The sequence below is a fragment of the Mauremys mutica genome, chromosome 2 (assembly GCF_020497125.1).
Source record: "Mauremys mutica isolate MM-2020 ecotype Southern chromosome 2, ASM2049712v1, whole genome shotgun sequence".
Classification (NCBI taxonomy): Eukaryota; Metazoa; Chordata; order Testudines; family Geoemydidae; genus Mauremys; species Mauremys mutica.
This window is the reverse complement of record NC_059073.1, coordinates 23,567,065-23,855,422: the sequence shown is the minus strand read 5'-3', so window position 1 is coordinate 23,855,422 and position 288,358 is coordinate 23,567,065. Positions and strand designations below refer to the sequence as shown.

At 42.7% G+C, this 288,358-nt stretch overlaps 4 protein-coding genes and 1 non-coding gene across 7 annotated transcripts; 4 read left to right on the top strand and 1 right to left on the bottom strand.

Annotated features, from left to right (window-relative positions):
• The first annotated feature begins 17,015 nt into the window (after nt 1–17,015).
• SQLE (squalene epoxidase) lies at nt 17,016–47,320 on the top strand. Its single transcript, XM_045007599.1, has 12 exons — nt 17,016–17,258; nt 17,877–18,235; nt 20,317–20,563; nt 20,882–21,062; nt 25,827–25,923; nt 28,350–28,463; nt 30,169–30,340; nt 41,931–42,026; nt 42,594–42,736; nt 45,184–45,280; nt 45,721–45,808; nt 46,660–47,320. The coding sequence occupies exons 2-12, from the start codon at nt 17,942–17,944 to the stop codon at nt 46,850–46,852; spliced, it is 1,722 nt and encodes a 573-aa protein (XP_044863534.1). The 5' UTR covers nt 17,016–17,258; nt 17,877–17,941; the 3' UTR covers nt 46,853–47,320.
• Nucleotides 47,321–53,481: 6,161 nt separating this feature from the next.
• LOC123365525 lies at nt 53,482–53,695 on the top strand. The gene has a single exon (XR_006577649.1). It is a non-coding gene; the product is annotated as a small nucleolar RNA U3 (small nucleolar RNA).
• A 7,089-nt stretch (nt 53,696–60,784) lies between these two features.
• WASHC5 (WASH complex subunit 5) lies at nt 60,785–97,477 on the bottom strand. The gene is made up of 29 exons (XM_045004783.1): nt 97,348–97,477; nt 92,892–93,194; nt 90,085–90,230; nt 88,774–88,858; nt 88,005–88,105; nt 86,855–87,044; nt 85,490–85,642; nt 83,711–83,824; nt 82,190–82,361; nt 81,212–81,339; nt 78,375–78,504; nt 77,732–77,844; nt 76,994–77,160; nt 76,239–76,314; nt 75,125–75,235; nt 74,887–75,027; nt 72,912–72,992; nt 71,969–72,070; nt 71,075–71,254; nt 70,215–70,339; nt 68,192–68,354; nt 67,060–67,162; nt 66,897–66,976; nt 64,496–64,599; nt 63,788–63,917; nt 63,486–63,582; nt 62,346–62,499; nt 61,969–62,056; nt 60,785–60,905 (listed from the first exon to the last, which is right to left on the bottom strand). Exons 2-29 carry the CDS (start codon nt 93,078–93,080, stop codon nt 60,849–60,851), a joined length of 3,480 nt encoding a protein of 1,159 aa, XP_044860718.1. The 5' UTR covers nt 93,081–93,194; nt 97,348–97,477; the 3' UTR covers nt 60,785–60,848.
• Nucleotides 97,478–97,520: 43 nt separating this feature from the next.
• NSMCE2 (NSE2 (MMS21) homolog, SMC5-SMC6 complex SUMO ligase) lies at nt 97,521–266,833 on the top strand. 3 transcript variants are annotated; one of them, XM_045004784.1, is made up of 7 exons: nt 97,521–97,664; nt 100,791–100,937; nt 133,075–133,181; nt 175,955–176,108; nt 260,631–260,734; nt 261,791–261,897; nt 266,466–266,833. In XM_045004784.1, the coding sequence occupies exons 2-7, from the start codon at nt 100,805–100,807 to the stop codon at nt 266,578–266,580; spliced, it is 720 nt and encodes a 239-aa protein (XP_044860719.1). In that variant the 5' UTR covers nt 97,521–97,664; nt 100,791–100,804; the 3' UTR covers nt 266,581–266,833. The 3 variants fall into 3 exon arrangements, with proteins under 3 accessions (XP_044860719.1, XP_044860720.1, XP_044860721.1); XM_045004785.1 differs by having other exon boundaries at nt 97,601–97,741; XM_045004786.1 differs by lacking the exon at nt 97,521–97,664 and adding an exon at nt 97,835–97,852.
• An 11,630-nt stretch (nt 266,834–278,463) lies between these two features.
• TRIB1 (tribbles pseudokinase 1) lies at nt 278,464–286,976 on the top strand. The gene is made up of 3 exons (XM_045006082.1): nt 278,464–280,447; nt 282,043–282,335; nt 284,704–286,976. Exons 1-3 carry the CDS (start codon nt 280,130–280,132, stop codon nt 285,170–285,172), a joined length of 1,080 nt encoding a protein of 359 aa, XP_044862017.1. The 5' UTR covers nt 278,464–280,129; the 3' UTR covers nt 285,173–286,976.
• The last annotated feature ends 1,382 nt before the right edge of the window (nt 286,977–288,358 follow it).

Genomic DNA, 288,358 nt, shown 5'->3' with positions numbered 1-288,358 from the left:
ATACATGCAGCACTGACACTGACACATGCAGCACTAGCACGTGCACAAGTGATATACTGTGTCAGCTTTATGCTGACATAATTTGTGTCAGCCAAAGTTTGTAGTGTAGACATGGCCTAAGTCTTATTTTACTATTCTTGCCTTTGATCTCTTATAAAGAGTAGGCCTACAAGTTTACTCTAATCGTGAGCTCAACTGATAAAAAATGAGTGTGAGCTCATAAGATGTCACAATATCTCATAACAAGAAATGTTAATGGGAAAAGGTGAAGAGAAAGAAAGAAAGAAAGAAAAGGTTAAAAGGAAAAGGCCAGTTGACATAATTCAAGGATTGCGTTAAAAGCATGCCTGGTAAACAAGAAAAATGTGGGACCGGAAATTAATGAATTAAAATTGGTGCATCAGATTAGATCTAACTGGTGGGCAAAATAATGAGGGAATGGGCTGTTGTGTATTTGGTTGTCATGGGTTTTGTTACTATGGCAACTGAGTTAGACTATTAAGGGATAGCTCAGCCGGTTTCAACCGGCTGAGTGAGCTCTCTGTATATCTGTAAATAAAATGGAGGTTTTGGTTAGCTGTCTGCTCTCTGGCCTCAAGTGATTGCTTCCTACACCGGCTGCCCCAAGGATATAACACTGGCGACGAGGGTGGGATCCTGGTGCTGCTCCAGTAACAGAAGGAAGTAGAAGTCAAGGTAAAGACCAAACAAAGAAAAAAAGCTGCTTGTTTGCACTGACTGTGAAAGTGAAACTAAAATCATGGCTACTCTGACCAGGCCTCTGGAACCTTTTGATGAGAATATAGAGCAGTGGCATGTGTATACTGAGCGTTTTGAGCTTTTTTTTATTGCAAATGACATTACAGAAGCGAAGAAGGTGCCAATATTCTTAAGTGTTGTAGGGGCTAAAACCTACTCCCTGCTACACAGCTTACTACACCCTGTTAAGCCAGCAACTAAATCTTACAGTGACATTGTGGAAATCCTGGGGTCCCATTTTTCCCCAAAACCACTGGTAATTGCTGAAAGATATAGGTTCCACAAAAGAGACCAAAAGGAAGATGAAACAGTTGTACAATTTGTAGCCATTCTAAAAAAGCTAGCAGAACACTGTGAATTTAAAGAAATGTTAAATGATGCCCTGCGTGACAGGTTAGTGTGTGGCCTGTACAGTGAAGCTATACGGAAGCGCCTACTGACAGAGGCTCAGCTTACCTTACAGAAGGCTGTTGATATTGCTGTCTCCATGGAACTGGCTACAAGGGAGGCACAATACATTGGTGCACCCCCTAGGGTGCAAAAAGTGTCACAAGAACCGACTCACAAAACTGTGCAGAGTCAAGAATGTTACCGCTGTGGTAAGCCAGGACACCAGGCATCAGAATGCTGGTGTAAGGACCTGGTGTGTCGACACTGTGGAAAAAAGGGACACACTGAGTATGCCTGTAAACAAAAGAAAAAGAGGCCTGTGGTCTGGCCGACAAAAAGAGGAACCTTGCATACCCTAGAGCAGACCCAGGATGATCAAGGTGACACCTCCTCACAAGAGGAAGTGCCACTGCATGTTTTGTCTTTGGCAGCGGGCTCACATGAATACTGGGTAACCCCCTTATTGGAGGGCAAACCTATATGCATGGAACTAGACACTGGTGCAGCTGTCTCGCTGGTTCCTGAGACTGTGTATAAGGAAAAGCTACAGCATCTTCCGCTTAAGGCAACAAAAACTGTTCTGAAGACGTATACAGGTGAAGCTGTGCCCATGTTGGGCACTATTGATGTTAAGGTGGAGCTCAATGGACAGGCGGCTAAATTGCCACTGTTTGTGGTGAGAGGTAACTACCCAGCCTTAATGGGTAGGTCTTGGCTTGGGAAGATTCAGCTGAACTGGGCAGAAGTGCACCGGATGACTAAAGAAGAAACCAGTCTAACCCCTATACTAAGGAAACATGCTGCTGTTTTTGGAGATGATTTGGGAAGTATGAAGGGAATCACTGTGACATTGAACATTAAACCTGGCAGTCCACCAAAATATCTGAAAGCCCGAACTGTGCCATATGCCGTCAGGCCAAAAGTTGAAGCAGACCTGGAGCGCCTGGTCACCAATGGAGTCCTAATACCAGTTACCCATAGCTCATGGGCCACTCCTATCGTTCCAATAGTGAAGAAAGATGGCTCTCTCCGGATTTGCGGTGATTTTAAAGTCACTGTCAACCCAGTGTTGTGTGCAGAGCAATACCCGCTTCCCCGCATCGATGACCTCTTCGCAGGCCTGGCTGGGGGACAACAGTTCAGTAAGATTGATCTGAGTCAAGCACATTTACAGATGCACGTCGATGAAAAGTCCCAAGAGCTGTTGACTATTGTGACTCATAAGGGGCTTTATCGATACTGTCGCCTACCCTTCGGAATCACATCGGCTCCCGCCCTGTTCCAGAGGGCTATGGACCAGATCTTGTGTGGCTTGTCAGGAGTTCAGTGCTATCTGGATGATATCCTGGTCACTGGAAGAAATGAAGAGGATCACTTAAAGAATTTAGAGGCTACCCTACAAAGACTGGAAGAGTATGGCCTACGAGTTCGCAAAGACAAGTGTGAATTCTTCAAGCCCTCTGTTGAATATTTGGGACACATCATCGATTCTGCAGGTCTTCATAAGGCCCCTGCAAAAGTTAAAGCTATTGTGGAGGCTCCCCCACCTCGAAATGTAAGCCAGCTGCGCTCATTTCTAGGACTACTGAACTATTATGGAAAGTTCATCTCACAGTTAGCCACACTGCTAAAACCACTTCATGAGCTCCTTGGGCAGAACAAGGCCTGGAAGTGGACTGAAGCCTGTGATGTTGCATTTAACAAAGCTAAGGATGCATTGTTAAATTCTGAAGTTCTAACGCACTTTGATCCATCCTTACCCCTGCAATTTGCCTGCGATGCTTCCCCTTATGGAGTGGGAGCGGTCGTGTCACACATTATGCCTTCGGGAGAAGAAAGACCTATTGCTTTTGCTTCACGCACTCTAAGCAAAGCAGAAACCAACTACGCCCAAATCGAACGTGAGGCATTAGGAATTGTTTTTGGAATTAGGAAGTTTCATCAGTACCTGTTTGGGTGAAAGTTTACTCTTCTTACAGACCATCGACCTCTAACATCAATTTTTGGACCCTACACAGGCATTCCCCCATTAGCTGCTAGTCGTATGCAACGTTGGGCATTGATACTTTCTGCACACACATATGAAATCAAATATCGGAAATCCACTCTGCATGGCAATGCAGATGGCCTCTCAAGGTTGCCTTTACCGGTCAAACATCAAGATAGTGCCCAAAAGGAAATCTTCTACTTTGAACAGGTAGAGAATACACCCATCACTGCTACTCAGATAAAGAAGGCAACCCGCGTTGACCCAGTATTATCCCAAGTTATGGACCTGGTGATGCATGGAAAATCTCGACAAACCTCTCCGGTCTCACCCGACCTTGTTCCCTACATGTCCAGGCGGACGGAGTTATCGGTCCAATCTGGTTGTTTGTTGTGGGGGAGGCGTGTCATTATTCCACCACCCCTGAGATCACAGATGTTAGAACAGCTACATTCCGGTCACTGTGGAATAGTGCGCATGAAGGAAATTGCACGAAGCTATTTTTGGTGGCCTAGATTGGACGGTGCTATTGAAGAGAAGGCAAAAGCTTGTATGTCATGTCAGGGTGTAAGAAATGCACCCCAGTGGGCACCCCTACACCCATGGGACTGGCCTGAAAACCCGTGGCAACGTATTCACGTTGACTTTGCTGGCCCCCTTGAAGGAAGCATGTTCTTGGTGGCAGTAGATGCCCATTCTAAATGGCCAGAAGTCTCTATAATGCAGTCCACTACTGCAGAGAGTACTATCCAAAAACTACGAGGACTCTTTAGTCGTTTTGGTCTGCCAGAACAACTTGTGAGCGACAACGGACCGCAGTTCGTCTCTCAGGAGTTTCAAAATTTTATGAAGGCAAATGGGATACACCACATCACGTCAGCACCATATCATTCGTCCATCCGTCCTATAGAAACACACCTCATGCTACGACCCAGGCTTCCCCAGCCTTTCTAATGATGGGACGACAGCTGCGCACTTGCTTTGATCTGCTGAAACCTTCTGAACCCAGACAAACTGTGCAACATCAGCAGCAATATCAAGTCATCAGACGGGCACCCAGAGCAAAAGACCGAACCTTTAGCCCAGGACAGCCAGTTTTGGCTCGGAATTATACTTCCAGAGCTAAATGGGTCCCGGCCACAGTCATCACTCAAACAGGACCTGTTTCCTATACCGTCCGGACTGCAGAGAATCTTACCTGGCGGCGACATGTAGATCAGCTGTTGCCAGGTCATGCCAGTCTTCAGGACCCATCTGCAGTTGAGGGGTCTGACTTCACCCCTCCTGGTGAGACACCGAATCATGAGTCACCTGTTCCTGACTGTTCTCCTCCATTACTGCCGGCAGCTGAGATACCCCTTTGCCCAGCACGAGCTGATACCACCTCCTCACCTATTCGTGCTGCGGACCCTGAGCCCCTAGTACTTTCGGGTGCAACAACACCAGAAGTTCGCCGTAATCCACCTAGAGACAGAAGGCCTCCTCATCGGCTGGATCTTTAGTTAGGGCGAACCCACGGTTACGGGGCAAAATAATCCCCAGGGTTTAGCCGGGAATGGAGGCAGTCTACCCTCCTTCTCTAGTTTAGTGTGTGTTTTATTTAGGGGATGTTCTTATTAGGGGGGGAGGAATATGTTGTGTATTTGGTTGTCATGGGTTTTGTTACTATGGCAACTGAGTTAGACTATTAAGGGATAGCTCAGCCGGTTTCAACCGGCTGGGTGAGCTCTCTGTATATCTGTAAATAAAATGGAGGTTTTGGTTAGCTGTCTGCTCTCTGGCCTCAAGTGATTGCTTCCTACACCAGCTGCCCCAAGGATATAACATGGGCTATTCCACTTATCACTTCATTTTGGGGTCCTTAAAGACTTTGGGAGAAAAATTGGCTACCAAAGTGAGCTTCACCATCATGGCTGCCACCACCACCATCGCCTGGGACCCTGGACTTTCTTCATCCTATTCCTGAAAGATGTCCTGACCAGACCCAGGCCAACTAGAGGTAGTCAGATCACATTGCCACCTCCACCAGCTCCAGCTAAATTTCAAATACCGCCTGAGATGTGAGACTTGGTCACACCCCACCCCCGTGTGTTCTTTTCCTTCCCTACATTTCCTTTCTTTCCTATCCCTCTCCTTTTTCCTCCTGTCTGATAAGAATCTGGTTCAGCCAGCCAAGGCTGTATATTATGCAACACTGCTGTAAATCTGTGACCAGAAAGAGGTAGCTAAATGCAATGACCTAAACAGCCCGGTGCTGATACAAGTTCATCAGGCCTTGGAGTGGCTGACAAGACCATATGCTGTGCCCGTGTTTTTCCAGCAGTGAAAGTCAACACCAGAGACATAATCTGCATTTCTTATTTTTGCTGTTTTTTTTCCTCTCCTTTTTCGTGTGTTTATCTTTTCTTAGGAAATTGGCTTGGACTTTTAACAACAGCAATAACAGCTCCATCCTGTGTCAACTAACTTCTTCTCTTTTCCCCAAAAGGATAGGTATTACCAAAGTTAGTAACATCTAAGAGACTGTCAAAAAAGGGGGGTTTCCTTCTAGAGATTCTCTCCAGCTAAAGGGAAAAAGAGATGTTAAAATGAAAGCCTCACTTTATATTTTACATTTCAAATGCTTTAACCATTTTTGCTGCTTTCCCTGTATCTTTAATAACAGGTTCAAAAGATGTTTATTTGTGAGTTTACCATGGTACTAAGCTGGCAAGGTCTCTGTATACCAAACACGAAACCTCGTTTAATACTATTTAATGTGGGACAGTAACTGGGTTATGTTAACACCCTTGACTCTTTTAAATGCAACACATGGGCCCAATTAATACAACAGGCACTACCTCAGCTGAGGAAGGAGCCAGATTTCCTACCTGAAATGATGGCAGCCATATCAACCAGTCCAGCCTCCTAAATATACAGGAATATTCTTGTCTTTCCTTCTCCTGTAGCTTGATTTGGGGAGGGTTAGTAGGGACAGTGGAACTTATCCACTTAATTTAGTTTTATTTAATAATTAATTTTCTAATTAATTAATAATATTAATAATAATTAATAGATATTAACAATATGGGTATGGCTCGCCAATATGTGTGATTAGAAGATAAAGTTTGTCTTGAATCAGGCTTTACAGAATTTATACAAGGAGATTGGGGTATATGACAGAAAACTTACACTGAGACAAAATTAGTTAATTAAGACCTTTTATTTAAAATTAATAAAACAAGAAGTAAATGTAAAATGTTAAAAGCAGTTTGAAATTACAAAGTTACAAAATATCACAGTTCTTTAAGAGATATGAATCTATAATAATACACAGTTCTAAATGCACTCTGTAGCAAATAGGGTGTTGTTCACACCTTTGATAGAGGAAGTTATAAAGAAACTGGTTATAAGTTAAACCCTTTTTTAAACTAGATGTTTTAAAGTAAAACAGAAATAAGACTTATTTCATACTTACAGCTGTGAAAAGACTTAATACTACGACTTAGTATTGACAGCTTTCGTAGGAGAAAGAGGCTTTGAAGTAGGTTGAGATGATAAGAATAGAAAGATGTATCGCCTGCCTAATGGTGGATTGTCACCCTTTTTATAGGGAGAAATCCTTCCTCCTATGCCCAAATTTGTCTTTCCCCCATGGAAAGGTGAGGGTACCTGTTTTCATAGGCTGACCTTTTAAGTGCGTATGGATGACAGATATGTACGCATCTGCGGTATATATGTGTGAAATTTGTGGGCAGAAAAACCCCGTTTTTACCCTATCTAGGTGAAAGGTTAGCAGACATTCAAAAGGTCCCTAGACATTTTGCGTAGGTTTGTATCCTATTATTACTTTTCTGAGTAAGGGTCTTAAAGGTTGCTTTCAGCGTCACAGAGGAAATTGGCCAGGATGTCTGGCCTAGAAGTTTCTAGGTATTTTGCATTACAGCTATTGCAAATTCTATTAATCTATGCAGCCTACACACTTTTATCAAAAAGACATTTTATACAGACCAACAGATTAATCCTCAGGACTACACTCCTCCTTTAAATCTTCTGAGTAAGTTTAGAATTTTGTTTCATCATATAATGAAAATTACTCTTGCTTTCCCCCTTTCCTGCTATTTTCCTTGTAGGTGTAAAGGAAGAGAAAAACAACAAATATCAATGAGCCTTTAAGGAGTTAAACTCTCAACCATAGACAAGGCCCCTACATTTCCTAAGCCCTAGACTTGGAGTGTATACTATTAGCTACAATTAAACACAACATGGCTCATGCACAAGAAGAGATGGCCAGGAAGGACCAAAAATGTAAGGCCTTTTTTCTTCATCACCAAAACCTGCAGTGTTCATACTCCCTGGGTTGTGTGCACCTGGAGATAGGGCACACAGGAGGTGTGGTTTATGAACCTGTACCTATGCTCTCCAAATCTCTTTTGCAAGCCCCTGTGTTGCAATTATTTATGCTCTTAGCATAAATCATCTCCACCCACAGGTGCTGACTCCGTGGGTGCTCCAACCATGGAGCACCCATTGGGAAAAATTAGTGGATGCTTTGCATGCACCGGCAGCTCCCTGGCCCGCCTCAGCTCACCTCTGCTTCTGCTCCGCCTCTTCCCCTGAGCATGCCGCATGCCCGCTTTTTCCCCCTAGCTCCCAGCTGTTTAGCACGGCAAGCGCTGGGAGCAGGGGCGGCTCTAGGTTTTTGGCCGCCCCAAGCAGTCATGCCCGGGAGGCGCCCCCGAGCCGCGGGAGCAGCGGACCCCCCGCGGGCATGACTGCAGAGGGACCGCTAGTCCCGCGTGGCTCGGCTGGACCTCCCGCGGCTGCGGGCGGTTCGCAGGTCCGGCGGCTCCGGTTGAGCTGCCGCAGGCATGCCTGCGGGAGGTCCAGCCGAGCCGCGGGAGCAGCGAACCGTCCGCAGTCATGCCTGCGGGAGGTCCACTGGAGCCGCCGGCCGAGCGTCCCCTCCGCAGTCATGCCTGCGGCAGGTCCGTTACTCCCGGGGCTCCGGTGGACCTCCCGCAGGCATGACTGCGGCAGGTCCGCCGGCCCAGCCTGCCGCCCCCCCGGGAAAGGGCCGCCCCAGGCGGGTGCTTGCCCCGCTGGGCTCTGGAGCCGGCCCTGGCTGGGAGGGAGGGGGAAGGAGGGGGAAAGTGGCGTGCTCGGGGACGAGGCGGGGCTGGGACGGGGATTTGGGGAAGGGGTCCAATAGTGGCAGGGAGGGGGCAGAGTTGGGGTGGGGACTTTGGGGAAGGGGTTGGAATGGGGGCAGGGAAAGGGTGGAGTCTGAGTGGGGCCATGGGCAGGGGGGCACAAGCACCCACCAGTGCCGGGGAAAGTTGGTGCCTATGTCTCCACCAGCAAGGGATGGGCTTCCCTTTCTTGGCCTGCTTTAATCTTGTTATTGCTTAGGTCTGAATTCATTCATGAAAGTCCTAATCCTCCAAAGGTTTTCCTGCTATAAACTATTACAAACTGCTTTATATTACTTTGCAGTTTTATCAGGTAAATCATATAAAATATTTGTCCAGTTTAGAACATTTATTTTGTGCTTATAATTCCAAATACATGTTAAACCTACATATTATTTCTATAAGGCTTCAAAGGAAGGTTTTATATTGTTATGCAGAAAAGTGCTAATGGCTGCCCTCATGGAGGCCTGATATCCAAAAACAATCACAGATCTCATTAAAGCCCCTGCATGTGCCACACCCTCTTTTAGGTAGAGCAGAAGGAACAATCAAGCCAGGGGCTTCCCTGGTGCAAACCCAAGGGCCAGGATATTGATTGTAGGCAGAAAGCCAGGAGAAAACATGTGGCTGATCCTGAGGAGGAGCAGAAAGACACAGCGTCCGGGGCACAGAACTTTAGAGTGGCGGACCTGCGGATTTTTGTGCTAGGAAACTGCCTGCTGTTTGTTTCTACTGAGTTCCAGGCCATTGTGTACATTTTTTGTAAATAAGATTACCCCAAGAAAATTCATGATTTGCATCACCAATTTCTCATCCTAGTGGAAAAATCTACTAGGCCCAGAATTTGGGCTAAACACTTGATCTAGAAGGGCTGGCACTTAAATAAGATAAAAGGAGAATCTATTTTAATGCATTCTGAAACATTTTAATGTGTTGATTAATTTTTTAAATGTTTGGTTTCTACAACAGTCACAAACTGAAGTGAACTATTAAATTCCCCCTTACGTTCTATTATTCCGTAGTCGAAACCAACCATGGACTGATTGTTAATAACATGTTTATGGCATTCCCCAGGGTACATTCTGTACTGTTGAGCAGCTGTGTCCTCTTAATTGTCTAGCCTGGGGTGTCTCTTACATGACTATGCTGTCAGAATATCCACATCTGGCCTGCTCACACAACCTTCATCATGCAAATGCACTCCCAGCTAAACAAACAAGCACTCTAACCAGTCATTCATGAATTGCACATAGGAGGACACCCACACATTCTTATTTCCAGACTTTCCCCTAGAAATGTGCGTCTTGTACTGTCTAGCACACTACCGAACATTGCAAGCTCATAGAAAGTCTGTCATTTCATCAAAGGAAAATGATATATTCACCAGCCTTGCTCATCCCAAATGGAGATTCCCACACGCTAATCCAAACACACTTATTAATATAAAACAATAAGAGAAGTTTATTAACTACAGAAAGATAGATTTTAAGTGATTACAAGTACTGATGCATAGAACTCAGAATTGGTTACGAAAGAAAATAAAAGAGTAATATGCAAGCTAATATCTAACTTAACAAGCCTTAAAAGCAAAGGTTTTATCTCACCATATGCTGTTGTAACTTTCACAGGCTGCATCACCTTTCAGCCTGGTACCACTCCCCACTTACTTCAGTTCTTTGAGAGTTGTTAATGTCATGAGCAGAGACAGGAGGAGGGCAGGTGAAGTCAAGTGTTTTCTTGCCCCTCTATAACTCCATTTCTTGTGCTAGAAACATCCTTGCTGAGTCATGGTGACACATAGTCTGTTGTGGATGTGGGGTTTGAAATCTTGCTGTGATGCAATGTAAATTTCTTATTCACATCTTCCCATTGTTGGAGAATGACTGCGTGTCTTAACTTTGGAGCATGTTATAACAATGATACATAGTGGAATCTAATAACGTCTCATACAATTTTGATATACACATTTTAACAAGAACACGATATTCAGCACTTTATGAGTTTTCAAATGATATCTTACAAGGCATACTTTGTACAAAATGTATCATACTTTGGAAAACTGGTGAGCATAATAGTATAGACCATCACAATGTGTGATTATAAACATGTTATACTATCTCAGGAAACAAAGGAAAATTGCTCAAGCAGGTATGTGAAAATCTGGGAATAAATTCATTTTGTGCAAACTTGGGTACCCAAAATAACCAAAGAAATTGAAAAAGTTGTGATCAAGAAACTAATAAAAATTCTTGGGCAGTTTGAAAATGGACTTAAAAAAAGTAGTATTGACACTACTGATATGTAAAGGACCTTATGCAGTTTGAACTCTTACAAATTTAAATGCGAAGAGTAAGTTTCAGGAAAACAAATGACTGAATTACCATCATCAGTTGTGAACAAATTTCACATGCCCTACATCCTGATAGAGAAAACAATTTTTCTTAGAGAAAGGCAGTTAATCAAAGTAAGAGCCAGTTTCATTTTTGTATGATATCCTTCAAAGCATGGCGCTAACAAATTGGGACATCCCTTAGGTCACTCCACCCAAAAAGTACCGATGTGCAGCTTTTATAGAAGTCAGTGAATTAGGATTCTCTTGTATTTTGTCTCTTGCATCTGCAAACTAGACTCCAAGATCTCCAGCTGCCAAAGAAGAAGAATAGTCAGTCAAGAAATGTCTCTGGACAAGAGTATCTGTGAGGAAAACACCATGTTTAAGACACAAGCAAGAGAGCTACACTGAAAAAACACTACAGCACAGTTGCAGCAGCTGATGTGGTTACACAGATTTGTGGGTGTAATCAAGTTTCCACAAAGCACTACAAAGGGATTACTTTGTCTTTATTCATAAATCATCCACCTATATCTGGAACAGGTATTCTGACTTGGAGGAGGCAAATAATAGTATTACTCAGAAAGCAAGGTTCTACTCTGGGATCCAGATCCTTTGTGCTGCTCTGGTTGCATGAAAAGGAGCTAGATCTCCCCAGCCTTGTATTTCCCTGGTGTAGGGGAGACCTGCACTGGCATAGCCAGCCCTTGCATCCCCTGCCTCCTATTGCAGTTGCTGGCATAGGCAGCAAGCATATAGGCATTGTGTTAGGGCAGCCATTCCTTGCAATTCCCAACACAGGGAGTCTGTAAGGCACATAAGAAGTGTGGCCAGAATAATAAGTTCTGGCTTTTCTTGAGTGGTATAATGGTCCTGGGGGGCCATAGTCAGCCAGCATATTGAGCAACAGCAGCTACTTGTCATAGTTGAGACTCTGGACCATAATTAATAATTGCTCTAGCTACATTCCAGTTCCATGAGGAATCTGAGGCCTTAGAATTCAGAGGACTTTGGCCCAAATCCACAAAGGGACTTGCATATTGTGATGTTGTCACTGGACTATAGGTTGTTCTGCTCATGGTCTTTATCCATCTCTCCAACTAAATGATTGAATAATTAAGTATCAATTGGGCCAGAGAATGAGAAATTGCCCTATAGTCAAGGGTAGTCACCTGAGAGGTGGGGAACCCTTGTTCAAATCCCTTCTCCACATCGGGCAGAGGAGGGAATTGAACTGTGGTTTCCCAAAGTCTGGGAGACTATCTAGCAATTGGGCTCAAGATTATAAGGGAATCCTCCTCCCCCACAGCTGTTGTGTGGAGTTAGGTGCTCTCTGAGCAACTGTACCAGATCAAGTCAAGCATTCAAGATAGGGAATCCTTTGCCATCTTCCTCCAGTTTATGGATCACACTGGGGCTGAGGTGGGAGATAGGTGCCTGGGTGCCTAGTGTGAGGCAGCAACGCGCATGTCCAGAAGCAGAAGCATAGGTGTCTAGGGAATTTTTACTGCAAACGTTTAGGTGCCAAGTGAGTTTAGGTACCTACAGGGTTAGATGGCAGCACAGTGGGGATTTTGTGGTGCCTAACAATGAGATTTAGGCACTTCAGTCCTGTTGTGGATCTGGACCTTTAAGTGTAAAGTGTACCTTTACTTTGCTGGCCATTTGAGCCTATGCTTTGTTTGCACTTACTAATGAAAGAGGGCTCCACTGCACCAGTAATTAGAGACTCACATTTAAAAGTAGGGGCTCCATTTAAATGTCCACTTGTGAACACTGGGTTACAAGATATAGAATAAGTTATATTCAACATTAAGCAAATAGAATAACCGAAGTGTTGAGTACTGAAGCATTAGCTGAAATATACTGTACTAGCAGTCACATGTATTGGTAGTTATAGAAGAAGCTATTAATGTAATTTTTCTTCGTCTAATAATTAGGTAATTACTTTGAGGTCAAAGAATTCACACAAATTAGTCACTGATGTGGGGAAATGATGTTGGTAAGCTAGTTAAGACTTGTTAATTGAATCTTATTGTCAATTATTTTTCTGTATATTAAACTATCTCAAGGATGAACTAGTATATCTAATGTATTCTGATCATTTGCTTCAGCGATACCTTTTAAATTGCATTTGGACAAAAACCACGGCACTCCAATTGTTTTTGTAGAACTGATCTCCACAGTAAGACACCCCAATTCTCCCTGTTATAACTTTTCTCTACAGGCACAAAATTGATGCTTTCAATTGGGAATAACTGGTGGTTCAGAAATGTTACTCTCCCTACACTCTGCCATATCGTTTTACATATCAAACCCAATTTTTCCACCAGCAGTGCTATATATGATACAATCATAGCAGAGTATGAATAATAGATAATAATAACCGTCCGTTACATAACACTTGTTTTCAAAACTTTTCACAAACATCAGTTAATGCTTGCAACACCCTTATGAAGTATTGTTCTCATAGTAAGGCAGGAAGGTTAAGTGACTTTCTCAAGGTCTCAGCATTAGATCCAGGATTAGAACGCCAAATTCCCATCTCCTAGTCTGGTGCTCAGAGCACTAGATCATGCCTTTCTCATTATGCAATTTTAAAAGAGAAATTATCAGATATAGAGGTTTGAGGGTGGAACTTGTGTAAATTAATGTTACTGTCCCCAGCCTCCAGTACTCTGGGTCTCATTTCTCTCATCTGTAAAAAAGAAGGTAATGATACATATCTATCTCACACGGGTATTTGTGAGACAAACATTATTTGAATGGGTTGGAAGATAAGGGTCTAATCCAAAGCCCACTGTGGGTATGTCTACAGTGCAGTGGATATGTGTGATTCCCAGCCCAGGTTGACATAAACACATTAGCTCTGCTGGAGCTAACATGCTAAAAATAACAATGTGGCTATGGTGGCATCTTGGGCTAACCACCCAAGTACAATCCTGCCCAACACCTTGGGTACATATTTGGGTGGCTAAACCCTGGCTAAACCCTGCTATTTTTAGCATGTTAGCTGAAGCAGAGCTAGCATCTATCTACCCACCCAAACTGGGAATCACAACTTCTGTGTGTGTAGACATATCCTGAAGTGAATGGGAATTTTTCTATTAACTACACTGTATTTTGGATCAGGCCCTAAATGCAAAGAATTGTTTTTATTTATTATAATTAGAAATAATATGGAGATATAACCCTTGAAGATGTTCTACCATAAAGGAATTTCTGTCAAGAAAGCCGGAAGCATCCCCTTCCCCCTGTTATACAGCATCAAAGCCATAGAGACAGTTTAGACATTAAGGGCTAAATCCACAAAAGATCTTAGGCTTTTTGATGCTCAGCATTGCGATGCCTAACATTTATCACCTAGAAGATCCCTGGAATTCAAAAAGCCTGAGTGAGGGGCTCAGGCTTCCTACACAATGACTAGAGATAGGCATCTAAGAATGGGATTCACAAAAGCCAGCATGCACTTAAATAAGTGGGGAGGAGGCTATCTGAAGCCCCAAGTCCCTCAAAGTGTTCATCACCTAACTCCACTGCCTCAGCTGCGAACCTTCTCCTGGAGCTAAACGTCTCAGGGACGGTCTACACTACCCAGTTAGGTCAACATAAGGCATCTTAAACACGACAGCCTTCCTCCCACCGATGTAAGTGCCCACCTACACCAACCTGATAATTCCACCTCCACGAGAGGTGTAAGGCTTATGTCAATGTAGTTAGGTCAACGTAGTGTCTGTGTAGACCAATGGTCCCCAAATTGTGGGGAGGAAAGCTCGGAGGGTGGCATGTTGGGCCTGGGCCAGCCCCCATGGGGGGCGAGGGAGTCACAGATATGACCTTGGGGACCATCCCGGGACCTCACCTCCTCCTGATACCCTCTCTTCCCCGCTAATCTCCACAGTGCTGATGTGTTTTGTGTTTCTCTCTCTCCATAGGTTGTTGTTTTTTAATAAAAGAATTGTTTTAGTTTGAAAGCAATTTTTATTCCATTAATTGAAAGCAAACAGAGCCCTGCAAAGCAACAGGCAATTTTCTTAACCCTTCACAGTGCATCATCTGCACCAATCACAATCACCTCCTAGCATTACAAGCACTGCACTCCTGAACATAGCAACAAATATTAATGGCTTTCAGCTTCAAATTGCTGCCTCCAGGAATCCCTGATCCTTATGGCCCCGAGCTGCACCCCTCTAATAGCCCTGGTCTCTGGCTGTTCAAATTCAGCCTCCGGGCACTAAGCCTCTGCGGTCCAGCCCTGAGTGAAGCTCTCACCCTCCCCTTCACAAATATTGTGGAGGATATAGCACGCAGCTATAAGCATAGAAATATTGCCATTGACCAGGTCCAGCCTCCCATATATGCAGTGCCAGCGGGCCTTTAAATAGCCAAAAGCACACTCAACAGGTATTCTGCACTTGCTCAGCCTGTTGTTGAACCGCTCCTTGCTGCTGTCAAAGGTTCGCCGGGTATGGCTTCATAAGCCATGGCAATAAGGGGTAGGCAGGGTCTCCCAGGATCACAATGGGCATTTGGACTTCCCCTATGGTGATCTTCCGGTCTGGGAAGAAAGTCCCTGCTTGCAGCTTCCGGAACAAGCCACTGTTCCAAAAGATGCATGTGTCATGCACCTTTCCGGACCAGCCTGCGTTAATGTCCGTGAAATGCCCACGGAGATCCACAAGCACCTGGAGAACAATAGAGAAATACCCCTTCCGATTAATGTACTCGGTGGCTACGTGGTCTGGTGCCAGAATTGAAATATGCGTGCCATCTATCACCTCTCCACAGTTAGGGAAGCCCATTTGTGCAAAGCCATCCACAATGTCACGCATGTTGCCCAGAGTCACGGTTTTTCAGAGCAGGATGTGATTAATGGCCCTGCACACTTCCGTCAACACGAGTCCAACAGTTGACTTTCCAACTCCAAACTGGTTAGCGACCGATCGGCAGCAGTCTGGAGTAGCCAGCTTCCACAGTGCAATCACCACACACTTCTCCAATGACAGGGCAACTCTCATTCTCATGTCCTTGCACCCCAGGGCTGGGGCGAGCTCATTACACAGTCCCATGAATGTGGCTTTCCTCATCCAAAAGTTCTGCAGCCACTGCTCATCATCTCAGACATGCATGACAATGTGACCCCACCACTCAGTGCTTGTTTCCCAACCCCAGAAGCAGCATTCCAGTGTGGTCAGCACCTCCATGAATGCCACAAGCAATCTCATGTTATAGCTTGCTACTGTGCATGACGAGATCAATGTCCAACTCCTCTTGCCTTTGTAGTTTAAGGAATAATTCCACTGCCACTGATGACCTGTTAGTGAGAGTGAGCAGCATATTAGTCAACACTGCGGATCCATTCCTGCAGACCAAAGAGGCAGAGCGCACAGTACACAAACTGTTGAAAGATGGCACCAAACGCAAACAGAAGCACAGGGATTTCTGGGATGAGAAGCAACGCATCACGGGGTATGGGACAGGACCCAGGATTTAAACCCTGATATTGCTCAGAGCTGTGTGTGAGCAGAGACCCCCATTCAACCTTTCAGAGCCCCACTGTTTTTGCTCACCCTTTGGGCTCAGGTTGGAAGCCTGAAGTTAACCTAATAAATCTTTACTTAGGCACCGTTGGTGTTATTTTTGGATTTGGTGATCACTCAGCAGCTCCTACTTTGTTGTTGAGAACTCATCACTTCTGCAAATCAGGCCACCTATTTAAGTGCCTAAATATGATGCAACAAGGCTGTTCCCAGGGCTTATAATAAGTCACTGTGTAAAATACAAAGATGTTACACTGGGGAGTGCAATCCAGAATTATGTCCCGCCCCACCTCACTTTCCCCCTTTTTTCTTGCCCTTGTGCCCCCTCTCAACTCGTTCCTGCCCCAGCTCTCCCCCCTTCGGTCGGCCTGCCCAGGTGCCCCATCTCTCCCCACTGGTGGAACAGAAGCGAGGTGGTGGCCAGCTGCGGCCAGGGGGTCTCGGCTATGCAGACGGAGAGCCCGGGAACAGGCTCTCCTGGGGAGCAGGGCGCAGCCCCGAGACCCCAGCCGCAGCGGGGCGGTCAGAGGCGGGGAGCTGCGCCCCACATACCCCGCCAGCGCGCAGCATCATCATCCCTCCCCGTGCCCATGGCAACCACAGGGCGCAACCCCTTCCCCTAGCCCCGTCCGCTTATTTCGTCACATCGCACTAGGGCCCCGGAAGGCGTCAAGCCCCGCCCACCGCTCCCTGCTATTGGCCAGTCCGCAATAGCGCCATCTCGCCCTAGCACCGCCGATTGGCCCGGAGCGGCTGGGGCACCGGGCGCGCGGCGCTTGCAAGAGGACAGAGGGAGCCGTTCATTAGCATAAGCCCCGCCCCTCCTCCTTGTACTCCTGGCTCCTTGGTTGCGAGCCGTCAAGTCCGTAGCCTAGCAGCGGCGGCCTCCCGGGGAGAGGGAGCGCGGGAGGGCTGGCTCCATCCTCGTCAGCCTGGGCGAGGACCGGCTCGGGCGCGGGGAGAGGGGCTTGGCCGGAACCCACCGAGGGGCAGGGGAGTCACAGCCCAGCGCGGGTCCATTGCCGGGCGCCCCGTGCCGGGGAGCAGCCTATTGGGATCGCGCCTGCTGGGGGCTTCTGGTGAGGGCGAGGAGAGACCGGCCGGAGGATTTCTGAAGGGCTGCACCAGCGGATTTATTTCGCCTCTGGATTTCGGGGAGGAGCCCGTGTTCAACATGAGATTTAATAAGATCTGATAGTTAACGAGAAGGGTCTCCCCGTCTTACAAATCCCCTCCTGTGGCTACCGCCAGAAGCCTCATTTCAGGCCACATGTAAATAATATGTTGGTCTAATTATTTTTGTGCGGGAGAGCACCTGCTGTTGGAGAAAAGAGACTGTGACCCCCAAAGGAGACATAGCAACAACCGCCCCACCCCCCACCCCCGCAGCAATGAATTTGACACTCGTGAACATCAGGTGGCAATAGCTGAGGCCAATGTTGTAGTCAGTTTGTAGAATTTAAATCATTTGAGCTGCTGTAAATCTCCCTCTGATGGTTTAAGAGATTTGTAGTGAATTCATACCGCTTTTTGGAGCATCCTTGTCTCTGGGCTGCCATGCCCCAGTAAAGCTGCAGTTGTTACCTTTTGCAGGGCTTTGTGAGAGAGTCTTGCTTCCCTGTTACCACATATATATTTTAAAGAGGATATTTTGTATTTTTATGATTTTTATAGCTTGTGCAAAATCCCTTTTTCAGAGAACTTCAATCACTGCACAAGTGTTAAAAGGAACCACTGGCGACAGTTACTTGCTCTTGTCATAATGTGGACTTTTCTGGGCATCGCCTCCTTCATCTATGTGTATAAGAAATGTGGAGACTTGATGACTTATGTCAACAAAGAGGTGCTGCTGACTATGTTGGTGTTTTTCTCTCTTGGTTTGTTCCTGTCTTATCGGTATCGTTCTGGGTGGCTAAAACAACAGCAGTGGGGGCAGCAGAAACAGTCCCACTTTGGGATGCTCTGTAGTGCTCTCTCAGCTTTGCCACTCATTGGTTTTTTCTGGGCCAAATCCACCCCTGGATCTCCACAGGCAGAGCAAACCAAATCCAGAAAGGTAAGTTCAGTTCAAACCTGGGAAATAGAATGGAGTCCTTTCACTGTTGTTTTTATATTAGGGCTCCTCTGTCAGTTTGAGGGGAAAAGCACCTAATGAAGGTTGGAGAGGATTTATCTTTGTGGTCCCCACCTAGGGATTTGTTAGATTTTTATTTTGGTTTTGAGTGACAAACTCATAGATGGAGCCTGTTTAATCAAGACACTAGGGTCTCAGGTTTCAAATTAAGTTTAAAGGTAAACCTTTTGCGAAATCTCCGTTATTAAGTTGATTTGCAGTTTCTGTGTTTGTGTAATTTCCAGTAAAGTATTTTTCCCACATGGGAAACATCTTAAATTGTTAGTGCTGTGACATACATCAGCTTTCAGCATCTCTACATTTGAAAGAAAAACATTTATCTGGCAGACTAGAAAAAAAAATTGCAGATACATCTGATGAAATCCATAGATTTCTATAGATAATGGTAATAGTAATGAAATATCACATGTATAGGGCTTTACACTTTCAAAGGCTTTTAGAACATTGGGCAGAATCTCTGAAGCAGACTGCCAGCTTTTCCTTGTCTGCCAATGGTATGATAGCGGAAAGCTTTAGTTTGTGGAAGGAGCTCAGTAGGAGCCCCACTAGTGTCTCAAGCAGATGTACAGATTCAGTGCATCCTTTGGACCCCCTTCCATATGCACTTTGGAGCAGAGCTGACTCTGTCTGATCCCCTGCACTAGAGATTGTGACCTCGTGCTGCTGCAGCAATTCTCCTGGGACTTTCAGCTACTGTATTGTTTCTTATAAAGACTATACCCTGAGCCCCAGTTAATTTATTTTATATTTACTTCCCAGATTTTATAATCATTTAAAGTAGCTATAAACATGGCACCCTGTTACCTAACAATCCTGTTTCCCTTCTAGGTAGTTGTACTGATACAACCTAGCTTTTACTACAGTAAGCACTGCAGAGCTGTGTCAAAATGAGCTGGATTCCATTCTACTTTGTACACCATTGAAAGCTGTCATTAAAATTCTGACTGTAGAGTGTTTATTGCTGGGAGTGATGTAAATAGCAGAAAATACTTGAGATTTGGAAAATTGCAGGTACAGACTGCAGCTCTGGTAGTCAACAAATATTTTGCAGGTTTGCTAAGTGAGTTGTTGACAGAGAATAAATAAGAAACTCTACTATCACATTTGTCATTTTTGTGCAATGTGAGGTATAATTGATTGGTAATTGCCAGGAAGGACTGGAACCTATTAGGCCTTTTCCATACACAAGAGAAATTGATTAACCAGCATATATATAATTTGATGAATGACAGTACTTTGGGTTTCAATTGTAAGCAATATAAATAGTCAAATGATAACTTTATATGCTGTGCTATCTAACACTTTTCATGATAAAACTCTGTTTTCAGTTATTTATAACTTTGCCAAATTGTAACTGTTTGGGCTGAAATTTTCCATTTTGGGTGCCTGCCTTGGGGTATTTGTTTGTTTTTTTTGAGGGGAGATTTCAGCTAAAATGGTTCAGCCATTCTCAGAACAAGGTTGCGCAGAAATGCATTTTAACCATGTTAAAAGAAATTCTTTCAACTTTTGAGAGGTTCTAGTGCGTCTGCTTTGCAGAAATTTGGCAGGGCGGTTGCCTTTGTGTCAGGAACATACTTTTTGCCATCCCTGTGAACATTCTCCCAAATCTGACTACTTTTATAATTGGCCTCAGAAAAATCCCTGTTTCCAGACCAGTACTGTCCTGCCATCCATGGCCCTAATATGCTCAGGACCCACTCCTGCAAACCCTTTATACTGAGCTTAATGCCTACTAGCATGAACATGACACTTATTACTGTTGAGTACCCCCATTGAATTCCAGTGGGACTACTCACATCACTAGGCTCAATAATAATGGTTTGCAGGATTAGGGGAGTTGATATTCAAACCTAGATTTAGAAAAAAACTGACTAATTTTTAAAGCCAAAAGATAATTCACAATCATTCAATTTTTATATTATATTGTCTATTATTATTATTAAAGAGTATAAATGCTAGATATGTCACTTGCATTTTTGTTGGTCTTAATTTCTACATAGGGTAAAAGAGGGGTAAACTCAAACACTGTGACAGAGACTGCTACAAATACAATATTAGCTCCTCGTTCTGATCCAGAGGTTATCATCGTGGGTTCAGGTGTACTTGGTTCTGCTTTGGCTGCAGTGCTGTCACGGGACGGAAGAAATGTGACAGTAGTAGAGAGGGATCTGAAGGAACCTGACAGGATAGTTGGAGAATTGTTACAACCTGGAGGATATAATGCTCTTAAGGAACTGGGTCTTGAAGGTAAGTAAATCTTAAAACTCAGATATTTTGTTGCAAAGGTATTTACTTGACAAGGACAAAAACACCTTGTGTCAAACAAAATCATGCTTACAAAGAAAATTAAAAAATACAAGATATTCTGGATATATTTGGATTAAAGCTGCTTGTTCTTATGTTTCCTGTCCACCATTTTGAAAATGTCCCCTTCTGTGCTGTATGCATGTAATCGTATGCTAAAGAAATAGAATATTCTTGGTGTAGAGGTCAGTTTTTACAGACTAGGGCATATTCCCTGTTGTTCTTTATTCTTTCACTAATATATTGGGATTTGTTTTCCAGATTCAGTGGAAGATCTTGATGCTCACATAGTAAATGGTTACATAATTCATAATCTAGAGAGCAAGTCAGAGGTTGAAATTCCTTATCCAAACTCTGCAGATGGTCTGGTGGAGAGTGGAAGAGCATTTCATCATGGGCGCTTCATCATGGGTCTCCGAAGGGCAGCCATGGCAGAACCCAAGTAAGACAGCTGGCTTAAAATTTTAATCAACATAGTATAACAATTTTAGGTCCTGTTCCTGCATCAGGATCCAATAGCACAGTTCCCTGCACCTCTGAGATGCTCCATTCACTTCAGTGGAACTCTGCAAGGGTTCAGAGGTCTGCACTAGACAATCCTGATGCAGGAACTGAGCGTTAATCATTTTTTTTGCTTCAATATGCACATAACATATTTTTGTAGATGTTTATAAGAGGTATATTAATTACATCATAATCAGCTAAAAGAGCATGTAAGTAAGCAACTGTGCATTGGTCTTTGGGACATAATTTGGTCTTGGATTTAAACATTGGGCGGAGACAAAATATTGGACCACATGAAGGAGTATCCCAAGTCTCAGAGGTTAATTCTTCACTTGCATCTGTTGTAGTCGTTTATATCTCTGCAAAGCGGTTGTAAAACACTAACACTCATCAGTAGTGTGCTGTCTATGTATGCAACGCTTGCACTGCATGCCACAGAATTACAAAATGTGGTCCAACTGGCAGTCTGTGCGGCGGATCTTGTCCCACGGGTTGATTCTGATTCACTGGGGAAACAGGCCTGTAATGCATAGTGTATACTTTAATAAATTGGGTCAAAATGAGCCCTTCAGCAAATGGTAGTAACTTGAATGGAGTTGTACTTGTGTACACCAGTGCTTATCTGAGCTATTTGCCAAAAACAGCCATACTCTATCAGTGAATAATGCACAGAACTACCTGGATTGATCAGAGAAGCAAGTGGTAGAGATGACTCACTTCATGATCAGGAATTGTAAATACATGGAGTTATTCAGGAATAGCCACTGTGCTTTAAATTCACACTCCACCTTGATCTTCATTAACTTTCAAGTATAGAAATGTTGATCTTCCTGCTGACATGATTCGTGATGCTGGAAATGAAGCTTGCCTTAGCAAGAATGAGGATGATCACGATCTTCTTTTCTCTACTCCTCCACCTTTTCCAATACTACATATAAAAGTAAAATTTTTGTAAAAGAGCGATGAACACCTCCAGTAGTTTTGGTATTCTAGAGTCTTGAAGGCAGCCCCTTCTTCCCTAAAAACATTTGTAACAAACTTCTTTATATGATCACTGCCTTTATGTAAGAGGGGTGTCAAGAAACCTAAATGTTAAAGGAAAGTAAGGTTTTATTGCTTTATCATGCAACATACCACAATAAGCTATATATTTTTTAAAATAAGTACACAGGTATGTATGAATCTTTGTTCTTTACTGAAAACCTGTTTGTTTCCATTAAATCTATTAGATTGAATGAATTAATTATTTTGAAATTTAAAATATCAACCCTGCAATACTGCTAAGGTTGGTGCAAGCTGAGGTGATCTGCTGCATTTGTGATCATTATGAAAGTTTAAGCTGCCTGGGCATACCTTTAATTTCAGTGGGATTTGGGCACCTAACTCTTCTTAAAATCCTTGAAAATTCTGTTATATCTGCTTTACACATTTTTCTAGCAGAAATTTAGAAAAGCTAATATTTGTAACGAGTTCATTTCTTCCTTTCGTGGTTCATTTTGAATATCTTCCACCTCTCCATGTACCAGGATAGGGAAAGTTGAATATTTAATTATAATTGGGAGATTTCAAACATTTGTAATTTTGAGTGTCATGGAGTCTTACTTTTTCTCTCAGAATTCTTAAAAAATGTGTCATGAGGAGTGAAAGATTAGTGTCATTACAAGTGAATATATTCTTTTAACATGTACTAAGCAATAAGTATTTATTTTCAGATGAATACAAGTAACATTATACACAGGGTAAAGGGATGGTCCTTTATCAATATTATTACTGTTTATTTGTTTAGTTCTAACAATGTGCTTAGTGCTTCACTAGACTCAAAGATAGACACTCCCTGCCATAGGCGCCAACTTTCTCCAGCACCGGTGGGTGCTTGCACACCCCCCCCCCGCCTCTTTCCCCTGGCCCTGCCCCGACTCCACCCCTTTCCCTGCCCCTGGCCATGCCCCCATTCCAACCCCACTCCCAAAGTCCCTGCCCTAACTCCGCCCCCTCCCTGCCCATATTGGATTCCTTCCCCAAATCCCCGGCCCCGCCTCTTCCCCTAGTGCATCGCGTTCCCCCTCCCTCCCCGCCCCGCGAATCAGCTGTTTTGCAGAGCAAGCACTGGGAGGGAGGGGGGAGAAGCAGGACGCAGCGGCGCTTGCGGAGGAGGCGGAGGTAAACTGGAGTGGGGGCGCGGGGCGGGGAGCTGCTGGTGAGTGCTCAGCACCCACCAATTTTTTTCCATGGGTGCTCCAGTCCTGGAGCACCCACGGAGTCAGCGCCTATGCTCCCTACCCTGAATAGTTTAACCTAAAAGACAGAGCCTGTAATTGAATCTGTGTAGGTGGATCCTTGCACCCATGTGAAATCCCTCTGACAATTCAGTTGTTGGCAATTCACTTGAGGAGCTCCTTTTACAGTCATAAGGATTTATTTTAATAGATTTATGAACAACAGACGAGACCAAGTCATGCAAATATGTATTAATTTTGGTAAAGTATACACCTTTATTTTGATGATAAAACTAAAAGTATATTTACAGTGTAATATTGTTAAAGAAAATGGTTTTGAAAATCTTTTTCTAGGAAATAAAATTTATTTTAGTAATTTTATTAAATGATGAAAGGAAAAAAAAGCCAGACTTTTTTTTTTATCTTCCTAATCTGAAACTCTAACCCCATGAAAATGTGGTGTTTTTTCCCCTTTCTTCCCCCATATTTATAAGGAGCATACAGTTATGTGTGAGATAATGGAGGAGGAAAGCCGTGTGGTAACATAGCGATCTGGCCTACACCTTGTCTACACAAGCATTCAAATTGAAATTGAGTGATTATGTAAAAGGAACATAATCAAAACCTATTAAAATCTCTCTTTAAAGAGAGGAAATATTGATTAAGTCCAGGCTGTGGTAGTTGCACTTTCTGACTAAGTGTACTTGATCAGCGGTCTGTCACTGTCATGCATCCATTGAGGGGGAACTGGCTTTACACATCTGGCTTTACAAAAATTGTGGGAGAGAAGAGACAGCATAATTAAAAATGGGGGATATATGGCTTTTGGTGTTCTCAGGATGCATAATAGCTAGTCAGTCATGGACAGCCACGACTACGACCCTAGCTCACCTCTGCAGTTAGGACATCATCTGGATGGTCTGGTTAGGCCCCTCTCCTTCACTGGTCTTTCTCAGGCTGAGGAGAGCTGGATGGGCCATCTCATCTCTTGCGGGTGCCATGCAGTGTAGCTGGTTTTAGGATGTGGCGAAAAACCAAGAGGAAGAAGATAGTAGGGATCAGAAAGAGACACACGAGGGAGGGGAAGACAGAGCAGGATCTCACAGGTATCAGGCTGGGGTCCTTGCTGGTGCAGCAGTGATTGTCAGGTGTTCCCACTGGTGTGTCAAGGTCTGTGCGTCACGATAAAAATCCTTCTGCTGCAGCCACGGTAGTGGCGATAGTCATCCTTCCTCCCCCATCTCTTTTTGTAGGGCCCCAAAAATGGATGATGGATAGAATAGCTCATCCCCCTCATTATTTTGTCCACCAGGTAGGCCTAATTTCTGGTCCTACATGCCTCTTTTTTGGCACTCATGATCTTAACACAGTCCTTGGGTGGTATCGGGATCTCTTTGTTTAAATTAATTCAGTCTTTCTGTCTCCTCCTTACATCTTTTCTTAAACAATTTTATGTAACGGGTCATTGTAGCAATTCATGAATCTTTACTCATTTTTTCCACAAGTTAGGCTAACCACTAAAGTAGGCCTCTTAGGCCCCAATTATTCCAACAGTGAAAAAATCACAACCCCTGGCTGACTTAGCTATGCCTGAAAACCATCTAATGTAGATACAACTATACCAACAGAACAGTGCTCCTGTTGGCTTAGCTAATGTCATAGTGTGGCTATGCTGTCAATAGAACTCTTTATGGCAGTTTACACCGCGTACACTAGGGGGTTCTGCCTGCATAGCTATAGAGGCCAAGGCTCTGTAGTGTAGACCAGGGGTTCTCAACCTTTTTCTTTCCAAGTCTCTTCCCCACCCCCCCTAAAAACTCCACAGCCCACCTGTGTCACAATAACTGGTTTTCTGGATATAAAAACCAGGACCGGCATTAGGGGGTAGCAAGCAGGACAGTTGGCTGGGGCTCATGCTGTAGGGGCCCTTGCAAAGCTACATTGCTCAGGCTTCGGCTTCAGCCTCAAGTGGTGGGACGCAGGGCCTGGGCTTCAACTCCACATGGCAGGACTTCCTGTCCTAGGCCCCAGCGACTCTGCTGCTAGCCCTTCTTGGTGACCCTCCTGAAACCTGCTCGCGGCTCCCCAGGGGGCCTTGGACCCCTGATTGAGAACCACTGGTTTAGCAAGCCCACAGATCCCAATCTTGTAAAGACTTCCATGTATATTTTATGTGATAGACTATGAAGTCAATGGGACTAATCACAGTGTATAAAGTTAAGCCCATGTGGATGTCTTCGCAGGATCAGGGCCATAGCGTTCAGTGACACTTGGTCTTGGCCATTGATTTCAAGAAAATAGGAACTGTTTAGTACTGTGTCTGAAAATAGGCAGAACAATTTTATATGTGTAAGTGAATGCTTTTTATATGCAGTAATGTTATCATGAACAACTTGCATTCTCTATGTCATAAGTCAGTTTGAAACTATGGCCCTAAATATCCTTTTATTTTTTCCTGTATTTTTAAAAGTTCTGGTTTATTTCAGCACAAAATTCATTGAAGGGACTGTGTTACAACTGCTCGAGGAAGATGACTGTGTGGTGGGTGTTCAGTATAAGGATAAAGAAACTGGAGATATTAAGGTGAGACAACAGATTTTACTGTTCTTTGTGTTTAACTGTTGTGTTGTATGGTCACAGATACAGCATGTAAGAAGATTTGGATATTTCAGAACATTAAATAAATGTGCATCAAGCATTGGAAAAATAAAGGGAGGTTTTGTGGCCATGTGGATAGAGGGCTGGACTGGGTCATGGTTTCAGTTTCTGGTTCTGCCACTGGCCTGCTGGGTGATCTTTGCCAAGTCACTTCTCTCTCTGTGCCTCTATTTCCCAATCTGTAAAGTGGGAATACATGGTGATTTGTAAAGCATTTTGATCTATCAGTGAAAAGTGCTACATACAGGCGAGGTATTTTTATTCTTTTAAACAAGGAAGTAGTGACTTCCACATATGGCAATACAGGATAGTACATTACATTAAGAAATTTGTACAGTCTCTTTATTTGGAAAAAAAAACCAGTTTCGGTCACTTTCTAGTGCTGAAGATTTTCTTTTTCTTCAAATACAATCCATTTAACATTCCTGCAGTTTCAATTTCAGAAAATCATTGATGTATTTTCAAACTGTATTGTACATTTTATTATGGGATTTTTGTGCTTTACAACTTTTTCAGTTTTTCAGCTCTTTGCTGTAGAGGATTTTAAATGTGGTCCACTGGACTGGGAGTCACTCTACCTCTCTAAGCCTACAGGGGGATAAGAATATTTAACTTTTAAGTGTTTTAGTATCTACAGATGGAAATTGTTATATATCTACATTGTTTGTTTATTAATAGCCCCAAACCTCTTCTACAGAGAGATATCACTCACTCACTCCCTCTCTCCCTCCCTCCCTCTGATCTTCTATTAGGAGGCACTATGTTCCCCATAGAGAAAAGGCTACCGGGGTTGCCACTAAATCTGGTGGATATCAGGAGACTATGGCTGTCTGCGTGGAAGTCCTGTTGGTCTCTGCATAGGTTCTGGCTTCCCATGTAAAACCTTTCTGCCCTTTGGGTGCATAAATTTACTGTAGCTGCCACAGCTTTCTGCAGCTGCCCCAAGTAATTTTCAGAGGTCATAAAAATGTTAATGCAGCTCCAATCCATCTCTCTTTTTTTTGGACTAATTTCCAGGGGTCCAGATAGTGGGTGATGTGCCTGTTTCTGGCCCACCCGTTTCTCCCTTTGGCCTGCCCAGTCTGTGCTCTCTCCAGCGTAAACCATCTCTGGTAGCTGAGTTCCACTTCTCTGTGGGAGGGTGGAGACTAGAACCTAGATGGAATCCTCCATGCACAGATCTAGGGGGTATGAGCTGGTTCATTATACATAGTAAAAGAAGACATTCCTATGCAATAATAAAATATACAATAGTATTAGCCTGGTTATTGGTCTACTTTATAGACCAATAAACCTTTGAAATGGATTCGTCTGAGGGTTAGCCCTCAAAGTAAAGCTTATTCAAGCTGTGAGGTAGGCAACCTGAAGTCTGGTGGTGAAGGAAGCTCCATGCTCTTTCTTTCCCCACTTGTTAGTTTAATAGATTTGTAATATGTAAAAATGGACCTTCATTATCTTTGCCTGAATATCAGGCTGGTCAGAAATTCAAAAACACATTCCTTTGTACTTCGTTTACCAACTCTCCTTGAGAGTTTTAATTATTTTTTAATTATCGTTCCAGCAGATGTCCATAACTCTTAATACACCTTGTGTACATACAACACCCAAGAATATTAATGATCAGTGAGTTTTCAAATGATACCTCACAGGGCGTATTTTGTACAAAGATTATTACAGTAGTGTGTAGGGTCTGAATACAGGGATGCTTAGTGTCACAGTCACTCTCCCATGATTATTTTAACCTCAAAACCAGTAAGTGGTTGAAAAATATAGGGCTTGGGGTGGTTTGTTGATATTAAATTATGTGGTATCCTAAAGCAAGTAGGAGATTCTACGTAACTCATTTTGATAGCTTGCCAGTGATTTGGTCAGTAATTGTAGAATTAAATAAAAGTGGTGGTGGTGTGTTATCTATCTCATCTTATTTTTTGTTTGTTCCTTTAAAAGAAAAATGAATTGAGGAACCTCAGCAGAAATCTTTTATTTATTTATCGGTGTGTTACTGTTGTAAAAGATGTTCCATTTTTGTTTTGCTTATTTATTTATATATAGACTTTCAGATTCTTCAATAAAAAATAAATTAAATATCGAGAAGCATTTTCCTGTATAAGCTCATCATCTTCTTAAATTGCTCATAATGTCTCAAAGTTCTTAAGGGGTTGAACTCTTCCCTACTTTCTCTCATTCCAAAAGTGATTTATTGTGTTTTTTCCCTTTAAAATTGAGATAAATTAATTCAGCTAATTATATCTTAATATCAGATCTAAAATTATATAGGCTCAACATATCAATAAAAAGATACTTTATCCTTTTTATTTTTTTGAGATAAATATCATATTTTGATGTTGCAGGAATTACATGCGCCTCTGACTGTTGTTGCTGATGGACTTTTCTCCAAGTTTAGGAAAAATTTGATCTCCAACAAAGTTTCTGTTTCATCCCATTTTGTTGGCTGCATTTTGAAAGTAAGGACCTTGTATGTATAGTACAGGAAGACAGATGACTAATAGCTGATGTATATTTTCTCTCCAAATTCAACCATATCTGCCAGTAGCTGTAATGAGAGTTATGTATATGAAATGAGAATTTATCCTTATGGAAGACATTTAGAAAACCTATGCTTTATTATTTTTTGTTATTTAGCAAGTACTAACAGCAGTCTCTTGAATTATACCGTATTATTAAATGGCTTCCAAAGCATCTATTAGAAGAACAACATGATTTTAAATATTTTAACAGGAGTTCCATTAACTTCTTTTTCATTTTGGCTTTGGGAATTATTGGACCATGGTAAGAGTAGTGACATTAAAATTGGATTGTGTGTTTTTACTCTTAAATTACTGGATTTGTCTACATGAAAAGTTTAGTGCACTGCAACCCAAGTGTGACTCTCTAGCTCTAGCTTGCTGCGCATTAACTGGCTATGTGGGCCCTGTTACTGAGCACTAAAAGTTCTGTAGTGCGCTTTGATGCACTCTCATTTTAAACGTACTGCAGAACTTTTAGTGCACAGGAGCAGGGTCCACATGGCCAGTTAGTGTGTGGCAAGCTAGTGTGCTGTAGATTCACACCTTGGGTTGCCAGGCATTAACTTTCTGTGTGGACAATCACACTGATGTATACCCAGACTTAACACTATTTTTTATCTGGGGATATTATAGGTGTAATGTCAAATATAATACACGAGGTACAAATTCATACCAGCCCAAACTTTCAAAGTTCTCAAAACGTTACCCCTATTGAAGTCCGTGATAAATTTTTCATTGAGTTCAGTGAAAGAAGGTTTGGGCCCATAGTCCATACTGAGGACTAGTGCCCTTACTTGGTTTGGGAAAAAAAACCACCCTGGTTTTTATTTAACAATATTAAAACCAGTCATGGGGTAAAAATAAGTCAGGGGCCAGCAACCTCTGGCACGCAGCTCGCCAGGGTAAGCACCCTGGCGGGCCGGGCCAGTTTGTTTATCTGCCACGTCGGCAGGTTCAGTGGACCGCAGCTCCCACTGGCTGCGGTTCGCCGTCCCAAGCCAATACGGGAGGCCAGAAGCTGCGGCCAGCACATCCCTCGGCCCGCGGCGCTTCTTGCCGCACCCATTGGCCTGGGATGGCGAACCGCGGCCAGTGGAAGCCGCGATCCGCTGAAACTGCCAACGCGGCAGTAAACAAACTGGCCCGGCCTGCCAGGGTGTTTACCTTGGTGAGCGGCGTGCCAGAGGTTCCTGAACTCTCATATAAGTAGTCCCATTGACTACTCACATGTTTAATATTAAATACATACTTAAGTGCTTTGCTGAATTGGTGCCTATATGGAGTAGAAAGCGTAATTACACCTATTGGCATTTTGTCTCCTCTCTTTTGTTCATTTAAACAATATCCTAAATAGGCCACTTTACACATAAGAATTAATGAAGGATTTAATGAAATATGTAGCTTAATATACAAATTAAAATGTATTGTCATAAAGTATTCAGAATGTGCAAAGAAGTCAAATTATCATTGTTTTTGGAACCTTAGCACTTTCATTGCCAACATGCAATCTTAATGTTAAATTAATGTGACTTGTTTTGCATTTAATACACTTTAAAGGATGTCAGGAAATGATTCAGCAAGAGAGCAACTTTTGACCCCTTTACTAATCAATTTTTTCCTTCCTTCCTTTTTTTTTTATAAGGACTCACCACAGTTTAAAGCCAATCATGCTGAACTTGTTTTAGCTAATCCTAGTCCAGTCCTTATCTATCAGATTTCTTCAAATGAGACTCGAGTACTTGTTGATATTCGAGGAGAAATGCCAAAAAACATCAAAGAATACATGACTGAGAAAATTTATCCACAACTACCTGGTAAGACTATGAAGATTTGTGTATGTACTCTTCAGAATTATAATGTATTATCCACCAGTGTGTGTGTGTGGGGAGGATGGGGGGGGGGATTGGTTTGGTTTTGGCTTTGTTTTCAATTTGTTGCTGAATTATCCATTTGGAAAGCCAGACATCTTATCAGTCACAATGTGTATTGTCGGGGAGCTCTCTGTGGCATCCAGAATCCTTGCATGGATGGGGAAGGTGGTGATCTTACTATTGAGGGCCTTTCTGCAGCCACTTGGTAATTTGCTCTCTGTTGGTTGAACGTCATTTGACTCTGGAAGTAACCATCTCTTTTTACTAGGACATTAGTTCATCATTAGATGTAAGTCCTATAAGGTCAGGTCAACAACAGAAGCTTTTGCCATATATAAATGTCTATTGGTGTGTGGGTGGGTGTGTTTGGTTTTGTTTTTTTTTCCATCACAACATTTTTATATCAGCAAATGCCTTAGCATAGATGCAGTTATACAGGCATAAAAGTGCTTTTGCCTATATAGTTTAATTCTCTAAGGGAACTGGTATGAGCTATACTGATTTAAAGCACCCTTCTGGGGATATAAATTGCATCTATACTAGAAGGATTTGCCAGTACAGCTATACCACCTTTTGTAGTGGAGAACTTTTCTAAGCTTGACTGTCATATGGGCTGGATGGAGATTCTGACTCTACTCCCAGAAAGGGGTCTGCTATGGCACAGGAAAACCATGCTGAGATCAGGGTGGGGAATTCAGACCTGGTAGACTGGAGTTCAGACCTGGTAGAGTATGGAGGACCTTACTTTAACTGTCAATTGTTTGGTTTCAGAGGTTTAATTAAGCTTTGCCTTTCCTTTCTAAAGGGGGCAGAGTGAAAGGTATGTGATCTGGTGGGCATTACCTTAACTCTGCATGTCCTGTTTTTTCTAATGTTTTGGCTTCATTTGGTTGAGCGTATTTCCTAGACCTCACGTGTTTCTGTTTCAGCTGCCAACATTCACATTCTGGATGGGTACTAGGCATTGTCGAGCAACTATAACACCCTTTTAATGAAGTTTTTAATAGTGAATAAACCAGCGGTTCCTAAATTATGGGTTGCAACCCCAAGTGGGGTTATGCTATCAGCAAATAGGGTCATGAATGCACCTGGATTTGTTCCACAAAATGGTGTCCTTTGTGCGGTGTGACCTCATGTGTATGGTATGTGCAAAGTCATGCTGCATGGAAGATGTCATTTTGTAGAACACTGTACTGGTGAGGTCATGCTGCAAGCCCATGTTGTTTTGTTGCTGTCTGGGGTGGTGGAATAAGTAAGTCTTAAAATGGGGTCATGCAGGCAAAAAAGTTGGAATTGCTGTAATAAACCATTATACAGTGTCTATATATAAACACAACATTCAATTACATCATGTAATGGCAGACAGCTAAAAAGTGACAAGTTTTTAAAGTGCTTACATACCAATACTAGAAGTCTAAATAATAAGACGGGTGAACTAGAGTGCCTCGTATTAAATGAGGATATTGATATGACAGGCATCACAGAAACTTGGTGGAATGGGGATAATCAATGGGACACAGTAATACCAGGATACAAAATGTATCGGAAGGACAGAACAGGTCATGCTGGTGGCAGAGTGGCACTATATGTGAAACGAAAGTGTAGAATCAAATGAAGTAAAAATCTTAAATGAACCAAACTGTACCATAGAATCTCTATGGATAGTAATTCAATGCTTGAATAATAAGAATATAGCAGTAAGGATATATTGCACACCACCTGACCAGATGGTGATAGTGACTGTGAAATGTTCAGGGAGATTAGAGAGGCTATTGAAATAAAAAACTCAAAAATAATGTGGGATTTCAACTAACCCCATATTGACTGGGTACATATCACCTCAGGAAGGGATGCAGAGATAAAATTTCTTGACACCTTAAATGACTGCTTCTTGCAGCAGCTAGTCCTGGAACACACAAGAGGAGAGGCAATTCTTGATTTCATCAGGCCCAAGAGCTGAATATAGCTGGACCGCTTGGTAATAGCGACCATAATATAATTAAATTTAACATCCCTGTGGCGGGGAAAACACCAAAGTGGCCCAACGCTGTAGCATTTAATTTCAGAAAGGAGAACTACACAAAAATGAGGAGATTAGTTAAACAGAAATTAAAAGATACAGCACCAAAAGTAAAATCCCTGCAAGCTGCATGGAAACTTTTAAAAGACACCATAATAGAGGCTCAACTTAAATATATACCCCAAATTAAAAAAACATAGTAAGGGAACCAAAAAAGAGCCACCATGGCTAAACAACAAAGTAAAAGAAGCAGTGAGAGGCAAAAATGCATCCTTTAAAAAGTAGAAGTTAAATCTTAATGAGGAAAATAGAAAGGAGCATAAACTTTGGCAAATGAAGTGTAAAAATATAATTAAGAAGGCCAAAAAAGAATTTGAAGAACAGCTAGCCAAAGACTCAAAAAGTAATAGCAAAAAAAAAATTTAAGTACATCAGAAGCAGGAAGCCTGCTAAACAACCAGTAGGGCCACTGGACGATTGGGATGCTAAAGGAGCACTCAAGGACGATAAGGCCATTGTGGAGAAACTAAATGAATTCTTTGCATCGGTCTTCATGGTTGAGGATGTGATGGAGATTCCCAAACCTGAGTCATTCTTTTTAGGTGACAAATCTGAGGAACTGTCCCAGATTGAGATGACATTAGAGGCGGTTTTGGAACAAATTGATAAACTAAACAGTAATAAGTCACCAGGACCAGATGGTATTCACCCAAGAGTTCTGAAGGAACTCAACATAAGAACATAAGAATGGCCATACTGGGTCAGACCAATGGTCCATCCAGCCCAGTATCCTGTCTGCCAACGGTGGCCAATGCCAGAGGGAGTGAACCTAAGAGGTAATGATCAAGTGATCTCTCTCCTGCCATCCATCTCCACCCTCTGACAAACAGAGGCTAGAGACACCATTCCTTTCCCATCTTGGCTAATAGCCATTAATGGACTTAACCTCCATGAATTTATCTAGTTCTCTTTTAAACCCTGATATAGTCCTAGCCTTCACAACCTCCTCAGGCAAGGAGTTCCACAGGTTGACTGTGCGCTGTGTGAAGAAGAACTTCCTTTTATTTGTTTTAAACCTACTACCCATTAATTTCATTTGGTGGCCCCTAGTTCTTAAATTATGGGAACAATTAAATAAGTTTTCCTTATTCACTTTCTCCACACCGCTCATGATTTTATATACCTCTATCATATCCCCCCCCCCAGTCTCCTCTTTTCCAAGCTGAAAAGTCCTAGCCTCTTTAATCTTTCCTCATATGGGACCCGTTCCAAATCCCTGATCATTTTAGTTGCCCTTCTCTGAACCTTTTGTAATGCCAATATATCTTTTTTGAGATGAAGAGACCACATCTGTATGCAGTATTCAAGATGTGGACATACCATGGATTTATATAAGGGCAATAAGATATTCTCCATCTTATTCTCTATCCCTTTTTTAATGATTCCTAACATCCTGTTTGCTTTTTTGACTGCCACTGCACACTGTGTTGACGTCTTCAGAGAACTATCACAATGACTCCAAGATCTCTTTCCTGATTAACTGTAGCTAAATTAGCCCCCATCAGATTGTATGTATAGTTGGGGTTATTTTTTCCAATGTGCATTACTTTACATTTATCCACATTAAATTTCATTTGCCATTTTGTTGCCCAATCACTTAGTTTTGTGAGATGTTTTTGAAGTTCTTCACAGTCTGCTTTGGTCTTAACTATCTTGAGCAGTTTAGTATCATCTGCAAACTTTGCCACCTCACTGTTTACCCCCTTTCTCCAGATCATTTATGAATACGTTAAATAGGATTAACAAATTTATTTGGGCATAAGCTTTTGTGGGCTAGAACCCACTACATCAGATGCATGAAGTGAAAAATACAGGAGCAGGTATAAATACATGAAAGGATGGGTGTTGCTTTACTAAGTGTGAGGTCAGTCTAATGAGATAAATCAATTAACAGCAGGATATCAAGGGAGGAAAAATAACTTCTGAAGTGGTAAGAGAGTGGCCCATTATAGACAGTCGACAAGAAGGTTGTGAGTAACAGTAGGGAGAAATTAGTATTGGGGAAATTAAGTTTAGATTTTGTAATGACCCAGCCACTCCCAGTGTTTATTCAGGCCTAATCAGATGGTATAAAGTTTGATACTTACCACTTCAAAAGTTATTTTTCCTTCCTTGATATCCTGCTGTTAACTGATTTATCTCGTTAGACTGACCTCTCACTTGGTAAAGCAAAACCCCATCCCTTCATGTATTTATACCTGCTCTTGTATTTTTCACTTTATGCATCCGATGAAGTGGGTTCTAGTCCATGAAAGCTTATGCCCAAATAAATGTGTTAGTCTCTAAGGTGCCACAAGGACTCATCATTGTTTTTGCCGATACAGACTAACACGGCTACCACTCTTAAATAGGATTGGTCCTAGGACTGACTCTTGGGGAACACCACTAGTTACCCATCTCCATTCTGAAAATTTACCATTTATTCCTACCCTTTGTTCCCTGCCTTTTAACCAGTTCTCAATCCATGAAAGGATCTTCCCTCTTATCCCATGACAACTTAATTTATGTAAGAGCCTTTGGTGAGGGACCTTGTCAAAGGCTTTCTGGAAATCTAAGTACACTATGTCCACTGGATCCCCCTTGTCCACATGTTTTTTAACCCCTTCAAAGAACTCTAATAGATTAGTAAGACATTATTTTCCTTTACAGAAACCATGTTGACTTTTGCCCAACAATTTATGTTCTTCTATGTGTCTGATAATTTTATTCTTTATTATTGTTTCAGCTAATTTGCCCGGTACTGATGTTAGGCTTACCGGTCTGTAATTGCTGGGATCGCCTCTAGAGCGTGTAACAGGTCGGACTCACCCCTGCGGCGCCTCCTGCTGGTGACTCCGGGGAATTAGCTTGGTTTCCAGCACGGAGCGCCCTCTGCAGGCCAGTGATCCGCCTGTTCTCTGGCCCCGAGTCCCTCCCTGGACCCGGTGCCCTTTTACATGGGTTGCTGCCCCCCCGGCAGTAACCCCTTTCTCTCAGGGTCTCCCCTCTCAGGGAACCCCCACCCTATATCCCCACCTTGCCTCAGTGTATGGCTACTGCCAGTCATTGTCTAGCCCCACACTCTGAGGCAGACTGCAGTATCAGCCTACTCATCACTGGCAAGGAGGGTTTGGACCTGCTGCCTTGGCCTACCCAAGGGCTGCCCTCTGCAACCCCCAATACCTGTTAGCCCTCTGCTAGGCGGCAGCCTGGGGCTTTCCAGGCTAGAGCTCCCCAGCTCCTCTGCCTTTCCCCAGCCCTGCTCCACTCAGGTGCCCGGTCTAGCTCCCTACAGCCAGGCCCATCTCCCTCTGAATGCAGAGAGAGACTGTTTTTGGGCTTCTGGCTTCCCTGACCTTCTTATAAGGCCCTGTTGCTCAGTTTGAGGCGTGGCCCCAGCTGCAGCCACTTCCCCAATCAGCAACCTAAAGGCTATTTTCTCCCGCCACAGCCCCTTCCCAGGGCTGTTTTTAACCCCTTTAGGGCAGGAGCAGGGGTCCACCCTGCTACAGTGCCCTTTTTAAATACTGGCGTTACATTAGCTATCTTCCAGTCATTGGGTACAGAAGCTGATTTAAAGGACAGGTTACAAACCATAGTTAATAGTTCCGCAATTTCACATTTGAGTTCTTTCAGAACTCTTGGGTGAATGCCATCTGGTCCCGGTGACTTGTTACTGTTAAGCTAATCAAATAATTCCAAAACCTCCTCTAATGACACTTCAATCTGTGACAATTCCTCAGATTTGTCACCTACAAAGGATGGCTCAGGTTTGGGAATCTCCCTAACATCCTCAGCCATGAAGACTGAAGCAAAGAATTAATTTAGTTTCTCCGCAATGACTTTATCATCTTTAAGTGCTCCTTTTGTATCTCGATCGTCCAGAGGCCCCACTAGCTATTTAGCAGGCTTCCTGCTTCTGATGTACTTAAAAAACATTTTGTTATTACCTTTTGAGTTTTTTGGTGAAATTGCTGATGAAGTAGGTATTCACCAATGAAAGCTTATGCTCCAGTACGTCTGTTAGTGTATAAGGTGCCACAGGACTCTTTGTCGCTTTTTACAGATCCAGACTAACACGGCTACCCCTCTGATACTTAACTGTAGTCTGTAACCTATCATTTAAATCAGCTGGAGGTTGACTGGAGGATACCTAATGTGACACCAATTTTTAAAAAGAGCTCCAGAGGTGACCCCGGCAATTACAGGCTGGTAAGCCTGACTTCAGTACCGGGCAAACTGGTTGAAAGTATAGTAAAGAACAAAATTGTCAGACACATAGATGAAGAAAATTTGTTGGGGAAGAGTCAACATAGTTTTTGTAAAGGGAAATCATTCCTCACCAATCTACTAGAATTCTTTGAGGGGGTCAACAAGCAGTGGACAAGGGGGATCCAGTGGATATAGTGTATTTAGATTTTTAGAGAACCTTTGACAAGGTCCCTCACCAAAGGCTCTTACGTAAATTAAGTTGTCATGGGATAAGAGGGAAGAACCTTTCATGGATTGGTAACTGGTTAAAAGATAGGAAACAAAGGGTAGGAATAAATGGTCAGTTTTCAAAATGGAGAGAGGTAAATAGTGGTGTCCCCCAGGGGTCTGTACTAGGACCAGTCCTATTCAACATATTCATAAATGATCTGGAAAAAGGGGTAAACAGTGAGGTGGCAAAATTTGCAGATGATACAAAACTACTCAAGATAGTTAAGTCCCAGGTAGACTGCAAAGAGCTACAAAAGGATCTCTCAAAACTGGGTGACTGGGCAACAAAATGGCAGATAAAATTCAACGTTGATCAATGCAAAGTAATGCACGTTGGAAAACATAATCCCAACTATACATATAGAATGATGGGGTCTAAATTAGCTGTTACCACTCAAGAAAGATATCTCGGAGTCATTGTGGATAATTCTCTGAAAACATCCACTCAGTGTGCAGCGGGAGTCAAAAATTTGGCTTCATTAAGAAAGGGACATATAGTAAGACAGAAAATATCATATTGCCTCTATATAAATCCATGGTATGCCCACATCTTAAATACTATGTGCAGATGTGGTTGCCCCATCTCAAAAAAGATATATTGGAGTTGGAAAAGGCTCAGAAAAGGCCAACAAAAATTATTAGGGGTATGGAGCGGATGCCATATAAGGAGAGATTAGTAAAACTGGGATGTTTCAGCTTGGAAAAGAGATGACTAACGGGGGGATATGATAGAGGTCTATAAAATCATGTCTGGAGAAAGTAAATAAGGAAGTGTTATTTACTCCTTCTCATAACACAAGAACTAGGGATCTCCAACTGAAATGAATAAGCAGCAGATTTAAAACAAACAAAAGGAAGTATTTTTTCCACACAATGCACAGTCAACTTTTGGAACTCTTTGCCAGAGGACGTTATGAAGGCCAAGACTATAACAGGGTTCAAAAAAGAACTAGATAAGTTCATGGAGGGTTAGGTCCATCAATGGCTATTAGCCAGGATGGGAGGGATGGTGTCCCTAGCCTCTGTTTTCCAGAAGCTGGGAATGGGCGACAGGGGATGGATCACTTGATGATTACCTGTTCTGTACATTCTCTCTGGGGCACCTGCATTGCCCACTGTCGGAAGACAGGATACTGGGCTAGATGGACCTTTGGTCTGACCCAGTATGGCTGTTCTTACATTCAACGTGGAATTGAAACGTATTAAGGGTGCAGATTTAAGTGGTTTTCTCATTTAAATACTTGGGGAAATCTTAAAATATGCAGAAATGATACAGCTTAGGCTGCTGCTGGGTAAGGTAGAGCAGGCTAATAAACAGGGACAAGTTTTTAAAGTGCTTGTACACAAATGCCAGAAGTCTAAATAATAAGATGGGTGAACTGGAGTGCCTTGTGATAAAGGAGGATATAGATATAATAGGCATCACAGAAACCTGGTGGACTGAGAGCAATCAATGGGACACAATCATTCCGGGGTACAAAATATATCGGAAGGACAGAACAGGCCGTGCAGGGGGAGGAGTGGCACTATATGTTAAAGAAAGTGTAGATTCAAATGAAGTAAAAATCTTAAGCGAATCCACAGGTTCCATAGAGTCTCTATGGATAGAAATTTCATGCTCTAGTAAAAATATAACAGTAGGGATCTATTATCGACCACCTGACCAGGACAGTAATAGTGATGATGAAATGCTAAGGGAAATTAGAGAGGCTATCAAAATTAAGAACCCAATAATAGTGGGGGATTTCAATTATCCCCATATTGACTGGGAACATTTCACTTCAGGACGAAATGCAGAGATAAAATTTCTCGATACTTTAAATGACTGCTTCATGGAGCAGCTGGTACGGGAACCCACAAGGGGAGAGGCGACTCTAGATTTAATCCTGAGTGGAGCGCAGGAGCTGGTCCAAGAGGTAACTATAGCAGGACCGCTTGGAAATAGTGACCATAATACAATAGCATTCAACATCCCTGTGGTGGGAAGAACATCTCAACTGCCCAACACTGTGGCCTTTAATTTCAAAAGGGGGAACTATACAAAAATGAGGGGGTTAGTTAGACAGAAGTTAAAAGGTACAGTGACTAAAGTGAAATCCCTGCAAGTTGCGTGGGCCCTTTTTAAAGACACCATAATAGAGGCCCAACTTCAATGTATACCCCAAATTAAGAAAAACAGTAAAAGAACTAAGAAAGAGCCACCGTGGCTTAACAACCATGTAAAAGAAGCAGTGAGAGATAAAAAGACTTCCTTTAAAAAGTGGAAGTCAAATCCTAGTGAGGCAAATAGAAAGGAGCACAAACACTGCCAACTTAAGTGCAAGAGTGTAATAAGAAAAGCCAAAGAGGAGTTTGAAGAACGGCTAGCCAAAAACTCCAAAGGTAATAACAAAATGTTTTTTAAGTACATCAGAAGCAGGAAGCCTGCTAAACAACCAGTGGGGCCCCTTGATGATCAAAATACAAAAGGAGCGCTTAAAGATGATAAAGTCATTGCGGAGAAACTAAATGGATTCTTTGCTTCAGTCTTCACGGCTGAGGATGTTAGGGAGATTCCCAAACCTGAGCTGGCTTTTGTAGGTGACAAATCTGAGGAACTGTCACAGATTGAAGTGTCACTAGAGGAGGTTTTGGAATTAATTGATAAACTCAACATTAACAAGTCACCGGGACCAGATGGCATTCACCCAAGAGTTCTGAAAGAACTCAAATGTGACGTTGCGGAACTATTAACTAAGGTTTGTAACCTGTCCTTTGAATCGGCTTCGGTACCCAATGACTGGAAGTTAGCTAATGTAACGCCAATATTTAAAAAGGGCTCTAGGGGTGATCCCGGCAATTACAGACCGGTAAGTCTAACGTCGGTACCGGGCAAATTAGTTGAAACAATAGTAAAGAATAAAATTGTCAGACACATAGAAAAACATAAACTCTTGAGCGATAGTCAACATGGTTTCTGTAAAGGGAAATCGTGTCTTACTAATCTATTAGAGTTCTTTGAAGGGGTCAACAAACATGTGGACAAGGGGGATCCGGTGGACATAGTGTACTTAGATTTCCAGAAAGCCTTTGACAAGGTCCCTCACCAAAGGCTCTTACGTAAATTAAGCTGTCATGGGATAAAAGGAAAGGTCCTTTCATGGATTGAGAACTGGTTAAAGGACAGAGAACAAAGGGTAGGAATTAATGGTAAATTCTCAGAATGGAGAGGGGTAACTAGTGGTGTTCCCCAAGGGTCAGTCCTAGGACCAATCCTATTCAATTTATTCATAAATGATCTGGAGAAAGGGGTAAACAGTGAGGTGGCAAAGTTTGCAGATGATACTAAACTACTCAAGATAGTTAAGACCAAAGCAGATTGTGAAGAACTTCAAAAAGATCTCACAAAACTAAGTGATTGGGCAACAAAATGGCAAATGAAATTTAATGTGGATAAATGTAAAGTAATGCACATTGGAAAAAATAACCCCAACTATACATACAACATGATGGGGGGCTAATTTAGCTACAACGAGTCAGGAAAAAGATCTTGGAGTTATCGTGGATAGTTCTCTAAAGATGTCCACGCAGTGTGCAGAGGCGGTCAAAAAAGCAAACAGGATGTTAGGAATCATTAAAAAGGGGATAGAGAATAAGACTGAGAATATATTATTGCCCTTATATAAATCCATGGTACGCCCACATCTCGAATACTGTGTACAGATGTGGTCTCCTCACCTCAAAAAAGATATTCTAGCACTAGAAAAGGTTCAGAAAAGGGCAACTAAAATGATTAGGGGTTTGGAGCGGGTCCCATACGAGGAAAGATTAAAGAGGCTAGGACTCTTCAGTTTGGAAAAGAGAAGACTAAGGGGGGACATGATAGAGGTATATAAAATCATGAGTGATGTTGAGAAAGTGGATAAGGAAAAGTTATTTACTTATTCCCATAATACAAGAACTAGGGGTCACCAAATGAAATTAATAGGCAGCAGGTTTAAAACAAATAAAAGGAAGTTCTTCTTCACGCAGCGCACAGTCAACTTGTGGAACTCCTTACCTGAGGAGGTTGTGAAGGCTAGGACTATAACAATGTTTAAAAGGGGACTGGATAAATTCATGGTGGCTAAGTCCATAAATGGCTATTAGCCAGGATGGGTAAGAATGGTGTCCCTAGCCTCTGTTCGTCAGAGGATGTAGATGGATGGCAGGAGAGAGATCACTTGATCATTGCCTGTTAGGTTCACTCCCTCAGGGGCACCTGGCATTGGCCACTGTCGGTGGACAGATACTGGGCTAGATGGACCTTTGGTCTGACCCGGTACGGCCTTTCTTATGTTCTTATGTTCTTATGATCAGTCTCCCTGAAATGGGTCTTTTTTTGGCTGATTTGAAAACTATTTTGAGTGACCATATTGAAGGAGGCAACTTATTGTGCCCTTTCGTTGCCTGTCTTAGAGTTTCACTGATGTTTTGCCATGGTAACTGTTCTAGGTCCAGATCCTGCTTTACCAAAGTTATTGTGAGTTTTGCCACTGATTTCTAATGGGAACGTGGTAAGGTCATTTGAAAACAACAGCTAAATGTACAAGTTTAGTGTGCTCATTCTGATTAAAATGCCAGAATTATTGTTTGTTCTTTTCAGTTTTCCTCCCCTCTGCAAACTAAGTGCCTGATGCTGCAAGCCTTATATATGATGAGCTCCAATTTATGTTCACACCTGTGTACGGATCCTATGAGGTGCTGAGCATCCTGTACTCCCAATAAAAGTCAGCTGCAATTGAGGGCATTCAGCATATCGCAGGATTGAGCCATTGTAGAGTTTGCAGCACTGGACCCTAATTTTATGTTACTAATAGATACCATAACATCAAACAGTAGTTTGTTCAGTTTCCATATGTAACACAGGTAACTCCGAAGAGTTATATCTCTGAGAACTGGTTATGAGTAGTTCTGTGCAAATTATTTGACTTCATATACGTAATATAACTAAATAGAGTTTCGTTACTGCAGAGCACCTAAAGGAACCATTCCTAATAGCACTTCAAAATGATCGTTTGAGGACCATGCCAGCAAGTTTCCTACCTCCATCACCTGTTAACAAACAAGGTAGAGTAAGAACAAAAATATTTAAAAGTATAGGATTAATGACCATTAAACAAATTTAGAAATATTTTTGTTTGTTGTCAGTGCTACTTTCCCAGTCAAGTTTGTTTTATCTTTTGTGAAAATGGTACTTTAAAAAACAGTTGTGTGTGTGTTTGGCACCTATAAACAGCATATTGATAGTGACACTAGAATTAAGCTTGTTGGTTGGTCCATTTTAAACCCCTATTTTAAAACATTTTTTTTTTTAAAGTCAGTTTCAGGCTGATGGTTTTTCGTGCTTGTTATCTGTCAAAGGTGGCTTATTTTTTAAAGGAAAGTATGAAGAAATTTTTATAACCTGTTCTTGAGCTGTGTGTTTAAAAAAAACAAAACATTTCCAAGCTTTAAGTTGTTCAGATGCATTTTACACTGTGATTTTAAGCTGCTGTGTGGAATCTATGTAGTTTTCAAACTGCAATGCTTTCTTTGCTAAGGGTTAGCAAAATTGATAGAGAAAGAAAAGTTTTGATTTCTAAAATGGAGAACTTGGCATGTGTTCTATGCCATTATTATATTTCTCCCATCTAGGTGTTCTTCTTTTGGGAGATGCATATAATATGAGGCACCCTCTGACAGGTGGAGGAATGAGTGTTGTTTTGAATGATATTAAAATATGGAGACGCTTGCTCCAGGATATTCCAGATCTTTATGAGGATTCTGCTATTCTTCAGGTGAGACATTATTTTGACGTTAGAATTATAATTGTGCTATAATTAAAAGGGTTGCCAACGTATTTCAAAAATAAGGGACTGTTTTCTTAGCACATCTGCCCCACCTCTTCTCCTAATGTTGCCGTCGTTAATAATAATAATTAATAAATAAGCAGTACTCACCCACATTCTCCTGAGGTATTTCTTGCTGCTTTTTGCAGCACTCAGCAACTTCGCATCTTGTTGTATAGAGATGAAGAAAGAAAGGATGTCCCTTCTAATAGGGGACTGTTGGCAACCCTATTTCTGGAACATGCCTGGGCTTGTGTTTATGCAATTTCTTTCACTTACTTAAAATCTCTCCTAACTTCGGGGTGGGGCAATTAATAGTTCTTTGCTCATCTAGTGAAAGCTGTTTTTCGATGTTCTTGTGAATCATTAAACTGCTGTAGATGGTGGGAGGGGTAAAATGGGGCCCAACTGGGGCCATCCCTCCCTCCCTGTCTAAATTCAGAACCAGGCAGGGCAGACACTCCCTCCCCCATCCATTCTGAGGAAATTAAGACCCAGGTGGTGCCTCTGTTCCCCACTCTTGCTTCTTGCTATGTAGCATTTGGGTGGGAGTGGGGAAGAAACTGCAGAGAGGAACCAGCCAGAGACTGTAGCTGGTAGGAGCAGTTGCAGAAGAAGCCAAATCAAGGACCTTTTGGACACTTAGAGAAGTTTCTAAAATTTTGACTGGACTTTTACTGTCCTGTGGTAATTGGCTATTTGCTCCATCCCTTCCCCTTCCCTCCCCCCTCAGTCTCTTCACCTCAGCATTGCTCTGTACCTGCCCCTCTTACCCTCTTTTCCTTTTCCTTCACCCTTCTTCCTTCAGCATCTTCTCTCCCTTCATGTTTTCCATTTTTAGCTTCTCCTCTCCTAACCAAATCCACCGCAAACAAATGTGGCACTAACTTGAAGTTTGCTGCCATCACATTGTTCATTCTGCTTGAGTGTTACATCCCATTTCCCCATCCTGTTTTTGTCTTGTCTGTTTAGATTGCAAGCTCCTTGGATCAGGGATTGTGTGTGTTTGGACAGTGCCTCGCACAATGGGGCCTCATTTGGGATTGGTCTTTAGGCACTGCTGCAATAAACATGATTAATAATTGGTTTTGCCAGGATCCTTTATTTGCCACTTCATGCTGTGATCTAGTCAGATCTCACTATGAGCTAAGAGCTTGTGTATATGGCGGGGTAATGAGCTCCACGGGAGTGAGATTTCTAAAGCACACTAAGGTATTGCACATTAATTGGTCTCTGTAGACCCTACTGGTGCACACTAAAGGACCCCTAGTGTGCTTTAACATAGTACTATTTCAGGCAGCACTGTGGTTAACCACACCAGCAAAATCTACACAGACCCATTGGTGTGCTTTAACAATCACACCCTTGTAGAAGGTCTTACCCCACTATGTAAGGGGTATATTTTTCAAAGTGTTCATGGGTATATTTCTCAAAAGTGACAGGTATTTCGGAGCTTAAATCCCATTGATTTTCAAAGTCGCTAGTCACCAAGGTGCTTTTGAAACTTTTACCCTACATCTCTAAATACACTCTTCAGTATCAGTTGAATGTGATATTCTTCTTCACTTGCTCCTAAACTGTTGTTATGCACAGTAAATATTGTTTTCAGTTCAGAAAAATGTACACAAATTAGGTCCAGCAAGAGTACCTTCAGAGGAAAGAATCAAAAAGTGGTGGTGGGCATAGTTCTGCTGTTTTGAAAGAGTCTACCATTTTAAGCTATACATTCCCTACCTATATAAAGACTAATCCAAAGCCTATTGAAGTCAATTGAAAGACTCCATTGATTTCAATGGGCTTTGAAATATTTTACAAAATTTTTAGAGTGGCCAGTTAAACAATGTTTAGTTTGGCAAATCAATGTGTAAAAGAGGGAAGAATAAGAATTTACAAATATTTGGAGGGTGTAAATACCCAGGATGGAGAGCAATTATTAAATGGGAAAGGGGGGTATAACTGGGAGGAATGGCGGAATATCTGAAAAAAAGTGTGTATACTATATGATATAGTCTTCCAAGGAAATAATGAAAGCTCCATTAGTTAGAACATTCTTCCTGTTTCTTCTCTATTTCAAGAGATACCATAGGGGTTGGCAGGGGGATGGACTTTATGATGTAACAGGTCTCTTCCATATCAAAGTTCCATGATTTTATTATCCTCTTGGCTACAGCAGAATGGGGGAAGAGGAGATCTAATCGGCTTTTAAACAGGCTGATGTCAATATTATAGTTGAGACAGATTTTGACCTTTAAATAGAAAAAGTGTACAAAATCTGTAGGAAGATAATGCAGTAGCACCAGTATAACTTTGAAAAGGAAGTCAGACCTATACCTTTTTAGAAAGAAAAGAGTATCTTCCTGTGCCCTGATATAAAGATTTTTTTTTAACCTTTACAGGCAAAAAAGACATTTTACTGGTCAAGAAAAAAGTCTCATTCTTTTGTAGTGAATGTTCTTGCTCAGGCCCTTTATGAACTGTTTGCTGCCAGAGATGGTAAGTACATTTAAGAGAACTTCTGTAATTAATTGCAACTTATTAAATAAGTATATTCTCTGTGTGTTTTCATGCATTTATAATTTTCAAAAGATTTTAGAAATACTTGTCAGTGTTAGACTGTGCCTCCAAAACTGTGAGTAGTGCTGGTGTCTGGTGTGAGATGACATTTTGCTGATAACGTCTCAGCAAATAGCCCAGGGACAATTGGTATAAGGAATTCCATTTAAAAAACCATATTTGTGGTGCCTGAATGTAGTACTCACAGACTAGTGTGTGTTTTGGAAGGTTATTCTTTACTTAAATAGTAAGGCCCAATCCAAAGCCCATTGAAATCAATGGAAAGACTCCCATCAACTTCAGTGGACTTTGGATCACAGCTTTATTTGGTTTTAGGTGGTTTTAGTAGTTACTGAAGATATTTTTAATTCCTTTTCTAGATTCCTTGCATCAACTAAGGCAAGCATGTTTCCATTACTTCAAACTTGGGGGAGAGTGTGTCTCGGGTCCAGTTGGATTGCTATCTGTGTAAGTTATGTAAAATATCGAAATACCTACTGTACTGTATCAGAAACTAGCATAGACCATAGTTAATGGATTGCGGTCCACTAATACTGACCCTGAGTCGGCAACTGCATGGGCAGAAGGGTCCACACTAGCAAACCTCTTTAGGATTGATCCTTATTTTGTTTTATGCCTTTCATATAAAGTGTGTCCCAAAATGCTTAACAGTTAGAAGATTCCACTAAAACAGTTTGGAGAGGAAGTAAGATACGTGGGCACGAGAGTTTCAGTGAGACAAAGAGGTTCAGGATGGTTGAAGACTTGATGATAGCTGGCACAATTCATTCACCAAGGCCAGTTCTAGATGAGTGGAGGGAACAGGGATGGGAGCAGAGAGAGGCAAGTTCTTTGAAGAAGGTTGGTGTGAGTCTGGATGGTTTTTAAAAATGGGACAGTTTTGAACTGTATCCTGAAATGGATAAAACAATAGAACGTGCTTCTTTGAGCATGTGAGAAAGAGGGCTGCTGCATTCCTCACTCAGTGGAGTCAAGCGAGCTGGATCTACGGAGGCTATCAGGAAGGGAGTTGAAATACTCCAGATGGGAAATGATAAAGGCAGGGATGAGGACTGCAGCAGAAATGGAGCTGAGGCAATGGTGTATCAGGGTAATGATGTAGGAGGAATTACTTAGCACACAGCAACACCAAGTTATGCCAGATTCTTCCACTGTAGACAGCAGGGCTGGAATTGTTTAGATCAAACAGATGTTAGTAGTGTGCTAACAAAAATCTATTAAATTAATATGTAAGACTGAAAATTCTATAGTGCTTCAAATTTCTCTTTATTAATGTGTTTTCTCTTCTGTCTGTACAGCTTATCTCCTAAACCAATGGTACTGATTGGCCACTTCTTTGCCGTTGCGCTATATGCTGTTTATTTTTGCTTTAAATCAGAGTCCTGGGTCATGAAGCCACGAGCGTTTTTCAGTAGCGGTGCTGTACTTTACCGAGCTTGCTCTGTAATATTTCCACTTATTTACTCTGAAATGAAGTATATAGTCTATTAAATATTAGAGGGAAATGAATGGAGGAAGAATATGTGAAACTCACCAAGCCTTTACAGTCTTTTGGACAAGTACTGTTCAACACTGTATTATGTTCATCTCTGTTTAAAGTGCAACCCCCTGTTCAGGATTTGGCATAATTTTATTCTTGTGGGTATATGTACATATGTAAATATATGTTCCTTTACCATGGAAATTTAAAAACGACTTAACTGTTTACAAGGACCATAATTAACTGTTAACATATGGTAGAAAAGTGCCACTTCTGGCAGAGGACGATTTCCTCACTTTATCCATTGCATAGAATGTACCAATAATGTTGATGATGTTAATAAAATGCAGAGTGAACTGTTTAAGTCATTTGCTGCTCCATCCTTCAATGTTTCCATGGATTGTTTGTTTTCTTTATTACTGTGAAATATTGTAAGAAATTTTTCATTTATTTCATTAAAAGTCTTTGCCTCTATTTTATTTCAGTTGCAATTAAAATAGTAATCTACTGACACTTAAAAGGACACTGTCAAGGGGTTTCAGGTTAAAAAATTACCATATATTTAAACTTCATTACTGTTGCAAATGTCATCCTATATTAAGTAGCTAATTTAAAAAATCATTCTCTTCACCAGAATTACTTTATACAAGAGGTTACCACATCAGAATTTGTTTAACAACTCTGTATTTCATTCAAGCTACCTTCTTCCAGTTCCACAGTCTCACTTTATTTAAAAGACTTACCTTTCATTTTGCTTGTGCAACAGAAGTTAACAGATACCGACCATTTAACAGAAGTATAGCCACAAGTTGTACACACCAAAAAAAAAATCAGCCAGGAGTTATTCCAAGTGGATATTAAAAATAGTAGTAAAGATTATTTAAAAACTCATGAAAAAGACTTCAAAAGTGTCCTTTTTAATACTTGGTTTTTGTTTTTCTTCTACAAGTTATTGCACGTGACCAAAAAAATTTAATGCCTTTTACTGACAATATTCCTCTCAATGTTACCTTTAATAATGTCCTTTCCTCTGCTGTGTATTTTTGTTTTGGCCCTACCTTTCTTTTGATTGTATTATGTAATACTGGATGGCTCTTTCCTTTTGGCTCACCCAAAAACCCTTTTATCAGCACAGCCAACAGGTTGGAAAGTAATGACAGATCATTCTTTTTTCCTCTACAATTTACAAAAAATTGAGTATGTATCTTTAAAAAAAATGACAGATTACATAGCTGTATATAAACATAATCAACTTTTCTGTTGGACTGTGAAAAATATTTATGGAGAGACTTTAAATACTTTATTTGATAAATATTTCAAATGACCTTTTTTCCAGTGAAAACAGAAATAGGTATATTTTTCTAATCAATATCACTTTTCATTCCCTATTGAAATTAAACATTGCTACTTTAATAACTGATAACTTTACTCAAAGGGGAAACAGTAATATTTTCAAATACCATTATATATAAAAGTTAAACAATGCCACTTTAAGGGTATTCAAAGTTTGCAGCATTTATATTTAAAGTGTTTTCATAATTTGTGGAGTCTAATATTTTGAAATATTATGGATTAGTTTAATGTATTCTTAATGTATGTTTTATATTTAAATATTCTTTGCAATCAGTCTCCTGTAAACCAGGGGTTAAAGATCCTGAGCCAAACATGCACCTCCAGCTAACTAACTTAAATAAAGTTACGATACTTCTTGTTCATTTGTAGATTGGTCACTTTCTCTGGGTAATGAATGTTGTAAGGCTCTGATTTAGCAGGGACCACTAACATGCTGAAAGTTACACACGTGTTTAAGTACCTTTCTGAGACTGGGTCGAAGGACAAATACTATTCATTAGAGTTTGTAATAGCGGAACAGTAAATCCTGTGTGTGCTTGTGTTGAAGAGCAACTTGCAAATGTAATTTGATTAAATGGACCTATAATTTGTCTACAGAACAAGATACAAAACATTTCTGAACAAACATGATGAGGTGTTGAACTGGGATCTATTTAAAATACATAACAGTGACATAGACTCCAGCGTGCTACTAAAAATACAAGCACCACATAGCATCCCGCTGCCACCTGAAAGTAAAAGCTGAACTTCTTTGCATGGTTATATTAGATGCTCAAAAATTCAGGCTAAACAGTGTAGTTGCTATAATAAAGGTTTGTATAAATAAAAAGTTTCAAGTTAGATCATCAAATACTAGAGCTATCCTATGAGAAAAGTGGAAGAGGTCTTATCTAGATTTCAAAATCCAAGAGTAATTTCAGTTTTGCATGCAATTTTGACTTGATACAGAAAGGGCATAACTCCGCATTTGCAGCTCCCCTTTTTGAAGCTATGTGTTGGATTTAAGCAGTCACCCATGGCCTGAGTTTTCTCCCATTGAAGTAAATGGAAGTTTTACTACAAGGATGAACTCCACCCACATTCAAACCTGTGCACAGGAAACTCCCCTTTAAGCATGGTATCCCCCATCAAGGTGCACCAGGGACCCATACTGCTCTACCCCTCCTTCTCCTAAGCACTTTGGAAAATCCCACTTCCTGGGTGAAATCCTGGCCCCATTGAAGGCAATATGAGTTTTGCCATTGCCTTCAACAGGATCAGGATTTTTCACCCTGTAGGTTTAACCAACATCCTTTCAGAATTGCCAAAGCACCTGAGGGGTATCAGGGTATCAGGCTGAAACTCATACAAGAGTCTTTCTCTTGGGCCTGAGGATTTTAAATCACATCAGGATCTTCTGAGGCAAATAGCTTCAATCTTGGGCATTCAGGCTGAGTTTGTGCAGGAAAATACACACAAGTTGATGGACATTCTGCAGTCCTTGGCCCCAGAAAAGGTAGCTCTCCCTATAAATAAAGTACTATTGGAACCCGCTGTGACAGGTTGGATTACAGAACCCACCTTGGGAGCTGCCACCAGATGTGCCAAGACCACCTCTGCCCCTGCTTTCCTGCCCTGTCAGCTTGGGACTTCAGTGCCCTGCCTGGTTTGAGCCAGACTCACTAGCCTGCTGCAAACTCAGACCCAAGTAGGATTTTAAGTGGTTCCAAGTAGTGACAGACAGAACAAAGTGAACTACTAAGTAAAATAAAACATGCAAATTATGTCTAATACAGTAAGAAACTGAATACAGATAAGATCCTCACCAGTTCCAGAATGCCTCCTTTTACAGACTAATCGCCTTTTAGTCTGGGTCCAGCAATCACTCACACCCCTTGCAGTCACTGTCCTTTGTTCCAGTTTCTTTCAGGTATCTTTGGGGGTGGAGAGGTTCTCTCTCTTCAGCCAGCTGAAGACAAAATGGAGGGGTCTCTCACAGGCTTAAATAGACTTTCTCTTGTGGGTGGAGATCCCCTCCTCTCTCCTATGCAAAGTCCAGCTACAAAATGGAGTTTTGGAGTCACCTGGGCAAGTCACATGTCCACGCATGACTGAGTTCCTTACCAGCCAAGCCACATTCCTAGGAAAGCCTAGATGTGGATTCAGCAAAGAATCCTGTGGCACCTTATAGACTAACAGACGTTTTGCAGCATGAGCTAGATAATTATCTCTAGCTTGCTTCTTGCTTGCTTATATATACACCTGCCCCTGGAAATTTCCACTGCTTGCTTCCGAAGAAGTGGGTATTCACCCACGAAAGCTCATGCTGCAAAACGTCTGTTAGTCTATAAGGTGCCACAGGATTCTTTGCTGCTTCTACAGAACCAGACTAACACGGCTACCCCTCTGATACTAGATGTGGATTGGTGTCTTCAAGTTCATTGTTGGCTTAAATGTTTCTTGATTGGGAAAGAATAGTCTTTTCTCAGGAAGCTGACCAACTGCTTCACTACAGCCTACATAGAATCAAACAAGTATGTAGCCAATATTTATAACTTCGAATACAAAAATGATACATGCATACAAATAGGATTCAGTAGATCATAACCTTTACAGAGATGTTACATGGCATATGTAACATAAAACACATTCTAATTATGTTATATAGATATACATCCTAAAGCATATTTCTATAAAGCCTTATGGGTGGCACCGTCACACCTGCAAAGATCGTGGGATACCCATGCTTCCTTACCTCCAACAGGGAAGTGTACTGACAAATGAAAGTATACAAAGTCCTGTGCAAAGTCCTGAGTGCTTCTATTCTCATCCAGCCTCCAACTTCCTTGTTGTAATGGCAACTAAAGAGAGATTGTTTCATGGGAGATATAAGTCCATACCTAAGGCCAAGAGTCTAAGAGGTTGGCTTTGATGGGGAGAAAAATGGATTTGATCTCATCCTTACAAATGAGCATTGCAAATCAGCAGGTGCTGTTCTCCCCATTCACAAAATCATACTTTGAGACTATAATCAAAGTCACAGACACGTTGCCTAAATCCTCCAAAGAAAAGTTCAGGATATTTATTACAGAAGGTTGACTGGTTGCCAAGACGTCTTTGAAATCAGAACTGGACATAGGGATGCAGCTTCCAGAATTAATGTCTTTCCTCCTCCTCTCTTAAAGTCCCCGTGTGATGCTGGAATATGCTTCCTCTTCTTGTTGACAGTGCCATTCTGACAAGCCTCCCTAGTCAAAACCGCCAAAGATAGAGTTCAACAGCATCACTGGCAGCAACGGTGTGCTGCTGAGACTCTGCCTCTAAATCTCCCCTTCTTCCTTCTCTGGTCCGGTTCAAGGGGGCGCCTCAGGGTGGGGGGGAGCTGCCGCAGGATGGAGGGTGCCTAAGGGGGAAGGGGGAGAGCTGCTGTGCAGGGAGGGGAGATGCCACAGGGGGGCGCCTCAGGGCGGGGCGGGGGAGGGCGCAAGGTGGAAGTTTCGCCTAGGGCGCGAAACATCCTTGCACCGGCCATGTCTAGGAGACGCATTAGCACAGTGGACGGGTTATTTACATGACAGGCAGGAAAATACAAGCTCCTCTACCCACGTGACACCACAGGCACTCGTCTGCACTCATCTCGCTCTGTGTAAAACAAGGCCTTCAAATTGTTCGCATGCTCGAAAATGGCCTTGAAGCCAACGATGCAAGATTGAACTTCTTTCATTTCCTCTGTAGCAGTAGATGCTGACAGCGCAACATTAATCAAACGAGCAGGACAGATAATAGGCAGCAGCTCCGGCTTCTGAGTGAATTTAACGTCCCAGGCAAACTTGTCCATGTAGGATACAGAATTTGTATTAGTTGTGGCCAATATAGCTGGTACATCTCAACCATGTTCGTTATGGCTGCGGCGACAAAACAGTTGTGAGCAGCGGGAACGAATGTCTCCTCAGCACAAAAGAAACGAGGCTTTATCACTTTTAAATCAACCAACAGTAACCAACGGCCAAGAATTGGAAGCTCCAAAGCATCAGGAGACTCCTCAAAAATCAGACTAGACGCCACATCTCCATCCATTCCTTGCATCAGTTTTGCTACTAAAGCATCATCATTATCTTTCAGATCCTTACGAATCAGGTTGTCCGCATTAGGAAGGGTTTTTGCTGCTGGACACTATTGCTGCACAAAGTCACTAATAGCCTCCGCGCCCCTCCCCGACAATTAACGGTGATTGTCCGAGGAAACAAAGAGCATGCACAAATTCATTGACACGCTCGTGCTCTGGGCTCTCTTTCGCTAAAGCCCCACTGAAAGCTCCTCATATTGACTGTTTATCCCAAAGCTCACTTTCTTCTTTAAGCTTCTCGTGTTGCTTGCTTTTGACATGCTCCTTTATTCTGTCATCGCGAGCGCTGACCTCAACGCTGCCGTACTTGCAGCGCAAGGCATCCTCTTCGCTCCTGTCTTTACTTGACTTGAAAAGTTCCAAGCACTGATTTTCTTGTTGGTATTCAGGCATAGATTTGCAGTTTTGAGCCCAAATGTACCTTCTTAGCTTGTCTTTATCAGTGGGTGATTGATTGATCGATTAAATTCAGCTCCGCGCTACACGGACGCAAAGAAATAAGCGGGCAGCGTCTCCTTGTGGGCCAATCATACCGTGATATTAACGTGATTTGATTTTTTCTAATCTCCACCATATGTGGGTGTTTTGTGTTTTACACTGCGAGATTCCTTCAGTCTCAGAACTTCCAGACACAAATGCATAAAGTGTTCGAGTTTACCAAAAATAAGGACCTGAAAAAACTATTGAGTGGTTTGATAAAATATCATGTCAACGCTCCCGCTCCCTGAAGAATGGTAAGACTGGCCCTGGGGTTCAGGAAACAGCCCTCGTTGCAGAGCCCGGCTCCCCACCACTGACTTTCTCCATTTTGGTCTCTGGTGCCAAAGAAAGGTGCTCTGGGTGTCCAAAACTGCATAGGCTGTGGTGTCTAGAGAGCTCTTGGCTTGGCCAGCTAGAGGATTGTTGTCTTAGGCATTGCCGAGAAGATTGCCGAGAAGATTGGTGGAGTGGCCTGTCTGTGTCTTCAGTTTATGCAAATGAAAGGGGATGGCTGCTTCGAGCAGCTTTGCTTTGATAGGCAGCCTAGGGAAGGGGGCCATGGAGGGCAGAGTTGAGAGCCAGGATCTGTTCACGTGGGGCTTCTCGTAGTGCTCTCTCTCTCGTGAAGGCCAAATTGTAGCACCCACCAGTTAGAGTACAATGCGCCAGAATGGTCTGTGACTGTCTGGGTGGGTGTTGGTTAAGGCTATGCTTTCAGGGATCATTTCTCTAGTTGGTGGCTGGAGAAGGGTGGTTGTAAAAGCCTGGCCTTGCTAACCACAATGAAGAGCTGTAGTGTTTCTTTCTGAGCATAACAATGGCTGAGAGTGCTGTTCTGTGGCAGCTGCTTTCTGCTGTGGAAGAGTGTCTTGCTTTTCCTTAGATGAGCAGGAGAAGGAAACACAGTCTGAGTGATTAGTTTTGAGCTTGTTCTGTTGGGTGTAAAGGAAAGTTTGGGTGTACCCGCCTGGGACCTGTGCTCCTTGTGGGTTTGGTGTGCTGAGTTCTCAGCACAGAAATGCTCTCTCTGCTTTCAGATGATGTGTGACTGGGTGGTATCTGTCAGCAGGCTTCAGAGAAGGGCTTTCTTTGTGCACATTACTGTGTCTCCATGATGTCAGGATACTGGGCTAGATGGACCTTTGGTCTGACCCAGTATGGCCTTATGTTCTTACATTCAACGTGGAATTGAAATGTATTAAGGGTGCAGATTTAAGTGGTTTTCTCATTTAAATACTTGGGGAAATCTTAAAATATGCAGAAATGAGACAGCTTAGGCTGCTGCTGGGTAAGGTAGAGCAGGAATAATTTGATCAGTCTCCCTGAAATGGGTCTTTTTTTGGCTGATTTTTAAACTAATTTGAGTGACCATATTGAAGGAGGCAACTTATTGTGCCCTTTCGTTGCCTGTCTTAGAGTTTCACTGATGTTTTGCCATGGTAACTGTTCTAGGTCCAGATCCTGCTTTACCAAAGTTATTGTGAGTTTTGTCACTGATTTCTAAGGCTTAGCAAAATTGATAGAGAAAGAAAAGTTTTGATTTCTAAAATGGAGAACTTGGCATGTGTTCTATGCCATTATTATTTTTCTCCCATCTAGGTGTTCTTCTTTTGGGAGATGCATATAATATGAGGCACCCTCTGACAGGTGGAGGAATGAGTGTTGTTTTGAATGATATTAAAATATGGAGACGCTTGCTCCAGGATATTCCAGATCTTTATGAGGATTCTGCTATTCTTCAGGTGAGACATTATTTTGACGTTAGAATTATAATTGTGCTTTCTCAGTAGGGTTGCCAACGTATTTCAAAAATAAGGGACTGTTTTCTTAGCACATCTGCCCCACCTCTTCTCCTAATGTTGCCGTCGTTAATAATAATAATAATGCATAAATAAGCAGTACTCCCCCACATTCTCCTGAGGTATTTCTTGCTGCTTTTTGCAGCACTCCGCAACTTCGCATCTTGTTGTATAGAGATGAAGAAAGAAAGGATGTCCCTTCTAATAAGGGACTGTTGGCAACCCTATTTCTGGGACATGCCTGGGCTTGTGTTTATGCAATTTCCTTCTCTTACTTAAAATTTCTCCTAACTTCGGGGTGGGGGAATTAATAGTTCTTTGCTCATCTAGTGAAAGCTGTTTTTCGATGTTCTTGTGAATCATTAAACTGCTGTAGATGGCAGGAGGGGTAAAATGGGGCCCAACTGGGGCCATCCCTCCCTCCCTGTCTAAATTCAGAACCAGGCAGGGCAGACACTCCCTCCCCCATCCATTCTGAGGAAATTAAGACCCAGGTGGTGCCTCTGTTCCCCACTCTTGCTTCTTACTATGTAGCATTTGGGTGGGAGTGGGGAAGAAACTGCAGAGAGGAACCAGCCAGAGACTGTAGCTGGTAGGAGCAGTTGCAGAAGAAGCCAAATCAAGGACCTTTTGGACACTTAGAGAAGTTTCTAAAATTTTGACTGGACTTTTACTGTCCTGTGGTAATTGGCTATTTGCTCTATCCCTTCCCCTTCCCTCCCCCCTCAGTCTCTTCACCTCAGCATTGCTCTGTACCTGGCCCTCTTACCCTCTTACTGTGTCTCCATGATGTCCTTGCTCCTGGTCTCTGCAATCAGCAGGTTTCCCATAAAAAGGTTGTCTTTTATCTCTTGCTTGCTGTACTTCATTGAATAGCTATTTCCTCTTCCTTCACTGAGTCTGACAATGCTTCTCCCCATGGCACCTGCCAATTGTCCTCCACGCTGGAAGCAATGGATGATGCTTCCCTGCTAACACCACCGGAGCCACTGGCGCTTGGGAAGATTTTGTCTCTTCCCGCGTGGCAAAGCTGAGATGGGCAGGATAGTAGCCAGTATTCCCACCATTCTTGCTCTCTGAGACGCCTAGAACATGTCCCCAGCTCTAGGTTACACGCTGCTGAGCGACTTTCATCCAGGAGAATAGCCCTTAGAAATTGTAACGGGGATTATCTGGACTCTGGTCCGGTTCAAATGTAAACTTATGGCTCTAGAACCCTGCTTTTAAGTAGTGGTCTGTGTTTCCCGTTTTTACTTGTAAAAAAGAAAATCTGGGAATTTTTCAGTGTTTATTTTCCAAACCAGCATGGAAACAGGATAAATATGAAAAAATTAAAACATTGTGAAAAATTGTGGGGCGGGGGCGAGGGGAAGGAAAACTTTTTGCAATATAAGCGTTTTATGACAGTCTAATGGGAACTTTCTTTTAATGTACAAAGGTCTATTTTGTCTCTCTCGGAGCTAGTAGTTTTTCCATAATCCTGGTTTGCGTACGCTCAGGTAATTTTCTTCAAGCTCTCCTCGCTCAAGTTGAACCTCATGCTGGCTTGGAGGTAGTCCAACTTGGAAACTATGCACTCTGCCTCAATAGATAAGGGGGTCCACTCAAAGCTCAACGTGCCTCTTTGCTGCTGTTGGGAAGTGTGTCTTGATGACTGTTCCAAAAAGCCAGCACATCCAGTTTTGTATTGTCAGGGGTAGGCAAGTTTATGGGATGTCCAAGCTCTCCAGGGGGAGTTTCTCCCAATGCATAGAAAAGGCTATGGGTGTCAGAGTGGTGAAGACTTATCAGGGTCTCAGACCCAGCCATAACAATAATAACATGGAAAAGGTCAGAGGTGAGATCAGGGATGGTGATAAATGCTTTTGAAAGGAATATTGAATATGAGAAAAGAAAACTCAATTTTGAGTCTGAGTTGAACTTCTGAATCTCTCATGTTTTTTGCGGGGAGAGGGGCCTTGAAATTAGGCACAAACCTAGAGAGGATACTATGAATATAAATAGGAGAATTCGGAGTATGAGAGAATATAGATCTCACCTGAACAGAAATTCTGTCATGGTCTTGCTCTCTTGCAATAGGAAGTGTTTCTGCCACACTGTGCAGGAAATGAGAATTTTCATGAGTTAACTATGATGTCATATATTATATCAGAAAGCTGGTTCTGTATTCAGTGTGTGCAATCAACACAAAAACTGATGGGTCATATGGTAACCGTGCACTAATTTATGAAAGGTGCAAACACCAAGAAGGGAAAGAAATTTGATAGGGCATTTAAGTAGGAATAATGGGAAGACCCTGAACAAAAAGAAATCGTAGGTTAAATGTTAAGAAATTCTTCCTAGCAATGTAATCTCGGTGAAGAATACTCTTTCAATTGGAAATCCATTCCATCCCATCTCATCAATCTACCTATCTCTTCGATAATCAACTCTGACTTCTAGGCCTGCTACTTAGAATCACTTAACATCTGTCTTTCTGTAGTTAATAAATCTGTTTTATAGCTTACCTAAAACAGTGTGTTTTGGCTGAAGTGTTTGAGAGAGCTCAGCTCAGTTTACAAAGGCTACTGTGTGGTCTCTCCGCATTGAGAGTGGGGTGGACTGCATAATGAATGTACACTGGTACATTGATGCCTTGGGAACTTTGACTGTAACAGTTTAAACTCGCTTGGCACTTAGGCACCTACAGTGTTTGGCAGTAACTGAGTGGAGGATTGTGAATTCCAGGGGGGTTTGATTGTGGCATTTAGGCACCTACGGGGGCTGCTCTCAGTCCCCCACCCACCCTGGGCAGGTGGAGGGTTCACAACTCCTCACAGATACCCAAGCTCCCCAGGCCGGGCTCTGCTTCCGGCCTGGCTGGGGGGCAGGGCCTTGTGGGGAAGAGAAGGGGCAGAGCCTCTGGTAAAAAGTGGATGGGCCAGGCCCATCCACGTTCAAAAAGTGGGAGAGCCATGGCCCCTTGGTCTCCCTGTTTGGGTGGGTATGATGGGGTCTCTGGGGTGCAACCTGTACTGTGGGACCACTGAGCCCTCTATGCCACCAACCTGGGGTATCCCTCTCACACTGCAATGCTATAAAGCCACAAACTCTGGCAAGTACTTCACTTACACATCACAAGAAGCTTGGCCTCTAGCACCTGGATATTATTGTGAGGAGGACATTAGTCTCAGCTACACCAGAGCGTGAGTACTAATGCCTGGAAAGTGTAAGCAGTTTTCTTCCTATACACTAGGCCTATCCTGCCCCTATTAATTAATGTACAAAACATTTCAGAAATATTACAAATACCAGCTGCAGCACTCTCTTTGTGGAATTGGTAGTTTAATTTTAGAACACAATGACAATACTGCAGTAACTGAGGTTGCCCGGAGTGAGAACTATTGACTTTCTTTTTATGAACAATTTTATTGAGGAAGTGTATGCGGACTATAAACTAAGAACATTTCTCATCTTTTAACATGGCATTTAAAATAGTATTTTGTTAAACCAAGTCTAATGAATATAAACCCAATTCCTCAAGTTTACTGAAACAAGAACAAAAAAACCTTTTCAGGGAACTGACACTTGTTACCAAGATGCTATATCTATACGCTCCCTGATGTGTTTCTATAACTGCATAACTGCAGCTGGTTCTTTACACATTTAAAAATAATTGTTCAAAGTGGCAAGTATTTTAAATATTTGGAACTGATTCTGATCTCACCTTAGCAGTTTTGCACCAGTTTAATTGCACTGATTTCAATGGTATTGTATTAGCATAAACCAGGAATAAATGAAAGTAGAATGAGGCCACCTAGAAACAATGCAAATTTTATAAACATATTTTCACACCGAATGTTGATTTTGAAGTCTTATGTTTTTTGTTAAAATTATTTCCTACATTATCATCAACTGGGGTCTTTTATTACTTAATAGCTACAGTAAAAGCTCTTTTATCTGGCACTTCACCAACTGGCAAGCTCTTTAAAATGCCCTTTCTGATCTCCACTGAAAGTCCAGATTATAGTGCGGTTGGTGCAGGGCCGGCAGGGGGCTGAGGCGTGGGAGGGGCTGCAGGGTGTGCTCTGGGAGGCAGTTTGGGGCAGGGGGTTGAGGTGGAGGAGGGGCTTGGGCACGCACGTCTGGTGGCTTCCCGCAAGCAGTTCCCTGTCTCTGCTGTTGCTGGCAGAGGTGCAGCCAGGAGGCTCTGCAGGCATGGTACCTCCCCAAGTGTTAACTCCACGGCTCCCAGCCCATTGGCTGGGAGCTGCAGCCAATGGGAGCTGCAGGGGGCAGTGCCTGCAGATGGAGGCAATGTGCCTGCTTGCAGAGTCACCTGGCCGCACCTCTCCCAAGAGCAGCAGAGACGGGGAGCCGTCAGAAGTGAGCTCCCTCCTGGATTCAAACTCCCTCGCCAGAGTCCATGCCTGGCAGCCCCTGCCCCACACTCCAAACCCCTCCCTCTGAGTTAACCTGGCATTTTTAATTTACTGGCACCCCCCGTTTCCCCAACGTACCAGTTGAAAAAGCTTTTATTGTATTATCAATTAAAACAAGAAGAGGTCATCATTACAACAAAACAACTATCAGAGTTAAAATATCTGGTGGGGAAGTGTAGTATCCTTCCATATTCTTTATGAAAATATGCTTATGATATGAATATGACATAGCTGAGATCTCACATGAGCCATCTTGCATAAAGTATATCATTGGAAAATTATGATTTACTGAATGTGATCAAATTTGTATGCCTGTATCCTTTATGTATCTGGAGTTAGGAATATTGACTGTGTATTTCAACTATGCTACTTTGGGAGACACCCACTGCTAACACTTCAGGTACAACAATGGAAAAGCCAGCGAGGGCGGATGGCCCATCAGTGAGGACAATGAGCTGTGAAAAGCTTGGCATTCCTGTGGATGCTCCATGCTGCCACTGACTCATGGATGCTGTGATCCTACAGAGTCAGGTGGTCTTGTCACCTGACACTAAAATATTACCTAGGACTTCTTGTAGCTTTCCACTGTAAGGGGACGGGGGGTCAAGTTTGGGAAACAAAGGATTCACACCTTATGTAGATCCTATTTAAGGTCGGGGGGAAGGCAAACAGACTCCTACTCTCCCTGGCCTGTCTGCCCAGAAAAGAGAAACTGCAAAAGGGAAGGCAAAGGGGGGAGTCTAGACTGAGACAGGGGTCCAGTCTGAAAAGGAATATAACTGGAACTCTAACCCACAGAAACTTTGCAAATTGCCTGCAACAATATTTAGGGTGAGAAATACTATTTTGTAACCAATTTCTCTAGTGAAACTAGCTTAGGTTGCGTGTTTGATTTCATTTGCTTAATAATCTGCTTTGTTCTGTTTGTTACCCCTTTGACGACTAAAAATCTGCCATTTATAGTTAATAAAATTTGTTTAGTTTATTATTGAACCCAGTTTCTGTAATTTCTAACTGGGGGGGAAGACGCGTGCACATCTCTCTCCACATTGAGGAAGGGAGCAAATTTCATAATATATCTTTGGGTCTCCACTCCAAGGGAGGTGGACATCTGAGTGCTGGAGCAAGTCCCTTAAGCTGAGTCTTCCCAGAGCTGATGTGCAGCTGGGTGTGGCTCTGCCTGTGTGTGTGTTGGGGAGGTTTTAAGAGCTTGGCTCAGCAAGACAGGTTAAAGGGGGCCCATGCTGGCACAACAGGTAGACTCTGTGGTATCTCAGCACATCAGGTGGCTTCCCAATGGGGCCAACCCGTCACAGTAACCTTCACTAATGGACTGTTTATTTCTTTGAGGACCTGATCCTTTGCTCATTGAAGTCAAGGACAAAGCTACCACTAACTTTAGCAGTACAAGATCAGGGCCTAAATCCTCTTCCAGTATGTGTTCATCTTTTAGATGGTATTGAGTAGGGAAATCATCATCTGTGAAATAATCCAAATCCACTGCTTTCTATATTATTTTATTTGTGATACAAAAGTCAAACTTCCACAAATAGTTCTTTAGAACATAAAACTAAATGATTTTTTACATAAACAATTACATACAGCATTTATAATGTGCAGTACAAAGTGTATGCTGCTTGGATGTGATAGAAATTGCATATGATATCATGATTTAAACAAGGTTAGTTACATGGACTAGTGCTGACTGTTACATTTTATTCAGAGCTTTGTGATTATTCCCCAAGACACAGAAAACACACAGTTCTGAAGTGCTGTTTTTTTTCCTCCTCTGCTCTCCCCAAGTTCACTTGTTTTGTAATTGCAATAAGGCTCATTCTTATTTCCGCATTTACAGAACTGTTCTGAATTCGTCAAAAATGAAATTAGGCACATGCGCTTCAACCACCTAAAGAAACAGAGAACAGCCACTCTGTTAAGTATTCCATAGCAACATTCAGCCATGAACACAACAAACAACACTGCCCATGGATATTACACGTAGGTGTGCGTGTTTCCTCACTAAGTAAATGCTCAATGTTATCAATGTGGACTAGCTAGGTTTCTACTATATACACACGCACATGGAGACGCAGATTCTTTCCTACACAGACATCTGCTTGGCACATGAGTTTGGGTAAAGTTTTAGCTCCAGCTTAAGTTAGAACATCCCCTGGGATGCTCAAACTTACACCAGCTGTCTGTTGTCCCCATGGAACATATATACTAGTTGAGAATTGGCAGAGCACTGGCGCACTCTGCTTTGCAACCCTCCCGAATTTCACAGAAAGCTGAAATAGTAGCTAAATGACCCTTCCAGGTGGGGCTGACGTGACAGAGATGGGAGCAATGGTATAAAGCAATCAGACTGACACACACAGTTGCTAACCAAGCAATTTGTGGATTGTATGGACAAGGCTTCACAGTGACCTATTCGCAGACAGATTTTATTCACTTTTCTGTGTCCTTTCAGGTTGTTTATGCTGAGCACTGGTGAGGACTTGATACACTTGTCTGACATGCCTAACTGGTCAGTCTCGACAGAGATGCCCTGGTCCTGAGTGAAAAGATGTGGTGAAACTGCTAGGCGTGACCCCTGCTATTCATAACATCAGCATAAACCAAAATTATCTTTTAATAAAGGGCTCTGAGGATTAAGTAACCTTTTAAAAAGGACAGGTGAAAACGCACATGAAGGCTAGTCCCCAATAACAGGAAAAGCATCTATTGTATTGACCGCCCAATTCCAGGCTCCCATTATGACTAATGATTGGAAAATGTAAGCAGTAAAAATCTACAGCCAGGGCTTTTAACTACAGTAGAATACTTTGAAAATAATGGGCCAGATCCTGAGCTGGTGTAAACCCATGTACTTCCTTCGGTTTTGATGCCAGTTTACACTAGTTAAGGATATGGTGTATTTTAATGCTCTTCCAACACCACGCTGAATCCAAGTTTTCTTACTTACTTACCCTTCTTGGTAACTTTGTATAACGAACATAATCTTCCAGGAACATAAGGGCACCCACTACATCAGCAGGCATTTCTGGTATCTTCTGGCTATAATATACACACACACAAAAAAGACAGCTGGACATTGTCTTTTTGACTAATTAAGGTAAGTTTTGTTAGAAAATGCCAACCTCCCACGTAATATTTATTCATGTAGGTCAGTGTGCTGTGGGATATCACCACAAAAAAAAGACACTTGGACATGACACCTAAATATATGATTAAACATATTCTAATCAGATCACAGACTTAAAAATAAGTAAATAAATAAAAAAGAATGTTCAAATAAAAAGTCCTACATGAAAGGGGACATTAAAATAGATGTGAAAAGAGATACCTTGTGCACTGCTCCATTGTTGAGCGAATAAATTGACCAATCAGAGCCAGAAATTGTTCAGTGTATCGTGAATGAAACTGTTTCAACAGAGTGAGGAGCCCAAGCACTAAAGGGGGCCAGTCAATTGGATCTGCTGGCTTTTTGCACACCATTCCTGAAAGGAAAACACCACATTTCCCCCTCTATGTTCACAAAAACATCCTTTATAAATCACAGCCAAACAAGAGTTATCCTCAGGAGGCTTCATGCTATTCCTGTTTTTACTTTTCATATGTTGGTCCCCTGGCTTGGGGGCATCAGATCAACCTTGTCAAATCCCAACCCCAGCCACTCCAAATCCTGAAGGGCCCTCTCCACCTTGTAACTCATACGGGGCTGGCGACATGGCTTTTCACTCTAGTTAACAGTCATACAACACCAAGGAACTAGATCCCAAGTTAGGTAGTTTTAAACTAACCAATAGGAAGAGCCTGAAAGAGGTAAGTTTTAACTGGGGTGTAGCTTTTTAGAGAAATGGGGTTGGGAGAAGGGGAGATACAGGGCTTATGGCCCCCTAAATCTGAAGAATGAGGAGCCATGTTCTTATTTTCTCTTGCACTCTTCCCCCCATCCTGTAGGGCCCAATCCAAAACCCAGTTAAGTCAACTGAAGTTTTTACATTGACTAAAATGGGGTTTGGATCGGGCTTACAGCTCCAAAGCTTTCCTGAGTTACAAAGGTCACGATGAAATCTCAAAACTTACCTCCCAATCTAGTTAAGATGTTCTTCTAGTATATAAGTTCTCTGCCACATTAGCAGAACCCCATAGCTAATGGATAGTAATACATTTTCTGCATTACTTTACTCATGTTAGGTGAAGCAGTTGGTTGTGCATATTACCTATATTGTGTTTGGCCTTGTACATTCAATTATCACTGTTAAATATTTACAAAGAGGTCCCCTGTCACATTAACTGCAATATGTCAGTTATTGTAAACAGTAAGTTATAAATGGAGTTGTACATAGAGAGGGTCTAGTTTGTGCTATATAAAAAAAAAAAATCTAGCCCATACATTTTAAATCAAGAGCTGAATATCTTGAATACATCTACATTTACCCAGAATCCAACTGTATTTATGTAATAACAATTCATGTAATACCTAGATTTTTGTTGTACTGAAGTTTTGGCAGTTGGGCAATCAGAAATAGGAAGTTGACTGAGGGGAAATATGGAAGTCGTTTCGTAGTTATATATATCTGGAAAGAAAAAGGAACACAGTGTTTACATGCTTATTAACAGAAGCTAAACATGAGGAAACCAAAACAACACAGATATTATTTGTATCAGAACTTAAGAACATAAGAACACTGCTACATTTACAGCAAATTAGACAAAAATAAAATGTCTGCTTGCGATTCAATGTATGTATTGGCTAATATCACACAATAGCATGTATCAGACCTTATTCAATGGGTTATGAATGCCAGCTGCTTCCAGATAGGCTGTGATTTCATACAAAAGTGTGTTGTCTTCTTTAGGATACGGCAATGATGGATTCTGATAATGGGCTTCAATGTCAGCCAAGATTGCTCTAAAACGATAAAAAGATAGAGATCAAATTTATATATTTCGTTATTTTAACTGAACTATTCATTTATAAATAATAATAAATAACAACAGGCAAGCCTGAAGTCATACTGCAATTGAGAAACATAGATCATATTAACATAAAGTAAAAAGTTGCAGATATAGAATCTTTGGAAATTGTTACAAACAATAATCAAAGAAAAATAAACTGCTCTCAGTTTTTCAGATGCCCCTTTTACTAAGGGCATGTATTTCAGTGTTAGCACCAGCCAGCATCTGCACAATTAGTAGAAGTGAGAAAAAGCACAGAATATGGTGAAATTTTTACATCACTGTTTTTATCTCTTATCTAAATTTGACCTGCATTTCAGATATATCCAAATATTGAATATATTCAAAAATTGTATCTTTTCATTGGCATTTAAATTAACAGCTATTGCGTCAAATTGTTCCTGAATTTGCCAGTGGTTATCTGAATCCAAAACTGTCAAAACTTTGCCCTTTTTTTTTTTAAAAATTTGGCTCAATTCACAGCAGCAATCACCACCACATATAATGCTATCAAAGCATTCTGCTTCTTACTTATTGAGATTTTCCAAAGCAGCTGCCAAATGCTTGGAGTCGAACCTGCAGGAGTAATTCAATTCATTGGTAATTTGCCGTCTTAAAATCTGCATCTGACCAACCTGTAAAGAAAAAAAAAAATGAATAAGAAAGTAGTGAAAACAATGTTTAATTTTTCAAAAACCAGAGAGAAAACATGTTTAACAGTAACAACTTACATTTATAGAAAGCCTTATATCCAGATAAACTTTTAATTCCTTTACAAACTGATAAACTATTTTATATATCAAGCATCTGCTCACCAATGAAGTTGCACCCTGTATCTAGGTGAAATGTAGCAGCCTTTCTATAGGCCAGAGCAGCTGCATGAGAGTGTAGTTTAAGACAGAAATTTGAACTAGTGATTCTCAAGTGTTTTCATACTGTGGGCCATTTCTCAATATAGCAAGAGTTTCAAAGCACATCTCCTCCCCTCCTGTACTCTTCACCCTGATCCCTCCTTAGCCTGTGCCATGTATAGTGCTTGGATATATGACAAAAGAAAGTATTAAGGGGACAAGGTGAAATGACCCATGACGTGTGAGATGCAACTAGTTGCTTATGTCATCTGATTTTGTATCTGTGCTGTTTATTCCCTCTCCCAAAGACTTAATCTCCTTTAGTTGCCTGCAGTCTTCACTGATCTCTAAGTCACTTCGCAGTTTGAGTCCCACATGTGTTTAATAATAGAGTCATAGGGTCATTGATTATGGTAAAATGTACACTAACAAAACACCCACCAGACATATAAGTCAGCAAGACATGGAAAAGAGAGGTATTTGTTAGAGTTTAGCAGGTCAAAAATAAAAGCTTTTGGATGCCCTCAGGAGATCCCTGGACAGAGCTACAACAGAACAAGTATAAGTGCTTGAATACTGTCAAATGCTTCACCACTGTGATGAAAGCAGCTCTGAGACATCTTGCTTTATGCCTAAAGCCGAAGAAGTCATTTTAAGCCAGAAAGTGTTATTGCTCAAGTTGGTATTTGGCCCAGACACCAGGGATGAGTACCTCTCCTCTTGCAGAAAATAGCATGGGATCATAATGACCGCAAGCAGCCAAGATATAGGTTTTGTCTTTTCAGAAACACAGCATCTCTAGCAATGCAGCTAAGTGATTTGGAAATACTAACAAAGAAATGATTCACCAGCACCACTTTAGGCAGCACCTTGGGTTTTCCTTAGAGAACTCCCATCCCATAACTGACTTGGCTCAGTCCTGCTTAACATGTAATACACTATTTTTACAAGACTATGATAAATATTGTATCAAGTATGTTTTATCATTTGAAAACTCATAATTTGCTGATCATTATTGTCCTGGTAAAATATGTGCAGCAACACTGCATGTAAAGTTATAAGATTCCTTTGTATGGTATTACCAAGACTTGTTCCAAGTCTGGAGGGAGCAGCCACAAACCAGTTCCCCAAAGGTTAGCCAACGCATCAGCCAGGTGTCAACAAAATCAAATGGACCATCACCTGGTTAAGTGGCCATTCATTGGGAGGAAAGAGGATGTGGGTGAAAATCTACATCTTGACAAAAAGACAGCTGAGGGTTTCCGTCCACACAGACTTTCTGTCTCCTGAACCTCAGCTGGAAATGATTCTCAAAGAAGAGAAAAAGCTACAAGAAAGGGGAGCAAATGCCTCAAATGATTCCTCCCTTTCTCTCCACTCATGGCATCGACAACACTTGAAGAACAAAGGAAGCAGCACTGGACTGGGGGAAGGATCCTGAATGAAAGGAATTCAGCCAGCAAGAATACTGAAACATGGTGAGAGACCCCTTTGCTTTGAATTCACTTATCTTGTTAAGTTAGGGATTAGCCATGTTTTACTTTTATTTTCTTGTAACCAGTTCTGATTTTTATACCTCATTACTTGTAATCACTTAAAATCTATCTTTTGTAATTAATAAACTTGTTTTATTGTTTTATCTAAACCAGTGTGTTTGGGATTGAAGTGATTGAGGAACTCCATTTGGGATAACAGGATTTGTGCATATAATTTTCTATCAATAAAATGATGGACTTTATATGAACTTGTAGTGTAACAAGGAGAGAGCCGAGCAATACAAAATTATGGGGAAGTCTGGGACTGGGAGTTTGCTGGTGTTGCTCTGCAGTGTAATACATGAGTGGCTGGTTATAGCACTCAGGGTATAACTGGGAATAACTTACATACTGGAGGCTGTGTGTGAGAAGACCAGGAGTAGTAGCTCTCACAGCAAAGCAGTGTAAAAGGCACCCCAGGTTGGAGAACTAAAGCACACAGCTGTTCATCAGTCCACATTGTACCTTGGGTAATGTCCCAGTAACAAATACCACAGTTCCTGAAATGCACTGTGCTCAGCAGTAAAAAATTATAACAAAATGTACCTTCATTATGGCATCAAGATATGCAGCCCAGATTTTCTGAGTTTTGGCAACTGCTGCAGAATAAATTTTGCTAGAATTTGCTGCAACAAAGAAATGATGAGTAAGTACATTCAGAAATCCTATAATAACTAGCCTTCCAGGAGCCTGCATCTGAGGCACTTACCTACAATTCCTTTGAGAGGGCTCACCACATTCATAAGAGATTTTAATGTTTCCTGTACAGTTCTGTCTCTTTGTATATTTTTCTGAAACATACTGAGGAAATTCTAAAAACAAATTAGCAGACATTACACACACAAAATATGCTTTATCTTAGTAGCACAATATAGGCATTATAGCAATGAGATCAACATTTTCTAACAGCAATTGTGTTGTTATAGGGAGAGTAGGGTAGGAAAATTCTCCCGGACACAAGGCTAAAGAATTCCATGGTTAATCTTTCTACTTCTCTGGTATTAGTACACCAACCTGCTGCTCCCATTAGTGAATAATACTTGAAGAACCAACCTTTTGCTTACCTTACTTAACTTTTAAGGAAGTACCTATTTCACTTATATATTAAAATGTTTCGTTCATTTTTTGCCAGACCATAGTATTAATTTAAGCTGCTTTGGAGTTATTTGGGGAAAAAAAATGGACTTGGTTTCAAGTATGGATGTGGTCAGAAAAAGATTATGTAGAATTGACACCTCCTTATTTATTTCAGTAAAAACAATAACCTCTATGCAGATATAACGAGACCCGATATAACACGAATTCAGATATAACGTGGTAAAGCAGTGCTCCGGGGGGGGGCGGGGCTGCACACTCCAGCAGATCAAAGCAAGTTCGATATAACGCAGTTTCACCTATAACGCGGTAAGATTTTTTGGCTCCCAAGGACAGCGTTATTTCGGGGTAGAGATGTATACCATTCATCTAAGCACAAACAATCCAATTTTTTGGGGGGAGTGCGGTTGACTCAAGGTCAACATTAAATTATACCAGGACACCAAAACTATACCCTTCTAGTACTTTCTCCCCACATGTCACCCATTTAACCTGTAAACTACTGTAACAGCACTTACACCAGAGCAACAGCTCTGACATTTCCTCCATCTGATATCTAGGATTTTATCTTTGTGAAGAATACCTGTTTGGATTTAAATGTATTTGACATAAAAACTCTTCTTATAAAAGGCTGGCAAGAGTGATCAAACATTACAATATTTGTTTTTAAGTGGCAAATAGCCACGGAAACAAATTACTGATCAGTAAGATAGAATGTTCCTTAAAAATGGAAGCTCGAAAGTTACCTGCAGCTCCTTCACAATCATGAAACAGAGTAGTCTGTCTAGACCATTCAGACCAAAAGTGCCTAAAGTGTCCTGGATCTCTGCGAAGAGGTGACTGTTAGTTACTTCCTGATGAGTTTTCATATCATACCATGTGTTCATTTGGTCAATGTAACAGGTGACTCTAAAGGAAAATTCAGAAACAAAACAACTTTTTTAGAAGTGCTAGGTGGAGTTTCTAAGAGGCCCTTGTGTCCCGGGACCTCTTGGTGCCAACTAGCAGAAGGCACAGAAGTGCATAAGGGTTACATGGATCCCCTGGGTCTGGTATCTATATATACTAGTTCACCAAAGCGTGTCATGTAAGGTTTCTAGTGAAAGCCTGTGTCACACTGATCCTCCATCATTGTGAAATGTATGGATGGATGATAGATAAGGAGTTAGTGCAATGGTTCTCAAACTTTTGTACTGGTGAACCCTTTCACATAGCAAGGCGCTGAGTGCGACCCCCTCCTTATAAATATGTTTAAAAGTGTTTTTAATTTAACACCATTATAAATGCAGGAAGCAAAGCAGGGTTTGGGGTGGAGGTTGACAGCTCACGACCCCCCCATGTAATAACCTCACGACCCCCTGAGGTTTCCCGACTCCCAGTTTGAGAACCCTCGAGTTAGTGTGTACACATGCTAACTCCTTATCTATCATCCATAAATACATTTCATCATGATGGAGGATCAGTGTGACACAGGCTTTCACTAGAGGACTTACATGACATGCTTATATATATGACGGACAGACAGACAGAAAATTACGTTCTTTAGGTCTGTGACTTGGGGCTGGTCACCAAAAGGTGAGAAACAGGTTTCTTTCACGCAGACGATGTTTCTCCATTGTCTGTCTACATGTAATTGAGTATAATATACTTTACAATGAATTCCTATTTACAGTCTGAGCAAAATGCTAAGCAAACGATTGCCGAATTTCCAGGGGAGATCCTAAGGAGGAAAACAGAAGAAGCAGGGGTTATCCTGTTTGCAAGTGCCGACACTGGATTTTTGGACTATAACTGTAGAGACACAGATAAACTCTGCAGCTTTCCACTAAGGAGGTAAGAGGATGGAGTGCTTGTCTCATGAACGGAAGAGCACAGCGAAGCCTGGCTGTCAATATGCTGGAAGGATTTAGGGTGAGCTTTTGCTCTATATGACACGACAGTGCCTTGTTAGTCAAGTTTAGGCTCTAGTTATGATTTTATTTTACATGTAATCCTTTGTTTCCAATATTTCCGTTCACTGGCATTTGAATCTCTGTTCTTGGTTAAACAAACATACACTTTATCTACAAACAAATCTAAGTGCTGTGTGTCAAGCAGAGCTGTGTTCTACAGTGGAACTGGTAAGCTATGCTGTACTGTTCCTTTGGAAACGGGATCTGGTAATTCTGTGAGTGTCCAGTGGAACAGGGGCTGGGCACTCCAGAGAGATGCTCAGAGGACTCAGGGGTTGGAGTGTGCCTACTGTTAACCTGTACAGAGAGAGCAGGGCCTGCGGAGGCATGGGAGGCAGTGCTTGTGTTGCCAGAGGTTGATGGAGTTGGGGAACTGACCCACAGCTGGCATAAAGAAGGCTTCCTCATGCTAAGAGCAGGTGGTAGTGAGGTGACTCACAACACTGGGTACCCCCAGGAAGTGCCACAGTCCTAACAAGTTAAGTTACTTAGACAGACATTAGACATGAACTGGCCATAGGTACCGGATGATCTCCGGGCACTTTCTCCAATGCCAAATCCTGCCACCCTTCCTGGGTCCATGTCATCTGATTTTTTTTTTTTTGGTAACACTTTAAAGCATTGTTCCTGGACTAATCTTAAAGTACAGGATAGCTTTGGGAAAGTTCTTTGTTCTGAATATTTAAAACAGCAGAGACCACCACTAAGGAAAATTTATACTGGTTACAAGGGAGCAAATATGTCAGCATTACAAAAAGGGGATTCAAATAAACTGCATTATAATTCATGCACTACATTGGAGACATATGGTACTTACTTTGGGTCTGTAATCCTCAGTATTTCTCTGCAAAGCCGACCAATAAATGTTATAGATTCATCCACAGGTGTGAATTTGGGTATTGGAATATGAGTGGACTGGTATATACTTTGCCAGTCTTGAATCTGAAAAACACATTTTAGAATAATTTTTCAACTCTGTCCTTGGTCCCTTTCAATTTGGCTTCAGAGAATTATTTTGCTTTTCTTGAAAAACAACAGTGAACAGGAGTCTGTACAAGAGAGATTGAAGAGAAGTGGTAAGGAAGAATGGGGCTAACATGAATAAGGACAAGTAACACTAGAGGATTATATCTTCTGCTTTTATACAGAGTATGCATTTGCTAGCTGTGTTCACAAGCCCGGGTCTGGGCAGCTCTCCAGCTTTTGTCATGATGATCAGGTAGCAGCCGTATCCAGTGCAGCCTGTCTATTCTTCCAGGATATGGGGGTTAAATAAGGGCTAGGCTCTTGTTTGGCTCATTTTCTGTTACGTTTCAATTAGTATTTCTTGTTTTTTTGGGCAGGGTTTAGGGAGGAGAGGAAGGGTTACTGTTGATTTTATTGTTTTATGACTGTATTTTAAAATAGTCTCAAACTATAAGATCTTTGGGGAAGGGACCATTATTTTGCTTCGCGTGTGTACAGTGCTTAGCACAGCGGTGTCTGGATCTCTGAACAAGCCAAAAAAAGAACCAATTTTTTTCCTTTTACATGTCCAGCATATGAAGTTGATAATCAATCTCAATTTTGTCTGGATGGAGCATGCATATCATTACACATTTACTCATGTGGCATGAACGTCCAAATTTAAAGACATTTATGAACTGTGACAATCTTGATCAACCAGCATCACTGTACCTTTGTTCTTAGGAAATTATTGCACTCCTGTTCCACGTTATAGTTGATAATGCGGGACACTTCTTCCTGCCAAATCTTTAAACCATAGATGTTAACATAATCCTGGATGTACTCAAAAGATCGATGGAATCCATCCATGGTAGCTGCCATGTCTTTCAGTTTTGGCATCAGTTCACTTGGCTGTAGAAAAGGAGATTAATTAAACTCCCCCGAAGAGGCAGTATACAAAAGGAATGGATAATTGTTTTTAAGTGTTACAGTGGAAAACAACCTAACAGAAGTTCAAAATGTGGTCTATTTAGGCTTTCATACTGGGCCAATCTAAAGGGCATATGGGCACCAGAATTGAACTGGTTTAAGAAACTTATCAAAGGTTAGTTGAAAATTCAATTTAACAACACAGTCATAGTATGAACTGAAATGTTCACAACTTCCAAGAGTCATGTCCAGTTAAAACAAACTTGTTACAAAAGCAGCAAAGAATCCTGTGGCACCTTATAGACTAACAGACATTTTGCAGCATGAGCTTTCGTGGGTGAATACCCACTTCTTCGGATGCAAGTCTCCTTGCATCCGAAGAAGTGGGTATTCACCCACGAAAGCTCATGCTGCAAAACGTCTGTTAGTCTATAAGGTGCCACAGGATTCTTTGCTGCTTTTACAGAACCAGACTAACACGGCTACCCCTCTGATACTTGTTACAAAAGTTACACCTACTCGTACTGATTCCCTTCATGATTTGTGATTTCAGTTAACTGTATTTCAATTTCACATTAAACTTCTTAAAGATAATATGAAATGCTAGAAGCTACTTGAAAAGGTCCAGTACAGCAAGTTCCAGTCGAGTTCACATACAGAAAGAAAGTAACAAAACCAACTCTACTTGTACAGCACCTTGGCTCTAGGGTTAAAGGTGAGTCCCCTGTGAAGAGCCAGAGCTACTCGTTTGACTAGCTCCTTCCTTATTCCATCCTCTAACAACTGCTTTGGATCCACCTGGGTAAAAACACAAGATTTCTCTGAAAGTCAGAAAAAAGGATTTTCTAAACATACATATAAGTATTTAATCTAAGAAACATCTTACTTTTAAATAATGGTGTGAAGTGTGGCAGCAAGTGAACTTATCAAACAGTGGTGAACTGTGTATTTTGAGCCCCCTCTAGTGGTTGGTCCACAACAGAATAACTTCTAATACTTATAGCTGATAGAGTTACTTCTTTAAATCAAGGGATATGTGCTCAACATCCTAACTTTAAACATTTCTGATGACTCTTGGGAAAGGGGTGTTATACATGCAGCTGAGCAGAGCACACGTAAGAAGTTTTTATTGTCTCAACACCGCTAGCAGTAGACATGTTCTTTATATGTAGGAAGAGTGGATCTCATTCAGATGAAGAAACTGCTCTTTAAAAAAAGCTTTACAGTAACATTAAATGTAGAATAAATGCATCAAATACTAAAGCCCTTGGCAAGTCCATGCTTAATTGTAGTTGTGGGCATTCAGCACCTCTAAAAAGTAGCAAAGACATGCATCCGATGAAGTGAGTATTCACCCACGAAAGCTCATGCTCCAAAACGTCTGTTAGTCTATAAGGTGCCACAAGACTCTTTGCTGCTTTTACAGATCCAGACTAACACGGCTACCCCTCTGATACCTTCTAAAAAGTAGGCGATTATTTAGGTGTCCAACTTTAGGCACTCAAGTTTGAAAACTTTTGTCAAATTATTTCCTGTTTCTCTTTGTTTTTGCTTGTAAGCTTGTTTGAGTGCTGATTTTTGAGAATGTTATGGTTATGTGTTAATTGCCTTCAAAGAGTTACATCCACGGTGACATTACCTTGATGATACCAACCAAAGTAGTTTTCATCATAAGGATACCTTCGGTGAAAATTGAAATAGCATGGGTTAGCTTGGCAACCTTTAATGAGAGGAAAGGAAACTACTCATTAAAATGTAACAAAAATTCAGGTACAATCACTGCAAAATAAAATAAATAATCAAATCAATTCTTGTTAAGTGCAAACTTCCTATTTTACAGCAAAGTCATTTTCGCTCTTTTTAATAGATGTGATTTACATCAAAATGGAATAGTTTTTCCTTTCATGTAAATTCAGGTGGGTCTTTTAAGAGCAAACCAAGAAACAAAGGTGCTTCTTAGAGGCTTAATAATGATGAGGGAGATTTTCAAAAGGCACAAATGACAGGTAGGTGCCTTGCTCTGTCTAGGTACACAATTCAAAGTTATCTAAAATGGAAGTAATTGTTTGGGAGTCAAATGGTGGCACTGCTTTAAATAAATTGTTTTTAAAAGTCATTTCACAGTAGTGATGGTTGCCAGCAACAGGCCCAATCCAGCAGTCCTTATTCAGACAACACCCCTCTTGACTTAATAGAATTTAGGGATTTTGGTCACAGTCTAATTTTTACATTTCTAGTGCACTTGTCTACTATTAATAATCATAGAGTGAGTATGCATGTGCTTAGCACTGCATGATCAAGACAGACAGACATTTTCCTGAGAGAGCTTAGAAGCTAGTAGAGAGGGGGGAGGGATAGCTCAGTGGTTTGAGCATTGGCCTGCTAAACCCAGGGTTATGAGCTCAATCCTTGAGGGGGCCATTTGGGGAACTGGGGTAAGAATCTGGGGATTGGTCCTGCTTTGAACAGGGGGTTGGACTAGATGACCTCCTGAGGTCCCTTCCAACCCTATGATTCTATGACACTTTTTCTATAACAGGGTTGTGAAGAAGTCATTAATGAAGGCTTTGTGGAAGAAGAGCATTTTGAGGAGGGATGAGAAGGCAGAGGAATTACTATCTGAAAACAAAAACAAAAAAACAAAACCTCCTCTATCTTAAGGTTTAAAGATGGTGACTAAACCCAGTATGTCAATCTGAATTTCAGTTTGATGTGAATGCACCAGGCGTTTGTACAAGTTAGGTGAAAATAATGCAGATTTCAGATGTAAGGGCAGACTCTGACTGAGAGCATCAATCAGATGCAATGACTATGTGAGATATTTATACTTTAGGCCACATGCTGTCATGTTGCACATGGAACTCCCGCTGAGGTCAGTGGGAGTTTTGGTAAAAACTGCAGGAAGGACCCAGTGTATATTACAGTGCTTATCTATAGTTATATTTTAAAGAAAGTGATTTTAGTGTTTGTGAAAGTTGCCAGACTGTGAGCAGTGGAGAATTAAGTCCTTTATCCACAGAACAGCTTCAATCTAAACAGCAATATAAGTTTCTCTATGTCGCATCATCCACATGCCTCAATCTTGACTCCACATCTGAGGCCAGCTTAGTCTTGCTGGCCCATTCAGTCCTTAACCTCTCTGTTGTGACCTTGAATAAGGGCACTGTTGTGATGGGGTTTTTCATGCTGGTGATTCCTATTAACTGAAAACTGAGAGACAAAGTGAGTGAGGTAATATCTTTTACTGGACCAACTGCTGTTTTTGGAAGTGATAAGCTTTTGGGCTCCACAGAGCTCTTCCTCAGGTCTTGAAAAATTAACTTGGGTGTCTGAGGTGTTTTAAACCTCCACAGTTTAATTTATTCCCCTCTTCTACAGAGATCCATATTTTTAACCTTTCTGTTATGAGTTTTCAGTAGAACAAAAATGACTAGTTAGTTGCCAGGAAATCTGGTATCCACTCAATCCAACATTAGTCAACTTAAATTCTTACTCAGTGGACAAGTCCAGCTCTAGTAGGAACAGGTGACTTCAACAGAGTTGCATCTACTTACACCGGGCTAAGTTTAGCCACTATAAATTGTACTTTTCAGTATTCTGCAGTTCAACTGCACCTCATATCGTGGTCCCAGCTGAGCATAATCTCGTAGTTTGTCTTTGTCGAGACGAGTAGGTACTTCGATAATATCATGAGTCTGAAGCTTTATAATTTTGAGAAGGGAGGTAAACATGCTTTCTGGAATGATCTGCAGAACCTTCACAGAAGAAAGCAACACAGACTCAGTGGATAATTCTTAAGTGTTAGCAAAAGCAATTCAGGAATTAAACGAAAACATCTCGGTACATGCCTACCTTTCTTACATAGGAAACCAACTCGCCAGAGTAATACTGCGAGACACTGAGAAGGTCAGGGCTGTTTGCTTGATTAATACGAAGCAGTGGCAAGTCAAGAGCAGATGCAAGCTAGAAATAAAATTTATAATACTTTAACTGCCTCATTTTGAGATTCTGTTACCAAATATACAATTTAAAAATCTCTAATTCCTCATGAGCCTCTAAAACCCAGAATTCAAGCTGTCATTCTCCTGCTAAAAAGCAGATACAACACCATCACTTTCTCCTGCTAAAATATCTTTTAAGAAAAAAAACACTTCTGAAGCTGATGACCCTACATTCATTTTGTTCTAGTTTTGGTGTTTTGCAGATCACGGGCAGCAGAAAAAAGCATTTTGTTTTCTTATGGTCTTGTCCTCCTGCCCCACGTACTCATTTCCCTCAATCAAAAACATTTCTCATTCTTAATATTGCGGTGAAAATGTATCCTTCTAAATCGACATCAGATCTGCCTCAAGGCGGGTTAAGTGCATCAGCAACATCGCTTCCATCATACATTCAGCCTCCTCTAGTTCCTGAACAAAGAGCCACATCTGTGTTCAATAAAAACACCAATGTCTCCAGCTAATGCTACTAGATAACTGCACTAATTATTAGGGAAGCAGTGTGGCTTAGAGGGTAGAGTGCTGGACTTGACCTCAGAAGACCAGCGTTCTATTCCTGGCTGTGCCACTGGCCTGTTGGGTGTCCTAGGGCAAGTCACTTCATTTCTCTGAGGCTCAGTTTCCCCACCTGCAAAATGGGAATAATGAGATTGACCTCATTTTCAAATCTACTGATGAGAGTACTGGCTATTATTAATATGAATAATTAATTATTAATATGACTGGGTGTGTTCCATATATAAAATTACATGCAACCTGTATTTAAAAAATATTTAAGTCATTTTATTCATCTATGAGAAGTAATAGTAATCAGAACTAGTCACAGCTAAACACGTATGGTCACGTACAAGTGGTCATGTATACAGATAAATTCTAAGGTCTAATTAATAGATGAGTTAAACATGGAATCATATTGTTGGCATACCTGCAATGATAAAGTAGGAGTCATTCATTTAATTCACGCTTACCTTTAGGAAAGTAGCTCTGAGTTTAGTTACCATTGATGGGCTGGCTCTTATGCTTTCTTGCATGATAGATGTGAAGCTGAAAAAAAAGTAAAAATATCAGGTCCATCATCTCAAACTATTTCTCTCATGTATCACAGTCTAATGCAGAAATTGCACATGAAGTCAGTGGAAGTTACACCACAAATGAACTTGGCCAACAGAGATGCCTTTTGGGACAACAGTTCAGTTAATATAAGGTAAGTGGTGGAACAAGATAAGAAAGTGTCAGACACTCAGTAACACCCAGTGCAGCAACACGCCGTTTATACTCTTGTGGCAATGGTTTGCCCATTTGTTTTTGGTCAAAACAAAACAACCCTGGAAAAAATCTGGATCCTTGTTACCTGGAAACCACTTAACAGGCTAAACCTTGGTCCATTTTAATCTTCAAGGGTGTTATAATTGGGTTAAGAATAGATAGTAAAATTGTAGTATCATGTAACCCTCTCTTAGAAACAAGCCCAACAAGGGTCCATAATTCCTATTCAAGGCAATGGGAGCTGACTGCTCAGAACCTCACAATATGGCCCTAGGCATTGCTACTTAGAACAAGTTGCAAGAGTTAACAGCATTTGCAAGTTTTGTGCAAAGTTAGGAACGGACATGCATGCAATTTCTCTGATGGAAGAGGTTGTACTTCAACAATGACAAATGGGAGAAAATTCAATCTTGTGTTCCTTTTATTTAATTAAAACAAACAAACCCTGGTAACATACCTGTCAATTAACTGCCAAGCATAAGAAAGATCACCAACTATCTGCATGGTGATCAAGACCTCTTCCTTAATGTTGATTGTTCGTATCATCTGATGGAGAAACTTGCGGGTATCAGCAAGAAACTGACAAACTTGCAGATTAGATTCCAGCTGGTGAAATTCTTGGACCTGTGTTAAAACAAAGTCGCCATTTGTCTTTTTTTCTTTCCTCCTCAGATGATTTGATAAAAAAGATTCAATAAGTTTACAATATTTTTCCTGCTAAAACAAACACAACAGTCATCAAAACCTTCTCTTATTTTGGAATGTCACTAAGGAAGCAATTTGGTGTTTGCTCTTGTGTCCTGGCCAAATTCTAATATGGATATTTCTCTTTTGCCTCCTACATTTCCCCATGCAGTTTCAAACAAATTTGGGTTTTCTTTTCACATCCTTTCCTAAACTGATGTATAGCACTTACCAGGTGCTGTTTAACATTAGTTTTATTTTGTCTTAAAGGCTACTGAACTTAATGGGGGGGAAATTGATTCCTTTATAGCCCTTATCCTGCAATCAGATCTTTACAGGTGAACTCTTATGATAATATGGAGTGGATTACAGAATTGGGGCCTGTATCTGTATAAGGAGTTTAAGTTAGAAAAACACGTTGTGATCCATCTGGTTGAAAGGCCAACATAAGCTTATCAAATGTGTTTTCCAAAGATGCTACACAATATGGCTCCCGAGTCCCTGTCTTTACCTCCTCCAATGCCTGTATCAGTTGTACAGTTTTTCTGCCTGCTGCAGTGGAGTCGTCATAGTTTAGAGACATTATTTGCTTGGAGATCTCTCTGAACCAAGCCTGCAGGTTTTCTGTTTAACCAGGAAAAATTTTAAATTAGTGACTCAATCCCCACAAACACAATTGAAGATCTGATTAATAAAATGCATGACTTGCCTTTAATACTAAAAATATTAATCTTTCCTAAAACATATAGTAAATAAGATAAGATTCTAAATTTTGCTTTTAAAATCCCAACCTCTCAACATGTGATTTTAAAGGGGTATGGTCAACATAAAAGTCTCATGCAATATTTTAAAATAATTTTTAAGCTGCAGCACCACTACCAATGTAGATTGTAAAACCTGAAATTAAAAAACCCCAAACACATTTATCATCAGTGATGCTGCTTGTTTTGGTTTTGCTTTATGCTATGTTTTTACAGTGAAAGTAGCCAGGGCTGTTTCTGTTTCTGGTTATATGGTGTTGGGTTCACAACAAAGAAGGGAAAAGTTTTTCCTGTGATTAATATCCCATAAACATTTTATTTTCAACATTATCTCTCCCCTCACCCCCAAAAACAAAACTTGCTTATTCCAATTGTTCGTTTAATTTAAATTACCATTTTTCTCCACTCTTGTAAGAGGTTTAACTCCTGAAAAGACATCAGCAAGTTCAGTCATCCTTTCAGACCCTTCCTTTTTATAGCTCTCCCATTTAGCCTGCTTTTCTGACAGCATCTGCTTGAACATCTATTGAAAAATGAAACCTTCAGTTTATAAATTTGGCACTAATGCAAACTGCAATATCATTCAATTTTAAATAGGGCTGGCAAGCGGTTAACACGCTGTTAAACAAGAATAGAATACCATTTATTTAAATATTTTTGGGTGTTTTCTACATTTTCAAATATATTGATTTCAATTACAACACGGAATACAAAGTTTACAGTGCTCACTTTATATTTATTTTTGATTACAGGTATTTGCACTGTAAAAAAACCAAAATAAATAGTATTTTTCAATTCACCTAATACAAGTACTGTAGTGCAATCTCTTTATCATGAAAGTTGAACCTTACAAATGTAGAATTATGTACAAAAAAACCCCTGCATTCATAAATAAAACAATGTAAAATTATAGAGCCTGCAAGTCCACTCAGTCTTACTTCTTGTTCAGCCAATTGCTCCGATAAACAAGTTTGTTTATATTTGCGGGAGATAATGCTGCCCACTTCTTATTTACAATGACATCTGAAAGTGAGAACAAGCGTTCTAATGGCACTGTTGTAGCCGGCGTCGCAAGATATTTATGTGCAAGATGTGTTAAAGATTCATATTTTCCTTCATGGTTCAACCACCATTCCAGGGAACACGCATCCATGCTGATGATGGGTTCTGCTCGATAACTATCCAAAGCAGTTCATTTTCATTATCTGAGTCAGATGTCACCAGCAGAAGGTTGATTTTCTTTTTTGGTGGTTCGGGTTCTGTAGTTTCCACATAGGAGTGTTGCTCTTTTAAGACTCCTGAAAGCATGCTCCACACCTCGCCCCTCTCAGATTTTGGAAGGCACTTCAGATTCTTAAACCTTGGATCGAGTGCTGTAGCTATCTTTAGAAATCTCACCTGGAATGGTGGTTGAAGCATGAAGGGACATATGAATCTTGAGCGCATATGGCACATAAATATCTTTCAACGTCGGCTACAGCAGTGCCACGAGAATGCCTGTTCTCATTTTCAGATGACATTGTAAACAATTCTATTGTTCTTTGAATTTTGTGAACTCTGCAGTGAAAGTGTTCTTAAAATGAATAACATGTGGGTCATCATCCAAGACTGCTGTAACATGAAATATATGACAGAATGCACATAAAACAGAGCAGAGAACATATAATTCTCCCCCAAGGCGTTCAGTCACAAATATAATTAATGCATTATTTTTTTAACAAGTGTCATCAGCATGGAAGCATGTCCCCTGGAATGGTGGCTAAAGCATGAAGGGGGATACGAATGTTTAGCATATCTGGCACATAATTACCTTGCCATGCCAGCTACAAAAGTGCCATGCAAATGCTTGTTCTCACTTTCTGGTGACTTTGTAAATAAGAAGCTGGCAGCATTATCTTCCGTAAATGTAAATGGATTTGTTTGTCTGAGCGATTGGCTGAACAAGAAGTAGAACTGAGTGGATTTGTAGGCGCTGATGTTTTACATTGTTTGTTTTTGTTTTTGAGTGCAGTTATGTAACAAACAAAAATCTACGTTTGTAAGTTCACTTTCACGACAAAGATGGCACGACAGTACTTGCATGAGGTGAGTTGAAAAATACTATTTTATCATTTTTGCAGTGCAAATATTTATAATTAAAAAATAATATACACTTTGATTTCAATCACAACACAGAATACAATATATAAAAATGTAGAAAAACATCCAAAATATTTAATAAGTTTCAATTAGTATTCTATTGTTCAATAGAACGATTAAAACAGCGATTAATCTTTTTAATCACGATTAATTTTTTTGAGTTAATTGCATGAGTTAACTGCGATTAATTGACAGTCCTAATTTTAAATAATGCTGAAAATACTCAGCTGGCTGGAACTGATTCACCATGAACACAAGAACATACATTAAAGGTATTAGTGTATGCTTTGAATCCAAATAAGATCTCGCTAGTATACTACATACAAACTTAATAGCACTTGTGAGGAAAAAAAAAATACAGCTATCAAGGCCCATATCTAGTGGGAGAATGCTAGATATACTGTATGTTAAAGTGTGCTTATGTCAGATGTACTGTTGATTTTTTGGTCACTAACAAAGATCTACTAATTTTTTATTTGCAGAGATACTGTGAGAGCCTGATTCTCCACTGCTTTACATCTTGTGTAAAGATTCATGCCTGTGTAAAGAGAAACCGTGGTTCAGGAAAGCATGTGCTTAAAGTTAAGCATGCACTTAAATGCTTTCCTGAATCAGTGCTGGGAGTGTAAAATACAACCAAATCAAAATAGTTGTATTTTATACCCACTTTATATAGGTGTTAGTGACTTCCCACTAGAGTGATCTTTGCATAATCAGCCCCAACTGTCCTTTGGTTAAAATAAAGCCTAAAAGAAGAATATATACTAAAATAAGAATTATGCAGCTTCTCCTAGTCAGCTTCTCATTTGCCAGTTATCAGTTAGATAAACCAATATGCTTAGCAAATGTGTGTTGGCTGAGAATGAAATTTGGCAACCACTGAGAAAGACATGTACAAGGCAATTCCAAGGTGCAGAATCTGCCTCTCTGATTGAAAACCAAGGTCAACGAGAAGGAGACTCATTTGCTGATATTAGTGGATCATACAGTTGTAATTGTTCTATCAGCATTCAATGCCCATTCCTCAGCACTATGTCACAGTTGAGGGGAAATAATTAAAAAAAAAAAAAAAGCCGTCATTGACATGTTACCTCTTTCAAGATGAACTCAAACTGTGCTGTATCCAGGAGAAGCTGGAAAAGGATCTTGGCATTGTATTTGGAATCCGTTAGAATTTGATCCTTTATTTGACGGAGACGCTTGTTATTTGGGTCACAAGCTGCAAATGGAAGGACAAAAATTCTGTACCACTGGAAAATGCATTATGCTTGTTAGAAATGAGCTTATTTACAAATATTAGTTTCTGAAAAGATTGAGAGAGACGGGGTAGGTGAGGTAATATCTTATTGGACCAACTTCTGTTCGTGGAAGGGACTGATATCCTTCAACTTGCCACCGAACAAGAACGATATGAATAGTGGCAGTGGAAGCTTCCCCCGGTGCTCTACCGACGTACCTCACCCCTGACTTGGAGGGACTATCTGTAGTTGAGAATATAGCTAAGTCTCAAGGTACATTCAGGTTTTGTTTGCTCTGCTGAGATTGCAAAGGCACATTTTTTAGCTGTGATGGTTGTTTTGATGCAGGCACCTTATTATTATTATTAGGTGTTTGTTTTCTTTTAAATACCTAGAGCTGTAAGCCCTCTGGTGCTAGACACTGTACAAACGTAACAAAACGTTTGGTTTCTAAGGATGTGTGATACCATGACATTAAAAAGTTAGATGCAACACCCTGAAAATGGTACTTTGTTAAATAGCAAAGCAGAAGAAATAAGCCAGTCTCCCTGCTCATATGGTTCAACCTGCATGGACTAGTTCCATAGAATCATTATTTCACATTCAAGTTTTTAGATCTGTGTCTGGTTGTAAGAATAAACATGTGACATGGATACTATTCTGAGGTGAAATGTCAAGAAGTGGGTTAGTAAAAGACCACTTCTGCAAGTGACTGAAAGCAACGGTTGAAACTCCACTGGCTTCCATGATGCCAACATTAAAAAAAAAAAAAGCTCTAGTCATCATCTAACATACAGAATTCTGTACTAAAAGCCCAGTGCATAGCCTTACCTGAGTCAGCAGTGTGAAGCATCAGCCAACGGATTGCAACATTGCAGTCTCTTAAGCAGTTGAGCAGCTTGGGAATATTATCCAGCACTAGCTCCTCCCTCAGACAGCCCTCTTTGAGAAACTGCTGCACTTGAGTGTGCACACGCTCCGTGACAGCAGCATACCGGCTTGCCTTTGAACATACAATTCTTTCATCAATATGGAACAAGGAAACATCATTTATCTGCTATGTGCAGCACTGCATGAGCACAGAATGAGTATGAGTCAAGTAACATGCTGTAAATTCACTATCCACATAGTTTCTCTGGGGATGGCCAGGGAACACAGTTCAAGGCAGACTTTGTAATTGAGTCGTGAGATAATGTAATCTAGCATCTAGAGTCGAGGACCTATACATGAATGACAACGTTTTTAAAAATGCCTAAGTGGTTTAGAAACCTGGATCTTTGGCTCCTAAGTTACTTATATGCTTTCAAAATTTTTACCTAAAAATGGTAGAACCACCCAGCTGACAATGAAAAGTTTACTGTCCATCCACTAGAAAGAACAAAGCAGTAATAAAATACACTGTAAAATTGGAAATATTTGCTATAAATCAGTTGTTGGCTGTATTAACAGATTAAGGAAAAATATGTTTGCAAATATTAATTCAGTCAGTTTTTTAAAGTGAATTTCTAGCAGTTTCATTTAATATCAAGGTGATTATTTCTTGCACATGATAGTTGGGGGACCCATCTTGGGACAGATGTTTATATGTAGACATCTAAACATGCAGACAGGTGCGCAGGTGCTTTTGAACATCCCACTAGGATCCTCACTGCTGTTGATTTCAATCCCGCATGTGATTAGTTTTAAGTGTATGGATAGTTCCATTGAAATCAGAGTCACATGAAAGTAGTTTAACACAAATAAGCAGACAACTTTTTTGTGCTATGGTATACTTTTATAGTTTGTAACCATTCTGCAGACTAATGGTTATAAACATTTCATGAAGATAATTTCTGACTAGCAAAGGGACAGATTCTCTGCTCAGCATAGTTGCTCAGCTCCAAACAAGAGACTAAATCCCTTAGTTAAGCATCTCAAGTACAGCATAACATGATGTTGGCTGTCGGCAGCTATGAGCTCAACTCAGAGCACTGGAACTATGAGGAAGAGACACTTAAATATTTACTACAGAGGGTTCATACTTTGAGACTTGAAACCATTCTCAATGTTGACTCACACGAGAGATAGCTCAGTGGTTTGAGCATTGGCCTGCTAAACCCAGGGTTGTGAGTTCAATCCTTAAGGGGGCCACTTAGGGATCTGGGGAAAAAATTGGTCCTGCTAGTGAAGGCAGGGGGCTGGACTCAATGACCTTTCAAGGTCCCTTCCAGTTCTAGGAGATTGGTATATCTCCAATTATTACCTTTATGCATTAGAGAAAGAAGATCCATGTGCTAGTAAACACATGGAATACATGTGAAATACCCACACAACTTGAATCTTACCATGAATATAAAACTTCTATTTACTCACCTGCTCTTTGATGTTTGCAAGATCTAATGTGTAGTTGAGGGCAGTTTTTGCAGCCTTGTAAGGTTCCCATGCATCAGTTAGATTTACAGTGATTCCCATATAAATACTAATAACCTAAGGATGGGAGCAGAAACAAAATTTAAGTTGTGGTCATTCTTATTATGGAAGAAAAATGTTCTCCACTTAGAAGCATGAACAGAACAAGGTAGTTCATGGGTTAGAATGTTAGAAATAATTAATCTGTACTCAACCTCACATACAGATGAGCTACAGACAAAGGAAAGATCTAGATTACATCCTTCTTCCCTTCACCTTCATTGGAAATCCATGATTCTTAGACTCTTCCTTTCATTTGAAAGGACAGTGGCCATTTGAAATCTAGTCAGTTTTTTAAAAAGTGAATTTATAGCAGTTTCATTTAATTTCAAAGACAAAGTGTTTCTACCATTTTCTAGGACTTTGCAATCACCTTTTCCTGTTTTTCCTCCCTCTCTCCACCCCCAACCCCCTTGTTGCTGTGTGAAAGCCCCACATAAGCGACAGAGGACTGGCCCATACACAAAGGGCTGTCAAATGCATAAAGCAGATGAACTGAGAACACCTCTCTTTTCCTCATGCGCTAAGTTTAATGTGAGCTGTTACTTGTAACAGCAGTAGGCACAATGGTTTCAGACAGAGGATGGGACTTTAAAAGGAGCCAAAGGGAGTTGGGTGCCTAACTCATTTAGGCTCCTTTAAAAATCTGAGACGCTGAAGTGTGATTAAGTTCACTGGGCACTTTTCATTGTTAGGCTCGTGTAAGGTGCTTGACTGGAGGTGGAAATCCCAAGTTGTAGACAGAACAGGGCAGCAGCAGTGAAACTTCACTACAAAACACCTCCACTCTGACCTGGTAGGATCATCTGTAGGAGTGAGTGGACAGCTCTATGTATTTTCCCCACCAATCCTCGGTCCCGTCCCAAGAATACAAACAAAGAGTTCATTAGGGCTCATTGTGATCGTGTTGTGTGTGCAGTGGGGACTTGTCTAAAACCACTGGATCACTAATTTCACAAATTACTGAATGTCCTTTAAAGATTAAGATTTTCATTCACTAACCACTAAATGCTGATTTGAATCCAGCCTAGAAGTGGAAGGCTCTATCATAACTGATCATTCCATCACACAGTCAGCCATTTAAATATATGCATCATTGTGGAGTGAAAGATGGTAGCATCCTTGAAAACCTATAATGCTAAATTCTCCCTTCAGATATTAGTATGCAGTTTCCACAATGACAATGGAAGTAGTATACTTGTGTCTAGAAGCTACAGTTCCTATTCTTTCTTACAGTGCCTGCTATTATTAGTTTTTCCACTTCTCCTTGTCTTTTTCTATCCTGCTCATGCAGGAATTGGAAGCGGTTGGACATTTGTAAGATCACTTGTTTCCACTTTTCTTTGTTTAGTAAGACTCTCTTCTTAGTTGTAAGTACAGCTGTAAGGACAGAGATCTCCATCAAAGGTAACAGGTGGAAGCTTCTATTCCATCTGCACTTGACCATAAATGAACTGTATGTTCATAGTGACTAATATTCACAAGGGATATTTTACTGTGTCCTTTACTCAATCAACATGCTCCAAACAAAGCATAATCTAATCTCCCTAAAAGAGTTCCTATTCTATTCTACTCTCTAAAACAGTATTTTCTGCAAGGCACACTTCAAAAAGGTACTTCAAATAAAAGTTGCACTGCAGGTTTAAATCCAGCATGCAGTGTAAGAACAACAACAGTATTTACCCAGTTATCTGGAAAATATTTATCCACTATCTCTCTCATTTTTGCTTGTTGGGTGTGAAGAATAGAAGGGTCAAAATAGAGAATCACATACAGCATGGCAGCTTGAGTAGCCAGAGCAGTGCTGCGATGCTCTGGTAATGGATATGCAGAAACCTAAAATATGGAAAAAACAAAGCATATGCAAATATTAGTATAGTGCACTTAAGAGCACAGTACATTCATACCATAAGGCTATCACCTGTCATTTGGGTATCTTGGGCATGTAAGTCTCAAATCCATCCATCCATTATACTGAGCCCTTTACATCCTGCATCTCACTAGAATATGCAAGCTAATTTACAGATGCTGTCCAGATTTTATAAAAATATTACCTTGTTGTAAATGATTCAAAGGCAGGGGAGAGCATGCCTGAAGCAAAGTGCTAAAGATGGACTGGAAGGAGTGGGCCAGGAGGGAGGCATTTGGAGGGACTGGGAGTTGGTGGGGCGAGTGAGGTTAGTATCAGAGAGAGGCAGAGACTGCAATAATCCAAGCACAAGATAACTAGACCAGTGGTCCGTGAGCTCCATTCTGGTGGTCCGTGGATAGTTCCCTTTAAGGTGCGCACCTGGGCGGCTGCACATGAGAGAATGAAGGGCCACCCACCTAATTAGTGGAGCCGCGCAGGCATGGCTCCACTAATTAGGTGCCTGGATCCTGGAGAATACGCACATCTAAAGGTGATGTGGTGGCCTTGGGGGGGGGAATAGGAGGTAGGTGGGAGGGGGCAGTGGAGTGAGATGAGGGGGTGGGGGGAATTTGAGATGTGCAGGGCTCCGGCGGCCAGAGAAAGAGGTGACTTTCCTCAGCTCCAGGGCTGCGGCTGCCGGGGAGAGATGGCTCTCCTTCCCAGCCTCAGCTCTGTGGCTGCTGTAGTGGGGGAAGAAACTCCCCTCCTTTCCAGCCCCAGCTCGGGAGATGGTGCAGTAAGGGAAAGAGGGCACATCCATCGCATTAGAAAGGTAAGACTACTGATATTAAAATGAGTTGTGTGCTTTTATTTGTAGAACAAAATAACTTTAATTATTAAGTTTTTTTATAAACAGTGCTTTTATCCAAAGCACTTTACAATAGTTAACTAACGGTACAAAGAACATTTGGAAAGATCATTAAGTGGTCCGTCAAGACCCTCAGCAATTTTCAAGTGGTCTGCGAAAAAAAAAAAAAAAAAGTTTGACAACCACTGAACTAGAGTATGGAGAATTGTATTCCTTCACTTCTACATTGACAAACTGAACAAATTCCAAATATACCAATAGGGTCAAGAAAGTGCCTTTTTATTAACTGAAACCCCTTAAGAGCACCAAAACCCACTGGTTAACTCACCTGGTTATATATGTCATCAGATCTCAAGCGGCCAATAACCATGCTGATGAATGTTTCACTTATGGGTACCCTACTGAAGTAACTTTCAGGATAGTTTAGAGGCCTTTTAGCTCCTGGTTGGCTTGAGTACCCAGTGCTTCGAAGCAGCTTACATATATCATCCATATTGGAATCAGCAGATCGAGCAGCACTAGGTTATAAAAGAAAAAGGAAAATGTATCTACATGAACTGACCCATTAAAAAACAAAAACAAAAAACCAAACATTATTTTCCCCTTACCAAGGAAGGGCAGCTATAGATGCCTATACTAGAGTCGTAACTAAGGGTATAAAGCATGAATGAAACAAAGAACCTTATTCATAGTTCACAGAGGATAGAAACAGAAAGCATTCAATTCAGAAGATGAATCTGACATGTTCTTTTACATCTGAATTCCCTTTCTTGTCCCACCCTCATATTTTGGAAATGAGGAATTTCCACTCTACTTTCTTCTGTCTGAACGTTTGAAGAGATACCAGTTGGGTGTGAGGATTCATTTAAGGACTAAACAAGCATATTTTTTTTCCTTTTAGCAAACATATTACTGGTGAAAGGGGTTAGACTGATATTCTTGGAGGATTTTGTGTGATTTAACAAAGATTTCTGAGTTCAGTTAGCAGCTCTATTTATTGACTGGACTATTCAGAAGTGTGCTATAACTGTGGGAAGTACATTCAGGGATAAATGTAGTATCTGAAACTCAGCACATTTCACAAAAATGTTATTGTGCCTTTGGAAACTTGTTATAGTTTGATAGCTGAGGGTTACAGTACTGAAGCTCTAGGCAGAAATATTTTAGCCAAGGTGTCCAAGTCCTCATAAGGTCAGAATCAGAACAAGTCTATAGTACTGCTTATGCAACTGGATCCAGCAAGCAGCTGGATCTGTGCAGACAGACGTTGGTGCATGAAAGAAGTAACCTTAATGTCCATGAGGCTCTGCAGGGGCACCAGAATCCACCCAGGTGGATCTGATTGCAGGACAGGAGCCAATACCTCCACATCCCATATTAAATTAATGCCTATACAAAGAAAAACCTTAGCTAAATATGCTGCATGCTACATTTTTACTATACAAACCACATTCGAATACTTCCTAGGACAAGGATACCTGTATCTATAGTAGGAAACCAAGATTCTCTCTCTGACCTCCCCTTCAATCTTCTGGTCAATGACCAGCAACATGACTCCGTACAAATAGAGAGCTTCACACTGTTGAGAAATAATATGAATTAACAAATTAATGCTATCTAACACTAACATACTTTTACCATTTAATTAATATTTTAAAGCGAATTAAGTGTTTTTACATCTTGTGAAAAGTGCCATATTACAGTGCTTCAATGTTTTGTCTCATCCATTAAACAGAGGTAGCTCAGGCATCACTTCCACACCTGGCCTTGCCAAAGTTCATTAGAAATGGCTACTTGAGAACAAGGCTAAGCATGAGAAAGTATCAGTCTCCCTGCCAATTTATTTATTAGCTTTGCAGAAATACCCACTTGTCTTACTAGTGGAGTGATCTGTGTATGGGACGAGGGCAACTATCTGCTAAAATGGTCTGAGATGACCAGCTTATATTACAGTGACCATTAAACGGTCATCAGATGGCAGTGAGTTTTGGATCACTAATGACCTGGATCTGATTTGAACCACAATGAAGTAAAAATGAAAATGTTTCCTTATCCTCTTACCATTTCCTACAATGGATTCCTAACAAAAAATGAGTCACAGATCTTGAATGCATTTTGTGAAGTTAAAATATAGACAAAAGATAATATGTTTAAGTTAAATTTAGAAAGGGTGGATGCCAAACTATATCTGATGCTAACATAGTTGATGTAGTTTACATTACTGGTTACTAACTGGTAAATACTTACTAGAAGTTGCTTGCCATCTTCATTAAGAAGCACAGTTTCTAATGTTTGCTGAATGTAAATTCCTTCATTGAGATCATCCAAATATCTACAAACAGTAACCAAGAGTAGGTCATTCACCACAAGGAGTCCCCTCTCTGCTACTCAACTGATGTGCCCTTACAAGCAAGTGGGGCAGTTTCTCCTGAAGGTCAACAGAAGAGTGTAGAAGCCCTGCTTATAAGGTTATGACAACACCTCCCAAGGTATAAAGAAGTTCACTTAGCACAGGTTCAACAAGCACAAGTTTCTCAAGCACTGAAAAAAAAGAAAGGTCCTAATAATCTGAGGAAGACACTGGAAGCCTAAGCCCACTAGATGCAGAGTGTCTCCTGCAACATACTGATCATACTCTGGTTCAGTTAATGCCAATGGATTGAAGAGTATTCAGTATCTTGCAGATTTGAGGCCTGTATTCAAGTGAGGAGAACAGCTTCTTTGTAAGCCATCCCTTCACCTCTGTATGGATGGAGGTAACCTAAAGAGCAGAGCATGGAAAGGAAAAACTAGGAACTAGTCAGACTTGGAGGAAAGACTGGAATATTATGCAGAAGATTAATCAGCGCTTTATCACTGGAGTCTAGAGGGCACTTTGACAGGAGGCCCAGAAGTCACCTCACAAATATAACATTGTGAATTTCTCTAATAGATCTCCATTCTGTTTTGCAAGGGCAAAGTTGGAAGTGGAATGGTTTCATCTTAATTGTTAAGCGGGATATATCTATCTAAAAAAGGTTTTCTAGTACCGTCCATCACCACCTTCCACATAAAATCAATAGCTAGGGCAAAGTCCCTGCCGGACTTTGTGGAGTCTCTGGCAATTCTCGCTTACATGATTTCATGAGCCTTTTAAAACAGTACCCTTGGGGTAAGGTAGTTACTCTGAAAAAAATAATTTAGGTAAGCAGTGCCATTGGCGGTCAGAGATAGAGAGGTACAAGCTAAAAATTTTTATCGTAATTCTCATACTCTTTTGTGACACCAAAAAATTGATTTTATAATAATAGATCCCCCTTCATCCACAGATGTCAAAAACATTTTACGAAGATGGGCAAGAATCATCATTTCCAGTTTATTCATAAGGAAAGGGAGGCACAGGTGAAGTAACTTGCCTAAGGTCCATCAACATGTTGAAGACAGTGACAGAAGCATAATGCAGTGTTCATTACAGCAGGTCATGCTGTTAAGTAACACAGAAATATTTTGGCAGAAAAAACCCCAATTAAGATCATACAGTTACTGGAGTCACTACATTAACAAATCTTACACACATACCTGTTTAAATCTACAATATATTTATGGACACTTTGAAATGCTAGATAAAATCTTGTCAAAATTTCTATGTTGTTTTCACGAAATTCTTCATCTAAATCCAGTAACTCAGGTTTGGCTTCCAACTTGCCTTCACAGATCTCAGGCCCCTAAGAAGAGGAAATTGATTTAAAAATTATTAAAGAACACTGATCAGAATTATGACTGTTTGCTGTAGAAAACAGTACATGAATTATTATGTATTGAGCAATTGCATCCACCTTAACTACCAAAAAAGACCATTGCCAAGGTGTGTTCAACTAACTTTGGTTTCACAATTAGATCTTCCCCCAAAAGATATTTTGGACATTTGTACTTATAAATCAATTCTATAATGAAAGGTTGATGGATTTTACATTTTATTAGGAATTCTTATATGGAAACTGCAAACACAGTAACTAACACTTTGGGTGGAAACACGGTCCTATTGAAGTCAGGAAGACCTTTGCCATTGGCGTCAGTGGAGCCACAATTCCACTCTTCATACTTTTGATCCTTCCATATTAAGACTGGATTCTATGACCTTAAGTGCCAGATTCTTCAAACAGCAGCTCACATAATTAGTCTTTTCTAATCCATATTGTCTCTTTGAAGGCAGCAGAACTATGGGTGTGTTGGCAGACCTGGGCCTCATGTTATTCCTCAAAGGTACATGTTTACAGACGGCGAAGAAGGGAGGAAACAGCTGCAAAGGGCGCTGTCAACTTGAACTTTATAAAATAAGTAACTTAAAAAGATATTTGAAGTCTAACAGTGGCCTAGGTCCTCATGGCAATTTTTGTGAGTTTTAAAAATTTCTTTTTCTCTTGGTGCTGTGTGAAAGATCCACACATGCAGGACACAAGGACTGACTGACAATACAGGTAAAGCAATGAAACTGACAGCATATAAAGTGCTGCCAATTGCACAAAGTAAACAAACTGAAACAAATCATTTTTTATCTCAAGTCTCTTTCAGATATAATGATTTTAGATGTTACTTGTATACCAGGGGTAGGCAACCTATGGCACGCGTGCCGAAGGTGGCTCATGAGCTGATTTTCAGTGGCACTCACACTGCCCGGGTCCTGACCACCGGTCTGGGGGGCTCTGCATTTTAATTTAATTTTAAATGAAGCTTCTTAAACATTTTTTAAACCTTATTTACTTTACATACAACAATAGTTTAGTTATATATTATAGACTTATAGAAAGAGACCTTCTAAAAATGCTAAAATGTATTACTGGCCCGCGGAACCTTAAATTAGAGTGAATAAATGAAAACTTGGCACATCACTTCTGAAAGGCTGCCAACCCCTGTTGTATAGTGAGGATTTTAGACAAAAGTATGATTTCCAAATTGATGATGTGACTTTAAATCTATTTGCGCCTCAGTCTCCCTTAGGCACTGAGGAAAATAAGGTCATAAATAGGATTATAACTGGAACTTACGATTCCCCATCCAATGCTCAGAGCTCATCACTCTTTCTATAAAATACCATTATGTGATCAGAGGTCTCTAACTGTACAATTCTCAGAAACAGAAAGGCAAATGAGTCACTGCAAAGATCCCTTCCCAAACTGTCCAGAAAAACAGTGAAATGAAAGCACTTTAAGAAGTTAAACCCAGGAAGGGAAACAAAGGCTCCTCTTTGGCCATGGATCCTGCATATGCCTGTTAGTTCAGCACATGTGAACAGACCTAATGGAGAAAGAACCATCACAGAATTGCTATTAAAAGGAAGTTATATAAAAGTAACTTTCAGTGCAGCAGAAGATAGAGAACAGGGTTAAGGCAACCAGAAATGCATCAGGAATCTCCTGATACTACCTGAAGGAACACAGTCATTGTTGACAGGCTCAGAATTTGCTTGTCCTGTCGAAAGTGAGATTTTAAGTACTAAATTATCCCTCAGATAATTAAAAAGGCCTAGTTCTACTTTTTCAGCTGGGACAACCCAACAACTTTTCAAAAAGAGTGCTTTTGGGGATTTCTTATGTAAGTGCGCATTTTATATCATCCCCTTTTTCTCCCCTCACATCCTTTCAAATGATCTGGATCCAATGGAATTAAAAATCAAATTCCTGTTGTCCAAACACAAGATCTAGACTATACTCTGTTTCTGACTCACAGGAATAAACAAGGCAGGCGAAAAGGTGTGATATGAAGTTTTTGGATTTAGTTCACTCACGCAATAAAGAGCTAATGTGAAGGCATATCCACATTGTAACCTCACTTTGGGTGAATTTATTGCCAATACCAAATTCAGCATAAAATAAATTTGATTAAACTCTTACATTTGATAGTAATTAACACAATTAATTACTCAAGAATGGCAGATTTAACACATGCATACCAAAAGGCTAAAACACCCTAGAGCAGTGGTTCTCAAACTTCACCAACCTGAGGACTCCCATTTTGATTTAAAATTTTTAGCAGATCCTCAAGCCGTGGCTCAGCCCCAGGCCTGGCCCCCACTCCACACCACTCCTTCCCCCAAAGCCCACCCCAACCCCACTTCTTCCCATCCCTGCTCCACCTCTGCCCATCCTCTTCCCTGCCTCCTCCCATGAGCATGCCCCGTCCCCGCTCCTCTCCCTCCCTCATGGAGCCTCCTGCATGCCGCTGAACAGCTGATCCCTGGCATGCAGGAGGCGCTGGGAGGGCGGGGGAGGAGTTGATGAGTGTGGGTCTGCAGACCCCAGTTTGAGAAACACTGCCCTAGAGAAATAGTGCTCCAGTAAGAAAATGATGGTTCACAAGACATTTAACAATGGCAGAGTAATATTTACCTTAAAGTAACTGAAATCAAATATGATATCCCCATACTTCTGTTGATCAGCCTTGTCTTTGAGCCTAAAAACACCAGGAATAAACTCAGATAGTCTCAAAAGTTCCGCAATGATGGCATTTCCACAAGAGACAATCCGAAGAATTGCCTGGCCACAGTGATTGTTTTCAGCTAGAAAATCAACCATCATGAAGATGACTGTGACAGAGTAGTGATATTATTGCAGTCTGGTTTTGAGTTTCAATCTTCAAGTCATTTGGAGAAAGAAGTCTAACTGGAAAACTACATGCTCCATTTAAATTACCTGTAAAAACAAAAATCCGCACATTCAGCATATTTCAAATGGCTCAATTTATAGATATTAAAGCAACTCTGGAAAAACTATAGTAATAGAACTCTATTTTTCATCCCCCATCTACTCACAATTTCTGAAGTACATAAACACTGTAGTGTATCTTCTGCATATATACAGTGCTTAGCTAAGCCAACTCTGAGGTTAGATGAGAAATTGTAGCACAATCTCCTTTACCAAAAGATTTCTGGCAGCTGCTAAAGGGCAAAATGATCAAAGCAGATGACAAGCCCTGCAGCAGAAGCAAGATACTGACACAAGCTAGTACTTTATAAAATGAGTTAAGAATAGCACAGCCACCTTAGATCTATAACACAATGCTGTAGCACTTTTTTTAGCTGTATTGTGGATAAACATTTATATGAATGGGAGCTAATCGCAGCTCAGGGTCAATCATAGAATATTAGGGTTGGAAGGGACCTCAGGAGATCATCTAGTCCAACCCCCTGCTCAAAGCAGGACCAATCCCCATATTTTTACCCTGGTTCCCTAAATGGTCCCCTTAAGGATTGAACTCACAACCCTGGTTTTTAGCAGGCCAATGCTCAAACCACTGAGCTATCCCTCCCCCTAATATTAATTACAAATAATTAGGGCTGTCAAGAATTAAAAAAATTAATCACAATTAATCGCACTGTTAAACAATAATAGAATACCATTTATTTAAATAGTTTTGGATATATTCTACATTTTCAAATATATTGATTTCAATTATAACACAGAATACAATGTGTACAGTGCTCACTTTACATTATTATCTTTTATTACAAATATTTGCACTGTAAAAAACAAAATGCATTATTTGCCAAGGTTGTTATCAAACATCATTGCTATCTTGACAGGTCATTATGTTGGTGAGTTTCTGTACTAAACATTTTTATTATTAGAATTAATTTTTACATAAGAATGGTCATACTGGGTCAGACCAATGGTCCATGTAGCCCAATGTCCTGTCTTCCGACAGTCATCAAAGCCAGGTGCTTCAGAGGGAATGAACGGAACAGGTAATCATCAAGTGATCCATCCCCTGTTGCCCATTCCCAGCTTCTGGCAAACAGGCTAGGGACACTCAGAGAATGGTGTTGCATCCCTCCCCATCCTGGCTAATAGCCACTGATGGACCTATTCTCCAGGAATTTATCTAGTTCTTTTTTTAATCCTGTTATAGTTTTGGTCTTCACAGCATCCCTGGCAAAGAGTTCCACGGGGTTGACTTTATGTTGTGTGAAGAAGTACTTCCTTTTGTTTTTTTAAAACCTGCTGCCTATTAATTTCATTGGGTGACTGCTAGTTCTTGTGTTATGTGAAAGATTAAATAACATTTCTTTATTCACTTTTTTCACATCAGTCAAGATTTTATAGACCTCTATCATATCCCTCCCAGTCATCTCTTTTCTAAGCTGAAAATTCCCAGTCATTTTAATCTCTCCTCCTGTTTCATACCCCTAATCATTTTAGTTGCCCATCTCTGTACCTTTTCCAATTCCAATATATCTTTTTTGGGATGGGGTGACCAGATCTGCACACAGTATTCAAGGTGTGCATGTACCATGGATTTATATAGAGGCAATATGATATTTTCTGTCTTATTATCTATCCCTTTCTTAATGATTCCCAACATTCGCTTTGCTTTTTTGATTGCCGCTGCACACTGAGTGGATGTTTTCAGAGAACTATCCACAATGGCTCTAAGATCTCTTTCTTGAGTGTTAACAGCTAATTCAGACTCCATCATTTTGTATGTATAGTTGAGATTGTTTTCCAATGTGCATTACTTTGCATTTATCAACATTGAATTTCATCTGCCATTTTGTTGCCCAGTCTCCCAGTTTTGTGAGATCCCTTTGTAACTCTTCGCAGTCTTCCTGGAACTTAACTATCTTGAATAGTTTTGTATCATCTGCAAATTTTGCCACCTCACTGTTTACCCATTTTTCCAGATCATTTATGAGTATGTTGATCAGTAATGGTCCCAGTACAGATTATTCATTGCTACACAGACACCTTTTCTATTGTGTTCACATTTCTAGGTCATAGCGATCTCTCTCCAAGACAGGAATCTTAATTTTATCCAGCTAAAAAGACCCCAAAACACAAAATCACCTTAACCAGATGAAGTGTTTATATTTGCCAAATCCCTGTACCAGGGAGAACATTATAAGAAATCAAACAAATATGTTGCTGCATTTTACATATGGGGTATAAATATATCTCCATGGTGGTGTCAGTATATTTCACTGTACTGTATTGCACAGTGTATTTTAATACTAATGTAAACCAGTAACAATCTCTCTCCAATATAGTTGACAGAGATATATCTAATATGTAGTCCTCTTTTACAAAAGGTGTAAACATAATTATCTCTATTTTAAAGATAAGTTAACTGAACCACAGAAAGATTATAATCCTTGCCCAAAATGACAGGACAAGTTAGTGACAGAGGTGGGAAGAGAACCTAAGGCCATGGCTACACTTGCAAATTTGCAGCGCTGCAGCAGGGTGTGAAAACACACCCTCTCCAGCGCTGCAAATTGCAGCGCTGCAAAGCGCCAGTGTGGTCAAAGCCCCAGCGCTGGGAGCCTGTACGTTATTCCCCACAGGGAGGTGGAGTACGGACAGCGCTGGGAGAGCTCTCTCCCAGCGCTGGCGCTTTGACTACACTTAGCGCTTCAAAGCGCTGCCGCGGTAGCGCTTTGAAGTGCAAGTATAGCCATAGCCTAGGTGTCCAGAAACCCAGTCTGAGCTCAATCCTGTAGGCTACAACAGTCACTGGAGAACAAGCTATAGGAGTTCAAACAAAGCCTCTTAAATCACAACTGTCTACTCACTTCCTTTTTCATATAGTTTCAGTCACTACAATCATATGTAAAGTATGAATAAGAAATCAAAATTAATTGTTTGCAGGCTTGAGACAAACAATTTGTTTAATTTTTGCCTCTCAGCTTGGCCAAGGGAAATCAACAGTCAGTTTCACTTTTATTTATGGTCACTTTCCCTAGGAGATATTTAGTGCAGCAATGTTTAAGACAACTGTTTTCATTTTTAAAAACATCTGTGGAAACTTTTGTATTGATTTCAGGTTTCATAAAAGCTTGTTTTAAAAAAGTATGTTGAGCTAAATTTAAGTTAACAGCTTCCCCTTTAAACCCACTCTACCATAGCATACCTAATAAGGGCCCAGTCTTTCTCCTGTTTAAGTACACAGCCCTGGAATGAGTTTTGCCTGGATGCAGAAGTTTGCCCACGCAGTGCTTATTGCAGGATTGGGACCTAAATAAAGGACAGCAAGACTGGGCCTTAAATTATGCCTCACCCTACCCTCCAAAAATGTGACTCATCAGTTTAACATGGTTTCTTGATTTTAAATGAATGTCACATTAAAATATTTCAAAATCAACAAGACAGTTGATAGTCCAAAATAAGTAACTTGCAGAGTGGTTATGTCTTACTCACTAGGACAGAGAAAGGCCCTCATTTTGGATTAATATTAAAGGCTCCTTTTAGCACTCAATGCCTTTTGTACAGTATGTTTCAAGGAGATACTGAAGAACTCACAGGCTTTCATCCCAGCTGTCACCTCCCGACTTGTGCACTGAAACAAACATCTTCCCCCCTCTCCACCCTCACTGCCATTTAGCAATTTCCCTTTGCACCAAACCCGCCTCTCCCAGGCAGGGTTGCCAATTTTGGTTGGACGTATTCCTGGAGGTTATCATCACATGACATAATCTTTAATTCCCAGAGACTCTGGACAATCCTGGAGGGTTGGCAACCCTATGAGTCTCAGGTACTCGAGCTCTATCCTCCCCATCAGAGAAATGCCCCCAGTGCTTCACAAACACAACCTACCCCCCCCCCCGGAAACAACACCCACAAAATGACACTGCCACCCTCCCACCATCACAGTCGGGCCGCCACCCAGGGAGTTCCCTGGACGAGGACACAGCCCCAGCACCCCCTGGCCCCCGAATTAACCCTCAATTATCCACCCTCCAAAATCCCAACACCCCCCCTCCAAAGGGGTGGGGCAGAGCCCCTGCTTCCCCACCCTAAACATGAGCTCCCCAAGAGTGCCCTGGGCCTGCCAAGCCACCCCCACACTTACTGCGCCCGCCGCGCCCCCTCTCTGCCCAGGAAAGAGCCAGGCTGCCCCCGGGCCAGGCCTGCCGGCCCCTCGCAGCCCACTTCAGGAGGCCCGGACGCCGCTCCCTGGAAGCCCTCCGTGCAGTGGCCCGCCCACCCCGCGCCAGCGGCCCTGGGTCATGTGCACAGGCGCCGGCTGATGAGTCGGTTCCTGCTCGGTGCCCGCCTGCGCCGCGGAGAGTCCTCGCCTCCCTTGGCGGCTGCGGTTCCTATAGGGACGGAGGGGAGCGCGGCCTGCTGCCGGCGGAGCCGCCTCAGGGCCTGAGCCCCTGGCACCAGGTAGCGGGGCCGATGCCTTGCGGGCGCCCCGCCCCGGCCGAGCGGGGATTGGCGGGGGGCTGTTGCTGGTGGGGCCGGTGAGGTTCTCGTATGGGGAGGGGGAAGCTGCCCGCAATGGGCGAGAGGCTGGTAGGCCTCCCCTCGAGCACTCCGCTGTGGATGGGGTGTGTGTGATGTTACCCAGTGAGGTTAGTCTCAGTGTGGGTGCTCCCAGACGTGGTGCAGATGTTGCCCCTGAGGCATTTGCAGCTCCCTCTGGCATGGGTCAGGCTAGGGGTGGCGCTGCCGCCACCTCTGTGCCTGCCAGGGAGATGCTGTGGTGTGGCCCCAAGATGCGAAGTGAAGGCCGAGATAGCAGAGCTCTTTGCTTGGCATGTTTCACCTGGAAATCCACCTGGGGTGGGAGGTGATGGGGGGTGGGGGATCAGCACTAGGACAATGGCCCCAACAAAGGGCAGCGTTGAGTGTCTGGAAGGGTAGCCTTGGGAGTATCAGGGATACTTGGCATTTTTCATCGGTAGATCTCAAAGTGGGCTGAAGGTCTTTTTTTTGTAATCTCTGTTTTAAAGATGGGGAAACTGAGTCATGGGGCAGCTGGGTACTGACACATTCTGCAGAATCTAAATGTTCACGTAAAATAAAAACAACAATGAGTCCCGTGGCACCTTAAAGACTACCCACAAAAGCTTACGTTCCAATACATTTTTAGTCTTTAAGGTGCTACAGGACTCACTGTTGCTTTTAACAGATCCAGACTAACACGGCTACCCCTCTGATATGTAAAATAAAGAAGTTTCTAGTCATAAGGTGCTAAAATGGGTTTATGGAAAATAGATCCTCTCAAACTAACTTGATATCTTTTTTTTTGATGGGTTTATGGTTGATAAAGGTAATAGAGCTGATGAAATATACTTAGACTTTTGTAAGGCATTTGACTTGGCACCACACAACATTTTGATTAAAAAACTAGAAGGATATAAAATTAACATAGCAAATATTAAACTGATTAAAATCTGGCCAACTGATAGGTCTCAAAATGTAACTGTAGCTGGGGAATTGTCATCAAGCAGTTATGTCCCTCAGGGACTGGTTCTTGGCTCTGTGCTATGTAACATTTTTATCAGTGACATGGAAGAAAACATAAAATCATCACTGATAAAGTTTATAGTCTATTTTGGTAAATTTCACGGTCATAGGATTTAAAAAATAATAAATTGCATGATTTCAGCTATCTAAATCTGAAATTTCATCATGTTGTAATTGTAGGGGTCCTGACCCAAAAAGGAGTTGTTGGGGGGAGTCACAAGGTGATTGTAGAGGGGTTGCAGTACTGCTACCCGTATTTCTGCACTGCTGCTGCTGGGCAGCTGGAGAGCAGCGGCTGCTGGCTGAGAGTCCAGCTCTGAAGGTAGAGCTGCCACCAGCAGTGCAGAAGTAAGGATGGCCTGGTATGGTATTGCCACCCTTACTGCTGCCTGCAGAGCTGGGCCCTCAGTCAGCAGCCTCACGTTCCAGCCACCCAGCTTTGAAGGCAGCAGCACAGAAGGAAGGATGGCATGGTATGGTATGGTATTGCCACCCCTACTTCTGTGCTGCTGCTGGCGGGGCGCTGCCTTCAGAGGTGGGCACCTGGCCAATAGCTGCCGCTCTCTGGTTGCCCAGTTCTGAAGGCAGCACAGAAATAAGGGTGGCAATACTGTGACCCCCCCCCCTAAAATGACCTTGCAACCCCACTGCAACTCTCTTTTGGGTCAAGACCCCCAATTTGAGAAACACTGGTCTCCCCTGTGAAATCTGTATAGTGTAGGGTAAAAGCACCCAGAAAACCAGATTTCATGAGGGGAGATCTCAGATTTCATGGTCTGTGATGTGTTTTTCATGGCTGTAAATTTGTTAGGGCCCTGCAGATGACACAAAAATTGGGGAACTGGGGAACCATTAGAAAAGGGATAGATAATAAGTAGGGATATGATTTTGTCATGGAGGTCACGGATTCTGTGACTTTAATGGACCTCTGAGACTTCTTTGGCATTGGCAGGGTTGGAGCAGCTCTCAGCCACCTCTGCCCCCCTGGTGGGGCTTGAACTGTCCGGTTTCCTTCCCCTATGGACAGGTCACGGGCTTCCGTGAATTTTTGTTTATTGCCTATGATCTGTCTGTGACTTTGATGAAAAATTTCTGTGACAAAATCTTACCCCATAAGACAAAAATATCATAATGCCTCTATATAAATCCATGGCATACCCACAACTTGAATACTGCATGCAGATCTGGTCACCCCATCTCAAAAAATATATATTAGAATTGGAAAAGGACAATACAAAATGATTAGGGGTATGGAACAGCTTCCATATGAGGAGAGATTAAAAAGACTGGAACTTTTCTGGTTGGAAAACAGACAACTAAAATATAGATGAGCAATGGAGCATAACTGTAGGAGCAAGCAATCCCATTACAGGTGGGAAAAGTCACTTAAGAGCTTGTGTGGCAGCCAATGTACCAACAGAGGGAAGGCAGTGAATCAGTGAGAGAGCTAGGCTGCTGGTGGTAGAGCTGCAGTAACTATGCTAATGCAAATAAAAAAGTTCATTGGGTGGCAAAAACTAGATATTACTCTTGTGTGACTCTATCAGCAGCCCCAATGTGCTACTGGCACTGACTGTTAATATTGTGACCTTTTTGGTAATATAGACACATCACTCTTTTTCATTGTAGGAATTGGATAATTTTACTGGTGAATGCATTCTTGGGACAGAGTCATGTCCTTTGTTTGACGGTCTCTATATAAGTGACAATTGTTTGTTTCTTCTGAGGGCTGCCTGTTTGTCAAAACTCCCCTTATAGTCAGTGGGCATTTTACCTTCAGTGAGAATGTGAAAGCCACAAGCCACTTTCTGCAGTGTAGTGCTGTTCGGCGTTGCACCACAGATGTTTGGTGTACCTGGGGTGAAATCCTGGCTCCAGTGGAGTCATTTACAAAGCTTTCATTGACTTCAGTGGGACCAGGATTTCACCCCTGCTCTTCAACATGTGATTAGAGCTGTTGGGACTCTCAGTTGGATATTTGTACTTCTATTTCTTTTTCAAATGCTTTATCGCTAAAACCCCTTTTCTGTTATTTCCAAGGTAATTATTTCAAGATGCCTGGGGGTTCAGTGATTTCGTTCAACTGTGTGGATTCTTCTCTATCGTCTCTGAAAAACTGCCAGTCATACATCAACACTGGGATGGATATTGCTACTAATGTTGCTCTTGACCTTGTGGAAAATTGCAGTAAGTAATTGTTTTGAGTAAATGATCTTGTTTATTATCACCTTTGAACCTTATAGACAGTCGTAAGCATGCATATGTGGGCCTGGAAGCAATACAAATCCACCTTCTTTACAGAGAGTAGCAGCTTCACCTGTCCAGTGTACTTTAGGGGGTTATCATTTAAATCACATCCCCGTCTTGAAAGATAAATTGAATGGAAATATAAATAGCAAGAAAATAATGCTCTAGTTTCTTGTACCACAGAAGGCCAATTATATATCAGTGTTCACTATTCTGCAGCTTTGCAGAAGATTTAGCAGTGCAGAAAGTGGGGGGAGGGAGACTGATCCAAAACATCCTAAACTGATTAAAAAATGACTCTTAGTTCTAATGTAGCTCCTTTGTTTTTGTTCTAATGTTTTCAAAAGTGACTAGTGATTTTGGGTGGTCAACTTATGGCACATTTAAGATGCCTCATTTTCACAAAATGCTGAGCTCCCACTTCTTGAAGATGCTTCATTCTGGGCATTCAAAAATGGAGGTACCCGAAATCCCTAATTACTTCTGAAAATCTTGGCCTTCATGTTTTCTAATGTCAGATGCATGCAAATCAAGGGGAAAGTAAAATGTGAGATCCCCTATTCCTACCACCACTCAGTCAACTTTTCCTGTGCTGTTACTGACCACAGCCAGGATCTGGTTGTACTCATTACAGGGCTGCCTAAAATGAGTGTTCTGAAATAGTCTTGGAGAAACAATAGCTCCACAAGAGGTCAGAAGGTTGCTTTTCCTTCCACGGTGGCTTTATCTCCAAACAGTCAAAAATTCAAATAATAATAATGAATGAATCTATCTTTTAATAAGAATGGAGACTGAAAATCCAGTGACGACAACAACAAAAAGAATATTCATGGCATATCTAATCTGACATTCAACAACTACTAGACAGGGTAGGCATCAGTTGGGTTTAGTTACAATGAAGAACAACCTTGTATTTCTAGAGAGTTACCTTTCTCCCCTCTGACCCTTTCAACCAGCCACCATGTCAGAGACAATGGACAGGATTCTTAGCTGTGTACCATTCCCATTACCTTGGCAGTGCAAAGGAAGCAGAAAGCTGGCTTAAACAGACAGTTAGGGATTCCCCTTGCATATGGGACTCCGTGGCTGGAGTAAAACTGGTATAACTGGCCCTATATTCCCCTGCTCCTGGTGTCACCCCATCTCGCCCCATCTTAGGGGCATGCTGGGGTATGAGTGAATGTGCCGGAGAGCATGGCATTCCAGCAATCCCAGACACTCAGAATGACCCATAGTAGTCAGTTATTGCCAGCACAAGTTAAAACAGCCCTGGGGCTCCACAATGTGAACTGTGAATGGGAAAATTGGAAATGACTGCCTAGGAAGGAGTACTGCGGAAAGGAATCTGGGGATCATAGTGGACCACAAGCTAAATATGAGTGAACAGTATAACACTGCAAAGAAAGTGAACATCATTCTGGGATGTATTCGCAGGAGTGTTATAAGTAAGAACAAGAAGTAATTCTTCCATTCTACTCCATGCTGATTAGGCCTCAACTGGAGTATTGTGTGTGTCCAGTTCTGGGTGTCACATTTCAGGAAAGATGTGGACAAACTGGAAAAAGTCCAGAGAAGAGCAACAAAAATGATTAAAAGTCTAGAAAACATGACCTATGAGGGAAGATTGAAAAAATTGGATTTGTTTAGTCTGGAAAAGAGAAGACTTGAGAAGGGACATAACAGTTTTCAAGTACATAAAAAGTTGTTACAAGGAGGAGGGAGAAAAATTGTTCTTAACCTCTGAGGATAGGACAAGAAGCAATGGGCTTAAATTGCTGCAAGGGAGGTTTAGTTTGGACATTAGGAAAAGCTTCCTAAAGGTCAGGGTGGTTAAGCACTGGAATAAATTGCCTAGGCTAGGGAGATTTTCACTGGAGATTTTTAAGAGCAGGTTAGACAAATACTTGTCAGGAATGGTCTAGATAATTCCTGCCATGAGTGAAGGGGACTGTACTAGATAGTCCCTTCCAGTTCTGTGATTCTGTGATTATGAATTATATGTAACACTCCAGACTGGGACTCAGGAGTTCTACTCCTGGCTCTGCCACTGGCCTGGTGGGTGATCGTATTAATTCTATCTGCTGCAGCTTCCTCACTTGTGACATGAGGCTATTGACACTGACCTCCTTTGTAAAATGCTTTGAGATTAACAGATGAAAAGTCCTGTATAATAGCTAGGTATTATCATCATTAACCCTGATCTATCACACAAGGCCATTTACATGATGAAAATATGGCATGGTTACTGTTAATTTAGCTTATGATATACCCGTGCAAGTATTTTCTGTGCATTTCATTCCTGACTTGGGGTCATTTTCTGCAGACTTGAATGTAATGGTAAGATGTTCAGTTGCATTAATATTTCACTTAAAGATTGTGGAGTGGTTTGTTGGGCTGAAGATCACTCTGAAAGGTTCAGGGGAAGATGTGGGACATGGTGAAGGGCAGAGTTAAATTTCCAAGTGTATTATTAAGGGAAGCGTGCTTCTCCTCTGTTGGGTCAGAATAGGGCACGTTCCAATGAACAAAGGATCTTGAAAGACAGCTTTTTTCCCCTTTTCGATTGACATCTACATAAATATAAAATGAACAAGTGTGTAGCCGAGCTCCCCTTGGCTACAGTATCAAAAAGTCAAATTGAGGAAGAAAATAAAATTAATTTCCAATGTAACAGTACTACTGGGAAGTGCGATTTCTAGGAGAGTAATTTATGCCCGTAGAGCTCCTACTTTCTGCTCTCAGAACTTGGTGTGACTATGGAAGTCAACTTGTTCAGTAGTGTGTTTCATTCTTGCTGAAATTGCAGCTTGGGTAGGCTTTGAATTTTATTCACCTCAGAGAAGTAACAAATGTAATAAACTGTTCTGGACCTTGTTTGGACAATAAATTGTGCTTTTCTATGTAGCCAGCATTGTTTCATGCATAAAAGGGATGTTTTATTGAAACAGTCTTTTTGTTCGAGCTGAGTTGGTTTAGTAAGTTTTATTTCCTATATTGAAAAAATAGTTTCAGTCCCCTCTGATTCTTCCCCACCAAGCAGAAGTGTGTGTATGCATGTGTGTGTTTGGTTTTATTAGAACATCTTGTTTTAAAGTTGACAGCAGTTTGTTTTTTAGGAATAGCAGGCATGTACCAAAGGCCAAGTACTATCCTGAGATACAGGAGAGTAAGTTGTCAGTTTGTTTCAACAGGGCATTGCATTGTGCGTTGTGTCTGAGTGCAGAATTTGATATATGAAGGGTGTTTTGTGCTGAAAGGTGCTGACAACTTTCAGGAATAAAATGCTTTTAGAGGCCTGACTTTGCAAATACGTACCACCAGGCACACTGTTTATACTATACCCAGTACTGTTTTTCGAACTGGGCACTAAAACAATAACACATACTGACTTCTAATTTCACAGAAATAAGTGCATTATAACTAGTTTAAGACATTAATGCTAGGGACGTACTGGGCATATTTTCTACAGAAGTATGACTATTGTTACTTTGAGTTCATGGTGTGTGATTTTTTTTGTTTGTTTGTTTTTTTAAAGATAAAGCAGTGATTTGCAAAAGAACATGGGAACAAGCATATGTTTCCAACTCCAGAGTGTGTTAGCAATCTTAAAAGTGTAAATTGTCTTTGATGGATCTAAAAATGCTTTTATCCTATGCCAGTCTTGAGCATTTCCTCCTCCCCCAACCAAGTAGTGTCAATTACTGCAGATTAACATTCTGAACTATTTCTTTTTTACATATGTTAGTTGCATTTGCATTGTTCTCCCTCCTTTCCCCACGGAATATCGGAAACCAGACAGCTTTATTCCTTTTTCTATTTTCCTTTTTTTCTTTTCTCATGAATGGAAGTTGTGAAACAGCTGTAATGTCAATGTTTAAGTGGAGTAAAAAAACAAAACAAAACATAACTTGCCAGGGAGAAGGAGTGGGCAAGGTGTAAGCAATATTGTTACAAAATAAAATGGAAAGAAAACAGCCCCTCCCCATGCCTCTGTGATGACCCTCACCTCTGACCTGCCATAGCTTTTTGGAAAAAATCCATACAAAGAATAAAGAGCTTTTCCAGGTTGGATATGGGAGCTATGGTAACCACACTACATGAAGTGGAGTTAGCAGCTATATAAATAGATAGTAGTGACCTTATTTTGAATGAAATGGGAGTGTAACTATTTGTTGGATCAAGAAAGCTGCTGATAGGAATAGGTGCCAGACTAGGGAGTATGAGCTGACAGCATATTCAACAGATTGTACTAATCTTAATAATACTTTGTTTTTGACTGTCTTCAGAGGACCTCAAGCACTTCACAAATATTAGTTAGCCTCACAACTCCCCTGTGAGGTAGATAAGAGATGTAGGAATTACTTATTCCACCACTGAAATGAAGCCACTTTTTGGGTGCATCATGGCTGTTGCTTAACAACACACAATAACTACACAACAATTTAAGGTAGAAAACATAGTAAAGTACCATATCCGACTGGAACAACAGAAGATGTTCTAGATAAATAGAGTGTAGTTACCTGAGTTTGGAATTTCAGCCAGGACAGCAGGGTTAACTTGCTTGCTCTTATAATAAGATGCCCTGTTTCTTTCATGACCATGAGTGGTCAGAGCTTTGGTTTGACGACTCATCTGAAGGATGGCACCAGAGCAATACAGAGCTGTCTAATCCCGTATGGATATTGATTTAAAGGAGAGGTTGCCATCTGCTGAATTGAAATTGTTACTTCCCCACAGCACCTACATTTCCTTTGAGGTATCTCTCATCCAAGTACTGACCAAGCCCACCTCTGCTTAGCTTGTGAGATATAACAGGTTCATGAGACAAGGTAACATGACTGCAGGTCAGCACAAATATCGGGCTAAGATGCCATAGTTTACTTTATTTTCTCTGACGCCCTTTGCAAAATCTGTCTTTAAGATTCTTCAGTACAGTCTTCTTAATAACAAAACACTTTGCGCTGTTCAAAATTAACTGGTGTGGGGCTGTAACTTTACAAGGACACATGTTTGAGGGTTTTAGGCTAGACATTTCGAGTTCTTGTAACCTCTTTGCACATGTAAGTTCCATACCAAAGTTTTATCCATCTTTATCCGTCTTTTACTCTCCGCTAAGTCTTTCACAAGTTGAAGTAGCCTGATTGGTCACAGGATTCCAGTGGGGATGTTTTCCATTGCTATATAGACTTTTTTTATATCTCTTACAATATATAACTTTATTGAAATTTAATCACAGTACACACTGCACTATATATTGGAATGCGCAATCTGGGAAAGAGATAGGGCCAGATTCACTGGCATAAATTGGAGCAGTTCCTTTGAAGCTATGGTGATATACACTTGCTGATAATCTGGCCCCATATTCAGGGAAGGATGATCTTGTGTACAGGAAAAGTGTGATTTAGAAGATCTATTTCTGTATAACTGTTGGAAAGTTCACTTTACTTTTCTATGATTCAGTTACCCTATCTGCAGAATAGAATAATATTTAAACTTCTTCACACGTGTATTGTGAGCAGAGTCTTCCCCAGGAACTGAAATTAGAGGGGGTGTTTGAATTTGAGGGAGGGATAGGGTGACCAGATGTTCCGATTTATAGGGATAGTCCCGATTTTTGGGTCTTTTTCTTATATAGGCTCCTATTACCCCCACCCCCGTCCTGATTTTTCACATTTGCTGTCTGGTCACCCTAGGGGGGGAAGTTGGAAAATTACTAAACTGGCAACACTGCAATGATGTAACTAGTTGACACTGCATGTAGCTGGGGTGGGGCAGATGGGGGAGTTTAGGGAGGTGTACACGGGAAATCCCCGATTGGGAGGAGTAAGACCTCAATCCTGCAAAGACACCAGTTTCACTTGACTGGTTCTGTTGGGCTAAGTGGAACTAGGAACTATGAACAGTTTAAAGTTAAGCATGTGCATAGGACTTTATAGGTTTGAGCCTAATTTTTTAATGTTTGTGAATCACTTTGTGAATCTCAGTGGAAGATACTAAAGAAATACAAAGAATCATTATTTATCATGTTATAGTAAAGAGCTCTGCTTACACCCAGTAGTCAGAAGGAAAAGAATAATAGTATCAAAACAACATATACAATCTTCATGAGCCATTCAGGGATTTTAACATTCAGGATTACAGATTTGGAATCTTTTTTCCATGGTGCATCTGAGCATTGCTTTGCTTTCCTGCTGCACTCTGGGAGCACTTCATCAAGCTGTGTCCATGAGGACTCCCAAGCCTGTTTCCTCGGAGAAGCCCACAGTTTCTGAGTCCATCTGATACATTAGTTGTTTAGACTGTTTTTGGCAATGAGCTTTACATTACATCAGCCATGTAAAATTTCATTAGCCATTCTGCTGCTCAGTCCCACAGTGCATTTAAATCCATCTGAACTGTCTTTTAATCCTACATAAATGGTTACTCAGAGAAACAACTCACTCTTATTAATTATTCAGGGCATTTATTGCCATTTATGAATTTGTGTGGTGCCTAACAAATGGGGCACCACCTGATTAGAGCTACTTTAACATGAGTAAAGAATAATATTAAAGCACCTGATTTTGCAAACCTTCTGCTTATGTAAATAGCACCACTGACTTCAGCGAAGCTGCGTCTGTGATTAAAGACTACTCGCGCGTGTGTGTGTTGGCAGGTTTGGTCTCATAGCACTGGCAATGTCCTTGAAGTTGTTAAACAGAAAAAATAGACGGTCCCTGTCAGCTAGTTCAGACAACATATTTAGACTTATAAAAATAAGTTTCCATCAAATTGAATATTAAACGGACACATCATTTTTGAAATCTTGTGTGAGAGAGTTAAAAGTAGTGTCAAGCTCTACACCCACCCCTGATCCTCCTACTGATTTTTATTGTTCAAAAGTCACATTTTCCTCTCTCTTTTGTTTTTTAATGCTCTTTTTGCTATTCTGTTGCTGTATAAAAGACCCACATAAACACAACGGAAAACTATGCATAGTCAATTCCACTGTTTCCTCTGTACAGTCATAGTGCTGTCATATGGACTCTAGCCTCAGTCCAGCGAAACATTTAAGCATGTGCTAAATTTTAAGCTTCCATTGAAGATAGTGGACTATTCAAGCATTTAAAGTTGAGCACATATTCAGGTGCTTGTCTCGATTGGGGCCTTAGTAGGCAAAGTATCTGGAAGTGAAATTTGCCAGAAACTAATTATAAATAAGCATGAAGCCAACTAGTCTATGGTATTTTCATTGCTTTGGCTCAGTACTATGCAAATGTAAACTACATAAATCTTACACATGCCTATTTCCATTTTAATAATGTAATATGTTTTGACTATGCAGTGGTGGTGTAGCTATGTCAGTCCCAGGATGTTAGAGAGGCAAGGTGGGTAAGGTAATACCTTTTATTGGACCAACTTCTGTTGGTGAAAGAGACAAGCTTTCGAGCTCCATGGAGCAGACCCGAGGAAGAGCTCTGGATAGCTGGAAAGCTTGTCTCTTTCACCAGTAGAATTTTGGTTCAGTAAAAGATATTACGTCACCAACCTTGTCTCTCTAATATGTTTGAGTATCAGATGAAGAAGCTTACTTTTTAAAATAATGGGTCTAGATTCTTCCGTCATTTATGTCAGCATAAATCTAGAGTAATTCTGTTCATGTAAGCTGATTTACTTTGCGTTTCACCAGTGTAATTGAATGCAGAATTTCCTTATTTTTTTTACTTGACATTGTCTTAACACTGGTCCCAATTATATGAACTACTGTTAACCTCTCTGCACTCTGAGAAGATACTGTTCCCTACAACTATTGCTTAACTGCTGTTTCCTGTTTCTTAACCATTTTTCCTTAAGCTCAGCATGTTCATATGTAGGTAGAAAGCACTGCAGCAAATCTACATGAAATATTTGCAGACTAGATCAGGTTCTCTGATATGTTAAAATCAATTTAGGTCACTCCACTGGTGCAGACCTGCCTTAAACCTTGATCAAGCACCTTGATAATAGTGTACTGTAATCAGCCTGACTTGGGTCTGCATATTGTGAGACAGGGGTCTATACCCAGCTGTGCCAGAAGTGACCTTGTGCCAACTCTCTTACCTCACTGAGGGAAATATGCTTGTCTGACTCCCAAGGTGAGAGTAGGAGGCCTTGCTCAATAATATGGGCTGTGAAGGCACACAGAATTACTAGCGGCCATCAGAACAGCTGAGACTAGAAATCTTGGTCTACTCTTGGCTTCCCACCCAGCATTTCATCCCTTAGACCAGGGGTCGGCAACCTTTCAGAAGTGGTGTGCCGAGTCTTCATTTATTCACCCTAATTTAAGGTTTCGTGTGCCAGTAATACATGTTAACGTTTTTAGAAGGTCTCTTTCTATAAATCTATAATATATAACTAATCTATTGTTGTATGTAAAGTAAATAAGGTTTTTAAAATGTTTAAGAAGCTTCATTTAAAATTAAATTAAAATGCAGAGCCCCCCCGGACCGGTGGCCAGGACCCAGGCAGTGTGAATGCCACTGAAAATCAGCTCGCACGTGTGCCATAGGTTGCCTACCCCTGCCTTAGACCAATGGTTCTCAGGCCGCTTGCGGCCCAATCAGCACACAGCTGCAGCCCATGTGACATTCTCAGAGCCATACATGTAGTATAGATTTTGTGTACATGCGGCCCATGTAACACAGAGAGAGCTGCATATGTGGCCCACAATGGTAAATAGGTTGAGAATCACTGTTTTAGACTAAAGGTCAGTGCAGATAAAATGTTTGGAGATTTTTGCAGCAAATCTCTAAACAGCTCCACTGAGCATTTGTAAATGGAGATTTCATCACCTGACCAAATCATGGGGACCGCAAAAGGCATCCGGAAGCTCTAGGACTCTCCTGCCAAATGCCATATTCCTGCCCTAAAATGTGGAAGAAGTAGAAGTCTTCAAAAAAACGGTGGGATAAAATACTAAACAAAAAACTATTATCAAAAATTCTGTTTTCCCCTAAACGTGTTGTTGGAAATGACTCAACCATTAGTGCTGTAAATTTCCAAAAAAATCATCCTGAAGCACAAACCCGTGGCAAATTTCAGCCCAAATTATTAAAGTTTGGCAAAGTTATAAACAACTGAAAACAGGAGCTAACAGTGGGAAGTGATAGGCATGCTTAACTGTAGGCATTGCTGCCAGCTCTGCCTATAATTAAAGTGGCAAGATTAATGTTTTCTTTAACTGTTGCTGCTCCACCATGATCATGTACTGTCCACTATCATGTGAATAAACACCACACACTTTGATTTATAAATAAATAAGGTTATTGTGTGTAGCTTAAATTCAGGAATGTCCTTTTTTTCAGTCCCTCTTGGATTTACAGAAATAATGTTTCTGTCAGCTTCAACAGTCTGACCCCTTGTAGGAGCTGCCAGCCATCTGAGCTGGTGAAATTGACAGCAAGCTTGCATTATCATCTTCTGCAGTTGGCTACTGGTCAGCTGAATCAGGCAATCCTCTCTGTCAATAGCTGGGCTTGTGAAAATATTTATGTTGCTGCTTTCCAGGTCCTAAAGGACTTTCTGGCTCACCACTATGTACAAGCCTGTGGGTGTTCCAGAATGTTAGTGGTATGATTCTTTGGCATACACCCAAGACTTAATTGGCCTGGACAGCTCTGGCTCTCCCTGCTTTTCCCCTCTGCCAGTAATGCCTACCTCCATTGTCGCTCCCCACCCAATTTGTCTTTCTCCCACAGTGTCCTTGTGATTTCCCCCATGTTTCACACTGCATCTTTCCCAAGGACATTTTAAATGTGGTTTTAGATTTAGATGCAAGTCCAATTGGCTTTTTTTTTTTGTAAGAACACGTGGGTTTCCTTCATTGCCATTTTAAGGTGATGTTGGAAGGGGGCTATTTCAAATGTCACTGGCCTTTCTGGGGCTCTGCAGTGTCACTCGTTGTAAATTTTTTTCTGCTCTGTAAGAAGAAGGGCCCAATGCATGTGAAATGGCAGTGGTGACCACCTGTACCTCTGAACGCAGATAATTTTTCTTTTTCTAATTTCTAATTTTCTTTTTCTAATTTGTTTTTTTAATTGGAAATTCAAATAGATTGTTCCTGCAACACCTATAACATAGCATGTAACTTAACACCATATACATTCAAGTAAACTACTGCATGTGCATGAAATGGCCCATGATATGGTTACTCTGGGACTATAACAGAATTTTCTGACTTGTGCTTTTAACACGTGCATTGCAACAGTGCAGAATGTTAGGAAGTACAAATCATCCTGCTGTATTATTCATATTGCTAGTGTGTATCATTTTCTGCTAAGATATAAAAAAGGCCAGGTTGCTGCCCTGAAGGGAGGCTGCAGTATAAAGGCTAGACTGGTACTTGGTTGTCTGCCCTTAGAAAGGGGCTGTACATAGTTGTGCTGACCAAGGAGCACAGCATTGTGACTCTCTCCCTTATGTTCTTGCTCCAGGAGGGATGTAAACTGTGTCAGCCCATTTCCTGGCACATCTTAATTCACCCTGTACACGAGCTTATTTGTGCCTGGCTCTGCCCACTTCTAGCCCTTTTGTGACCCTTGTGCTGAACAGACTTCAGTCCCAAAGGCTTTCAGTCTGGTTCCTTTAATAACTGGTGCATTTAAAAAACAAGCTATGATTTTTTAAACAAAATCAAGAAAAATCAACCCAGGCTGATACTCTATCTGCTGTTCATCTAGTTGGGCCCAGATAGTGCACTGCACGTGGTATTAATGATGATAAACTGTGGGACCCTTGCATTGCACAGGTAGAATGGGTTATGCAGGGGTAGCTCTCCCTGAGACTTACTACCTATAAGTACCATTATAATACTTACTTACCAGTGGTATTATAATGCTGTTTCCTATTTACAGTAAAATCTCAGAGTTACGAACTGACCGGTCAGCCACACACCTCATTTGGAACTGGAAGTACACAATCAGGCAGCAGGAGAGAGAGAGAGAGAGAGAGAGAGACACACACACAGGGTACGTCTACACTACGGGATTATTCCGAATTTGCATAAACCGGTTTTGTAAAACAGAATTTATAAAATCGGGTGGAGCGCGGCCATACTAAGCACATTAAATCGGTGGTGTGCGTCCATGGTCCGTGGCTAGCGTCGATTTCTGGAGCGTTGCACTGTGGGTAGCTATTCCCTAGCTATCCCATAGTTCCCGCAGCCTCCCCCGCCCCTTGGAACTTCCGGGTTGAGATCCCAGTGCCTGATGGGGCAAAAATCATTGTCGCGGGTGGTTCTGGGTAAATGTCGTCAGTCACTCCTTCGTCTGGGAAAGCAACGGCAGACAAGCATTTCGCGCCTTTTTCCCCTGGATTGCCCTGGCAGATGCCATAGCATGGCAATCATGGAGCTTTTTTTGCCGTTTGTGACTCTCACCGTATGTGTACTAGATGCCGCTCACAGAGGCGATTCAGCAGCGCTACACAGAAGCATGCTTTTGCTTTTGCATGACAGCAGAGATGGTTACTAGCCATATTGCACCATCCAAACCCTTCCATAAATTGGAACTGAGGATGATCATGGCTACCAGTCCTTTTGTACCATTTGCTGCTAGTGCCCCTGGTCAATCAGCCAGGGGCGCAAAAGCCAAGAGTGGTTACTAGCCATATTGCACCTTCCATCGTTTTGTACCATTGGCTGCTGTCATAAGTGCCCCTGGCCGATCAGCCAGGGGCGCAAAAGCAAAAATTGGGAATGACTCCCTGAGTCAATCCCTCCTTTTTGGTATCTAAAAATAGAATCAGTGCTGCCTAATATAGGCAAGTGTGCTAGAGAACCACCTGCTCTGTGTCAGAGCCCGCAGAAATTATTATCTGTATGCTATTCACAGGGGGTGCTCCTGTAACAACCCCACCTGTTGATTCCGTTCTTCCCCCAGCCTTTCTTGGCTACCGTAGCATTGTCCCCCCACTTGTGTGATGAATTAATAAAGAATGCAGGAATAAGACACACTGACTTGTTAGTGAGAAATGAGTGGAAGGCAGCCTCCAGCTGCTATGATAGTCCAGACAGGACATTAAGCAGTGTGTAGGAGAGAAGCCCAGCATCCCACTGCTAGTCCAGGGGCAACTGAATCTTTTCTTTACACATGAAGGGTGGGGGCTGATGGAGCTCAGCCCCCTGTTGCTATGATGAGGATGGTTACCAGCCATATTGCACCATCCATCCACCAGAAAAAATTAGGGCCAATAGGCTGATGACGAGGACGGTTACCAGTCCTTTTGTACCATCAGCTGAGGCTGATGATGAGGATGGATTTCCATCATTTTGTACGATCAGCTTATGCTGATGATGAGGATGGATTTCCATCCTTTTGTACCATCAGCCGCCCATGGCGGGGGGGGGAGCAAGGATGTTGGTGTTGAGTGCTGCACTATCGCGTCTATCTGCAGCATTCAGTAAAGATAGGGTGACATGTAAAAGAGTCAGAGGATTGTTTTACCTTTCGCTTCTGGGGGTGGGTGGGGGTGGGTGAGTAGATTGCCAAGCTATGCCCTGACCCGCGGGCACTGTGTTTGACCCTAGAAGCATTTGGAGCTCAGCCAAGAATGCAAATAATTTTAGGAGGCTGCAGGAACTGTGGGATAGCTTCAGTCCTCCAGTCCATGCGCATCCATTTGATTCTTTGGCTTTCCGTTACGCTTGTCACGCTGCAGTGCGCTGAGTCCCTGCTATGGCGTCTGTTTGGAGATTTTTAAAAAAGGATTCTGAATTTCATCTTCTGTAACGGAGCGCTGATAGAACGGATAGAACGGATTTGCCTGCCCTTACAGCGATCACATCCGCATGGTCCATGCGGGAGCTCTTTTTTTTATTTTGATTTCGGACTGCATCGCCACCCGTGCTGATCGGAGCTCCACGCTGGGCAAACAGGAAATATTCAAAAGTTCGCGGGGCTTTTCCTGTTTACCTGACCACTGCATCCGAGTTCAGATTGCGGTCCAGAGCGGTCACTGGTGCACTGTGGGATAGCTCCCGGAGGCCAATACCGTCGATCAGCGTCCACACTAACCCTAATCCGATATGTTAATACCGATACTAGCGTTACTCCTCTCGTTAGGGAGGAGTACAGAAACCGGTTTAAAGAGCCATTAAAATCGATATAAGGTGCCTCCTAGTGTGGACGGTTTTGGCGTTAAATCGGTTTTACGCTCCTAAAACCGATTTAAACGCCTAGTGTAGACCAGGCCTCACACACACACACACACACACACACACACACACACACACACACACACACACACACACAGAGTAAATACCGTACAGTACTGAATTAAATGTAAACTACTAAACAAAATAAAGGGAAAGTTTAAAAAAAAGATTTGACAAGATAAGGAAACTGTTTCTGTGCTTGTTTCATTTAAATTAAGATGGTTAAAAGCAGCATTTGTCTTCTGCATAGTAAAGTTTCAAAGCTGTATTATGTCAATGTTTTTGTTCAGAGTTATGAACAACCTCCATTCCTGAGATGTTCGTAACTGAGGTTATGCTGTATTTAGAAATGGGAAAGAAACTACATTTACTGGGACACAAGGGGGAGCTCTTGTCCAAATTAAAATCCTCAAGAGTCCTTGGGCTTGTCTTCACTACTGGGGTAAGTCAACCTAAGTTATGCTATTCCAGCGTTGCATCGATGGGAGACGCTCTCCGGTCGACTTACCTTACTCTTCTGGGGAAGCTGGAGTACCAGAGTTGACTGGAGAGCGCTCTGCCATCGATATAGCGGGTCTTCACTAGATCCGCTAAATCCACACCCACTGCAATTGCAGCAGCGTGGATCTCCCCGGTAGTGAAGACAAGACCATTGTCTCTGGGGAGTAAATGCCAAGTGAGATTTTTTTTATCCCACTATTCCTGGTGGAGAATACAACTGCAGCGTGTCTCACTCCAGCTTTTAGAGACATGATTTTTTACTAAAATCTGACACATCTCTTTTCATCAACAGTGTTTTCCCCAGTAGCTTACACCCTAATCCTAGCTCAGAGGAGTCAAATCATTGATGCCTGCTGACCAGAAATTAGAAATTGCTTTATGCATTTGGATCAGCTCAGAGGTCCATGTAGTACAGTATCCCCTCTCCAATATTGGCCACTACCAGATGCTTCAGAAGAAGCTGCAGGAGTCCTTGCAGTGGACTAACATGTCCACAGGGGAAGTTTCTTCCTAACCCCAGGCAGTTAGTGGTTAGTTTCTAGGAACTGTTTGCTAACAGACCCTCTGTTGCCAAACCAATGTGTGCCCCTAATCAGTGGCATGCACAAGGTTCGTAGAGCCACCAAATCTAGAATTCCTCTCCTGTTATCAAAGGAAACTCCTATTGTCAGGGTAACCGAGATAAGGTTCTCCCTATTGCTTTTGACAAGTGCCCTCACCCCCCACCAACATGTGCCCTGTTCCCCCGCCCCCCCCCACCTTTAAAATCCTTCCTTTTATATCAGGAAATCTTGTCTCCCTTATTCTCATCATTAGTAACACAAAGACCCATGTTGTTGTCCTAGATCATGTCTTCTGTGTTTGCCTGTTTCATAGATGCTTTTAGGGGCAGGAAGTGTGTATTATGTGTGTTCTGTAAAACACGTCGTTTTATGCTGCTGTGTAAATATTTTATAATTATTACATGGAAAATCATTGCAGGGGCTTACGTAATGCAAGTATGAATTGCCTGCTTTGTTTGGTATCTGAAAAGTTCAATATCTGTTTTTCCTAGGAATGGATAGTGAAGTATTAAAAACACATTAATTTTTTAAAACAGTTTTTTCTTTTCAAACAAAAAGACTAGGCTGATCTTAACGAAATGCTTTTCTAGAGACAAGCCATTGCCATTTGTACTGGACACATAGGTAAAACCAGCATCATATGGAAGTTTTCCAGTTTAATTATTCATTTTGCTGCCTTGCTGTAGTAAAGCTCATGTGCTCCTAAAGTATTGTTTTTACATATATTAAATACAAATGACTCCAACGTTCCCTTCCCCACCGTGGATGTTGATTGCACAGAGTTGACTTGATTACAGTCTATACAAGAGATTTCTGATCGTAGACTTCTCTTCAGTCTAACAGAAAAAGGTATAACAAGATCCAATGACTGGAAGCTGAAGCTAGGCAAATTCAAGATTAGAAATTAGGTCCAACTTTTTAACAGTGAAGATAATTAACCATTGGAACAATTTACCGGGGGTTATAGTGGATAATTTATCACTTGAAGTCTTTTGTCTTTGTAAAAATATACTATCACTAACTCAGAATTTATGAGCTTGTTGAATCTATGCTGTTGAATTTTCTAGTGGTAAGTTTTACTCCAAGTGCAAGAAGAATCAAGTGAAAGTAGAATAAGGTATAGTGAAGGGAAAATAGAGATAACTAGCGAGACAAAAAAATAAGTAAGAAAACTATCGTTTGTTTTTTGTTAGGTGGTTTTTTCCTCTGTAAATTGAAAATAACTAAATACTGAGAGAAAAACAAAATCCAGTAGATGGCAGCAAAGACTTTTTGTTGCAGTTATCCCATTATTATTCACCTGTTACAGTAATCTATGGAATGAAAATTCACTATTAGAATGGATTTAGAAATTTCACTGATCTATCACCAGACCCTTGGAATTTTAGTAGTATTAAAATGTAAATAGGGATTAAGATTCATGGCTGAGTCAGAGAGAATTAATTCTATGGGTCACAAATTCATAGATTTGTTTAAGACCAGAAAGGAACAATGTCAACTAGTTTGCCCTCCTGCATAACATAAGCCATAGAATGTCACCCAGTTATATCTGCATAAAACCCAATAACTTGTGGTTGAACTAGAGAGCAACTTTTAGAAAGAAATCCAGCCTTGATTTAAAGCTAATTTGAGGAAGACCAATTTCTCTCTCATTCATCCTAGAACTGTTTTCCACTCACACTTTGTTCCTAAAGAAAGTTTCATGATACAAACATCATAATGGCCTTTTGACTCAGTATGTACTGAAAAGAACTTTCATAATCGTTCAAATGAGCCATGTGATTTTTCTGTTTCATGGTTAACCTTGAGGCTCATGAAATACTTGGTTGATTTCAAATATGTGTTTTCTCTTCCTGTCACCTTCCTCAGCATGAAATACAGATAACTCCCTTCTCAAGAGCTATTGAGAGTTAGAGAGGTTTGTAGCTGGCTTATGGGTTACCTAGTGTAGATTCATTCCCTTGTGTTCTAGACCTCGTAGATTCCTAGAAAACAAATTTTAAATGGGGCTTAAGTGCTACATAGGCCTTTTTGCAGACTCTCTGCACAGGGGTAAAATTTACCCAGATAAAACTAGGAACTGGAGATGTTTGACTGTTGAAAGTTATGGGCTTGAAATTATTGGGTGAAGTTATTTTGCCTGTGTTGTGCATGAGATCAGACTAGATAATGGTAATGGTCCCCTCTGATCTTAAAATCTATGGAAGATCTTCATGGATCTTGTGTGGGCCCTTTAGAACAGGGGTAAATTTCAATCTCTTTGAACAAAAACAAGTGAAATATTTTCTTTGCACAATTCATTATATAATTCTACCCCGATATAACGCTGTCCTTGTGAGCCAAAAAATCTTACCACATTATAGGTGAAACGGCATTATATTGAACTTGCTTTGATCCGCTGGTGTGCGCAGCGCCCCCCTCCCCCCCCCCACCCCCTGGAGCACTGCTTTACCACGTTATAGCCGAATTTGTGTTTTATTGGGTCGTGTTATATCGGGGTAGAGGTGTATATTAAAAAATTGCACTACAGGTCAGAGAGTGTTAATCTATTTCATTTCCATAGAAATGTGGCTGTAAGAAGGTACAACCAACTCCTGTTACATGAAAAGCATCTGGGCTTTAGAACAGGGCTGGGCAAACTTTTTAGCCCAAGGGCCACATCTGGGTATGGAAATGGTATGATGGGCCATCTCCTCCCCTCCCCCCCCCCCGCCTGCCGCCAGGGACCACAAAGCCATGCCAGCAGCTGGCCACTTCTGGGAATGGCATGAGGCCACGGCATGCAGGCAGCCTGCTTGAGCCCTGCTGCGCTGGGGCCCCCCTTAGCCTGGGGCCCTGGGCTGCAGCCCCTAAAGCCCCTATGTTAATCTAGCCCTAGTGAAGATGACTAATGAGGGGAAAAAATGACTTGGAGTTGTTTAACAAGATTAAGAAACTAGAGTGACTGTGCTATTTTTCTTAAAGCTTTCCGTTATGGAAAGAATTGACTGGTTTAAAAGTAAGCACAGCTGTAGTTTTGTCATTGTTGGGTAAAAGCAGAGAAGACTCCCATACATAAACATTAGCACTCTGGGGCTTTTTAAAATTTACCATCCTGCTCCTTATAAATACTTACAGAAAGGGAGCACTGTACACTGGTATTCATAGACACAAAATGACCATGACTACGTACGTGTGTGTGTGTGTGTGTGTGTGAGAGAGAAGTCAAATGATGTGTTCATAACTGTTCTGTCCCCTGGCCCTCCGCAGTTTATACATTCACCACTGAATTGTCAAACCAGTGCATATTTAGGTCTGTCACTCCTTGCCTTTTTTCCTTTTTCTTCCCTCATTGATAAATTTTGTTGCTAAATTGAGGCTTTGTGCTAGGTTTCAGTTCACACCAAAAAGGGTGTATCTGAACTATACTCTGCTGAAAAAGTATACACTGACCCAACTGCAACTTGAAGAGCTGTGTTCATTTTATCAGTTAGGATTACACATTGGAGTGAAATTCACCCCATGCAGAGGACTGGCATTGATGCCTATGCACCACTTAAGTCCCTTTTAAGCCCCTTATTTTAGGACATAGGCTTATGCTGGCGTGGGGTGAATTTCACCCTAATTGTGCAGTGTAACTTTGATTAGCCAGACTCCCCCTCCTCCACTTTTCTCTGCAAGGATCTCTTATATGTGAGAGGCATGACAAGTGAGATGTTATTAGGCTGATGGATTGAGCTCATGGCTGGAAGCCAGGAACTCTTGTGTTCTCATTCTAGCTCTGCCGCTTTGGTGGCTTTAGGAAAGCCACTTAAGTTATCTGTGCCTCAGTTTCCCTTTTGCAAATGGAGATGCCTGCTTCACAGCAGTGCTTTGTGAGGATTTATTAACTAACATTTGTACAGCAGTTTGAAAATGAAAAGCTCCTATGTAGGTACTAAGTCTTAAGATTGCTAATGTCTGATGTGTCCTGCTGGTAGAATTCACAGTTGCATGCTAGAAGTGTTTCTAACAGTTCATATCAGAAGCACTGTGGTGGGAAAAGGGAGGGTTGGAAGGGAAGGATAGGAGAAAGAAGAGGCAAGAGATGGCAGAAGAAGAAAAAAAGATATAAAATAACATTCCTTATTGGAGACAGTACCTCTTTTTAGTCACATACAAGAAGTGTGGTGCTCCGTGGAGAGTCAAGTTGGGCATTGAGGAAATGGTCGGAGCAATAGAGGAAGGACTGAATTCTCTGATGCAAAGTAAGAAAAAGATATGGGACAGGTTTCCACTTCGAGAAGCTTTTAAAATGGGCAGCCATGCCAGTGTACTGTGATTTTAATAGCGGTAAGGTTAATAATACACTATGGAAATAGGATGGTGTGTTGCATCAATGGAGCAGGAGTGAGAGGTGTAACAGATATAATACTGAGACTGCTTATAGCATAGCTCAGTGGTTTGAGCATTGGCCTGCTAAACCCAGGGTTGTGAGTTCAATCCTTGAGGGGGCCATTTAGGGATATGGGGCAAAAATCTGTTGGATGATTTAATTGGGAATTGGTTCTGCTTTGAGCAGGGGGTTGGACTAGATGATCTCCTGAGGTCCCTTCCAACCCTGATAGTCTATGAATTACTAGTGTGAACTATGTAGGAATGAATGGTCCAGGAAAAAGTCAAGTCATAGACCTTTAAGGCCAGAAGGGATCATCATGTTCATCTATTCTGACTTCCAGCATAACACAAGCTAGAGAACCTCACCCAGTACTTGCAGCATCAAGCCATAAATTCTGCTTTAGCTAGAGTATCTGTTTTAGAAAGACATCTGATCTTTATCTAATGACTTCATGTATCAGAGAATCCAGCAAATGCCTAGGTAAGTTTTTCAATCATTATTGTCACTGATAAAAATGTGCACCTAATTTCTTAATTTGTCGAGCTTCGTTTTCTAGCCACTAGATCTTGTTATGCCTTTGTCTGTTAAATTAAAGAGCCCAGTAATACCAGAAATCTTCTCTCCAGTAGGTACTCAGAGGCCATGGTCAAGTCACCTTTCTTTTGGATAAACAGGTTGAGCTCCTTTACTTTCTTTCACTCTAGGGAAGACTTCGAAGCATTCTTATAGCTCTCTTTCGAACCCTTTAAAAAGATTGAGGAAAAAGGCAGAGGATTATGAATGAGTCATCTTGTTGTTGTTGGCCTGGAAAGGCCTTACTTAGGCCCCTGGTTCTGCACTGAGATCCATGTAGGGCTAGCAGTGCACCTGCACAGTCCTAAGTGCAGGAGCGGGACCTTAGAAAAAGCTGCCTCTGTCCTTTGGACATTGAACAATGGGCTGAGAGTATGTTCTTGAAAGTGGGCTTCATCCTCTGGCAAAACTGGACAGCTGCAGTGCAAAATAATGGCTCAGACAAATGAGGTGAACTTCATGGGATTTTTATGTATATCACTGAATTTTTATTAGGTCTCTTGTTCCCAAACTGCAGTCTGCGGTGCGCTTATTACTGATCCCTGGAGAGCTGGAAGGTCACATGATGAGGCTGATTCTTCCTCCTAGTCCCAGCTGTTTCTACAGATGTTCAGGAAACAAAAAGGAACCCTGATCCTACTACCTCCATTAGGGGCTACTTGAGGAAACAGGAGTTGCCACCAGAAGGACTGGAGTTGCCCGTGGGAAAAGGGAACCAGGCAGCTGGACAGCATGTGCAGGAGAGAGGAGGCAAAAGGCAGATGGGAAAGAAGCATGTGCAAGGGAGCAGGGAGAGAGGAAAGAACAGAATGGATGGGAGGAAATGAAAAACGAAGAACAACAAGATAAAGTGTGATTGACCTTTTCACTTAGTGCATTGAAGACATTTGAAAATAGCTAAACACTTTCCTAATGCTACTTTTCTGTGTAGGCAATTGCTGTAGTTATCTTGGGGCTATTATGCTGTTGTGGATGGAAGGGAAGGTGTTTCAGGCATTTATAAATGGGAGGAGGGCTGGTCCACCTGGCTGCATATGATGATTATTTACTATTTGTAGTAGCATAGCACCTAGGAGCCCCAGCTATAAACTAGGACCCTATTGTGCGAGATGCTGTGCAAACACTGAACAAAAAGACTGTCCCTGCCCCACAGAGCTTACAATCTAAGTGTAAGTCAAGAGATAACAGATAGACTAACAGGCAAGTATAAGGAAACAATCAGACAATTTTGGTCAGCGTGATAGACTGTGGATTCAGCACACCAGCAGCCACCAGTGTCAAGTTTTAAAGAGGCAGTTGAAGGAGGATAATGGATTAGTTTTGTGGATGTTTACAATGAGCTTGCCCTAAGCGTGATGGGAAGGATGGAAGAAAACATCGTGGGCCAATTTGAGGCACCAGTCGACATCTTAATAGCAAATGAGAGACAATAGATAGGATGGGGATAGGCCATGAAAGGCTTTGAAAGTAAAGACAACTTATGTTTGGTGTGGTAGGGGAGGAGGAGTCAGTGGAGGGATGCAAAGAGAGGGGCAACATGGTCAAAACAATAGGCTCGGAAAATGATCTTTGCAGCAGCATTCTGAGTGGATATGAGCAGGGACAAGAGTGTATTTGTCAAGGTCAGAGAGAAGGATATTGCAGTAGTTAGGAGGCATGATAATGAGAACTTGGACAAGAGTTCTAGCTGCGTGGATGGATAGGAAAGGCCATATCCTAAAGATGTTATGCAGAAAGATCAGCAAGATTTAGGCGGTCTGGATGTGAGGACCTTGAGAGAGGTCTGAGTTGAAGATGAAGCCCAGGTTATAGGGCTGAGTGACAGGCAGGATGGTTGTGGTATCCATAGTGATACAGAAAAGAGATCATGGGAAGGGTTGGGTGGGGAGATTAAGAGCTCTGTTTTAGCCATGATGAGCTTGACCTGATGACTAGATATCCACAAGAAGATGTCAGAGGGGAAGTGTCCTCATGACATTTGGTGCAGAATTATCAAAAATATATGATACCTTTGTATTCTTTATTTTACAGTAGCAGTGATATTTTGAAATATGTGTATATTTTAGTCCTCAATAGTGTCAGCCTGAACAAACCAGTCATGAGTTAAAATGCATTACTCAGAAAAGACTTACAGAGAAAGCTAGTGGAGGTGGGAAGGAGGTGGGGGGATGAAAAGAACACAACTCAGAAAGTGTGAACACATTAAGGAAGTATTTTAACATGCTTTTCCCAGACTGTAAGTGGGCTCAAAATCATATATTACACATAAATGTCAAGTGTCTAGAATTCCTTGTAGTTAAAGTAGCATTGCAAAACTCTAGTAGCTTCTGCCATGGGTGAGCCTTCTTTAAAAAAAATCAGATGAGTAAATTATAATTTGTGATTTCCATATCAGTCATTGTGGTAAATTGTAGGTGAGTAGATTTAGTGCCTGGGTGGATGGATTATCATGACAATTTTGCAACACTGAGTTAAATTTTTAGTTTATAAATTGTTGTCAGTGTGGCTCTAATTGAAATGAATGTAATCCAAATGAAATCAGATATACCATCTGTTACTTGAAGTCTGCTAGTTACTTTCTCGTAGACTGATTTTTTTGGGTCCAAATTTCTATTCAGCTTTCATTGGAGGTGGATTATCCTTCTGATGTCTTAAGATAACTCCTCTTTCTACCATTAAACTGATTATTACTGAAGACTTTTCTGTAGTGGAACATATCCAAGTTCAGGAATATCCCTTTATACTGTACATGCAAAATTGGCATAGGCAGTTCTACATAATACCAAAGTAAAACTAAATAAAAATTTCTCAACAACATGAGGACAAATGTTCTAGAGAGGACACACTGTTCTCTGGACTCCAGCATATGTCCTTGACAACTACATAAATGCCAAATACAGCAGTGTGGTTCTGGACTGAATTAATTACTAACAATCGAGTTCCTGATACTCCTATGATGTGATGATAATCCAGTTTGTCCTGATGTACCATACAAAGAGAAACTTCCCCAGTGCCCGAATAAAAATTTACTTTGCCAAACTTGGGCTTAATTTAGGTTTCCAGTTCCTCCAAATTACCCTTTTGACAGCCAGGGAGCCCATTAAAAGCCATCTCTTTTCCCACTGTGTCAAATAACATAGGCAAATAGTGTTATCCAAAAGGCATGCTGAGAAATCAGCATCTATAGCAATCTCCAGTGTACTTAAAGACTTTAAACAGTTGTTAGTGTCCTCTCAAAACCATAAGTATTTGCATACAAATAAGGGACCCATGCAAAGCAGTGAACAATGGTCCATTCTAGAACTAAGGGATGTAGAGAGTGCATTTTCCACAAGATAACCAGGTAGCAACGCCTCATAGTTGGAGAAGTTTTTGTATTAGGTCTGGGGTAAATTAAGTTCCTGCTATGGATTTAGCCTCATCACTTACCAGTATACAAGCAAGAGAATGAATACTGTATACCAGCAATTTATGTCAAAAAAAGAGAGATTTGCCAATCCACAGAAGAGGATTTAGCCAAATGAAGGCCTGCTAGAGGCAGAATGGGGTGATGTTTTTCATTATGCTTGCAATTTATGTCCAGTCTTTGCCTTTTCTGTGTAAGAGGATTGGTATGATCTAATTTTACATGTTAGGAAATTATGGGCTCTGAAAGTTTCAGCTTTTATATCGCCACATAAGTAACATTTGAGGAGTGCCACATCAATACATGATTCACACTGAATAGGATGTTTCATACATGGGGCTAGGTCATTAATTTGTCCTTTGATCAAGCCAGGGACTGGTGTTCTAGCTCAGTGTTTCTCAACCTTTTTGATACCAGGGACCGGCTTGCTGCCTTCCTAAACTGTGTCAGAGAGATCTTGGGGACTGGCACCAGTCCACTGACTGGTTGTTGAGAAACACTGTTCTAACTTCCTTTAAGCTAGTCTAGGTTAAGTACTACCTGGAAATCCACAATCAGTCAGTCAGTTCCTTTGAACATGCACTCAGAAATATCCAAGGGTCACACGCTTACCAAACAGTTCAGTTTGGATCTGATATTCATTTTTACTATAGCAACTTCCTCACGATGAAGCAATTTCCATCTACCTAAAAGACTGAATTTCACTACTAGGAAGTTACTTTCCATTATTTCCTGTAAATTGTCAATCCTATTCCTGAATATTTCATATTTTCTCTCTTTGCAGAGGGAAGGAAGACTGGTGAATTAAAGCTTGTGGATAAGGCTGCAATACTGACATTGTTTCTGATTTCCTCCAGATGTTTTGGAAGCCAGTAGTGCTAGAAATCCTAAAAGCAGGAACAGAAGAATTGGAATGCATGAGCAGGATGTCATCAACCTGTAGCCTGAATTGTTGATGAATCCTATTAACATGCATCCCATTTATTATCTACTTGTATCTCAAGTGCCAAAGGCTTCATTGCTATAATGAATAATAATTTGGGGAGGGCAATCCCATCTGTTTACCAATATTAAATGCATTGAGAATAGTACACTTAGTTACCACAGAAGCCATTGCTTTGTTATCATTTACTACTTTAATGTGTTTACAATATGCTTTGTGCTATACTAGACACACAACAAAGAAACTACCTCCCCAATTTAATAAGAAATAGAGAAAATAGGACGCAATGGGAAGCCCAGAGGAAGGAATAACTTGAGATGGTGTATATGTGTGTACAATGAGTAGAGCTAATTGAAAAATGGAATTTTCACCCCAAGGGAATTTCTAATACGTAGACCTTTTATTTTCATTCTGAATTGGGTTGAAAAATCAAAATGATTGAAACTTTGCTGCCTGAAAGTTCAGAATTTTTTTTTTGGTGAGATGTTTTCAATCAAAACAAAATGTTTCAATATTCCCAGAATGAAATGATTCATTCAGTCTGTGAAAACGAAACAGTCTTGTTGGGTCAGTCAACGTTAATCTGTATCTGAATGAGCTGCATGTTGATTTATGGGAGTTTGGGTTCCTCATGTCTCCATTATCCCCTGTGGGTTGAGCTATCCAGCAGAACTACATCTCCCATGATATACCATGGTTTCTTCCTCTGGCTGAGCCACTGCATTGCATCATAGGAGATATCGTCTGGCTAAGGAGCTTGACTCGTAAGAGAGAATGGAGAGCATGAGGTATCCAAACTGCAATTCCCATGAAAAGCTATGGTGGCTCAGGCAGATGCAGAGATTATTGTCCAACTGACCAGAAACAAAACATTTTGTTTTGGTTTTCTTCCTCTGGAATATTGAAAAATTTCTGCATAATCAACATTTTCCCACAGAAAAATCTTGATATATATTTTTTTTAAAATTGAAAATTCCCACCCAACTCTAACGGGGTGTGTGCGTGTGTGTGTAAAAATACCTTTTGTTTGGTTCACTTTTTTGAGGCAGTTATCGAAATGGTGGGTCTTTAGAAGAGACAAAATTACATACATTTCCCCCGCAAGAGAAATTTCTTGCCACAAACCAATACTTGTCGCATATGAAATATACATCTGACTCCAACATTATCACATGCTTTTTCTGCATGTAGATAAAGTACAATACTGTGGGTATGATATTTTTAAGCAGTAAACAGATGGTTAAACAGATTTTTAAACCATCTTCTGAGAGTCAACTTTTGAGGAATCTGATCTGTTCCAGATGTGTCAAATTCTTTAAATCAAGTTAGGCGGTAGGGGTGGAAAAGGAAAAAGATATATGTACTGAAATGTGTTTAGAAATACAAATAGTATGGCAGAATAATTACCAAATTGTGTTAGTTAAAATGTAGTGGAATGATTGAACAAGCAACATGGACCGGTAGACATCTGTGGAGGCGTGAGGGGGGTTAAAAGGAGTAACATTATTTATCAGAAAGACAGAAATGATAAGACTTTGTTAAGGACTATGATATAGAAATCACATGGTTGCAAAAGAACAGGCAGAAGTATAGAGAGAGGAAATCTTGAGAGGAGTTGGAGATTTTAACTATTATGTCCCCTCAGTCAGGAAACATGGAAGGAGGATCAATGTGGTTTTAGCTAAAGCTTCTCTCAACTGATAAAGGAAACATTTTACTTTAAAAAGTTATAAAGGAATAATGTTTACAAATAATGAAGAAACTATAGGGATTTAGAAGACAAAATATAGGAAATAAATGCAGTGACTTAGATAGTGGTTGGTGTATATTCATTACTTAGTGAAGACCATTCTGTTTCTCCAAGCAGGAAGCTCCCATTACAATCAATGGTAAATGTACCCTATTGTAAATGTTGAAACTAAGCTGGAAAACAGCATACATTGTAACAATTGATTGAGGAAGGATACATATTGTTATGATGAGGCTTGTGTTATTTATGGGAGACTGGTCTTCGATTTAGATGCGAAGATACTGTATGCCGCTCAGTCTTTCAGAGAACGAGTGTTTGCTTGTTGTCCTCTCCCCATCCCTGGCCTGCTTTCTCTATTCTGCTTGGGGGCTGGGGACTGGGATGGTAGTGAGCGAGGATTTCCTCACCTGTCTGCTCCTCACTCTGTTTATTCCCACTCTGAAGGCCCTCTGATGTGCAGATATCATGGTGATAGATGCAAAGTAAGATCCCCAAAAGACTTGGAATATAACATTGAAACAGCAAAGGTATCACATTCAAGCACTTAACTTGTTTACAATACTCCTCCCTACTAGTTAAACAGCTCTTGTTAATTCTTAAATTGGTCTTTCTGCAACAGTACATAGCTGTTAAGTAATATAATGAAGAGGCTACTTCACCTGCTCTTATTAGAATGTGACTTGGAAGTTTTAATAAAGAAAGAGGAGCTACCTGGAAGGAAAACTCTCTCCCACCCTTGGCCTGGAGGGAGTGAGGTGGCATTTGTGTAGGATGGGTATCAACATCAGATCAGGCAAGCTTCAATTCCCAGGGAAGCCAAGGATGCACAATAGCTATCTTTATATATTTCTCTCTAGGTATTGTTTTTATTGCACCCAACACAAAGATGCATCATAGTAGTAAAAATGATGTAGACCTCATTCATTAAGAAGGACACGTGTTTCCCATCTCTCCTGTTGATTACATCATTTGGGTGTATGAAAGACAAACTTCTCATTTATTTATTTAATTATTTTTGGCAATATTATGCCATCCTCATTTGTGTTGAATAGTATTTTACTCTGTTCCTGATTCAGCCCAGCACTGCAGCACGTACTTAACTTTAAGTCAACATGCTTAAACGTATAATTAAGTGCTTTGCTCAATCATGGCCTATGTAAGCACTCTCGTATATTTCAGTGGGGCTACTTACAGAGTATTATTCATTGTGAGTATTGATGGCAGAATCTGGCCTTTTATCTCCAGTGGTGCCTGATCTGGCCACTCAGATGCTGTGGGCAGGAACATCCAACAAGATGGTTCTTAGTTTCTGCTCTGAAGGTGGAGAAGATCTGAACTCATTGTGACTTTCCAGACCCCACCTGTCCATAAAGTAAAACCAAGGTAGTTTAAAACAAGTACCATTAGGCTGTGACTTTCAAAAGTGCATTGGTTTAACTCTGCTCCCATTGAAGTCAAGCAGAGTTTTATTATTGACTGGAATGGGTTACCTAGGGAGTGGTGGAATCTCCTTCCTTAGAGGTTTTTAAGGTCAGGCTTGACTAAGCCCTGGCTGGGATGATTTAGTTGGGAATTGGTCCTGCTTTGAGCAGGGGGTTGGACTAGATGACCTCCTGAGGTCCCTTCCAACCCTGATATTCTATGATTCTAAGGTTTTGTGGGGAAATACTTAGTGAACTTAACATATTCAGTTTAGAAACAAGGAGACTCAATTAGCATATGCAAATGATAGTGTATTTTACAGTATTATTATTACTGTAATAGCTAGGAGCATGGTGTTACTCATAGAGCTTGGAATGAACTCTGTGGTTATGAATTAAAAGTCAGATTAGGAGACATTTGGGTGAGATACCAGAAAGGAACTGATCCTGCAGTTGCAGAACTGGGCCCCAAGCTTGGCCATTTGCTTCTAGAGTGGAAGATTTGAATGCTATGGAGGTAGCTGACCTAGCATTTAGGGTTTGGGAAGAGGGGACCTAGCAGGAATGGCAGAAATGGTCCCGAGTATGAGCCTTTGCTTCCAGCTGAACTACTAGTAGTAAAGAGTGAGTTTCCTTTAGTCCTTTTCATGGGAGGGAAGGTCACTTTCTGCAGTACAAGATCTGGGAGTAAGAGTTTTTTTTTAAAAACTGAAAGTCAAACAATGGAAACAGGGTGAAATGGGAGTGACCCCCTGAAGTCTCCTTGACTATTCCCTTCCCCTTGAGGGAACAAAAGGACCAAAGGATTTTTCCTCTTAGTCATCAGTTTGTGGAAACAGGCTATCCAAAGACATACTGGGGGCTCCACTGCAGGTGTGGTTGCCATAAAATAGATGGGCTTCATGGATCTGTAGCTCACTCCATCTAGAGTATCTTTGTGCCTGTAATAAATTCTTCAAGGGCAGGCTGTAATCTTGGATGTGTGATACATATTGGCATTTATCTTGAAACATCTGCAGCCACACGTGCATGAAAGAACAGCAGCAGAAAGACAGCTGTTAGCATCATTTGAGACTAGAAGCAAGCCAATGGGTGGGTGGAACCCTTGGGATCAGAGGACTGCAGGCAAGAGGTAGTTAAAGTTAATATCCTTCTTCCCTCAGCTGGGTTCCACCTCTTTGTGCTCAGTGTTTTGTTTTTAGGGCAACTTTCAAGTATTATAATATAAAATCAGCTAAAGCCTCGTTATTTAGTAGGTACAGTTAGTTTGAGTTTTCAGTTCAGGGAATGTTCTGTGCAAAATTGACATGGCTCTGCTGCTATGTTTAACAATGTCCTCCTCGTCCCTTTCAAAGTTTCAGAATATTTAGGCCAGTGAAGTTTCTGTATATTGTGGATATGATTCATTTGGGCCATGGGAGGAGGGTGACAGTTACTTGCTACACAAATCTTTCCTGTGATTCATGAAACATCATTTGTGTCAGCCTTGTAGGAGGCAGTTCATCTGCCTCCTAGTAGGAGGGAAAAACACTGGCATCGCTGCTGTCAGATGGGCATGGGAAAAATGGTGGTTAGACAGAAGAAAGTAGCAGGAACGCTGGGGCTGTCTGCAATACTCATTGATGTATTTAATGAAAGACTGATATGTATCAAGTGTAGATGTCTTTAAGGAGAACAGCACTGCTACAGTAGCCAAAAATACAAAAGAATGTTGCTTTTTGTCATATTTTAATTTTTTTCCTGACTTTGTGTAAAAATGTCTTTGCACTTTTCCTTCTGGCTGGCTGAATCCACTGTTTCACATAGGAGAAGGCCCCTATTGCTGAACTTTGTCTGAGCAAAACTTTCAGTTTCTGTTGTTAAGAGCTGGGAGGTCAAATACAGTGCTGTATGCTTGTTCTCTGCAGAGCTTTGCACTCTACTGTACCAGTAAACAGCAGAGACAGTTTACCAAATTCTATTAGCCTCCCCTTAGGAAGGCATTTTCCCTGGCCCACCGAAAACTTGAATAAAAATGTTAAGTGCAACTTCCTTGTCAAAGTCAATGACCCAGATCATCCTAGCTAGATTTGCTCATGAAAGAAATATACTCTACAAAGGACCTCAATTCGGTATGAAAGATGGCTCAGCTGTTTCTGTGGCACTGTTGATCTTCTCTTCCAGACTCTGTGCAGGTCACCCTCTCAGTCCAGGATTCACATAGAGTAGATGAAGACTGGGAGAGCTGGGGACCTGTGTTATCATTTAACCTGGGGTTGTATTATCTTTTCTATAGAGCCTCACTATCCCAGCCATCCCACAAGCCCCCTGCCCCCATCTCACCCAAGGACCCAGAAGCATCCATGAGGAATCCCTAGTAGTACTGCTCCAATGGACCTCTAGTTCATCCCTGGAGACCTGCCTCAGGGTCTGTTGTGTGGGACTGAACAAATCCTGCCTCCCCACTCATGGGAATGATAGGTGAGGGACTCCATAAGTGTATTCCTCATGGAGGTTTCCAGCCTTCCCACCATCAACCAGGGGCAAGGAGGGGTTGAGTTGGGATAATGGTTTCAGCTACTGCAGAGCTAACAAAATTATCATTGAAAGTCAACATGACGATTCAGTATCTCAAAAGCCAGGATTTAGTCTCAGCTTCATGTATTACATGGAGGCATTTCTACCAGCCTCAAGGCTGCATGATGTGCTGGAGTGGAAATAAGGAGGATTTTCTCATACAAGGGAATTATCTAGAGAAAAATGGCTACACAGTACAATTTGTGATGGCACTCCATAGCTAAACTCAGTCTTTCACATAGATGCCTGCGGGGCTCAGCAACTTTAAGGCAAACTACTACATGTTATACATATAGTTTCACCCAACCTTACCAATCAAGACACCCTCATAAAACTATAGATATAACCAAAAAGAGGGATAAATAAGGAAAGGGAAAGGTGTTACATACGGGGATATGGGCATGGGCTGCTTGTCTCCCTGTTAAATGTATGTAGACTCACATGGTCCAAGAAACATTCTTGTCTTGGGGTTTTGCTTACTGACAAATCGTAATAGTTGAACATCAACTCCAGCACTAATCTGCCAGCCCTTCCCCTTAGGTTTGACAGTTCCTAAACCCATCTCCTTCCTAAAGCCTTTCTCAGGGGAGGCTTCTGCTATTGTAGGTATATTCCACCTGGCTGGTATGGACAGCCACCTCCCAGGTCTTTCTCCTGACTCTGAGCCTTCCCCCTTTGTCTGCTCTGGCTCTTTTTTATTAGGAAGTGCCACTTCTGGGCTGCTGGCACATGATCCTTGGTCACCTGACTCAGCTGCTGGTCAGAGCCTAGAAGCAGGATGTTAGGACATGGGCATGTGCCCAGGAACCAGCACGCCATTACATGAGATTGTGTATGGTTTTAAGAAAACAACACTCTGGAAAATATTCATTCAGCACTGTTTGGAAAGGGAGAGAGGGTGGGCCTGGGATGGATGACAGAGAAGGAAGATGAACCTCTCACAGCCACCAGTACAAAGGTATGGTTACCTGCAACACAAGACGTGATGGTTGAATTACTAGAAAATGGGTGGTGTCAGAATGCAAATATCTGTCAGAACAAGAGAGGTCTCTAATATAGTGAGGGCTTTTGGAAGTCCTACAGGCCCGCATCTAGTGTGAATTGATGTAGCGTCATTGGAGTCAGTGGGGCTGTGGTGTCTTATACCAGCTGAGGGTCTGACTCTTGTGGCCAACCCTCTGCTTAACAGGCTGTCAATTCAGGGCAGCCACAATATGACCTGATTGCTCAAACCAGTTAAGCAATGTTTTTCTGCATTCTGCACAAGCTGCTAGTGATGTAGAAGCACTGCAAGGAAGAAGTTACAATAATTGAGTCCTAGGGTCACTAGGGGCTGTATTCCTGTTGCAGTGTTGTCATGGGATAAGTAAGGGCGCAGCTGAAAAAAAATTGCACAACTGGAGGAAACCATACACACTTTTGTACTGTATATGACAAGTGTCTCTCTCTGAAAGGTAATGTCCGAATAAAGAATAAGCGAGTTTAGAATGGAAAAGCAGAGACATAACTGAAGGTGGAAGAAGGTGTTAGGAGTGATGCAGAGGGGAGTAAAAATAGCTATGTCTTGCTGAACACCTGTTCTGTATTCACTGCATTTGAGTAGGCAATGACTACTAACTGGATTAATGCACTGTTTGATTCACCCATATGGCTAAGTCTTCCATTATTTCCTGTGTTATAAAATGCTGACTCTGTCTGGATTTTACAATACTAATGTTTATTTTGGGGGAGAGGGGAAAGAAAGGGGACTAATTATAGCTTTGAACTCCACTACAATGAGACAGGGTTTCTATTAAATATTTCTCAGGCAGTCTGATGAGTCATAAAATGCAACTTCTGCGGAAAATATCCTGATTGCCTAATGACTAGATGTTGGTAACTGAAATTACACACTCTCTCTCACACTCTCATGAAACCCAGGAAGTGTCTGTCTCTGAGTAAGTTGTTTATTGAAGTTACCCAAGAAATGCAAAAGGGCTTATGATTGCAAAATAGGTTAAAAAAAATATAACTGAAATTTGAGGAACATGAAAAACACCTGCTGTACAATACAAATAGTGAAATATTGTTACTGTATTTTCATTCACAACATAGGAAGTACTTTCCATATTTTAAAGATAATAATGTATCTTCCTTGTTAGGTAACAAAGGTCAAGCACTGATCAGCTGTAAAGAAAGAAAAGCATTCAATCACCAGATGAAAGTAACAAAATTAAATACCTTTAGCACAAAACCTTTGTAATAAGGATTGCCACAACATAGTATGATGCAGAGTACATTAAACACTTGCTCCACTGACTTACAGTTCAAACACTATTTCATATCAGATGGACATGATATTCACTTTCCGTCATAGATTTTTAAGTTCAGAAAGAACCATTATAATGTCATCTGGTCTGACCTTGTGAATAACACATGCCCTAGCTTTCATTTGGATTCTCTCCTTGGCCCTTCTTCATTAGTGCTCCAACAATTTATGGTTAACCCAGAGCATGTTTTAGAAAGACATCCAATAATTGAGAGTTTGGATAAATTGACCTCCATACATTGGAAGGAGTACAGCCTTTTTAAATTGTGCAGTAGAAACGTTTTCTCCTGGAGTTTATAAACTATGAAGATTTCGCCCCTTAAGCCTGTAATTCAACTTTGGGAGGCTATATCTACCTTTCAGATAACAGAATTTAAATTAATTGGGATTTGAGTAATGAAATGTTCACTGTATTTTAATAATTTATGTTTTAAAATGATTGCAGATGAATTTAGCTAACTCCTATCTGGTCATGTTCCCATTTGCATGGAGGAATGATGAATACCTATGTACTTTGTTTTGCAGATGATGTAGAGGAGGTTAACAGTATGGAGAGTGTGATGTTAGAATATGCTGCAATGGACAGAGAGCTAAAACATTATATGCAAGCAGTTGAAGCTACGGTACAGCAGGTAATGATCATTGCCATGCCAAATATGGATGAGATTTTCTAAAACACTTTTAATTCTTACAAAAATTACATTAAAAGAACATTTAGTCTTCAAAGTCAAAATCTGCAAAGTTAGGAAATGCCAGAATCAAGGTTGCCCATGCAACCTTAATTCAGCCCCCTTTGCACATGCATTGTGATACAGTGTTTAATTACATGATCACATACTACTTTTTCCACAGGACTCCTATTTCCTTCAGTGTAGAGGATGGAAGGCACCTCATTTGCTGCAGAAGTTGGAAGATGTTTAGTGAACAAAGCAGGAGACTGTGGGAATAAAAAAGATGATCCCCTGGTTCAGGCAGTTGAATGCCACCTTTAGGAACTGGATTCTATCCCTGCCCCATCACAAAGTTCCTATGTGATGCTGAGCAAATAGCATTTTTGTTTTTAAAAAAGCAAACTGGTAATCAGAAGTTCCATGATCTTGAACCATATTGACTCTCATATGGATTCATCATCAAGATTAGAACCTTCAAATCTATAGCCCAGACCTCTGCCACTTGAGCTAACAGAGTAAATAATAGCAGTAGAAAGTTGTCATCTTCTGTGGAGCCAGACACTAGAGGGAGATGAGGCACACATTTTGCAGGGCTTTCACAGCTATTTGCTGACTGCAGAGGAATGTTGAGACTCTGTAATCTTGAGTTCTATTCTAGGTTCTGGAGATGTGTGTGCTGTAGTGGTTACAGCTCCTTTTGCACACGTCCTCTTCTTTTCCTGCCCCTTCAAGTTTGTGTCCTAATCTCCCCTCCCCATTTCACCCCCCTCAGCTTCCCATCCTGGTCCCCAAGTCCTGACCGTCAGCACTTTGTTCCAGGCCCAGTCCCCTATCTCGGTTCAGTTCCTCATCTCAGACTCCCCCATCAGCTCTCTCCCAGCTCAGTTCTTCAACCTGTCTGCCTTCCTGGCAAGCTGATTGTTTTCATCAACTGCCTTGCCACCAGCAGGGGGAGCATTGAAAGCATAGAAGAGAGAATGTCCCTGCTTTCACTGCCTGTGACTGGCCCCAGAGCAGCCCCCAGCTGCCAGGAGAAGCAATTGCAGGGAAAGCCCTGCTCTCAGCCCCTGTCCCATGCTCAGTATAGAGTGGGAGTTTTCTGTGAATTTAGCTGCTAAGTCTCTACTGAGCATATGCAAACTGAGATTTTCAGGGGCTCATAACTTGGCCAGTTGTGGGCAGATTTTCACAGAGAGCAAAAGACACATTCCTGCCACCATAGCATTCTCCCTGCCAAATATCACATCTCTTCTCTAAAGCATAGAAGCTCTAGAGCTTTGACAGGTGTTTAAAAAAAAAAGTCACACGGGGAAAAAAGTCACCCTGAGCAGGTGTCTTCAATGTAGGAGAAGAAGTGTAATATAGGGTACAGCCTCACAGCAGAACAAAGAGATATGGGGAGGACAGCAGGTGTTTTTTCTGTAGCTGTTCATGGGAAGTGGGAGCTTCTACAGTTCTACTCTTCTGTTTATTACTTATTCCGCACCCCCATCAAGTGGCCTAATTTCAAAGCATGTGGGTGGCCTCCAAACTATACATCATCTCTCCTGCTGGCGTCTATGGCCAGCTGTCAATCTACCTTAGAAAGTGGGGCACTTTCCCCTAAAATCTATAGTTAATGTGAATGAGACACTGGTGCTTTTTCTCTTTCATCCTTTCCAAAGTTAGGGTGGCTGCTATTGGAAGCAGAACAGACAGAACCACATGTTAAATCAGCCTCTGCTGGCCAGGCTCCCTGCTGTCTTGGTAAAGGCCCAACAGAGGGTCCAACTCTTTCCCAGGGACAAAGCACCAGGCTATTAATTTGTGCAGACAGAGATTACCATTTTCATTTATTAACATAACTCAACCTGAAGGTAAAAAAAACACCTTTCATCAATCTGATCTTACTAAGTGTGTGTCCGTTGTTCTGTGTATGTGTGTGTGGAAATGAAGAGCATAGTGATTCCAAACACGATGCATTTTGTATGCCCTGCTTTCTTCTTATGAACCATACTTAAAAATGAGTGTCCATCAAGCAGTATGAAAACTTGAAGCTGATAGGATAGGGAGAGCTTGCCCTCTGCCTGCAGGCAGGATCTGTTCTGATGCAGTTGTCTGGAGTTCAAACTCCTGATATTTCACCTTATGTAACCCTTGCCAGTTGCACTTACATGCCAGTATAAGACGACAGAAGCTCACAATGAAAATAACAAGGAAGTAGTATGAAGTATAGTTATAAGTTTCCAAAAGCCAAGTCTTTGTTGACTTAATCTGCAGTTGGAGCAACACACAAGGTGAAACTTAGCCGCATCCTCTTCTGGTTGAATCAGCAGCCTGTTGAGTAAGAAATGAGCAAATGCAGTGCTGTTTCCAACCATAGACTGTGGGAAATCCTTTGTCCATGGAAATTCCCTCTGACACTGAATTTAGCTCACCTGTGTAATGACTTGCCTTGTGCCACTTCTCCTTTTTTAACAAGAGTCTGTTTCCTGTAAAGTAAACACCGCCCAGGTTACTCTCCATGCAAAAGAAGCCTAAACAGTGATGTCATTTGTTTGTTTTCACTTAAAATAAAGTTAAAAGCCAGATTCTTCTGTTCTGGACCCTTTATGCTCCCTAAGTGGAACAAAGAGGCTGGGAACCAAGCTGGACTAGCCAATTGAGAAATTCTTGCCTTGAGGAGGTTTTATCTGACAGACAGATAGTGTACCCAGCTCCTGTGACACCACTTTACCCCCTCTCAGCCCTGTCATAGGGGAGTGCTATGGGCAGGACAGGGAAGTGGCTGAAGTACTCGGCTCTTCATCTGTGCTCTTTTGGCATATGGTTCATTAGGGGCTGTGTCCAGTTGGTGTAATTTAGAGCAGTCCCCAGACTATTCCAACCAAGGCAGATCTCAAGGGTAGCGCAGATCTGCCCTGAGAATCAGGAAACCATAAGCAGCTCCCTGATGGCTCTGCCCCTCAGACCATCTGCTGCACAGCAGAGAATCTGGGCATTTATTGTACCAGTGGAAGGAAGATATTAAGGTGGGGCTGAGGTCTCTTCCAACCCTAATATTCTATGCGGGGGGGCAGTCAGTCAGGCGGTTGTAGGAGCCAGAGACTGGGGAGGAGTGGGGGGAGGGGGAAGGATTGGGGAGATATGTATGTGTAGAGGACGAGGCAATTGGACGGGACGGTGGGCAGGAGCTAGGAGGGTTGGATAGGAGCTGAAGAAAGGTGGAGTGGCTGAGGACCCATATAGGCACAGAGAAGGAAGAGGTTGGACAGGAGAAGAAGGGGTAGAGGGCAAAGGAGCTGAACCAAAGTTATCAGAGCAGAAGGGGAGGGGGCATGAGCTGGAGAGGGGGTTGGGAGGTTGGATCAGTTGCAGAAGTGGGAATATATGTAGTGACTGAGGCATGGGACTGTAGGAAGGGAGAGGATGGTGTCATGGTTAAGGCAGATGAATGCCCTGCTGGATAATTGGATTCTAGTCCTGCCTTTGCAACTAGGCCCTTAAACCAAATTGTTCACAGGTGATCACTAATGATGTGTTCCTCTTTTTCTGGGTGCCCAAACTAAAGCCAGATTGGCACAAGTTCTGTAACTGAAGTCAATGGGAGCTATGTGGGGTTTTTTTTTTTGTTTTTTTGTTTTTTGAAGTGCAGTAAAAATGTGAAGTTCTCTGAAAAGACAGGCCCCAAGTATCTCAATTTGGATATCCAAAATTAATGGGCAGTTTAGCTCTTAATCTCTCTGTGCCTCAGTTACCCAACTGTAAAATAGGGATAATCTGACATGGGTGTCATGAGGATCAATTAATTAATGTTTGTGAAGCACTCGTATGGTTTGGTGAAAGCACTAGAGAAAAGCCCAGAGGAAATTCCTAGTATTTTATTCACTGCAGGGTTTGGATAGTGTAAATTAAGCCCTGAGGCCATACAGTGAATAAGAAAAATAAAGAAATTTTGAATAGCTACACAATCAGTGAATGAGCCTCCTTCATTACACACCCTGATTCATTCCCAGAGCGGTTCCATTTAGTGTACTGAAGGAGGCAGGGGCCCCTTGGAAAAAGAGCGAGTGACCACGTAATTAAGAGACTTTATCATAATATATGTGTACAAAGGGGGCAAATTAAGGTTGCACGGGCAATTTAGAATGAATGATGTTTTGTGCTGACTGCAATCTCCAAACTATACTTTAAACAGGATTACAGTGTTAAGGTTGTGTGCTCACTTCCCTACAAAAGTTGGGTTGAGGAGGCATTTCAACACATTTTTAATATTTACTTCCCTTTTGTGTGTGTGTATTTTGTGCTAAACAGGCTACCATTATGTTTGTAACATAGCCAGGCATATTTTATGTGAATTAGTTAGCTCCTACCCATGTGGTTCACTTTCGTAATATGTTGGAGGCCACATTTCATGCAATGCAATAGAAGCTGCATTTATCAAACATTGTGTGTAAAGAAATACAAGAGCATTGTTCTTGCTGGATTTATCTAGGTTCATATAACACATTCTCATCATGGTTTCTGAGTGCCTTACTGTGAGGAAAAGAATCTCTCTCCTTTGTAGAGACTAAGGAGGAGAAGGACCTGGGAGTCCTGGTTGATCGTAGGATGACTATGAGTAGGCAATGTGATGTGGCCGTTAAAAAAGCTAATGCGGTCTTGGGTTGCATTAGGCGAGGTATTTCTAGTAGGGATAAGGAAGTGCTAGTCCCGTTATATAAGGCGTTGGTGAGACCTCATTTGGAGTATTGTGTGCAGTTTTGGTCTCCCATGTTTAAGAAGGATGAGTTAAAACTGGAACGGGTACAAAGAAGGGCCACTAGAATGATCCGAGGAATGGAAGGCCTGTCGTATGAAAGGAGACTTGAGGAGCTCGGTTTGTTTTCCTTAACCAAAAGAAGGATAAGGGGAGATATGATTGCACTCTTTAAATATATCAGAGGGATAAATACCAGGGAAGGAGAGGAATTATTTCAGCTCAGTGCTAATGTAGACACGAGGACAAACGGATATAAATTGTCAGTCAGGAAATTTAGGCTTGAAATTAGACGAAGGTTTCTAACCATCAGGGGAGTGCAATACTGGAACAGCCTACCGAGGGAAACAGTAGGGGCGAAGGACCTCCATGACTTTAAGATTAAGCTAGATAAGTTTATGGAGGAGATGGTATAATAGGATAACGGGCTTAGTCAATAGGTCAATTAAGTGCCAAACTGGTAAATAGTACAATGGGTCAATGATATGATATTCTTAACCTTTTTCCAGAGGGTATGGCTGGAGAGTCTTGCCCGCATGCTCGGGGTTCAGCTGACCGCCATATTTGGGGTCGGGAAGGAATTTTCCTCCAGGACAGATTGGCAGTGTCCCTGGAGGTTTTTCGCCTTCCTCCGAAGCATGGGGCAGGGGTCGCTTGCTAAAGGAGTGGGTAGATCGGCTTATGTGGCCTGCATCTTGCAGGAGGTCAGACTAGATGATCATAATGGTCCCTTCTGATCTTGAATTCTATGATTCTATGATTCTATATGTACAGTGGTGCAGCTGTGCCGATACAGCTGTGCCTCTGAAGCACATCTGGTGAAGACGCTCTATGCCAATGGGAGAGAGCTCTCTCGTCGGCATAAAAAACCCACCTCCACGAGTGGTGGAAGCTTTGTCGGTGGGAGAAGCTCTCCCAGTGACATAGCGCTGTGCACACGAGTGCTTATGTCGGTATAACTTATATTGCTCAGGGTGTGGAATATGTAGACGTAGCCAGTGGTCTAGATCCTGCAAATTCTTATTCCCGCACTTGTCTTTATGTACTTTGACATCAGTAGGGCTATTTGCATTTGTAAAATTAAGCATGTGCCTAAGTGTTTGCAGGACCAGCACCATAGGTAAGAGGGAATTTATCAGAGCAAGAGGCACAGTATCTCTGCTTTCCCAGAGCTTGGTCATGTCAGGGCTTTGGGTCCAGACAAGATGGAGGTGATGTTGATACATTGGGAGAACCTCCAGAAGAAAAGATGAAGCTCATATCTACTCCCTCTATTTCAGAAATCTGCTTGTTTGTTACTTTGTAAAATAATGAGTGCTAGTGGATAGAGAGCTGGACTGGGACTCAGGAGACCTGGATTCCATTTGCAGCTTTGCCATTGGTCTGCTTGGGTAACTGTGGGCGAGTCACTTTACTGCTATGTGCCTCAGTTTCCCTATCTATAAAATGGGGATAATGACACTTACCTCCTTTGTAAAATGCTTTGAGCCCTATCAATAGAAAGTGCTATATAGTAGGTATTATTTTATTTTATTACTGAGGATTATAATTGGGAGTCTTTTGGGTTCTGCAGCTTCTTTTGGAGTCCTAGATAACCTTAAGAACAAGGATCTTAGTGACTTAGCCCTGGTCTACACTACGAGTTTAGGTCGAATTTAGCAGCGTTAGATCGATTTAACCCTGCACCCGTCCGCACGACGAAGCCATTTTTATCGACTTAAAGGGCTCTTAAAATCGATTTCTGTACTCCTCCCCGACGAGGGGATTAGCGCTGAAATCGACATCGCCAGGTCAAATTTGGGGTAGTGTGGACGCAATTCTATGGTATTGGCCTCTGGGAACTGTCCCAGAGTGCTCCATTGTGACTGCTCTGGACAGCACTCTCAACTCAGATGCACTGGCCAGGTAGACAGGAAAAGCCATGGGAGCTTCTGAATTTAATTTCCTGTTTGACCAGCGTGGCGAGCTCATCACCACAGGTGACCATGCAGAGCTCATCAGCACAGGTGACCATGCAGTCCCAGAATTGCAAAAGAGCTCCAGCATGGACCGAATGGGAGGTACTGGATCTGATCGCTGTTTGGGGAGATGAATCTGTGCTATCAGAACTCCGTTCCAAATATTTGAAAAAATCTCCCAAGGGCATGATGGACAGAAGCTACAACAGAGACCCGCAGCAGTGCTGCATGAAAAATAAGGAGCTCAGACAAGCCTACCAAAGAGGCAAACGGCCGCTCCGGGTCAGAGCCCCAGACATGCCGCTTCTATGATGAGCTGCATGCAATTTGGGAGGGCTCTACCACTACCTCACCCCTGTTTGTGGACACCTGCAAGGGGGCAGTCTCATGCCACAGGGATGAGGATTTTGGGGACGAGGAAGATGAGGAGGTGGAGGAGGATGAGGGTAGTGCACAGCACGCAAGCAGAGAAACCATTCTTCCCCCGACAACCAGGAACTGTTTATCACCCTGAAGCCAATACCACTATGACTGCACATTTCCCAGAGTCACTAACCTTGATAGCAGCAACTCAGTGATTATGTTGGCTACTTGGATCTCAGCAGCTCCCACAGTAGATTTACCCGCTCCAAATTGATTCCTGACTTACCAGTAGTTGTCTAGCATTTGCAAACTTCCACAGGGCTATCGCAACTTGCTTCTCAACTGTGAGGGCTGCTCTCATCTTGGTATTCTTGCACATCAGGGCAGGGGAAAGCAAGTCACAAAGTTCCATGAAAGTGCCCTTATGCATGCAAAAGTTTTGCAGCCACTGGGAATCATCCCAGACGTGCAACACTATGTGGTCCCACCAGTTTGTGCTTGTTTCCCGGGCCTAGAATCGGTGTTCCACAGCATGAACCTGCCCCATTACCACCATGATGTCCAAATTGCCAGGGCCCGTGCTTTGAGAGAAGTCTGTGTCTATGGGTACGTCTTCACTACCCGCCGTATCGGCGGGTAGCAATCGATTTCTCGGGGATCGATATATTGTGTCTCATCTAGACGCGATATATCAATCCCCGAATGAGCTCCTGTCGACTCCTGGACTCCACCAACCCGAACGGCGGTAGCGGAGTCGACATGGGGCGCCGCGGACGTCGATCCCGCGCCATGAGGATGGTAGGTAATTCGATCTAAGATACTTCAACTTCAGCTACGTTATTCACATAGCTGAAGTTGCGTATCTTAGATCGATTTCCCCCCGTAGTGTAGACCAGCCCTGAGTCCTCATCGCTATCGTGATCGTGCTGTCATCGCCTCCTCACCTGCTTTTGAAGGTTCTGGTTCTGCACATATTGCAGGATAATGCAGGTGTTTACAATGCTCACAACAGCAGCGGTGAGCTGAGTGGGCTCCATGCTTGCTGTGGTATGGCGTCTGCAGGAGAGCAGAGTTGCAGCGGAAGCGGTGGATGACGACGGATGCCACGAGACTAGATATTTATACTGAACAACGAGAGGACCTGCGAGGTAGATTCATGTCATCAGTAGAGCAGAGTTGCAGCGGAAGCGGTGGAGGACGATGGATGCCACGAGAATAGATATTTATGCCGAACGATGAAAGGACCTGCGAGGTCGATTCATGGCACCAGGAGAGCATAGTTGCTTGGAAGACTTGCATCCGAAGAAGTGGGTATTCACCCACGAAAGCTCATGCTCATCTGTTAGTCTATAAGGTGCCACAGGATTCTTTGCTGCTTTTACAGAACCAGACTAACACGGCTACCCGTCTGATACTGGCAGACAATGGTTAGCAGTCCTACTTCACTGTCTGCTGAAAGCAATATGGCGTCTGCATGGAAAAAGGCACAAAACGATTGTCTGCCTTTGCTTTCACAGAGGGAGGGGCGACTGACGACATGTACCCAAAACCATCTGCTACAATGTTTTTGCCCCATCAGGCATTGGGAGTTCAATCCAGAATTCCAATGAGCAGCGGAGACTGAGGGAACTGTGGGATAGCTACCACAGTGCAACGCTCCAAAAGTCGATGCTAGCCACAGTACTGTGGACGGACTCCGCCGATTTAATGCGCTTAGTGGGGACACACACAATCGACTGTATAAAATCGCTTCCTAAAAATCAACTTCTATAAATTCGACCCAGTTTTGTAGTGTAGACATACCCTTAGTGGCTTTTCTCATATGGATTTAAACTTTGGGGGTGGGAAGCCAGGGCATTCTCAGCAGCTGGGCTCTTGATTCTGGAATTCAGTCCCCGTTTATTGAACACACCCTGAGTTAAGGCATATCTGTTCACTGGCATTTTTCCTGAGTAATTTGCATTAGTGAGTTCTGTTTTTGTCTTGTTTTTTTCCTATTAGAAGCAGTTTTGGGGGTGGGTGGTTAATATGATTATCTCCAAACATGCAGTATATTGTTTTAATTAGTGTAAATATTTCCAAAAACCATGATGGGTGTGTTTTTATAAACCCGTCTTTAATCCAGTCATTCTTAGGAGTTTTGTTTTTTTTCTGCTAGTATTAAGAATTTTTAAAATCTGCCTTATTTATTGCTGGCAAAAGTCAGTAATTTTACCTGTAGACACTCTTATGGCTTAGAACAATGGCTGAACAAGGAAAACATTATTTTGAACTCTTTAATATAGTCTCTCAAACCACATAGTCATACTCCATTATTATTATTGTTACTTGTAATAAGGTTAGAATGAGGCCCCATTGTTCTAGGCACATAGTAAAAGACAGTCTCTGTCCTGAAGATCTTACAATCTTCATAGATTAGACAGGCAAAGGGTGAGAGGAAGGGAGGAATATTATCTCCATTTTACAGATGGAGAACTGAGATACAAAATCCCAGATTCTCAAAGGTATTTAAGTGCCTAACTCCCATTGAGCTAAATACCTTAGAGAATATGAGCCAAAATAATTAAGGGCTCCATTCTGCATAGTGGCAAGCATTCTGTCCCAATCCCCCATAGCATTTAAGCATGTGCTTAACTTTAAGCTTGTAAGTTACTTCATTGATTTGACTGTGATTACTCACGTGCTTAAAATTAAGCATGTGATTTGGGCCAGAGGAATCGTAGATCTAAGTGACTTGCCTGTGATCACACAGGAAGTCTGTGGCAGAGCCAGGAATGGAACTGAGAGCTCCTGAGTTCCAGTCCAGGGCTTTAATAACAAGACTGTCCTCTTTCTTGTCATTTTCTTTATTCTGTCAGTCATGCTCAGATTGAAATAGCAAAACATTATTGATAACTAATTTAATTTGTGTTATAATGAAACCTCTTTTACTAACATGGCAGAATGAAGCACTAAGTACTTGGTGTCAGCAACTACTTGATGGTGTCTTTTAAGTACAATGAGAAGTTTTAATTTATAGTAGATGGCCCTGATCCATCAAATGGCTCCACATTGATGGGCTCCTACATTAACTCAGAGCTCAGTTCAGTCAGCATGACTCCACTGAAGTACAATGAATGACCCAATTTGATAGACATGTTCTGTTCTTCAGTTTACTTACTTATTTTTTTAAAATAGGATTGGTAATATTTTGTGGTAGGCACAGTTAAACAACATTCCATTGCAAAATTAACCAGGTTCCACTTTTTTTGTTTTTGTTTTGGTGGCTATTGCTATGAAGTTGTTATATTAAACTAATGATGGCAAAAAGATTGTATTACAGTAGAGCTGAGTGTCCGAAACCGATTGCAGTTCGATAAGCTTTGTATTGGGAGAGGAAAAACCAGGCTGGACCAGAATTAAGTTTAAAGCCAAGTGGCTGCGTTTATTGGGGGGATAGTTACAACGTTGGCCGAGGAGGGGGGCAGTTCTTAGCTGGGATGTTATTAAACAATACAAACACACCCAAAAATCATTAACAATACAAATCTATACTGCTCACTGCTTCACACTGAGTAGGCAGACACACCAATTACGCAAGATGGAAATCGGGTTCGTCAGAGCGGTGCCCGGTGCAACACAGAAAAGAGACCCACAGGTCACTGCCTCAACCGCCCTTGCTTTCACACTAAGGGATTTACCCAGAGTGTGGTGTGGCTGCGATTGTGCAGATTCCACTCACACAGACAGCGGGGACAGAAACCCCTTGGTCAGCTAATCCTCAGGTGGAGACAGCACCTAGCACCAAGCACTCCAGACAAAGACAGAGCAGTAACTCACACAACTTAAAACAGTCTACAATTAACTGTCTACTAAAAACTCAGAACAACTATACAAACTAGACAACTGTGCAATTATGAGTTCAATAATTCAACTCTCATATACTGTATACACACTTGGTACCGAGTTAGGAAGGGGGAAAAAGAAAGGGAAGCTAGGTAAGCAAACTGTCAGAAATTAGAAAGCAAATACCGCACTCCAGGCGCAGCTGACCAGCAGAGCAGACACCAGAAGCATGACGAGCTGATGGAAATAGATCCAAAACGATAAATACAAAGCGATAACGAATCCAAAACGACACGACACGAGCTAGCTATACCGGGAGGAGACCCTGGCTGAAAGGTTGATCAGGCCCTTCAGCTGACACGCGGACACTCCACAAAGATTTTTGGGGGAAACCTAGTTTTATTCGAAGGGTCTCACTCACTCGTGTCAGCATCTGATTGGTCCCTGGCTCCTACACCCTCCAGGCTCTGAACTGTTGCCCCCCACGCCAACAGGATCTGCACACGGCACACTGGCATCTCTGCACAAGGCACTAGCCTGACCCCTAGATGACCAGGCCAAAAAGAGCGGGAAAATGCACACAGCACTATAATGTTGCACACCGCACCTCAGGGTTGCACACGACACCACGGTGTTGCTGAGCAGAATTAGGTCTCTGCCCTCTCCTGTGGAACAAGAACCTGGTCCAAGATGGAGGCTGCCTTGTCCTTTTAGCAGAACAAGATGGCCGTGGACCGACAATTGGCCATACAGAGCCATAACTATGTATAGGGTTGCGACACTGAGATTAGCGCTATTGTTCACAGATGCTTCTTAAATACACTTCCCAGTTATTTTGGTGAACAACCTGGAGCTAAACAGTCATGAGGATGTAACATTTGTTATATGTTATACTTAAGGTGTATTTATTTTTCTTGCGACTTAATGTAATGTATCCTTAATCACCTTTAAATCTGTATACTACAGTCACTTAACACCTGGGTTTTGTCAGTATAGTATGTGCAGAGTTGTTTTATGGAGCACTTTAATTTGCTCTGAAAGCCTCAACACTAATGTATGTTCCTCCATTTTACTCGTGCTCTTCCCTTTGTTTAATTCATTAGTTTGAACACTCTCAATCGATCCTCTCCACGTAGATTTACTGTGTTTCTTCCTATTTAAATAATTCTATTTATAACAAGTTTTGCTTGTTAAGGATGACTTAATAGTTCTGTTTTTTAATTTGAGTCTGATTCAGCAAGTTACTTAAACATATGCCTAACTTAATGGATCGTCCCAGTGAAGTTAGCAGGATTGCGTGTACTTAAAGTGTATGTAATTATTTTGCTGAATTGGGGCCCAAGATTATAAAACAGGGCCTGATCCTGCCAAGATTGAATAACAGATGTTATGCTTAGTATCATTGTAGTCCAACTGATTGTACTCTTAGTAATAAACCTTACACCAGATACTATGTGTTGTCAGATTGGCTTCATGTGTACTTGATACAAATGGCATTGTCTTAGGGTATGTCTACACTATAGTAGCACAACTACAGCATTACATTTGTACCGCTGTAGCGCTACAGTGTAGATGCTTCCTACATCAATGGAATGTTTTTTCTGTCATTGGTTTTTACCAGCTTATTTTCTTCCCAGCACTACTAATTGTGAACGTTTGGTATAGGAGCTGGTTGCACTTGGAGAGGGCAGTTTATAGATTCATAAATTCCAAGGCCATTATTATCGTCTAGTCTGACCTCCTACATAACAGAAGCCATAGAACTTCCCCAAAATAATTCCTAGAGCAGATCTTTTAGAAACACATCCAATCTTGATTTAAAAATTGCCACAGATGGAGAATCCATCATAACCATGGATAAGTCATCCCAATGCTTTGATGAAGAGTTGTGTGCAGAAGGGTGGTTAAAGGGAGTGATGGAAGATTGGTATCTCTGGGGGTCAGAGTTAAGGTGGATGGTCCGTGTTCTATGGTAATTGTGATAATAGTAAGGTGTATGGGTGTGAGTGAAGGAGTAGAGCAGAGGTGTGCAAGCTATGGCCCGCGGGCCACGTCCGGCCCACGGGACCCTCCTGCCTGGCCCCTGAGCTCCTGCCCCAGGAGGCTTGCCCCCGGCCCTCCCCTACTGTTCCCCCTCCCCTGCAGCCTCAGCTCACCCCACCGCTGGCACAATGCTCTGGGTAGCGGGCTTTGAGCTCCTGAGGCAGCGCAGCTGCAAAGCCAGACCCTGACCTGGTGCTCTGTGCTGCGCGGTGGCGTGGCTGGCTCCAGATGGGCGGCGTGGCTGTAGCGCCGCCAGCCACCAGTGCTCCAGGCAGCGCGGTAAGGGGCCAGGGAGCGGATGGATTGGATAGAGGGCAGGGGAGTTCGGGGTGGTGGTCAGGGGGCAGGGGTGTGGATAGGGGTCAGGGCAGTCAGAGGGCGGGCAACAGGGGGGTTAAATGGGGGCAGGGGTCCCGGGTGGGCAGTCAGGAAGGAGAGGGGGGTTGGATGGGATGATGGGGGGCAGTCAGGGGCAGCGGTTCTGGGGGTGGTCAGGGGACAGGGAGAAGGGATGGTTGGATGGGGCAGGAATTCCGGGGGGGGTGGAGGGTGTCAGGGGGAGAGAAGCAGGAGAAGTCGGATGGGGTGGGGCCGGGCCGGGCCACACCTGGCTGTTTGGGGAGGCACAGCCTCCCCTAACTGGCCCTCCATACAATTTTGGAAACCCAATGCTGCCCTCAGGCCAAAAAGTTTGCCCGCCCCTGGAGTAGAGGGCACATACTATTGAGTGGCTTATATTTCTGTTCTGTTTTTGTGGATTTGAGTCAAGTAGGGAGTGGGGGCGGGGGCAGCCCTAACTGCTTCACAACAAAGCTTTTTGTGTATTATTTCCCTAAGATTTTTAATGCTTATTTAGAAGCGGTCATTGGATGAGGACTTTTTTTCTCATCAACAGTGAGGCACAAATCCTGTTATAAGACCCTTTACAAAGTCTGACAGTAAATTGTAGGTCCTTATGGAGAGGGTATTATATGAGCCTACCCCATCAATCAGATTTCCATGGACCTGACCCAATCAGTTATGTTTGTGTGCACTTACCCCCCTCTTCCCCCTCCAGTCGCCACATCAACCAGTCAGACTTGCGTGTACCTGGTCCTCTTGAACAATCAGGCTTACAGTCTTATGTGTGGCCAGTTCCCATCAATCAAGTCTGTAAGTATAGTGAATACAAGTACAGTACAAATGTTCCAAAATCTAACATCAACAACTCCTTATTGTACCACTTTTCCTTCAGGTGCACCTCTCTACCAAGTTTTGTGTAAATGGACAATGTTTTTGAGAGAGATCAGTCAACAACGACCAATAGGATGGCCAAGGAGAAATTTCAGCCAAAGTGAAAGGCTTCCTGTTAAAAATGTATGAAGGAAAAACCAAACAAAAAGGACACATGGAATTAAAAAAGCATAAAAACGAATCATGTGTGAAACTTCATACTGATTGGCTACCTACTTTTATAAAGCGTTAGGAATTATGCCCCATTTTAAAACATTTTAGAATGTAGCCATAACTCTCAACATATTGGAAGACTGTGGCGTATCTAATAGTAAGAACACTGATGTGAACTGTTTATTTATTTTGATGTATGCTCTGTGTGCCCTTACATAATTTAAAAAATGTAATATCAAAGCACAATTCAAATCTACATAATAATAATCTACACATCCCATTCTAATAACCATGCACCAGCAGACATGCAAAAATGGTTGCTGGAGTCAACACACTAATACCCAGATTTGGGGCCAGCACCTTGTCTTGCAACTCACCTCTTCTTTAAATGCTCAAGGATAAAGAGAGGCTTTGTAATATGTCCAGAAGAATATCTAATCTGGGCTATAGTGCATGGAGGGAGGAAGTTAATTCCTGATTGGCTGGGCCTCCTTGACAACATCTTGCCAGCAACCCCCGCCTTTTTAAGACAATGAAACTCCAGCTTGAGCACCTGTGCAGATCACAGCCACAGCAGATGGGGTGAAATGTGGCCTCAGGTACCCAGGTCCCAAACTGAACAGAGATTTCTACTGACTTTAATGGAAGTTGGACCAGAGCCTTAAAGTTTAACACCATCCCCATAAATTCCTAGAGCAGAAATCCAATGGGGCAGTTTATATCTGATACAACAGAGCTATGGAAGAGTGAGCTGTCTCCAGCAGAATCAGTTGCATGGTCATCTTAAGTTCCTTATTACTGGTGATAACGAAACAGGAGGAACAAACACAGATGGTTTTTAGATACTTGGTAGAGTTTATAGCACTGTCAGTTAGAACAACTATGATTTTGCGCATACACTGAGCAAACTTTCTGTGACACTCATTTAATGTGGACCCAATGTCATTGTAAGATGGAGGGTGGTTTCACCAGCCAGGGAATGAAAATTAAGTTTCAGGAATTAGTCTTTTAAGGCTTTTTCCTCAGACCTTGTTTTACTGTCCACAAAACTAAAGCAAATCAACTGGAAAACACTGGGCAGTAATCGCCATAGACTTTCCTTGCTTTAACCAGCTGGGAGATCAGAGGACACATCCTTCCCCTTAGTTTTCTTTTGACCCAGTTTCCATTAACTTTTATACTCCACTTGAGCAGCCATCTGACAGCCAAGGATCTGTAAGTTACAGACTGCAACACCCTCTTCTTATTCCAGTCATGTTTGCTTTCTGAATTTCCATGGTTGAACTTTCAGTTTCTTAGTTCATTAAGGCTCATGCCCGAATCATAACAGTGTTTAAACATAGAAGATTGTTGGATTTTTTTTTCATGTTTTTTTTTTAAATTATTTTTCAAAGAAACGTTTTGTGGAAGGTTATAAAACATAGGAAGAACTTAGTAAGTGTTCTTTAAAAACAAATAATTTTCAAAAGTATTCATGGTGCAGTGAAATGTTTATAGCGCTTGGTCAACAGGCACATTTCAAAAGAAGACACTAGTGAAAAATTGTTATGATTATTACTTTTATTATATGTATTGCAGTAGCATCTCGCACCCTGCAACATGGATAATGCATTTCATTTTTGAAATCCAGTTTACTTGAGCATTTTAGGAGTGCCAAATCTCTAAAAGGGTAAACTTCCTCTATTGCACTGGTATAATTTATACATAACTGAAGTATTTTTTTAAAAATCTACACAAAGTATTTGCATCCCAAGTTTCAGCCTAGAGAAAATTTCTGTGATGGAGGCATATATAGCGTTTGGACTCTCATTGACTATAGTGGTCACAAGTTGTCAGAATATGTTGCCCTGATTTTGGAATCTTAATGTGTTTACAGCTATGAGTTGTGCCTCTTTTTTTATTCCATTAATTTAGTTTTACAAAATGTACTCATCTCATAATCTCCAGGGGAATGTATAATATTTAAAAACAATTCATATAACTTGTTGACCAGTGTTAACACGAAGACTCCCTCCTCAGGAAATAAGCAAAATACCTACCCTACAGTCACCTTCCCCTCAGCTGCTTTCTACTTAGGGTCACCAGGCATCCAGTTTTTGACCAGAACGCCTGGTCAAAAAGGGATCCAGGTGGCTCCGGTCAGCACTGCTGACCAGGCCGTTATAAGTCCTGTCAGTGGCACAGTGGGGCTAAGGCAGGCTCCCTACCTGCCCTAGCTCTGCACAGCTTCCACAAGTGGACGGCATGTCCAGCTCCTAGGTGGAGGGCTCTGTTCGCTGCCCTCACCCCGAGCGTCAGCTCCACAGCTCCCATTGGCTGGGAACTGCGGCCAATGGAAGCTGTGGGGGCAGCACCTGCAGACGGGCTGCCATGCACCATGCAGAACTGCCTGGCTGTGCCTCTGCTTAGGAGCCGAAGGGACATGCTGGCCGCTTCCGGGAACTGCCTGCTGTAAGTGCAGCCCACACCCTGAACCCCCTTTCGCACTCCAAACTCCTCGGTCCCAGTCTGGAGCCCCCTCCTGCACACCAAACTCCTCATCCCTGGCCCCACACCAGAGCCCATCCCCCCAGCTGGAGCCCTGACCCACTCCCTGTGACTCAACTCCCTGCCTCATCCTGGGGACCCCCCCCGCACCCTGAACCCCTCATTTGTGGCCCTACCCCTGGAGCCTGCACCCCCCAGCCCAGAGCCCATGCCCCCTCCATCCCCCGCCCCAGCCCGGAGCCCCCTCCCACACTCCAAACTGCTCATTTTTGGCTCCAACCGAGCCCACACCCCCAGCCAGAGCCCTCACCTCCTCCTGCACCCCAACCCTCTGACCAACCCGGTGAAAGTGAGCAAGTGAGTGAGGCTGGGGGAGAGTGAGCCACAGAGGGAGGGGGGATGGAGTGAGTGGGTGGTGAGGCTTTAGAGAAGGGGTGGGGTAGGGGCGGGGCCTTGGGAAGGAGCAGGGCAGGGCAAGGGTGTTCAGTTTTCTGCAATTGGAAAGTTGGTAACCCTATTTCTACTGCCATTTAAACTACAGCCAGTGCTACCATTTTAGGCCTCAGTCCTATAACTGGATCTACTAATGTGGACTCTGCCCATGTGGAGCAGCAATAATGTATATGGGTTCTCTGTGAGATTAGGGGGTCTGTCCTATTGGTACTGATTGTAGGATTATAGCCTTAATATACTAGTTTTAAGAGCCGCTGACGACAGAAGTAATGTTTTTGGAAATCCTTGGGGCATGTTAAATAATAAATGTTGGTAATCCTGATTTATGGCTGGAAAAATGAAGATGAACTATGATGTAAGGTACCATATGTGCTTTCCACCCCAACTCTTCAGTTAAGTAAATTTATTTTTATTTTCCTTCTGTAGGGTATTTTCTGAAATCCTCAGTGCATTGTTTTTATTGAATGACTAATGCATCTAGTAGATCGGTATTATATATACTGAATCACTTCTTTGTTTTATGATATATTAAATGTTTAAATCTCTATGGAAATGAAATATTGCAAAGGGCTTTAACCTTTTGTTCTGGGTATGTTTGTGTGTGTCATTTGTGTCAGCACAGCCTGTGCTATGGAGAAAATCTTTTGACTGATGAAGATTACCAAGGTACTGTTTCACAAAACATATCTAGAAAATAGAGATGAGGTGAGCAACAGGTGTGTTTTGGGGTGATTTTTTTCAGAACCTAAGTTTTGTGTTCAGAGTTTGCATACAGTCATTGTAAACTGAAAATAATCCAGATCTGTTGCCTCTGCTGTACCATCCCCCTTATTTGTCATTTTTCACCGGCGTCAGAAACATTGCTAACAGCTGAACTGATCTTTTCATTTTTCTAAGCCATTGTTCACCAACGCCCATAGAGTTAACTTTTGGTTTTCCCTTCTTCTGTTCTTTGGCTGCAGTTAATTCACACTTTGAAGCTAAGGCAGGCCTTGTCTACCAGTTATATTGGTGTACTTATACCAGTATACTCTACCCCTGACCCATGTGGATACTTTTATTCTTCTTCGAGTAGTGCTCCTACGTGTGCTCCACTTCAGATGTGCATGTGCCCCTGTGTCATTGATCAGAGATTTTTGTTAGCAGTGCCAGTTAGACCTGCACATACCCTCTACACATTCTTGTGGCTGGTATCAAGGAGATAGAGGTCTGCACAAGTGAACTGCCCTCAGTTCCCTCTCAACCCCCTTTGGCCTGAGACTGAGCATAGAGCAGGGGCGGGCAACCTTTTTGGCCTGAGGTTAGCATCGGGTTTCATAAATTTGTATTGAGGGCTGGTTAGGGGAGGGGGTCGTGGCCCAGCCCCCACCTCCTATCTGCCCCTCCCCACCCCCAGGACTCCTGCCCCATCCAACCCCGCTGTTCCCTGACAGCCCCTCTGGGACCCCTGCCCCATCCACACACCCCCACTCCCTGTCCCCCGACTGGCCCTGGAACCCCTGCCCCTGACTGCCCCCTGCTGCCCCAGCCACCCCCCCCTCCTTCCTGACTGCCCCCCCCAGGACCTCCGCCCCCATTCAACCCCCTGTTCCGCCCCAAACTCTATCCATTGCCCCCCCCCTCGTTCCCTGACCACCACCTCGAACTCTCCTACCTTCTATCCAACCCCCCTGCTCCCTTACCGCACTGTCTGGAGCACCGGTGGCCAGTCAGGCTGGACTCTGCAGCTGCGCTGCCCCAGGAGCTCACAGCCCTGCAGCCCAGAGCATTGCGCTGGTGGTGGAGCGAGCAAGCTGAGGCTGCAGGGGAGGGGTGGCAGTAGGGGAGAGGCCGGGGGCTAGCCTCCTGGACCAGGAGCTTGAGGGCCAGGCAGGACGATCCCGCGGGCCATAGTTTGCTCACCTCTGGTATAGAGTGTGCCTGTTCTCTTCACATATTCGTTTCAGGTATAGTTAATATTTTTAGTGTTAGTTAATTTAGCTTCTTAGTAGGTATTCAGAACTGCTGGTTCCTTTTTGTTTTTTGTTGGTAAGGGGTTGTTTTGAACATGGTTTTGGTATTGCCAGGATCCCTGAGTTTTAAGAGTTGTCTTTCCTGCTGGGAGGTTATCCCAGTCAATGATGGACCTCCGCTATTTGGATGTTACAGTGACTGAAATCTGCAGAGGTGCAACCTGATCCTCTGTACATACTTTCTTCAGCCTGTGTGCTGTGGTTCCTGCCTGTAGATCAGATGCTGCGGTTGGCAGTGCAGTTCTGTTTTCAGTAACAGACTCTGTTCTGAAGCTCCCCGCTCCTTAGGTGATACTGCTCGGGAGTCACCGGAAGTCGGGCAGCCATCGGGACACCACTTGAGGAAAGAGGAGAGCTTATTCACTTTGTGGAGTAACTGGAGTTCTTTGAGATGTGTGTTCCTACAGATGCTCCACTATCTGCCCTTCTTCTCCTCTGCTCTGAAGTTTTCCTTCTGGGACTTGGCGGTAGAGACGAAACTGAGGGTGGTTCACCCATGGAGCCCTATATATCCTCGGTATGGGGTATGAGGATGTATTGAATGCATGCATGGGCTAAATGGGCACTGCTACCAAATATCTGTGATCAAAGGCACAGAGGGTGCATGCACACCTGAAGTGGAGCACCCATCGGGGGACACATATCTCAAAAAACTCCAGTTACTGTACAAAGTGAGTGACATCTCTTTCCAGTGTGTGGACACTCTTATTCCAGTATAAGAGAGGCTTTTTAAAATTTAGCCTAAGCCCCTTCACAAGTGACACAAGCTAAATTGAAACAAGCAAACTTATATCAGAATAAAAGTGTTTACACTGAGGGTTATACCAGTATAATGATGTCAGTTTAAATTCACATCTTACTTTATAGTGGTGTGACATTCCTATGTGGACAAGCCTTTATACTCTTCCTTGAAATACATTTTTATATCTACTGCTTCTTGAATTTATTCTTTGACCTATTCTTTTGCTTCACCCTCATTGTCACTATTTTGGACACAAATTCCTGCATAGTCCTTGCACAAATATCTCTTCTATCATGCTGCCCCTTACATTTGAAATGTCCTACAAGCTTTTGCTTGTGCTTCACTCTCCTAGATCTGTAACCTGTCTTCTTTCTGCTGTCTGCTGCCTTCTTTCTTCCTCATTTGTCTGCCTGATCCATCATTTTCATTGTGAGCTCTTCAGGGCAGGGAGCTCTTGTGCAGCATGTGTACTCTGAAGAACCTTCCACACTTGTGGGCTCCATGAAATGATCGTAAACAATCTTGGAAGGCCAGTGTTTGTTCATTCTAGTATCTGCGTAAAGGATTTGGGGCCTTTCACTGCACCCTAAAGCCACAAATGTAAAACAAAAAGCATAAGTGGTTTTGGTTTTATACTTTCAAAATTGAAATAGGATGACAAAGGTTTTGCAAAAGCAAAACGAAAGCCCAGTCCTGTTCTTCACTTCTGGAAGATAAAACTGATGCTATATAACAGGAGCACTGGCATTTGATTCAGTGCTTCTCAAATAAATGCAACTTATGCTTTAGGAATATTTGTATATAAAATATTAAGTGCATTTTTCAAAAGTGCCTACATAACTTAGGAGCGCAAGTCCCATTGACTTTTCACTGGCACTTGGGCTTCTAAGTCACTGAGGGGCTTTTGAAAATCCTACCCTGAGTTTATGTTGGTCCCATATTACATTATTTGGATAATCACAGACTGAATAATGTAGTCTGTCACAAAACTGGGTAAATCCTATATACAGTAAGTGAGAAGAAAAGCATTCATCCTCAACCGCAGGTGGACATGAGTCAGAGCCTGGATGAGTGTGAGGGAGGGGAGAAGGAACACAATAGATTGATGGGATTAGTAAGAAAAGAGAAGAATAAAGAAGATGGGGAGAAGCCAGAAAAGAAGAGACAGAACATATAGGGACAAGATAGAGAACACAATGTGGTTTGGAAGGAGAGAGGAAATGGAGTCTGAAGACTTTTCAGGAAAAGATATACAATGATCTGCTCTAGGTAAGAAAAGAGAGAACAAATGAAACCAGGAATGGCAAAGAAGGTAATGCAAAATCAAGAGAGGTAGTATATCTCCCCAGAAGTAATTTACTCCTCAAATCATTCACCATGGACTGCAAGGAACAATCTCCTAAGACAAAACTTAACAATCACAATGTAATATAGAATAGATAACAGTTCGGAAAAGCTTGTGCTTCAGGGTATGTCTACTGAGTGTTTTGGAGCCTGTGGGAGCAAGCCTCCAGCCTGGGTCAACAGACTCAGGCTAACGCTAAAAATAGCTCCATAGACACCGCTTTAAAGTTGCAGCTCAGGCTGGAACTTGGGCTCTGAAGCATAGGGAGGGGTTGGGTGCAGAGCCGGAGTTCCAATGTAAGCTGCAACTTCAAAGTGGTGTCTGTGGAGTTATTTTTAGAGCACTAGCATGAGCCCCGTTAGCCTGAGTCTGTCGACCCAGGCTGGGAGGCTCGTTCCCACAGGCTCCAAAACGCTGTGTAGATATACCCTGAGGTCCTCTCATGAAATACACCCCCCAAGTGGCAATGACACTCTGGGTGGGCAGGTCAGGTGAAAAGGCAGAAAAGACTCAAGCAGGACCAGCATATTACACAGCACACTCAAAAGCACACACATTTAAAACTACATTTAGTGCTAAAGGAGCAAACCACGCTAATACAATAATTGCATTTACTTCATAGACTGCTAATTATCTCAACAGGATTTAGTGAGCCTGTGTCCACTTGATTCATCCTAATTGGGAGCCCTGTCATCCTAATCTGTAATTTCCTCTGCAGTTTGGGTTTGGAAATCTATAAAGTCTCTTCTATGGTGCCTGTCCTGATGGTAGCTACAATACTATTTCAGAGCGGCAGCTTCTGAAGTGGGAGTTGTAATTATTCCATATGAGTTAGTGAATCTGCTAAAGTCTTTTTTTTCCCTTTGCTTGTGAGTTGGGTGTTTTTTAAACACAATGATTCTGGTCTCCCAGCTCTGTAGGCAGCACCTCGGATGCTGGCTGTAGCATGAGTAGTGGAGTGACTAGATACAGCCATGGGCGGCCTGTAACTTGTTGTTTTACTGATCGTGATCCATAACTTCCTCAGAGAGGGAATCATCTGGCACATTCTTAGGTCCTTCTGCATACTCTGGTGTTTTACAACTAGAGATTCATGCCCAATCCTGCAAATCTGCCATGGATTCAGAGACCAGTGGCTATATATCAAAGCTCAGTGGACAGGTTTGTTTTTGCTGGTAAAACCTGAGACCATCTGGAGAAGATGATGCAGGAAGAGAGTGGGCTGGGAGGATAAGGCTGAAGGTAATGCCAGGAAAAAGTGGTTGTGTGATATTAATGTGTGGCTGGACTTTACTCCAGGGTGGAAGAGAGAAACAAGAGCATGTGACATCAAATGTAGGCAGGTAATGGTGTGAAATATCAAGCTGACATTGGTGAGCTCACTGCATGGAAGAAGGCAAGGACACGTGGTATGGGTTTTAACCAGGTCACAACTTTAATAATCAAACTATATCTAAGGTTCCTATCAGTGGACAGCCCAGCACAGTCTCTTTCACCCCATTGATCCTTTGGCAATTCTTGGGGATTTTCACCACACAGGGAGCCAATCGTCATGCTAGGAGGGTCTCTAGGTGGTTTTATTCACCCGCTAGCGTCTCTCCCCTTTGTGGGGTTGAGGCGAGAGGGGACCTCTATCCCCAGCCAGCACTGCATTCAAGCGCATTGGCGAGGCAGTCTCCCTGAGGTAGTACCTTGGCTACTGGTTCGCATTTGTCCCCCAGGTGGTTAGACATGATTCCCTCCTCTCAGTGTGCATCCCAAGGGCATCTCCTTATGTTACCTTCCTTGACCAGGAGCCTAAATGAGCAAGTTCCTGCTCTACGCACCTGCCACCATAGAGGCACCAGCATCAGCTTGACTGCTTCTTCCCCACCCATAACAGGCTACCTAAAAGTTCAATAAAAGTTCAACCCAATACCAAGATCATACAGGAAGAAATCAGCACCTTTATCACAGTGCTGTGCTCCTTTTCACACTCTGGGCTGATAACCATGGGACTCCAGCCATGTCAGTACTTCCCAGCTGGCCTTCTTCTGGTCCCTATCCACCTTTTTCATGGGAGGGCTGCAGTCTGCCACACCCTGCAGGCTAGTATCTCCAACCATGCTATCTCTACGCCAGGAAACATGTCCATCAGCCATCCGGTATCCTGCTTATCCTTCCATATCAGTTGTAGCCTGGAGCACCTTCCCAGGCTGTTCTCCCCTAGGTGGATAAAAGTGATGTCTGGTGTGGCCTCATGGGGCACCAGCCCATGCAAAAGAGGCATGAGCTGGTCCCAGCGCATGCCCCATCTGCTGCACCAAGACAAAATGTGCATCGAGCCTGAGGCTCAGCTGCGAGGCCCTTGCTGAATTACATGCTCTCTTGTGAGCCCAGTGCACAGTGCTGTGCCCAACCGTCCATATCCCCAGCCGTAGACATGCTCTGATATATTCTATATGATAGACATGGGGAAGGAAGCCAACCTGATTAAAACCCATGGTGCTTACAACCCACCACCTGCGTCGGCCTGCTCTCAGGAATCCACACATAGGTCTTATAGGCCCTGGATCAGCTGCACCCTATAGCCTGGACCTCTGGCACCCAGACCCAACTAGATAGGGGCTGTTGCAGCCTCTCATATGGAATGAGTGGGAGCCATACTCTCCTGGTGGCAGCCCCTTCATAAACACTCCCACAAATTGTAATTGGTTAGGAAGACAGGGTCCCCCACGCAGGCTCAGGGGACCTTCACTGGATGGCCATTGAGCCACATATACCTGCGGTGCCCCTACAGGACACAGGTCCCTCCCACCAGAGTGGTGCAACCTCGCCCACCCCAATTTTATCTGTTTTTGATGTGTGGACCTTGAGCTATAAATGGACCGTGAATTTGGTAGGGCCCTATTTTGGTCAATTTCACAATCACAGGATTTTAAAAATCGTTAATTTCATGATTTCAGCTATTTAAATCTGAAATCTCACCCTGTTGTAATTGTAGGGGTCCTGACCCAAAAAAGGACTTGTGGGAGGGTCGCAAGGTTATTGCAGGGAGCGGGGTTGTACTGCTGCCCTTACTTCTGCACTGCTGCTAGCCTCCCCTGAAACTCCTCAAACAAGGCTGTGTAAGCTAAAAAGGTGTGTGGTGCAGCTGCTCCCTGGGCTGTGGATACTGCTTTTAGCAACCAAGATTCCATAGGCTGCCGGCATTTGTTCTGGCACTTCCTTTGCCTCTGCTACTAGTGCTCTGAATCTGTTGACTTGGAATTGAGACAGCATCAGCATGCATGGCAGTGAAATGAATATTGCATGCACATTGTTAAACATCTCTAGGTAGAGGAGAATGCTTTGTGAGCCTTAGTCACATTAAGGAATCCATGCAGCTGGAGTCACTCCTTCCCCTCCCTGTGAAGAGCTGCTGTGCTCCATGCTAGGAAGAGAAATCTCTCTTCCACAGGGCCAGGATGGTGGTGGTGGTGAGACATAGAATCATAGAATATCAGGGTTGGAAGGGACCTCAGGAGGTCATCTAGTCGAACCCCCTACTCAAAGCAGGACCAATCCCCAGACAGATTTTTTTGCCCCAGATCCCTAAGTGGCCCCCTTAAGGATTGAACTCACAACCCTGGGTTTAGGAGGCCAATGCTCAAACCACTGAGCTATCTCTCCGCCCGCCCCCGATAGAATAAGCCCTGGTGTCCTGCCCTTAAATCATTCCAGCAAGAGTGGAGTTAAGTGCATTCCAGTTCCTGTCAGGGAACACAGAGGAGACAGGCAAGCCTCAGTTCAGAGTGCAATGTGCACATTTCATGAAGCATGGACCATCTGGGGCAAGTAGGATTCCATCCCAGAGCTGGCTCTGCTCATCTCAGCACCTGAGCTGCACTCCCCAGGCCCACTTGAGGGAACACATGGAGAGAGAGAGAAGAAGAAATTCCAAAGTTGAACCATTTCCCCCATTCAGGAATCTGGTAATGAGTGTTCAGTTCCTCCAGTGAGTGACGGGTGCACTCACATTGTAGCCAGTCTGTGGGTCCATGAAACACCAATCTGACTGGAAGAATTCTGCACTGACTGATGTGCTTGAGCGGGACTGGTATGCAAGGACAGAGATGAACACACTGAAAGCCATTTAAGGCATAGTCTAGTAATGCAGACATGGGCTGAAGACGGGAGTTAAGCTCCCTCCTACACCAGTGCCTTGTATTGAGGCCCCAGTTAGGACATGGAGCTCGGTGGAGCTGCCTTCAGATTCTCCCATTTAACAGACCAGATTGCAGCCCTGCAACACTGAAGGCTGCATCATGATTTGGAGACACGTCTCAGTCTCATGAATGCTGAGGGACAAAGGTGTGTCAGCGGCTACCAGGGTTATCCATACCCCCAGCATGGCAGATATTCTAGTGTAGAGGTGGCTCCCTACTCAACAAGAAGAGTTGGTTTAGCTCTATAAGTAAGGGTTCATTGGAGGGAAATGTCTCTACTGCCGCGTTACACAGCCAAAATAAGCTAACAACCTGATCCATTCTGCACAGCCTTGCATACAAGCCCCTTCCTACACCTCAGACCAGTGTTTACTCAGTGCATAGTTATCACAGGGCTTTTCAAGCATCTTTTCACTAGATGAGCCTCCTTATACCCCCATTGTCTTGGCTTCCCTTGGGAGGGGAGGAGCTCAGCAAGGTGTGGGAGTAGTAATTTGCCTTCCAATCACAAATGATTGTCCTCCCCCGGCTTGTACTGTGCATTAGAATTTAAGAGGCTGCGTTCTCATGGACCAAGACTTCTGTATTCCGGGGCGGGGGGAGCACAGGAGCTCTGTTCTCCTTGCCCTGCAGTGCTTTGAAACTCTGCAGACTCCCAAAGTCCTCAGCTCCTCATACCTTGCACTTTCTTCAAGAATTTAAGAGTAATTTGCAGGATACCCATTTCTCTTCCACTTCTTGCCTTTCATAGACTTCATTAAGTTCTGTGGACATTACAAAGCTTGCATTGCTATAATAAACAAGCTCAGTTTTTACAAATTCCTCTTCTAAAATTGTCATTAACTGTGCCCTAGATTTTAATGTCCTCTAACAGTATGTAAAAATTTAAACTGTTGTTTAGATTAGAGGGAGCCCAAAATAGTTAGGTTTTGAATAACGTTTCAAAAAGTGTCAACTTTTTAGGTTACGGAGGAATAAAAATATTTGACCAATTGCCTTCAACCTTAATAAAATATGTATAGTATCTTGAAAATAACAACAAAAATACTTTTCCTATAAAATTATAGGAAACACATTTTTACTTAAAAGTTTTGACCAGTTCTACTTATGTGCTTTTAAAGCTGCAATAAGCTATCACAGGGCAAACTGTTCAGGCACACATTATCTGCATTATAATTAAGTACTACTATTGTTGGTAAATCTTGCTTAATTACAACCTGTTACATACATTTTGGAGGAGATCTGACTGTAGAGAGTTTGAAGGGATAATAACCAGTCATTTTTGGTAACAAAGAAAGCTAAGAAATATTAGACACCAGTCAACTTCAGGATAATTTCTAATGACGTGTAAGTGAAAAAATTTCTTCTAACTTTTCAGAAAAAAAAAACTTTGATCAAACTCATTTTCCCCAGATAACAATCTAACAATTTTAATTCAGGATTGCACTGTTGTAACTCACTGTTCTAAGTAAGGCTGTCAGTAGAGGTCAGTCAGAAACTGGGGGACATGGATCAGCGTTCGCATCACACTTCCTGTCAGTTCTCAGCCCAAGCCGGGGAAGCTAATGATCCAACCAGTGGACCAAATTTGGTGATGAATCATGGTCACGTGCCACTTCAGGCATGTTGCGCACATGCTAAGAGTTAGAAACTCCAGCATGCACAATGTGCAGCAGCTGGCTTTGTTGAGTGGGTCTAGCCATTAAAAGCACATCACACCAGTGCTCTGCCCCCTCCTTTGGTTTGCTTCTGGGTAGAGTTCAAGATCCTGGTCCTTGCCTTTAAGGCTCTAAATGGTCTGGAACCAGGCTACTTCAGAGACAAACTCTCCAGTCACAAGCTGGTGAGACGACTTCACTCAGGAGGGACACTGAAGCTGGCAGTGCCCAGCACAAAACTTTCAAGAGCTGCAGTCAAAGCATTTTCAGTGAAGGGGCTCAGATGTAGAAGGCATAATGCAGGAGTTAAGAGTGAGCCTTAGTTTGATTGTTTTCAGAGCCCATTACACAACATATGCAGTCTTATTCGAAATAATCAGAAGACTAGAAGGGAAAGGAGAAAAGACAAAGGTTGCTGAACCTAATATAGCAAGAGCAAGGCCACTTCTAATTTAAATGTTTTGCTAATCTTAATCCTGTTTATGGCACCTAGATACTACTCTGACTGGCACCTTATAAATAACTTAGCTGGGAAATATATATAAAAGGGGAAGGAGAGAAGGTATGCAACTGAGTCATCTGTGTACAAACGGTATTGTCCTCCCATGAGCCAATATTATGCCTAGAGGGAGAGTGCAAAGAATAGGGGATTGACATAAGGACCCCAGGGGACCCTTGTGAAGCAAAAAAGATGATAGTATCTGTGAGTATCCTATAGGATCTGTTAGAAGACAGTCACTGGCATAAAGACTGGGAAAACTACCGAGTGCACACCAACCAAGGCGAGAAGAGAGAGAGCCGCAGTGACAGGAAGAGCTGATAAATTGTGGAGGGTGAAAATAGAAGTGAGACCTTTGGAACATAGTCGCTAATAATTCTAGTCATGGATGTCATGGTAGAAAATGGGATTGGAAAAGTAGGAACAATAGGTAAGGAAGAATTTGTAACATTGTAGGAGACACCTGGTATAGGCATATAATGTGTGGGGAATACTCAAAGAGGTGATTATTCCCTTAGACATGCCCAGTGCTCCCAAGGAGGCACAGAGGAAGTGAATCCCTAGTCCTGCCCGAACCCTGCACCAGTCCACAGCGTGGGACTGGCATACAATGGGGAGTATGCACCCACTAAAGGTGTGTAGTCATAGGCATGCTCCCTGTGCTTGTAGGGGAGCTGTGATAATTGAAGGGAGTAGGGGGAAACTCCCTTTTATGGACACCCAGCCAGCCAGTTAGCTATAAAATCCCTCTTGGTGCTGTTCTCTACTTGCTTTACCTGTAAAGGGTTAACAAGCCCACAGGTAAAAGGAAAGGAGTCGGCACCTGACCAAAAGAGCCAATGGGAGGGCTAGAACTTTTTAAAATGGGGAAAAAACTTCCCTTTGTCTGTCTATTGTGTTCTCTGGGAAAGAAGGAAACAAGGAGCAGTTATGCTATCAGAAGCTTTAAGCCAGGTATGATCAAAAATCATCAGATCATACCTAGAATTACTTATTTGGAACTCCCAAATGTGTAAGTAGATTAGGAATGTTTAGAAAGACACAATTAGGTTTATTTCTGTTTATTTCTTGGCTTGTGGACTCCTCTGTGCTAGCCCCAGATGCTTTTGTTGTGCTTGTAACCTTTAAGATGAACCTCAAGAGAGCTATCTTGATGCTTAATTTTTGTAATTTTCTTTTAAGAGTCTGGCAAAAAGCCTAAGTTCTAAATGTATTTCCTTTCTTTTTGTTTTTAATACATTTTACGTTTTTTAAGAACCTGATTGGATTTTTGTGTCCCTATGGAGTTTGTGCACATGTTATTTAATTAGCTGGCGGCAACAGCTGATTTCCTTTGTTTTTTTCCCAGCTCTTCCCCAGGGCAGAGGGGAAGGGCTTGAGAGCAGAGGTGAAAGTAAGCCGGTACGCCCCGGTACGATATACCAGCAAGAGCCGGTGCGCCATACCGGGATGGCCCAGCTTCCCCAGGCGGCAATTTAAAGGGCCTGGGGTTCCCAGGCCCTTTAAATTGCCGCCAGAGCCCTGCTGCCAGAGCCCTGGAGTAGCGGTGGGGCTCTGGGGGTTATTTAAAGGGCCGGGGCTCTTGCTGCCTCTACTGCCCTGGGCTCTTTAAATAGCTGCTGGAGCCTCGCCGCTACCCCAGGGCTCCGGGGGCTATTTAAAGGGCCGGGGCAGTAGAGGCAGGAGAGCGCTGGGCCCTTTAAATAGCCCCCGGAGCCCTGCTGCCGGAGCTCTGGGGTAGCAGCGGCAGCCGGGGACTCCGGCAGCAGTTTAAAGGGCCCAGGGCGATAGCGGTGGCTGAGCTCTGGGCCCTTTACACTGCTGCCAGAGCCCCCAGCTGCTGCTGCTATCCCGGCGGGGGAGGGGGAGGGCACTTACTGGTACAGGGCGAGCCGGGGCTGGCTCTGACCCCCCCCCCCATCTCCGCCCCTTTCGCCCGAGGCCCCACCCCTTCCGGGCACCAGAGCTGGCCCCAGCCCTGTACCGGTAAGTCCCTATTTCTACTTTCACCCCTGCTTGAGAGTACCTCACAGGAAGGAATTCCCAAGTGTTCCTTCCTGGGTTCTCAAAGAGGAGTTTTGCACTTGGGTGGTGGCAGCATCTACCCATCCAAGGTCAGAGGGAAGCTGTGACCTTGGGAGTTTAATACCAGCCTGGAGTGGCCAGTATTAGTTTTTAAAATCCTTGTGGGCCCCCACCTTCTGCACTTGAAGTGCCAGAGTAGGGAATCAGCCTTGACAGGAGCTTGTGGAAGTGCTCTGTCCTAAAATGCCTTGTGGTGTTCCCCCTGGGCAGGGCTGGTTGCCACCACCCCCAATGCAGGGTTGTGCTTTAAAAGCACAGCTGAGCCCAAGTTGAGCATTGTCATACTGATATACATATATGTATTACCTCCGTTAGTTTGGGCTGCAAGTGTCAGTTGAGGGTGTATGCATTTTAACTAATGTCAATTCAAATAAAGCATGAGTCTGTTCTTAGCAATCCTAGTGTAGCGTCCAAAAAAAACTTTAAAGGTTATGTTTGGTTTTAATGAAGAATGACAACATGAGTCACACTGCCTGTTTGGAAAGTGCAGAGAAGAAATGCTGTCAGTGATGAAGAATTGCCTGGGAAAAAGAACCTCATCAGATGAAACAAAAAAGTTCAACCAGAGTGGCAAATGAATGGGTCCTGTTGACTTTTAGTTGAGGTATAACAGGGAAAGATGGAAAAGCGATCCTTGAAATATTTAAAGCATTTTTATAGTTTGTTAAAATCAATAAAGCATTAGCATAACAGTTTGGACTATATTTGCAGCTGGTATAAATCAGCATAACTCTATTTAAATCAACGAAGGTAAGTCAACATACACCAGCATAGGATCTGGACTTCTATCCCTATATTGTGCAAAACATTTTTTTCATTTCGTCAGCTCAACAAACCAAAGAAAACCATACAAGAGCAAACAGGTTGCTGAGTCTGAAAGGTCTGATATTACTACCTTACTGAAGGTCTGATATTGCTACCTTAAGGCCTGCTTCTGTTCCCTTTGAAATCAATGCCAAAACTCTCATTAACTTCAGTGGGGCCTTAAAGACACTAACTCCATCATATCTGTGTTAATTCATAGGGTTCTGAAAATACATTAATCAGCAGCTTGGTAAACTGGTTGAACAGCCTGATGCCTTTGCTGAATCAACCTTGCTAGGAGATGCTCCTTTGTGTTACCATTTCTTGCATTCTGTTAAAGCAAACAGCATTTCTGATAAGTAATAGTTATTTTTGCTGTGATAGGGCATTACTTACGTTTAAACAAAACTACTTTGAACAAAACACGATATACCCCAATCTGCTGAAATTGAACTGGGTATTGAATGTATTTGCGGTAGATTGTTAGCGGCCTTGTACAGAGGATATAAAGGAGGGATAGTATCAATGAGCATTTCATTCACCAACCCCACCTACCTGTCATGAAGCACAATTAATTTTTTAAGACCATTGTTTTGTAGGATTTTTTGTTCTAGCTTGTGTGTGTGTGTGTGTGTGTGTGTGTGTATATACAAGAGTCTTAAGCAAGCTCAGAAGAAACAGTCATTTGGATGTTGCCAGAAGAGAAACCCAGTCCGACACTTTTTGTAAACAGGTAGGGGTGGGGTTTTCAAAGGGAGTTAGGTGCCTGATTCTCATTGACTTTCCTTGTTTCTGCACTTTAGAAAACCCCACCTGTAATGCCTGTGTTTATTGCAGTTTCTTGTAATCAGGCACTGTCCCATTGGTGGCAACTATATCCAATATAAGTATTTAACTTTGATCCCACTTCCTTTCCTCCTTGTCAGCCTTCCATCTTTCCCAGAACAATGCCTAAAGAGACAAGGAAGATGAAAAATGATGTTCACAGGAATAGACCGTATGGTTTGCCCAGATGCTCTGTGTACTAAAGACCACTTGGCATGTTAAAATATGTGCAGAAGGGAAGTACAATCTACAGCAGGGGTAGGCAACCTATGGCATGCGTGCCAAAGGTGGCACGTGATTTTCAGTGTCACTCACAGTGCCCAGGTCCTGGCCACCAGTCTGGGGGGGCTCTGCATTTTAATTTTAATTTTAAATGAAGCTTCTTAAACATTTTAAAAACCTTATTTACTTTACATACAACAATAGTTTAGTTATATATTATAGAAAGAGACCTTCTAAAAACATTAAAATGCATTACTGGCACACGAAATCTTAAATTAGAGTGAATAAATGAAGACTTGGCACAGCACTTCTGAAAGGTTGCCGACCCCTGATCTACAGCATAAGCTTTTTGTCTGAATGCTCTTCCCATCGCATAAGAGCATCAAGAAAAAAGCTCATTTAATCCAGTATAGTTCAAAACATAACTTTTGCATTTGCACTCAAAAAATGGGTCCAACCTGAAGGGGCACAATCCGCTCAGTATACATGGTCCCCTTTTACATCAGACAAAGGCAGGAGAGACAGTGGACGAGAATTGGCTTGTATTTACACCAGTGTGAATCCAGAGTAACTCTATTGATTTCAGTGGAGTTACTCTGGATTTACACTGATGTCATTAAGAGCAGAATTTGGCCTAGCTTCCTGAACTTAGTTTTGAGGTTAAACATCTCCAACTGTGTGTGGAGTAGGGAAAAGTAACCATGCAGGCAGATACTGAACCATTGAATTATGGATTTAGTGGCAACCATCAAGAACCAGACCTTTGAAATGCTACATCTGGACTTTTCTCCCCTAAGCTGTCTCCCCATCAAGGCTGCTGGGATATTTTTAACAAGTGAACATTAATTTTCTGTTGTGCAGGCCCAGTTTGTTAAGTTGTGTGTCATAAGTGTGGGTCAGCTCCTATAAATGTGCCTCTCTTGGCATTTCACAATCATTGGGGAAGGTGTTGCTCAATCTGAGTCCCAACCCTGGAGCCGTGATGTAGAGAGGTGTTCAGTCTCCTGAGTCAGATGTACGCCCTGGGGCGGTTTTGACTGTGACAGCGCAATGTTCAAACTAGTGCAAATCCAGTTGGAGAGTGACAATATTCTTTGAGGTTGCCCTTGTGAAAGTTTCCAAGAGTTGTGCTTTATTTGTACAACAACAAACAATATGATTTTAACTGAGGATTTGAAGCCAGCCATTGAAGAATACTGTTTAAGTTGATCTGAAACTTAGCAGCCTGATTCAGTTACAGTGGTGACTCACTTAGAGTTGGTTCTCACATGATTCAGAAAGTATACGGGTGACTCAACCAACAAATTTACTTAGCTCCCATGCTATTTTCCTCACAGTGAAAAAATGCTTATCAAAAAATTAAATAAATAAAATTTGCAGCAGTGGTGTTTGACTTTGCCCTGGGGTAAAATAAGTGCATATGCTGAGTGAGTGCACATTTGTAAAATATCGTTTAGCAAGTTAAGGCTGACATTAGAGCACATAGTAGGGAAAAAATGGGCAGTAAACTTTATAACTTGTTTGACTCTGGAGAATTGCTAAGTAATAGAAGAACAGTCACCTAGACCTGGTGGAAGGCTGCCCCAACTCTGACCATTATTAATTTTTTCTGGCCTAACAGTCTCTTGGTCAAGATTTTCAGAAGTGAAAAAGTGATTTTGGATGCCTCTGTTTTTGGGTGCTTAACTTGAGACACTTTAAAAGAGCTGCATTGCAGAAAATGCTGAATACCTACCCTCTGAAAATCAGGCCCCTTTAAGGTGTCTCAGTTTGGGCACCCCAAAAACAGAGGAACTCAGTATCAGTTGGCACTTTTGAAACTCTTGGTTGAGCCACATAACAATACCAAACCCACTGAGGTCAGAGGTCCTGCCCAGTTGGTAGCTCTGCATGACCGTGGGCATTCATTAAGTATGCTGTCAGTCACAGAGTCGGTCTTAGAACTGCTTCCAACTTTCCCCAAACCACCTATGGTGGCTGGCTGCAGGGCCGGTGCAACCCATTAGGTGACCTAGATGGTCGCCTAGGGCGCTAACATTTGGGGGGCGGCGACCGCAGCAGCTGGATCTTCGGCCACCCTGGTCATCGGCGGTATTTCAGGGGTGGGACCTTCCGCCGCCTCTGTCGGGGGCGGGACCTTCCGCTGCCTAGGGCACCAAAAAAGCTGGCGACGCTCCTGGCTGGCTGCAATGTAAATATAGCACGAATCTTCTCTAGTTCTGAGTTCAGACTTAGCAGGAGGCTCACGGGAGGTCCTTTTTCACATTGCCCCAGAGGGATATGAATACCTGGGTATCTGCACATCGCTCAGCTTTGTATCACTCTGTAGTCAACCTCATTTTTTTCAGTAAGTAACAAAGGATCTGGAAAATGGAGAAGTTCTGCCCATCAGCAGGCTTGGACTAATAAATGTCATTAAAACGATTGTCACTCTGCTTTGTACATCCCAGGCACCAATGATTTCTATTAAACTTCTAAACAGTGTCTTTAAAAAAATAAAAATCCAACTTTTATTGGAAAAAGCTCCAGACTAATGGGAACAAATACTAATTATCTGCTTTCTCCTTTAGGGCAATTAAGGGAAAATTAAAGTTAACATTTGCAGATTGTTCACTCTCGGAAAGAGGCATAAAATAACTTGTGATAAAAGAACTGCATTCTATCTACCACAAAAATGCCACATTGCTCTCCACTTTGCAGTGGTTCAGCATGTCACCCCAGCCTATTCTTCTCTCTGTCTCTCTCTCTCTCTTTACAATGTAGAAGTCTCATAGGTCCATGTCCTAATCTGCTCACTGTTTATGGCCATCTTTCCGTCAGTTAACCTAAAGGAGAAGGCAGAAAGTTGGCTTTGAGCTTAAAGCACAGGACTGTCCTGTTTATTCTCGGCTCTTCCAATCTCCCTTTGCAGTCTTAGATCAGAGCCTTCATCTCTTCATGCGTCAGTCTCCTTATCTGTAAAATAGGGTTGATTATGGTTACGTGAGGCTAGTTTGAGGCTAAATTCATTAATATTTGTAAAGTGCTTTGAGATGCTCAAAGGGAAGAGGCGAGGTACAAAAAACTGGTTCACATGGGATTTCACTAGTTAGTGCCCTTTTAGATCCTGATCCCATACACTGTGGGGCCAGTTCTTAAAGCTGGCTCCATTTAAGTCAGTGGCAAACTTGGATTGACTTCACTGGCACCAGGATTTGGTCTTAATCAGTTGGCTTCCTTGTCCTTTGATTATGCTATTCAGTGAAGTAAAAACTGTCCATTTACTACCTGATACAATATCTGGCACAGGCATGGTACATAAATGCATATGCACTAGGTCAGTGGGATATGCTGGTTTCATGGGATACTCACAATAGCAAGGAGAGGGTCCATAGCAGGACCCACTGCTGGGCCAAGATGCTTTGTTAAAATGTAGCCAGAGAAACCAGACATGTAACATGCAGCATTGGCATATCTTGGAAACCTCACAGTAAACAAGCACTGGCCATTATTATTCATAGCAACTGTTTTCCACACCACAATTTAATCTACCAATAATAGAGTCAGGAGGTATGGTCTGTCACCAAGGGGGAGTGGGTCTGCTGGCATGTGAGGCGTACCTAGGTAGCGTGCGTAATCACAATTTTTTGTTTCAACAGTCATAATAAAACTGCATTGTGTTTCTAAATAGACATACCCAATAGCAATGCTGGTACAATATGCATGAGGGTACAGTGACTAGATCATTAACAGCCACAAAGGCCGATGTATGATTCGTGTCGTCTTCTTTTTGTAACCCAAAGCCAATGATAAATGCAAATGTGGCTTTTCTCTTTTGGGGGACTATCACTGTTGCCTTTAGTACTGCTGTAAACAAGCTGTTGTAACCAACACCTCTGCTCACAAGAATCCTGACTGCTCCCAGTCCATCATTATATGTCATTTCCAGGTTGTTTTGGAGGGTGTATTTGCCTCCACCCCCCCATTTCAAAATCATATGCATCTCTCAATGCATTGACTAATGGCTCTGCAAAGTGATGCTTAGCATGCTCTTACGTAAGAACATAAGAATGACCGTACTGGGTCAGACCAAAGGCCATCTAGCCCCGTATCCTGTCTTCTGACATTGGCCAATGCCAGGTGCTCCAGAGGGAATGAACAGAACATGCAGTCATCACATCCCATCCCGTTCCACAATGTACTACAGATTCAGTATCAGATCATACCTTAGAACAAGAGAGAATTCACCAAATCTTCTAATTTGTAGCTAAATTAACATAAGAACATAAGAGCATAAGATCAGCCATACTGGGTCAGACTAAAGGTCCATCTAGCCCAGTATCTTGTCTTCCGACAGTGGCCAATGTGAGGTGCCCCAGAGGGAATGAACCATCCCCCATTGCTCATTCCCAGCTTCTGGCAAACAGAGGCTAGGGACACCATTCCTCCTATCCTGGCTAATAGCCACTGATGGACCTATCCTCCATGAATTTATCTAGTTCTTTTTTGAACCCTGTTATAGTCTTGGCCTTCACAACATTCTCTGGCAAAGAGTTCCACAGGTTGACTGTGTGTTGTGTGAAGAAATACTTCCTTCTGTTTGTTTTAAGCCTGCTGCCTATTAATTTCATTTAGTGACCCCTAGTTCTTGTGTTATGAGAAGGAGTAAACAACACATTCTTATTTACTTTCTCCACACCAGTCATAATTTTATAGACCTCTGTCATATTCCCCCCTTATTGGTCTCTTTTCTAAGCTGGAAAGTCTCAGTCTTATTAATCTCTCCTTATGCTCTTCTTGGCTGTCAGCACTACTACAAGATCATTCACCTAGCATACTTTGCGTGGTTTTTGTGCGAAGTAACTTGTATCAACAGTTACAAGGTGTCGGTTGCTCTAGGTTTGTCTGGGGGCATTTATCTGACATGCTGCACAGACTGAGAAGCAAATACATCACAGAATGGGTGTCACTTTGCCACCCCCAGTGTTCATATAGTCCCCATTCTTCTTTTTGTTGTGTTGATAGTTCTTGACACCTTACATCCCTATGAATAAGGAGTGGGTTAGGAGTACTGCTGTGAGCCAGAACATACCTATTGTGGTGTGCAGCTGACACAATATATGTTGTATTGCAATCCTGTCCTACCAACGCGAATTGGGACTGATGTCAAGGTTTATGTGCATTTGTAGTTTTGTGCGTGTCTGTATTACACCGCTTTCCACCGACGGCATAAGCATCACAAGAGAGAAACTGCTTGTGCACAGCAAGCCTGTTTACTTTGTTATTATCAGGGCCTAGAAATCAGTTTGTCACGGAAAAACAGAATTCGTGTTTTTTCAGAGAATCTTTAGTTTTTACATTTTGTGAAAAAAATAAAAACCTATACAGTAGAACCCCATTTATCCGAGCCTCCATTATCCAGCCCTCTGTATTGAGGCTGGCCACCCAAGCCCCAGCTGCTGTCAGCCCTGGGGCGGCTAGTGGTTCAGTTAATATGAGGAGCCGGATAATAGAGGCTTGGATAAATGGGATTCTACTGTATATCACTAAAACATTGTGTTCAACTGATACTCAAGTGATGAGAGGGATCTCCCTCCTTTTGAACATGAGCCGGACTTGAATTTCACCTTTCGGATATGTGAACTAAGTGATTGTTGATCTACACATAAAGGAATGTCCTTTTGATGTCTGTCTAATCTGTCCCTCTAGGTGTCAGCCACTAAATCACATGCAGTCTGGCCTAGTGATTGGAGCAAGAGTCCATCCTACCAGTTAGAGCTGAATCCACATGAGGGAAGTCCAAGAGCAAAGTCAGGATTGTCAGACTCCAAAGCCTAAGCGGAAGGTGTGACCGGAGTCACAGCCAGAAGGTGTAGCAGAGGGCTAGAGCTGGGTGTCAGAAGCCTAAGCCAAAGAGTTAACTGGAGTTACAGTCAGAAGGTGGATCCGAGGGTCTGAGCCAGGAGTCATAAATCAGGAAGAAGCTGGAAGCTAGATGCAGGCAGGGCCGGCTCCAGACCCCAGCGCGCCATTTTGCCGGCAGGGCGGCAGGCGGCTCTGGCGGACCTTCCGCAGTCATGCCTGCGCACCCTCCGCAGGCGCGTCTGCAAGAGGTCCCCCGGAGCCGCGGGACCAGCAGCGCGCCCCCTGTCACAGCCAGAAGGTGTAGCAGAGGGCTAGAGCTGGGTGTCAGAAGCCTAAGCCAAAGAGTTAACTGGAGTTACAGTCAGAAGGCGGATCCGAGGGTCTGAGCCAGGAGTCATAAATCAGGAAGAAGCTGGAAGCTAGATGCAGGCAGGGCCGGCTCCAGACCCCAGCGCACCATTTTGCCGGCAGGGCGGCAGGCGGCTCTGGCGGACCTTCCGCAGTCATGCCTGCGCACCCTCCGCAGGCGCGTCTGCAAGAGGTCCCCCGGAGCCGCGGGACCAGCAGCGCGCCCCCTGCGGCATGCCGCCCTGCTTGGGGCGGCCAAATTCCTAGAGCCGCCCCTGGATGCAGGCATAGGACCAGGCACAGCAGCAGGCTAGAAATGCATTGAGCAACAACTGGATTGCTGTTGCTACTGAGCTGAAGTATCAGCCTGCTAACTCCTTCAGCCAGTTAGGTGGTGCGGCCAATCAGACAGCTTCTGTCAGGGCCAGCTGTGCTCATTAAGTTGCCAGGAGAGGGATTCTGCTGCAGGCAAAGCTCCAGACACTAGGTTTATATATTATGCGTGTTATCTGAGCACCTGTCGTTTCCCAACCATAGATGTCCTGCTAGTAAGGTGATTTCAGCCCACAGCACCAATTAATGTATCTCACTCATGAAATGGCTCTTGTGAGTGGAATTATATTGTTGCTTTTGAAGATCTCTAGAATTGCTCACATTCTCTTTAGAAAGTAGTTGCTTAGTTCTTGCTGGTTTGCTAGATTTACCGGAATGTGGTTTTGCTATGTCACCAGGTGAGGGAACTAAGCTATTGTCCTTTGCTTGATACAGATGATAAAGGTGTTGTATCAGGGGGGCCAGGAGGCTATGGCCTCCCACTTTTTACCAGCTGTAAGGCCGAACGATGGGGGGAGGCAGAGAGGAGTGAGAAGGGGGCAAGGTGTTGGGGGGTGGTGTAAGGGCAGGGGTTCAGGAAGAAGGGGCAGCAGGGGGCGGGGCCACAGTTTGAGTGCCTGCCCCTCCCCCACACTTTTAGGGACCTTCTGCAGCTCCTGTGTTGTATACATGCTAATTCTGTGGTCATTTACCTCTGTCAGCTGTAAGGTCCATGCTTGCTGGAGGTCATCTTAATGTCTTAGAACATACACCAGTCCTTGGTAATGTAATGATGCAAGTTCTGGCCCTTAGTTTCTGTGGTTTTCTTGCTTACATGAATGTCATGCCGTTGTTGAATGCCATATCTGAAGTGCTTCCAGTGCTGGAAGTTGTGGGTGGGAGAGGTGAGATAGGTACTGTTATACTATCACGACTGCATTTGACCATGCCACACATCTCACTTATCATTCTGGTGTATTGTTTAAGGACAATAGGCTGATGGTGCCCTGAGCATAGAGCTGTGCTATCGACTCACATGAGTCACAAGCAGATCAGAAAGTGAACAGCATGGTCCTTGGTGCCTTACCTCTGACTCTTTTTTTCTGTGATAACTGCATCAGTGTGCGTGGTGAGCTCCTGTTGACTTGTGGGATGATCTGTAGAGAGGGACAAGTGCTTGTGTAGAGTGGCTGGCATTGTCTCTGTGGCACATAGCTGTCTGAAGCTTTATTCTTTGCTCCTTGCACGAGCCTCAGCAACTTCGGGATCACACATGTGGGCACGGCTTGTGGTCTGCATGACTGTATCGGCAGAAGCAGCCGCTGTTACATAAGTTATTTAGTCAATGTGCTATCGTTACTGCTAGGGTGTGGGTCCTAGTGATTGACTGCTCTTAGGATATGACTCAGGGGTGCAGGCACACATCCATTAGTTACATATCAAGCAATGACTGTGATAGCTGTCTGGTGAAGTTGCTGTAGAGAGGCGTATGTGTGAAGCATACACTGTCTGAATAGTGTGTTCTGTTGTGCTGGTTTTTACACGTGTTTCAAGTTGGTAACTGTTTTCTTGTCCTTACAGTTTCTGAAGGCCATGATTTTTGCAACTGAGTGCAGAACAATGATGCTTTCTGTTGTGACAGAGCCTCTCCTGGAGCAATTTGCCGTGCTGAGTCCTAAATTTGTCCGCTAATGCAGCACCTGCATACTGCTGATTAGCACTGCTTTCCCTGGGCATGGGATGGCTATTTCTGGTTGGCTCCTTTGCCTCAAAGGGCAGGTGCTAGGAGCACAGTCACCTGCTGCTTGGCTGTTCTGTAGCTATCTGTGAGCCCCTGCTGCTGACCATTGGTCTGCTGTTGGTTTTTCCAGCCTTCATATCCCACAGGCTGTGTCCTGCCTGTGGGTGTGGTCACTATGTTCTCTTGGGATATGTCTACACAGGGATAAAAGGCCTGCAGCATGGCTGCGTCTGGCCTGGGTCAGCTGTCTTGGGTTTGTGGGACTAGGGCTGCGGGTCTAAAAGTTGCAATGTGGACATCGGGCTTGGGCTGGAGCCTGAGCTCTGAGACCCTCCACCCCTGCAGGGATCCAGAGCTCAGGTCCCAGCCGGAGCCTGAATGGCTGCACAGCAGTTTTTCAGCCCCAGAGCCCGAGCCTCACAAACCTGAGTCACCTGACCTGGGCCAGACGTGGGGTTTTTATCCCTGTGTAGACATACCCTGGGTAGTAATTGTGGCTGGCCACCAAGTACAACTGTTGTCATGCCTTTCTTGCAGCGAGTATTTTCTGGCTTTAAGACTACATGGTTTTCTACTATTTCTCTGCCTGGCCCATTGTCATGAAAGGCAACCTGCACCTCCCTGCACTCTCTCTGCCAAACTAGCTTTGCCCTTGACAGACCTGCTATTTCAGTGGATGAAATTGCCCTGCCTTCATGGACAGCCGAGTTTCTCTGGGGCTGTGTAGCCTTTTAAGTATTCTCACACAACCCACTTCCACACAAGAGTCTGCTGCTGCACAGCCATGGCTTCTTCAGCTCTCAAAATTGAGTATTACACCTGGGGATGCCAGGTGTCTGTTTTTTTTACTGGAACGCCCTTTCGAAAAGGGACCCTCTGCCGACCGGGCTGTTAAAAGTCCAGTCAGCAGCGCAGTGGGGCTAAGGCAGGCTCCCTGCCTGTCCTGGCTCCGCGCAGCTCCCAGAAGCGACCGGCATGTCCCTGCGTTCCCTAGGCACAGGTGCAATTAGGGAAGCTCTGCATGCTGCCCCCGCCGCAAGTGCTGCCTCCGCATCTCCCATTGGCCAGGAACCGTGGCCAATGGGAGATGCGAGGGCGGTGCCTCCAAGCACGGGCAGTGCACACCACGCAGAGCCGCCTGGCCGTGCCTCTACCCAGGGGCTTGACATGGCGGCCGCTTCCGGGAGCTGCACGGACCCAGGGCAGGCAAGAAGCCTGCCTTAGCCCCGCTGCACCACCGATTGGGAGCCGCCTGAGATAAGCACTGCCCAGTCAGAGCCTGCACCCTAATCCCCTCCCCCAGCCCACACCCTGAACCCCTCATTTTTGGCCCCTCCCCAGAGCCCGCACCCCCAGCTGGAGCCCTCACCCTCTCCTGCATCCTAACTCCCAGCCCCAGCCCAGTGAAAGTGAGTGAGGGTGGGGGAGAGCAAGCAAGGGAGGGAAGGGGGCTGGAGTGAGTGAGCGGCAGGGCCTCAGAGAAGAGCCGGGGCCTTGGGGGGCAGGTTGCAGGGCAAGGGTGTTCGATTTTGTGCAGTTAGAAAGTTGGGAACCTAATTACACCGGGGGTCTCTAGCCACTTTGTACCTCTTGGAACCAGTAGGGGATATGATGTAATGGCTTGACCTGGCTGATGCACCCAGTAACCTTCCTTGATAGGCCTCTGTTTTCTCTTTTGCAGCCCTGCTGCATTCATGGGGTTTGTTTTGGACTGGTTGGTCTAGCATGGGAGGTAGAGTAAGGTTGGCTCAAGTGAAATGTTGTGCGTCTCCCTTCCACTTTTAGATATGCAACCTTTTGGTCTGTCTATCCCTGTTTGTGATTGGCTGGGGCAATAATCACATGGCACAGTGTTAAAAATGAAAGAAAAAAAAATCTAAGTCTCTTTTTTTTGGATTCTCAAAATGCTTTTCCTATGGTTGGGACAGTGTGCCTCTCACTCCTCATACAGTGAGTGCCCTCACTTGCAGCCTCCAAAATTCTCTTCTTTCATCATGCCCACTTGCAAATACTCTGAAGGGTAAGGATCACAGCTCTTTGCCAGCCTGCAAAGCACATTGTTCACTGTTGATGCTATGCAAATAAATAAGAAGCTGTGTTTCCTTATATATTAGCTTTTTGTATTATTTTGTTTGGTACTGTCCCCATTCATGACTGCAAGCTCCTCAGTAGAGCTGGTTGGAAAATGCTAGGAAAACAGGCAAAAATTTTCATGAAATTTCATCTTCATTTTTTGTAGAAATTTAATTGTTTGGGAAATTTTCCAGCCAGCTCTTTGGGGGCAGGGACTTATTCTTTGGTGAATTTCACATATCTTAAGTCTGGCCTACTGGATAGAACACTGGATTGGGGCTCAGGAGACCGGGGTTATATTTCTGATTTTGGCTTACTCAGAGACTTTGGGGAAGTCCCTTCACCTCTGTTTCTCAGATTCCCAATCTGTAAAGTGGTCATAATGGTACTTTCCTCATTTGTAAAATGCTGTATAAGAGCTAGATAGTAATAGTAGTAAGGTGTGTATGCACGCAACATTATCCTGGGTGCCATTAAAAAACTTTACACTTAGAGTTGTTTAGTATGAGATATGGAGTTCTCTCTATTCTGAGTAGGGGGAATACTGTCTGTACAACAGCACAGGTAAATGTCTCTGTGCATTAATTGTCTAGATTTTAATGGTGACCATTGGATATATAAATAATTGCCATGGGGTTATGGTTCCAGATTGTTATAGCCTTTGGTTTAATAGGAGACTGGAGAAGATCTCGTTAAATTCATATTATTGCACCTACTCTCTTTGCTTTGGGTTGGGGAACTATGTTATAGTGAGAAACAAAGTTGTATTTATTTTTCTTTTCAGATAAAACGAGACAAACCAGAAAATATACCAGATCTAAAAGATTTAGTAAAAAAAAAATTCACCGCATTGGAAAGCAAAAACGATGACTCAGATTTGCAAAGAAATGAAAAATATATACATTTTATGGAACAGCTTAAAAGAATGAGAAAACAGTGTAAGTCTTCATTTTTTAAAATAATGGTTTCCTGGAAATACAATATGGTTCTATATATGTATAGCCTATGTTGGTTTATTACTAAAATGTTTTAAAATACAAACCAGACAAACAGAGCTCAAACATTTACATGTATTCCTCATACAGGACTTATTTAAATGTATCATTTACATAGTTAAGTAAACAGCACAGTAAGTAACAACCTTATGATTTTATTTCATCTGTCATAGTGCTTGTCTTATTTGCATACATATGCAATGTAAAGCTTCTTTCACATCCCTTTTTTTGGTTTGAAGGTGTTTTTTTTTCTTTTTCTTTTAAAGATACTCTTTTCTCTTAAGTGGTAGGATCTCCCAAAAGGAGATCCTAGGTAAGCTGTTTTCATTTGTCGTTTTAACAAATTGCCCCGATTTCACAACTTAGGATATGTTGCAACCCTAAAGAGACCTTTGCTTTAATCGTAGAACTATATTGCTGGAAAATGCTTACTGTATGTGTTCTCAGGTTTACTGCTTCTACACACGCACTGAGTAGCTTATTAAAATCTGTCTGGCTTAATTCATATTGATTCACCAAGTGGTAAAATTGTAAGTTATTGTGCTCAAGCTGTCAGAGAAGTTAGGAAGTTAGCAGTTCTAATGTTTATACAAGACAACAAAATTGTGTGTTTGGTTTTTTTATTGCACAGTGACTGTAATAGCTATTAAAAAATCATTCTGAGCAGCCATGCTGGGAAAATTCATGGGTCCTAAAATCATATGTATTGTTCTCACCCTGTCCAATCATGATTACTCTTTAGAATCCCATTGTTCTGCTTTCCATCCCTTGACCTCTGTCCCTGTGTCATTCTCCCACAACACACACACACTTGGATTTCAACATAAACTGATAGCTCATGTATTGCGGGAATCATAGATTAATGATTTACACAATTGGAAGCTGAAATGCTGGGTGCTTTCATAAAGCAGTGGTTTTTTTACTTACAATCTTGGTCGCTGATCCAAAGCCCGCTGAAATCAGTGGAAAGACTCTCGTATTGACTTCTGTGGGCTTTGGATCAGTCCCCCAGAAAGACTCATGGAATGAGAGGATGATGATACTGAATTTTAGGTCTGATCCCTCAAGATTTGTCAGTAGAGATGAATGCTGTGCATCATTTTAAAATTGAGAACCCAAGTTCTCCAGTGGTGTGTGGCATTTGTTTCCCATCCTTATGGTTTACAGGATATTGAGCTTCAGAATGGTCATTGGTCTATCAGCCTAACTGTGTTCTTGGTACTGAATATAGCAAGATGCAGACCACAACCAGTGTAACCTTCAGTTCCTGCACAGTCATAAAACTATTGCTGCCCCACCACTGTGTCGTTAATTCCAGATTTCCAGGTGTTTATAATTCAGAAACTAAGAGCTTGATAATAGAAACTGGATTTGTTTCCTACCCGGTAATTGGCTGTAGATTGCCTGCCCTAAATATATTTTATCTATGGCCAAGTGACCAAGTATGAACCAGTAAAATTATTAAACATCACCCAAATTAATCAAGCATAATAGGAATGACTGGGTTTTTTTTTATAGGAGGGGATTATTTTATTGTTGCTGATGCCTGAAACCCAGCTGATATTTCTCTTAATAGCCATTAGGATTTTTGTTTTGGTTGTTCCCTGAAGACAAATTGAGAGGGTGCCAACAGAATGCGGAAGGTGATGTTGGATGGACCAGTATGATCTGTACATGGACTATTGATCAGTTGTGCCAGTTTGGGAGCAGTCACACACATGTTGTTTTTGATTTGGTGTTCCATCACGTTTGAGCCTATCACAATGCTTAGAATAATCCTAAAAGTTGAATGGAAAAACGTTAGATGAACTTTACAAGCAAACTTGAGTACACTCTAATGATCCTACATCAAAATAAACACACTGGAACCTCTCTCTTGCTTGCTCTCTCTCTCTCTGTTATCAAAAGGAAAACATCTCTTTATGGCTGAGAATATAAGCGTATCAGAGTTGGGAAATGCAAGTTATACTCCACAAAGCAACCACAACTCTGCTGCCTTGTGCACTTGTCCATACCATGCATATATCCATGCCATCTCTTATTCATGAACACCCTCCCTGAAATGAACTGTAAAGCCAATATTCCTTCTCGTTTCAGTGTCTCCTTTAGAACCAGTTTTACCATGAAGCCTACAGGACGTTGCCAAATGATAATGGTTAGGTAGAGAGCTACCAGGGATTGTTCATATTCAATTGATATATAGAATTTAATAATGATTTGGAACCATCAAACTGTGCACTAGCTAATTGTGTAGCCATGCAGTCTTATTCCTGATACCCTTGTCCTTCACCCTCCTTGTCTTCTATTGTTTGTTAGCCTCACATGTCACTTATCTTAACCCCCCTCCAAAAAAACCCTGAGTCTGCAAGCACATGAGTTGAACTCATTGAGACTACTCATGTGCTTAAAGTTATGCACATGTCTAGATTTTGGTAGGCTCAGAGGCTAAAAGTGTAAGTAAGCTCTTTGAGGCAGAGACTGTTTGCCTATGTGTTTGTACAGCACCTAGCACAATTAGGCCTTGATCCTGATAGAGCCTCTGGGCATGACTGGACTATAATCAGTAAATATTAATAGTATGCTAAGACATAAGATTGAATACCTATAGAATAGTATCAGAATCTACCTAAGTGCAGGTACCTGTGCATTGGTACCTAAGCCAGTGTGTCTAGAGAAGGAATGAGCACATGCATGGGAGTCAAGAAATTCTGAAAAAACAACGAGGAGTCCTTGTGGCACCTTAGGCCTGGTCTACACTAGGACTTTAAATCGAATTTAGCAGCGTTAATTTGAATTAACCGCTCAACCGTCCACACCAGGAAGCCGTTTAATTCGACCTAGAGGGCTCTTTAGTTCGAATTCGGTACTCCACCCCGACGAGGGGAGTAGCGCTAAATTCGACATGGCTATCTCGAATTAGGCTATGTGTGGATGCAAATCGAACTTAGTAGCTCCGGGAGCTATCCCACAGTGCACCACTCTGTTGACGCTCTGGACAGCAGTCCTAGCTTGGATTCTCTGACCAGCCACACAGGAAACGACCCGGGAAAATTTGAATTCCTTTTCCTGTCTGGGCACTTTGAATCTGATGTCCTGGTTGGACATCGGGGCGAGCTCAGCAGCACCTGCAACGATGCAGAGCTCTCCAGCAGAGGAGTCCATGCAATCCCAGAATAGAAAGAGGTCCCCAGCATGGACAGACCGGGAAGTCCTGGATCTGATCGCTGTGTGGGGCGAGGAGTCTGTGCTTTCGGAGCTGCGCTCCAACAAACGGAATGCAAAGACCTACGAGAAGGTCTCCAAAGCCATGGCACTCAGAGGATACAGCCGGGATACAACACAGTGCCGCGTGAAAATCAAGGACCTGAGACAAGGCTACCAAAAAGTCAGAGCGGCAAACGGACGCTCCGGAGCCCAGCCCCAGACATGCCGCTTCTACGAGGCACTGCATGCCATTCTCGGTGGGTCTGCCACCACTGCCCCACCAGTGACCGTGGACTCTGAGGATGGCATAGTGTCGACGGGCAGTTCCTCAGCGATGTTTGCCGATGGGGAAGATGAGGAAGGGTTTGTGGAGGACGACGCAGGCGACAGCGCTTACAATACCGCTTTCCCCGACAGCCAGGATCTCTTCATCACCCTCACAGAGATCCCCTACCAACCCTCCCCGGCCGTTAACCCGGACTCAGAATCAGGGGAAGGATCAGTCGGTAAGTGCTATAAACATGGAAACATTTATTTTTTTAAAAACAGGAATAAAAACTATATAAAAACTATATAAAAAGTTTTCCATATAAAACTATATAAAAAGAAGGTCCACACATATAGGGATGGAACAGAAATCCTCTTGGGACACTTCCACGAAGCTCTCGTAGAGGAGCTCGAAAAGCCTCCGCAGGAGGTTCCTGGGGAGAGGTGCCTTATATGGTGCTCCGTGGAAGCACACTCTTCCGCGCCAGGCCATCCTAACGTACAGCGGAATCATTGCCTCAACCAGCATTGCAGCGTACGGTCCTGGTCTGTGCAGGGATTCTCGCAGCATCCTCTCTCTCTCTCTCCGAGTGACCCGCCTCAGGGTAATCTCGTTCGGCGACTGCTGCATCTAATTAGGGCAATTAGTGTACTGTTACTATTGTGAATGCTTGACTTTTACTTTGCATAGCAATGATCTTCATTTAACAGCCACGTGTTGGAGGCCGCAGAGGAAAAGCATACAGTGATCTTTCCCGGGCACAGCCGCGAGGGGCTGGAACAGGGTCAGACTTTATGCTTTCCAGATTGCCTTCAGCGGGAGGGCACAGCTATCCATTAACTGTTAAGCAGCCTATAGTGTAGTGCTTACCAGGCCTGGCTGCTACACGGATTCAGCTGTACCGCCCCGCTTGTCTGATCTCCTGTGCAAGACCGCAGCCAATGAAAGCGTATTCCGAAATCTCGAACTTGTCCTGAGAGCTCGTGAGACTAGGTGCCCTGTATGGTCTTGTTCACAGAAACTGAGTAGACTGTGTTCAGTGTTCGCAAACATGTATCTTTTCAAGGAAATCACTTCCTTTTTCCCATCACACAGCTGCGGCTCTTTCACGAACTGCCCCGGCATCCCCCTCACAGAGGCTGGCGCAGATTAGGCGGCGAAAGAAAAAGACTAGGGACGACATGTTCTCGGAACTGATGGCCTGCTCCAGAGCCGAGGCGGCCGAGCAGAGACAGTGGAGGGAGACCCTATGTCAGCACCAGCGCTCACACAGCGAACGGGAGGACAGGTGGCGGCAGGAAGACCAGCAGGCGACTCAAACGCTGCTTGGGCTAATGAGGGAGCAAACGGACACGCTCCGGCGCCTTGTAGATGTTCTGCAGGACCGCAGGCAGGAGCAGAGAGCCCCCCTGAACTGTATCTGCAACCGCCCTCCCCCGCCACAAAGTCCTGTCCCCCCTCACCCAAAATCACAAGAAGGAGGGGCGCTAGGGGCCGTGAAAACTGTCACTCCACCCCAGCAGAGCACTCATGTACCAAACAGCTCTCATGCCATAAATTTTGAGAAGTGCTTCCCTTCCTGGATCACCCAGTCCAAAATCCAAGTTTCATCCCCCCCACTGTGTAGTTGAGTATTAAAAGTAGTTTGTTGTTATTCACTGTTTCCATCACGTTTTCCTTGTCAGAAGACTTTGTGTGAAGGGGGGGAGGGTTTTTTTAATTGCATAGGACAGCCTCCATTACCAGGGTACAGACTTGGGGGCAGGATGAACAGCAGGACACACACAGACTGCAGTCACTAGGCACCAGGGTCAGTCTGGGAGGTGAATGCTGCCCTGGGTCAGTCTGTGAGGTGTATGCTGCCCCAGGGTCCTAGCGCCTGCCATCCACAAATGGCAAGGCAGGCTGCCCTTACCATGCCCTTCCACCCTAGCCACGAGCCTCTCCGATGCCCTGAGCCCCAGCAAGAGCCCTCATCCACGGACACATACTCACCCTTCCCACACACCCCTCACCCCTTCCTACGCCCCAACCCCCAGCCCAGAGCCTGCATCCAAACTCCGTCCCAAAGACGGCACCCCTCACCCCTTCCTGCAAACCCACCCCTTCCTGCACACCCACCTGCAACCGTCCTCCCCCCAGAGACCGCTGTAGGAGCAGGAGCCTGTCATTCCTCTAGTGTAGAAGCGGTCTGTACATCAGTGCACACCGTACCCACCACAGTCTGCGTCCATGTTTCAACCCTTGAACAGGAATTCATAATTAAAGAAAACTTTGTTAATAATCAGTGTTCCATTAAATTTATTTTAAAAGTGTGTTGGAAGGGGTAAACCTGGAGAACGGGGTATGTAACCGCAGATCGAAGTCAACAGTCACTGAAACAGGCTCAGGTTCAGCTTCTCTGTAAATCAAGTGGACAGTCATAGGTTACCCTGCTCTCCGAGGAACCTAGCTTTCAAAGCCTCCCGGATGCACAGCGCTTCCCGCTGGGATCTTCTATCGGCACGGCTGTCTGGCTGAGCGTAATCAGCAGCCAGGCGATTTGCCTCAACCTCCCATCCCGCCATAAAGGTCTCCCCCTTGCTCTCACAGAGATTGTGGAGCACACAGCAAGCAGCAATAACAACGGGGATATTTTTTTCGCTGAGGTCCGAGCGAGTCAGTAAGCTCCGCCATCTCCCCTTGAGACGTCCGAAAGCACACTCCACCACCATTCTGCACTTGCTCAGCCGGTAGTTGAAGAGTTCCTTCTCACTGTCCAAGGTGCCTGTATAGGGCTTCATGAGCCAGGGCATTAGCAGGTAGGCTGGGTCCCCGAGGATCACTGTAGGCATCTGCACATCCCCAACCGTTATTTTGTGGTCCGGGAAGAAACTACCTGCCTGGAGGCATTTAAACAGACCAGAGTTCCTGAACACACGCGCGTCATGAACCTTGCCCGGCCACCCGACGTAGATGTTGGTAAAACGTCCCCTATGGTCCACCAGTGCTTGCAGCACCATAGAAAAGTAGCCCTTTCGGTTAATGTACTGGCTGGCCTGGTGGGCTGGTCCCAGGATAGGGATGTGAGTCCCATCTATAGCCCCACCGCAGTTTGGGAATCCCATCGTGGCGAAGCCATCTCTGACGACCTGGACGTTTCCTAGAGTCACTACCTTTGAGAGCAGTTGCTCAACAATTGCGTGGGCTACTTGAATCACAGCAAGCCCTACAGTAGATTTGCCCACGCCAAAGTGGTTCGCTACTGACCGGTAGCTGTCTGGCGTTGCAAGTTTCCAGAGGGCTATGGCCACTCGCTTCTGCACAGTCAGGGCTGCTCGCATCCGGGTGTCCTGGCGCTTCAGGGCAGGGGACAGCAAGTCACAGAGTTCAAGGAAAGTGCCCTTACGCATCCTGAAGTTTCGCAGCCACTGTGATTCATCCCAGACCTGCAGCACTATGCGGTCCCACCAGTCCGTGCTTGTTTCCCGGGCCCAGAATCGCCGTTCCACACCATGAGCTTGACCCATTGCCACCATGATCTCCACTGCGCGGCGTACCCTGCTTTGTGAGAGGTCTGCGCCACTCTGTGACTTCCTGTCCTCACAGCGCTGACGGAGCCTCCTCGCCCGATTTCTCAGCAGCTGACTGTGGAAGAGGTGGACGATAAGGTGCGAGGAGCTGACAACGGCCATAAGTGCAGCGATGATCGCAGCGGGCTCCATGCTCGCAGTGCTGTGGCGTACGCGCTGTAACCGACCAGAGAAGGGTGCGAACAGATTTCCCGCCGGCGCTTTCAGGGAGGGAGGGCGTGATTGATGGTTCAATGATGACAGTTACCCAAAACCACCCTCGACACATTTTTTCCCCCAGCAGGCATTGGGGGCTCTACCCAGCATTCCAATGGGCAGCGGGGACTGCGGGAACTGTGGGATAGCTTCCCACAGTGCACCGCTTCCAAAGTCGACGCTGGCCCCGTTACTGTGGACTCAGACAGTCGAATTAGTGTACTTAGTGTGGATACACAAATTCGACTTCATAAGGTCGATTCCACAAATTCGAGTTAAGTAGATTCGAAATAATCTTGTTGTGTAGACGTACCCTTAGAGACTAACAAATTTATTTGGGCATAAGCTTTCGTGGGCTAAAACCCACTTCATCAGATGCATGGAGTGCAGTAGAGAGGTATAAATATACAGCATATGAAAAGATGAGAGTTGCCTTACCAAGTTGGGGGGGGGGGTCAGTGCTAACGAGCCAATTCAATTAAGGTGGAAGTGGGCTATATAATCCCAGCTCTGCTGCTGATTTGGGGCCTAATTAAAAAAATCACTGAAGTAAGTGGCAACACTCCCATTGATTTCACTAGGACGTTACATCAGGCCCATTGAGCACTGTGAACATATTAAGTATTGTTAGAATTCTTTGAGGGGGTCAACAAGCATGTGGACAAGGGGGGTCCAGTGTATATAGTGTACTTAGATTTTCAAAAACGCCTTGACAAGGTTCCTCACCAAAGTCTCTTAAGCAAAGTAAGCTGTAATGGGATAAGAGGGAAGGTCCTCTCATAGATTGGTAACTGGTTAAAAGATAGGAAACAGGGTAAGAATAAATAGTCAGTTTTCAGAACGGAGTGAGGTAAATGGTGGTTTCCCCCTGCCAAGAGTCTGTACAGGGGCCAGTCCTATTCAACATATTCATAAATGATCTGGAAAAAGGAGGTGGCAAGATTTCCAGATGATACAAAACTACTCAAGATAGTTAGGTCCCAGGCAGACTGCGAAGAGCTACAAAAGGATCCCTCAAAACTGGGTGACTGGGCAATGGCAGATGAAATTCAATGTTGATAAATGCAAAGTAATGCACATTGGAAAACATAATGCAAACTATACATATAAAATGATTGGGTCTAAATTAGCTGTTACCATTCAAGAAAGATCTTTGAGTCATTGTGGATAGTTCTCTGAAAACATCCACTCAATGTGCAGCGGGAGTCAAAAAATTTGGCTCCACTAAGAAAGGGATACATAGTAAGACAGAAAATATCATATTGCCTCTATATAAATCCATGGTATGCCCACATCTTGAATACTGCATGCAGATGTGGTCACCCCATCTCAAAAAAGATGTATTGGAATTGGAAAAAGTTCAGAAAAGGGCAACAAAAATGATTAGGAATATGGAACGGCTGCCACATGAGGAGAGATTAATAAGACTGGGACTTTTCAGCTTGGAAAAGAGACAAATAAGGGAGGATATGATAGAGGTCTATAAAATCATGACTGATGTGGAGAAAGTAAATAAGAAAGTGTTATTTACTCCTCATAACACAAGAACTAGGATTCACCAAATGAAATTAATAGGCAGCAGGTTTAAAACAAACAGAAGGAAGTATTTCTTCACACAACGCACAGTCAACCTGTGGAACTCTTTGCCAGAGGATATTGTGAAGGCCAAGACTATAACAGGGTTCAAAAAACAACTAGATAAATTCATGGAGGATAGGTCCATCAGTGGCTATTAGCCAGGATAGGAGGAATGGTGTCGCTAGCCTCTGTTTGCCAGAAGCTGGGAATGAGCAATGGGGGATGGTTCATTCCCTCTGGGGCACCTCACATTGGCCACTGTCGGAAGACAGGATACTGGGCTAGATGGACCTTTAGTCTGACCCAGTATGGCTGATCTTATGCTCTTATGTTCTTATGTTAATTTAGCTACAAATTAGAAGATTTGGTGAATTCTCTCTTGTTCTAAGGTATGATCTGATACTCAATCTGTAGTATGTTGTGTAAGTATTCTTCAACATATACTTGTAATATAACTTACTACAAATGACTTTACATTTGCAAAAGGGTAGTGTTAAGGTTGTGCATGCATCCTGAACTGCAGCTTCACTGCTGATTGCTTAGCCATGCAACTTGTTCAACACTTTCAATACAGCTTTTGGTATGGAATTACCTCGATTATAAAAAAAGAAAGAAAGAAAAGCATAAAAAGGAGATAATTTCTGTTGGGTTTTCAAAAATTCCAAAACTATTTGGCTAGGCATCACTGGACCACAATGTACTATGCACTTCAGAAAATTCTGCAAGAAAGAGACCCTCTCCTGTGAACCTTTGGAGCTGGTCAGATGGGTAAAACATAATACACCCTGCACAGCAGCAGAGGTGATATGGTGCCTCAGATCAGGGTTCCTTCCTGCATATCTTACAGACTGTAGGTATTCTCCTTCAACCCCTTGTTCAGCACTGTGCAGCCAAGTTAGGCATGATGAACAGGTGGACGATGCATTCCTTAGCTGCACGTTGCATAAGCTTAATGAAAAATACTGTGCAAAATATACTGCACATGCATGAGAAGTGATTTGCAAAGACACCTAAGTCCCATTTTCAAAATTGACTTAGATTCTTAAGAGAGACAAAGTCTTTTAGGCATTTTTGAAAAATGCACCTGAAGTTAAATCCAAACCAATTGTAACTGGAGCACTGCTAAGCACTTCCATCAATGAAGACTATTTCATCTTTCTATTCTTAGCTGCTTAGGTTGTTGAGCAGTTTAAGAAGTGCAAATATTTCTTTTATTATGGCAAAATTACATTTTTTTACTTTTCCCTCTTCTCCCCCCCCCCCACCCCGCCGCTCTCAAAAATGGCTGAACTGTCAGTGTTCAAATGTTTAAAAGAAGTCACTTTTGGACACAGATGAATTTTGGAAAATGTACTAATTAAAGTGTGGAAATTTCAGGAGGTTCTAAATGACTGCAAATGGGGTTAGAAAGGAAACTGCTCTACAGCCTTAACTATAGATATGGCTGACACTCCCACTATAATGCATAAGGGTCTCAGTTCTTCAACGTGCTGAGTGAGTGATCTGTCCCTGATTCAGTGAAATGCTTAAGCACATGCTTAACTTTAAGCACATGAGTAGACACCTTGAAATAAATGGGACTACGCATGTGCTTAAATGTTTTGCTTGTTTGTGATGAGAGCTCAGCAGGATTGAGCCCAAGGAGGCTATGTCATGGTTACTTTGGAATCATAACTTTGCATTTTGTGTCTCTTGTATGTTCTTAAAATCTCAACTACTGTATAATATTTCACTAAAAAAGCCTTTTCATTTGATGCCAGTGTATATCAAAGGCACCCTCTGGAATGCTATATGAGATTTTACCTTCCTTTAAGGAAGATAAAACAGAAGACCTTATTTAATTGAGAGTGTTAGTTTAATTCTGATAGTTCCTAGAAGGGCTAATCAGGAGGTATAATCTCTACCTCTGTGACCTATGTTACTCGTGTTATTAACGTTTATCAATCTAAGGTTATTTAGTGTCCCATTTACTGTTCATAAGATGCCAAGTTTCATAGGTGTTTTATAGTAGCTGGTAGCATGCACTTTGGAATTCTAGTCACTACATTTCACACACGCAAAAAAACAAAAACAAAACTTCTGTACTCATTTTGTAGAAAACATTAAGACTGTAGTGAATGACAAAATACTGCTGGAGCTGCCAGCCAATTTAAGGAGTGCATTTGGAAGGATGGGAGAGATAAAATGTTGTTGATAGGGTAACAAATCATTTTTAGATGCACTATTGGTTTTGGCATTCTTTTCTCCTAGCAAAATAAGCAATGGGATATAGTTTGGAATGTAGCAACATAGCATTTGTAATGAACCTCCCTGCCCTCTCCACAGGCAGAAATCTGCTTCGGAAGCTTTGGAAGGAAAGAGTTGATATCAGAGTTGACATTTTGCTAAGATAGATTCATGACCAATATAAACAAAGAGGCATTTTCAAAAGATACAGTTTTAATTGTAGCTGTTCAAATAAAGATGCCAAGGAATAAAGTCGTCTGATGTTCTTATTTCCAAATCATGCATTTATCAGGATTTGTAATTTAAAAAATTTTTCTTTTAAATTCAATTTTGGGTAGTAAAATAATGCTATGTAAGGAACTCCCTTTAGATTAATAAAACAGGAAGTAAATGGATTTGCCGCTGATCTGATAAGGAAACAAGCACTAACATGATATACTGCAGATTGACAAGTATTGCCTAAATAATCCTCACAACACTCTAGTGGGGTAGGTAGATAACTATTATTATCTCAATTTAGCCAATGAGAGACTTGAAGCACATGGGTGAAGCTGCTTGCCCAAAGCCATACAAGAACTCACTGACAGACCTGGGATTGCAGTTTGGCAGTTCTTAACTTCTGGACCTGTGCTTATTTCTCTTCTTTTTAGTCTCAACCATCGTGGCATTCAAGCGGTTCAAAAAGAAGGTTGAAATTTTTTTTTAAATGTTTATTCTTATAATGGGGAAAGTATTTTAATTAATTACACAGAGACCAATTATGGGAAGTTTCAGCTCAAAAGGTGACAGTTATGAGTGATTGAAAATGGACTTAGAAGGGATACTGCTATGACAGTCAGTGCTGAATGTGACCTGAGTTTTTGGTCTCACTAAAATTCCTAGTGGCAGGTCATCATAATATATCAAAGAGAGAGAGAATGGTGTAGTGGTTAGAGAGCTAGCCTGGGACCTCAGACACCCAGGTTCAATTGTTTGCTCTGCCACAGACCTCCTGTATGACTTTGGGTAAGTCATTTAGTCTTTCAGTGCCTCAGTTCCCCATCTGTAAAATGGGGATAATAGTACTTCTTACCTCACAGGGTTGTTGTTAGGGTAAATACATTAAAGATTATGAGATGCTCAGATACTACAGTAACGGGGGCCATGGAGGTATCTAAGATGCCTGAATCACAAAATTATCATCATAGTTGGCAATCTCAGCTGAAAGGCCAAAGACAGAATGAACTATGGACTCTGAACTCTCCTGCCACCCTCTGACGTGGTCCTTCCAGGTCACAGCTGAAGGACATTGGCAGGATATCTCAGGAAAGCTTTCAGTGACTTTACCCGTACTCTACATACTTGGTGAATTAACAGAAAACTTCAGTCTCAGGATTGTCATACCAGCACTGAATACATATGAAGAGCAAAAAAAGCATTTGAGTGAGTAGGTGTTTTGTACTGAGAATAAATGATTCAGCCTTAAATGTACAGTAAAAATGTCTTATTTATGAAGTTCTTGGAAGCTTTTCTGTCCTTTGTTGGCCTTAGCTTTTCTTTAGAAGTTAGGTAACTGCTGGTGGCCATCGTGGCATTAAACCAGGTGTGGGCAAACTTTTTGGCCCAAGGGCCACAACTGGGAATTAGAAAATGTATGACAGGGCATGAATGCTCCCAAAATAGGGGTTGTGGGCTCTGGTTAGGGGTGCAGGCTCCGGGGTGGGGACAGAAATGAGTTCAGGGTGTGGGAGGGGGCTCTGGGCTGGGACTGAGGGGTTTGGAGGGTGGGAGGGGGATCCGGGCAGGGGGTTGGGGTGTGGGAAGGGGTGCGGGCTCTGTGCTGGGGCTGGGGATGAGGGGTTTGGGGTGCAGGAGGGTGCTCCGGGCTGGGATCGAGGGGTTCAGAGAGCGGGAGGGGGATCAGGGATGGGACAGGGAGTTGGAGTGTGGGGAGAGGCTCAGGGGTGCAGGCTCCAGGTGGCACTTACCTCAATCGGCTCCTGGAAGCAGCAGCATGTCCCTTCTCCAGTTCCTACGTGGAGGTGCGGCTAAGTGGCTCTACACGCTGCCCCGTCCACAGGCACCGTCCCTGCAGCTCACATTGGAGCTCCAGAGGGGGCCATTGGAGCGGGGCCATAGGAGTGCATAGTAGCCGGAGGGGGGCCATGCCGCGGCTCCCGGGAGCTGCATGGAGCGGCCCCCGACCTCGCTCCTCGGTTGGAGCACCGGAGTGGGGCAAGGCCCAGACCCCGCTTCCCAGCAGGAGCTTGAGGGCCGGCTTAAAACGGCTGGCGTGCTGAATGCGGCCCGCGGCCCATAGTTTGCTCACCCCTGCATTAAACAATATTTTTGCTCATCATTTCAATCTGTTCCCATCTTTCTTGATGATACAGTAATCCATGTAAGCAACTCATAGAATTACAAAAATTACATAATTTCTTATAAATTTCAGATAAGTAATATACATATAAATGATCACTGCAGTTTACATCTAAATTTCTGAAAACTTTAGGACATTGCAAAGACTGACCATTGGGGTAATATCATGTTTCACATAAAGCACAAGGAACATGTGATTTCTGGTCCTCAAAAGCATGACAAACTACATCAAAAAGATTTTCTGTTCACTCTTGAGGTATTTGGGGTTTTTTTACTCTCCTTCTGGAGAATTAAACATTTTCCTTTTGATTAAATTCAAAGGGGTTGATGAAAATATTTTGGCCCTTTCTGCCTAATCAGTATAATTTTGTATTCCATTCTCAAAGGCAGAGAGAAGGAGAAATGGGAGCCTTGATGATAGCAAAGGGGGAGAGAGGTTGGGCCAAAGAAGAATAGCGACACAATACCTCAGTCATGTTTTACTCAGCTTAGAGGTGCACTTCTTTGCAGTTCAGATAAGGGACTAAAGAAATTGACGACGATGGTGGAAAATCCAGAAAACATCCATGCAGCTGTAAGGTTAATGAACTGTTATTATTTATTTAATTTATTTAGCTGCTGGGAGAGATGCCTCTCTTCCCAGAAGGGGTCTTGGCTTTCTTTTTACCCCTCTTATGGCTGTGTGATCACTTTGACACCTTATGTTTTGGGGCTTCTATGCTCCCAATCTGGCAAGGGAGTGTGAAGAAGATGCAGGAGCTCCACTGCAGCCAAGCATCTGTGTTGAGCATCAGGACCCAGGTTTTATCAGACAGAATGAGGAAGTGAATCTAAGGCCAAGCAGAGCAAACGATGATCCATCGGCATGTGTCAGCAGCACTCCCTGTGGCAATTTCACAGAAACTGAGTTTACTGAAAGGAAAATATGTATATGCTTACAGTACATTAAACATAGTATCTTCCTTATAGACCACAGTGTATCTTTCAGAACAATTCCAAGCTGTTCAGCCAATGCACATTGGGCCCGATGCTCAGCTAGTGTAAATTGGTGTAGTTCCACTGAAGTCACTGGAACTTCACTGATTTACACCAGCTAAAGATCTGACCCACTATATTTAGAACACACAGTAAGCTTAATAAACATCCTTTAATTCCTTATGAGAAATAGTTACCCTGCATTTGCATTGGCCATTTAACGCAGTTTTTAATATTTCAGGGTTTCATTTCCTTCTTGAAAGTGTCAGAAATGAGTAAACTATAGTAAAGAATGCTTTCTTTCCAACTTAATATTTTATCAAGGGTGAAATGCATCTAAGATCAGTGAAGTTATTTTTCTTTGATATAATTTGGCTAATTTTTTTCTCTTAATATATGATTAAATATGTCCCTCCTTCCCCAAACTCACAATCTGAGGCTTTATGGACCTAATCCAAAACACCCTGAAGTCAACGGGAGTCTTTCCATTGACTTCGGTAGGCTTGTGATCAGACCCTATATGCCAAATTCCGGTACAAAGTGAATTTTTTTTACTGATTTAAATCAAACAAGAAACTAGGAAAAGAAAGTCCTGTGTGTCTGCATACCACATGTGTGCCAGGCTTCAGGAACAGAAAGAGGAGCTTTTCACTGAGGGAAGACCAATGCCAGACTGATTGCTTTGTCAGACTCAACCCATCAAATAATAATTGCTGTAGCTGAAGTCTAATGAATAAAGTACTGTATTAAAAGGCAAAACAAGGTTTTTCAAGACACAGTCTAGGTAATTGTTCAGCAACTCTGTTATTACTGTTGGGAAAGTAAACTATCTGCCTACCTTACTGTTTTCTGTAGCATCTGTCACTACAGTTCTTGCTTATCCCTGCAACTCAGATATACCCCCCACCCCCAACAAGCTTTTAGTGTGATATGTTCTATCATATAAGTCCCATACAGCCGGGCTCAGATCCTGCAGACACTGACTGAGTAATGTCATGCATGTGAGTAGTCCTACTGAAGTTACTCACCTTCATAAGTGTAGTATCTGGGCCGTGGTTTGTGAAGACATTTTCCAGACCCTGCGTGCTCCCTTTACCACTTCCCTCATTCTACCCACCTGCTCCCCAGTCTGAATCAGCATCCTTCCTGGTCTTTCTACAGCTGCTTTTCCTTTTCAAATGACCAGCCCGCCTCCTAATCTTCTCTTCAGCTTTCTCTCTGTTAGCCCCTCCTTAGGGAAACCTTATGCTATAGAATGTACGCTACCTGTGACTGTTGTATTTAGTCTCATCCAGTGAGTTCTTGGCAATCCTTGCTCTGTACTGAAAAGACGGTATTATTGTAGGTAAATACATAACACAGTTGTCTGGGTCTGAAGTGATAGATTCTTTTTTAATTTCACTTGCTTTTTGGTGCAGAATCATTGGTGTGACAGTAAGCTAGGCAGGTCTGATTATTGCATGTAGGAAAAGCAGCAATCTAGAAAAAAGTAGTAGTTATACAATACTAACAGTATTTTAGTGGTGCTGTAAAAGGTACTGTTAGTGGTGTGCTGGCTATTGCTTTACATTTTTGCTAGAGATGGAAAAACTAGTAGCTGAGTGAGTCATGACACCCAGTGTTTCAAAATTCAGTTGTAAACGAAAGAGGAGCTTTTCCATATAATTTATTTGGCTTAATTCTTTTGCCTAATGGCTGCATATATACCATAAACATTGTGAAGGAGCAACCATGGAAACACTTGTTTTCTTGCGTTGCTAAATTTACTCTGGGTTGAATATTAACTCAGTGCCTGGCAGTACTTTAAAAGCAAAAATAGCTTAAGCGTGACTCACTATGAGTCATTTACTGCTAGCCCTGCTATATTGCCTAGAGCTTGACATTGAACAAGTTGGCAGCCTGCATTGCTACATTTTTTTTCTAGGAACTCTGAACACATTTCATTCTTGTGAATTCTCTTGTGCAACAATATTAAACACAGAAATGTGTTTGTTTTCCTTTCAAAGTCAAATGAATCAGAAGATGGTGAAACAAAAGAGTATTTTTCTTGGCGATTCTCGAAAAGTTGGATTCTGAGAATTATCCTTTAGCTACAAGAACAAAATGATTGCGTGTATGTTAAAAGTTAATATCACTTTGCCCAGGTTATGTGTAACATATACTTTCAACATTTTAACATCTGTTGAAGGTATGTCCAAACTATATTTCTCCCCCCCCCCCCGGAATATTTTTTGAGACTGAATAACTGTGTAGCTTAAGAACCTCTTTTCTTTTGTTGGCAAAGGTTTTATAATGGGAAGTTTGTCAACTCTAAGAGGCTGACAAAACCAGTTAACAGTATTCCTATTGGCCTCTGTATCATAGGCACACCCTAAGTTGGACAGTTGGTATCTGACAGCAGGAAAGTGAATAGCTTGCTCGCTAACTGTGGGAAAGCCTACAAACAATCAGCTGATGTCAGTCAGATGGGTAGGGGTGATGACTGCTGGCTGAAAGCAAAAGAAACTTTGCTGAGGCAACGATGACACGATATCCTGAAATATACTGGAAGAGCCAAATTCTGCTCTCAGTTACACCAGATTTAGGTACTTTAAAGGGCATTTTTTTATGGAAATAGATAATAAAATGTCAAACTAATGAATAATTTTCAGAAAGCAAGTTCTTAAAATCATTACTGGTTTTTTTTTTGGTGGGAGGGAATTTCCTCATGGAAAAACCACTTCTTGTTATTGACACATAATCCTTTGCAACTTTTTAAAGTAGACACCAGAAACCATGTTAAAATAGAAATGAACTCCTATCAGGGTACAAAAGTAAGGGCATGTCTACATTACAGATTTAATTGACCTATGTTAAATGGACTTACAGCCACCACAGTTGCTGATGTGCACACTACACTCCTTCTTTTGGTGGTGCACGTCGTCACCAGGTGCGCTTCCACCCACTGAAGGGGGCAATGCTGGGGGCTAAGAGCCAGGGCTCTCAGCTCTGCGCAGCTCCCTGCTTTCCCCTCCGGGCTTTCGGCTCCCTCCTCCCAGTAGGGAGTGGGGGCAGCTGCCCAGGCTTCTTGCCTCCTCATTCCCTCTGGGCGGGGGTGAAAGTAATTTAAAAAACTTACCGGTATGCCGGAGTCCTGAGCAGGGAGCGTGGCATCAACCAGAAGAGGGGGGGCCTTTAAATACCTGGGCCCTTTAAATCAAGATTTAAAGGCCCAGGGGCTCAGGCTGTGGCTGGAAGCCCCGGGGCCTTTAAATCACCCCTGGAGCTACAAGCTGCAGAGGCAGCTGGGAGCCCTGGAGCTCAGGGGCGATTTAAAGGGCCCGGGGCTCCAGCCGCTGCTATGCAGCGGAGTCCGGGCCTTTTAAATTGCTGATGGAGCCTGGAACTCTGGCAGTGGGGCTCGTGCGGCGATTTAAAGGGCCAGAGGCTCTCGCCGCTGCAGTGAGCCTTGGCCCTTTAAATCGCCACCCGAGCCCGGCTGCCGGAGCTCTGGGGTAGTGGCGACAGGGCTATGGTGGTGATTTAAAGGGCCAGGGGCTCTGGCTGCTGCGGTAAGCCTCGGCCCTTTAAAGGGCCGCCCAAGCCCTGCTGACGGAGCCCCAAGGTAGCGGCAGCAGGGCTCCGTTGGTGATTTAAAGGGCCCGGGGCTCCGGCCACTGCGGGGAGCCCCGGGCCCTTTAAATCGCCAGCCTGGGGAAGCTGGTCTGGTCCGGCACGGCATACTGGCTCTTACCGGTATGCCGTACCGTACTGTACTGGCTTAGTATCAGAGGGGTAGCCGTGTTAGTCTGGATTTGTAAAAGCAGCAAAGAGTCCTGTGGCACCTTATAGACTAACAGACGTTTTGGAGCATGAGCTTTCGTGGGTGAATACCCACTTTGTCGGATGCCTGGCTTACTTTCACCTCAGCCTCTGGGAGTGGGGGCAGCTGCCCAGGCTTCTCGACTCCCTGAGTGGGGAGCAGGGAGCTGAACAGGCACAGCCTGCGTGGGAGCCAGGGGCACCTGGGCTCTAGCTGCCCAACTTTCAGCCAGTAGCTGATGTAGGTAACCCAGTGTCTACACAGACACTGTGTCACCCTAACTAAACTGACCATGATTTCTGTTGAAAGTATTTCCCCTTAGAAATCTCTCATAATGAATCGAAGACGGAGCTAGAAAAGGCCTTTAAAACTTAACAGTGACATCATAACCAGTGTCTTGATAAAAATGTGTTGTTATGCAGTAGATTTAGCATAAAAATACTATATTATAAATACTGGCCTCACATAACAGTGCTGGAGGGTCTCTGTAAACTTGCTTAACTTATCACAGAATCAGAGAAATATAGGGCGGGACCTCGAGACTTCATCCTCCAAACTGAGGCAGGATCAAGTTTACCTAGATGACCTCTGATAGGTGTTTGTCCAAGTTATTCTTAGCAATTTCCAATAATGATGCTTCCACTACCTGCCTTGCTAACGTATTCCAGGACTTAATTATCCTTAACTTTACAAATGGTGGTGCAGTGGATTCAACTGAAATCCATACAAAGCCTGTTTCCAAGGCCATGATTAGCTACAGCAATCTACAGTATTTCCCTATCTCTAAAATAAGAAACAATTGTGCTGTAGTGTGGAGTGGGCACTGCAAATGTTAACTAATCAATGGCAAAATGATGACCACTGAAGTTTTGGTAGTTACTCACATTGCATGCTCTTTAGCAATCTTTTCAAAGTTAATGTATATACTGTACCCCAGTCACACCTCCAGACTCATGCAGAATAACAGAAATGTGCTAATTCATATTAAGGACGAGATTGTGGCTTTTAAGACACAGCTATATTTAGGAGGCAGTGCAAAGCCTTGCAGCTTTGAGAGGATCCCCAGAAGGATTGGGCCTTCCTGAGAAATGGTCTCTCCATGCATATGGTACATTCAGTTGGAGCAGATTGCTTCCACACACAGTAAGGAGTGGGACAGGATCAGGGAGTCCTGCTCCCCAGGGGGAAGCAGATGTGAGCACACCAAATCACAGGATGAGCAGGGACTCTTGTGGTGTACGCCCCTTGTGCAGAGGCACAAAAAGCTGTGTGTTTACCAATCTATCCCTTGGCAGCCAAACACAAGCTACATTGTCTGGCACTAAATGTGAACCCAGTGACAAAGCTTTTCCATAAATACTTAAGGAATACATTGTTGAACATAAACCAGCACTCACAGGTACATGTATATTTTAACATTACAGAGGGAAACCTTTCCCAATCAAAACATTATAAAATTAGTCCCTTTGCTTACTTGACCAGTCTTGAATCCAGATGTGGATTTTTTTTAATAGTATCAACTTGTGAAGGAAAGACAAACACATAAGGCAAAGCAGGAAAGCCACATATACAGTGTTCAAAGAAGTAGTATAAATCAAACCAATGTTTTGCAATGTAAGAACCAATCAAGTCAGGGTTGTGGCACATTGGTGGACTTATGGTACCTTCTTGCTGATTAAAGACTTGAACCTGCAAGCCTTTAATCACACAAATAGTCCCTGTTCATTAGGGTTTGCTTGAAGTCAATGGTACTGCTTACATGAGCAAAGATTTAAAGCACTGAGTAGCATAATTGTTGGAATGAGTGTTGATCACTTTCCCTACTGTGAGACACTGAAAGTAAGGAGAGAACATGTCCAAATTGCTGGTTCCTGGGTGGTTGCCAGTTTCTTTTTTCTGTTCAGGAGCTAAGCCACCCTGTTACCTTACCAGGTTGCCTTCCTCCTTGTTTGCTGGTACACTCTAACCTGTGGAAGGCTTTTTATATTTTTTAGTCAGAGGCCTCTTTGTAAGGGAAGACTTGGCAGACAGATCCATCTGGGACAGATATTTCTCAGAGACCAGAGACTGGTCATAAAAATTAGAGATGGAAAAGACCTACCATATCGTGAAGTCCTTCCCTTTTGAGAGGAAGAGATTTGGAGCTTTCATATTACTTGATCACAAGAGTATTGAAAAAAATGTCCCATTAAGTACACATTTTAAGCTACTAGATAGAAACCTTGGGTCTTTTTGGCAAATGAACTGTGAGAATGCTGCTATTTTGAAAAATGTGTGCTCTCAAGTATAGGTAGCTGATTCTCTACCTGCTGTTACTGAGGAAGTTAAAAAGGAGTGAAAATAAGAGATTTCAAATGGAAGAGTTTTTTCAAGGGTGGAGATTTTCATCCTATAGTTTGGGCTTAGCTACACTTAAAATGCTGCTGCAGCACAGCAACACTGCTGTAGCGCTTCAGTGTAGACACTACCTACACTGATAGTAGGTATTCTCCCATCAGCGTAGTAATCCACCTCCCAAGAGGCAGTAGCTAGGTTAATGGAAGAATTCTTCTGTCGACCTAGCGCTATCTACACCTGGAGTTAGGTAGGTAAAACTATGTCTTTCGGGTGTGGATTTTTTGTACCCCTGAGAGATGTAGCTATACTACTGTAAATTCGTAATGTAGGCCAGGCCTTAGGCACTATAATGCCATGGAGAGGTACCTAAATACAAGGCCTGGCTTTTAAAGAATTGTCATTGATGACTGTTAGATGGACACTTATTTTTAGTACCTAAATAAAGATTTAGGAGCCTAAATCTTGGTTCCCATTGTTGAAAATCTTGGCTATAGTGTTGTAATATCACTCACAGAATAACAGGGTAAATCTGTAGCTCATTTCTCGGGATTCCAGGGATGTGCTCTTTCCTGTGCTTATATATACATTAGTTTGCTTCTGTTGCTTCTTGCTGATTTGAAGTCAAACTTCGGTGTGAGACATGAATATAATTAACATTATATCTGATATTCAAAACAGCATTACTGTACTTTCAGGTGGAAAATAAGCAGCAAAAATTGACAACTCTTAAGAAACAAAGAACCTGTAGATATTTTAAGCTTCTTTGCGATCATGAACAAAGGTCAAAAATAGAAAATGTGATCTATGTAGGATGTTCAAGGGTTATTACAAAATTGCTTAAAGAGAATATTTTAAAGGAAAATTAATGATATGTCATCAGTTCAAGCATAGTTCTTTAGTGTAGAAATGTACTACAGTATGTGAATCAGTTGATTTTTATCAGTGGCTAGCAGGTAAACAAGACATTTATTTCCCAATGACTTTTTCATATGATGGTGACAAACTCCATTGCACAACAATGGTCACATTCCAAAGTTGCAACCAGGTTCTGAAAGGCTCAATTTCACAATTGCTTAATATGCCATATTGCAGTACAGTGACCTTTTAGTGAAGAAGGGAGAAGATTGCTTTTTAAACTAAAATTGGATGTCACTAGTGTAATGCTGTAGTTTTAAATAACAAAATTCTTGTCTTTGGTTGGTGTGTCTGGGAACCTTTAGATGATTAAAACTTTTATTACAAGCATGTTAGGATACTTAAAAATATTAATATTGCTTCAGGAGTGTAAGCCATAATGTTAACATATTGTCAGCTTTTAAAAAAAACTCTGGCAACCTATTAATGAGACTAGAACTCACCTTGGGAACAGTGTTAACAATGTATGTTTAAAGGCTTTTATTTGTATCCATTTATTTTGTTTGTCTTTTTTAGCTAACTCCCTTCATGAAACATGAGAAATGTATCTTATGTAGAAATAGGTTTTCTATCTTTTATATATCTTAGTAGATACTGATCTACTGATGATATGTGTTTACAGTGGCAGTACAGGAAAGTAACTTTGGTAACATCTTGGATGTAGACATTTTAAAAATAAAAACAATATTCTTTCTTAATTTTAAATTTTAGATAGCATTTTTCTGGCACAATGTTAGAACAAATGTATACATTGCCCAGGTTATGTGTCGGGATTTCTAGTTTTCATTTCAAGCAGAAAGCAATTTTTCATGCCACATCAATAGTATTTTAAAAAAAAAATTAGTTTTTTAAGAAATAAATACAAATTGAAAAAGAAAATGTTAATATTCCTTTAAAGAGGCATCTAAATACTAGTTACTTCCTGTCCTTTATAAATCATGTCATAGTCACACTGCCTACTATACAGTAACTTATTTCCTGGTCTGGGATTTTAGTAATTTGGGAAGCACTGCATGAAGCATGCTGCTTACCTGCGTGTGTGCAAAAACAGCTAGATATTGTTCAGAACAGCCTGGTTGAAAAAATTAGTCTAAAGCTACCATACAGCAGTAGCAAACAATCCTGGGGAAAAAGATGGGGACCTGCAACTGAGAATATTCTGTCACTGACCCTGTAAAGATGAGTTCAAGGCACCAATAAAAGAAACGTCCCAATGGAATATCAGAAGGGAGATAGTTTTTTGGTCCCAGCAACCTAGGGCTTTAAAGATGTTCACTACTGCATCCATAACTGATCACTTATTACGTGGCTAGGACTAAGACTTATCCAATGCCTGCTGAAGCCAGCGGGAGTCTTTCCAATGAATTCAGCAGATATTAGATTGGGTCCATAGTGCTCACAGTGAGAGTTGTGTGAATAACTGGTTTTTCAGTATTCTGGCAATTCTGAAAAATTGACAAAAAAATTCTGTTCGGTCAAACTGAAACTGAATAGTTTCGGAATTTTGAATGAATTGAAAAAATTGGAAAAATTTTTTGTCGTTTTTAACTGTTTTTAATAAATGTGAAAGTAATGAAGGGCTAAAGCAGGGATAGGAAACCTTTGGCACACGTGCCAAAGGCAGCACGCGAGCTGATTTTCAGTGGCACTCACACTGCCCGGGTCCTGGCCACCGGTCTGGGGGGCTCTGCATTTTAATTTAATTTTAAATGAAGCTTCTTAAACATTTTGAAAACCTTATTTACTTTACATACAACAATAGTTTAGTTATATATTATAGACTTAGAGAAAGAGACCTTCTAAAAACGTTAAAATGCATTACTGGCACGCAAAACCTTAAATTAGAGTGAATAAATGAAGACTCAGCACAGCACTTCTGAAAGGTTGCCGACCCCTGGGCTAAAGTAACAAAATGGTGGTGGTGCTGCCACTACTTCTCTTATAGCCAGTAGCTGAGTGGTTAGGGCACTCCCCTACGATTTGGGAGACCCAGGTTTAAATCTCTATTCTGAAGCACAGATTTGAGCCTAGGTCTCCCTCATTTGAGGAGAGCACCCTAGCAACTGGGCTATAAGTTATTCTGTGGTAAGTCTTTCTCAATCTCTGCTGTAAAACTGGTTCACTTTGTATAAATAACTAAATATTCATTGAAGACTTTGGACAGGACTTGGTCAAAGTGTCCACAAAATGCCAAATTTACAAAGTTGTGCTCCCTTGTCTTCTACACTCATTTGAGACCTACCCCTTTTATCATTGCCATATCTAAAAACTTAATTGCCTGCAACAATGCCAGCTAAGCAGCATAATGGGATCAAATGGTCTGACAAAATCACGAACAATGAAGTCCTATGGCCGGCAGCCATGCTAAGCCTGGAAGCCATGCTGGTGCGGAGGCAAATGACCTGGGTCGGCCACCTCCTACGTATCGATAACAATCGACTGCCTAAGAGAGTTCTTCTGTACAGTGAATTTTAAAAAGGTAGTAGGAAGATTGGCTGTCCCAAACTCTGCTACAAGGATTGCATGAAGCGGCACATAGAGTCTGTGGGCAGGACTTAATGACCTGGGAAGTTACGGCACATGACAAGCGAGCTTGGCACTCTGCTACGAAGGAAGCAGAACGTGCAACAGAATATTGTTGCGCCACCTCGGCAGACAGTAGGAGGGAACATAGACACCAACGTGTCCTGGCACATTTCCTGAGCTCTACATGTGGAAACTGATTTCCAGTCGGAGTCCTACTTGAATCCAAGTGACAGTCATTATTATTACTATTATACAGTATTATTATTATAAAATCATAGTATTATAAAATCTTATATTATAATAATATAATAATATAATAATATATAATAATATAATAATTATAATCTCATATTATAAAATCTGCTCATAGTAACACATTCCATTTGGAAAGGGGGCTGCTGCATTCTGTACCAGCTGACGTCTCCATAGGCACCCAGAGCTGTATTGAGGTCCCTAGCTGAGAGTAAAGCTCAGTTTCAGAGGGAAATGGTGCTATGGGTCACCACTGCTATGGCCACAACAGAGGGAAGCATTCTGAGTCCTTCTATGGTACCTCAATAGACTGTCCTCAATATAAGTGATTATCCCAAAAGAGCATGAAAACGCCAAAGCAAGAAACACAATTGTTCAAGACATTCTGGATTTTTCAGCCTGTTCATACACTGAATAATTCCCCTGGAGGAAACCTGGTAAATGCTAAATACAATTTCTTAGCCTCCATCAGAGCAATGGCATAGGAACACAAAAAGTATCCACGTTGCAGCTGATGAGATTACTGCTTTCATGCCCCATCCTTTCCTGCATCGTCATTCTCAGACCATCTGTATGCCATATTGAGCTGTGTGGATGATGCATAGAGAAGGTGTGATTGTGATCCAGTCTGTTGACGGTTGTGGATATGAGTGTGGGAACGTTTCTCATTAAACATTAGAAGAATGGTCCAATGACTGAGTAATACAACTCTCACAGATGTCTGTCTGGGCCCAGAGAGTGGACCATCCAAACATGTGATGAAACATTTGATATTTACTTCACAATGTAATGGAATCAGGGGTGACCTAAATGGAAATGGAAAGAATATACAGGTATTTTAAATGTAAAATATTGTTGTAATTTTAGTTGATATTCTCTGTTTTGGCATGTTTTTTCTCTCCTTTTCACTATAACAAAAATATTCATGACATTTGGTTTGTCACAGGCAGTAAGATGAATTCTGGGTGTTTAGTACTGTTGAGAAAATAAAAACTGGGCATCAGTGTATTTAAGTGAACTCTTTGTTGCAATAACTACAAAAATCTCTGTTATAGCTAATGGAGCTTACATTTTGTTCTGGGAATTATGGTAAAAGACAGCAGTTTTGATTATACATACTTTTCCAGACAGTACCAGGAATGTAGTGTCTTAGATTTAAAGTAACGATACATATCTTTGGGGGGAAATCATTCAGGTTACACTGTTTTTAAAAAACGGGCACTTACCTAATAAAAAGGCAAACTGAATTACTGTAGTTCCTTCTGCTTTGTTAATAATAGAATCATAGACTATTAGGGTTGGAAGGGACCTCAGGAGGTCATCTAGTCCACCCCCTGCTCAAAGCAGGACCAATCCCCAACTAAATCATCCCAGCCAGGGCTTTGTCAAGCCTGACCTTAAAAACCTCTAAGGAAGGAGATTCCACCACCTCCCTAGGTAATCCATTCCAGTGCTTCACCACTCTCCTAGTGAAACAGTTTTTCCTAATATCCAACCTAAATCTCCCCCACTGTAACTTGAGACCATTACTCCTTGTTCTGTCAAGGAGTTCTCAGACATTTATATTTAAACCAGTGGTGCTTTGAGATCCTTGCACTAGTGATTAATATTATAAATTAAACATAGGACTAGAGTTCAAATTACAAAGAATTTAAATTCACATAGGGTAGAACAGGCCCCAGTGCAGGGATCTATTATAGAAACTAGGTGCCACATAAGGCATTTTAACACTGGGATTACGTGGCGCATAGTGTCACAGTTTCAGGGTAACTGCACCTGTATTCCCTCTCTGTGGTCATCCTAGGGCACCCACTTTAGGCTCCCAGCTCTTAGCTCTCACATCTCTTGGGCGATGACCTGTGTCTGTCTCCCTCTAGACCATGATTTTAAGGGTACACAGCTCCCTGGATTACATTGCAATATCCCCAGCAAGCCAGACTGCCTAAACAGGCCAGTGCCTGTGCTTCGTTTTCTCTTTGAGGGTTATAACCAGTGCATTGCCTGCAGTGATAAGTTACCACACAGCTCCTTCTAAGCAAGCACATTTATTCTTAAGCAGTACAGAGAAAACATATACAAACAATAAAAGTTGCTGCACACCTGCTAAAAAGTTTACCAGCTGTCACCCATCAGTCTTATGGAGTCCTAGTAGGTCAGTCCTTCCAATCCTTCCACAAAGATTTGGGCCCCCCTTGAACAGAAGGTCCCATCCATTTGCTGTATCAGAAAGCAAGCCCTGACTCAGTTTAAACTGAGGCTATTTATCCAAAAGTACTTTTTTTGTCTATTGATATCTGGAGACTCTAGTTTGAACCAGTACATGTGAGCCTCCCCAGGAGGTGATACCTCTTGCAGGGGGGGGGTTACAGCCTGGCTGATTTGCCGTAGAGTAGGCACTGGTGCAGCTGTGCCTCTGTAGCTCTTCAGTGAAGATGCTACTACACCAACAGAGAACTTCTCCCGTCAGCATAGTCAATCCACCTGTGCGAAAGGCTAGGTAGCTCTATCAATGGGTGAAGTGCTGTCTTACACTTGGGGCTAGGTCAGTATAACTGCATCACTCAAGGGGGTGGATGTTTCTCACCCCTGAGTGACATAGTTATAGCAATGTAAATGTATAGCGTAGACCTGGCCTTAATCACCACCCACCAGAGGACTATGATAGCTTTCCTCCATGGACTAGAACACAATTATACATAAACCGTTCATTTAAAACAATGGACTCTTAAAGATACTGTGTGGTTTGCAATACCTGGCACATTGCCCTCTTAGAGAAGTTATATACAGTAATACATAAACTTAATACATTACATTCTTTCAAGGATTTTGCAGAAAATTGCCATATCTGTCACATGTAGATCCTTGTGCAGGCCCTCTGCACTGAGGTAAATTTCACCCCTACAGAACAGTAGAATTATTTCAATGGCTATGTTCCACAAGCTGTTAGGCGTGTTTAGACATTGTTTTACCCAACTCTGCTCACAAGAACACATTCCATTTGGAAAGGGAACTGCTGCGTTCTGTACCAGCTGACGTCTCCAGAGGCACCCATAGCTGTAGTGAGGTGCCTAGCTGAGAGGAGAGCTCGGTTTCAGAGGGAAATGGTGCTATGGGTCACCACTGCTATGGCCACAACAGAGGGAAGCATTTAAAATCCTTCTGTGGTGCCAGCTAGACTGTCCTCAATATAAATTGTTATCCCAAAATAGCATGAAAACTTGGTACATTCTTTTTGGAGTGAACATCTTCCAACTCGGTGATTGAACATCTGAGGATAAAATCATATTTTCCTTCCGGGACAGTTATGACCATCAATAGTTGTTCAGTGTGTGTGGGCTTAGAATTAAGCTTTACTTCAGAAAGCTTTACTGGGAGCTTCCTTGCCCTGTTACTAGAAACATTGCAGTGTTGTGGGTAGAGGTTAGCGAGTAAATGCAAAATTTGCTGGTTCTTAGAATGCTTCATTGGAGGTTTGAATTTTTAAATTTAGAAAAAGTTATTTTAAACAGACATCAAAGAAAATGCATTCCTGGTACACACTCTGTAAAGGAATCTTAACCTTCAGGGTTAGATTGGATTACAGTGACACTGAATCTGCATTTTTTTTGCTCCTCACCCCCCTCCAAAAAAAAAAGAAGAAGAAAAAGAAAAGAAAAAAGAGTTTGGTAGAAAAACTTTGCCCAGCTCTACCTGGAAAATCAATTGCAGGGATCAGTCCTGCACAGAGAGGGAATAGAAAATGGCCTAGAACAACTTTAAGAGATCGCAGGGAGTGCACTAGTGTAGATGCTCATTGGTAGCCTATCTATGCCAACCTAGCACAGGTAATGGCTGTCAGGGCATGGCTCATGCACATTAAACTTAACGTGATCAAAAAGCTATTAAAAATAAACAGTGATGGGGAAAGGGATTTTATATAATACATACTCCCACTAGGAAAATAGTTTATGGTAGTAAATCAAGAACAAAATTAGAGAAAACTTACAAAAAAAAATTCTTCTGTTTTTAATTACCTTTTCCAAGTGTTTATTTAATGAGTCCTTTAGAACCCTTCTCCCTTGCCCTGCACACTATAGCCAATGTATAAAGACACACTTTCAAAACAGTCTGTGAGGTCCAGTGACCAGCTTTTTTAATTCACTTCCCATTACACAAACTAAGCTGGGAGCATTAAGTGGATCCCAGTGTAGGTATTATAACAGAAAGAGAACACTAATAATAATAAGGGGCCACAGCGCACTGCTGGAAGGTCAGCTGGGCTCACGTAAGGCAGCTGGAAATTGTTATACCCCCACAGCCCATCTATCGTCACCAGCCCAGCTGCAGAACTTGGCAGGAAGCTGGGCTCATGTAAAGTTGTACTATTATATATAGCTAGAGGGATGGACATATATACATATATGCACATTGTAACCTGTACAGTGTATTTTAAAAGTGTTAGATAGACTTGTATTAATCAAATTAAAACCTTATAAAGAACCACAAACAACATTTAAAAGGAAATTATACCATATCTGAGCTCCCATATTTCCCATGTTAAACGTCTCTAGATGGACTCTGAATAATAGGTATTCCAGTGAAACACATGCCTTCATGCCCTTAATCCAATCTAACACTAAAGGTTAAGATTCCTTTATACAGTGTCTACCATGAGTGCTTTTTCTGACACTACAGCTCCAGTGCATTTTCTTTGATATCTGTTTAAAATAGCTTTTTTCTAAATTTAAAAGTTCAAACTTCCAATGAAGCAATTTAAGAACCAGCAAATTTTGCATTTACTCACTAACCAATAGTCCGGAGGTCGGCAACCTCTGGCACGCGGCTCGCCAGGGTAAGCACCCTGGCAGGCCGGGCCAGTTTGTTTATCTGCCACGTCAGCAGGTTCGGATAAGCATGTCCCTCGCCCGCGCCGCTTTCCGCCGCCCCCATTGGCCTGGGACGACGAACCGCGGCCAGTGGGAGCCGCGGTCGGCTGAACCTGCCGACGCAGCAGATAAACAAACTGGCCCGCCCCGCCAGGGTGCTTATCCTGGCGAGCCATGTGCCAGAGGTTGCTGACCCCTGCAATAATCCATCTAGCCTAGTATCTGTCTCTGGCCGAGGCCACAACCAAATGCACCTGAGGAAGATACAAGAACTTCAGCATGGACAATTACAGAATAACCTGAATAACCTCCTCATAGGAGGAGTTTCTTCCTAGCGTCCTCATTTAGTGGGTGGCTTATGCTCTGAAGCATGAGGTTTTATTTTCCTATTCGCCAGTTCCTGTAAAAGGAATATGTTTGTTGTGTTAACATAATTCTACCATAAGTCTTTTAGTCCTCTTTAAGTCCTTCTTTGGCTCTTCTTTTCATCTTCCTTCCTTCCGACAATGTTGCCATTCTTGATAGCATGAAGGCACTTGTGGGAGAAATGAGCATTCTGCCATGGCACTTCTCAGACATAGGAAAAGCTCCAAAACGAAGTCCATAAAACTACCACCTTATTGTCCTCCAAGTCTCTCCTAAAACTCTGCCCTAATGCCTACAGAGCACTGCAATCTCATAATGCCTAGGCAGGTACTGAGTTGTGCTTACTGCTCCTGATTGGCTAAGAATTATATACATCCTATTATTTATGTTACTCTGTCTTTGCCAACACCCCCAAAACCAACCCACCCCAGTTTGACCCATCTACCACAGACAAAAAGCGGATATCCACAAATTTGCAGGGCTCTACTCATTTTCTGTGCTTGTAAAACACCTATCACAGTGGAGCCCCAGTCTGGTTTGCTTCTAGGTTCTACTGAAATATAACTATAATTGTAATAATACTTTTGTAGACATTTAACAAATATTTTAAATATAAAAAGCTTTATTCTTCTCCAAAATAAATCACATGCAAATATTTTGTGGTCTTAGCTATGGGCAAAAGCTTATATCACATACATCTAACTGAGTTACTTTGGCAGTCTCCTTGTGACAAGAGCCAGTATTTTATTAATGTAATTTAATCAATGAACTGTGTTTAAACCACTGAATTTTATTCAGTCTAAACAAATGAAGACTTTCTCATGACAAATGCTTAATCCTGCAAGATTGCATAACTGGAGGATTTAGGGATTAGTTAGCTTTGAAAATAGGTCAGGGAAAACATCTATATTTGGTTAAAAGCTAATCAGGTGAGGAAATAAGTAAAGTAGTATAAAAGCTTTTCAGAAAGGCTTTTGCAAATGAGTTTTATGTAATGGTATGAAGAATATTTTCTATTGATATAACAGACACAGGGTATAAATTGAGAGCAACTGCACAGAAGTCACACTTGTAAAAATGGTGCAAGTGAGAGGAGAATCAAGAGCACTGTGTGTGTGCATATGCACATGTACACATATGTATTTGTTTCATACCTAGCCAGTGTGATGGGCACTTACATAAACTTAATGATTTTATGAAAACTTCAGAATAACAATTAGGACCAGTGTCCTAAAGCTAAGACTCTCCCACGCCAACTAAAACTAAACTCAAGTTTCCAATCTCCTACCCATCCCTTCTCCTTACCCCTAAAACAGCCTGTCTGTCTGTTGTCCAAGGCTATCTGTCTAGATGCTTATAATGACATACGTTGCACACAAAATCTCAGTGCCTGAGTTCACAAATTTGTGCTCTGGTACACTACTGGGGGAAGCAAATTCCATAAATGCCCTCCATTTAGTCTGTCCCAATTAAATCAGGGTCTGTTCAGCTTATCAGCTATTCTCCACTACTACGGTATCACAGAAAAAGAGAGTCTATCTCTGTGAGTAACTCATTTAAGGCTTCATAAAGTTATACCTTAAACTGCACCTGGAAAAAAAAAACCCCACAACAATAACACTCAGTGCAGATCACAGATCAAAATGTGTTTCCAGCAGCAAGCAGCCCTTAATAAATGGGCATCCGCATTCAGCACTAGTTGAAATTTCTGGGAGATCCACTGAGCATGTTGCAGTCTATCCTCAAGGGAGCTAGGGATGGATTTCAGTGGCTAGGTCCACATCTGATAAAAAAGGGCACAACCTTGTGGTTGAGAGCAGATGATAACAAGTGCTCTTGACCAGTGCAGTTATCCTGGTATCTGAGCCTAGATTAGGAATCCAACAGGATGCACGACTGACTGAGAACATGAGTAAAGTTAGGCAGCTCTCTCAGCCTGTGTGCCAATGTTATGTATTTATTTTTCTTTCCTTTTTTTTTTTTTATTGACAGCTTAGAGATTGCAGAGGTAGGTGACATTTGCCCAGAAAATCCTCTTTTTTCCATAATATGCAGTATGGGGAGTGTGTGTCTATGAAGATGATGATAGTGTGAATATGCTCAATCTTATTTATAGATTTGTATTAAAAACTAAATGGTGTTTCTATTTATGTAGATCCAAATCCGGCATACTGAGGCAAAACAGTTATTTGTTCTGAATGAGGACAGCAGATTTTGTCCTAAAATAGTTTTGGAAAATTGTAAAAGTTCCTGGATCCAGGGTTGCCTGAGTGCAACTAACCAGTTAATCTCTCAACTTTAACATTTACCCTTGGGATGCAGCTGGAGTTTTATCTTCTTTCTGAAGAAGAGTTTTCAATAGGTGATAATTTATACTGTAGACATATCACTTCCAGACAGCTATTCTAATATGGGAACGTGCTAACAACTTGCCTGACCTGTGCATTTTGGACTTACCTAACTTGATAATGAAACTGTGCATTGGCTTGGGAAAATGAGAATGAGAGATACCACACCAATTAATCATTAACTTTGGTCCAGAAATCAACACCCAAGCCTGATGATAATGATACAGAACTGAAGGTTTTGTTCTGTAGCCTCTATTGTGTAGAGCAGACTTCCTCATCACTCTTCATTTGTTTTCCAATCTCATCTTAAAAGTTGCAAAGAGTACTGTGGCACCTTATAGACTAACAGACGTATTGGAGCATGAGCTTTCGTGGGTGAATACATGACATGGGTGACATGCATCCGACGAAGTGGGTATTCACCCACGAAAGCTCATGCTCCAATACGTCTGTTAGTCTGTAACGTGCCACAGGACTCTTTGCAGCTTTTACAGATCCAGACTAACACAGCTACCCCTCTGATATCTTAAAAGTTGTTATTTCTCTAGCCTATGATGTTTCAGTTCTCTCCCTCTCTTATTAGGCATATGATTGAATGCTTTAGTTTAATAAATACCATCTGTTGTCATGTCTTATTTAACTATAGAGAATATTGAAAATACGGTCAGATTCTTCACTGTAGTGAATAAGCACTGGTAACAGCTGAGAAGGGGAGTGCCAGGGTAGGAAAAGCAAGTTATTTGTAAATCTCCAATCCTGGGCTCAATTCTGCACAGCCCAGATCCTCTGAGTCTTAAACTATACCAGTTGCTGACTATCCCCAGGTCCCATTCCAGCAACAACGAATCATTGGAGTGCAGTGATGATCCTAACCCTCCCTGCTCCCACCCCTCCTTCTCATGCTGGGGTCTGGGAAGGGAATTTCCCCATACCCAGTGAGATCTTCAGCTGGATAGATCTGCTGTACAAAAGATGCACTGCTAAAAGGAGTGGCATGGTATTACCTCATGTTAGCTAAGTTAACAATAAAAAAAAGAGCACCAGAGAGTCTTCCTGAATTGAACCCCTTGAAAAAACCTACATAATTGTTTGTTTATTTAACTCAGCTTAAGGTACAGTGTTGATCGTTAAACGTTCTTGGGTTCATAAAGTCCCCAATCTTGCTCACAATGCAGTTGATAGGTAATCTCCTACTGAGCATATCCAGACCCATGGGGCAGTTTGTAGGACATTCTGCTGAGCCCTGTGAAAGCTGATAGGATTTATGTGAAATTACAGGATATTGCTGGAGCACGGAAAGGTTAGGAAAATGAAAATTTGGTACATTCTCCACACAGCTAGCATCCAACTGATCTGTCATGGCGGCAAAGTACCGTTCCCGGTTTTTAGGTTTTGCTTGTAATAAAGCCAAACCAAATATTGAAGTTTGAGGAACTCCAATGGGGAGTTGTAGTGTTCTGTGCTCCGATCTCCATTCCTGTATCTTCATTTCCAGGAGTTGTAAACCACAGTGCTCTCTAAGAACATTTCACCAGATTAAGTCTCTGAAGGCCAAGAAGAGTCTGTTATAGTTATCCACCGAGCCACCACTAGCTTCATGCAGTTGCGTGGTAGGTTGGTTCATTACCAGAATGAGAATGGCTTAGAAGAAAAAACTCAAATCTTAGAGATTGTATTGAGAGAGAGTTCATGGGTCAGCACAGTCTCAAATTGCCCATGCTACGTGAGTGATCCTAAGCCCTTCCAAATTTAGATTCATCCAAAGACTAGAACCAACCTGTAAAACCCCTTATCTACATTCACTCTATCTAACTGTATAAATAAAAGTTATGTGCACCGTATAGCATCAGGGAGATTGTGACATTTGGAACCTGCCCTTCAAAACAATTCTTGCAAAAGCTGCTTGTTGACACTATGACCTAGATATGTATCGGACTCCACTTTCAAGGAGTACTAAACCTACCAGCTTCGATGAGTAGAGAATGCTCTATTTTATATTATATGATAATATTTCATCTTCTTAATATTGATCTTTATTTTTAATTTAACAGTTCAGAACCCAGATTTTTGTTTGTTTGTTTTCAATTGCTTAGTAGCGCACTGTATTCTTGATGTGCTGCACAACATATCTGTAGTACAAATAGGGGCGGGGAGTGGGGGACAAGAAAAACTGTTTATTTTAAAAAAAGGTTTTATTCTGAGGAGAAACAAAGCAACGCAAATATGTCTGTCTCAGTTTACTGATACATATTGGAAAGAACCATGATAACTTTAACTACTTGAGTTACTATCCTACAGCAAAGAAGCTGTAAGCACAGCTGTTACGCAAAGCAGATACTAGCTTTTTATTGTCCTTTGTCAAATCTGGGAACATAATCAGAATGACAGGTCAGTCATAACTAAATGCCATCCAAAACATATAGTCATGTTACAGTAAATTTTTTATATTTGTTGCGTCACAAAGATTTATTGAAGAGATAAAAATGGTTATGGAAAACACTGTGCAGTAACTATGGCAACAGTTATTTGATCTCACAATAATTAGCTAAGCATTTGGTTGCACAATACTTTCACAATACCTCCATGGTTAGTTCATTAAACAAAATTAGCTTTTGTTTGAAATTTCATCATTCGTTGTTCTTAGCTTGGTTTTAAGTTCAAAAGGATTGGAAAATGTTTTTTCAAAGTGCTGCTATACATGGAATGTAACATACATTATTAATGAATTTGTTAAATGTATTAGTCAGTAATGCTGAATACATTGAGTAGTTTTGAAAAATGTATTTGTTTTAACTCTAAATTACTTCTCAGTGTGTATATATGCCTGTACAGAAAATACTGTATGAGGGTGTACGTGTATAACAGGGGTGGGCAAACTTCTTGGCCTGAGGGCCACACTGGGGTTGCAAAACTGTATGGAGGACCGGGTAGGAAAGGCTGTGCCTCCCCAAACAGCCTGGCCCCCACCCCCTATCTGCCCCCTCCCACTTTCCACCCTCTGACTGCCCCCCTCAGAATCCCCGACCCATCCAACCCCCCCTGCTCCTTGTCCCCTAACTGCCCTGACCCCATCCACACCCCCTGACAGGCCCCCTGGGATCCCACACCTATCCAACCCCTCCCGTTCCCCATTCCCTGACCGCCTCCCTCCCCGAACCTCCACCCTATCCAACTACCCCCTGCTCCCTGTCCCCTGACTGCCCCCCCGGGACCCCTGCCCCTTATATAGCCCCCCTGGCCCCGGCCCACTTACCACGCTGAGCAGAGCATGCAGAGAAGCATGTCTGGCTGCCGCGCTGTCTGAAGCCAGACACGCTGCCGCTCTGCTCAGCAGGAACGTGCAGCTCCACGGCCCAGAGTGCTGCCTGCGTGGCGGCGTGGTTCTGTGGGGAAGGGGAGACAGTGGGAGAGGGGCCGGGAGCGAGCCTCCCCGGCCAGGAGCTCAGGGGCCAGGCAGGACTGTCCCGCGGGCCGGATGTGGCCACGGGCTGTAGTTTGCCCACGTCTGATGTATAATACATATGCACACACCAAAACTAAATTAAAAGGACATTATTAAGGTTGCAAAGTCAAGCCCTCATAACTTAGGAAATGCCATTATTACGGTTGCTTTGCAAACTCATTTTGTCAACTTGTGTGTATGCATTATGGTACAATCTTTATTTACATGATCACATACTATTTTTTCCACAAAACTCCTGCCTCATTCAGTGCATAGAATAGATAGTGCTCATTTAATAAGAAGCTATTTAATATTTTGCTTTATCTTCATTGTTCAGTGTGTGGCCCCAGGCCTCATTTACTGCACACCATTCAAACCTTTTTCTTAAGAGAGTATTATTAATTTCCTCATGGCCTTTTTTATGGTACTTATCACGATAGTATCCAAGTGATTCATAAACATGAATTAATTTGTTTTTATAACATCCCTGTGAGATGAGTAGATTTTATCCCCATTTTATAGATGGCAATCAGAGGCACAGATAAGGTCAGATGTATCCATGAATTTTAGGTGCTGGATTTGAGACATGTAGGACCTGATTATGTAGAGTCCTTAGCATTATATAGCACTTTCTGTGTTCAAAGCACAACTCCCATTAACCTCAGTTGCACCTATGAGTGCTCAACACTTCTGCAAATCAAACCCCAGGGTCAGGTCAAGCACCCAGAAAATGAACACACCATTAGTGATCACCTGTGAAAAGTGTGGTTTAAGTTTTGTTCATTTGTCTAGCATCACTTAGGAATTCTGTGGCAGAGGCAGGGGTAGAATCCAGTTCCCCTGTTAGCTTTAACCATGAGAGCATCCTTTCTCATTTTGCAATCCCCTGTCCTATTTACTGCCTACCTTTCAAATGCATGGATCCTACAGGCAACAGTCTCATTTACTACACAGCCCTGATTCATCCTCAGAGCCCGTTCGTCCTGTGTGTATGTGTGCGTAATTTCCTATGTTTTTAAAAAAGCAAACTGAAGACACAGAGCTTCCATCATGAGGCATCCTACTGACACCTACATGGTTCATCATCAGGATTGGAACCTTGAGATCCACTGCACAAACCTCTGCCACTTGAGCTGATAGCAGTAGTAGGTTGTCATCCTCCATGTGGACTGGCACTAAAGGGGGAATGGAGTGGGTTTCACAGATATTTGCCAACAGCAGAGGAATGACAAGACTTGGGAATCTTGGCTTTCATTCAGGTTCTGGAGGGATGTCTTCTAGTGAACACAGACTCTTCTGCCAGTTTCCCTTCAAGCATGATCTTGTTTTCCCCTTCTCCTCCATCCAACCTGTCCTTGTCCCAATCCTGTCCCTTCCCCATGCCTGACTCCTCATGCCAGTCCCATTCTCCTCACCTAACCAATCCCAGTCTCCACACCTCAGGCTTCTCATCCCATTTCCAGTCTTCTTGCCCAACATGTTCTAGTCTCACCCCTCCAGACTCCCTGCCTCAGTCTCTTACTGACTCCCAGTCACCATTCCCAGCCCCCTACCCTATCCCCCAGCTCTTTCCTGAGCCATTCCCAGACCCACCCTCAGTTCTTTGTCCCAATCTCTTTGCCCAGCCAGTCTCAGTTCTCCCCCAGCATTTGGGCTCTCCTCATCACATCTCTCTTCCCTCGCCTCCTTCCCCGCCACCCAATGGGGTCTCAGTCTCCTTACCCCGCCAGTCCCAGTCTCCCCAAACTGCTGGCTTCCATTACCCCCCTCTCCTATTTCCCTTTCCACTCCCAGTCTCCACTGCCCAGCGAGTCCCAGTCTACCCTGCCCCTCTATAACTCCAGGTCCCAATTTCCCCCACCATCAGGGCCGGCTCCAGAGCCCAGCGGGGCAAGCACCCGCCTGGGGTGGCCCTTTCCCGGGGGGGCGGCAGGCTGGGCCGGCGGACCTGCCGCAGTCATGCCTGCGGGAGGTCCACCGGAGCCCCGGGAGCAGCGGACCTGCCGCAGGCATGACTGCGGAGGGGACGCTCGGCCGGCGGCTCCAGTGGACCTCCCGCAGGCATGACTGCGGCAGCTCAACCGGAGCCGCCGGACCAGCGAACCGCCCGCAGCTGCGGGAGGTCCAGCCGAGCCGCGCGACCAGCGGACCCTCCGCAGTCATGCCCGCGGGAGGTCCGCTGCTCCCGCGGCTCGGGGGCGCCTCCCGGGCATGACTGCTTGGGGCGGCCAAATTTGTAGAGCCGCCCCTGCCCACCATCACAATCACCACCAGCAGCAGCCTCTAATCCCAGTTTCCTCCCCCCAAACTCCTTGTCCCAATCTACTTCCCCCACAGGTTCAACACCTCCCCACCCTGCATTCTTATTAGGCAGCTTCCTCCTCCATTCTGTCTGTGCCCAGCAGGAGATCAGTGAGAGTGAGAGCATTAAGGTTCCTTGACACTTCCCATTATAAAATCCTGTTTTCAGTTGCTTGTAACTCTCTCTCTCTCTCTCTCTCTCTCTCTCTATATATATATATATAAGGCTAGCAATATATTTTTTGCTAGCCTTTTCTCAAAAAACGTTGAACTGTTTTGACTACATTTTTTTCAAAGTATTCAGCCTCAGGCAGACACCGGGACGGAAAATTTCAGGACAAACAGTTACAGTTTGGCTAAGTTACAAGCAACTGAAAACAGGATTTTATAATGGGAAGTGTCAAGGAACCTTAATAACAGATGGTGCTACCAGCCTCACCTATAGTAGAGTATATGCACTGGTTTTATATGCAGTCAATATAAACTTTTTATTAAGCACAAAACATCTGCTAAATTAATTGAGCAGAACATAACATAGCTATACATTTTCAGTAGCTCGCAGTCTGGATACGTTAAATAGATATCGTTTTCCTGAAGCACCGTTCTTACACTTTCATGATTAAGAACTCTGGGAATAGAATAATGGGTGAGTTATTTATATAGTGCTTTTCATAATTCTAAGTACTAAAGTGCTTCACAATATTTAAGTTTTCTCACTGGCCTAATCTACTCTGAGATATTTACTTGGCCTACGTTACTGTAGTGTCTGAGCACTTCATAACCTTTAATGTATTTCTCCTCACAATGCTCCTGTGAGGTAGGGAAGTGCTTGTATCTCCATTTTGCAGATGAAGTACAGACTAAATGACTTGCACATCAAACAGGAATTCTGTGGTGGAGTAAGGAATTCTTTTCTCTCAATTTCCAGGTTAGCACCCTAATCACTAGATCATCCTTCTCCAAATTACTGTCTGATTACGACTGCTGAGTAGATAGGAGCGGCTGGTTGAACCTCAGCAGAGGTGATGCAGGTGGGACAGGAGAAATACAAGAGGATTTCCCTTGCTCACTGGTGACCTTATTTGTGGATAGGATATGCCCAAAGTGACTGACAGGTTTGTTTTTAAGGGTTCTGTTTTGATTACAAGTTGAACACAGAAAATCAGGTTTTAACAGTGATGACTGGCATTTTATCCCGAAATATTCAGAAATCAGAGCCTTTTCTTCCAGATCCTTATAATACTGTGCTCCATGGCTTGTGAGCTCACAGGCTGGCTTGTCCTGTGTTGAGTTTGTGCTGGGAATGAGAGGTGACAAAATGAACAGAGTTTGGCAGAAAATTTGTTTGCCACTTGCCTAACTAATGCCAGATTAGATTGAAATGTAAGCATGATTTTAAGGAGGAATTTGATGGGGAGTTTGTCCATACAAAGGGGCAGCATGGCAGAAAACCTGGAGGTGCTTTGGGGCTGATAGAGGGTGAGACTAAATATGAAGGGTGTTAAAAGTGAAGGGGAGAGTACAGTATTAGTGGGAATTGAGGGCACTCAGATCCTCTTGAGAGGTGCTCAGCTCGTTGCAGGATTGGAACCTAGGAACCCATTCCTTCTACCATGCATTTTTCTATGAGTAACTTTCTATGCATGCTCTGTCCATTACCTAAACTCACTCACATACGTAAGTGTTTGTCATATTGGGGCTTACACAGGAAACCCTTGAAGGCAGCCATGTTGTCTTTTTCTATATTATTTGCAGAGCAGTGTGTGTGTGCACCACTATAAATCAAAACAACTGGAAAAAACTGTATTCTCAAAATGTAGGTTCCCATCGTAAATTTTACTAAACAATAGCTGAATATTTTTCAGAGCATAACAAAGTGTTTTATGTAAAAAGATTATTATTATATTTATGGTAAATTGGTTGAAATTGTATTGTTTGTGTCGGGTGGGGGTGGGAATTAAAGAAAAGTGGTGTAGGGCAGTATATCTTGTACCTCCATCTGTGCTAACTATCTAGGGCTCAGGTAAGTCTGAACTCATCATGTGCACAGATTCACATTGAGTAAAGTATTTACCACCAAAATAGCTCTAGCCAGAGTGGAATGCACTTTCAGATTAGCTATTTTTAAAAAATGCATTTCCACACGACAGCACTGGCCCAAATCCTTGGAGGAAAGCTGTATATATGGCATTAACTTGAGTGACGTAACTACATATATTGGAGTTGAGAGCATTCATGACTTTCAGGGGGTGCTCAGATTTGAGTCCAGCTCTGATCAATGGTACAACAATTCTGGCACAGAAACATCAGACAGAAGATGAAATGCTAGATTTCCTTGAGAAAGAAGGAGGAGGAGAGGGAGTAATGCTTAGTGCTCCAGGAGTGGGAGGTCTGTCTTCCCATAAATTATAATTGAATCTGATCTTCTGAGACTAAATCAGTATGGAGACTCTAACTTACATCAGGAGCTGATTTCACAAGAAGCAATAATGGGTTTACCTGCACATGAAGGAGCTATCTCTATCCCTACTATTGATACATACTATTTTAGCTTCTTAGCAACGTCAGAAGAACATACCTGTGCCCAGGACACATTGCAATTTGAATTTTTAGTTGCCTTTGTGTTCTGGAAGTTGAGGTAATTAGTGTATGAAGAGGGGCCAATGATTTATAGTTCAGAGGTCTTAAGCAGAATGCAGCATTTTCTTGCAGAAAGGGCCAAAATTTCAGAATTGTGTGTATGGAGGGTTTTTGGGTTCCTCTTTCTTTTTAAAATTACATTTCAAAAGTATTGAAATGAGGTACATGACACTTTCCTTTTGATTGGCCACCTCTTTAGTTTCATCTTGGGAGAGTCAGGGTGGTTGGCAAAATCGTGAAACAAGAAAGACAGAAAAGAGAGCAATTTTTTTTATTCACAATGGTGAATTTTTCAAATAAGCCAAGAGTTTGGGGATGGTGGAGGATTTTACTGGCATTTTGTTGAATTCTAGGGGTTTAGGTGCTTTTTTTCATCTTGCCCTTCTAAGAAATTTAGACTAAAATTCAACAAAATGTATACATGATCCTCCAGTGACTGGATGCATAGAAGCCTATAAACAGACATCTTATTAGACAAATTCCTGGGCTGAGAAATATTTTCACATGTTGCTCATTGCAGAAGTATTTAACCGTGATTTTAAAATTGTAGGGCAAGGGCAGTATATCTGAGAGCTATCGTAGGTGTTGTGCAGTTCATACAGCTGTAGTACAAGGGAGATGGCATCAGTATCTCTTGTAGAGAAGAGACATTGGGCCTTACCGTCCTTTCACTTACACCACTGTAAATCAGGAACAGACTTATGGAGAAAGTGAAATTGGTATCAAGCCAAATAAGTCAGTGTCATGGGATTGAAGATTTCTTACTTGTCCTTTTCACTGAAAACTTAGGAGAAATATGATTGAATCTACTCTTTGCAAATAGGAAAATAAGGAAAAGAAATCCTTAGCTAGATAGTCATCTTATGTCTATGGCTCCATATAGTACTTTATGGACTAGTTAAAATGACAGGTCCCTGTTCCAAGCAGCTTACAGTTTTAATACTTGTTGGAATGTGGTGTGCTAGAGAACATTCACATTGCTTGTTAATGCTGGAATATTCTCTTTGGTGCATTTATATAGGATAGTTATGGCTTCAATATCCACGCATCTTCAGACTGATGTATTAAGCTGTGCATAAGTCTGTTATTTGAAGCAATAAAACATAATTTAATTTTCTATAAAATTGATTTTTTTTTTACAGCTTTTTCTTTGATTCTGAGCTCTGCAGGCAGGGATTATGTGAAAATCTGTGGAAAGCACCTTGTACATAGTTTGTGCTACCAGAAAACAAATAATTGAGGATGATAACAACTAGTAAAACTACTCACTCCTTTCCAGTTGCACCAAACAGGTGGAAAATATTTCAGCTCATAAACGTTCCAGTGTGAAGTGTTATCTTTCTGTAACCAAAATGACCCCGGGTTTGAAATCCAGCAGTTGACAGGATAATAGAATCTTCAACACATCATGCTGTCAGCGTTCTCCACACTTATTTTAAATCCTTTAAGTCTCATATTTATTAACTAAACAAAACTTAAAGCCTAAATAGATTATTGATATAAGTAGCAAAGCTGAATGTCTACCTGTTGAGTAATAGAGGAAGTATTTTTATTGCCCTGTAAAACCTGGAGTTTGGTAGGTGAATCAAGGTTATGAACACATGTAACTTACTGTGCCACTCTCTCCGGTTTGTTGATACTCTCATATAATATATTTTAGACTATCAAGCCTATTTTTTGCTATACAGTCTGTGGGTGTCCAGGGCTAAGCAGCTGTTGGGCAAGTACACTCTATTCTAAAGGGGTAGCATACCCTTAAAGTGCTGTTAATGTTGATTTCAGCATTTGCTTTACTGTTGCTTTCCAGGGTTGGAGTCCCAGGTTCTATTAATCCTGATTGCCATATGAAAATGGCATAAAATGAGGATGCCAAGTGCATCCGTGAAGTAATATCCTGATGGTGGATTCTTCCCTTGCTAAAAGCATGTTTCTTGAGCAAAAAACTGTAAAATATTTGGATGGCCTGAAGCATGTTTTTCACTAACAGCTGTCAAATGAGGAGCCCTGCAAAACTAAAGGGCTGGAAAAGTGGAAGCAATGATATGGGGAATCTCCTCACCTAGAATAGGGGAGCTCCTTCATGTGTAGGTAGGTCATTCCTCCAGGGAGCTACTGTAGTCTTACATATCCTGAATAGAGAAGATTACTGGAGATCTGAAGATTGTCACAGGTTTCAAGGGCCACCAGCATACTTGATATTAGGATTCCTGACAGTTAACCACCTAAGATGAAATCCTGGCCCCATTTAAGTCAATGGAGTTTTGCCATTGACTTCAGTGGAGCCAGGATTTCAACCATTGTCTCTAACCTTCCCTTTTTGGGGAAAGAGATGGGGAACATTTTGGTTTTTCACTTACTTGTGCGCTTGGACACCAATGTCATTTTGGAAAGGTTACAGCCGAAATCCTGACTTTCCTTTTGTTTTGATCCCACATGTATTAGGGTCACACATTAATTTATTTTACTTTTAGATCTAGATCTGCTAGCCACTGTGGATATGCTGCACATCTAAAAAACGTATTTGACCATAAGTTTATTGCTTTGGCGAATAAGGGTCATTGCTGCTGTGTCAAGAATTGCTGCTTAGTGGTAGCAGTCATTCCTGAGAAATGTCTCATTTGGTGCTGACGGACAGTTTATGTGTCATCAGCGAAGGTTTTGAAATGCAGCAACCCTCGAGGCTATATTCTGTCTCCCATGTTGCTCAATATGATGCCTCTTGGAGACATCGCTTCTGAACAGAGAGAGCCTCATCAGTAGGCTGGTGATATACATCAGTGTCTCTGTGCTCAGGAGAACCTGCAAGTTCAGCATCTACCATGAAGAAATGCTGGGATGATATTGTGTTCTATCAACCAGGCAAGCTACTAACAACTTCAACAGGACTTTATTAAACCTCTGTACCGAGCTCCTGCTGCACCCTCTGTAACTCTCACTCAGCCTCCTCAACTCCTTCCCCCTCCTTCCTGTTTCATGTCCTTTCAACCTCTCAACAGCCAGTGCTCCCAGTTCTAATAATTACAAGCACATCTAAACACTACATATTGCCAGCTGGCTGTGTTGGAGCTTCCTTCTTCTTGATCCTAGGGAAATTGAGGTGTTACTGCTGGAGTGAAAAGGTTCTTGACATAGGAGGTTTGCTCCATATTTATCTCCCTGTTTATTAAGAGGATTTGTCCATAGGTAATGAAGCTATGTTAAGAGTTTTATCATCTCTTTCAACCATGCCCTTCTCACAGAAAACCCCATGTGTTGGATGTGTTATGAAATATTTTTTCTAGTTGCTCAGTTTGTATACCTGTCCTCTTATTTAGCTTGCAATCACATCACAGTGACAGAATATCCCTCATGACCACAAGGATTGATTATTGTAATTTCCTCTTATCCGTGCTCACAGGAGTACTTTTCCATTGCTTGCAGTATGTTCAGAATCCAGCAACCCAGCTGTTCACTGGTTTGAGCACACCTATGAGCATATTACTCCAACTCTTTACAGTAGGCGTGTATGAAGATTTACTGTAAGATTACACTGTTGATTTCTAAAAGGCTGTAATGAAGCTGACATTGGCTGTATTTTTATCTCTCTTTGGCTTTTGTAGTGATGCTTATGATCAGTGTCTGAACACCTAAATACCTGAGACCATTTTTAGCTTTATCCTAGAGGTATGCTTTCATGCACCACTTGCTAATTAGCGCTCCTACTGTGACGGGATCCCCCCATTTTGGGGTGCCACCTGATGTATTGGGGTACCACTGCACTCGCCTGACAAAACATATCCTAATTACATGACAGTGGTGATTATTGAGGTGTCAGGGTGTCACACCTTCTGTGACATCTTAAATTGTCAAATGATTACAATTTTACTATTTTGGGACAATTACTATGAAATACACTAAACTAACAATTTTATAAGGGAAACAAGAGATGCAAGTTAGAATTCTAAAAATCCATGACGAAAATGGGTGTTGCATTACCGCAACTGTTGCTCTTAATTTGCTGCTGTTGAAGATAGATTACATCCAAATTACTTTATAGCCTTGAAGCCTTAAAATTCCAACCATCCTGCAGGATATTTGACAGCATGCAGAGTAAATTCCACTGTATGTTGTTGAGCTTCCAAATAATACATATATATATTAGGGTTGTCGATTAATTGCAGTTACCTCACACAATTAATTCAAAAAAATTAACCGTGATTTAAAAAATTAATTACGATTAATCGCAGTTTTCATTGTACGGTTAAACAATAGAATACCAATTGAAATTTATTACATATTTTTGGATGTTTTTCTACATTTTCAAATATATTGATTTCAATTACAACACAGTTTACAAAGTGTCCAGTGCTCACTTTATATTATTTTTTATTACAAATATTTGCACTATAAAAATGATAAAGAAATAGTGTTTTTCCATTCACCTCATACAGGTACTGTAGTGCAATCTCTTTATCGTGAAAGTGCAACTTAGAAATGTCGATTTTTTTATATTACATAACCGCACTCAAAAACAAAACGGTGTAAAACTTTCAAGCCTACATGCCCACTCAATCCTACTTCTTGTTCAGCCAATTGCTAAGACAAACAAGTTTGCTTACCTTTACGGGAGATAATGCTGCCCTGTTCTTATTTACAATGTCACCAGAAAGTGACGCTCGTTAAAAAAAAGTGTTAATTAAATTTGTGACTGATCTCCTTGGAGGAGAATTGTATATTTCCTGCTGTTTTACCCACATTCTGTCATATATTTCATGTTATAGCAGTCTCGGATGCTGCCCCAGCACATGTTGTTCGTTTTAAGAACACTTTCACTGCAGATTTGACAAAACACAAAGAAGGTACCAATGTGAGATTTCTAAAGATAGCTATAGCACTCGACCCAAGGTTTAAGAATCTGAAGTGCCTTCCAACATCTGAAAGTGACGAGGTGTGGAGCATGCTTCCAGAAGTCTTAAAAGAGCAACACTGATGCAGAAACTACAGAACCCGAATCACTCGGCTTCACTTCTCTGTGAGATTCTAGGAAGTAAGAGCAGAATAAATTCACACATCTCAGTCAGTGATGAAGTGTGGAACAGATACTAAAAATAAAGGAAATGTGACTCATAAGTTAATTCTGCATTGTACTGCAGCTACTGTACGGAAGTGTAGACCCAACTGGATTAGATCAATAGCTTCCAAATAATGTTCATGTATACAATTTTATTTTTCTGTTCAATTATCAGTAAATATTTACTATAAATAGCCAGCACAGCAAGCTGTTGGAAAGACTTAGTGTAATTTTGACTGCATGCCTGCTGGAAAGGGGAGTTTCAATGGGACCAGCAGGGAGTATAATAAATCAAATGTGTTTGGAATTTAATGACAGTAATATTCTGGCAGAAAATCTTTGACTCTGTTTCAAATGGAAAAATGCTGCTTATCTCTGTTAATCTTTGAGAGGGATGCCATGCTAATATTCCCTTGTTGGTCATCTTTTTATTTTTCCCGTATCAGCAATACCACCAAGTTTAAAACTACTCCAGGGTCATATTAACTCATGATAATTAGTCTGTCATAGAAACAGTGGATCAATAAGACAATATGCAGAGGTTGTTTAGGGAGAAAGTCCAGATATTGGGGCTGGTATGTCTTCCCTAGGTCATTTTTCTATGCCTAATTTCCCCTAAAACCAGTGCTTATCTATTTAAGGTACTTATATGTCTCCCATCACCATCCTAACTGAGTCCCTCACAATCTTTAGTATGCTATTATTCCTATTTTACAGAGGGTTAACTGAGGCACAAGGAGACTAAGCAACTTACCTAGGGTCTCTCAGGAAATCTGTGGCAAAACAGGGAATTAAACCTACATCTCCGGAGTCCTAGGCTAGTGCCCTAATCACTGAACCATCCTTCTTCTTTACGTACCTTATCCTTTTTTCCCTGGGCAGTCTATGACCCGATGTCCCTGGTGACATGCAAACATATCTAGGCCCAGATTCTGCCATCCTCACTCATGCTGAGTAGCACATTAGTCCATGGGTAACCCTTTAAAATCAGGAGTACTTGTGGCACCTTAGAGACTAACAAATTTATTTCAGCATAAGCTTTCATGGGCTACAGCTCACTTCTTCGGGTGCATAGAATGGAACACACGGACAGAAGATATTTATACATACAGAGAACATGAAAAGGTGGAAGTACCCATACTAACTGATTGGCCTCTTAGTTGGTATGGGTACTTCCACCTTTTCATGTTCTCTGTATGTATAAATATCGTCTGTCCGTGTGTTCCATTCTATGCATCCGATGAAGTGGGCTGTAGCCCACGAAAGCTTATGCTGAAATAAATTTGTTAGTCTCTAAGGTGCCACAAGTACTCCTGTTCTTTTTGCGGATACAGACTAACACGGCTGCTACTCTGAAACCTTTAAAATCAATCTTTCTCCTCGAATAAGGCTGAATGTGGCCTTCAATGAATAGAGATTTCATCCCTTCTTCATTTGAATTCCTAAAAATTAGATTGTTGGCACCTTGTCAGACATTTCAGAGTGGAGCCTTTAAAACGTTTCTCTTCAGTAAGTGAATATCTTAGATGCGGCTGAATCTTACAAATAAGAGGGTGTTTTCAATAGACATACTGAGTAAATATAGAATTAATGTATTTTCTTGTCACACACCACAAAATCTGATATTACAAAGATCCAGTCAGAAAAAGTGCTTACTGTCTTTATTAATGATCTGGTGGGAATTGGAAAGATAAACAGAACATAAGAAATTATTTAGGATAAGCAAGACTAGAGACGACAAGGAACAGCACTAAGCAGCTGGGTAGCATTGTGGCAGATTTAATTCAATATTCAGTAGTTAAGTGCGGGGTGATGCATATTGGAAGGATCAATTTGATATACATGTTACTGGGTTCAAAGTTCTCTAACTACTTGAGGGGGTAGGGTTGAAGCGGGGTCAGCATGCACACAGAACTGAAATGAAAGCATATACAGAGGCTTGCTGATTTATTTTCATTCAGCGTAATATAAACTTCAAAACAAGGTGCTTCATTTTATGGCTGTTTAGTCGAATAGAGTCTACAGTCCAAAGGATTAAATCAAACTACACTCACATTCCTGAAAAATCCCTCTTAGTAAGTGGAGAAATGATTTTTTCAGCAGCTGTCTGTAGTCCCATACAGGCTGTCTTGTATAAGGCTCTGCTAACTGGATACAATTTTTTTTCCGAGCACCTGAGAGGCTTTCCTGAGGTTTAAGGTTCCACCTGCTAGCTAAATGTTGCCTCACTTTGCTAGTGAAACTGAGGCCGGGGATAACCAAGATGAGATCCCCTTTATGGATCCCAGAACAGCCGTGGAAGAAAAGATAATCAAGATGTTAGACTGTATTGAGAAATGAATAAAGCAAGAATAATAAACAAATGGTACATCCTTATTGTGTCCTCATCTTCAGAAGAATATAGCCATAATGGAGAGGGTCCAGGGAACGGTAACAAAAATTATTAGAGACATATGAGGAGAAATAAAGATTAGGGCCATATAGTTTAGGAAGAAGATGACATAAGAGAGAGAGCGAGCTGTGAAATAATGAACTGTGTAGAGAATGTAAATTGGGCACTCCTGTTTGTTCTTACTCATAATAATTCTAGGACAATTAAGTTAAAGAACATCACAATTAAAATTGATGCAAATAAATACCCCTCTTTTCCTTCAAAAATTTGGTACCAGGTGATTTTTGAGGCCAAAAGTAAACTTGAGAAATGTACTTTAAATTCCTCTTACTCAAGTAAAAAATGATAAACAGATGACAGAAACCTGTGCAATTAAGTGGGGAAACAGAGTAGATAGGTGCTTTGTGTTTTGGGAGGAGGCCAGAGATGAGAACAGGGTAATGATCACCTCCAGTTCAGTGATGGCTTTTCCATGGGTGACAGAAAGCAAGCTAGATAGTGTACAGTTAAGACTTTGTTATGAAAGGGTTAGATGTGCTTAAAGTACACAGAGTAATTGGTTGAAATGACATGCTGAGTCACAAGTTTTAAAGGAAATTAGCATGGAAATAAGTGAACCTTTAACTGACATTTTAAAAACTTCACTACATTATGGGAGACTTTTGGGGGATTGAAAGTGGGAAATGTTAACATTTAATTTGTTGTTTTTTAAAGGCTTAGGAGTGAAGCTTTTTAAACTATACACTCAAGAAAATTATCCAGCATCCTAAATTTTATTTTCAAATTTGGAAACAATATAAAAGCTATGGGATTTAGAAATAATCCTAGTCATGCTGTCAGTATTGTATACTTCAGTACTCTGGCTAATATCTGTATTCTTAAAAGCCCAAAACCTATAGTTTTCTGACAGATCCTTAATATTGTTTTCAGTATTTTTTGCTCCGTGATTATGTTGCTGTTCTTACTATGTCTTTTGTCAAGTTCCTTTTCCCCTCAGATATGCAGTTACAATTGCAGTATTCTTATTTACATATGTGTTCTGGTAGTACCTGGAGACTTCAACCCAGACTAAAGTCCCATCATGCTGGGCTATGCACATGCACATAGTGAGAGACAGCCCCTGATCCAAGATTCTTACAGTCTACATAGAGAAGTTAAAGGGTGTTATCCCAATTTTACAGATAGGGAACTGAGGCACAGAGATCTTAAGTGACTTCCCAAAGGTCACAGGAAGTCTGTGGCAGAGACCAGACCTCCCAATCCAGAGCCTTAACCATAAACAACAGTTTACTTTAGTGTTTCTCCTGGTGAAATGAGTGACACTGTGTACTTCTCCTTTTCCCATCCTTCTTTTGGTTGTTTGAAGGTTGGAAAAGAAAAAGAATGGGAAAAAATGAATAACCTGTTATTCATCTGCCTGAAGGAATCAACTTTGACTTGATATTACATACTTAATTAAAATGGGCCTTGATTCATAAAGTGAGTGTAGTTACATATGTGCTTAAAGTTCACATATGTTTAAGTGTCTGCCTGAATCAGGACCATACAGATTAAGTGTTAGTTTGATGCAGTGTTTTGGATTTAGTAAAAAAAAAATGGTGACTGGAAGATCCAGATCTAGAGTTTATCAAGCAAAAAGCAGATTGTATGTTCTATAGGTAAATACACTCAACCGTGAATATAATTTCTCAGTTTGTTTATTTATTAGATTCACAAGATTTGATGAAAATAGAGAAGCCAAGTGCTATTATGTTCCATTTACTCATTTTCAACAGTTTCATTAAACTCACAGCACAGTGTCATTTCGCAAATACTTGCAAGTGGAATTTCACGTCCTTTCTGTGTTCTCAGTACGCACTCGAAATGGTTTGTGGCTAAGTGAATTTTATGTGGGGATCTAGAAAATCCTGTCAGCATTCTGGGACAATACTCATATTTTCAGCTACTTAAAGTAAATTGGTTTTCTTCAGAATCAATGTGATGTGTTTTTCCCCCCCAATGTGATGACACACACACACACACTGTTCAGCAGTGGTGGGCAGCCTGGAGCCCGCGCTGCCTCCCGCAGCTCCCATTGGCCGGGAATGGCAAACTGCAGCCACTGGGAGCTGCGGGTGGCCATGCAGATGTAAACAAACTGGCTAGCAGCCCGCCAGCGGATTACCCTGCCGGGCTGCAGATTGCCCACCACTGCCGTACGGGCTCTTTGTTACTAAGCTAAAATATCCTAGCAGTCCCCGTAACGCTTTTGTCACTTTGGCCATACAGGAGCTTTTAGCACCACAGATACATTTTTTAATAGAAAAGATTAACTCAGGCACTTGCTACAGACTTTTAAGGGAAATATCTAGAAAGCCTTCAATGACTTTACTACCAGCCGTGTTCCTTTGTGCACAATGAATATAACCTTACTCCATCTGTAGTCCCATTGACATCAGTGAGACTACTGGGTCAGCACAGTAGTCTTCAACAGGCATAATGGTGGTAGAATCTGCTCCTTAATTTGCTGGTTGATATGCTCTGTCTCTTTGATTTTTTTCATATTATTAGTTTTGATATATCTTTTTGCTTTCTATTGATTGTATGTGTCAACTCCATTAAGTATATTTCATATATTTTGGAATTTCTTATTATGTTTTTTAAATAATCTGCAATAGGTTATGTTTTTTGGGGGGAAAGGGAAAAATAAAAGTAGTCCACCCCCATTTAGTGCACAGGCTGGATGGTGTGCTAAGGCAATAAATCAGGGTATATAATGAAAGAGGCTGCTGTAGGGTCCCTACCTCATTTATTGCAGAAATTGGAAGGTGTGTGGTGACTGAGACAGAGGATTCAAGGTTAAGGCATTGAATCCCGTCCTGGAGAACTGGATTCTCTCCCCACCTCTGCTTCCGATCTCCTGCGTGATACTTAAACTAAACTTTTCACAGGTGGCCAGTGAGTGTTCTCCTCATTTGCTGGTTGCCCAGTTTGAGACAGCCAGGGCCAGATTTGCAGAAGTGCTAAGCCAGGGGTGGGCAAGCTTTTTGGCCCGAGGGCCACATCTGGGTATGAAAATTGTATGGTGAGCCATGAATGCTCACAAAATTGTGGGTTGGGGTGTGGGAAGGGGCTCCGGGCTGGGGCAAGGATGTGGGTAGAGGGCTGAGGACTCTGACTTGGGGTGTGGGCTTTGGGGTGCAGGAGGGTGGGACCGAGGGGTTCAGAGGCCAGGAGGGGGATCAGGGTTGGAGCAAGGGGTTGGGGCGCGAGAGGGGATCAGGGGTGCAGGCTCCGGGCGACACTTACCTCAAGCAGCTCCCGGAAGCAGCAGCGTGTCCCCCCTCTGGCTCCTTGGTGGAGGCACAGCCAGGCAGCTCTGCACGCTGCCCCATCTGCAGGTGCCACCTGGGGGGGCGGCACTTGGGGCTGGGGCAGCATGCAGAGCCCCCTGGCTGCCCGTATGCATAGGAGCCGGAGGGGGGAACATGCCGCTGCTTCTGGGAGCCGCGCAAAGCAAGCCCCCAACCTTGCTCCCCTGCAGGAGCTTGAGGGCCAGATCAAAACTCTGAAAGGCTGGATGCCCCTCCTGGGCTGTAGTTTGCCCACCCCTGTGCTAAGCACACACAGCTGCAACTGTAGTCAGTGGGAGTTGTACTTTGAATATGTAAAGTACTGTAAAAATGCTAAGCACTTTGAAAATTCAGGTGCACAGGTGTCTCAAGTTAGACACCCAAAATTAGTGGACACTTACCAATTTGGTCTTAATCTCTATGCCTCAACTCCATGTATTTAAAAGGGGGATGATAGTCAGCATTTTATCTCACATAGGTGTTGCTAAGATTTATTCATTACTGTATGGAGAGAGATTGTTAAGAAATTATCAGAAGAATATATTGTGAAGGATATTAATGGGTACAAATACAAAAGGTCCAAGCCTTTTTTTTAATAGCAGCAGGGATGTAAAAGCATGTGTGACAGCCATTCTTCAAACCTTCCTCCTTTTTATAAGTTAATGACAAAGCCAATAAACCTCAGTTTAAATGCTGTAAATGCAGGGGCGGCTCTACGAATTCCGCCGCCCCAAGCAGGCCTTCGCGGGACCTCCCGCAGACGTGCCACTGGTCCCGCGCCTACGGTGGAGCTTCCGCAATCATGCCTGCGGGAGGTCCACACGAGCCGCGGGTCCAGCGCACCCGCCGCAGTCATGCCTGTGGGAGGTCCGGTCGTCCCGCGGCTCCGTTGGACCTCCCGCAGGCATGACTGCGGAAGGTCCGCCGGACCCGCCTGCCGCCCTCCCGTTAAAATGCCGCCCCACGCGCGCGCTTGGCGCGCTGGGGTCTAGAGCCGGCCCTGTGTAAATGTAATGATAAAATCAATAGAATTTTTCTTCTTTCATGACATTAAAGGAGTCTATTTTGTACTGATTATTTTTTATGGATTCAGCTGAGAGAAGATTATAGAAAAAAGTACATTTACAGGGAGAACAACACAGAAAAAAGTTTTCTGAGAACATATGTTAAAAAAAAATGGCCAAGAAAAGGTAACTATGAGGCTGAGAAGTTAAAAGAAAGATGAAAAACAGTGTACAGTAAAGCTTGTATGGGCAGATTAGAAAGAATGTTATACAACAATTTATATAAGAATATTCAAAGAAAAGTTGCTGAATGAAAATAGAAAATTAACAAACAACTCATTTATAAAGTTATGATGGTCAAAATATTAAATATAATTATTTAAAAAGTAAACTGTTCAATAAAAACATAAGGATAAACTTCTCAAAATTAAATAGGTATTCCATTTATTTATTGAAAACTATTGTGAAATACTCGGAGAGGCAAGAGATACATTATGCCTCTAGTGAGTCTGACTTCTTGGAGGACTCTCACATGAAGAACACAGTGAAACTGTATTAGGTGAATTTATTTGGGGTTCTGCATCATACACAGTTGTTCTCTTCAAGAATATTATTTTCTTATGGGATTTTTTTTTAGTGTGTTTGGATTCCAAAATTTGTGGAAGAGTGATACGTTGTATTCATATGCTTACAGTGCACAATGATGGAACTCATATGCTGGTGAGAAACATGTACAGGTGGAGAAAGTTTCCATTGGTTGCACCGAAGTTGGATAATGGCCTTGCTAGTGAATATATGATGGCATTTAAAGAATATTTGGAAGGTTTATGGGAATTTGTTTTTAAAAATTGCTTTTGAGGAGAATGACGACCATGAGGTAACCTCAAAGAGTACTTTATTTTAGCAGGTGACAGACATACACTTGTGATGTTTTAGAATGAAATTGCAATTTCAGCAGCTGAAAACAGAAATGTTTAATGACATTTGCTGTTGTGAAAGCCTTTTCTACCAAAGTCAAGTATATAGAGATGGATAAATATAAACTGACAGATATTTGAACCAGGTTAATTAACTATGGTGGTGTTACACATGATGATATCTGAAGTAAAGATGTCTGTTTATGTTACTGTTGAGTTGAAAAGATAACGGTGAGCAAAAGTACTGACCCCTATGATTCTATCTGCATGAGTAGACAATATACACATTTACACAGCTTAACTTACCATTTCCCTGCTTTTCTGGTTTTGTGTTCACTGAAATGTGTAGAGCAAACTAAACTGATATACAAATATGCCAAATATATTTTAAAGAATGTAGATACAATTGCATGCAACTTCATTTGTCACCATGTTTTCATAAAAATAAATTTGTTTTCTAACTCTGAAAACAATTCTGCATGGCCCTCACTGATGTCATACTTTGTGCCTAGTACTTTAAATGTATGGATCTGGTCACTTTATTTTATTTATTTTTGTATATACACCTTATTTCATAATAATAACACTAAGAAACTTCTGTAAATACGAGATGCCTTTACTTCTGGTACTGGTGGTATGTACAGTATAAGCTGCTGAAGTTTTGTCCTTGTGGTTAATATGGCCAGCAGAAACCCAAATAAAAATATACCCGTACATCATACTGCTATAGTTTATAATTGGTATGTATTGTGCAATCCTAACAAAGGGAATTTCCCTTTCTTTCCTGTAAACTATAATGTTTCATGTAAGCAACATTTAGACACTCTTCTCTAAATCCGAGGCTTATCAGAATTATTCAGGGTTTCTCCCAAGTTTTCTACAAGAATTAAATGGTGGCTGGCAGCAATGGTTCCATTATTTTAACCAGAAAAGGGAAACATTTTGAAACATGAAAAAGAAGTCTTAGTTCTGATGTTTTAAAGTCAAATCAAAGGTAACTAAGTTTCACTGAAGGGAGCACATTTTGTAGCATAAATGTAGTTAGGCTACTTCCTTTTAGGGCTGTGAGGAGTACCTGGTGAGTTTAGTCATCCTTGTTTTAGCAATTGTATAAACAGTCACAAGTATTTTATCAGTTTTTATTCCTGTCAGAAAATGAATCATTGGCATGTCACAGAAATAACCTTAGGAAACATTTAACGAAATATATAAAGTATTATGGTTGCCACCTCCCTCCTCTTCACCCCTGCTGTGCCATTGGTCCAGGAACCCTAATGAGGTCATCCGTTATATAAATAAACAGTTTTAATATGATTAGTTTATTTGATTTTGAGGACCCTGTTCTTTACCCAGTTACTACAGGGCACGGGGATGCACTGTTGGTCCCATGCTCAATACAATATTTAAAATAGCTGAGTAATAAACACTGAACCCATACAGAGCGCACAATTCTCTGATTTACAGTGTCATTATCAAGTCAAAAAGAACTACTCAGGGAGCTTGTGGAAATTGACAAGCTTGTTTAAATAAAATCTTAACTCCCATTTGGCTTTCTCTGGCAGGCATCCACACTTGGCAAAGAAAAATTATTCCATGGCCCTGCTGAGGTTAGTCAGAAAAATTTGGCTGAATGCAGAAAGCAGATCCTTTGAGGAAGAATCAGTAAGAATAATTAATGTCTAATTTATATTACAAGCAAAAATATTTAAAAGCTAAGAAGAAACTGAAACATTTTTAACTAAGCTTTTGAAAGTATAGCAAGAATACATTTTCCTTTGCAATTCTTCATCTAACTTTGGGCCTGATCCAAAACCCATTGAAAGCAGTGGCAGTCTTTCTAGTGACTTTAGTGGGCTTTGGACAAAAGCTTCTTTTCCTTAATTAATGTCAGATTCCCTTCTCTCTTCAAAAGCAGTCAGTCTTATTTTCTCTTAGAGCTTTTATTTGTTATATTGTCACTAATTCTGGAATCATAGACATCAGAGACAAAAAAGTCCTCTCTGTGTGTGTGTGTGTGTGTCCACACATACGACTTTTTTGTCTCTGATGTCTATGATTTTATATCACACACACACACACACACACACACACACACACACACACAATACATCACCTTGTTAATGCAGAGCTACTTCTTTTACTACTATTACCATCAATGCTTCTCTCCAACTGCTCACAACAACCTGTGAGGTTGGGAAGTATTGATTCCCATTTTACAGATATAAAATGGAGTCCAAGAGAAATTAATTGACTTGTCCAAGGACACAAAGGAAATATCTGGGACTGTTTAAAACAGAGACCAGTACTTGCCCAGATGTTGCAGTCTAATTCTGAAGGTTGGTGTCTACATAAATTAGGGTCAGTGTGAGGAGCAGAATGTAAGTTATGGTACAATATGGTTTTTAGCCCAGAAAAGATATGAGATCCAGATTTAACTGGTCAGCATCTCCAATCTTTTGAAATGAGAAAGGATAAACATTGAGGAATTGTATTTTAAAAGCTACATACTTAGTAGAAAACCACTTTCAAAGGAAGACAGAAAAGGATTGTGGGATTTTACTTCAGACTACATGGCAGAAAAGCTCTCTTGGTGTCAACAACTAGCTGTGTGTGCTTGGTTTGAAACTCACAGTTACCTGCAGAATGTGGAGGTCAAATTTACATTTTCCAGTGGAGACAAAGTCACATAACCAGCCAGAGAGCAGAATGCCTGTGTTAACCTCAAACATATTACCTCAGAGGATCCTGAAGAAGATTCACTAACTAAACTTAGATGATGTGTGACTTCATAATGTTTGAAGAGGGTACTGCTATTTTGAGTGTTGATTTTTTGCCATTACTGCCTTTTAAAAACATTCAGCACAAAGGGATTTGTATTGTCCCTGTGAAAGTGTGGGGAGTTGTGAAAGCAGAAAGATATGTTTGATAATAGGCTTTCTGGGCAGGTGTGTGCATTAAATGATACTGCTTCTGTTGGCAAGTTCCTTGGGATGTTGGGAAGATTCTGGTACGATATTTTTTAGAGTACAGTGAACTAATGTTTTAATTTGATTACCAGTTTTAACATGAGCTCCCGGCTGCAGTTCACCTTCAGGTTAGCTGCTGCCTGAGTTTCCTCTCACCCAGGATGGATCTCTGAGCCTTCTTATGAAGGACTTACTGCTACACCCAAGACTCCTTCCAGGCAGTTTTATTCTTCAAGAGTAAAACTTAGACAAAACATCAAACACACAAACAGTTCCACAGCCCACCCTGAGCTACAGCTCCCGGAAGCTTTTTGCCCTTTGCCTCCCTCAGTCCCTCCTATGTCAGGGCCTACCGTAGGAGCCCAGGTTCTTCCTGCAGCTCCTCCAACTGAGCTCTCTCAGCCCTTTATAGAAAACACCTGATCCCTTCCCAGCTGGGTCTGATAAATTGTTTCAGGACCTTTTGTGAACCACTTGGTTCTCAAAGGGGCAGGCCATCCTGTTACACTCCCATTCAGTAGATTAGGTAGTTGGTAAGGCCATTTCTTAGCAGATTCACTACAGTGACATTCACTGGCTCCTAAACCGATGTTTAACCACTTGAATAAAAGAGCACCCTGATTTTTGGAAGTGCTGTGCACCCAGAGATCCCAAGCCAATGAAATTTGTGGGTGCTCGGCACTCAGAGAATCAGACCAATTTTTTTAGGCTCCTAAACCAATATTTGGGCAGTTAACTTTAGGCAGACAGATTTTGAAATGATGGCCTTAGTTCCATAGTTTTGTTTCTGGACTATCACTTCTCACTTTGTTTTGCTTGCCTGCTGACTTTATCTTCCATATATGGACAGCGTCTCTCACCCTTATTCCCCTCTCCCCATTAGTTTTGTCATTGGCTGAGCTCAAAGGTCAACTGAGAGGGAGGAGTCAAGAAATACAGCCAGATTATAGGCTTGAATGACAGCACGTTGGCCTTGTCAACAGTGACAGAGAATGGAAGGAGTGAGAACATTTGAAAAGAAAGATAAGGGGCCAGATCCTTGCTACCACTCTAGTGGCACAAAGCAGCCATAAAAACCAAAAGGTTCAGGGCCCTCAGGATCTCCCTGCACTGGGGATTCCTTGGGTAGTGTTATAACCTACCTCCCTCCCAGATCCAGAGGGCACATGGCTGAGGAATCCCTTTGGTTTGTCCATACCCAGCTGCTTGGAATAGTCCCTGGGAACATGGGAAGCCAGGTGTAAGACAGAGAAGCCTTTTGGTTTCTCTTACTTTTTCCTGGCACCTGACTAGCCCCAGGATAGGGAGAATATAAAGGTGGCTTAAAGCCTTCTTTGTCTCCTTACTCTTCCCTTCTGCTGTGCACAACTTGACCAGACTAGAGAAACTGGCACAAAGAATCCAATTGTGGCCATTTTAAGTGTATGTTAATGGTGAGGTGTCGGGGACATAGAGGTATCAGCTAGAAAAACAGGCTGAGGCAGAGACTGAATAAAGAGAACCAGGTCAAAAGTAAAAAGGAAGATTTGCAACCGCAAGTCAAAGGCCATGTGAGTGATTGAGATCACCAGAGAAAGAGGGCAAGAAGACAAAAGAGAAGATATGAATTGTACTTGTAATATTAGTTAATTCTTAATTAATAGTATTCTATAGATAGCTTTGTAAAAGTTGTATGTCTCGTAAGCTCCTCCAAAGTGGCTATTTGTGTGCTAATGAAGCACTCTCAAAAGGATTGAAGGTTGTGCCTTTTGTGAACCACTTGACAATATACTCGTTGCATACGTACATCAAAAAATACCCTTAAAGTAAGGCAAAACCTTTTGTTATGTGCATACCAGTATCCATGTAATCATGAAACAGGAAAGGAGATAAGAATTTTCTAATGTAGTCAATTCAAAGAAGGCAATCACTATAGCTAAATTTTGGGTGCTTTCCACAATGAGCTACTAAGCAAGCAGTTTTGATAATTAGCTTTTTCATGCTTTTCTCTGTTTCTGTTTCAGAGGGGTAGCCGTGTTAGTCTGGATCTGTGGCATCCAACGAAGTGGGTATTCACCCACGAAAGCTCATGCTCCAATACGTCTGTTAGTCTATAAGGTGCCACAGGACTCTTTTCTATTTCTGTAATCTGCCTGTAAAATCTGCTTTTTCTGTAAGACCTGCTAAAAATACATAAATAAAATAAATCCAACCCTGTCCCAAGAAGAATTTTTAGCCCCAAAGGGGAAGTGCTAGAAATTCCATGAAATCCACTAAGAACTTAGTTATTCATTTCAATTTTACATGGCAGCTAGTCAGATTTGATGGTGATGGACAGCAAAATAAACCCTAAGACAGATAGGCAGAAGATGTGTCTCTTCTTAACTGGATACAGTCACTAATGGGCACCTCAGAGAGACTACAGAGCAAAATCCAAATATTTGGTTCAGTTTATAAAAATATATGATACTGGCGATCAGGAGACACCTTCAGTTAACAATTAGGATTTGGTGTCCACAGCAACGACCATTCCAGATTCCCCTATACCTAGACTTACTATCACTTCTATACTAAACTCCCTCCCTCCCCACACAAAAACGCTACAGGAAAGAGCCCCAGGTTGTGAGCTGTCTCCCCAAAAAGAGCCAACATCACTGATGAGTTAGCAGAACCTTGTAAATTGTATTGGATGGTAGACATTGTACTGTACATTGATTGCAGCAAAAAGTGATTATAGGTCATGCTTGAAGCCAAACTTTCATAAAACTGAATGAAAAGTCTGATTCATCTCATAAGGATCCACCCACCCATTCAGTTATTGAAATTGATTTATTTTTTTAGTTTCAAAGGGAAAATTAAAAGCCCTGAATGTAAGACCTGCCTGAACATATTTCTTTTTAGTATTTCATTCTAACTTGTAAAGTAAAGTTTTGATTATAAGGTTTCTAAATGTAATTTTCCAAATGCTAATAACTCTACATTTCCACACATCTCCTTGTGTCATAATCACCACCACAGGCACAGCTCATTATGTCTGATGTTGGCCACAGATAAAGTGGGTTTTTATCATTTCAAATAATATTTTGGTTTGTTTAAATTGCTAGTTGCAGTTAGTTCAGCAGCATTGCTTGGGATATTTTGTATTCATAGTTAGAGTCCCGTGTCATCTCTTAGTTTCCCTGCAGTAGGACTGTGTGATATTTTCAGTGCTAACTAGGATTTTGTTTAGAAATTGCTTTTTGCAATGTTATAATGTTGATAACTCAGTTTAAAGTTGTGAACAGCAAAGTTGTCCTGTGTGGGTTGTGGTCCACCTATGTTTAGAGCCTTGCAGGACTAATGGCTGAATGTGGTGGTGGTTTTTGTGTTACAGGTTCATACCTATCTTAATACATTGTCACTATCTGATTCCAGTACACAACTGCCTTAAAGTCTATCTGTCTCTATCTACCTTTCCTTAGGGTTCTGTATTAGTGCCTATCAGTGCAGCCTCAGCACTATAGTATTTACTGTGGGATTCCATAAACATACCCCCTATGAAAGTCACCCACCATTCTGAAGGTACTACATTAGCCAATCCCACAATATTAGTTGATTCTTAGTTGAGGTGAGTTAATAATTGATTGTTTTGTTTTGGGTCAACCCAAACTGAAAATATTTTAGTTTTTCTTGCTGAAACGAAAAACAAAAAACAAAAAAAAAAGTCTTTTGGGTTTCATCTGACCCTGAATTTTTTAAAAAAAATTTCTTTTTTCTTTTCATTTTGGGACTTTTTTATCCCTTTTTGTTTTCTTTAGAATAATCTAACTAAACTTCAAAATGAAACATCATTTTGAAATGAAAAGTTGAAATGTTTCATTTCAAAAACATCAGAACAAAACATTTCAACTTCAAAAAAGAGATGTATTAGGGAGTTTTGTTTGGCTGAAATGGCATATTTTGGTGAATAAACTATTTGTCAAAAAAAAATTCATTCAGCTCTGATTCTTGGTGCACAGATGGGCCTTCTCTAGGTAGATATTCCTGAAACCTGTTTGTCTGAATTTCTTTCAGATCAACAGACTAGACAAAATTTCTGTCATGCAGCAGGAACCATGAAAGCAGCACATGAAAACGTAGGCTTCCATCCTGCAGCAAGCTCTTTGTCCATGTGGAGACCCTTTAAATGCAACAATCCACATGGTCACATATAGGGTGACCAGATGTCCCGATTTTATAGGGACAGTCCCGATATTTGGGACTTTTTCTTATATAGGCTCCTCTAGTCACATAGGTCAACCCATGAGTAACTCATTGCAGGATCAAGGCCGTATATTGCATTAAAATTCTCCAATGATGTAAAAATGGACATTCCTTTTCTGATTTTATTGGCAGAGAAGCACCCATTTCATCAGAACCTTAGCAGAAATACAGGGAAAAAGCAAGCTTGTTTACACCCAAACACAGCTGTCAAAAAATGAAATACTGAGTTGTCAGATAAAGAATGTTGTAAGAACTACTGCTGTGTCAGTACATCAGCTACAGGGCATTTAACAATATGTATAATGCAACACAGATTTACCTACCCAGTGTTGCCTCAGTTTACCAACTCCTAATGAGCAAACCTCCCAGTTAGCCAAAGATGTCTCCAGGGTTGCACTTAACTAAAGCCCCACTCCTATGGTGCCCTTAGGACTGAAGCTCCTACGTGGCCCCATTCTGGTGGGGTCTAGTTATGGATAGGCTGATTATCTAAATTCACAGGTTTACAAAGGTTTTAGATATTCCGTGAGGTGTTGGTTAAATCAGGGTTCCGCTGAACAGTGCAGTCTGCACTAAAGGTCACCTCTGATAGGGAACTTTTATTTAAAGCAACCACTTTATGTTAACCCCAAGATTTCCATTAATTATTGTTCTTATAAAGAATCTCTCTCCCAGGCAAACTCTATTTGATGGTTGCCCAAGAAGTCTGACTTCATCTACTACTTACTTCAATATTAGTGATAACTACACAACTCTTTACAGATATAAGGACAGACACATTCCCTGTCCCAAAGTGCTTACAATCTAAGATAGACAAAACAATGGGACATATGTTCATGCAAAGGAAGGTATGGAGAGATTATGTGTGAAAAAAACAAAATAGATAGGATTCCCAGAAGAGTTAGTTCCAGGGAGAAATTACTCTCTGGCCCTTCAGAGTTTTGCCCCACCGGTCTCTATTCATTGCATCATCAGCTGCCCCCTGCACTCTGGCAATGCTGCATGCCTTAATTATCTGCTTGTCTGCTTCACCCATTAGCACTTTCTTTTGTGCTGCCCCTTATGTGAGGAATGCCCTTCTGGGAGAAAAAAAATTGTAAAGTCACTCCCCCTCTCCTTCTCCAAATCCTTCCTCAATTCACTTCTGCCATAGCAGCCATAGAACATCCCAGCTGATAAAGACTAGGCAGGTAATGAACGGAACTGCTTATAAATGAAAAACAAAAATCTACTCTATACCTACAAATCATGCAGATAGCTAGTCTGTGGAAGAACATATTCCCTCTCCCCTCTCCCCCCCTCCCCCTTCTGTTCTTGATTAACCTATCTTTACGTCTTGAATAAAGTTTGTAAGCTCTTTGGGACTGAGATGGTCTATCTGTCGCGACCTGGTTGGGGTTATAGTAATACAAATAATAATAATAAGGAACAAAGAAGAGATCTTTGACAGAGGAGTGAGATATTCTTCCAAATATCAGGATCTGCATAATGGAAGGCCTGAAGCCAAACGTAGAAGGTTGATTGGAAGGGAAGATTAAGGAGAGAGGACTAAGAGGAGCATAGGGATCAAAGATGTGGGAAGAAGATGAAATTATGTAGGGCCTTGAAGAAGAGGATTTTACACTGATATTGTAAAACACAGAAAGCCAGTGAATTCCAGAAGGGTGAGAAATGATCAGAGCAGCAGAAGAGGAAGATACTAATAAGGGTATTTTGGATCGCATGGAAGGGAAATATCATGAAAACTAAGGGCCTGTATCTGTTCCCTCTCCTTACCCTGAGTAGTACCACTTGAAATCAATGACCACTCAAAAGTAGGTATTACTCATCATGAGAAATGGTGACAGAATCAGACCCTAAAGCAGGATGAGGAATATTAAATGTGTGAGAAAAGAATTAGGTAAAATAGAAGAGCAAGGAGGGTGCTAACATGTAAGTGGATTGCAAGGACAGGTAACATGAGTGTGAGGAATAGTGAGGTGGATCAGCAGCCTAAGTGCTGAAATCATGCCTGGTAATGAAGGTTGGGCATCCAGGAAATGATTCAAATAAAGCAGTTATGAAAAGCGTGTAAAGAAATGATAAAATTAAAAAAAATAGATGTCATCTGAGGAAAATTTGTGATAGGATGATAAACGCACTCAGATCTGTGAAGTGAGTGGGATGTCAGGTGAATAGTACGTTTGCTTTCATCTGCTCATTTGTGATATATTGAATTGTTTTTGTCCTTGAAGCCTAGTTACAGAAAACATATTTTTGGGCAGTGAAGTAGAAGATATATTGTCTTTTCCCTTCATTCCCTACCTATTTTACAACTCAAGTGCCTCATTTTTTTCCAAACTGTATAGTTAAGCATTTCTGGCTGAGAGGGCAGCAAACATCAGTCAAGGCCCGGTGTGCTCTGCAGGAAGCAGGGCCGAAATTCTGTGGCAAAGTATCCGGGACACTCAGGTGTAGCAAACTGAAAATACTGCAGCAGAGCTGCAGGAATTTAAAAGCCATGCAGAGCTCAGGGCCATATTCTCAAGTGCTCAGCATCCACATCTGGAGCAAGATTTTCAAAAGTGCTTGGTATCCAGTGACTCCCATGGTGACACTTATGGCCATATTTTCAAAAGGGGTCAGCAATAAATGTGCTGAGCTCCTCACTCTCTCTGTGCCTCAGTTCCCCATCTGTAAAAATGGGAATAGTAATACTTCCTTTGTCTGTCCTCTTTATTTAGACTAGCTCTTGAAGGTAGGGATTGTCTTTTCCGAGTGCCTAGGACAATGGTGCCTGATCTCACTTAAGGCCTTTAGACACTATCATAATAGTAATAACAACCAGTGATATGTCTCAGAACAGAAGAAACTTATAAAGTGCAATCTCTCAAATCGAGTGAGGAGGGATGATGTGGGGATCCTGCCCTGGAAATGAATATGACCTTGGCAGCATTGTAATGCCAGAAGACAATTTCTTCTTCCACTTTTGTCTTGGTATGTGAACTGTTTCCAATATTTCCTTCAACTCTGGCAATTTGATTCTACCTGGTCACTTCCTAATGTGTCAGTTAGCTTGTGTTGGTGCAACATCGCCTGCCTACGAATGACAGAGAGCCTGTTTCTGGTAGGATGGAACCTCTCTATCTTATTTATTGCTTCTGTCTCTGCCTTTTCTCTTCTTTTCCTAGTTTTCTCTTTTTTGGGTACTCAACACTTTTTTTTTCTAGTTCTCTTTTTCTCTTTCCTTTATTCCTGTTTCTCTATTCTCCCCTTGACCCTGTTATGTCTGCCCCCTTATCACCTTAGCTGTGTCCTGCACTCATTCTCACTCTGCCTTTCTCCCTGCATCCTTCCATGAAGGCCCTCCTCCGGCTACATGACATACACACACAAATCTGCCCATGCAATCCTCTCTAGTTCCCAACACCAGCTCAGGTTGCTAGTGCTGCTTGCATTTCTCCCACACTGCTTGGCATGTTCTTACAACACCACTGAGTGATGTAATACTCCCTGCTGGCAGAGGTCTGGAGTTCCTCTACAGAAAAAAAATTTTTTTTTCCTTCCCTAGATCAGCTACAACTCATTCCTGAAATTCCCAGTCACCATTATCAGTGATAATCAAGCTCTCAATTTCAAGCTCTGTGCTACACAATCCAGAAGCCAAGTGTAGTAACCCAGGAATGCATAACTGAAGATGGTGCAACTTCATAGGGAACTCTTTTATTTGTAAATGATTCTCCTTTGTGTTTCTTCACATCTTTAGGTGTGGGTAATGGCAGAGTGTGTGTGTCCCTGTCAGCCATTTGGTAGGACAGCACTTTGGCAGGAGGAAATCTTAAACTGAAAATTTTTCCATATACTGTATATAAAACTGACACATGACTTAATCTTATTTTACAGACCCACCCATTCTCTCCCACTGGAATTCTTTATTCTTATTCAAGTGATTGCACATGTCTATTCCACTGTAGGTGTATGCCTGCCTTGTGCACAGTTGTGGGAGATTTTTCTTCAGCACTACCTGTCTGGGCAGTGTGAGTGCCCGCTGATGCCTCACGCCACTGCACACAGGTATAAAGGGCTGCATTTCCCCCAACCTCTCTTAGTTCCTTCCCACCACCAGTGATAGCTGGTGGCGCTCCTATTTTTGTATCTGCAAGTCTTCCCTCTTTTAGTGTATGTAGTACCCATAGAGTTAGTTTTTAGTCTAGTGTAGTGTGTTTGTACATATTTAGATAAAAGGATACATTTAGGATAGTAAATTTGTAGAGTGGGGTTCCTAGGTGGGTACTGGGCTCAGTACTGGATTAATGACTCGTTCTCCTGGCTTCGAGGCCTGTTGCTCATGTAACAAGTCTATGCCAGTGAGCTACCCATATCCCAGCTGCCTTAAGTGTCTGGTACAGGTGCACATGAGTGACAAATGTCACATTTGTAGAGGATTCAAACTCCAATTGAAAAAGGACAGGACTGCCAGACTCAAGTACTTGCCTATGGAGTCTGTGCTTTGCCTACCAATGGAACAGGTACCAAGCATATCCGAGTCAGTTAGGAGTGCTACCCCTGTTCTGACTGAGTCCAGAGGTGGATCCTCATCGTCGGTACCTAGGAAGAGACAATGTAGGTCTCCAAAGGACTCAGTACCGGAGCCTTCAAAGTCTATGTTGAAGCCACTGAGCAGAGGCAAGAACTTGGAGGTGCTCTCAAAGAAGAGGCAGCCCCAGACACAGTCCGTAAACCAGGAGAGACTGCTGACACCAGAGCCCAAGAAGGGTCCATTGATACCGGTCCCTCAAGGACTGGTGAGCCTTTTGGTACTGTAGTCTCAGGTGCCTTTCCAGTGCCATCTACATCCAAGGCTTTTGAGGCAGCCATAGAGTTGCTTACCCTGTTGGTGCCAGCTTCCCCTACTGTTCATGAATCTTGCCTGATACCGGGATTGGAAATTCATGCTCCCATGGGTCCCAGCATCAGTCCCAGAGCACCATTTGGTACCAGTGGCTTCTACAGTTGCAGCTTCTCTCTGTGGGGTTCCCTCTAGAGGGAAGCCAGTGATGATCTCACCTGTACTGCCATCTCCAGACTCAGAGATGGTCTCCCTGGTACTGATGTGGTCTGCTCCACCATGGGTTTGAGGAAGTGGACTCCTCATCAGACTCCAAGATCAGATCAGATGTGTCTTCATCCAAGCATATCCAGCAGCTCCAGTGGGGTGCCTTCCCACCATGACAACAGCCAGAGCCTCAGCACTCTAAGGACCAATGGCCTACGCATAGCTGGGTCCCACGTCCATATCCCTTGGGGCTTCCCTCCACATTCTCTTCCCACCCTCTCTATTGGAGTCTTTCCAGTAGGAAGGAACTTAGGGGGATCAGGGGAAGTGCAGCCCTTTATATCTGCATGCAGTAGTGCCAGGCACCAGAGGGTGCTCACTCTGTCCTGACAGGTACAGCTGAAAGAAAAATCTCTGACAACTGTGCACGAGGCACACTGACACCTACAGTGTAGTGGACATGTGCAACACATCTTGAAGAACAATTATGGAAAGGTAAGTAACCGTTTGTTATTTATTATACACACCTAAAAAACAGAATAACTGGCTGGGCAATGGTATTACAAAAAAGATCTGGGGGTTATAGTGGATCATAAACTGAACATGAGTCAACAGTGTGCCCTTGTTGCCAAGAAGGCTAACGGCATTTTGGGCTGTATAAGTAGGGGCATTGCCAGCAGATCAAGGGACGTGATCATTCCCCTCTATTCGACATTGGTGAGGCCTCATCTGGAGTACTGGGTCCAGTTTTGGGCCCCACACTACAAGAAGGATGTGGAAAAATTGGAAAGAGTCCAGCAGAGGGCAACAAAAATGATTAGGGGGCTGGAGCACATGACTTATGAGGAGAGGCTGAGGGAACTGGGATTGTTTAGTCTGCAGAAGAGAAGAATGAGGGGGGATTTGATAGCTGCTTTCAACTACTTGAAAGGGGGTTCCAAAGAGGATGGATCTAGACTTTTCTCAGTGGTACCTGATGACAGAACAAGGAGTAATGGTCTCAAGTTGCACCGGGGGAGGTATAGGTTGGATATTAGGAAAAACTTTTTCACTAGGAGGGTGGTGAAGCACTGGAATGGGTTACCTAGGGAGGTGGTGGAATCTCCTTCCTTAAAGGTTTTTAAGGTCAGGCTTGACAAAGCCCTGGCTGGGATGATTTAGTTGGGAATTGGTCCTGCTTTGAGCAGGGGGTTGGACTAGATGACCTCCTGAGGTCCCTTCCAACCCTGATATTCTATGATTCATGAGCCAAAAATGTGATTCAGTTGCAAAAAAAGGTTAATATCATTCTGAGGTGTATTAACCAAGTGTCATATGTAACATAGGTGCCAACTCTGTGGGTGCTCCATGGCTGAAGCACCCATGGAAAAAAAATAGTGGGTGCTGGCAGTGCCACCGATCAGCTCCTTCCTCTCCAGCCCAGCACCTCCGGCTCACCGGTGGACCCCACTGATCAGCTCCTCCCCCTCCCTCCCAGTACCTTCCACCCACCTGGATCAGCTGTTCAGCAGCATTCAGGAGGCACTGGGGGGGGGAGAGGGAGGAGCGGGAGTAGGAAGAGGTGGGGAAAGGGGGCAGAATGGGGCAGAGCAGGGGGGCAGGAAGAGACAGGATGGGGGCTTGAGGGAAGGGGTGGAGTGGGGGCGGGACATGGGGCAGAGTGGGAGTCAAGCACCCCCTGGGAACTGGGGAAGTCGGCGCCTCTGGTATGTAAGACACAGAAAGTTTGGCTCTATTTGACACTGGTGAGGCCTCAGCTGGAGTACTGTATCCAGTTTTGTGCGCCGCACTTTAAAAAAGATGTGAACAAATTTGTTGCTCTCCTGTGGAAGGTCTCCAAAAATGATAAAAGGTTGATAAAAATGCACCTATGAAGAAAGGTTAAAAAACTGGGTACATTTAATCTTGCGCAAAGAAGACTGAGTGGGGTAAGGGAATCTGATAACAGTCTTAAAATATGTTAAGGGCTGTTATAAAGAGGACTGTGATCAATTGTTGTCTATGTCCACTGCAAGTACCTTGAGAAGTAATCAGCTTAAATCTGCAGCAAGGGAAATTTAGGTTAGAAATTAGAAAAAACTTTCTAACTATACGGATAGTTAAGCACTGAAATTAGCTGTGTGGCTAGCTCAGCTTCATTCATTATCATCCTTAGGGACACACCCCCTCCCCCCGATGTAGTGCATCTTTAATTTGTAGCTTTATCCCCACACATTTTGCATTAGCTCTTCATCGGTCACATACCAAATGGATGAATCTAAGTTACCTGTACAAACCAGGGAGGCCCAGTGACACTGACCCCTGATTGACCTAGCCTCAATACTGGGTTGTAAGGCTTTATTTTGGTGCCTTGGTTACTGACTTGGAAGGAGTGTTGACAAGCCAGTCATGCCTCACTTGATATCAGCGCTCGGCCACCTGTTGTGAAATGCTGATACCTTGGAGGGTGTGGTCTTCTGCTTTCCCTTTTTTTTTTTTAGTTCACTCTAAAAAGCTACCCTTAAACAATACAGAAGTTAGAGTAAAATGGGAGCACATTGCTAACTGGCTCATTGGCATGATTGGGACTGCTGAAAATCCCAGGGGTTTTTAGCAATGTGTTCCCCTCTTCGGTTTTAATTCTATTACTAGGCAGGAGTAACTGCAGCTGATCTCTCATTAATGCAGCATTAGCTTCCCCTGCACCCATTTCTTGCTCATCAGTTCTTGCCTGTGCTCATGTGCACACACAATGCTCTGAACCTGTGCTGTGAAGGATCAAGCTCTTTCTCCACCCATTACTCTACCTTTTTAATCCTGCAGTATGGAGAGTAAGAGAACTTGTATAGGAAGGGCCTTGAGATTTTGGAAGACTAGGCCTAGTATTAAACCTTATTTGAGCCAAATCGTAGCCTCCACAGAAACACTCAAGCACAATCAACTTGCACTGCACCTGCAGAGACTTGTAGGGCTAAGACCAAAATGGCAGTGTTGCAATGCAGGTGGCAACTGTAGAAATATTAACATTTTACCGAACCACTGGGGAGGGAGAATGTGCAGTCTAATAAAAAGAGAGATCTTAAATGTTGTTTCAATCAGATTTAAAGTTAACCATTAGCATCAGAATCAGCAGGTTGCTGCAATAATAGTCTCTGCGCATTTATAACTCTGGGTTTTGGCTATAGAGATTTCTACCTACTGTCACTCAGGGTGCCTAATCTGTTTTGTGATGTAAGGCAAGGTTAAAAAAACAGTACTGTACATTCAGCTGTTCCTGAGTGGTGCTGATATGTTTCTCTGCACAGCCCCTGTGACATTGTTGTCAAGGTCACTAAATAAATTGGTGAGGAGTGTTGGTTTGTATTTCTTTCTGGAAACAGCCTAATAAAGATGACTATAGTGAAGGTTTTGTTATATTAAGCTTGTGCAAACTGAACCACAGTGCAGTATTACACAGATAGACACAGAATCACAGCTCTGGTCTTAACCTAAATGAAAAGTTTGCAGTTTTAAGATTGAGCAATGCCATGTCTTAAAACTGCCATGTTCCTCTTTTTTTTTTGAATGAGCCAGAAGGTTTATTTCCTAACTTGTTTCAATATGACATTAAGTGAATATTTCTTTCCATTTCCCATGCATTTTAGCACCATTTAAAAAAAACTGCCTAAAGAAGAAAAATTGCATGTTCTTCAAGATATTACAATCCATGAAATTTTCATGAAAGAGGGAACTGACTATTATGCTATTACAAAAACACACTAGTTTCCCTGTTGCATCAGTTTCTTTTGGCCTGGAATTGATGCATATGCAAAGAGTTTATTTGAAAATACTGGTGTCTATGTGGGGAGTCAGTGTGATTAGTGGATAGGGCACTTGAATGGAACTCCCATGCTCTAGGTTCTATTCCTGGCTCTCCTGCTGGTTTGCTTGATGACCCTGGATAAGGCATTACCCCTCCCAGTTTCCCCATCCATAAAATGGGGGTTAATAAAACTGACACCACCACCCCTTGTAAAGTGGTGAAAGGGCTAGGCATTATTATTATTATTATTTCTACAAATGGTAACTGATATTTATACAGGCACTCAGGTATTACAGAGGTGACGGCTGTGTAAGTACCCAACTAGACAGAGAACTATAGTTCCCCAGGCATGGAAAAATAATGCAGCCCCACACCAGACTAGCAGGGGAGAGACACTCTGGTAGGGGAGGGGTCAGAGGTAGGCTGGGCTTAGACAGGTATTTCTCTTCCCCATCTCCTGTTTAGCCTTATGAAACTTGTGAGGGGCCCTATTGGTTAAGTCATTTTGAAGCCTGTGAGGGCTCCTATTGGCCAATTCCATCTTTCTATCAAAGGAGGCGGGATTAAAAGGGTCTTACTTGGGCAAAGGCAATGCCCAGCTACAGGAGGGCTGTGAGGAGGAGCATGGTTAGACCCCAGGCTGGTGGCCAAAGATGAAAACGGAGTCGGAGTCATGGTCACAGCCTGGCTGAAGTGCCAGTCATGACAGTGGCTGTAGCCACCGGGGCACAGGCGGCTCCTGGAGCATTGGCCGCATTGGCAGCAATGGCGGCAGCAGCAGCCGCAACAAGGGCCCAGGTGGTGCCTGGAGCAGTGGGAATGGCAGTGGCGATGGCTGAGCCGTCTGGTTACCCTGTTCTGGTCTCAGATGGGCCCAGGGAGGCCTGGCTGGAGGCTCTTAGGGCAGTGGCATTTCAGGCTTTGCAGCTGAGCACGGGGAGGATGTTGAGCGTCCTGTTTGAGGTCGCACCCCTTCCAGGGCCTGCTTTGACCATGCTGCCCCCACGGCTGCCTGTGACAACTGATGGAGAGGCCCAAGAAGAGGGGAGTGAAACATCCTCTGATCTAGGAGTGAGAAGTAAAGAAGAGGAGTGTCCTGAGAGCAAGAGGGCCATTATGTGGGTACCACCACCGCAACTGGCTGGTGAGTTTTCCTGAGGCCCTTTCCCATTAAGTGACCCTGCTGTAGTGAATGGGGTCTTCCAGGATGGTGAGGGGATATTGCCTTTTTCAGGGGGTGGGGGCCTCCTCAGCTTCCTTTGGCTGAAAGGGAAGAGGGAGGTTGATTCTTCTGTTGCAGTGGGTAGCCCAGTGTTTTGTCCCAGTGGGGCACCTCCTGTTCCTACCACCCTTTTACCTATATCCGTAAGCTGCATGTTGCTGAGTCATTGACATTTAAACAATCACAGCATCAACAAAGGACAACAGAAATGATGAGGGGTATGGAACAGCTTCCATATAAGGAGAGATCAAAAAGACTGGGCCTGTTCAGTTTGGAAAAGAGATGACTAAGGGGGAATATGATAGAGGTCTATAAAATGATGTTGCATCCGACGAAGTGGGTATTCACCCACGAAAGCTCATGCTCCAAAACGTCTGTTAGTCTATAAGGTGCCACAGGACTCTTTGCTGCTTTTATAAAATGATGAATGGTGTGGAGCAAGTGAACAAGGAAGTGTTATTTACCCCCTTCACATAACACAAGAACCAGGGGTCACCTGATGAAATTAATAGGCAACAGGTTTAAAAGAAACAAAAGGAAGTACTTCTTCACACAACGCACATTCAGCCTGTGGAACCCATTGCCAGGGAACATTGTGAAGGCCAAAAGTATAACTGTGTTCAAAAAAGAATTAGCCAAGATGGTCAGGAATGCAACCCCATGCTCTGGATGCCCCTAAGCCTCTGACTGCCAGATGCTGGGACTGGACAACAGGGGATGAATCACTCTATAATTGCCTTTGAAGCATCTAGCACTGGCCACTGTTGGAAGACAGAATACTGGGCTAGATGGAACATTGGTCTGACCCTGTGTAGCCATTTTTGTGTTGGTCTCACACCTTCCATCCTATCTTCCTCCATGCCAAACTCCCTCGGCGGATGGGGCTCTCCAGACCTTGTACTCCCCGGCGCGTACTACAGGAGGTGAAGGCCGCTTTGCCGCCCGCTGCTCGGGCTTACCTCGACCGGGTCCTGCGTGAGGGCACGCCCCGCCCACCCCCCACCCCGAGCCCTCCGGACCTCTTCATCGGGCCCCTGCCCCGTGGACCTGACCGGCCCCCCCGCCCCTTCTCTGCCAGCCGGCTGCACGATCTGCAGCCGGTCCGTTTCCAAACCGCGCCAAGGAAACAACTCTACGCGCTCGTGCTCCATACCGTTCACTTCCTCACCCTCGTGTCCTGCCCCGACACCAAGTGGCGGGACCTCTTGCCACCTGTGGAGGGTGAGGAGCCCCGGTGGGCCAGCCTGTACTCCACCCTGGTCCCGAGGCCCGCCGGGGATATCAGCTGGCGGCTCCTTCACGGGGCCGTGAGCACGGGCGTGTACTTGGCGCGGTTCACCCCTGTCCCGGACACCTGCCCCTTCTGCGGCGTGAGGGAGACCCTGGCGCATGTTTACCTAGAGTGCGCCAGGTTGCAGCCCCTATACCGGCTCCTCACCGACATTCTGTTACGTTTCTGGCTGCACTTTTCCCCTCACCTCCTTATCCATGCACTCCCTATCCGTGGCCCCACAAAGTCGCGGGACCTCCTGGTCAACCTCCTCCTCGCCCTGGCCAAAAAGGCCATCCACGCGACCAGGGAGAGGAGGTTGGCCGACGGAGACTCCTGCGACTGTGGGGTTTCCGGTCCCTCGTCCGCTCACGTCTCCAGGCGGAGTTCCTCTGGGCGGCGTCCGCTGGCTCCCTTGACGCCTTCGAGGAGCAGTGGGCGCTGTCCGGGGTTCTCTGCTCGGTGTCCCCATCAGGCTCCCTCCTTATGACCCTTTGACCTCACTCCTGTCCCTGTTCTTTTATTAGTTGTCCCCCGCACTTAGTGGGTTTCCGTGGCCCTGTGGATCCTCCCCTTAGGCTGGGGGGGGATCCGTTAGCATGGGGCGGGCTTCCGCCCGCCCCCTCTCCCGGATAACCCAATAAAAAAAAAAAAAACTCCCTCATTACATGTGAAATCATCTAGCCTACATCTGAAATCACAGTATATCCCCACAGCTCAAAACACTCATGTGCATTTAACCACTATCTCGACACTGTGCCTGGCAGTATTATCTCAGACTACTTTTTTGGAGTAGAGCTGCCCAGAAAAGAGAATTTCCATTTAGGGGGAAATTCTGGATTGTTACCGATTCATTTTATTCTGCATCAGAATGAAATATCAACATCCCAGAATTTCTGGTGAAACAGAACAATTTGTTTCAGGGCCTGCCAGCCAGGGTGTGTCTTCGGCTCTCAAGCAGCCTGTCTACTAAGCCTACTTGCTGGGGAGTTGGGCTGGTTTCCTGTCAGCCCACCCATCACTCAGCTTCCTGCCTGGTCTCAGTCTAAAGTTTTGATGGAATCCCAAGGAACATTTTCATTCTGTTGAAACAGGATTTTTCTGACACAAACTCTGGTTGGAAAACTTTTGACCGGCTCTAGTTTTGAGACAAGTATAGACTACAAGGGTCAAGTGATGGTACATTGAAAGTGGAGACATGATTTTTGGTTATATTGGTTGCAACATTTATCAAGTATTTTTGTTGAGGGATGTGTTGGGCAAGGTTTTATACTTGTGAGCTCCTTATTCAAAATGTATGTTTGGACTAGCTTTTTGGGGGTAGTCAGACTTACAGCTGTAGGGTGGCTTGAACAATAGGAGCAGAGCAAAGTAGTAAGGATCCATTTCTCAGATATATTGGTAGTGTAGTTTCTCCTCAAATGAACTTTCCAATCTCTGTGTTCCTTTGTCCTTTCTGTGGCATATCTGAGACTTCTGTTCTGTAGTCATGTAATTGTTGCAGTTTCCTGTAGACCTACTGTTTCCAGTTAAATGGTCTGGATTGTAATTATCAGTAAGATTTATTTTCCACAGACCTGTTTGTTTGAATTTGTTTGGTAATTAAGATGGAGGAATCTGATCTCCTCAGATTTTCCATGAAGTGTGATTCCTGTGTGTTTAATCAGCAGCTTCGTAGGTAAGCCCTACATCCTCTGAGAGAGACTTCTCAATCCAAAGAGTCCAGAATGTATTGATTAGTGAATTATTGTTTGCCATGTCCTCCCACAGATTTTTGAAGTGCTCACTTCTCACACTTGCTTTTGTAGGCCATGACAGTGTGCTAGAGAGCAAGGGACCTGTCTGTCAGTATTGACTTGCCGGGCTAGTAGAATTGTAATCATGGACAACGTTCTTCATTTCTGAGGAGACTGTATAAAGACCAAGGATCTTTTCCAGAAAATGAGAGACAAAGATTATCAGATCTTATAACTCACTTTGAATAGTATATACATTAATGTTTTGGTAGAAATTACCATAGGATATGCATGGATTTTTTTTTTATTATTAGTTTACTAATAGATACAAATTACTGATTAAACAAACGTCAAGTGTCTTTGTGTCACTTTCACTTGTATTTGCATCAAGTCCTGGCAATGCATCCTAAAGGGACCGTGGCTAGGTGGTTTCAAAGCCTTGTTAAACATGTGCTGTCACTTTTTGTGGATTTAATTACATTTAAATGCAACTTTAGAGGCAGCCACTGATGTAGAGCATCCTTCTTTTTCTTCCTATTCCTATGTAAGGTGGTTTAGCAGCTTATCAGTTTGTACCTCCACCTTCCCTCTCCCCCAGAGAAAAACCTAGATGGTTTATGCTCCAGACCAGTTGTTCCCAACCTGCAGCCCATGGGCCACTTGTGGCCCAATCAGCACAGAGCTGCGGCCCATGTGACATCCTCAGGGCCATAAAGGAAGTATTGGATGTGGCCCACATAACACATTCTGGGCCTCATATGCATCCCACAATAGTAAATAGGTTGAGAACCACTGCTCCAGACACTTCAAGTTTTAAAAATCAACCGCTTCTGTGTGTCTATACTTCTTATGCAAACATTTTAAAAATTCTTAGTGTGTAAGTTAAGGACTGATTTGCAAATTAACAATGAATTGTGTGGTTTTGGCAGCAGCACAAAATTTGCAATTGCAGGGCTGTAACAACATATTACGGGCCACGTTCTTCAAATCAGAGTATGTTTTGCAACACAAGAAAGTACTCGAATTGTAGCGTATTTTACTACAAAGCCTACTTTGGCTTGGTTGGCAAATTAAGCCCTGGTCTACACTACGATTTTAGGTCGAATTTAGCAGCGTTACCTCGATTTAAGCCTGGACCCGTCCACACGACGAAGCCCTTTTTTTCGACTTAAAGGGCTCTTTAAATCGATTTCTTTACTCCACCTCTGACGAGGGGATTAGCGCTGAAAGCAGCCTTGCCGGGTTGAATTTGGGGTAGTGTGGACACAATTCGATGGTATTGACCTCCAGGAGCTATCCCAGGGTGCTCCATTGTGACCGCTCTGGACAGCGCTCTCAACTCAGATGCACTGGCCAGGTAGACAGGAAAAGGCCTGCGAACTTTTGAATTTCATTTCCTGTTTGGCCAGCGTGTTTGCAGAACTCATCAGCATGATGTGCACATTGCCAGGGTACATTGCCCAGCCGTACTTTGTTAGAAGTCTGTGACCATGTCCCTCTCGTCACCGCGCTGCCGTCGCCTCCTCACCTGGTTTTGCGCGAAACAATTGTCTGCCGTTGCTCTGACGGAGGGAGGGGCGACTGACAACATGGCTTACAGGGAATTAAAATCAACAAAAGGGGTGACTTTGCATGAAGGAGAAACACAAACAACCGTCACACAGAATGGCCCCCTCAAGGATTGAACTCAAAATCCTGGGTTTAGCAGGCCATTGATTTCACAAAACAAATCGGGTCAATTTCTTGTTTTGATCCATCTATCTTTTACATCTTAGGCTGGCAGCAGACAGTGCAGTATGACTGCAAGCCATTGTCATCTCCTGGGTGCTTGGCAGAAGATGCTGCATTACGATTGCTATCCATCATCATCTCCTGGAAGCTCGCCAGAAGACGGTGCAGTATGACTGCTAGCCATTGTCATCTCCTGGGTGCTCGGCAGAAGATGGGAATGACCTGGCTGAGTCACTCCCATATCTGCCCAGGCGCCTCTGACCGTTCTCACTGAGGTCGGCTAAAAGAGCACCCAGGAATATGACGACGATGGCTACCAAAGGCAATGAGCTGCTGCTGTGTAGCAATGCAGTCCCACGTCTGCCAGCACCCAGGAGACGTACGGTGACGGTGAGCTGAGCGGGCTCCATGCTTGCCATGGTATGGCATCTGCTCAGGTAACCCAGGAAAAAAGGCGCGAAACGATTGTCTGCCATTGCTTTCACAGAGGGAGGGAGAGCGAGGGGGGCCTAACGACATGTACCCAGAACCACCCGCGACACTGTTTTTGCCCCATCAGGCATTGGGATCTCAACCCAGAATCCCAATGGGCAGTGGAGGCTGCGGGAACTGGGATAGCTACTCATAGCTACCCACAGTGCAACGCTCCAGAAGTTGATGCTAGCCTCGGTACTGTGGACGCAGTCGCCGACTTAATGCACTTAGACCATTTTGTGTGGGGACACACACAATCGACTGTATAAAAACGATTTCTAAAAAAACGACTTCTATAAATTCAACCTAATTTCATAGTGTAGACATACCCTAAGTTATCACTTGCCTTGTGGCAAAAGTCAAAAGCATTTGAACTATCTGGTGCAGCTAGCTTACAGACTTTATTCTCTCTCTTAAAAAATCAAACCAAACTGTCCTGCAGCAGCTGCCAATAAACTTGCAAGAAAAGTTAAACTCTTGCTAGCCTCTCTGGCAAAGATAACTGGCTGTTCAGCACCTGACTGTAACTGAAGAAAAGTCCAGGCCCAAACCTCTCCAGTCACCACAGAAATGTAGTTGTGGGACTGACATCAACGGGGCTTCTTTTAGGGTTGCCAACCCTCCAGGATTGGCCTGGATTAAGGCTAACTGGGGACCTAGGCACACAGTGACATAGGGCCTCCCATGACATCAGCCCCAGGCAGTAGCAGGGGGAACCTCCTTTCCGCTGTCGGAAGCAGCGGTGATGGCAAGGGACCCTCTGTCCTCCTGGGAGCAGGGCCAACCTCCCAAGAGTGACAGGAGAAGCAGCAGGAAAATCCCCTCTCACAGAATTGGGCAGCAGCATGGGGGACCTTTTCCCCCCAGGAGAATGAGCAGGTGCCGCTTTCCTCTTGGAGAGGCAGAAGTGACTGCCAGGGGCCCTCAAGTATGTAGTCCCATAGTTAGGGTGCATCTGCTTAGGTGGGGAACTGGCACGCTGCCCTCTCTTCCTCCTGCTGCCCTCAGCCCTCTCTATTTGGGCAGCAGTAGAGTTAACATCCCATTGAGATAACCATTGCAGGTCACACCTCTAGAGCTATTGTTTCACGCTACCTGTAAAGGAAGTCATCACTCAACTGGTTACACTTGGGTCACGTTTTTATGTCTTCCTTCACAACCATAAAGGCTAGAAACTTGCTGTTTGTTTTTTTTCTTTTTTGAGGTGCTGCTTTTTAAGCATGGATTCTGATGTACTCATGTGACTGCGGGAGCTGGGGCCCCGGGCATAGACCTGTGTGCCTATGTCTTAATCTAGCCCTGCTTGTGCTTTTTAAAAAAAATACACACCTTTATGCATTTATAGCACATGATGTAATTTATGCTAATGACTGGGAGAGACTCACTGGAAATTACTGATTTTTTACAAATTAGCATATAAGTGAAAAAACACAAAAAATAAACAAGGATATTTCATCACAAACTATACACTTGCTACTTGATTTGACAAATGTGATTTACTTTGGTGTCTGTCTAAATTAGGGTTTTCTAGAGCACTCATCTCTGTGATATGTGAGCACTAATTTCCTAGTAAATGTTCTGTAATGTGTCAAAATAATGAAGTCTTAGTCATATGAGACATTACTGCAGCACTCTTCTGTTGTACCTTCTCAGAATAGGAGGAATATGTGAATAATAAGGGTAGGGGCAAAGGGTAAGTAATTGATACTGAAAAGTGTGTGTGTGTGTGTGTGTGTGTGTGTGTGTGTGTGTAAGAGAGAGAGAGAGAGAGAGAACGATCTGTGCTGTGAAAAAATAACTTTTGACGATATCTAATTCTATTTATTAACAATCCGATCCAATGTTAGGGCAGACATTGGGGTGTTTTTCTGCCCTTGGGTACTATCTATGCCTAATATAGATGTTAATTGATATGCCCAAGGTTATGTGCCTTGGTTTCCCCATGTGTAAAAATTACTATAACACTTTCCCACCTCTCAATAAAGTTGTGTAAAGCTTAGTTGGCTAATATTTGTCAACTACTCCTTGATCCTGAGATAAAATGAGAAATTGGAATATAAAATGTCGGCTTTGAATGAAAATTGAGTAAATCAAAAACAGATGTGTGGTGGCAAAATTCATTATAGCATGTTACCAAAAACAGTTACCTTAGAGCGTGATGGGAACACTAATTAGCTAATGATAACAAGGGATTATGTGTATTACAAATGAGAGACTCCTAATAGATTTTAGTAGTGATGAGAGCAAGAATGTGAAAAAGTTTAACTTCAGAAAGAGTCTTAAATGCAATAACTTAGAGCACTAAAAGTAAAATATATGTATATATTTTAGTTGCTTCTGTCAACATTTGAAGTTCAGCAACAATAGGCAAAGATTAGATGAAATGATTATTTGCTGTAACAGTGGCTCTTTGAGATGTGATGCTGACGAGTATTCCACTTAAGTGTGTGCACGCCCAGCACACCAGGGCCAGAGAAATTTGCCTAGCAGTACCCATGGAAGGATGGCGCTCAGACCTCATGGCAATACCCACTTCCTCCCCCTGGCTACATATTGCAGCGTTGCCCTGCCCCTTCCTCAGTTCCTTCCCACTGAACACCTGTACCTGAGTAGATGCAGCCGTGTCTTCCACTTAGGTGACTCACAAGCAGTACCCCCCAAGAGGCAGGGTTTGGAGTCTACATAAACAGGGACTGCAGGACCGTTCTACCGAAGCTTGCATCTGCCATGGAAGATGGAGTTATGGCATAGTGGTTCAGGAACATATCTATCGGCGACCATTTAGCAGCCCTGCAGATGTCCAATATGGAAACGTCACTGAGGAATGCTATGGATGTGGCTTGCCCCCTCGTAGAATGAGATCATGCCCCGCTGAGGGGGTGCAGCTGAGGCTATTTCGTATGCCATCTTGATGCAGAATGTTCTCCATTTCGAGATCATCTGCAGAGAGACCATTTGACCCTGCATGCTGTCTGCATATGACACAAACAAACGAGGCAAAGCATGAAAGGGTTTAGTCCTGTCCAGATAAAAGGCCTGACATTGCCTAACATCTAAGGTATGGAGATGCTGCTGAAGGTCCAGAGCAGCAAACCAGCCATTCTAAGAAAACATGGGGAGGATAGTTGATAGTGAGGATTTGGAACTTCATGTACTTGATATATTTATTGAGGCCGTGAAGGTCAAGGATGAGTCTTACCCCTCACTTAGATTTGGGTACCAGGAATAGAAGTCATGACCAGTGTTCTGGCGGAACCTCCTCCTCCACTCCCAAAGCAGTATCTCATGAGAGGGGTCCCTGAAGAGGGATGGGAGGCGGGGGGAGGAACCAGATGGCATAACCTGATCTGACCATGCTTAGGACCCAGCTGTCTGTAGTGATTGAGACCCAAGCATTGTGAAAGCAGGCCAGCCTGTTCCCAAAGCAGGGGGATGAGGACAGAGGAGCAACAACTGGAACAGTGCTATGGACCAAGGAGTCAAAATGGGTACTTGAAAAGCACTGGGGGAGGGTGCATGGATTGGCTGAACCCCAAGCCCGCTTGCTTTCTCCTGTTGTATCTATTAGTCTTTCCGAGGCAGCCCCATTGCCTCGGAGGAAAGAAAGGCTGGCCAAACATGCACTACAGATGATGGTGCTGCTGCTGGATGCCGTAGTGGCGCTTCTGCGCTGCTGGCATGTACACCCCCACCGACCACAGGGTAGCCCTTGAGCCCTTGAAGGAGTGTAGCGTTGAAGGGCAAATCCCCAATGGCTTGCTGGACATCAGTGCACTATCCAAATTCTGGAACCAGGATGCTCTCCCCTTGGTGACCACACTGATCGAAGTGTCGATATCAAGCGCAGACATTAAGGACGTCTTAGCTATCAAGCAGCCTTCAGAGACAAATGCCGAAAATTCCTCCCACGAGGCCTTGGGCAGCTGGTCTGCGAACTTTGACATAGCTGTCCAATTAACAAAATCGTACTTGGATAGCAAGACTTGTTGGTTAGCAGTTCACATCAGAGGAGGTGTAAAACTTCCTGACCATGAGGTCCCTATCCTTGGGCTGGACTTAAACATTTCTGCTGGACTCTATCATTCACAGTTACGACTACGGGATTCGGGATCAGATGGGAGTAAAACCCCTCAAATCCCTGCATGGGAACAAAATAGCGCTTCTCCGTGTGCTTAGCTGCACAGTGTGAAGGAAGTGTGCTGCAGAGACTTAGACCAGTTCAAGGAGCGCATTGTTGATAGGAAGGGTGACTCTCTCAGGGGAAGATAGCTGTAAAATGTCCACCAATTTGCGGGTATTCCCAAGGGAAGAAGCTACATGCCGCAAAAGGTCTTGGTATGCCTTAAAATCCTCCAGTACCGAAGGGGAGAATGAGACAGGCTACACAGCATTGTCCGGAGATGAAGACGAGGCTCTTAACTGAGCTGTATCCTGGTCCAGGGTTGATGGATCTGGACGGGCTGACTATGGAGGCTCTGCAGGAAGAATGACCCAGGGCTGTCCGGGGGGGGTGGGAGGGGGCAGTGGGGCAATTTGCCCTGGGCCCCACAGGGGCCCCACGAGCCCTGGGCCGGCGGCAGTCCGAGTCTTCGGCGGCAGGGTCCCTTCCAGTGCTGCTGAAGATGCGGAGCGACTGAAGGGCCCCCCACCGCCGAAATGCCCCGTGAGCCCTGGCCTGGCGGCGGTCCGGGTCTTCAGCAGCATTTTGGCGGCGGGGGGGCCCTTCAGTTGCTCCAGGTCTTCAGCGGCATTTTGGCGGCAGGGGGCCCTTCAGTGCTGCCGAAGACGCGGAGTGACTGAAGGGCCCCCCGCCGCCGAATTGCCACTGAAGACCCGGACCGCCGCCGGGTGAGTACAAGCGCCGCAGCTCCCCCGCTTTGCCCCAGGCCCCCTGAATCCTCTGGGTGGCCCTGGAATGACCGCCAGTGCCTGGGCCTGTAGCAGATTGACGGTACCATCGCAGACCTGGCCAGTTATCTCACCTTTGAGCAAGATGAAGAGCGGAACCGTCACAACTTAGGAGCATTCCACAGACTCCATGGAGGCCACTGTCATGGATAAGGCATTGGTGGCTAGAAGGTGCTGGGCTAGAGAACTCTGTCCCAACCATGAGACACACACCAATCCTGGTATCTGTAACAGTCCATCAGCAGCCCTCAATGCTTGCCGGATGATGGAGAACAGGATAATGACAACCCCGACTGAGATGCAGAGGAGCCTCGGGATCCTGGAGATAAGGGTGGAGCGAGACCAGAAGGAGTGAGCAGGCAGTCTGAGTTGTCCGTCACCCAGAACAAGGCAGGAAGCAGCACTGCTGAGGGAAGTGGTACGGTTGGTACCAAGCATGCCGGTGCCAGAATCTTTCTCGGTCCTGAAGTGAACAGCAGTATGGGGATGTCTGATGGTACTGACATCAAGAGTGGCAAAAGCCGCCACGGAAGCATTTGTGGTTCTGACTGTAGTGGTGCCGAGTAGGTTCCCGGTACCAGGCCTACTTCCATAACCTGTGGAAGGGCAACATTGGGGTGCAGTGCCAACTGACCTGAGTGTTCACCAGCTCATTCAGTCAAAGGGGCTATAGTTGATGCAACCGTGGCAAAGTCCTGGTCCAAAGGAGAGGATGGGACCAAAAGGTAGAGGAGGTCTGTAGCTGCCTGGCACCACGTGTGGGGATTGCTGTTGGGGATCACTCCCCACACGAAGGACCATGTTTAAACCGTGGTGAGGGCATCACTGAGGGAAACAAACTACTAAACTTACACAACTCTAGTTAACCCTAAGGGTACTACTAACTATACACAAGAGAAAAAACTGAACCAGTTGTGAGGTTGAGACTACGCAGAGCTTCAACTCCGGCCCCAGGCAGTAAGACAAACTGAAGGAGGGTTGGGCAGTGCTGCCTCATGTAGCCAGGGGAGGAGAAATGGGCATTAGGACCAAGTGCCACCCCTCTACAGGTGGTACGAGGCAAATTTCTCTGGCTCCAGTGCACCATGCATGCACACACCTATGTGGAACACACGGCTGCATCCACTAGAACAATCAGTATTTTATTCGTGCAGTACTAATTCATGAGGAAAAAATGTAATATGGTTAACTGAAGTATGCATGGCCCAGCATTTTTATACCTTCTTCACATAGAAAACTCAAATTTATTAGCATAGGCCTTGATCTTCCAAACCTTTATTCACGTTGCGCTTAGTAACTTGAGGAATCCCTTGATGTGAAAGAAAGGGTTCATGTTAGTAAGAATTTGCAGGATTAGGTCTGTAGTTTAAAACGTCTGCCCTAGGGCATGGTACTAATTCAAAGTGTGTGTGTTACTGAGACTGCGAAGACTTATGTGCCTATTCTCCTACGTAATCTCTACAGGGCGTACTGTAACTGGAAAAACCTACTGTCCCTCTCCCCCACCATAATCCAAAGCATCAAGCAACAGCAACAAATCTGTGGGTGGTTTATCCAAAGTATGCTAAATTTCTATTGGTTGGTTTTTTTTCCTTAGGCGCTGTTTACTTACCCCCCCTCTTACAATAGCTCTTAATAACGTTAATTGCATGTGGGGAGATACTCCTCCAGAAACTATTATAAATAGTTCTTTATCATCATAATTTGTATTGCAATAGCACTTAGAGGCCAGCGCCCTGTTGTGCTAGGTAGCATAAAAACATAACAAAGGGATAGTCCAAGTCTGGGGGGAGGGATAGCTCAGTGATTTGAGCATTGGCCTACTAAACCCAGGGTTGTGAGATCAGCCCTTGAGGGGGCCATTTAGGGATCTGGGGCAAAAATCTGTCTGGGGATTGGTCTTGCTTTGAGCAGGGCGTGGGCCTAGATGACCTCCTGAGGTCTCTTCCAATCCTGATACTCTATGATTCTAAGCCCAAAAGAATTTAGGTCAGGTTCAAAGTAGGAGCAAGGGGTTTAAAACACTTGAGTCCATGAAGAACTGCAGATCCAATTATAGCACTGGAATTTAGGCTGGCATTTTCAAACCTGGATGCCTAAATTTAGCTCCTAAATACAAGCAGCCTGGCTTTCAAAGCTGATGAGTGCCCATCGATCTCACTGAAATCAGTGGCAGTTAAAGGTGCTCAGTGCCACTTTTACTTAAGTGCCGAACTTTAAACACCTAGATTTGAAAATATTGACCAAAGTTTTATGTGTGTGGCACATTTAAAAGAATGGTTTGGTTTAAAATTACATCTATACATTCCAGGCTTTAGAGCCTTACCCTACTGTTTTGGTGTCCAAACATCACCAGCATTGGTAACAGACGTAGACCACCTCAATCGTTTAGCCTAGAACTCATCTCTAGCTGCCACATTCTTTCAGACATAAAGCACTGGAACATGTACTAGGCTCCTGAACTGGAACAAAATGCAGCCTACAAAAGTGTAACTCTCCAGATGTTTTCAGCAAGAAATATCAAAGTTACAAAGTGCCAAAATTTAAAGATTCTGCGAATTTATGGAAAATCTGTACCCCTTGTGCTTTATTGGCCTCGCTTGTAAGAAAAGAATTCATATGGTATTCAGAGAAAGCATTCCATATTGCCGCCTGTGGTTGCTGAAGCTTAGATACTCCTAGAGCAGCCTTTGAAATCTAAGTCATAATTTACCTGTTGTTTTGTATGACAAAAACCTTGGGTTTTTTTCTACTGGTTTTCACAAGACGGTTTATATTTCACACGAAATACAGTGTATTTATGATACACTGACAATTACATTTCCAAGAGGAGCATAAGAAAAAAGACCCATAAAATGGTGCCTAATGCAGATAATTGGTCCTCGCTTTCTTTGTAGACGGGTTGGAGATCGTCCTTGGGTTCCAAGAGCCGTTCTTTATAGTACCTGTTTCTGTATTTACAGACAACTAAATTGTGTCCCCTTCAGTCTTTTTTTCTTCAGACTTGCCAATGGTTCTCTTGAAGGGCCTGTTTTGCAGATAAAACTCACCAATCTGTTTTGTTGGTATGTCTTAATCTTGTTTGCTGCTTCTCCAGGATTTGAGTGAGTGGGGCCTTCTTAACAAAGATGTTCTCCAAAAATAGACCTGTCCTGGTTATTAGCCTGATTGCATACTCACGTCGGAATCATCCCACAGCCATTTTGACACTTCTTTGTGGATTGGCTGTTAGAAGGGGGAGGGAGGTGGGCAATTTGGGCAGGGAAAGAGGAAGATGGAAATATATAAAAACAAAATATAACCAGTAGCAAGAGGTGGTACGATGAAAGGGGCCACCACCACCAGCAATTCTGTACCCAGCCTGCTCCTATGGTTAAGTATCTGGACTACAGTCTGGGCTCTATGAAGGGTGGATGCTGCCTGAGAACAGATGTCCTCTGGTACCACTTCGGAAAGTAGTGACACCAGAGGTGCGTGCTGGGTGGGCCACAGGGTCACTAAAGCCCCCAAGTGATTAAACAATGGGGGGATGGTAGTACTTCCCCTCTCCTCTGGCACTGCTGCAAGGATGTGATTGTTTTGTTTTGGTTTTTTATAGGTCTGCTCATCTCATATGTGGGTCAGGGACTTTTAATCATTATATACATGACAAATAAAAGGGCCTGCCTAGACACAGGTCAGCTTATGTGCAAGTACATATGGTAGCTGTTCAGATTGAACTTTGAAAATGGGCTCTTCTTCACATACCTTAGGAGAGGTTCTCTGTCACTGTTACAGGGTTAAATAAAATGGTTGGTGGGTTGTTTTTTTTTTTAAATAGTTTTGTAAGGATTGTTTTGGGTCATGGAAAAAACCTAGACCGTATTCTACTTTCATTTACACCAGTGAAAACCAGCAGATCTCCACTAAAGTCAGCAGTGTTATTCTGGATTTACTTTGGGGCAAGAACAGAATTTGTGTCTCTGATTTGGTAAATGCAGAGATTTTTAATAGAAGTAACAAATCCCACCACCATGTAGGTTTTTGCTGAATCAGGCTTCCATTTCCCTCTCTTGGTATTAAATAAAAATCATGGTCACCATTTAAAAATCAACATTTCCTAGCAGATACCACACAGTTATTACAATTGTTTCCTATTTAGGGGAAAACTGCGGCATCTCAATTACCACAGTGAGTGACACATGCTGATTTTTTTTAATGGTGACTGGATATTAAAAGCTGGATGAAAATCAATAATTTGTCTTTTCTCATTGTAGTTGGTCCCCGGTCAAATACTGATGCAAATGAGTCCATCGAACAAATAGATGAAGATATAGCAGTGACTCAAAGTCAGATTAACGTTATTTGTCCTATCACACAGGTATGCTATTACTATTACTGTAGCAGATAAATATTTCCCATCTTCAGTTACTTCACTGCATCTTCATAGCCATTATCATTCTATTCACATTCCTACCTATATAACATACTTGTTAGCTACCGGTATATATATAGATTGATTTTTAGAATCCAGACAATGGTCATGTTGCTGAAATAAAACCTCATGGGAATAATGCAACTTATCACACGGCGGGAGGGATAGCTCAGTGGTTTGAGCATTGGCCTGCTAAATCTAGGGTTGTAAGTTCAGTTCTTGAGGGGGACATTTGGGGAACTGGGGTAAAAATCTGGGGATTGGTCTTGCTTTGAGCAGGGGGTTGGACTAGATGTCCTCCTGAGGTCCCTTCTGACTCTATGATCCTGTAATTTGAGTAGTACAGCATATGGACTACAGGGACTTCCTGCCACATTAAGCAAGAGACTCTCGTGTGTGGGGCTTGGAGTTGAATTATATTTTGTTGCCAGAGGACAATACTTTCTTCCACAAGATAACACCTTCCTAACACATGGGGGCCTGGATAGTTGTGAAAGTTAAACTTGATTGTAATAATAGCTAGAGAGAAGGAAGGATGATACCGACAAACTGTATTCAGTGGGGCGCAAGATAGTTGGGAATTTTCTGTCAGAATGATTTTCTGTTTGAAAAATGCTCTTTTTGCAAAATCCAAAATTTTCCATTGGGAAAATCAAAATGACAGCTGCCCATCCAGAAGGTCCTTGCCAATTTCCTTTTCAGACAGAAAATGAAACTGACACAAGTCTTCAAGGCAGTAACGAACAATCCAAAAATGTTCATGTTGATTCTTCCAAAGCAGAATTTTTCTGGAAATCTGTTCCCACCAAAAATATTGCATTTTTTGTCCTGTTTTGGGATGATGGTTTTTCCCCAAAAAATGAGGAATTGTTTTTTTCCATGTAGTTGATTTCCATTTACCAGTCAGCTCTAACTGGGGTTGTTAGCAACATCCCAGGGCAGGTCTGAGAATGTTTTCAAGGTCATCATTAGTTCTGTTAAGTACAGTCATATTGATTGCAGATGGAAATGCAGAAGCCAGTTCGAAATAAAGTCTGTGGCCATTCCTACGAAGAAGAAGCCATTCTAAAAATTATACAGCGTCGAGAAAATCAAAAGAAAAAGGCATGGTAAGTTAGCAAGAATGTGGGGGGGATACTTGGCTTGCTGTGTATGTGGAATCATATTTCACTTGTTCTATGAAATTTATTTGTGTTGGCAAGGCTGAAGGAAGTAATATTTAAATGTCTGCCCCAAATCAGTCTCCCCATTAGTACTGTGCACATGGAGGATACCTTTTTTTGTTGTTGTTTAATAAAAACAATATTTAAGGAAACATTCAGCAAGTGTATGGGAAAGTAACAGCCATTCACTGTACCTGCACAACAAAATAACAGAGATCTAGTACAGTCCTTAACAATACAGAGAAATTTTAACATCTTAAAGTTGCTAGTTCATTTTTTTTCCCTTACCATGTGTTATTTTTAAACTGTCAAAGTTGATGTAAAAAATAATGTAACTCTTTTGCAAATGGAAGGGAAAAGATAGTACTGCCTTCTTTTTATAGCTTATATATTGTACTACAATAAGAAAAAGGAACTAATACAGAAAATTATAAACCCCTAGATGAAGGGAAGAATGTTCAGCCAGAAAAATAAGCTGTACCGTCCCTTCCATAATTCAGGAAAACACTTTTTACCATAGATAATGCTGGTAGTACTGCCTATGGTTAAGGTTGCTTGACACTTTCCATAAAAAGACCCTATTTTCAGCTGCTTATAACTTTGTTAAATTCAGGGCACATATTTTTCCATGCTGGGTGTCTAGATCAGGTGACTGCTGTTATTGTTGTTTAATTTCAGCAAAAAGATTTCAGCCATTTAAGAATGAGATCAGGGAAAATATGGGTTTGCCTATGTTGAAAACATATATTCTGTGTCTTATGGTGGGAAGCAGGGCCATGATATTTGCCAGTGAGGTCACTGTGGTGTCAGAGAGAGACTGATTTTCACCAAGCCGCATGTGTTTGGCCATGTTATAAGCCTCTGAAAAATTTGCAGTTTTGCACATGCTCAGGAGAGGTTTGTAAGAGGCTGATGGTATTATTCTCCAAAGATTCTATTTGCACTGAACATACGTACGCTGCACTCAGCTCCCGTGTGATGACTGGCTGCTCGTGCACTATCCCCACAGTGACTGTGCATGCACCATCACAGGACTGAGTAGGACTTTCCCTGAAATTGTTCTCCCTGACTTCAGGAAAGTTGCTGTTGTGCTAGCCGCTCAAATGGATAACAGGGAGAAAGCAATCTGACTAGAATGCAAATGGGTGAAGGGAGATTGGTGCTCTGGGAGCAATAGGAGTCAGAGGGGACAGGGAGGCAGAGGCAGAGAAGCTGGGTTGGGGGATAGGACAAAGCGGGACAGCAGTTGGGAAGTGGAAAGGAGCCAAAAAAGGTAGCAACAGGAGCCAAAGGGTGGGAGCAAAGAGGAACAGGCTGTGGGGACAAGGGCAGAACAGCCTATAACCACTAGACACACTCCCCTCCAGAACCTGGAATTGAACAAAGTCGTACCAAGTCTTAACGTTCCTCTGCTGTCAGTAATCAGCAGTGAAATCCACTAGCAAAATGAGTCTCTTCCTCCTCCAGAGGATGGTCCACATGGACAATAACAGCCCTGCTACTCAGATAGCTCAAGTCACAGAGGTTGTTGCTATGAATCTAAAGGTTCTAATCTTGCTGATGACCCACATGGGAGTCAGTGTGCTTCCACATGATAGAATCTGTTTTTTCCGTTTGCTTTTTAAGAAACTAAGGAAATTACATGGAAACACACATCCCTATATTAAGGTTGCCAAGTCAAGCACTTAAAATTTAGAAAATGCGAGAATTCAAATTGCACTTCTGGCATTTCCTAATTTTTTGAACTTTTTGTTAAGGCAAAGTTAAAATAAAATGGTAACATACTACATTGTACCTTACTTATTCAGTATCAGGTTACTATTCAAAGAACATGGCTAAAGATTCTGGCTTACCTGCTAGAGAGCCCTCCTCCTCTGAGTATACTAGAAAGAGTGACCACATTTCTGAATACCTATCCTATTTTTGGCACTTCTTGTGTATGTACTTGGTATGAAAGCTTTTCCATTACAAGAACAGTCCAAATTTTATTGTACCCCGTTCCATCGGAGATGGAGTCACATTTTTCCAGTAATGTGCAATACAGAGTCTAGCTGTACAGTTAGAACAATACATTAATTTATTTTTGATTGCTGTTGTAAAATGCAGATCCTTTGCTGGAGCATTAAGTAAGCAGGTCAGGGGATCTCTTGGAAGCCAGCATTTTGTCATAAGATGAATCCCTTTAATAATTTCCTCCAAAAAACAAATTTCTGGACACCACTACCACATGATCAAGTATGTTCCCCTTTTCCAGCCACCTCTCCAATGGAATGCCTCCCTACTAGCAAAAATATGATGGATCTTAACTAGAGTCCAATGCCATCTATACAGTAATTTATAAATTTTTCTTTGAGCTCCACAAATTGAAGATGTATATCCACTTTCCCATAGAGAGACCTAATCATCAAGGTCAGTTTCTTTGTCCAAATCCCTCAACAGCTTTTTCAATCAAAATTGTGTATATCTTATACATTTAAACCTTTGTTTCTAGCTTTCTCCTGGGTCAACTCCTCAAATGTGGTTAAAGGTCTCGAGAGTCTCCTCATGTCCAGATTTCACAATAAAATGTTTGACTTGTAAATACTGAAAACACGGGACCTTTGTATTTACATTATTACCTCCCTCTTGGTGTGACTTCAGATCAGGACCCAGAAACAGCTGTCCGAATTGAGAAGTCTCAGCGTTTACCCACAATGAATGGTCCCTTTGATATTTCCTAGGGCTAAATTCCTGATAGGAAATGCTACATTAATTAACAAACTTTTGAGTGCTTGACCGGCAACCTTAACATTGTTTAATGTAATATTTTTGATGTAATCATATGGTATGTTAGAAGTGCACATGACAACAATAACAAGGGTTTGCTCTAATTACATTTAGAAAGGTCAGTTAGGCACGCTACATGTAACTCTAAGTTCTGCGTAGATCTGTCTGTTTAAAATGAGCTGAGTTGATGTATAATTAACATTTGTTCTGGAAATACAGAATCGGTTTTTGAAATGCCACAACCTGCTAGGTCTATAGAAACCATTCAGACCTACTCTCTCAAGCTCCCAGTGTTTTCTATTGTGCTGCTACATGATTGCATTCTTCACAGTGGTGTTCCAGTGGGAGCAAACATTCCTAATGTGGTTTAAAGGCAAAACCTGGTCTGTTAGGCAAAGCCCAAGTTAATGCACTTTGTCAGGGAGATCAATGAGTACCTGAGGGAACAGAGTGCGGAACAGAATCCTCTCCCCATCCTCATCCTAGAGCTACAGCCATTGCTATAGGCAAAGCAGTGTAGTACTGGCTACAGCAAGCTGCATAGTCTTCTTTCCTCAGGGCCTGTGGACTTGACAGGTGTACTTCACAGACCATTGACTGTCTCTCAGCCATTTCACCTGGCTTGCCCGCAGCCTCCACCTTCTGTGCTCCCACAAAGAAGCCTGCTATGCAGCTCAGCTCCACTGCAGCTTAAGGGACTGCTGCATACTGCTCTTGTGGCTTCCCCAACACCTTGCACGGTGCCTTCCACAGCCTGGGAAAATTTCATGCACTGGTCACAGTAGTGCTAATACTTACAGGAAGTGTTTTATATGAGACTTTCAAGGCACTTGACAAACCTTAATTAAGCCTTGCAACACTTCTATCAGACAGATAATTATTATTCTAACCAGTTTATAGATTGAAAAACTGAGGCACAGCGTGATTAAGTGATTTGCCCAAGGCAGACACAGCAAGCCAGTGACAAAGCCTGGAATAGAAGAGATGAGAGCTGACTCTGTATTCCAAGTCCTAGACAAAATTCCTTCCCAAAAACAAACTAGGTTCCAAAAGAAGTGAGTCCTCAAATGTTTTAACTGTGGGCATTATCCATATACATCTGTCTCCACTAGCAAGGGAAAAAGATACCCATCCCTGAATATCTTTCACTGTAGAAGTAATCTGACTTTACCTGACTACCTGCAGCCAAATATCAAACTCTGTATTTGTTCTACTTTTAGAGATCACTAATATGACCCACAATCCTCTCCCCCTCCGTTCTTGTGAGGACTCATCACTTTTCATAACCCTAGCTCTCCCACTGACTCACTCTGTGGCTCTGGGCAAGTCACTTAACCTCTTTAATCTGTTTCCCTATCTATATAAGGAGGCTAATACTTATTCACCACAGATTGGTGGGGGGAGAATACAGTGCTTTGAAGATATAAAGCAATATATAAATACAATGATTACAGTAAGTAACTGTATTATTAGTAACACTGGCAACTCGTTGGATTTAAGACAGTGATCAACAGGTGAAAGTCTTTATATCTCATTACACTCATTCCCTTGAGACATCAACTCCCACCTATTAAGATAATTAGACTTTTTTTTCCCAACAGAGATTTATTATCCATCAAGGAAAAGCTGCAGCAAATCACTGACAAAGTTTCTCTGGGGGGAGGGTGGGAATAAAATATAAAACAGCAAATGCTACATTCAGGTGACTAATATAATTCTTCTGATTTATTTATTTTTCTTTTTAATAGCTGCCCTAAAATTGGCTGTAGCCATTTAGATGTTAAGAGATCAGATCTTGAGCCAGATGAAGTACTTAAAAGAGCGATTGACAGTCAGAATAAACAAACCCAATCAATGCCGTAGAAGTCAGCTGGACACACTGTTACCACAAAGAAAAATTTGTTATTGGAGGTCTTGTGAGATAAGCTGCTGATTGTAAGCAGGTTGTGTAACTGATTGTTATTTGAAGTGTTTCATTTGAAGGCAAAGTTGAAGGTGTCAGCTATAACTGAAAGCATTTCTTAAACTGCCAAGTGTGAAGCATTCCAGTTTAACTTGTTTGTTTTTCTCCCTGAACCTCTAAAATGTTGCATTTTATAAATAAAATGTATGTGCAAAATGTAACCTCCTTCGTCAGCAGTGTGCTCATTTTCAAAGCATTCTAAAGATATCAATTTCGGTCCAAGCCTGCAAAATGCTTGCTACTGGGTGCACTGTTTCTACTGTGAGCCATCCCAGTGAGACGTCTCTGTTGTTGCTGGGGCTACTCATGGTAGGAGGCTCTGTGGTCAAGATTTTCAAGGGGATGTGATCTGGGGTGCCTTTACTTTTGATTCAGTTGCACTAATAATGCACTTCCTGGGCCAAATTTTAACCTTGGGCTCAATCAGGCCTCTGTGAGTAAGTCTACCCAGCAGTGAAATACCTGCAGCTAGCCTGTGTCAGCTGACTTGGGCTGTGGGGCTGTAAAATTGGTGTATAGATGTTTGGGCTTAAGTTGGAGCCTGAGCTCTGGGATGCTGCATGTGGGGGGGGAGGATCCCAAAGCCCACGCTTCAGCCCAAGCCCAAACGTCTACACAGCAAATTTTAGCCCCACAGTCTGAGCTCTGAAAGCCTCTGTCAGCTGATCTGGGTCAGACGCATCAGCATTGTGGGTCTTTTTTTTCCAGTGTAGGTGTACTCTGTCAGTATGTCTACACTGCGAAACAAATCCTGAGGCAGCAAATCTCAGAGCCCAGGTCAACTGACTTGGGCTCACGTTACGGGGCTACAAGTAGCAATGTAGATGATCCCACTTGGGTTGGAGCCCGGGCTTTGAAACCCAGGGAGAGGGGAGGGTCTCAGAGGCTGGAAGGTTTACACTACTAGTTTTAGCCCCGTAATGCAAGCCCTGCGAGCCCAAGTAGGTTGACCTGGGCTCTGAGACTCACTGCTGTGGGGTTTTGTGGGGTAGATGCAGCCTGTGTTTTTAGCTGCAAAATTGTGGGCACCAGTAATTTTGATCACTAAGATGTCAGGGTGCTTGAATGTGTCTGCAAATAAGGGATTTGGACATATAAGGGAGATAAATACAGGTGCAAATTGTATGCAGAGTGATTTGTACCTGCAAAATGGAAGACAGTTGCTGGACTGAACTAGCCCTATTGTGCGCTGCAGTCTGATCCAGTTTGCTATAGTGCAGTGTTCATATTAATATATTCTCAGATAGCTACACATTCATTATCCTGAAGTTCATTATCCTTGCGTTCTTATGAGCGATGCTAGACTAGAGATTGCTCTCTTGGTAGGGTGACCAGATGAGATGAAGAAAATATCGGGACACATGGGGGGGGCAGGGTGTCGGCGGAGCAAACAAAAACAAACCGGAGTGCTGCCGGCGGAGCAAAATATCGGGACACGAGACAACCACCCAAATATCGGGATGGCCCCAATTTTATCCAGACGTCTGGTCACCCTATCTCCTCGATATGTTTGTTTACCAGATTTTAAGAGTTAGGGCTTGATCCTGAGATCAAGTTGGAGGGTTTTAATTGGAGGTGCAGGTGCTCAGCATATCTCTGAATCGGGCACTTTGCATATATGTACCCAGTCTCTAGTATTTAAAGTGCCTGGATAAGGCAGTAAAGATATGAGAAATACCCGGCAAACCTGAAGTGCAATATTATAAGGAAAAGGAAAGCAAGTAGGTCAGCACCCATATCAGTTATGCAATAAGTGGAAAGTATTCTTTGAATGTTCACATTCCTGTCTCACAATAAATGATTTTTCCTTCCTTTCTTCCCTAGCTTGAGTTAGGCAACGTCTGTGAAGTCATGAAACTTGAATAGCAAGTTCAGCCCTATAAAGTCTGAGATCCTTTTACTCTTTGAAGGAAAGAAATTTAACAGTTTGGCAGAAGATACCTGCCTTACTTTAATAGCAGTTACATATGATGTCTGAAGCAGTATTTGTATTTAAATTGAGGGTGGTTTCCTTTATAATCAGAGAGAGCTTTTTTGAGAATGTCCAGGACTTGCCCTCTAAAGCCATGACTTAAATAGTTATGGGATCCTTCCAGCTACATTAGAGTTTTTCTGATAATACTCAGAAATCACTGAGATATTGCATATGATTTTCAATTGCCTAAAGCAGATTAACTGCATTGATTGCAGTCCTGGAACAAACTCTCTTCTCTGATCTGTTTGGCCAATCTTGATTCATTTCATTACATGCATGGAACAGCTATTGGCCTCCGTGTTCCCACTGGTCAGCTGAGCAGGGCCAAGAGGAGGCCTTTGCCCTTTTGGCGATAGAACGGATGGATGGCTCTTTATTGATACGTTTTACTAGAAACGATTTGCCAGTTGATACTGAAGTATTGAGGGTCAGATCCTCCGCTGCTATTGCTGTGCACTTGATGCACTGGGTGGGGTGTGTGAAGTGCCTTTTGCACTGTCCCAATCTGGGGTTTTTATGCAGTGGGCAGGGCCGGCTCCAGGCACCAGCCCAGCCAGCAGCTGCTTGGGGCGGCCAACGGTGAGGGGCGGCACATCCGGGTCTTCGGCGGCAATTCGGCGGCAGGTCCCTTACTTCCTCTCGGAGCGAAGGACCAGCTGCCGAATTGCCGAAGACTGAAGTGGCGGCAGTAGAGCTGCAGATCGCGGGGGGTTGTTTGTTTTTTTTCTTTTTGCTGCTTGGGGCAGAAAAAACCCTGGAGCCAGCCCTGACATTGGGCTGGTGCCCAACACAGGTGTTCTAACATATACCAGCTGCCAAGAGCTCCAAGGGCTTGTTACAACTATGTGAGGAAGGGAAAGCCCCAGTCATGCCCTTCAGGCTGAGAGCCAAGGAAGCATAGGCGTCCCTACAGCAGCTCCTGTACTGTCTCAGAATCCCCCTACACAGGGAGTATCCTCTGGGAGACCAGGCCCACAAGGTTTAGAGTTCCTCGGCACTGGTGGAGCAATGCAAAGTGGCTGGCGCATGGGGTGGAACTGAGGCCTAGGAGTTCCCAAGGAACCCAATGTTGTTTGTTCTTGGTAGTGGGTGTTTATTGTTCATTTGCAAAAAGCTTTCTTGAGCATTGGTTTTGTCTATGCAGTGGTGAATAGGGGAGAATAGACAACCTCCCTATTCAGAGAGTTCCATGTTATGCAGAAACCCGGCTCTAGAAGAAGAAGAAAACTTCAGGGAAATAGAGCACAGAAATGAAGTATTGGCAATGAATAAACTAATCACTGTGATTCATGGAAGTGGACCCTTAGGCACAGTTTGTTTCAACTCATCATGTGTTTTTGCTGTAAGCATGCATACATTAAAGAATCAAAGAGTATATTTTATCTCACTGTTTGACGTCAAGTAATTTTGCAACAAGATTATAGGAAGGAGAATCAGGATTTAGCATTTTTCTGTAAAGAGATGCCCTAAAAAAAGTAAGAAAAGTCACGCATACCTAAACCTGGATCAGGAAGGAAGCAGGCGGCATGCAAATCAATAGCCTGTTCCTAAGAGATACTGAGAGCTCCTGTCACTCCCTCTAAAATTAAGGATCCTCTTGGGGTCAGGCCATAAGTGATTAAAGGTATAGTGGTTGAAAGAACAGGCAAAAGAATCCATGCAGTCCTACCCTAGAGCTTTCAATAGTGCCCTAGCGTGGGTGCCATTTACAAAGTCCTCTCACCTGGAAAGGTTCTTCTGAATTAATAGAATTCCGTATTTCAGAGTTAGGGGATATCTGACATTTCCAGATTGGTGTAATCAGTGAAGTGTGCCCACAGTGCGATTATGAAAGTAATTATGCCAGGATTTCTTGGAAGAACAAAACAGCACCACAAATTAAGAACATGCATCTGAATCAAAGATATGTTTATCATTACCACTCCTGAGCTGTGAGCTCAACCAGCCTGGAAGAATGCTTGCCACTTGCTATCTGGTCACCCTATTGCTGAGGAGATGTCAAACAGAGGTTCTGACTACCTGCCATCAATAATATTCCATGTCACTTTGTTCAAGAGTAGAGGGTTTAAAACTTGGTATCATGGCCTAAGCTCTAACTTGAGAATGTACTGAATCCTGTCTAAATTCCACTCTAGCTTTAACTAGATATTTATCACCTATTTGATTAAACATCTGTGCATACCGATCTCGGGTTGTATGTTGTGCTGTACTATGTTATATACTGGGTAGCTGCATTTCAATAATAGGTAAAATGCAGTAATTTAGAGGGAAGTACCTTAGAGCTGAGGTCCTTCTGAATGAAAAGTGCTAAGTAATTGTAAGTAACTTCCTACTTTCTTCTCCTTACAGTCAGTAGCTTTAAATAGAAGGCACCCCATTGCAAATACAGATTTAGTCTGCAAAGGAATCAAACGCCATGTCTGTTGATATACATTCTGTGATTGAAAGTAAGATGGCAAATGCTTGCATGGATAATGAGTTATTTTTCTGGCAATGACCTACTTATTGTAGTGGAGGGAAAGCTTTTTAATGGGGTAAATATTGCCAAATTAATTCTCATAGGAAAATCACATGCCTAGATAGGAAATTCTGCTTCCTGACTCCGAGTTGCTAATCAATAAATATCAGAGGTGAAAAGTAATTGATTGTTAAGCAGCCAAAATACAATGCATGTGCCTAACTTTATACAGTCTGAGTAGCCTCAATGACGTCAATGGGATTACTCATAGCATGAATCTTGACTAAATTGAATTTTGCCACTGACTTGAGTGGGGCCAGGATTTCACCCGTAGTGTACAAACTTAAGCTTGTGCCTAAGTCTTCCCAGGATCAGGACCTAAATAGGCAGTTTGTTTTAAGAGATTATGCTGATTTTATTCCAATCCATGAAACTAGGGTGACCAGATGTCTCCCGATATTTGGGGCGTTGTCTTATAGAGGTGCCTATTACCCCCCACCCCTCGCCCTGATTTTTCACACTTACTGTCTGATCACCCCACATGAAACAGCGGTTGAAACCATGCGTGTGAACTGAATGGCGCAGGGAGTTTATCAAAGGAATGGTCTGCTTGTAAACTCAGTATGAATAATATCATCTTGACCAGAAGGGAAATGGAAAGACACTCTCTCGCTGTTCTAACTTATGCAATCAGCTTCTGGAGAAAAATGGTGATGTGAGGTTTAAAATCTGAACCTCCAATGTGAGAATTTCAAAGAGACCTCAAATAACAGAAGAAGCTTTCATGCTCCCTAGATCGGAAAGGAGCAAAGTCAGAAGATGCAGTTCATGAGACTCTGCATCATTGTGATCTGGTCCCCAAAGGGGACTGTTTATATTTCCTGCCAATACCACCTCTAACAACACTTCCAGATAGGCTATAAATCAGTAATTCTCACACTTTTGTATTGATGACCCCTTTCACACAGCAAGCCTCTGAGGGCGACCTCCCCCCCTTATAAATTAAAACCAGGGATTTAAAATTTAATTTAATTTAAATGTAATGTGGGCATGGGGCTGACGGCCCAAGCCCCACCAGGCACGGGGCTGACAGCTTGTGACCCCCAGGTAATAACCTCATGACCCCCTGAGGGGTTGCGACCCCAGCTTGAGAATGCCTGCATAAATCAAGGCAGTACATAAGAATGCCATTACATTTAAGTTTGTTGATTTTACTTTGTTTTTCTGTTGTGTGTGTTAAATCTTGTTCTAGCATAAAATCTGTTGTTAAATTCTAGTACAGGGGTTGCCAACCTGAGCCTGAAAAGGAGCCAGAATTTACTAACGTACATTGCCGAAGAGCCACAGTGATACGTCAGCAGCCCTCAATCACCTCCTCTCCCCCCCTCCCCCGCCCTGCTCCCAGCACTTCCCACTCACCGGCTTCCCCATCGATCAGCGCCTCCCCCTCCCTCCATCCCTCCCCGCACCTCCCAATCAGATGTTTTGTGGTGGGCAGGAGGCTCTGGGATGGAGGAGGAGGAGCAAGGGCACTGCAGGCTGAGGGGAGGGGGCAGGAAGGAGTGGAGTGGGGGTTGAGCAGTGAGCACTCCCGGCACATTGGAAAGTTGGCGCCTGTAGCTCCAGTCCTGGAGTCGGTGCCTATACGAGGAGCCACATATTAACTTCTGAAGAGCCGCATGTGGCTCCAGAGCCACAGGTTGGCCACCCCTGAGCTAGTATCTATAATTCTAGTATGTTTGCCATGCATGTGATTTCCATGGCAGAAAACATGACTTACAGTATCTTTTTCCTCTTTTGTAAGAAGTCATGGTCCTTATCACTCTGAATAAACCAACTCCCTGCATTGTTACAAATGTGGCTCTGTATATGGCCAGCTTAGTAGCATATGGAGATTTTGCTATTACAGTACTAGTTTAAATATCATTACATGGCTTGGAACAATTTCTGATGTAAAATAAGATATTTGACTTTTCATATTTTGAATGGCAATTTAATATTAGCTAAAATAATTGTGTGCCATGGCTTTTTTGGCTGATCACTAAAATTATTACTTCATTTTTTGCCATGACAGTCACTTTAATTGTAAGTGATCATAGTGATGAATGGGAGAGGGCAGACCAAGAGTAAGTGCTGCAAAGGACTGCCCACAGAAGTTACGGTAAATAAATAAAATAGCAAATCAAGGTAAGGGAATTCTAGTCAGAGCACTACCCACCAGAGAAATCCCTCTCTGCTTTTTAACAGTGTGAATCTAGCAGATGCAGGAAATGGAGCCAGAAAAGCCAAGCAAGAATAGTGAAGAATATTTATTTCAGTTAAAAATACATATTGGTGTGTTCATGGGAGGAAAAGAATGGAGCCTTTCACCAGTGCCCTGAACTTTCTGTATTCTACTAGATCTTTTGTAGCGTTCAGAACACATATGCCACAGTCAGCAGAAAGTACTAGCTCAGGGGTGGTGCAGGGTGCTTCCTCGCAGTCAGGATTCCAGTAGCAGAGGACACAGCAGGCAGCGTTCTTTCTTTTATCATCCGTTTCCAGGGCAGGATTTAGTCTTTACAGCCAGGTTTTGTCACATCCTCAGACTGTGAGCTCCTTGGAGCTGGTACCTTAGGCACTTTCCAAACACTTATCACACAGTGGGTGCTTCCACAAATAAATGATAAAATGATGTGCATTTACAAAGGGAACACTTGCCAATTTAGGTGCATAAATGCCCCTATCTGGGTACACAAATCTGGGTATGTGCATGAATGGTGCACCCTTTTGAGGATTTGGCTCAGAATGTTTAATTACTATGGTGCATGAACTGTAAAACTAGTCTACAAATTCAATATTTCTTCCTGGCATCAATGCATTCAGTTTGTAAATTCTCTTTTGCACTGACGTATGTTTTACAGCATTACCTACCTTGATGCTCACTGGATTAAATAAATCCCTTGGGAATGTTCATAGATGCATTTGGAGTGAAACTCATCCCTGTGCAAGCACACAGGCCAGATGCATCCTTAGCCTAGTTGGGCGTTGCCAGAGGCCAATTTGGCAGACTACAGCAGTCTCACCGACTATGCTCATTTTATGCCACTATGACATTGAAGTGGTACAGAGGGGCCCCAATACCCATCCCAGCCACTCGCCTGTCTACACCTGACCCATCCTGTAATGCCCCAATGCCAGGGCTTTCTGTAGGGTCTCGTGTGCCAAACTGGGCTTGCAGCTACTTTGTTGCTGAATTAGCCTGCACAAAGGGTCCATGACACAGGGGTAAATAGCCCAAAGACCTATGCGCCTTCTAAGTCCGCAAATAGCTCTTAAATGGAATGTAAGCGCCACCTAGGCGGAATGCTGGCCCTCTGAGCAAGAGTGAATTTCACCCTTGGTGTTTACTAGGGAGGTAAAAATCTATTTGCTGTAGTATTCTTGGAACTGAACTGACTAAGGAGAATGTAGGGAGAGGAAGTAGAACTCTTGTTAATGTCTTCTGATTTTTAAAGCAAGGGAACATGACCTAATGATTAAAAACATGTCATAAGATGTCTAAAAGTCAATCACAAAAGCTAAAGGAAAGGTCGTTTTATGAAAAACCTGTTGGCCCCACATTCTGCAAATATGTAACGCTCAAACGCTGTGTGTAGTTCTTCACGCGTCTTTTATTTGAATTCCTCTTATGCTTAGTCATCTTACCAGACCCCCGCTGTCAGGCATGCATGCTACCATTCAAGTCCATTGCTAAGCAGGGTAAACTGTCACGCATTGCACACTCGCCTGCTACGGCTGAAAAACACGTTACTAGGCAGGTTCAATAAATAGCAAGGATTTGCATACATTTTTCAGGCATTTCTTGAATCGGTCAAAACAGCACAAGTGTACAGAAATAATTCCAGTTTTACAGTGCAGCATGTGGAAGAAACATTGTGGGTCAAAATATAGACCCTTTCTGACAACTCTACGGCACCCAACAAGTATGACTCATACTGCTACTGATGTTTTTTTTAAATGGGTTTATTAATGTCTGTCCTCCTTTTACTGCTGCTGTGTGCTTGTTAATATTATAGACTGAGTGCCCAAACCTATGCTAGGTAGATCACAGAAACAAGGAAAGATATATTCCCTGCCCTGAACACTTTACAGATCTAAAACCCTGAGTCTGAAAAGACCCTTCCATATGCATTAACTTTTACACAACATTGAGCAATCTCATTGACTATTTGGGGTCTAGCAGACGGACTGTAAGACTGGGAGGCAGAGATTAGGGTTCTGTTTGCAGTTCTTCTGTGCTTCAGTTTCCTCTCACACCCTTTATCTGTCTATCTAGACTGTAGAGAGACAAGGTGGGTGAGGCAATATCTTTCATTGGACCAACTTCTGTTGGGGAGAGAGACAAGTTTTCGAGCTTACACAGAGCTCTTCTTCTGGTCTGGAAAGGTACTTTCAGCGTCAAAGCAAAATGCAAGCTGGAACAGATTGTTTAGTATAAGTAGCTAACACATATTCTAAGGGACCATAGTGATCCACACAATGGGGCTTCTTGGCACTACTGGAACACAAATCAACTATGATAATAATCACAGTGCATGAAGTCCGGCACATACATAAGTCTTTGCAGGATCAGGACCTAAACCTCTGATCATGCAAGCAAATCTGGGCAGGTGCCGCATGGAGCTGTCTGCAGGACTCTGGTCTAACTTGAGACCTCATGCAGCAAGTATGGGGTCACAAGAAGCTACAAAGAGGTAGGGGAGAGGCAGGAGAAGAGATCTAATAATGAGATCAAATGGTTGCTCAATGAGGCACTTCTCCTTAAAAGGGATATTGAGCACAGTGCTACACTGTGCAGGCATAAAGGGGCCATATGGATGGATCCCTTTGCAGGCTTGGGACTGAAGGCAAGTACACATCTTGTACACATGGCTGCATAGTTAGGGTTTTGATTAAAAGCTTTAATCCACTTTTTGTAAGTGAAACAGTAATTTCTTTCACTGAGTAGTAAGTAGAATAAACGGTATATATAGAAAAGGAGCTATTGATCTTGTGCAGTGTCCATACATATTACAACCTGCCCAAAAAACTATTCTAAAACAACACTATTTAAGCCGTAGAAAATAACATATTTGTTTAAGCTAAATCCTTCAAGCCAAATGAAACTTGCAAAGTTCCCAGAATTACAAAAGACAGAGATCAGATTTTCACTTAGGAATATTTCACCTACAACACACAGAACATAAAATAGCATGTTTTGAGAGATGAAGAGAACTGCTTCAGAAACAATCTGCAGACCTTTAACAGAACCATATTTCTGAAAAGAGAGAAAATGCAGCCGCTGGGAAATGCCTTTTTGACATATGCTTCTTACGTTCAAACATATTAATGGGCCTGCTATGCTATGAGTCATCCAGCACAAGAGTTACATGTGTTTCTTAAAATACACTGAAAGTAGCTGAAGGCATATATGAAGCTTCAGAGTGGTTATCTATTAAGAATCACAACAAATACCTGCATTCATTGAATTGTAGACTTTCCTGATGGAAAAGACCTCATCTAGTTTATTTGCATCATTTTGTTAAAATAGATTAGCAGAGTAGAATCTGGATTGTTACACTAATTGAACATACAGTTTAGCAGATGAGAGGCCCATTGTGCTGCTATCCAAGTCTCAGTGCTGTATTACAGATAATTTGTGTGTATGCAAATAACACATTTTAATTTTAATTCCTCCTGAAGAATTCTGTCAAAACTAGAGCTGGCTGAATTATCTGTAGGGAACATTTGTTGGCTATGTTGCTCTTTTTTCCATTTGCAAATAATCTGTGAGCTCCTCCTGCTTTCTGCCAATCGATTTGTTATTAATTTGGAGCCACCATTTTCAGCCGCCAGGTGGTTTGCAATCTGTTCAGTTTGACTCTACAATTCACCGGGTATGATCGGTCACCTAAGTCACAAGGTACTATGTCTTTTACCCGACAGGATCTTTGAAACTTTTTTAAATAGAAGCATGACAAATAGTGAATATTTTTGGTCCTACGCAAAGACACATGTTCACATGTAAATACTGGTAAACATATGAAACACCCATTCTATAATAAGTTCAAATGAATATTTGCAAACAGTGAATAACAAAGGCAGGAGACACTAATATAGTTACAATGAATAGAGAGGGGCATGTATTACACCATAATATGTATAGCTGTGATCACAGATGCACACTGGCTGGGTTAGCCTTTTTTTACTATCCCACCTATGCACTAATTCTCAGTGTTGCACAGCAGGGTTATCAATGCAAAAAAAAAAATCCTTGCTTCCGATATACTGAATGGGTGGAGAAAGCCATTAATGGGGGAAAAGAAAACAGAGGTAGCTGAGGGAGGCATGGGCTGCAGAAGGAAAAAGTGACAATTCTCTAGTGCCTGCATGGGTCTCCACCCTTGGTGAAGCTTATCCCGGGGCTATTTGTGTCTGTTGTGGAGAGGGTGTTTGTGCGTGTCCTGTCCGTCTCTTGTGCATCCACTCTGAGCAGGAACTCAGCTGTGTCCATTGGTCCATTTTTAGGGAAATCTCTGTATATCTTTTATTTTGTTAGAGCAGTTTTAGGAGAGCTGGACTTTGGGGGGGGGGTGTCTTGCTGCTTTGTGGCCCCATTAGGCCTTTCTTTCCTTTAAGTTCTGTTCAGCCTCGTCCACCTGGTTGCAGGACCCCGTCTTTCATTGTGCTTCAGGACAGCACAAACTAAATCCATCAGCATCAAGCTATGTCCCTCCTGTCATGTTATGTCTGCAGTAGACAAACCCACTCAGCACCTGTTCTGCCCCAGGGAGAAAGGCCCTGAGGGTCGGGCTTTCTCCAAATAAACATGATCTCAAGAAAGCTGTTTCAAACGCCATCTGTTGGAGGCAGAGATGCAGATCTCATCTCCCAGTAGCAAGTGGCCAACGACTGAGTAACAGCAAGGTCTCAGTTCCAGTCTGCCAAGTCCAACACTACCAGCCAAGTGCATTCCATGTCTGCTGAAGTTTGGATATGTAAGAACAAAATGATGATTGATGGCCACTGCATAAGCATTTGAAATTTCTGGCAGTTTCCCAGCTGCATAAAGTGCTGGTAGAGAAAATGTTAATGCCACCTTTAGGGACATGTTTTCAAAAAGAGTGGTCTCCATGCAGCTTTGTAACACATGATCCAGTTTTGCCTCCATATCTTTCTATTTGTGCCTCTAACTACCAGACTTGGACTCATAATCAGGTAGTAAGGGGTATATGTATTTAGACTTGCGCTTACACATTCGTTGTGTGGGCACTATTTTTGTATGTAAAAATCGAACCTTTAAAAAATGGAAGATCAGGTCTCAGTCTGTATCAAAAGTTTTCTGTAATCGTCTTGTTGCTGCATTCTGAACTTTGGCTTGAAAAATATCAGTGCTGCATGGAATGCCACAGTGATGTGAGAAAACAATACTGTAATCCCTAGTTTAATGCATTGCCATAGATATCGCCACCACTTTAAATGCCTAGCTGCCTGCATTGTAGGAATGTGACAGGAGAGCCATGTCAAACTGCATGCCTTACTGCTAGATTATATCTGAACTGCATGCAAAGCCACATTGCATACACTGTTGCTAGGTAACACAGCAGAATCCTATGCAATGCAGCTGTGTGCAGTGCTGGAGCTTTACACACGCAACATTAGTTTGTGCAGGGGAGAGTGTCATGCAAGGTGTGATTCCAAGGTGTGAAGGGGATGGTCTTATGCTAAGGGCAGTGTCCAATGATTTAGGAGGTCTGGATTCAGTTCACAGTTCCGTTGCCTACAGCCTTTCTGCATGTGTTTGGGCAAGTCACTTAATCTCTCTGTAGATACCCCATTAAAATGGGATTAATAACATTGCCCTGTCTCACTGGAGTTTTGTGAGGATAAATCCGTTAATGTTTGAAAAGCTCTCAGATAGGTGGGGGGCTTGGACACACAATTATATGCATTACTGGAGTGTGACAAATCAGAGTCTCTGGCAATGCCCAGCTGCATGCACTGCTGGGGTCTGACAAGGAATTGTATTCACTGCTGGAGTGGGACACAACAAGGCTGCACACACCCCTAGGGTGACCAGATGTCCCAGTTTTATAGGGACAGTCCCGATTTTGGGGTCTTTTTCTTATATAAGCTCCTATTACCCCCCACCCCATCCCGATTTTTTCTTGCTGTCTGGTCACCCTACACACACCCTGCTGCATGGATCCCGCACACACACTGCATGCACTGCTGGAAGGTAACACATATTTGCATGCACCCCGCCCCCGCGACTGCATGCATTGCTGGAGGGTGACACAGAGCGGTGCGCACACCTCCGCTTCGCCCCCACCCCCGCATACATTGCTGGAGTTTGACACACCAGAGCTGCATGCACCCCCCGTTGCATGCACCGCTGTGTGCTACACGAGAGCCGCTTTCGCCCATCCCAGTCATCCCGTGTCTTCTGAATGAGGTGGGAGCACCAATAAGAGCGGGCCTCGCTCCGCTGGCCCCTGCCCACTTCCCCTTGCGTCAAGGGAACTTTTAAGCTCTCCAACTCCGGCCCTTGGCAGCGGCTGTGGAAAAAGCTCCCGGCTGCTGCTGCTCGGCGCGCGGTGCCTGGGTGCAGGGGGGGGGAGGCCGGGCGAGGGGATGTGCCCTCCTCGCCATTGCACAACCCTGCCCTGTTGACAGATACCCTGCGAGTGAGTGTGCGGGGTGAGTCACGCCGGGAGGGCACAGCCCGGGCTGGCTGCGCTGCGCTCGCTGCACACACACGCCGAGCCGGAGGCGAGAGGCACCGACCTGCCCCGCTCGGCTCTGGGGGACGCGCCGCGGAGCCCTTCCCTGCAGCAGCAGCAGCAGCAGCAGCTCCCGCCGCCCGCCGCGGGGACCCGCCGTGGGAGCCTCCCCCACCTTCTATGTGCCCCGGGCGCGCCCCAGCCCGCTGGGAAGCCGCTCGCCGCCGCGCTCCGCCCGCCCGGCTGGGAGCGCCCCCCGCCTCTCCGTCTCCATGAGCCGCAAGACGCAGCCCCGCAGCCCGGGACTCCTGCTGCCGGCCGCCCGCTGCCGGAGCGCCCCCTCCAAGCGGCTGCTGCTGCAGGACGGCTCCAGCGAGGACGCCCCCGCGGCCAAGTGCCCGCGGCTCTCCGAGTGCCCCAGCAGCCCCCAGGAGTGTCTCAGCGCGCCGGGCTCGCCGTGCGCCCCCGCCTCGCCGGGCAGCGCCCAGAGCCCCAGCCTCATCGCCGGCTACCTGCTGCTGCCCCTGGCCGGCAGGGAGCATGTGTCCCGGGCGCTCAACATCCACACGGGCCAGGAGCTGCGCTGCAAGGTAAGCGCCGGGCGCCCGCTGCCCCGGGGGGATCCGCCTGCTGGGGAGGGGGGGCTTGGAGACCCGCTACTGTTCCCTCGCCCAGCCCGGACCCTGCAGGCTTTGGGCTCCGCCGTAGGTGCTGGAGCTAAGGGGGCGGGGGGCGGGTGCTGCACCCCTGGCTTGAAGGGGTTTGCATCAGATCCAGGGTTTGCAGTTTGGTTCAGTGGCTCTCAGCATCCCCACCATACACAGTGTTCTGCCGCCACCGCCCTCCCGTTGGTCTGGCCCGGCCACGGAGCTTGGGGAGGCCGTGGCAGGCGGGGACTGGCCCAGCCGAGCGCTTAGGTCTGGTATAGCGGTGCCAGGCTGGGGTGCAGGGTGGAGTTGTGGTGAGTTTCGAGCCGGGCTTCGCCCATGAGAAAAGTTCGATCTGCTCTGTGAAGTGGAGCTGCCTAGATCCGCACTTAGGCGATACAGGGCTCCCCAGCAGAGAGACCAGACAGCAAATGTGAAAAATCAGGACAGGGGGTGGGGGGTAATAGGAGCCTATATAAGAAAAAGACCCCAAAATCGGGACTGTCCCTATGAAATTGGGACATCTGGTCACCCTACTCCCCTCATTGGATTACAGTAACTGTCGCTACAGTTAGTAGATGTGGAGAGGACTGTGGCTTGTAAGGTGAGAAATAAAAAGATCAGAAGCAGACACAGATTCAGGGGAAAACAAACAGTCTTCCATGCAAATGCTCTAGATTAAAACAGAGGGCCAAATGGAGCCCCATCAGCACTGCTCCCTCCCTCTGTCCCCTGCTGACAATGACACACAGCAGAATTGTTCCTGACTAACCCTGCTTGCAGAGTTTTCCATGAGATGTCAGCAGGGCTTTTAAAGAACACACTATGCTTGTCTGTTCTCTTAGACCTATTTCTGAATGGGCGAGTTGCTGACTCTGAGTTTACTGCTGCCACCTGCTGCCTGGCTCCAATGATGATCAGGAGTGTTTTCTAATCCTTCCTTGGCAGATGGGCCTAAAGGCATCTTTGGGACAAGGGGGGGAGGTTTTAATGACTGTAATATTGGGTAACGAAGGAAGAGAAGTGGGAATTGTAAGTTGTGTATCCAAGTTTCTCCATGGAGATATCAAATGAATAGAAGTGATGACATTCCATGTGTATCACTGATTCCAGTCAGGTCTAGGATGTGAGTAACTTTTAACCAAGCTTAGCATGTCACCGAGAGAACACTGTCAAATCCTTACAAAACATCTGCCTGCCTGCCATTCCCTGAATTAAACATCCGTGGGTTTAATCCTTTTGCCTATCGCAGTTTGCATACTAGGACTTTACAGTGTAACCATGATCACCCTTGTGTGAAACTTCAGAGTAACTGAAAGGCAAAAACATCAGTTGTTCTTAAAGTTTTCTTCTCCTTCAGATTAACAATATCTGAATATTTTTGGAAGGTATTTCAGTAGCGGCTTTTAACATAGTTGATATTGAGGGCTGGCTCCCATCGAGTTGTCTCAGCATTGTCCATGGAAATTTGCTGTATGGTAGACCAGCTTTAGCACTCCTGGTAATGGAGATCCTTTTTTAAAATTTTGTCTTTACAGGTGTTCCCTCTCAAACACTACCAGGACAAAATTCGACTTTATGTTCAGCTGCCATCTCATAAAAATATCACTGGGGTCGTGGAAGTGATTCTGGGGGACACCAAGGCCTATGTCTTCCTTGAGAAGGACTTTGGGGACATGCACTCCTATGTGAGGAGCTGTAAAAGGCTGCGAGAAGAGGAGGCTGCCAAGCTGTTCAAGCAGATCGTCTCAGCTGTAGCTCACTGCCACCAATCGGCCATTGTGCTGGGTGACCTCAAGCTCAGGAAATTTGTCTTTTCTACCGAAGAAAGGTAAGCAGTGCCCACTGAGTGGCCTTTGTGGAGGTGGCGGGGAGGAATAGCCCTTCTAGAGGAGAACTCTATCAAAGTGAATCAAAGTTCTGCAAAACCTTCCAAGCGGACTAGAGGAAAGGCAGCTTTTTTGGGGGGGAAAACACTGTAGAGAAGTGAAATAGGGTTCTTAACCAGCTGTCCTCTGCAAATTGTCCTGTGCACAACTTGGTGTGTGCGTGTGTGTGTACGCCTAACATGTCATGGCTCTGATTTGTAAATATTTATTTTTCCTCTTGAGTTTGACTGTGTTCAACTTACCTCGCATAGGTTCCTGTCTGATTCAGCAGCTGCTCAGATTAAACTGTTTGGTGTACAAGCGATAATGATTTGAGAACTTATTAGCTCCAGATGTCAAAATACACTGCATTTGAACATCAGATTCAAAGTGAAATGAGAAAAAGGCGCAGACAGTAAATGAAACGAGGCTGGGGCATTATAAAACAAAGGGAAAACAACTTTGACTTAAAAACAAAGGTGTAACGAATCTAGGCTGCAGTACTGTAATTGGATCTTTGCAGATGGACTCTTGTCCCTTTACAAAGCCCCTCTGAAACCAGTGCAAGGAGCTACCAGCACAGATCTCATGGCAGGATGAGGGCCTCAGTTTTCAATTTTTTTTGCAGAAGCGATCTGTAAAATCGCATTTCCGTCACTCTGTTAGTGTAGTTGGAGTTGATCTACTCCAAGTACACTTACAGTGCAAGTAGAAGCTTTGATCTCTCCTCCACAGAGGACAGGCTTCCTGTTTTAAGACCTAAGTGCCACATAATGTGGTGTACTTTGCATGTGGTCAGAGCCCTGAAACCCCCCCACCCCACCCCCACACACAAAAAAAGAAATGAAGGGGTTAAAATGGAGTAAATAATGTTGCATCTTGAAGAAGGTTTACATCTTATGTTGAGAACCCAAATGTTAAATGAGCTCCTTGTAGCATGCACGGCTTAAAGAGACACTGTCTAGTCAAATTTAGCCCAAAGTATAGGCTTTGTAAAAACTAGATGTATAAAATCTAGGTTGGTAGAACTATTTCTGATTTTTTTTTTAATTATTCAGACAGGAAAAAAATGTTTAAGCGAACATTTCTGCCCTTGTGTTGTCGCATGGCCCAATACAAAACTGAAAGGAACTAGTTTTATTCTAGTGAAAACTGCAGTGAGTAAACAACATTAACCATGAGAAGACCGTTTTTTAAATTCTTTCACTAGTAATAACTGAGGTCCCAATAAAACAAAATTATTTTAAAAAGTAAATTTTCTTATAACTTGACTAGTATCTCTTAAGTTTGAATTTATTAATGTACAAAGCAAGATAGCTGTTCCAACACTGCCTCTCCTTTTTTAAAGCAGGAAAGATATATGTTAACCTACAAAATAGTAAGACCCTTGAAGGAAATTGTTGCAGCTTTTTCCACCTATGATAAGATAAAACCCTTGCTGAAATGTTAGATTGCACACAGTCTTTCTAATTTGGAAATAAGCATTGCACAGGCTAATGTCATATGCGTCAAATTTGGTAACAAGAGGGTTAAGCAATGTAAGGAGACTCTTAGTCTAAGAAGCACAGGTGCAGTGTTTTAGTGCTACAGCAGCCAATCAGAGGCCAACAGCATAGGCTGAGTCATATTTTCCGTTTACAGAACTGATGGGTATTTTACATTACGATAGGAAGTCACATTGAGGACACACTGCAGTTAATGCATTCACGCACCATTAAGCTGTAAGGCAGAACAAAGCCATTCAAGAGCAAAGGAATGGCCGCTCAGCTAATGTAAAACCTTTCTGCTTAACCTGTGCAGTTACGAACTAGGATGAGCCTATACCTGCAGAAGAGATGGCCACTGAAGCATGACATGTGCCATCATATGGAAAAAAATATAAATGAGCAGGAGGATTAATCACCATTGTGTGTGCAAAAGGGACCTGGACCATGCTGCTGTATGGTGCATTCTCATGGTTAAACTGGAAATAGTAATAACACTGTAGTCAATTAACTAAGCACAGTTACAGTACAACCTAGGTAGAATGGCACTGAGTGGTATTCCTCGATTGTGGAATTTTAACAATATAGAGGCTATGAATAACATTATTTTCCCCACAGTATGCGGTATTGTGTGACATTGTTACTGTAGCTGTACCTTTCTTGCACCTGGATCAGGTCTAGCCTAGCACTCACAGTTTCTCTGCTACATTTTCACAGCTAAGTTTTTCTCCCTTTGGTCACGGTCCGGTAGGGATTGTTACAGCAGACAGCCTTGTGTGTTAAATTATCTCTGTGCTCATTATTAAAACAGTTTTGTAACCCATACATCTGTTTCTCTCTTCCTCAGGACTCAGCTGAGACTAGAAAACCTAGAAGACACTCACATCATCAAGGGGGAAGATGATGCTCTGTCAGATAAACATGGCTGCCCAGCCTATGTCAGCCCTGAGATCTTAAACACAACAGGGACCTACTCTGGAAAATCAGCTGACGTTTGGAGTTTAGGAGTAATGCTGTATACCCTCCTAGTAGGACGCTATCCCTTCCATGACTCAGACCCTAGTACTCTGTTTTCTAAAATCCGCCGTGGACAGTTCTGTATTCCTGATCACGTTTCTCCCAAAGCCAGATGCCTCATTCGTAGCCTGCTGAGACGGGAACCCTCGGAAAGACTCACTGCTCCAGAGATCTTGCTTCATCCTTGGTTTGAAGCAGTTTTGGAACCTGGATATGTAGACCAAGATATAGGAACTTCTGATCAAATTGTTCCAGAGCATCATGGAGAGAGTGATGATATAAGTTCCTTCTTCTGTTAGTCCTGAAATCTCCAAAAACCTCATACAGTTCTCACACATGGCATCTTTTTTAGGGTTTCATTTTTCCACATTACAAATGCACAACATTCTAAAGTGTCATTATAATCAGAAAAGTGACTATGTTTAAAAAACAAGTAAATAAACAAGGCAGGCAACTACTTACTCAGCGGATCCAGAGTCATATCTGCTTACTCTGTTGGCAAGTGCGTACTATTAGCACTGCTGGGCCAATACAGCTGTGGAAGAGCCAGCTGGAATCTATTCTGCCTCGTGCATCATCATCAACCACCCAACTGCCGGGTGATCTTTGATTGCAGAATCTTATTATTGGTGATGTAAGAGACAGACAAAAAGAAGCTAGGCCTCCCCTTTTCCCCCCACAGGTATTAAGTGGAATGTGTAGCCCTGATGGTGAAAATACTAAATGGGGGAAGACCAACTCTGACATGGAAACTAATGAGAGGAATCAGTAAGGAGCACCTTGTTGCCAGTTTTATAGAGTAATTTTCTGACTATAAGTGCACTTTAATGGTGGAGGGAGGTTTTGACCCACCAAGTCCAACAACCTGCTCACTTGTCAGGTAGATCCTGCGATTAGCAGGTATATTATATGAAACTATTAAAGATCCATCCATAATTAAATGTACACTGTTGTCTTCCTCTACTGCTTTTGGCAGATTAGTCCAGTAACCTTTTAAGGAGGAGAAGATACCTGTCCTTTCAGTTGGATTTCATATAATACCATCTCCCTGAACATAAAATGCATTTTTAATTTATTTAAGCCTACCTGTGACAAAGAATATATAATTCTATGCCCTTGTAAGCTCAGGGTGCCAGCACATGTCCGTGTACCAAAACACAACACCATAGGTTGGAGCACCTTGTCTTGGAAAAGAGAGAGAAGGGTCTTGTACAGTACATGTGAACCCTTCTGTTTTCCTGTTGGCTCAGTTCTACAAAGCACTGTCTCTTAGGTTTAAAATCCTGTACAAAAACTTGGTTGGTCTTGAAACTTAAATTCTCCAGAGATCCGTACTTGACTATTCAGGTGTATCGTCTGCCTCTAGCTACATTTGTTTTTCTTAAATTTTTTTGCATGATTATTCATAATATTTCAAATTTATGTGGATAATGAATGCATCTAAGTAATGATTACTTTCCTGAGTCGGAGATAAGTAAAGCCTAGTCCTGCCTAAGATTTCTGCTTTGTTTCATGTGTGTGCCTGGTTGATGATGTGCAGAAATATCAACTTGTGTTAAAAGTGGTTCACTAAGATGACATATACACAGTTCCTAAAATGAATTTGTTAAACGGGTAAATGACTATGCTGTACATTGACAGAATGGCACTAGAATGATGCAGTTATTTTAAAGACTAACCCCTGGCAAGCTACAGTACCACCATGCATTGTGAGAATGCCCTGTATACCTCATGTACTGTGTACTTTGTGCATATATCTTACTGTTTTGAGGGGGGAGGGAGTTGCTGTTGTTTGTGTGTCTTAATAACCGAGGTGTCGAAGAGCAGTTTAATGTGAATTTTTGTTGGCAATACTAACTTGACAGAATCATGAGCATTAGAGAAGGGTGAAGTACCTCTATTGCACTAAATCTCTCATGATTGCTTGACATTTGTATCTGTGATACAGTTTAAACCTAAAAAAAGTAAATCTGTATATATTGGTGGAAAAGCTGCCACAAAAGCTAAAAACACTATGTCCAACCTGTACATATGTATATATGTGGAAACCTAGATGATAAAGTCTGACTTGTAGAAAAGTTTTAATAAACCTGGTTTCATAAATGTTTGTTCTCAATTTCATGTTTTATACGTCTTGAGGTTAAGTTTATCTAGACTTATATTAATCTAAAGTATATTTTGGTCTCGCAGATACTTTAACATACAGTTGTGCGGCTGTTTGGTCACATGGGAGATAATGCTTTCCACTTAGTGCCAAATCCAGCAGTCATCACTCAAGCAAATTTCCCTAATGGAAGCTGTGCCCGAGTAAGGACTGCGGAATATGGCTCGTACCACCTTTCTCCAAGGATTTCAAAGGCCTTTGGGGAAACAGAAATTCAGTATATCTCACAACAGCCCCATGAAATAGGTTAAGTGGTATTAGACCTATTCTTTAGATGGGGAAACTGAGGCACAAAAAGGTTTAAGGCTCAGATTTTTCAAAAGCAGCTTCTAATTTGGATGTATGCATGTTTACATACCCATCTGAATGCCATTACTTTGCACCTTGCATGGCTATTTGCATCTGCATTGCGGGCGTAAAGCACTACCATGTCAGAAAGCTGTCATTTTTGCACAGGTGGACATGGCTACATGAGGTGCAAGCCGCTAGAAAATCAGATCTGAGCAGCTGAAATTAGGACCTGATTTTTGAAAATGTAATGTTTAATCATATCAAGTCAGCTGTCAATTAAACCTGGGAATTTTGCTTCTACTTCCACTAGTCAATGCAAGATGGCTTGTGTGCCTATTAAAATGAAATGAAAATACAGATAGACGTGTTTCTTGGACACACAAGGATTAGGAATATAAATAGTAACTGTCTCAAAGCTATAGAATGCACCTTCCTTAGAGAGAGCTGTCCTTGTGACCCACCCAGGAATGGTGAGGTCGTCATTATCAAGTATAGAGGAAGATGGGATTCTTAATTTTTATTTATACCTTTCACCATTGTTAATGTTGTCCTTGCAGTTTAAATCTGTTTACCAGTGCAGCCACTCTGAAAATCTTTGCCTGTGTCAAACTATACCGTCTAGAGATCTCCCTTCTAAAGTGTGACCTGAAGGGGAGAAGAGGTGGAGTAATTGGTCAATACAGAGGAAAGTGTCTTTACCTTCATTGCTCCTATTCTCCCATTCCGAGAGACTACTTATATATGCAGTCAGCATATTTTCCATTTGCTTGCTGAGTGTACGTCAGGCACCAAAATATCTCAAGCTACTTTGCTAAAGTTATCCTCATAGGACGTGTATAAATATATACACTACCTAGGTAGTCTGATTAAATTACCCACAGCCCTACCATGAGTTGTATCTTGGACAGAAGCTGTGTTGCATCTTTATCAAATAACTGCAGGCGGTTTGGGCTTTGATAAATGCTTGAAAGCTTTCAAAACATTTTTTTCTCCTACAATTAAATCACCCTGATTAGGCCAGCATCTGGGC

Coding starts and splice junctions, on each gene's coding strand:
- SQLE (XM_045007599.1), top strand. CDS start 17,942: ATGTGGACTTTTCTGGGCATCGCCTCCTTCATCTATGTGTATAAGAAA. Junction 30,341..41,930: donor AATTTATCCACAACTACCTG/GTAAGACTATGA, acceptor TCGTTACTGCAG/AGCACCTAAAGGAACCATTC. Junction 42,027..42,593: donor ATCACCTGTTAACAAACAAG/GTAGAGTAAGAA, acceptor TCTCCCATCTAG/GTGTTCTTCTTTTGGGAGAT.
- WASHC5 (XM_045004783.1), bottom strand. CDS start 93,080: ATGATGGTTGATTTTCTAGCTGAAAACAATCACTGTGGCCAGGCAATT. Junction 77,161..77,731: donor TGATACAGGCATTGGAGGAG/GTAAAGACAGGG, acceptor GTTTTAACACAG/GTCCAAGAATTTCACCAGCT. Junction 70,340..71,074: donor ATAATTTCCTAAGAACAAAG/GTACAGTGATGC, acceptor TGTGTTTTTCAG/ATTCAAGACTGGCAAAGTAT.
- NSMCE2 (XM_045004784.1), top strand. CDS start 100,805: ATGCCTGGGGGTTCAGTGATTTCGTTCAACTGTGTGGATTCTTCTCTA. Junction 100,938..133,074: donor TGACCTTGTGGAAAATTGCA/GTAAGTAATTGT, acceptor TTTGTTTTGCAG/ATGATGTAGAGGAGGTTAAC. Junction 260,735..261,790: donor TTATTTGTCCTATCACACAG/GTATGCTATTAC, acceptor TATTGATTGCAG/ATGGAAATGCAGAAGCCAGT.
- TRIB1 (XM_045006082.1), top strand. CDS start 280,130: ATGAGCCGCAAGACGCAGCCCCGCAGCCCGGGACTCCTGCTGCCGGCC. Junction 280,448..282,042: donor GCCAGGAGCTGCGCTGCAAG/GTAAGCGCCGGG, acceptor TTGTCTTTACAG/GTGTTCCCTCTCAAACACTA. Junction 282,336..284,703: donor GTCTTTTCTACCGAAGAAAG/GTAAGCAGTGCC, acceptor TCTCTTCCTCAG/GACTCAGCTGAGACTAGAAA.